Source organism: Lineus longissimus, chromosome 18, assembly GCF_910592395.1.
Source record: "Lineus longissimus chromosome 18, tnLinLong1.2, whole genome shotgun sequence".
NCBI lineage: Eukaryota > Metazoa > Nemertea > Pilidiophora > Heteronemertea > Lineidae > Lineus > Lineus longissimus.
This window is the reverse complement of record NC_088325.1, coordinates 1-216,369: the sequence shown is the minus strand read 5'-3', so window position 1 is coordinate 216,369 and position 216,369 is coordinate 1. Positions and strand designations below refer to the sequence as shown.

At 43.8% G+C, this 216,369-nt stretch overlaps 15 protein-coding genes and 2 long non-coding RNA genes across 24 annotated transcripts; 10 read left to right on the top strand and 7 right to left on the bottom strand.

Annotated features, from left to right (window-relative positions):
• Positions 1 to 5,176: 5,176 nt before the first annotated feature.
• LOC135502578 (uncharacterized) lies at positions 5,177 to 10,555 on the top strand. The gene is made up of 2 exons (XM_064795528.1): positions 5,177 to 5,608; positions 6,086 to 10,555. The coding sequence occupies exons 1-2, from the start codon at positions 5,177 to 5,179 to the stop codon at positions 9,953 to 9,955; spliced, it is 4,302 nt and encodes a 1,433-aa protein (XP_064651598.1). The 3' UTR covers positions 9,956 to 10,555.
• A 6,850-nt stretch (positions 10,556 to 17,405) lies between these two features.
• LOC135502059 (uncharacterized) lies at positions 17,406 to 34,007 on the top strand. The gene is made up of 3 exons (XR_010449732.1): positions 17,406 to 17,527; positions 28,472 to 28,747; positions 33,397 to 34,007. It is a non-coding gene; the product is annotated as an uncharacterized LOC135502059 (long non-coding RNA).
• A 2,224-nt stretch (positions 34,008 to 36,231) lies between these two features.
• On the top strand, positions 36,232 to 41,833 carry LOC135502060 (uncharacterized). Its single transcript, XR_010449733.1, has 2 exons — positions 36,232 to 36,565; positions 41,223 to 41,833. It is a non-coding gene; the product is annotated as an uncharacterized LOC135502060 (long non-coding RNA).
• A 229-nt stretch (positions 41,834 to 42,062) lies between these two features.
• Positions 42,063 to 52,915, bottom strand: LOC135502058 (uncharacterized). 2 transcript variants are annotated; one of them, XM_064794540.1, is made up of 9 exons: positions 52,233 to 52,915; positions 49,404 to 49,468; positions 48,791 to 49,063; positions 48,139 to 48,414; positions 47,212 to 47,328; positions 46,735 to 46,839; positions 46,426 to 46,491; positions 45,799 to 46,011; positions 42,063 to 45,521 (listed from the first exon to the last, which is right to left on the bottom strand). In XM_064794540.1, the coding sequence occupies exons 2-9, from the start codon at positions 49,462 to 49,464 to the stop codon at positions 44,008 to 44,010; spliced, it is 2,625 nt and encodes an 874-aa protein (XP_064650610.1). In that variant the 5' UTR covers positions 49,465 to 49,468; positions 52,233 to 52,915; the 3' UTR covers positions 42,063 to 44,007. The 2 variants fall into 2 exon arrangements, with proteins under 2 accessions (XP_064650610.1, XP_064650611.1); XM_064794541.1 differs by lacking the exon at positions 52,233 to 52,915 and adding an exon at positions 49,724 to 49,955.
• A 765-nt stretch (positions 52,916 to 53,680) lies between these two features.
• LOC135502453 (ankyrin-2-like) lies at positions 53,681 to 58,777 on the bottom strand. 5 transcript variants are annotated; one of them, XM_064795293.1, is made up of 2 exons: positions 58,693 to 58,777; positions 53,681 to 57,107 (listed from the first exon to the last, which is right to left on the bottom strand). In XM_064795293.1, exon 2 carries the CDS (start codon positions 56,935 to 56,937, stop codon positions 54,688 to 54,690), a length of 2,250 nt encoding a protein of 749 aa, XP_064651363.1. In that variant the 5' UTR covers positions 56,938 to 57,107; positions 58,693 to 58,777; the 3' UTR covers positions 53,681 to 54,687. The 5 variants fall into 5 exon arrangements, with proteins under 5 accessions (XP_064651363.1, XP_064651362.1, XP_064651366.1 ...); XM_064795292.1 differs by lacking the exon at positions 58,693 to 58,777 and adding an exon at positions 58,006 to 58,183; XM_064795296.1 differs by lacking the exon at positions 58,693 to 58,777 and adding an exon at positions 58,012 to 58,183.
• Positions 58,778 to 60,343: 1,566 nt separating this feature from the next.
• On the top strand, positions 60,344 to 63,041 carry LOC135502621 (tetraspanin-4-like). Its single transcript, XM_064795571.1, has 5 exons — positions 60,344 to 60,573; positions 60,911 to 61,114; positions 61,793 to 61,846; positions 62,518 to 62,586; positions 62,913 to 63,041. The coding sequence occupies exons 1-5, from the start codon at positions 60,382 to 60,384 to the stop codon at positions 62,991 to 62,993; spliced, it is 600 nt and encodes a 199-aa protein (XP_064651641.1). The 5' UTR covers positions 60,344 to 60,381; the 3' UTR covers positions 62,994 to 63,041.
• A 521-nt stretch (positions 63,042 to 63,562) lies between these two features.
• On the bottom strand, positions 63,563 to 65,183 carry LOC135502577 (transcriptional regulator ERG-like). Its single transcript, XM_064795526.1, has 2 exons — positions 65,087 to 65,183; positions 63,563 to 64,296 (listed from the first exon to the last, which is right to left on the bottom strand). The coding sequence occupies exons 1-2, from the start codon at positions 65,181 to 65,183 to the stop codon at positions 63,563 to 63,565; spliced, it is 831 nt and encodes a 276-aa protein (XP_064651596.1).
• A 5,242-nt stretch (positions 65,184 to 70,425) lies between these two features.
• On the top strand, positions 70,426 to 73,898 carry LOC135502312 (electron transfer flavoprotein subunit beta-like). The gene is made up of 7 exons (XM_064795035.1): positions 70,426 to 70,530; positions 71,128 to 71,286; positions 71,641 to 71,799; positions 72,258 to 72,320; positions 72,800 to 72,958; positions 73,088 to 73,276; positions 73,432 to 73,898. The coding sequence occupies exons 1-6, from the start codon at positions 70,477 to 70,479 to the stop codon at positions 73,256 to 73,258; spliced, it is 765 nt and encodes a 254-aa protein (XP_064651105.1). The 5' UTR covers positions 70,426 to 70,476; the 3' UTR covers positions 73,259 to 73,276; positions 73,432 to 73,898.
• Positions 73,899 to 75,791: 1,893 nt separating this feature from the next.
• LOC135502282 (succinate dehydrogenase [ubiquinone] cytochrome b small subunit A, mitochondrial-like) lies at positions 75,792 to 79,427 on the top strand. The gene is made up of 4 exons (XM_064794982.1): positions 75,792 to 75,866; positions 76,535 to 76,660; positions 76,979 to 77,144; positions 77,952 to 79,427. Exons 1-4 carry the CDS (start codon positions 75,830 to 75,832, stop codon positions 78,124 to 78,126), a joined length of 504 nt encoding a protein of 167 aa, XP_064651052.1. The 5' UTR covers positions 75,792 to 75,829; the 3' UTR covers positions 78,127 to 79,427.
• A 235-nt stretch (positions 79,428 to 79,662) lies between these two features.
• On the bottom strand, positions 79,663 to 86,427 carry LOC135502281 (transforming growth factor beta regulator 1-like). The gene is made up of 12 exons (XM_064794981.1): positions 85,985 to 86,427; positions 85,624 to 85,706; positions 85,107 to 85,232; positions 84,613 to 84,712; positions 84,268 to 84,426; positions 83,703 to 83,895; positions 83,133 to 83,273; positions 82,683 to 82,819; positions 82,025 to 82,171; positions 81,552 to 81,649; positions 81,059 to 81,291; positions 79,663 to 80,434 (listed from the first exon to the last, which is right to left on the bottom strand). Exons 1-12 carry the CDS (start codon positions 86,321 to 86,323, stop codon positions 80,331 to 80,333), a joined length of 1,860 nt encoding a protein of 619 aa, XP_064651051.1. The 5' UTR covers positions 86,324 to 86,427; the 3' UTR covers positions 79,663 to 80,330.
• Positions 86,428 to 88,681: 2,254 nt separating this feature from the next.
• LOC135502665 (coiled-coil domain-containing protein 15-like) lies at positions 88,682 to 94,836 on the top strand. The gene is made up of 9 exons (XM_064795637.1): positions 88,682 to 89,102; positions 89,688 to 89,837; positions 90,216 to 90,416; positions 90,769 to 90,885; positions 90,976 to 91,132; positions 91,548 to 91,728; positions 92,643 to 92,834; positions 93,132 to 93,280; positions 93,702 to 94,836. The coding sequence occupies exons 1-9, from the start codon at positions 88,902 to 88,904 to the stop codon at positions 93,746 to 93,748; spliced, it is 1,395 nt and encodes a 464-aa protein (XP_064651707.1). The 5' UTR covers positions 88,682 to 88,901; the 3' UTR covers positions 93,749 to 94,836.
• A 1,410-nt stretch (positions 94,837 to 96,246) lies between these two features.
• Positions 96,247 to 136,986, bottom strand: LOC135502666 (sodium/potassium-transporting ATPase subunit alpha-like). Its single transcript, XM_064795638.1, has 21 exons — positions 136,780 to 136,986; positions 135,002 to 135,422; positions 132,871 to 133,023; positions 127,809 to 131,229; positions 108,803 to 108,922; positions 108,360 to 108,419; positions 107,602 to 107,805; positions 107,131 to 107,244; positions 106,588 to 106,722; positions 106,150 to 106,267; positions 105,567 to 105,835; positions 105,263 to 105,461; positions 104,451 to 104,562; positions 103,906 to 104,038; positions 103,539 to 103,725; positions 102,712 to 103,027; positions 101,973 to 102,190; positions 101,621 to 101,877; positions 99,687 to 99,956; positions 99,316 to 99,548; positions 96,247 to 98,969 (listed from the first exon to the last, which is right to left on the bottom strand). The coding sequence occupies exons 4-21, from the start codon at positions 127,839 to 127,841 to the stop codon at positions 98,849 to 98,851; spliced, it is 3,099 nt and encodes a 1,032-aa protein (XP_064651708.1). The 5' UTR covers positions 127,842 to 131,229; positions 132,871 to 133,023; positions 135,002 to 135,422; positions 136,780 to 136,986; the 3' UTR covers positions 96,247 to 98,848.
• A 1,246-nt stretch (positions 136,987 to 138,232) lies between these two features.
• Positions 138,233 to 143,003, top strand: LOC135502388 (uncharacterized). Of its 2 annotated transcripts, XM_064795180.1 has the most exons (4): positions 138,233 to 138,368; positions 138,578 to 138,951; positions 141,049 to 141,165; positions 141,979 to 143,003. In XM_064795180.1, the coding sequence occupies exons 2-4, from the start codon at positions 138,715 to 138,717 to the stop codon at positions 142,105 to 142,107; spliced, it is 483 nt and encodes a 160-aa protein (XP_064651250.1). In that variant the 5' UTR covers positions 138,233 to 138,368; positions 138,578 to 138,714; the 3' UTR covers positions 142,108 to 143,003. The 2 variants fall into 2 exon arrangements, with proteins under 2 accessions (XP_064651250.1, XP_064651251.1); XM_064795181.1 differs by having other exon boundaries at positions 138,233 to 138,951; positions 141,068 to 141,165.
• A 9,281-nt stretch (positions 143,004 to 152,284) lies between these two features.
• Positions 152,285 to 160,309, bottom strand: LOC135502374 (cytadherence high molecular weight protein 2-like). Of its 2 annotated transcripts, none has more exons than XM_064795161.1 (8): positions 160,233 to 160,309; positions 158,943 to 159,059; positions 158,644 to 158,762; positions 158,123 to 158,285; positions 156,936 to 157,506; positions 156,452 to 156,502; positions 155,506 to 155,601; positions 152,285 to 155,126 (listed from the first exon to the last, which is right to left on the bottom strand). In XM_064795161.1, exons 2-8 carry the CDS (start codon positions 159,048 to 159,050, stop codon positions 154,393 to 154,395), a joined length of 1,842 nt encoding a protein of 613 aa, XP_064651231.1. In that variant the 5' UTR covers positions 159,051 to 159,059; positions 160,233 to 160,309; the 3' UTR covers positions 152,285 to 154,392. The 2 variants fall into 2 exon arrangements, with proteins under 2 accessions (XP_064651231.1, XP_064651232.1); XM_064795162.1 differs by having other exon boundaries at positions 160,220 to 160,302.
• Positions 160,310 to 161,593: 1,284 nt separating this feature from the next.
• Positions 161,594 to 168,756, top strand: LOC135502274 (N-acetylneuraminate lyase B-like). Its single transcript, XM_064794972.1, has 9 exons — positions 161,594 to 161,852; positions 162,132 to 162,187; positions 163,803 to 163,873; positions 164,060 to 164,147; positions 164,406 to 164,463; positions 165,368 to 165,443; positions 165,705 to 165,943; positions 167,719 to 167,893; positions 168,238 to 168,756. Exons 1-9 carry the CDS (start codon positions 161,838 to 161,840, stop codon positions 168,387 to 168,389), a joined length of 930 nt encoding a protein of 309 aa, XP_064651042.1. The 5' UTR covers positions 161,594 to 161,837; the 3' UTR covers positions 168,390 to 168,756.
• A 610-nt stretch (positions 168,757 to 169,366) lies between these two features.
• Positions 169,367 to 174,458, bottom strand: LOC135502447 (uncharacterized). Its single transcript, XM_064795283.1, has 6 exons — positions 174,373 to 174,458; positions 172,566 to 172,894; positions 171,798 to 172,030; positions 170,948 to 171,518; positions 170,369 to 170,577; positions 169,367 to 169,738 (listed from the first exon to the last, which is right to left on the bottom strand). The coding sequence occupies exons 1-6, from the start codon at positions 174,455 to 174,457 to the stop codon at positions 169,459 to 169,461; spliced, it is 1,707 nt and encodes a 568-aa protein (XP_064651353.1). The 5' UTR covers position 174,458; the 3' UTR covers positions 169,367 to 169,458.
• Positions 174,459 to 183,098: 8,640 nt separating this feature from the next.
• LOC135502378 (brain-specific homeobox protein homolog) lies at positions 183,099 to 194,495 on the top strand. Its single transcript, XM_064795167.1, has 3 exons — positions 183,099 to 183,976; positions 189,399 to 189,592; positions 192,485 to 194,495. Exons 1-3 carry the CDS (start codon positions 183,733 to 183,735, stop codon positions 192,773 to 192,775), a joined length of 729 nt encoding a protein of 242 aa, XP_064651237.1. The 5' UTR covers positions 183,099 to 183,732; the 3' UTR covers positions 192,776 to 194,495.
• Positions 194,496 to 216,369: the final 21,874 nt, after the last annotated feature.

Here is a 216,369-nt window from a genome sequence, read left to right as displayed (position 1 = left end):
AGGTGAAAAGTTAGGACGGTTTTCCTCTGAGAAATGGGCCTGCTTGAACTCAAAATTTTAATTTAAGACTCCGGAATTTAAACTACAGTAAGTTTGAAAGGAACAAATACCAACAGCCGTCAAAACACGCTACCCAAAATAGTCCGTGTTCAACAACCATGTGAGTGACTCTTTTAGCAAGAAAGTTTAATATATATGACGATAAAGACGAGCTGTGAACATTTGGAATTTGAAAAAATGAGCTCAGGGTATAACACTTTACTTAGTGAAAGTTCGTTTGATCTTAGAGAGAGGAAAAAATTATATTTTGTTTGGAGGCATCGAATCGATTAGAGCTATGTTGGGGTGGGAGTAATGTTGCGTAAATTGATGCGAATTTTCTACCTCTGCCAAAGAGTTCTTGAAGACCAAGACGGTCGCAATTTGCTGCAGAACACAAACAGCTACTGTAGCGCCCCTGTGGCAGACGGAGGTCAGGATGAGAGTAGTCGTAGTCGTCGTTAAAATGTATACTTACTCTGGACCACTAACTGTCCAGTAGCTCTGGGGAAATTATTAACATTGGCCAAGCCGAGCATGTAGACTTTACATTCATACAGCCCACTGTCACTGGCCTGGACTCTCCTGATATGGAGAGTGAATACTTCCAGAGTTGCCGAGAGGTAGGTCACCGTGACCTTGAACTTTTCCGAGCCGAGAGCGTCCAATGGATTCTTTCTTGTGATGACGTTATTTCTTGAGATGAGGGTTGCCTGTCCGCTGTCTCCTACCTTTGACCACAACACCTATATGCAGCAAGATTTGAGGAGAATTGTTTCAGATGATTTTACAGCTTATTTTATAGATTTTGCATGAAAGGATGCAGGTTTGATCATGAAATCTAGACGCTCTGATCAAGATGTGATTTCAGGCCAATCCAGGCGACTGACAACGACTGATAAATCGCTAGTTCATTGTGATTAGGCCAAGGTTGGTTGGGGTTTCTTTATACCCCAGGGTCAAACACATCAAAAGCTTAATGCAAACCTCAACTGTGACCAGTATCTAAAGAAGCGCGTTTTGTGTCGAGAAGAAAATGCCTTAAAAACCGAATGGTGGTGTCGTTTCAGATGAGTACTCACGGCACCGTTGGAAATCTGTCTCTCTGTGACCGAGCAGTTGAGCTCCCCCTCCTGGCCTGCCGAGACGGTCGCAGTGTCAATGTCCTTGGTGATCTGCGCTGCGGAGGCTGCCAAGGAGAGAGAGAGAGAATTAGGGAAACGCGGCGTTATTAAATGAAAAATATGTTTTGAACAACAGACTCAGAATGTACAGCATTCAGGGCCAAAATGAGACTCGACAAGGTCATTTCTTGAATTATCATCAAAGTCATTCAAAATATCATGTGAAATGGAATATGTAAATAAGTTCAAGGAGACACTTAAATAAGTTTTTCTATTGTTAGTTTTATGTCATGGTTAACTCCAGCTGCCTGTGAAAATGTGATAACTAAAGTAGCCGAAATGTAGTCCTAAAAATCATCGATGGGATATGTTTTTTTGAGACACCCTGTCATACCAATCGGACCCCCCCGCGCACCATCTTCTAGTTATATAAACATTTCGAGCATAAATTGCGACACTGATTCAAAGAGATGTCGCCATCTTGCCGGTGACATCTATTTTGATGTACTCACATCGAACCAACATCACCCTAAACTAAACTTACCTATTTCCAAGGCAACCAAAAGAAATAATCCAATAAAAATTAAAGTATCCTTAGCCATGTTTATTGTTTTCCTTTTGTTGAAGTTGCCTGGTTTTCCTCCGCAAAACCTTTGTCCGCTGAATGGGGCCTGACCAGTTGGGCAGTAAGGGTCTCCACCGGCTCTGGTCGGTTTCGCTTAACAATAGTGGCATTAAAATGTGGCCCTATTCATTTATTGTATTGATTAAAGTTCTACAGCTATGTGGTTATTAGGGGGTTTCGCAAACCCATTGGAATGTCAACGCGAACGTCAATACCATTATGGAACGTCCTGCTGACGATATCATACAATGGGATAGATGATCGCGATGAGGTTTCGGGGGCTGAAAGGAAGCTTGGCGCAAACTCTTCGTTTTGTCAAAGGACACCTAGTGAAAAAAATATTTAGACTCAGAAGTTTTTTCATCCTTCACGGCGAACATTCACCAAATTCTATGTTCTGTTACGTGAAGTAATTCTCCATGCTTTACTGTTCAGTTACGCATAAACGTATAACATTTGTAAGGTAAGGTGATACAAGGAAGTTTGAATAGTACTCCAATGGATGGTAGAAATATATAGCCCTGGTCCAGCTATGGTATGTGTATGCGCTCATGTGTACTGCCAGCGCTTTTCTGTAGAGAATATAATTTAGTACAATATAATTCTGTAGAGAATATAATTGTATCAGGGCTTTAGTTGCGCCACTTTCCCTTATTTAGCTGCGAGTGTATTGATATCAGAGCGAGTCTCAAGTGAAGCAAGCTGCGTCACTATTATAAATAATAATGTGACATGTTTTTTTTTCAATGCAACTTGCCAATAGCCATCAAGCAGATCAATTCATAGAAATGTTTGCGACAAGTTAGCGCGACAAATATGTGAATTATTGAGCACTTACATTTAGTACAATATAGTTTTCATGCAACGTTGACTAAAATTATGTATGTCGTCTTGCGTAATGACGGAGCATTATATGTTCTAGTAAGCGACCACCGCAACCTACTGTAGGAAGTGGTTTAATAATGCATGGGGACAATAAATGGACAGAAACATACCGAACAGTACTGGAAAAAATATGCATGATATCAGGCGAAAGTGGGGTCAATGGTTTCCTCGTGAATATAAGCGGATCGTGACGTCATACTTCTAGGATGTTTGAAGCATTAAGACCATTTTGAAGGTTTATCATCCTCTTCATCCAACGCATTAAGCAAGCTCTATTGGTCCTATCGGAATAATTGCTTCTAATTATTGTGGTTTACTGAAATAATGAATTAAAGTCGCCTTCAATAGAAGGACGTCCTCAATTTAAAATGTTTCATTACAGAATTCCCCAGTTAGTTCGACTTCACATTCAATCAAGGCATTACAGTTTGATATAAGGACCCTGTGTGGAACCAGGGGGTTTATACTAAATACAGCGGTCTCATTTCACCACATTTCAGCAGTTTCTGAAACATATCACATGCGAGAAAATTGCCCAAGACTTTTGTATCAGATATTCCGAGAACGTGGCTTTCAATTGAAACAAAATCTCCACATTCATTAATTTGTGTCCTATCAAAGTGTTTTGCAAAACGTTCTGGCCAAAGGTACTTATTTGGACTCAGGAGTGTGACCAGATCACATTTACCTAAAGATGCTGGTGCTGCACAATACTAGATTAACCTTACAGAAGCCCTAGCCAATGCTCTTTCACGGTGTCAACTGAAGCTGGCACCTGCTGCCCGGGCTGTGTAACATTACTATTTGTGATCACACCATTTCTGTTTAGTGACAAGAGGTCAGCCTTTGGCCATATCTATCTGAAAGGTCTTTAAACGGGTGAACATTCTCGCTATATCCCGCCAATAGCCAGTCATCGAGTGGTCTATGGCTTCTTTGGACGAGACATCTCATAAGTGCATGCACATAATCAGCTTATTGGCGATGAGACCATCGCGAAGTCATCAAATGCAACATATTAGAGGTTGATCACGCTCTGCCATGGCCTTAAATGTCAGGGATGTTTTGGGTTTAGGGAATTGATGCCAAATTGGAGGTATTTCTCGGCTTGACTCGCCAAAAGGGGGGTGCTAAAGTGTAGGCCGAAATCGAGGCGAGTTTTTGCGTGAAATGGCAGCGCCACCTGGGGGATGATGGTGAGACAACCAATACATCTGATTTGGTATCAATAATTATTTTAAGACAAAATCAGAAAAAAAGTATATGAGAAGACAATACTTTGTTGAGCTTTCGGTACTATCGCGTCTTCTTTCATTGTCTGCCTAAGAAAACATCACAAAGCATTTGAAATAAAACAAGGAAAAGGTTCTCGCAGTGATTGTGGGCAGAATTGGAGTTTATAATTTTGAAATAAATGGCAATCGCAAGTGACTAAAGATCTTTTATGGAATAATGCTTACTGGGAGTGTGATGAGCCCTCCAACCTGAAACAGAAAGTAAATGACTTGCTTCGGTCGTGACCATTTTTAGGGAATAAGAGTCATGTTAAACAGCATTGACTATCAAAACATTACCGATAATCAAATTTCAAAGTTATTTAAACGCCGGGATGAAAGAACCTCTTGGGAATGTATTATGACAACTGGATAATATGCTTCTAAATCATCGTACAACGTTTAAAAGCATCGAATCATTAACAGTCCAAAGCCTTCTGAAGTTGATGGCCTGACTGTTCGCCAACAGAATGGATGATGATTTCATTATAAAAATTAGGACGGCCGTTCAAAATATAGCCAAATAGCTGAATGTGTATTGCAATGAGCTGATGGCATCTCGTGGGATGGTATATAGTTGCTTCCTATCCTAATAGTAGTCGATCATGTGCAATGAGAGTGGTAATTTGATATGTATATGAAAGCCCAAGGCCAGTAGCTGGAACAAGCTTTTTTCATAAGGCTGCACTCACTGAAGCACAATGAGCTGGAGGGGCTCATGCAAGTGAGTTCCAATTTTCACAACGCCAAATCAAGTTCTGGTTCTATCTCACTAAAAATTAAATTCAAGCAGTTTAAAACTGCTCTTCCCAAAAAACGCATTTCGGATTCTCTGGACAAAGTTCTGTGTGACCTCTATCTATCCAATCAACGAGATGTATCTAATCAGCATGATCCTTCTCACCGCGAGCTGTTGTACTCGGACACTAGGCGAGGAACAAACCATCGGACTCCGGTTAATGCTGAGCTATTCTGGGGACTGTGGCCTAAGTGGAACTGAGAGAAGCAGTGGTGAAGAACTCTATCGCCTTAAAGTTGATCGTGCGAATTCTTTAGGAAACGATGGAATGTGCAAGATTTCCTTTAGGTATGAAGGGATTAGTAGTAGACAATGCCTTCCTAGGCCGACCTATTTTGAAATCACAGCTAATACCACTGGGATGTCAGTGCCGTTTCACCTGATTGTTAAAGAAACCACCTCGACTGCAGACATTTGTGTTAAGAATAGTATGTCTTCTGTCTCCGACAACGCGAACACTCTGCTTGATATAAAGGGTTCCTCTCCCCAAGAGAATAGGACCATCAAAACAGTAGGGTCCGAACCAATCATTGAACTCTATTCTCGCGAGAAGTTTCCTTACATCATTGAAGTCGTCCAGAAACCTTACCAGATTCCAGAAGGCGACGAGGAATGCATTTGTCCGGAAGGCTTTCTCCTGTCAGGATGCATATGCTATGGGATGTTTGATGCTAACACTTTGAATGTGACGTCATCCCAAGAAGCACAGGACGCATGCGCGTCATTCATCCCCGGCGGCCATCTTCTGAGTCTGACTTCGTTGCAAGAAATGGAGACGATAGCTTACTTCCTGCGGTCGGTATGGTGGGACTTTACCGTCAGGCATGATTGGATATACACAGACGTGATAAAAGAAAACCAGGTAGGCATTTTGTATCTTGTGCTGAAATTGCAATTGGCGGGACCGTTGTCATACGATGCAACTGGCCAAAGATGTCCTCATCTACTGGGTGTTGTTGTGGAGAATCACCTTACTTGTCCGCTGCGGTCTAGTCAAAATACTTGTTCATCGACAGAACCATCCACGTATTTAACTGCTAACTACACTTAACAGTACCGTATCGGCCATGGGTTTGCTGGCCTGAAGTTGCCTCTCGCATGATGCAGATACTCCCGGATTAACCAAGCTCTGTTCGTTAGCAGGGGCCAGATTCTCAATCGGGGTTAGCAGTAGCGTCCTATTGCTACTATTGGAAAAGAAATTTACTGAATTTACTTTGAGGTAATGCTGGCGTTCGTCTCCTACGCCGATTAGGCATCTGGTCCCTGCCTTTCACACGTACGTGTATCTCCTGATGCATCCTCATTAAAGAAAACTGTTTCACTATTTTCTTTACAGATGTTTTCGTTGATGAGGGGCAACCCCGGAAAAGGGTATGAAACACATTTCTCTGCTCGGAATTCACCTCCTCATCGAACAAGTCGAAAAGACGGCCTGGCTAATGAGGGGGCACCATCTTTAGGAAACACAACAAATTGCGGGGTGATACGGATTGACAGGCTTCGTCTGCTGCAGAATAGCACGTTGTTTCTTGTTCCTTGTGGACTTTGGAGTGACGGTGACTCTGACTCAAAGTCTGGTTCGACAAGTGTCGGGTTCGGATGCGAAGCTTCAGCAAGAAGAATTAGAGGCCTTCAAGCTCAGTACAAAGATGACGAAGTGCACACGTGTCCTACAGGATATTACAGCTGTAGAGGTCAACCAGAATGCGGGATTCAGCATGACAGGTCCGAGCAAGTCTCTGTCGAGGATAAAGAAACATTCTGTGGAGAGGAAGCTTGCCCACACGGATGGTTTTGTTCCAGGCATGTGGCCTCGTACATCGGGAATAAGTCCGCTATTGTTGACCTGTCGGTTCTTCCGAACAAATTCAAGGCGATAGATGTCGACCTATCAACGGGGAAAGTAAACCTGCATGAGAACTCACTTCGGGGAAATCCGAATGTAATATGGTTACAATTTAAAAGACAACCTGGTCGTAAAGACTACGTAGGCCTGTACATATCTTTTCTTTCTAACCTAACTAACTTACGATACATAGACATATCGAGGTACTGTTTGTATTCATCCGAGGTGAGAATCTTAGAGCAATTCAAGCACATGCATCACCTGGGCTTGTCCTGCGCGTGCATCAGTGACAACTCCCCACTGGGGTATTATCCTAATCTCACGTATCTCGACTTGTCACTGAATACATTCATTGATATCAGAGTAGCACAACGGCATCGTCAACTTCGTCATCTGAATCTCTCCGAAGTTTATTTTGGTACAGATTTTCAACCGCTCACACATTTGCAGCACCTACAAGAGCTTGACATCACAGGCTGCACTTCAAAGGTTGACTTGACATTCATTACTTCTTTAACCAACTTACGTCTCCTGGTCATAAGCAGACTGGACATCTATGACATTCAACCACTAGAGCATCTGAAACATCTGGAATATCTCGACATCTCCCGCAACTTTATAATCAGACTGGCCCCACTCTCTGGACTTTTTAATCTCCATGTTCTCCTTGCCTCCACAAACCTTATCATTGACGCATCTCCTTTAGCAAACCTTTCTAATCTACGTCGGGTTGACCTGTCCAACACTCTCGTCAGTACCACCGGGCCAGCCGACCAGGCAGAGTATTCTCTCGATCTGTCAGGCAAAGTCATGAATGATCCATCAGGACTTTTCTTGGAGCATCCGCACATCCGTGATCTTATCCATGTAAATGTGAGATCGATTGATTTGAACCTATCGATGAACGGGGTAAGTTTTTGGAGAGAGTCGCCAGTGTATTTTTATGAAAAGATCCGCCGTCTTGATCTTTCACACAACCCGTTCAACTTTGCGGGGACGAAAAGGTATAAGGATACAATGGAATACTTTTTATGTCGACTAGCGAATCTGGAATCGCTTGACATATCGCACAATGCTCTCGACAGCCTATTATCAATGACTTGTCTTGAAAAACTGACTCACTTAGATCTATCGGGCAATATGCTCACTGATAGAAATCTGGCAAAGGTTGGTGAACTTGTGAATTTGACCTTTTTGAACCTAGCCAAAAATAAATACGTCACTGACCTGTACCCCCTGGAATCTTTAACCAACCTGCGTTATCTTGATATCTCCATCAACTTCATTCGCGATTTGGCCCCCTTGTCACAGATGGAAAATCTCGCAGAGCTGAATGTTTCAAATAACATGATAAACGACACCTCTGCTCTTCAGAATCTGACCAAGTTACTCAAACTTGATACGTCGAATAACCAGTATATCGAGGAGATGCAACCTGTCGATGTGTCAGGGAGGAATCTAACGTGGTCTGATATCCGCGAGAACAAGGTCCCTGAGCTCACTGAAGAAAGACTCTCCAGACACCCTGTCTATCTCAACCTCTCAGGCAATTCGCTTCGCACCCTCAATACTATCTTAAACATGCCAAACATACATGGATTAGATATCTCACGTCAGCGCCAACAATTCTTTGGCCGTATCGTGAATTCATTAAAGTGGATTGATTCCCTGAAACTGCCAAACCTTAAGGTTCTCAATGCTTCTGATAACGAAATTTCTAATTTGAATGTATTTACGTCTTCGGAATACAGAGACACACGCCTGCATCGTTTAGTCTTAGCGAACTGTAAAATCGTAGACATCTCCCCACTTGCGAATCTAAGTCGTCTGCGACACCTTGACTTAAGGGGGAATAGAATCAAGGAATCGACGCCAATAACCAACATGAACAGTTTAGAATATCTCAACTTAGCCAGAAATCTTATCGACAACATTCCACAGCTTATAAAGTTGTCTGATCTTCGCTTCTTGGACCTTTCACTCAATAGATTGACCTCCCTTCCCGCTTACTGTCTTCAGGGTTTGGTGTCACTGGAGTTTCTCTACCTGTCTGGGAACCCACTGGGCAAAGTATCTTCTCTCGCCTTCAGAGCGGATCGTTTATGGTGGCTCTCAACTTCTGACCACGATGATCTGACACCTCAGGGGATCGCTAAACACCGTCACGGCCCCTACAGACTGCGACACCTCGACCTATCAAACTCTAGTTTACATGAAATTGACGACGATTCTTTTGATAACTTAGAAAATCTACGATCACTTGATATTCGATCCAACTATTTAGAGGTCACTTCGATCTCTGCTGTGTTCTCCTCACTCGATCTTAACATCCTCCAAACAGACACTTTTTCAATCTGCTGCGCGGCTAAAGACCACGTCCGAAACTGCACCCCACTCCCAGACGAGTTTTCGTCCTGCTCAGACCTGATGGCCCGGGAGGAACTCAAGACCGCAATCTGGCTCCTAGGATTTTTAAGCATCTTCAGTAATGTCCTTGTCATTGTATTTCGTTCGAAAACCATAAAATCAAACACGGTTCAAAAGATCCTTATCATCAACTTGAGCGTTTCTGATTTTCTTATGGGAGTATACTTGATTATCATTGGTTCAGCTGATGTTCACTTCAAAGATGTCTACTATCTGCACGAAGCTGAATGGCGGCAGAGTCCAATGTGCGCATGCGCTGGAGTCTTCAGCCTCGTGTCAAGTGAGATGTCTGTGTTTACCTTGGTGTTTATAACTTGTGACCGTGTCTTGGCCATCGTTTTCCCCTTCAGCGGTTTAAGGACCACCAGCAAAAGGTTGATAATCACCTTATCTATCGCGTGGAGTCTGGTTGTTGGTCTGGCGTCACTTCCTCTGCTGTTAGGGGGCGTGTTTGATACTTTCTATGGTAGAAATGGTGTTTGTCTTCCCTTTGGAATCTCCCAGGGCATCTCGCTGTGGGAACACGACATGCTAAACCTCACAGTTCTCACTATAAATCTCATCGGCTTCATCATTATCCTCTTTGGCTATCTGGCAATCTATCGTACAATTCGTAAATCATCGCACCGAATGAAAGGTTTTCAGCAAGACAGTGGCGTAAACAAGGAGGTGAAGTTCCTTAAGAAGATGTCGCTGATCGTCATGACAGACTTCCTTTGCTGGGTCCCCATCATAGTATTGAAATTCCTAGAGTTTCGTGGATTAAAGATACCACCGGAGGTGTCCGCATGGACTGCAGTCTTCGTTCTTCCGCTCAACTCCGCCATTAACCCTTTCCTATACACCAGTGAAATTATCGGCTTAATGTCAAGGCGATTTCGTAGCTCACAATCTGATGCGAGCACTAAAAGCAGTCGAGTTGCAGTGAAGTGAATATCTTTCACTCCGCCAGAATCTTTTTCTTTCATACTTGATGGATCTGTTGTAAGTTAGCTGAAGTCGTTTCGCTTCGACAATTGGTGCATCTGATTCATAGCAAAGCCACTAGAGGGCGTAATGCGAAAACACAGTGCAACAGCTCGTTAAACAACTGCCCCAGCTCGATGAATTTTTCTGGCAGGTACCGCTTGTGAGGGGCATATGATAAATCATAAATCATATGCATTTTGACCTTGACCTTTCAAGGCCACAGAGGTTGAAGTTCTTGTCATATTTAGTATAAACAATTAAGCTACTTCTGATCCCAAAAGCATGTAACAAAACGTTGGCAGCAAAATAAAATTTGTCTTTTTAAAACTTATGTTATAAAATTTAAATGTGTTAAATTTCAGTAGGCCTATCGTGTATGGTTGATGTGAGACGTTGTTAATGTTAAAGTGTGCTGTGGTGTAAAACCTTAATAGACCTTAAGTGTATTATAGATGTGACACGTTGTTTAAGTGTGCCTATTGTGTAAAGTCATTATAGACCTTTAGTGTATAATATATGTGACATGTCGAAGAGTGCTAATGTGTCAAATCATTTCAGACCTTAGGCGTATAACAGATGTGACACAGTATGTAAGTGTAGACATGTAATTATATTATGCAGTGCACATACATCCTTGCATAAAAGCATAAAAGCTTGTATTTATTAGCCTATTACACAGCAGGCTTTGTTATTTTGTAATAAGAGTTTAGATGGAAGGGGATCTTCGATCGACGCATGGCTGCAACTGTCGACAGGATGTGGTGGACAGTGTGAAAATGATGGTCACTACGTTTATCTGCAATTGTCGGTTCTGCCTATCGACCCCTATGAAAGCTGTTTCGTGGGGGTCGATGTCATCAAGATGTGTGTTGATAACCCTTTGATAAGAGAGTAGAACAGTAGGAAATTAGGTGCAAGTGGGCTTTGCAGACACTGCAGAGGCCTGATTTTATTTAACTGCGAGGTACGGAGGGAAAACTTACGCAACTCACGTGGCGATCACCTCTGCTACACGACTGGATGGAACTTGCTTGATGAATTAAATTGATGACAACTGTCGAGCCACCCTAGCCCCCTAGCCCCCTCGTCCCCTACCCAATGCACCAGGCCCTATTCCCATCCAGCTAGAAGCAGATCAGATATATCAGCGACATCATCTCACAAACATGATTCGATCCAAGGCCATGTCTGTCGTGTCTGTCGTGTCTGTCATGTGATACTAATGGCCACAGTCACTCACCCATCACAGGAGCAATGATATCCCTAATCCTGTACTAAACTGATCATCTTATCAATTAGTACATGTCGGCAAAACTCTGGATCACTCGCTGCTATATTTACCTTCAGATTAATAACCAATCAGAACTGTATTAGAGATTAGGTGCGGACTCGTCTTGTGAGCGCATCAAATATCTCCTGGTACCACGTCTGATGCGTTTGTGAAGAGCGGGACGTCTTTTCAAGAAATAAAAGAGTACATGTCCTCTTTTATGTTGGTATGTTCGACACTAGCCTTTGGTAACAAAAATATTTCATTTGGTGATAAGAGATCTTGCGCAAAGCTATCTCTGCGCATGCGTCATTCAGACTTTTTGTCCCAATTTATCAAATGGCCAAAACCTATTTGCTGTTTTTTTTCGTGACAGCAATCTGTTAAGTTCTCGGCTTCCGCAGCAGAATGACTTCTATTGGTTGGTCTCTCAATATGTCTATTCTTAAATGGAAACTAATATAAAAGAACGCTACACCAACCACCAAAACATGACTGTGTCCGCTGAGATAAATTTTCGCTAATTGTTTTCAAGCCCATTACACGGTCTATCTTCTTTTATCAAAGCCCGCGCGCACCTAGGCCTAAATTCACATTATTTTACTGGTTATCAAAGTATTATCAAAGCAGTCTGAATGACATCGACCCCCCCCCACGTTACTGCTTTCGTGGGGGTCGATAAACCTTTACTGGCAATGGCAAATAAACGTCACAGCTCTCTCTGTCTTTCCTGCATGGTCTGAGTCCAACCACCACTTATGAGATAAATTCGATTCCATTGACAGTTTCAGTCCCCACGCATCACATCAATGCAAAGGAAATGATGTCAGTCGACCACACTTCCAAATCCACGCGGTCTGTTATGAGAATTGTATCAAATCGATTTTGGATGAGAGCACGATAAGCGACTTCATAGTGCTCCTCTTCTCCGCTCTTCAAACAAAGATTAATTTGCTCTTTCACAAATGGCATGAGAATCATCTGAAACATATGTGCACGTCGAGGAGGATGACGCTATGAAAACAAATCCTCTCTCATGCCAACGAACAATTTGGAGATGATCCCTTCGAGGCTAGCAGGAAACTGAAAGGATTTGGTGAAAATGTTCCCTTTGTGAAATGATTATTAATACGGTAATAAAACAGCAGCAACCGCTTCTTATTGCGGCAAATAGATAACCAGCAACAAGACAGATAGGCTGGGTGGCTGGCGTGGAATATCCCGAGTTGGCTAGTAGGACATTCGTCAAGATTAAATCACAACTTATCATTAATTGTAATCACCAACTGATCCTGATTTGTCGCTGGAACATGAGTGCAGAATGTGGCCGAGGTGACCTCATTCTTCGTCGAGACACTCGACAAGATTCGTAACCCTTGCGAGCGATGAAGTAAGAAATTCGAAGGTCTGTGGTGCCATCAAGTCTTGCGCTAAGTCATTTATGCGACAATCAAAAATCGTCTTAGATACTTTCATGTTGTAGCACTCGAAATCAGGGAACTCTTCAATAACTGTTGATCGAATTCTATTCACCAACCAAAATAACTAGATATCATTACTTCATTTATAGTCGAATAAGACTGGTTGTAGTCTATCTCACGAAACATGGCACTGTATGCAAAAGAAAGCTAAAACTGCTGGGAAAGGTTGTCAATATTTCACTTTAAACAGCCCGTTCTTGGTTACATCTAAATGTAATTATACTTCGGACTTTGATATATCAACGTGGTTCAACTGCTGTATTTTCCGTGTGAAATCATCAAAAATCCAATTGTCACTTTTTCGTGGAACGCAGTATAGTCCATGTCACTTCAGAAGCAAACCTGATACGGAACATCGAATGACTTGATTGACGGAAAGGAACAAATGACGTTGATTGGATTCGAAGATTGTCACGTGATTTCTATGGATTCGCCATCTGTACCGCGATGGGATTGAAAATCACGTTATCTGTATCTGTCATTGTCATGGCATATTATGTATATATGAAAGAGGGAAAACGATGGTTATATTAATGCAGGTGTTAGCATCTGTAGCATAAACAGCGTCTTTGGTTGTCGCCTCGTGGGTCCAGTGGGACTAATTCATTGTTACCTGGTGATATATCTCAGAAACCAACCGGTAACCTGTATTACGTAGTCATAAATCACTGATACGTCGCCGCCGTTGATACACTGGTAGAAAAATATCTGGCAAAACTGTCAGGTTGAACATGACATCTTCGTTCTTGTAACATACATTTCTGCATTGCTTGTGTCGGCGTTAATTATCGCAAAGATGTTCAGTGCACTGTAGGTACCGGTACTTCCTGAGGACTTCAGGAGTCACTGTTCGCTTCTCTCTCCCTGCATACAATCACGTAATGCGCAGAGCTGGGGAGGCGAACCATAAACCCCAATTTCCTCAGGATGTACCGGTAGGATTCTGGTGCAGTTGTTTCAATGCAGGTATGGACCATTCAGTGTTTTGCACTTTGGGCTGCGACTTGTTGTTGTTGTTGTTGTTGTTCAGCAAGAAGAGCAATGACTCCAGCAAGTACACTGGCCCTCTTCCCTCCAGCATTTCAAGCAGCGTGCGTAGTCCCGCTTTGGATAAGGCACTGACCCATCCGAGCTGGGTCGCTCTCTGTCGCTTCTCACCGCGCAGAAGAACTAGTCCGCCATCATCCCTACTGGTGCCCTTCTAATGTAGTCTTTTCATGGACCATGTCTGTTCGCTCTCTTCCTCCTAGAAGAACAAGTCCGCCATCATCCCTACTGATGCCCTTCTCATGTAGTCTTTCCATGGACCATGTCTGTTCGCTCTCTTCCTCCTAGAAGAACTAGTCCGCCATCATCCCTACTGGCGCCCTTCTCATGTAGTCTTTCCATGGACCATGTCTGTGCCCCTCTTCCTCCTAGAAGAACAAGTCCGCCATCATCCCTACTGGTGCCCTTCTCATGTAGTCTTTCCATGTACCATGTCTGTTCGCTCTCTTCCTCCTAGAAGAACAAGTCCGCCATCATCCCTACTGGCGCCCTTCTCATGTAGTCTTTCCATGGACCATGTCTGTGCCCCTCTTCCTCCTAGAAGAACAAGTCCGCCATCATCCCTACTGGTGCCCTTCTCATGTAGTCTTTCCATGGACCATGTCTGTTCGCTCTCTTCCTCCTAGAAGAACAAGTCCGCCATCATCCATACTGGCGCCCTTCTCATGTAGTCTTTCCATGGACCATGTCTGTTCGCTCTCTTCCTCCTAGATGAACAAGTCCGCCATCATCCCTACTGGTGCCCTTCTCATGTAGCCTTTCCATGGACCATGTCTGTTCGCTCTCTTCCTCCTAGATGAACAAGTCCGCCATCATCCCTACAGATGCCCCTCTCTTGTGGTCTTTCCATGGACCATGTCTGTTCGCTCTCTTCCTCCTAGAAGAACAAGACCGCCATCATCCCTACAGATGCCCCTCTCTTGTAGCCTTTCCATGGACCATGTCTGTGCCCCTCTTCCTCCTAGAAGAACTAGTCCGCCATCACCCCTACTGATGCCCTTCTCATGTAGTCTTTCCATGGACCATGTCTGTTCGCTCTCTTCCTCTTTTCCCCTTTCAAATTACCACGAAGTCAAAGCATTAACGAATACGCAAATGGCAAAGTTGAACTGTTGATTCCATCGGCAAATAGGGTGGGTCAAAGGGGCAGCAGTGTCCAATCAATTCGGTTGCATTTATTCCAAGACCACTCCATCAATCAATCTGTAAATGAATGTATCTGTTTGAAGTGCTATGTATTAGATACCTTGCTCTACTTAGCAGAACTCCCGTAGACATTGAAGCAATGAAGGGAAGTCACGGCGGCACCCATCATAAAGGAAACATGGGGTATATATCGAGATTTTCGTAAACGTGGCTCGAACCTTGCTATCAATCTAACATGTTGTGTGAAGATACTGTACAGCTCGACTGGGTTTATTGTTTGTCCACTTATGTCGAGGTAAAGGGAATTGATGTAGAGGCAGCGCTTGAAGATTGGCCACATTGGGTCACAGTAGATTGTACCTTTCCTGATAAATCACCAGACATGCCGGCAATATATCAAAAGACCACAAGGTTCTGAACAACCCACTCACGCAGATATCAATAATTCACAACTGTGCAATCGGCTTCCGATATTTTTGCATCATCTAGTTGCCTTTCACTGCCACAGGCAGGTTGGCAAACTCACGAAGAGCAACGAACAAGGACATGAAAGTTTGTTATGCAATTTAGCGGCGATTTTTTGAAAATATTCCCGATTTTTCGATCCTAATTTGATATATAAGAGATGATTCGCGAATGTAACGTAAATGAATGAGCACATGAGTTGATTCTACCACAGTCCTTAATACTTCATCGTTCGAACAGATTGCGAAACCTTTCTTATAACATAGTCACCGGCTGCCTAGCCTACTGGAAAACCTCGTGCATGTTGGAAGACCGCCGTGGCCATGGGACTCATTTGATTGACTAATAATCATTACGGTTCATGTATTAAGCTGATATCGCCGAATTCCTTTGGCATTCACTCAAGTTCGTAGCTTTGTCCTGCATCATTTGGTCCAGTCTTTGCGAATAATGAGTCGGTGATTGCTAAACCTTCTGGAAGACTTACGTATGTTAGAAAGCCGACGAGGGATTGATACGACAGAATTGTCTGGCTTATATGGCCTTATTGATGTTTATATTGAGCTCGTATCAACGGTGATTGAATTATCATGGTGGTCACCTAGGTCTGCACGTTTTCTGCATCATTTGTCCAACTCATTGCACGATAGTCGGCGATACCCGCATGTCAGATCGGGTCACTGTCTCATCGAATGGCGGTGGATCAAGTCTGAAATCTTTGCTTTCTCATGGCCAAGTTGTTGCAGATACACATTGGTAGTAGCTGAATCCTCATCATGGAAAGTCTACAATATTCTCACCTTTACTTACTTATGACAGTTGTTTCAAATCTCCAAACACTTGAATTCCCGGCAGTTTTTATCGTATCACCAATAGAAGTCGTCTCGAGCCGTCCAAGTGGTATTTTTTGTTGGGAAGCGCGTTGATCTCGGGGCAGAGATGACTCTCTACCTCGACCCGGGGGTTACCCTCGAGAAATGTGGTGCCGATTCACCAGGCTGACTCTCCGCTCGTGGCATTTCACGATCAATAAAAGATGTAGACAGATATGTAAATAATGACGATTGCTCTTCCGACGGTTGTCATGCGTGATCGTAGTCAGATGAACTAGATATCATCCATCTCTTAGGATGAGTGCCATTCAGAACCATTCTCCACGCAGATCGAAGGAGATCTCTCTGCCAACACAGACATTCAAAACCTGCAGATCAGGCGTGCATAAAACCTGTACATAAAAGAGTAATGTGTGCAGAGGTTTCGTTTAGGTTGAGAGTACCAGTGGAGGAATCGGCTCGGTCAGGGCTGCCTGTGTTCTGCAGCCTGTTACTTAGGGCCTGTTACCCCCTGGTTCAGCCGGGCGCCTCCACAAGCGTCCTATTATAGTTAGAAAGCTCTTCAAAAGTTCTTCAGAACGGAAAGCTATTTGGTCCACAAGAAATAGGCGAACTCTGCTGACGAACACCTCGTTGCACTTCCAGCTGGAGTGAAGAGGCCTGTCATCAGCTGCCTCCCCTTGACTATTTCCTGCTTTTCCGGGTTATTCCGATCCGACATCAAACGTCTGCTGACTATTGATGTAACTTCCCTCCAGCAAAAACAGATATAAGGACGTGGACTTCTGTTCCTAGCCAGCTGCGATGTGCATGTCGCCGGGCCACTATAGGGACACAGATAATTGCTCAATGATAAATTGGTTAGCATTTCGCCCGGCGCAGCTCCGACTATATTCAGCCAATGGTAAATTGATTAGCATTCCGTCCGGACCTACTCCTTGTGATGAAAGTGTCAACAAATAACGGCTTAAAAGCAAGAAGTGTCTCCCTCGCGATAATCGACGAAGTCGAAATCAAATTATTTAGATATCATCGTCAATTATCATGGAACGTGGTTCCTAATGATTCCAGCGCGTAACGAGACGGAAAGCGAATGAAAAGAAAGAGAAACGAGAACGAGGTTCCAAGGCAGACGATATCCAGAATGCATTGCATTATTCTGGTTGGCATATTTTCTACGGAATTCGTGGCAGTCGTCTCATTCCTCTCGGCGCAGCGAGACAAGCTGGTCACAAATAGAGCTCAGACGGAACGGATTCGGTATTGGAATTTCAGTCTCTACCGGCGGCGCGTGGTATGTTTTTCCGATTATTCAATTTCGTTTCGTTTCACAGGGTCAGTAGCTATACATCTGTGATAGACTGAATCTATTTCTTATACCAATTATGTTTCGTATCTACAGGGGTAGGTTTTCCAATTTTATCAATTTAGTATTCGCCTCCCATAGGGCGTAATTGGTATATTGTCCATCGTAGGACGACGTGCTGTGGTTGATGATTGCGGTTTTTCGATTAGGACTGGAGCCGTCAATCTTTGCTGGTTGCTAACGATTCCCCTATTTCATTCAACATTCAAGTGACAAGGTGGTTTTTGTTCAATTCAGCTTCACCAGCTAATGGTCATCCTATTTTCAATTTTCGGACCGATTACATTTACCTTAAAACGCCAGTTAGAAAGTCCGTATATGTTGCACTTCAATTTTCACAATATGTTTCACAGCCATCGTTGGCACAGTCTTTTATATAGTTTTGCACAATCACTCGGGTATATTTTGATTTTCCGTAAGGTAGTATCATTGTCGGCCGACCTCGTCACGAAATATTCTCTTCCTAAACATCGAGGGTAGGTTTTTGAATAAATCAAGTTCAAATATCTAATGGAATTACCACACAATTGGACAAACTAACTGCAAGGACGATGTGGAGGAAATAATGTGTAGCAAAAGACCGACAGTTGTCACACGACAAGAAAAATCACTATCGAGAAACATATCGGCATGAGGAAGTTGATAGGCTGAGTGGAAGTTGAGTGCCGCGTCTCATTCTAAAGCTATAAAAATGCCATCGCTCGCGCTAAGCCTTTGATTGCAAATGGAAGGGTTTTACTGGTATCACGATATCAAATCAGACTGTGATTGCTGTCACGGTATACGGTGCTAGCGATGTGAGACGCTCATTGGGAGGCAGTACTTACTAAATCAGACGCTACTGGAGTGAGTATTCACGGAGGACGCGACTTCGATCGGAGATTGAAGCAGTTCCTTGCTGAATGCGTATCTTCCGCCGATAAGTAAGTGCTCAGTTTTGCCTATCATGGTTATTATCCACCATAATGCGCCATTCGTACAAATAAGGAGGGATTGTACAAACAGCACATTATGCTGATCGTGATTTTTCATTGTCTCTTCTGTCTCGCGTTTCTGTGTTCTTTCAGAACACGTCTTGTTTCTTCTTTTGATTTCATCAGGCTGGGCAATAGGGTATCTTCATGGCTACTCCCGCCGCTACGTAGCATTGACTGTCGCCAGGGTATTGCATTGTTGTAAGAGAGAAATCACCCTAATGAAAATCATCGCCTCCTATTGGGAGGTAGGAGCCGCTGTGGACCAGTTGCGGTGCAGAAGTCCCTGGTTCGAATCCCACAGTCTGCGTGAGGCTTCAGGCATGTTTCCTTGTCAAACTTGCCTTACTCCACCCAGGTGTATAAATGGGTACCGATCAAAAATGCTCAGATTGTAGCGCATGAGTTGTATCGTCGAGTTCTTAAACTAACGCAGTCAGAGTGGGTGCGGATACCGTAACTCGCTTCGATCTCTTACTAAAATCAGTTCATTACTAGATATACTTTCCACATCAATGTAGCCGCATAAGTGTTGAATTTTCCCTGCCGTAGGATATGTGGTTACTATCCATTATAGATGAAATTGGTGCAGCATGAGACTTGTGGTGTGTTGGAAGGTGTAGGTGATATTGAACGCGTCAGAGAGCGAGTGCGTCTCTCCTCGCTTCGGAGGATTGACCGTTTACTGCTGACGAAGAAATAATATCAGTATTCGTGGTTATGTCGTGATTCCTTGGTTCCGTGATTCCGTGATTCCGTAAGTCGACCATTTCTCCTCTTTGTAAAGTTGTATTTATATCGTTCTGGCCTGAGGTACTCTCTTTAACTTAGGAATGTGACCAGATCACTGGTGTTACACAACTCTAGATGAGACCTAACCAATACTCTTTCACGATGTCAAATAAAGAGGTGAGCCAAGTACCTTTGGCCAGATCTATCTGAAAAACACTTCATGAATTGCGTCTTTTGTTTTGAGGAAATCAGGAGAGCTTGTGTTGATTTGATGTTGCTTCCATTCTGAATATGAGACTCGTACCTTTCCTATTCAGCATCCACTGCCCGTTTCTTGGCTCCCATTGGTCCATTAAGCGGGTAGTCAGTAAGCTGTCGGTTGTGATTGATCGGTCGTTATGAAAAACCTCCCTCTAGACTTATTATGGGGACACACAGAAAAGTGTATCAATTCTATCTTTCACAAACAATGAGAGAATCACTCACAATCAAAAACATCCAAAAATATTACAACGGGTTAAGCTAAGCTGAAGTTTTTTTAACACCACTTATGAATAATTTCCAATTTCCTGGCGACGATGAATAATACATTCGCTGTTGATAATGTACGGCTTAGGTTGTCTCCTATCACAATGTGGCCATGTACAATCACGATAATGTTGTCATTAGAAGGGGGCTATAAGTGGATGCTAGGGGTCGAACTGGAGGTCTGTAGAGGACATGCACAGCTGTGGAACTGGCTCTGGTTTGACTGAGTGATTCGAAATTGAGTTGAGAGTTGAGTGCGTCATCCGGAGACCCTAGGGTAGACCTACGCTGTCGAAGAGAGCCGCCTTCTCTTTCATATGAATGTACCGTGACCGACCGGGTTTCGAACCCAGGACCTCCGAGGTGACAGACGCTGATGTTGCCACTCCGACAGCAAAGTGACTTTGTGATGAATGAATTCTTCGTACGAAGGTAAATAGTGCCGATTAAGTAGACACCTTTTGGCTACTTTGTGTAACGACGTACTGCGAGATAGCAGATACACCTATCGGCGACATGGTGTAACTTAATCTGACCTACCTAGCCTCTCGAAGCTTCTTTTATAATGTCCCTTTTGCCGATGGTTTTCATATTCTTCTGTACGATTTTACACCGATATATGAAAAGCTTTCCAATTCTTGGCGACGGTGTATCTGCAGTACATTCCACTGCTGATCAATGGCCACCATATGCGCCTTGAACTGACTCCTATCATTCTGAGTCAATCCGGGTATTTCGATGGGAAATCTTTTAACAGTGTTACATTTCATAACAATTTTCAGCGATCTTTCAGAAAAGCAATTTATTTTGAAGCCGTTTATAAAAAAATATGAATGTGCATTTGCTAGGAAGATTCCGGAGTGACGATTCACTGTGTAAATCAGACTGATAAATCTGGACACTGAAAATGTGCACAGCTTTTCTATCGTGAGCCCTTTGTGGAGGTTCCGGTAGATGACAAACTTTATAGAGATTGGGTTTAAAACTGCCACACCCGCGTCAAATTCATGCGTGAAGGGGAAAAAACCAGTATTTCTCTCCCCAATGCGAATAACCTTTGTGGTGTTGCGAACCAATTCACAGACTAACACATCCTCCTGTTTGCTCCAGAGGCCGGCGTATAAGGTCACACTCATCTTCTGTTTATCACTTTTCGACAGGCAAAATGAGGTGAAGGCGATCATGTCTGTCGTGTACAACTCTATCCTGCCAGTGGTACATTTGTCTCCGGATGGAATGTTCAAACGTCCTGTTAGCTTTCCCACGGAAAAATCGCACATCGCCACAGTTTTGTCAAAACCTGACGCCCCCGGCGACCGAGGATAATTTATTATAAATTGAGCTGCGAGAAAATAGATGAATTGACGCGTTCCGTCGAACTGGCGTTGTTTCTGAAGAGAGTTGAAGTTCATTGGAATATAATAAGAAAAGTTGTAAAGGATGCGGTAGGTGTCATCTTTTTGAGACCTCCTGTACACAATGCATCGTGTCCATGGTACTGGTGCGTCTGTATAAATTACAAAGATCAGTGACCGAGTTGGATGGAATCGGACATCTAAGTCATTTTTGTTTCTCCCAATAGGTGGCATGAACAGAAGAATAGAACCGGGGCGGTATTTGAGAACGGAAAAAACCTATAAAATAGCAAAAGATGACGTTATCCGTCCATCTGGATTTCTTTCCTCAATCCCTTGGGTATTTCTAGTTCGACTATCTGACACCAGGCACTGAATTCGCACTGAATACCGTATAATTCTCGACAATGATGTTGCATAGACTCAGGCACAAATACTTTAAATGATGCCTTTTGGTGAATTTGCTTTCATGATATCTGCAGTACGGCAATGTTTATCTATATATACATGAGCCACGAGAAAATATAATGAAAACTATTACAAGTGACTGAGTCGAGCTACAGCATGTAAGTCCCGATCAACCCATCTCATTCTTTTCTCGTGTATATTTTAGCTGCAATAAGCGAGGATGTGGCTGCTTTCTTTTGTTCTATCAGATGTACAAGGGACCCATCAGACGGGTCGAACATGTAATATGGGCAGTTGTCGTTGTTTCGTGGATAGATTGTTGCCCGCAGTTCCGTGTATGTCGTTTTACCAGATCCCTTTTTAAGCAGCCCTAGCCGCGAATGGCACGTTTCCTTCATCACGATGGTCACGGGTCCGGGGAAGCGAGTCCAGAAGATGAACCGATCCCGAGGGTTAAACATTAACTGGTATTTGTGGATCCGAATTCCCATAGACCTCACCAGATAAAAAGCAGGTTTATACATGTTTTTCTTTCGGTACACGCATACGTAATAGCCACCACGCCTTGGTCCATTCCTGTAGGCGTCATGGTATACATCTCCACCGATGATGAAAATGTTACTTGGTTTCGTCACTAATGGGAGAGTAATGCCATTCTTAAGGATAAGGTGAAGACTTCCAGTTTTGTTATGTTCTTCCGAGTCATATATCATGCCTTTTACACGACGCCGGTCCATACAGAATATGACTACTGTATCTGAAAACCCAGTGTTTACCTCTATGTCGTCAGCATTAGCTCGCCCGAAGCAAGGAAAAGTCCCGCGAACAACGACTTGTCCTGGGAAAATACCTAGCCTAAGATCATAGAGGAATAAAAAGTAGTTCTGTTTCTGGCTAATGTAAAACATGACAAAGTGCTTAAAGCTTGCTTCGGAAAATATTTTAGCCGTTGAAAATGTTTTATAGAAAGTCGTTTTGTGTTGAATACTATAAGATTTGCCGTTAAGTTTATAAACCAGTACAGTATAATATGGCGTGGCGGTTGGTAGTTGTAACATGATAATCCGGCCGGACCTTTTATCAAAATGCCAGGCGTCACCTTTGACCAGTATTGGGGGACGCAGTGGTACCCGTGTGTGGAGTTTAAAGGTAATACTCGTCAGGCTCTTTCATTAAGGGAAATCAAAGAAATTCTTATAAAAATGGGGGAGTTTTATCGATCCGGACAAGATCTTTAGCGGGTTATGCACTCACTGAGTTGCGGGGCCCATGAAACATTTGAAACCTGTAGCTCTTGATCAAAACTTAACAAGATTCTGCCCAACGTATAAAATGTCTTTTAGGGCGTTATTACCCGGTCCAGAACCAATTCCTATCGAACTGATATTCTAATTATCATTCCCTACCTGCATGAGGAGGATGCTTGTCTCTAAGATGAAATGATTTAAAAAACTTATCCAGCTTATTTTGAGTTTCGCCTCTGTACTATTCCGTGCGAAGTCAGGGAGGGGTGGAGAAGAAGTCAACAAAACGTTTGGTTCATGCAAAGGATAAACTGAGAGAAGTATACCTTCCTCTGGTACATGCAGAATCCAGGACAAAAAACTGCATCCTCCTCCTTTTCCATGCAAGTTCCCTCCATCTTACTAAACTGGCACGCTACGTTTTCATCGGCAATGCGGACATTTATTGTCCAACAGTTTGATTCGATGCATAAGATGGCACATGCTAGGCGTGAAATGACATCTCTGGTGCCGTCGTCTGGGTGTGTTATGGCCATATCTAACACGATTCTCTCGAATGTATATGAACCGCTCATTCTTGTTTTTTCCTCATCAGATGTGTATAAACAGTCACTATAATTAAGAAAAAGTGCAGTTGGGTGCATGGATAATAGATTGGCCAGTGCCTAAGGAATCACACCGTTCTGGCGGGTCGCTCATTACGTACATTTTGCACTTACCGGTCTCGGCCTTTCGACCAACCTGAAATATTTGCCCTTGTCACCCTTTGATAAGGCTGTAGAACAATGGAAATTTAGGCCTAGGTGCGTGCGGGCTTTGTTAAAAGACAAAAGACCATTCATTTGGCTCCGCCTAAGTTCTTTGAACTGCGATGTATGGGGAACAAAAACGGAATGCTCCAACACAACACGTACAACTCGATCACCGTTCATTTCTAAAGCGAAAGAAATCCGGCTGCTTCTGTGAAAATGAGGCGCTGTGTTCACATGCAAACCAGTACTGCATTAGAGTATGAATGAATTGCTCGCGTCTCATCCTGATACTCGCCATCGCTGGTTTTAATAATAATGACACCGACGACTGGCGTTTGACGCAGAGCCTAAAATAACGGCACCACGTCAAGACACCACCCCGGGACGTCATAATCTGGTCTCCAAGTGCAGAAGCTCCCACTTCATAGTGCGAGTACAAAACCCGTATTCCATACCCTATCCCGTATTATACAGCCATAGCCATTGGTAACCGCCGTAGTTGGCCGCAGATTGGCGTAGAGCATTTGTTATGATCACGTGATGTCTGCATTGCTTCTGCGCGTGCAAGTGACGTCATGAAAACATGGCAGACATGACAGATCATCTCTTTTCGAGGTGCTGCCATCTGTGAGGCGATCGATTACAAATCTACACGTGTAGTGCGAGTCCCCCTCGGTTTACTGATTCGCGGTGAAGCTACGATGTATCATTGAAGATTAAACTTTATCATGCCCAAGTGACGTATAATCTTATAGTCGAATGTTGGGCCTAAAATCACAGTTTTAAGGGAAGCCATTCTACCCTAACTCACAAATTATTACCACCTCCATGATTTCGCGCGCACTATTTCTATTTTCTAAGTTTAGCGGTGAAAGGCCGGAAAACGGTAGTAAACCTTCATGATGATGATGAAACAAGAAAGTGACGGTTATGTTAGATGTCACCCATTAACAGTCTTCTCACTGATGATTCGGAATGGTTCAAGCCACAGTCGCTATGTTAGCACGAGTAGTGCTATAAAAATGCAGAGGTATCAACAAGGTTACGATGTGTGATCCGGAATTTCCGCGGTTGTGACTCGTCGTGGCCTGTGGCCCCAGGCAGCCTCGACCTCTAGCCCATTGAACTTGGCCCTGATCTGCTGTAGTGGATCGGGCCAGGTCGGTGTGCTCGACCCCGATCCGATTCCATTGGTTCCCTGGGTAAATACCAATCACTCACGTGGACACATGACTCGGGACATTCCCTGACTTAACCTCTGATCGGCTGCCTGATTCAAGCCATTGCTACATGTACCTGGATGATACCCGAGATGTTGTCGTTTAAACTGAAATTTCAATGAAAGCAATAAAAGCTTAATAGATAAAACAACAATAGTTCGCTGCAGATCAATGCAATGATTTATTCATATCATTGTATGATTCCCCTACTGATCGGAAATCGATAGTGGGTGTTTGGTGAAAAACACAGACTTTACCTGTTATAAAAGGTGACCGAAAAAAATTGGGAAATGATGGCAATTTTTCAAAGCTGCTTATAGTGAAATCAAACCACCGAATGTATAGGAAGTGCCCCAAAAAGCTAAAATGTCGTCATCGACATCATCATCATCGTCGTAGTCATCGTTATGGTCAGAGCACGCCGATTTATCTCTAAATCAGTTGATTTGTTGCCATCGCAACCGTGTATGACCGATGGACGTCTTGCATACGTGAGACCATGGTTGTTCACCAGAGGTTGTTGAACCTAAAAATCAGAAGATTCATCTCTTCACTTGTTGATACCAATCAGGGCTGCAGTCTTTCGCGATATTCTTAGGGGACAATCAAGCAGGGGAGTGAGATGCGTTGGTTTTTTGATACGAAGACGGCTTCCTGCAGGACCGTGAGGAAAGGAGAATCTTTTTGGAAAAATATGTCGAGAAAATGAATTTACATACATCGGCCTTCGTAGTTCTTCATAAATCTTGCCAACATACTTGCCTATTGTCATGAATCTCGGCAATAAACTTTTCCTATATTTGCATAATGCAGCAAATTGTCACTATCACATCGACCTAGAACTTTATATAATTTATAGACTTTTTATGTAGTTAATTTGGATGTAAATATGAATTATGTGTATTAGAGTGTGTGTAAATAACATTGATAGGCTCTTTGTCAGGTCTCGAATGTTTGGTTTAGTTTAGTTTAGTCTGTAGCGTAAGGTACTGGGGCGATCTTGCCATAATAGGCAGTTAAAGGACCAACAAAGGCATGAGATATGTTGGTTTTTCATACAAAGATGGCTTCCGGCAGGACCGTAACTTCTCCAAACAGGATCATTGAAAAATCATTGAACTTCAACAAACAATGCACCAGAAAGGGCTGTAACATTTGGCCTGTTTGAAATTCACAAGCCATGTCCAACTGCCTCGCATCACTGGTGAAATTCAGCACTAGAGATCAGCATTGATGTGATAAAAGAAGTGGCGACACATGATGTCAAGCAGGGGTATTACTCATCCTGGCTGTTAAATCCCACGCCCAAGTTGTCCCTTTGAAGGCGAGTCACACTTTGAATAAACGTCCGTGACCAGACCAAGCTGAAAAGCGTTACTTCACCAACATTCATTGCTGAAGTTTGCCTAAGATGTTTTCATCTGAATTTGAATTTTTTTATGTGGCAATTATAATGGCTGCAAATTTCTCATTATCATTATTACCATCATCGGGTTCCCTCGGGGCTTTTGACTGCCGCAGATAAGATGTTCCAAACACTTAAATTGGTTCCAACTTTAATTAGCTCTGTCATTTGCATGGTTGTAATTGCAATTTGTGATCGAGACTTCCACTCTTAAAATTGAATTGTTGTATTCCATCCGCATCGAAACCTACTCTCCCCGGTTGGTCCCATTGTCTCATATCCGCGCCAATCTTTTTTATTACCCTCCGGATGCAATTTGCTTGCCAGAATTCCTTTCCATATCATTCATTGTTTCCACAGCGTTCCCCATTAGATTCCAGCTAGTAGAATTTACCAGACTGCAATGGCGATTCGTATTTTACTCTCGTCTTACGATCTGAGTCTCCGCGATTGTTTTCATTCTGAATCGAGACCCACTTTCTCTGGGCGTTCGCATTGTCTCATATCCACCTCAAATTACCCTCCGGATAGATTTGCTTGCTACACTTTCGTTACCTCGCATAAGTTGGTTCCGCAGCGCTTCTTTATGGCTTCGCGCTAATTGGCAGTGTCTAAAATAATTCAACATACGAGCCACATTCCACACATTACGTGTGCTTGCTCTTGTCGGTTTAGGATAGCAAAGGTTTGATACTTTGATCATGCCTCCTGTGGCATGCTCAGGTCTGGCGATACATTAATCGAATCTGGACCCAGTCCCCAAGCATTGCATGCCGACTTATATATCGGCGGTGGATATCAGTCCTAAGTTCTCCTCCTTTCCTTTGATGAATGGATATACGCACAACGACGATGGATCGGCATGCATGCATGGCCGACCTCTGAGACTAAACCCTTACCCTCCATCACGATATGTTAACAAAACATATTTTTACCAGCTTTGTACAGAAAGAGGAATTGCCTCTTTCAACTTGTTTGACGGGTTACCTTCAGATGCGACTTTAGTGGGAAGACATGATCTCAAAACACGACCTTGTTTATGGCACTATTTCATCTTCTTAACCCTCAAATAATCAAAAACGCCATTTTTGAGCCTTGAAAAATAGCTGACTTAAACATTCAGTGCAGACTCTTGTTTTCTTACGAGTTAGCATGGATACTTCCTTAGTCACACCTTACTTGCATGTTTCATCCTGTCGAAAACACACCAGCGCGATCAAGCATGCCCATTTACACTGCTCAGTACTACAATGCACTCAAAACCATGATTGATTACACCCCGGGTTTCCCTTGCCGTCCTCAGAGACTGCCTCTACCCTATCAATCATGATAATTTCATAACTATATTCATGATACCATTTTCGACAGCTTTGGGGAATTGCTGCTCCTTTTTTACCAGATGTACGGCGGAATTCGTTCAGCAGGTGACTCTATTGGCATTGACTGCTGTGCACTCCGCTGGTGGCAGCAAAACGTCTTCGTCCGTGTTTGACTTGTTAACATGACCTCCTCATCGGGGAGTTTTTCACAACAACCACACTGAGAAAACGGATTTTATTGTCAGGCCGAGGTATGATCTGATTGGGCGCAATCATTCAATCATATCGTTTACCAGCCTTTGGCAAACAATCATTTGATAATTTGCAACCAACTAGACGGCCACTTTCACCGCAAATAGGATTTTGTCGACAATTTTCTCATTTACTCCTCTTAGAATTTAGCAGTTTGAGAGAAAAAATATTTGTTTGGAGACTCATTAAATCCTTGAGCAGAAGATTAATGGACCACTTACGATGGCCAGTGCATCATTGTTAGGAATAAAAACTACACTTCGTGCTCTAGAGCCCAAAACGATGCGGGTAAAACATTCACGAAGAGACTATTGTGCCAATTACCTTTCCCGAAGTTGATTCTCTGAAATATCTCGATTCTCCAATATATGCAGTTTTATTTTTAACTGACTTATATTCGTTATACATCACGTTCGGTTGCTAGCATTAGTCAGGTGTTGGTATATGAGCCAAGATATTGGCTTGCAATTGGACCATTCCGTCGATCGCAATTGACTTCTTTTGTAAGTGGGGACGATTCATTGGCAGAACCCCAACAACGTACAGAAAAGAGGCGGATGAAATGACAGTTGACAGACCTGAATATAGGTGCGTGTTTGGCTGCATATATCAAGAGTCTTTCAACTCTGATATGGCACAGACTCGATTCGGTATTCTCTCACTGTCTTGTTCTGCTTTTTCAGCTACGCAACTTGAATACAAGCTACCATTTCCATTCATAAGAATACCACATCCACTTTGACTTTGAAATAATGTGATTGTCGCTGCAAGCGGAGAACACCGCCTTTGACTTTCGTAGGATTGGATCAGTGATTCCGTTGAGAACTGATTGATGCATCATCAGGATTCGAAGCACGAAAACCCACAATTATTGTTGACTTATCGAATCTGGTTCCTCGGTTTACGTCAATCTCACAGGAATAAAGGGACATATTGATTAGTCCTGTGAATCACTAATGGTGAGTACTAATTGAGCCTTTCATCTGTGACAACGTGTCTCAATAAAATGTGCTGATTTATATATATAAAGATATCCAATCGTTTCAGGAGAAAATTCTGAAAAATTTTCAAAACCAAAAAATTTGGGGACTGATGATGTTTCTTCATTCTAAGCAGAAAAAAAACAAGTGAAAAAAACATTTGGACTTAAAAATATTTTCATCCTTCAGAAATATTTTTCATAAGTTCAAAATTCTGAAAAATTTTCAAAGCCAACATTTTTTGGAAGCTGATGATGTTTCTTCATTTGAGAGTCTTTGAGAGTCTTGCATGCATCTTGACTTCTCGGGGTTTTTTATCATCCAATTGTACCCTTGCTTGTTACAATGTCCCCACCCTCTCCCTCCCCATGCAAGATCTATAGTCAATATTTCTCAATAGAAAGCGACAAACCCTCCTCTCGCAAATTTACCGTCGATTTCGAAAACGTCGACAACGATTTCCATCCTTTAACGACCTCAGTTAAGGCTGCCATTAATGCAGCGGTGCTAATGGGGAATCTTCATACATCTTTAAATTAAATAAATTACAGGTGAAACTGGAAATGATTGAAATTTGTACTTAAACGATCATTAAAGCGCCACGTTGACGAGCGATTTGCTGCTACCTGTAATGATAATCGCTGTTATGTGTGACAAAAAGATCTCTCATCTGCGGGTAAAGCAGCTACCTGCGATCTAAATCGCATGCGACCATAATCGCTGGTTTGGGGCCTGGTTTTCGCAGGTACCTGCGACGAGACTCGGTCATCACAGCAACCTGATATCAATATCGAACTCGGCGATATCCGTCTTCTGTCTTGGCTCAGTTTAGAGAGGACAACTGTATTGTTATGTTACAGGATAGACGAGTCCATTGACCAACTTCTTTGTTATCTAGAATGTGCATGTGCCACCCCTACATAACAAATAACGTAAATAATGGACTCTTCCTGTCTGTAACACAACAAGTGTCCCTTTGGTTACGATGAGTTACAACCTCCACCTGTCATTGGAGAGATTGTGCCCCGGTCGTCCAACTCTCCGTCTGCGAAAACCAGCCGTCTCGTCTCGTGCATTTACACCATTTGATTGTAGATCTGTCCTTGGAGAGTCATTATCAGATTCGCTAGATCTATTAGTCTAAGTTTGACCCGATCTTGGGCTTGGCTGGTAAACACCCACTTCTCATCGCAAGGGCAGTAAACAATCAGCCGCCTTAGCTGGTGAGGGGCTACACGCATGCAGCTGATAATGATTTTATGGTTCATTTGTGCAATCGCATGTGATCGTTTCTTGATGAGGTCTAGACTGGTTCGCCTGACTGCAACAATAAACTGAGGTCGATATCAAGTAGACAGCGATAGAGTTCGAGGTCACGCTCAGCTGACATGGCCGTAGTACTAATGGGCAAGAGAAAGCTTGAGGTGGATGACATTTATGATTGATGGAGCTACATTTCTGCCAATACTGTACTTTCTTTTCCCCGCATTGTTTTTGAACGGCAATTCCTCGAGGCACAAAAGAATGTGTACGGAACGTGCCTTGTTTTGAATATGCGGCGAATAAATGCTTTCGAAAGGTGTTGCAAAGTGTCTGGACTAAACAATATGCAACAAGCTCCAAAAGCAAAATTGTACTCCAAAACGTGAATGCACACCTCACATGCCCTCTGTTTGAGTAAATCGGGTGATCGACTTGCAAAAACAGTGCACGAGAGAAATTATTGGCAATATATTGGCGTGAGACTTCTGGTGAAGTTTGCAAGGTGCAGGAATGTTTGCCGAGAGAGAGGTAGCCGGGTGTTTGAATCGGAGGCCTTCTGTCACATCAAGATAAAGGCTCCCCACGTTCCACCTCGGCGCAACCTGCTATGGTATGCATAGAACCTGATCAAAACCATCCTGTTAATGTCTAATGACCTATCACGAGAGAACCCGAGATGATATCGGATTCCGCCGGGAATTAAATGGTTTCGGGAATAATTCACACGAGCTGCTCTATCGCCGTGATGACTTCCTGTTGATAGCTTGTCGTTCATGGACAACATTGGAGTTGATTGGTAAGGTCTGGTCGCTGAGTTGTGTTGTTTGTCTAATGTACTGATCCTGATGTCTGTAGACTATATCCAAACAACTAACCCATCGTATTAAGAGAGAGAAAAACATGGTCGACCTAAAAGAGTTTTTTGTCCTTATGTGCGTTACCAAACAACTACAATTCCGCAACGACGTCAAACAGCGCGACGTAACCGATGAGTTTGCACTCTCCAAGACTCGTCATTCGTGACAGTTGTTATTAAAGTGGTAGACTAGCACCGTGCACTAGCTTACCTTGGCTCTACGGGGCAAATGTCGCTCCACGGAGCAAATTTAGTGGTCCCTTTCATTGGGAGATTGACGAGTTTGCTGTCATATACAGTGGAACCCCGGTAACACGGCCACTCAGTCGTGGGACCGAGTTTGAATGGTCGCGTTACCGTTGTGGTCGCGTTAGTGAAGTTGAAAATCCGGGGACAAAATGTATGATTAGACTATCTCGCAAAAATTGATTAACCTATTTATTAGTTCAAAATCTGAAAAATTTTTAAAGCCAAAATCATTTGGGGCTGATGATGATTCTTCATTTTGAGCAGAAAAAAACAAGTGAAAAAAATATTTGGACTTGAAAATGTTTTCATCTGTAGCATGAAAAATTTGCCGCAATCAATTTCTTAACAGAAATCATGACAGCATTCGTCTTTTCATGGCAATTTGGCCCTTTGGTTGGGTTAGAGGGGTGAATTGGGTCATTGGGACCGCCCAATCCAGTGGTCGTGGTCTGGGTTCCGGGAGGGTCTTGTTATGGTAATTAGAGAGGAAACCATTCGGGACCGGCGATTCTTGGTCGTCATACCGGGGTGGTTGCCGACCGGCGTTCCACTGTACTGCATTCCAGACACTGTGTTTATCTTGTCAGTTGAATATAATCCGAGCTTTCATATTCACGATACGACATACAGAATAAAACCCATTTTATAAATTTTTAATGACTAACCACGGTACATTCCAGAGTGGTCTATGACCCGTTAGAGACAAGGAGAATGGTCTCATCTGGTCTCTCTTCATGACATGGTATGGCCCTGCTTCTATTAACTTAGATTCGTGTAAATCAGCCACGGAGCCTGACCCCGAGCTTGTTAAGGACAGTGGCTCAGCAAGCGTCCGCTTATTAGTTTATCCGCTTCTGGCGTAGAACGAGCTATTATTCAATTGTCTCTCTAAATTGCCAAGTAGTGACCTGGTGGTAACGTTAATCAGTTACATTGTATTGTTTGGAGGATATGGTGGTTGCTATTGGTAACATGGGCACGTCAGCCATGTTTGATTTTAAAATGGCTGCTACAGGAAATGTATCAAGGTTTATCGTTGTTATCGTTGTTTAAGGTAAACTTAACGGATGACTTCATCTTAGCCGCAAAGGTAGTGAAAACTAACAACCTTGTAGGTTTGTCATGAAACAAATTTGAAATTATTTTGATGATATAAACTCTTAAATTTAGCAGATGTCAACAACTTGGTATTGTCGTGCATCGCAGCGATTATAATCGCAGGTCGCAGCGACAAAAAGCGCTGGTTTTAGCGATACAATGTCTCTTTAAGCGAACCATGGCAACAGATCAGCTGCCTCAGCTCTCTGAGAGTATTGAAGCCCATCTGAAAGCATGGCTGATGCAGAAAAAAGTGATTTCCTCGAGAAATTCACCTCATGCCTCCCCGCCATCAAAACGCGCAGAACTACTTTTTTATGTTCTAATTTCCGCGACAAAATACAAACAGATTGCCTCGGAGGCCTCAGAGGTGATCAGGTAGTTTTATTAGGTGAAAAAGAGCGATGGCGCTGGTGATTTGTTCTGAAAAACCGGAGTTCGTCACGAGATAAAATTGGTTCAAGGCAAGAATTATCTCAACAAACTTCTGATCCAATTATCTTATCTTAAGTAGCACTACCGTTTTGGGGTTGGAATTGGGAGTGTATTCCTTTTGCAGCTTTATTCTCTCCAACATACCTAACGCTTAGAAAGCCTGGTGATGAGACGACATTACCCTTGTAGCCACCTGAATCATATATCACATATCTCTTTATAATTAAGCCCCAGAAAGAAGGCACTCGCATTCTGCATCCAAGATCCGCGGTGCATTAGCGATTTGATAATATCCGTGGAAGGTTTCCTAACTCCTCGACAGCCTTCTGCGCTGATTGAATTACGTTATTACACTGGGCGGCGGTAACGGTAATGGAGTTTCCATCTCGTCTTTAAATACTACATCAGGGGAATTAGACAACGAGTTTGGTGCGTTCGATTTACGACATTGGTCTTTGTGTGTCTCAAATTTACCATGAGATGGTGTTTCAAACTTGATGAAAGAGTATTCCGCTTATTTCAGTGAGCCACATTACTACTGTATTTAAAGATAGGGTCGTGTTACTCAACAAACTACGCCAGTTGATCTTGATTGTGACGTCATATGGAGTAATCATATTCCGCTTTTGTTTGGAAACCTCACTGGCTATTAGATAGTGAGATTCCAGGTCTTTTCATCCACAAATTATTATCGCATTTTGAACTGGTTTTACTTGATGTTTTTCAGATGTTTCGCGTGACATTTGTCGTCTGCCTGCTAATCTCGTCGATTCTCGTCTCGTGCGAGACGCAGGAAATGGATGAGGAAGCGTGCATGACGGTTAATCTGCGCGCTAGGAGCGATTGTAGATACGACCAGGACGTGTGTGACAGTTACTGCGGTCCGTGGAAGGAGGACCCGAAGGCGTGTCGCGATGACTGTTATATTAAATACCTAGTTTGTATCGGATGCCGAAGCGAGAAGTAGGGCTATATATAGACATTCCGGAGCTTTACTCATGTCTCAGTCACCAGTTTTTCCATAGAGTGACCAGCACAGACGCTGTTTAGTAGAAGAGTAGAACCTCTCTATAAGGGATAACCTTGGCACGGACGTGCCTGTGTCTTGATGAAATGGATTTGACCAATTCTTGGCTGAAATCGGTGTCCTTCTTAGTGATGGTGTCCTGCTTATTGAGATGTCCGCTAAGGGAGGTTCCATTGCAAAACTCATATTTGGAGGACAGAACGGACGACTATAAGTCCGTGTTCATAGATATGTAGTTTATATTGAATGTAAGAGGAGAAAATGAGCTTTGTATCTGGAAATAGAGGTATTTGTATCATCATGTATTCTTATCCGGTGTTTTGTTTTGTTTTATCTATGTTTCGCCCTCTGGTGTCAGCGGCGATGAAAAGCGACTTCCGCTTTGGACGATGCCAGTTTACGATAGGAAGCCAGTCTATTGTACGATATGCAACCAGTCTATTTTCTCATTGCCACATTTCAAGCCGATATGAGGAACGGCGGGTTATGTGATCTCAGTCCCGTGCGAGGAGACAGAACAAAGTAAACAAAGTCTCGGCGTCATAATATTATCATCAATACCATCGGAATAAATATATTTTAATACATCTTTTACAGTTACTTTTATATACATCTTCAAGTGTATGCAAAAATAATCTATGACACAACTGGTTACGTCAACTAAAAACAAATTGTCATTCCAATAATAATAACTATAGGGTAGAATGGGGTATTTGTAGCCCCGGTTTAACTGTAGCCCCTGCCTATGATATTGATTGATACCCCATGCATAAAACAATGCAGGGGCTACAAATACCCCATCCTACCTTACTTAGTACGCGTGAAATGGTTATGTTGTTGCATATGTAACAGAGGAAAAACATCAAGGTCCAACCGGGGATTGAACCCGGGACCTCTCGCTTATAAGGCCATCACTCTACCGACTGAGCTAAAGGGAATTTCCCCCTAGCCTGGACTAGTAGGAATGATGCCACCACTACACATAGTGGAGATATGTTTCTTGGCACATCAAGCCGATTTCATACTGCGACGCATGACAACCCGGTGGAGCTCTCGATTTGCCCAGGTCTGGCGATACATTAATCGAATCTGTACCCAGTCCCCAAGCACGGCATGCCGACTTATCGGCGGTGGATATCAGTCCTAAGTTCTCCTCCTTTCCTTTGATGAATGGATATACGCACAACGACGATGGATCGGTATGCATGCGTGGCCGACCTCTGAGACTGAACCCTTACCCTCCATCACGATATGTTAACAAAACATATTTTTACCAGCTCTGTACAGAAAGAGGAATAGCCTCTTTCAACTTGTTTGACGGGTTACCTTCAGATGCGACTTTAGTGGGAAGACATGATCTCAAAACACGACCTTGTTTATGGCACTATTTCATCTTCTTAACCCTCAAATAATCAAAAACGCCATTTTTGAGCCTTGAAAAATAGCTGATTTAAACATTCAGTGCAGACTCTTGTTTTCTTACGAGTAAGCATGGATACTTCCTTAGTCACACCTTACTTGCATGTTTCACCCTGTCGAAAACACACCAGCGCGATCAAGCATGCCCATGTACACTGCTCAGTACTACAATGCACTCAAAACCATGATTGATTACACCCCGGGTTTCCCTTGCCGTCCTCAGAGACTGCCTCTACCCTATCAATCATGATAATTTCATAACTATATTCATGATACCATTTTCGACAGCTTTGGGGAATTGCTGCTCCTTTTTTACCAGATGTACGGCGGAATTCGTTCAGCAGGTGACTCTATTGGCATTGACTGCTGTGCACTCCGCTGGTGGCAGCATAACGTCTTCGTCCGTGTTTGACTTGTTAACATGACCTCCTCATCGGGGAGTTTTTCACAACAACCACACTGAGAAAACGGATTTTATTGTCAGGCCGAGGTATGATCTGATTGGGCGCAATCATTCAATCATATCGTTTACCAGCCTTTGGCAAACAATCATTTGATAATTTGCAACAAACTAGACGGCCACTTTCACCGCAAATAGGATTTTGTCGACAATTTTCTCATTTACTCCTCTTAGAATCTAGCAGTTTGAGAGAAAAAATATTTGTTTGGAGACTCATTAAATCCTTGAGCAGAAGATTAATGGACCACTTACGATGGCCAGTGCATCATTGTTAGGAATAAAAACTAAACTTCGTGCTCTAGAGCCCAAAACGATGCGGGTAAAACATTCACGAAGAGACTATTGTACCAATTACCTTTCCCGAAGTTGATTCTCTGAAATATCTCGATTCTCCAATATATGCAGTTTTATTTTTAACTGACTTATATTCGTTATACATCACGTTCGGTTGCTAGCATTAGTCAGGTGTTGGTATATGAGCCAAGATATTGGCTTGCAATTGGACCATTCCGTCGATCGCAATTGACTTCTTTTGTAAGTGGGGACGATTCATTGGCAGAACCCCAACAACGTACAGAAAAGAGGCGGATGAAATGACAGTTGACAGACCTGAATATAGGTGCGTGTTTGGCTGCATATATCAAGAGTCTTTCAACTCTGATATGGCACAGACTCGATTCGGTATTCTCTCACTGTCTTGTTCTGCTTTTTCAGCTACGCAACTTGAATACAAGCTACCATTTCCATTCATAAGAATACCACATCCTCTTTGACTTTCAAATAATGTGATTGTCGCTGCAAGCGGAGAACACCGCCTTTGACTTTCGTGGGATTGGATCAGTGATTCCGTTGAGAACTGATTGATGCATCATCAGGATTCGAAGCACGAAAACCCACAATTATTGTTGACTTATCGAATCTGGTTCCTCGGTTTACGTCAATCTCACAGGAATAAAGGGACATATTGATTAGTCCTGTGAATCACTAATGGTGAGTACTAATTGAGCCTTTCATCTGGGACAACGTGTCTCAATAAAATATGCTGATTTATACATATAAAGATATCCAATCGTTTCAGAAGAAAATTCTGAAAAATTTTCAAAACCAAAAAATTTTGGGGGCTGATGATGTTTCTTCATTTTGAGCAGAAAAAAAACAAGTGAAAAAAACATTTGGACTTAAAAATATTTTCATCCTTCAGAAATGATTTTTTTTTCATAAGCTCAAAATTCTGAAAAATTTTCAAAGCCAAAATTTTTTGGAGGCTGAAGATGTTTCTTCATTTGAGAGTCTTTGAGAGTCTTGCATCTTGACTTCTCAGGGTTTTTTATCATCCAATTGTACCCTTGCTTGTTACAATGCCCCCCCCCCCCCACACCCTCTCCCTCCCCATGCAAGATCTATAGTCAATATTTCTCAATAGAAAGCGACAAACCCTCCTCTCGCAAATTTACCGTCGATTTCGAAAACGTCGACAACGATTTCCATCCTTTAACGACCTGAGTTAAGGCTGCCATTAATGCAGCGGTGCTAATGGGGAATCTTCATACATCTTTAAATTAAATAAATTACAGGTGAAACTGGAAATGATTGAAATTTGTACTTAAATGATCATTAAAGCGCCACGTTGACGAGCGATTTGCTGCTACCTGTAATGATAATCGCTGTTATGTGTGACAAAAAGATCTCTCATCTGCGGGTAAAGCAGCTACCTGCGATCTAAATCGCATGCGACCATAATCGCTGGTTTGGGGCCTGGTTTTCGTAGGTACCTGCGACGAGACTCGGTCATCACAGCAACCTGATATCAATATCGAACTCGGCGATATCCGTCTTCTGTCTTGACTCAGTTTAGAGAGGACAACTGTATTGTTATGTTAAAGGATAGACGAGTCCATTGACCAACTTCTTTGTTATCTAGAATGTGCATGTGCCACCCCTACATAACAAATAACGTAAATAATGGACTCTTCCTGTCTGTAACACAACAAGTGTCCCTTTGGTTACGATGAGTTACAACCTCCACCTGTCATTGGAGAGATTGTGCCCCGGTCGTCCAACTCTCCGTCTGCGAAAACCAGCCGTCTCGTCTCGTGCATTTACACCATTTGATTGTAGATCTGTCCTTGGAGAGTCATTATCAGATTCGCTAGATCTATTAGTCTAAGTTTGACCCGATCTTGGGCTTGGCTGGTAAACACCCACTTCTCATCGCAAGGGCAGTAAACAAATCAGCCGCCTTAGCTGGTGAGGGGCTACACGCATGCAGCTGATAATGATTTTATGGTTCATTTGTGCAATCGCATGAGATCGTTTCTTGATGAGGTCTAGACTGGTTCGCCTGACTGCAACAATAAACTGAGGTCGATATCAAGTAGACAGCGATAGAGTTCGAGGTCACGCTCAGCTGACATGGCCGTAGTACTGATGGGCAAGAGAAAGCTTGAGGTAGATGACATGTTTGATTGATGGAGCTACATTTCTGCCAATACTTTCTTTTCCCCGCATTGTTTTTGAACGGCAATTCCTCGAGGCACAAAAGAATGTGTACGGAACGTGCCTTGTTTTGAATATGCGGCGAATAAATGCTTTCGAAAGGTGTTGCAAAGTGTCTGGACTAAACAATATGCAACAAGCTCCAAAAGCAAAATTGTACTCCAAAACGTGAATGCACACCTCACATGCCCTCTGTTTGAGTAAATCGGGTGATCGACTTGCAAAAACAGTGCACGAGAGAAATTATTGGCAATATATTGGCGTGAGACTTCTGGTGAAGTTTGCAAGATGCAGGAATGTTTGCCGAGAGAGAGGTAGCCGGGTGTTTGAATCGGAGGCCTTCTGTCACATCAAGATAAAGGCTCCCCACGTTCCACCTCGGCGCAACCTGCTATGGTATGCATAGAACCTGATCAAAACCATCCTGTTAATGTCTAATGACCTATCACGAGAGAACCCGAGATGATATCGGATTCCGCCGGGAATTAAATGGTTTCGGGAATAATTCACACGAGCTGCTCTATCGCCGTGATGACTTCCTGTTGATAGCTTGTCGTTCATGGACAACATTGGAGTTGATTGGTAAGGTCTGGTCGCTGAGTTGTGTTGTTTGTCTAATGTACAGATCCTGATGTCTGTAGACTATATCCAAACAACTAACCCATCGTATTAAGAGAGAGAAAAACATGGTCGACCTAAAAGAGTTTTTTGTCCTTATGTGCGTTACCAAACAACTACAATTCCGCAACGACGTCAAACAGCGCGACGTAACCGATGAGTTTGCACTCTCCAAGACTCGTCATTCGTGACAGTTGTTATTAAAGTGGTAGACTAGCACCGTGCACTAGCTTACCTTGGCTCTACGGGGCAAATGTCGCTCCACGGAGCAAATTTAGTGGTCCCTTTCATTGGGAGATTGACGAGTTTGCTGTCATATACAGTGGAACCCCGGTAACACGGCCACTCAGTCGTGGGACCGAGTTTGAATGGTCGCGTTACCGTTGTGGTCGCGTTAGTGAAGTTGAAAATCCGGGGACAAAATGTATGATTAGACTATCTCGCAAAAATTGATTAACCTATTTATTAGTTCAAAATCTGAAAAATTTTTAAAGCCAAAATCATTTGGGGCTGATGATGATTCTTCATTTTGAGCAGAAAAAAACAAGTGAAAAAAATATTTGGACTTGAAAATGTTTTCATCTGTAGCATGAAAAATTTGCCGCAATCAATTTCTTAACAGAAATCATGACAGCATTCGTCTTTTCATGGCAATTTGGCCCTTTGGTTGGGTTAGAGGGGTGAATTGGGTCATTGGGACCGCCCAATCCAGTGGTCGTGGTCTGGGTTCCGGGAGGGTCTTGTTATGGTAATTAGAGAGGAAACCATTCGGGACCGGCGATTCTTGGTCGTCATACCGGGGTGGTTGCCGACCGGCGTTCCACTGTACTGCATTCCAGACACTGTGTTTATCTTGTCAGTTGAATATAATCCGAGCTTTCATATTCACGATACGACATACAGAATAAAACCCATTTTATAAATTTTTAATGACTAACCACGGTACATTCCAGAGTGGTCTATGACCCGTTAGAGACAAGGAGAATGGTCTCATCTGGTCTCTCTTCATGACATGGTATGGCCCTGCTTCTATTAACTTAGATTCGTGTAAATCAGCCACGGAGCCTGACCCCGAGCTTGTTAAGGACAGTGGCTCAGCAAGCGTCCGCTTATTAGTTTATCCGCTTCTGGCGTAGAACGAGCTATTATTCAATTGTCTCTCTAAATTGCCAAGTAGTGACCTGGTGGTAACGTTAATCAGTTACATTGTATTGTTTGGAGGATATGGTGGTTGCTATTGGTAACATGGGCACGTCAGCCATGTTTGATTTTAAAATGGCTGCTACAGGAAATGTATCAAGGTTTATCGTTGTTATCGTTGTTTAAGGTAAACTTAACGGATGACTTCATCTTAGCCGCAAAGGTAGTGAAAACTAACAACCTTGTAGGTTTGTCATGAAACAAATTTGAAATTATTTTGATGATATAAACTCTTAAATTTAGCAGATGTCAACAACTTGGTATTGTCGTGCATCGCAGCGATTATAATCGCAGGTCGCAGCGACAAAAAGCGCTGGTTTTAGCGATACAATGTCTCTTTAAGCGAACCATGGCAACAGATCAGCTGCCTCAGCTCTCTGAGAGTATTGAAGCCCATCTGAAAGCATGGCTGATGCAGAAAAAAGTGATTTCCTCGAGAAATTCACCTCATGCCTCCCCGCCATCAAAACGCGCAGAACTACTTTTTTATGTTCTAATTTCCGCGACAAAATACAAACAGATTGCCTCGGAGGCCTCAGAGGTGATCAGGTAGTTTTATTAGGTGAAAAAGAGCGATGGCGCTGGTGATTTGTTCTGAAAAACCGGAGTTCGTCACGAGATAAAATTGGTTCAAGGCAAGAATTATCTCAACAAACTTCTGATCCAATTATCTTATCTTAAGTAGCACTACCGTTTTGGGGTTGGAATTGGGAGTGTATTCCTTTTGCAGCTTTATTCTCTCCAACATACCTAACGCTTAGAAAGCCTGGTGATGAGACGACATTACCCTTGTAGCCACCTGAATCATATATCACATATCTCTTTATAATTAAGCCCCAGAAAGAAGGCACTCGCATTCTGCATCCAAGATCCGCGGTGCATTAGCGATTTGATAATATCCGTGGAAGGTTTCCTAACTCCTCGACAGCCTTCTGCGCTGATTGAATTACGTTATTACACTGGGCGGCGGTAACGGTAATGGAGTTTCCATCTCGTCTTTAAATACTACATCAGGGGAATTAGACAACGAGTTTGGTGCGTTCGATTTACGACATTGGTCTTTGTGTGTCTCAAATTTACCATGAGATGGTGTTTCAAACTTGATGAAAGAGTATTCCGCTTATTTCAGTGAGCCACATTACTACTGTATTTAAAGATAGGGTCGTGTTACTCAACAAACTACGCCAGTTGATCTTGATTGTGACGTCATATGGAGTAATCATATTCCGCTTTTGTTTGGAAACCTCACTGGCTATTAGATAGTGAGATTCCAGGTCTTTTCATCCACAAATTATTATCGCATTTTGAACTGGTTTTACTTGATGTTTTTCAGATGTTTCGCGTGACATTTGTCGTCTGCCTGCTAATCTCGTCGATTCTCGTCTCGTGCGAGACGCAGGAAATGGATGAGGAAGCGTGCATGACGGTTAATCTGCGCGCTAGGAGCGATTGTAGATACGACCAGGACGTGTGTGACAGTTACTGCGGTCCGTGGAAGGAGGACCCGAAGGCGTGTCGCGATGACTGTTATATTAAATACCTAGTTTGTATCGGATGCCGAAGCGAGAAGTAGGGCTATATATAGACATTCCGGAGCTTTACTCATGTCTCAGTCACCAGTTTTTCCATAGAGTGACCAGCACAGACGCTGTTTAGTAGAAGAGTAGAACCTCTCTATAAGGGATAACCTTGGCACGGACGTGCCTGTGTCTTGATGAAATGGATTTGACCAATTCTTGGCTGAAATCGGTGTCCTTCTTAGTGATGGTGTCCTGCTTATTGAGATGTCCGCTAAGGGAGGTTCCATTGCAAAACTCATATTTGGAGGACAGAACGGACGACTATAAGTCCGTGTTCATAGATATGTAGTTTATATTGAATGTAAGAGGAGAAAATGAGCTTTGTATCTGGAAATAGAGGTATTTGTATCATCATGTATTCTTATCCGGTGTTTTGTTTTGTTTTATCTATGTTTCGCCCTCTGGTGTCAGCGGCGATGAAAAGCGACTTCCGCTTTGGACGATGCCAGTTTACGATAGGAAGCCAGTCTATTGTACGATATGCAACCAGTCTATTTTCTCATTGCCACATTTCAAGCCGATATGAGGAACGGCGGGTTATGTGATCTCAGTCCCGTGCGAGGAGACAGAACAAAGTAAACAAAGTCTCGGCGTCATAATATTATCATCAATACCATCGGAATAAATATATTTTAATACATCTTTTACAGTTACTTTTATATACATCTTCAAGTGTATGCAAAAATAATCTATGACACAACTGGTTACGTCAACTAAAAACAAATTGTCATTCCAATAATAATAACTATAGGGTAGAATGGGGTATTTGTAGCCCCGGTTTAACTGTAGCCCCTGCCTATGATATTGATTGATACCCCATGCATAAAACAATGCAGGGGCTACAAATACCCCATCCTACCTTACTTAGTACGCGTGAAATGGTTATGTTGTTGCATATGTAACAGAGGAAAAACATCAAGGTCCAACCGGGGATTGAACCCGGGACCTCTCGCTTATAAGGCCATCACTCTACCGACTGAGCTAAAGGGAATTTCCCCCTAGCCTGGACTAGTAGGAATGATGCCACCACTACACATAGTGGAGATATGTTTCTTGGCACATCAAGCCGATTTCATACTGCGACGCATGACAACCCGGTGGAGCTCTCGATTTGACCAAAACCTCGGCCGCGGCTTTGTTCTACATCTTAGCTCCACTCTCGCGCTGTTAATGAGCCAACCAATACCTCCAGTTTGGTATCAATTACCTTAACACGATATCTTTGGTATATAAATGATTGGTCATTCTGACAGCGAGCAGAGCATTGCAACCAGTTTATCAATCTCTGTATGATGAAGACCATTTGGTTTCTGGTGGCTTAGACCTCTGATGCCCCATACCTCATTAATCACTACCTTCTTCGCCACTGATGTAGCCAAGAGGTTGCGGTCAATAATCGCGGGTCAATACCAAACTTGGTCAGCTGTGATTGCACTCAGGGGTGTAGACCTGCTGCTGTTATAAAGGTCATGCCGGGCATTTTATATTTCTCGGTTCACAGGGATGAGTCATGTTGGGTCGGAAGGTCGAAATGAAAATAAGAATAGAATTTTGACGGGTGTGAGAAATGGTGTCGTTACAAAGCACTTGTCTAAGGCAAAGGTTAAATATGATTCACGCTGTCACTTGTCATGATTCACTTGTCACAGCTTTTAAACTTGCTTGGGCTTGATAACACGACGAGAGGATGAGAGGTGACATCGTGAATCGTATGTAGCCCACTCTTGGGTAGCGACTTGTTCGTTCTTCATGTAGCGCATGAAAATTAAACAGTGACACGTTACATATGAAAACGTAAACTTAATATATGATCGTGGCCTTAGAACCTAAAACAAACCCAGTGTAGGTTAATACATGTATACATTAGATCCTGCCTATGCTGCGGTGGTTATTTTCATTCAGAATGGTCGCCAAAAGACGTTTACAGGTGGATGCGAATCAAGGACAATCGATTCTACAATAATCCGTCTATTCCAAATCTGCTAAGACGGTCTATTGTGTTATTGATTCCCGAAAGCATAGTCAATGTCGCGGATCAATACCTCACTCTGTCTGCGATCAGCCCCAATCACAATCACGGTGAGCGGGTGTTGAACAGCTGGTCATTCGGCCCGAGCTATTCCCATGAGTGGACTGAAGGACGATGTATCAAAAGAACAGGTCTGGTCTGTGTGAGGCAGCACTTAATGTGGTTTATGTTTTTGGTCAGATTATCAAACCTTGGCCATGTTTATATCATAAGCAGTATGGAGTTCATCCCTGGTTACAGGATTCTCATCGCAGAGTCACAAAAAAACCAGCCTTCGCTTCAACTTAAGCCTCAGCGTCCCACAGAAAATACGCTTGTTCAAGTTGGCCAAGTACAAGAAGACAGCGGAAACCTATGCGATGAAACAGGTTACCTAATACTAGGAAGGTTTCCCAACCCTTACGAAGGAAGATCAGAGCTTAGAGGACAACCACATACCTCGGTGCTTCGTTCTTCACTGCTGGGAAACTTGCCTATTAAATAGCTTGGGCATCAGAAGACATCAATCCTCAAATCAAACTTCCACCCAGCCCAAGATCCACACTCAAATTCAGCCCCGTCGATTTCAGTCGACCGCTGTCCAAGTCGATTTCCTCATCCGGGTCATCGGCGCCAATGTTTATCTCGTCTGCGAAACCAGCCGGTGCGGACAACACGGCGTCACCTTCAGTGTTTACCCCTAACTGCGCGTCACCTCCAATTCCTTGCTCCGCGTCACCCTTAATGTCAGCGTTTTCACCTAATACCGTGTCTACGTCGAAGTCGGCACCAATACCCATCTTGAAATTATCACTGGCGTCTCCATCTAAGCCAAGACCTACATCTACATCACCACAACACACAACCAAATCCCTCACTTGGCTACCACCGATTCCAAGCACGTCATCATCCTCGTCCTCAATGTCCTTAACATCTTTTTCAGTATCGGAACCGGAACTGCTGTACGACCTTGAGAAAGTCGGGGACGAGGATTCTATTGACCTGGTACACGTGGAACAGAGCGAGCTCGTGCTTTCTGAACGCGAGTGCGTTCGTTCCTTTGGCATGTGACTACACACGTGATCCACGTTTTCCAATTTGGAGCACTTCCGCGATATGCGCTTCAATGGTTCGTTTCGTCTCGAGTCACCTTTTTCGCTAGAACTGTTTTGTTTGCTTTCCCTGCCAATGTTTTCCTCTGTTATGCCAAACGACACATCACCACCAGGAGTATCGACATCCGCGCTAAAGTTCCCCTCCTGCACATGTATTAGTCCACCATCTCGATCAGCATCAATTACGGCACCCGCGTGATCAGGAATGACGTCAGATATGTCGTCACTCTCTGCCGCCAGGTCAAACGGGCCGACATCGACAGCATCAGTAGCTTCTAATTTCTCCCTCGGCCGATTGATATCTAATGTTCCTTCTTCGCCAATAGGGGGTAATGCGATATCCACAGCTGGTTCGTGTACATTGGCACCATACGCCAAGTCCAAGTTTAATTCCTCAACGGATTCAAGTGAGTTCTGTGTCTTGAAACCTCTCGGCCAGCCTGCTTCCATGACATTCGAATCATCATCGGACTCCAGAAGTTCATAATCGGGTTTAGTGTCAAAGTCAGGGTCAGCGTCATTAGAATCAGCGGACTCGCGCTTGGAAACTCCCGCGAATCGAAGGTCAAAGCTACCGTCGTAACGGGCGTCGTTGAAGCGAGTGTCGGCCATGTCAATCGACCCCCGCGAAGCTAGCTCGCCGTCGAACTCCACATCCGCATCAGAATGACGTGTAGAGCTGAGCGAACTTCCCGAATCTTCTGCTGGAGGGGAAATTTCAATGTCCACATTATTCATGATACCATCGCCTGACCAGCTCGTTCCATGGTCCATCTTTACATATGGCCGGTCCTCAGCTTCCAACGGGATGATATCTACGGGGGCTTCAACCCTGACTTCCAAGACGACGTCTGCGTTATCGATGACGTCACTCTCCGCGTCAAGATCAGTAGATATTTTTCGTTTGAGTTCAGGGAGGGTCACAACATCTGAAACCCAAAAGAGATTGTGTTTTGAAATGCAAATAGCAAGCAAACCGACTCGAATGAAGAAAGAAAATTATAAAAACTGAGCAATTTGAAGAGCAATTTTACAAGTCTCAGGGCGAAGCCAGCACGCCTGCTGGTCCTTGTGACCCATTCATCGCCATCTAAGCTCGTTCTGATGTACATGTATCATTGGGTTTGCTGGGTAAATGATACTTAATCTCCGTCCCTCCGGATCATCCCGAAAAGAACCGAAGATGACGTCAGCATGTCAACCTACCCGGCATACTGTCCTCCACCTCCATCTCCAGTCTCCCTCCACTGTAATCGGGCCAATCACCTTGGGACGATTTACTTGACAGCGAAATCGTGTCGGACTGTTTGAGGGCAATTTCAACGGAGGCTTCATTTGATGAGTACTCTATGGTTGCTTCTGTATAGTTCGTCTTATCCTTCTTCACCTTCGGGCCTTTTGCATCACCATTTTTCTTATCTGAAAAGGGCAGGTGAAAGAAGCCTTTTTTATTCACTTTTTAATTCATTTCACAAACTGGAAGCAAAAAGCATCATTTGGATGATCATGTTGATAGGAATACGGTTCTTTAGTAATTTGTTGCATGTGGGGAACTGCAGGAAACGCGGTGGCGGAGCGTCCCAATTCGATTTGGAAGATCGAAGGTTCGTGATTGGGCCGGAGTAGCCCATTGAAATAGGCTCCGATCTGCCTTTCATCTCTTGTGGATGGATGGGGTTGTCGATATGCGGCCTGTGCTACTCGGTTCTTTCAAATGGCCCGGAATGACCAAGTGTAGCTTGGATGTGCGAAAGCTAGGATTCGGCTGGGGAATGGCAAGTGCTGAAAACATACTCTGTTTATAAACTCCGCACGGATTCTGATGATTCTCACCTTTTTCGTTTTTAATGAAGGCATGATTATCTTGGCCATGGCCGTCCTTAGCACGATATCTGGAAGCTGAACAAGAAATACAATCAAGTTTTGAGAAGTTATACGAAACAGTGCTGAACCCGAAGTCAACTCTTTGGTCATGGGCGGGGAGGGGGGTAAACTACTCTTTGCTCCTCTCCGTCATCCTAAAGGGCCAATTTAGCACCCCCACGCGGGGCACTATGGCATTAGGCTACTACGAGCACTTCCTATCGGTAAGCTTTGACACTAATATGGAATTTATCATGTGGAATCCAATATAATACCGACCTTTCGCTTCGTCTTCAGATATCACGTAATCAATTGATTGCTTTCGGATTCTTTTCATGGATTTCTTGGCTTCTTTCTCAGTGTCCGGCATGACGACATATGCATCTGGAAGCAACGATCAAACATGTACATTAAATGTACATACAGGTGAATGTTGTCACAGTGCATCAGCCTTATGCAATGGTACTATGCATCAGTAAGCTGCCTGGATGAGTCATGTTGCCACCTGGCGGTGATCCCCTGTCTTTAAGCTACATGCAGCAACATTTCAATTTCGCTTTCAACTTCACGACTTGAGTCCATCCCGTGAAGGACAAATCGGCAGCAAGACTGGGATACGAACCCTCGACCTTGGATTGATAGCCAGGCACTCTCAGCAGTACGCCACCACGATTAGTGTGCGACGATGATGATGAAAATGACCACCCCTTCCTCAACCTCGCCCCTCCCACCCCCTCCTACGCACGATACACTCACCTCTCACCAGGCAATAGTTCTTCAAGACAAGATAAAGAACAACCGCGACAACAATGAGTGCAACGACGACCACAACGACCACTATTATAATGATGATATTCGCACTGGTATTCCTCACTGAAAACGGAATGTTGATAATTAGTGAACCATCAACACTAATAAGACATATAAGGAGGTGAGGCCTCAGAAGCCAAGAGGTCAGAGCGACTGCTTTGCAACGGTAAATATATGCAAAAGTGTAACTTTAAAGCTTACATGCATGCATAAAAACGATTCGATGGCAACAATGACCGCGCGAGATCGCAATGGTCACTTATAGTAGTACAAGTATGACTATATGAACTGATGCTCATATCTGTGCTCCACATCCAGTGCTCTGTTGGTGGATACGGCAGCGCCACTGCAGCCTGCTGGTAGTCTATCATATCTGAGGGCGATTGAAACATGGGTGACCGGTCGTTCAAAACATGGCGGACGTGTGGTAGTGTTTTCTAACTTGGCCGTTAGGGTTTTTATGCATGCATGTCAGCTTGAAACAAGTAAGACACATAAAAAGTAGAGGCCTCAGTTGTTAAGTGGTCAGGGCGTCTGCAGCTTAGTCCACCAAGTGACGATTCGAACATATCAAGACCCGTTCTGATTTCACACTTTGGGGAGTCTCATGGCTAAGTGGTTAAAACTACTGGCTTCCATGCACGAGGGCTCGGGTCAGATCCTGGGGAGAAACCAAGATTATATTTCTGGACATACAACAATCTACCTATGAGAGGAACAGCTACATTCTCCGTAGTTAACGGTGCTAGCCTATCATTAAGCAGTCGTTACTAATGCCGGGTGAGGCTTGGAGATTGGACATGTCACGTGCATTAGTCACATGACTTGTTGTCATTATCTTAAGCAACGAGCAGCAAATACCAAAAAACTTACCCTCAGCCAGTATAGGTGTTGATGAATGTGACTCCCCACTGATATCAATCACCAACACGGAACACATGTACCTCTTATCCTTGCTGACCTTCACCGTTGCCGTGGAGGCGGACACGTTTCCCACCGCGTAGAGGTCACATGACAAGTCTTGCGCATCATTTGCCACGCACCAGCGGACTTTGAGTGTAGTGTAGGAAGAAGATCCAAATGGTTGCCAAGTCCCCGTGATGAATTCGTCTTTCTGGACGAAGGTGATGTCAGAAAAATCTGGTCGGACTGCACAAAGAGAAGATCGAGATCGTATCAAGTTTGCTTTGGTCTTTGTCATTGATGATGATGACGCACAAAAACACGAGAACAAACCAAAACTGTCCGTTCAAAACACGATGAGATAGAAGCCTTCATATAAGACGTTTGCTGGCTATGTAAGGACCTCACGAAACGTGTTTCATGAGGGGCCGGTGCTATCACAGACTGTGTTCTTACTCGAATAATAGTCTCTACAGCGCTAAAGTTGTCCGGCAGAGGACTTTGCATACCCCGTTAAAATCAGCGCCACCTTTTCGGATGCCTGTGCCCTAGTCCCGCTTATCCGTTTATATTTTCGGAGTTATAGCTTACATGTAATTTGTCCCAGACTCCAGATACTTACAACTTGCAGGCATTCTCGGAGAAGTGTATGTAAGTGAACCAGCGTCGAGGACAAGTAAAGCACACTCATACTTTGAGTACTGTAACACACTGAAGGTCACCTCGGTGGCCTTGACATCTCTGACGTCATGCATCAAACATGGCGAATCGGTCGTGGCACAATATTTGACTTTTATCCCTCGGTAGACTTTGTCAAGTGGTTTCCACTTAGCTGTGATATTTTGACCCTCCCTGTAGAAGTCAACATTGCCCGACGTGGTGAGGTCCGGTATGGCTGCAATGATAAATAAAATTGAAATGCGCTAGTTACGGGGTTCATCTCCTTTTGACCTCGATTCTAAAACCTTTCTCAAAAAAGCAATACACAAGTTCAACTCGGCTTCAAACACTACCAATACAAAGTGTAGTGAAACAATCGCTCAAATATTGAAATGTACGCTTGTTTTGACGAGAACTACTTTGGCCAGTTCACTTTGCCACCTGAACGACCTCTTCATTATCTTCAAGTGGTGGCATTAGATGGGCTACGTCCCCAAATCTCGTCCACAGTAGACCCTCCAAGGTCAGATTGTTGCCATGCTACTTTTGATGATGCTCTGACTGCCCATACCCACCTTCACATAGGAAGACAGACGTCACAAGGACCAGCAGAAATTCGAGAATTTCCTCCCCCATGTTCCTGAAAACGCCAAAAAGACTTGAAGTCATTCCATCTAGAGTGCCATGACAACGCCCAAAGATTAGTAGCTGCCATATGACATCTATGATGAGAGGCAGGTGAAACTGTCTGTGAGGGGTCGACATGTGAAAATAACCCGGAGCCATTGGGGCACTACCATCCTATAATATTATAAGTTATATCATAAGAAAAAACGTGGTAACTTTTACCCAACTCAGAGAACAAAAACGAAAACTATATCCCATCGACACTGACCATTTCCGGCCTGGTCGTGCCCAGCGGAAGACATGCACCACTGTCCATAAAGGCGCAAGTTTCCGAGTCCATCACGCGATAAATCTTTACCACTGCACATGTAGATATCACGTGGGTTAACTCACAAAGATAGTCACAAAGCAGGTGCATGCTTTTCAGTGTGACTTTCAAGATACTTCGCCTGCACGTTACACGTGTAGGCCAAGTATACTTCGATGTACTCGTACTCACATGCAAAGATTGTCATTTCGAAGGATCGTATTCTGTCACTGGTGTTATAAACTACAATATCATATTCATTGAGACGATTTATGATAGTTTAGCTTAAAGACATTCAAAAGAAGTCAGGCTGGTTTGTGGGTCAAATACCTTCTTTTCTTGTGAAATGAAAAGATATACTTATAGGCCTTTTCAGAAGTATGTGGCCCGATTTCTTCAAAGTTTGTTTATTCTTGAATCTGATTTTGGGACTCAGAAGAGATGAGCAAATCAACTGAAGTTTTTTTTGACGATTTTTAGCCCTCAGATACCCAGACAACGTATATTTGGCCCTCTTTTCGGCCTGACTGAAGACTTCACTGCCACTCTTTTGCTGTAATGAGAAATGGCCTGTATTTCGTTACTCAAATCGAGGCGAATGACCTTTTTTGGGGAAATGGCAGTGAATTGTAGGGCTTGGCATGCATTGACTGCACATGCATTGTACAGTGGGAGTCGTATGTATTGTAGTGCTTGGCATGCATTGACTGCACATGCATTGTACAGTGGGAGTCGTATGTATTGTAGTGCTCGGCATGCATTGACTGCACATGCATTGTACAGTGGGAGTCGTGTGTATTGTAGTGCTTGGTATGCATTGACTGCACATGCATTGTACAGTGGGAGTCGTGTGTATATTGTAGTGCTCGGCATGCATTGACTGCACATGCATTGTACAGTGGGAGTCGTATGTCTTGTAGTGCTTGGCATGCATTGACTGCACATGCATTGTACAGTGGGAGTCGTGTGTATATTGTAGTGCTCGGCATGCATTGACTGCACATGCATTGTACAGTGGGAGTCGTATGTCTTGTAGTGCTTGGCATGCATTGACTGCACATGCATTGTACAGTGGGAGTCGTGTGTATATTGTAGTGCTCGGCATGCATTGACTGCACATGCATTGTACAGTGGGAGTCGTATGTCTTGTAGTGCTCGGCATGCATTGACTGCACATGCAATGTACAGTGGGAGTCGCATGTATTGTAGTGTTTGGCATGCATTGACCATTTCATTGAAGAGACAAGTCAAGCGGTTCACCAGAAATAGATATTAGCGATTTACCGGGCCTTCTCTGGAGACAAAGCAGTTCCCAATTTTGTAAAGATAAATATGTGTCCCAAACAAATAAAAATATTTACTAATCAAGTATGGGAAAGCAGATTTAAAGGTTAAGGTTTGCTCTTTCTGTTGACGAATAGTGAAATTCCCGGGGCCAAATCCGGGAAGAACATAGTGTGAAATTTGAAATGACAAGTGTACAACTTGTTCGAATCATGGCAACTTTCCAAATATACTTGGCTTATATCATTGCATGCATGTTTATTTTGGTGTGATTGAGCGGTAAAGCATGTCCTTTATTCAGGAGATCTTCGTTTGGTATATTATCGAAAGAAGTTATTCCGTAGAATGGACGTGTGACACGACAAGCGTTCGCTGTGAGTTTTTCTCATCAAAGCTCAAAAGTAGATGTTAGTATGCTACCAAATGTGTGAGAGCTACAGGAAATCATTTTGTATTTCGTCGTTCCAGAAATGAAATTGTAGGTAACACATCCTGAGACACAGTTGCCATGCACACACTTCATACAGGTCGAATGTTTAGTGTGTGTGCGTGTATGGTAGGGGAGGGGGCTGTTACTTAAATTCACCATTGGTGAAAATTCCCGTAAAAGTAGGCCACCCGCTCGAGCTCTCTAACAAATACCTTGCTCATCAATCATGAGCAATTAGATCCCTCTTATATGAGGTTTTGTGATTCAATCTGGGTTTATTTAATTATCAATTACTTATCTACTTATAGGGCCTAATAGGGTATCTCGTGTTACCTGTTACGAATCAGACCACGACTGGTAGATTTCAAAATTGCCGAAAATAGATTAGATGAATACCATCTTGCCTGTCAGTAATACACGAACCGAACGGGGGTCGTTGACCTAGAAATATCTAAAGATGAAAAACATCTTCAAAATTGTTCATAGTAGTCCATGTTAACGTGGACAAGCTTGAAAAACCCCTTCATAGAATTCTTATCGATCTGATACATGAGCTGGCCAAGTTAATACAGTGAGACCTCTCTATATAGGACAACCCTGGGACTGACATATGCCGTCCTTAATAGTGAGGTTCCTGATTACACAGGTCAAGTTGTAAAAAAGGACCTGTTTGGGACCAAAGTCACTGTCCTTAGTAGAGAGCGTGTCCTGCGTAAAGGGGTATCGGCTCAGAGACTTTTCACTGCAGAAACTTACCTCCAAATATCTTCTCTCTGTGCTTGCTTCGACACCTGGCTTATACTAACGGTTCCTGTTAGCTCTCACTAGGTAAACATGTTGCATCATGATGTGAACACATTTATCCTTCTGATTGAAATTGACAATGAGGGTGCGTGTTACTTTCAGTAATCCGATAAAAGCTCTTCGTTAGGTCCAAAGAAATGTTGATTATGAGTTTCTTAATAAGTAGTGGACTAATACAACACTAATAGGAAGTATCACATACACACTTCCTGTCGCCCAGCTATAAGTAAGACAATTATGCTCACTTCAGCCTACTCCAAAATGTAACTTTCTTTGAAAATCCTTTGCAAAATTAAAAACCAGATATTTGTAATCCTGAACTGAAACAAACCAGGAATCACACTGCTCACATATCCCGCTCACAATACCAAACTGCTACTTCCTTGACGACATTTCTTCAACAAACATGATTTATCTCACGAAACAGCGTGAAAATACCGGACGAAACGGCTGTAGGAAAATAGAAGATGTTTACCCGCGTTTTGGCCATCCCGTGTCATCGCTTGGTCATGTCCTACAGCTCCATGTCCACGAAATAAAACAGCGAAGAGCGTATATGACCAGGTGACAAACCTTCTGTCAAATATCACGTCCTATGCCTCCTGTATTCACCTAGGCCTACAAGACCCATCATGATAGATATATCAAAGCCTAAGGGTGACGCGTAATGTGTACAAATCTTCGAACAATAACCTTGAAAATTCAACGAACAAAAGCAGAATTTCATGGATTTTCTACATAGGCCTACTTCAATTATTTGTGTGTTTGTAAAACTCATGCTTGGCCTGCAGTGGTTGTCCGGGAGTGTGAACCCGATCCCGAAATAGGTAATTCGAGAATGAATATCAGTTTATTTATTAGATTCATATGTCTTTCATGATTTCTTGGGCCCATATCCAAAAGTAAGACAATATAGTATAATCATAGCCCAAATATTTTTTTCACTTGTTTTTTTTCTAATCAAAATGAAGAAACATCATCAGGCCCAAAAAAGTTTGGCTTTGAAAATTTTTCAGAATTTTGAACTCTGAAAGGATGAAAAAACTTCCGAGTCAAACCACAAATCGGGTCAAACCGGTTTGAACGTGAATGGGGCTCAGATAGTATGATATCATGCTTTTCGAAGTTTGCATTACTTGTAATCTTATATAAAACACATGGCCCAAGCTCAAAAGTATGATTTTTATCGAGCACGTAGATCGTCCGCCTTCAAATTCCTCGTTGTAGAGCTATTCAGTAATAGATCAGGATATGATATTACAAGACCTACAAGGATCAGCTGTCCAGTCTCAGGCCACGAACGTCTGCACCATTTGATAGACAACTGCCTGGTGTGAGAGGGAGGCATACAATGATGGCTGGGTACGAGGCTGAACGTGACTCCTGTCACAATCTGGTAGTGCTCCTAGTCCATATAGTCCCCATCTTTGCTTAGATAAAGCTGGAGGTCCGTCGTGATAGAAACAGAACAAGACCTTAATTTCATTTTTAGCACTTGTTTTTAACAGTGCATTCTAATGCTACACCGTACATCTAGCGGGATTAAAGCATAGGTTCCAAAATCTTGTGTGCTATCACCAATTTGAACTCTGTCTCCGTCTATTTGTTTGATAAGTCTGGAACTATATCACATGAAACTTCAACTCTCTACGCAGTACGCATAATAGGCAGGTTACGCAAACCCTACGAACGACGAGGTAGGAAGGTCTGCATGCCTTCATTATTTTAGTGGCGACATTTCATAAAGATTTCCACAGTTTCTTGTACGAGTTAAGTACAAAAGTCGTTCCAGGTGAATTGATGAAATCTAGACCTTCGCTCTTCGTAGTTCATTTTCGTAGGGTTTCTCAACCTCCCCATTATTAGTATGATGAATAGTGTTAGATTGAAAGAACTCTGATCCGGCATGGACGTAGCACTGCTAGGCGGGGAGCGTGGGATGCCCCCAGAAGTCACTGAAGACGTGATTTGGCCATGCATGACTTTGGCCGAGAATTTCAAAAAGTGTGAATTTGCTTCCCCCCTCAGAGAGCCATTTGTACCCTCCCCCCACCTGTCCACCACTACCACCGAAAAGCTAGCTACGCCCCTGCTGAGTAATACCCCAGAAGTCCAAGCATCGTCAGTAAGGCACTGAAACAAAGACTCAGGCCACCACTCGGCACTATCGACCGAGCTTATGCCCTGAATAAACTCACAAGCTTCCAGTAACGTGTGCGAGGGGAGGAGGATACGACTGACTCTGGATTTTCGAGGATGAAGCCTCTGAAACGCCACTCAAAACAAGCGATGATCAGGGGACCGGACAATCACTAAGATCAGCAGTTACTTGAGGCTGTATTCATCTGGTCTATACCTGCGGATCTGCTGTTTACAGCGTCCAATCACAAACCACCTTTCTTTCTATTCAATGCACGTCAATCAGATTAAAACATAGAAAGTCCTTAACGCGATTCGGCAGAGGCAAATTATCCACCAGCCTATTGATGCCGTACATAGGGAGCCTTTTTCGTTTCTTCCCGGCGAACTTCCTCAGGTAGTGGCCAATTCTTGCCGATAGGCGGCTCTTCCAGCGCATCTCTGCCTCGATGTGGAGGTTCCTGCGCAGAATGCACCTGACTTTCAATCGACATATGTCTTGTAATGAGGGAACTTTGAATATGACCTCTCTGACCTCTGCCAGGAGCATGTCGCCATCTTCAAATCCGGCGCACTGCGCCACGACCCGAGTTTCGCTGAACCGGTACCCGCAAGCGGCAAGCACGCCAATAGTCTCCAAGTCATTGCTGCGCAATATCGACATCAAGAATTCGTCGCCTACGTTGTTAAAAATATCAATCCCAGTCAGCATGAGAAAACGCGACAGCTCCCTCTTTGGGGCAAATATGGATTCGGCCTCATAAAAGTGGGACAACTCGCATCCCATATTAGAAAAGAAATGTCCGAGACGACATCCCGCGTTAATCAAGTCGATCAAAATGGAAATGACGTCATTCGTGTTTCCGGGTTGTTCCGCATTGTCTAAACTCCGGATGTAGGAATTTATGACGACATCGAAGAGTTGGCTTCGGTAGCTATTGTCAGGAAAATCCACGCATGCGCCATGCTTCAGGAATAGCTTGACTAACTTCGGGAATCGGTTGTCGCAAGCGATTTCAAGGGGTTCTTGAATTTTAGATTTGATGCTGTCATCATCGTCTGTCCCGGACACTGCGTGCTTAAGTATCAATTCCACAATTTCCACGAACCCTCTTTTTGTGGCGACATCTAGTGGTTGTACACATTCCTCATGGTTCAGCTCATAGACGTGCAGATGGCAGCGATTTTCGATGAGAGCTTCGACTATTTTGATCTCGCCGGTGTCGCACGCGAAATGAAGAGGAGTGTAATCTTTGTGCATTTCAATGGCGTTCACGTTGGCGCCATGCTCAATCAGAGCCAATGCGATATCAGTGTGGCGCTCCTTGCACGCAAGATGGAGCGGAGTCATGCCGGACATGTTCTCATGGCTGTTCACCTTTGCGTTTGACCGCAGCAAAAGATCGACCAACTCTTTGTCGCCGTTGCGAGAGGCTCTGTGCAGGAGGGTTCCACTGTCCGCAACATCTTTGCTATTCACCTTCACACCTTCTTCCAACAGGAGAGCGATGATGTTTATATCCGTCGACAAAAAAATGGGGCTGTTGTCAAATTCAAAAAGCTGCGTGGATTCAAAGTTTATCAGCAGTTCAACAATTCTCAAGTGATTGTTTTTACATGCGATATGAAGCGGAGTATAGCCGTCCCGGTCCGCAGCAAACACATTGATGCTCGTGTAACTCAATAAGTGAGAAACAACATCCACGTGGTCTTCCTGCGCAGCGTAATGTATCGCCGTGCGCTGTCTTTGGTCAACTTTGTTAATTTTCGCCTTCTTTTTCAAGCAGAGGATGACGCAGTTTAGATGACCGGTGCGCGCGGCGATATGGAGTGGGGTCCCTCCATCTGCATCACGGACATTGATCTTCTCCCCTTCACCAAGAAACTTCAGAATCCAATCCGGCTCATCAAGAAGACACGCGATATGAATCAGCCGCATCATATCACACTTCGCTCCGTGCTCCATCAAGATTCTCACCACATCGACTTCGTTATTATCGTAAGCGACATACAGCGGCGATTCTGAAAGTGGGCCGAATTCCCAGTCGTATTCCTCATCGTCATCATAGTACCCGGATGACCTTTTTACACCAATCTTCGAATTGACATCTGCGTTGTGATCCAGAAGCAGACGGACTACATCCGGGGCCCCAGCTTCGCAAGCCAAATAAAGCGGCGCAGTCGACATGGCGCTGAAATTCACCCGGGCGCCATGTTGGATGAGAATGTTTGCGGTTGCGTATTGGCCCGCCTTACACGCGCGGTGGAGTGGAGTTTCTACATCGCGATCGCAGGCACCAACAAAGGCGCCGTTGGCGAGCAACAGTTTCACCATATCAGTCTGACCCAGCGCCGCGGACACGTGAAGAACCGTCCCGTTCCTGCTATCAAACGGCTGCGGGATTCTCTGGCCGGCATCGGCGCCCAATCGCAGGAGATCGGCCGCTTTCCAACAGTTGCCTTCGACGCAAGCCTTCACGAACTCAAGCTCAAGGTCCACATCATCTGCCTCAGCCATTTAGGTGAGAGTTTTATCAGAAGCGCGCTTCCTAACAGAGTTACCGAGTCACAAAATTTGATATTCTAAGATGATAGTCCATTCCGCCACCAACGAGTTATCGTATTGACGCGTCACATTTGCTGTGCTGGAGGCACTGGCTTCTCTTTCGTGTCACGTGAGGGCGTTACCTGAAAATACATAAAGGGATTCAAGGTAAATTACTGACCAGCGTCGTTCAAACTACATGACATGTAAAAGTATGATGGTGGAATCAAGGTGTTTCTGGGCAGTAAAGCGTAAATTCTCATCGAAGCTGACTTTCTCGGCTTTTTTGTGGGGATGCAAAGGCATCCCTTAATCAAAAAGTGCTCAAAGCTTTCATTTCGAATGGTTAAGTCGCTCGATGACAGCGGTTAACTCCTGTATACTTTCTGTGTCCCTCGTCGACATCTAGCCACTCCAATGCCATTTGATTTGCCCCGTTCCTGACCACAACCAAGGGTTTACATACTAAGCACTTAGTGGGAGTATTAAATCACGAGAGTCGAGATGCTTTGCACTTCAACAGATATTAAAATATATCCACTGATAAAGGACACATGAAATGTCATGTTTGTTTTCGGACCAGACAGTGGCCTGGGGATTCGTAGAACACAAATATGATAACATGTGGCCTATTTTGCGCAGCAAAGACCTCGATTCCACTTATTATTAATGATAACTGTCTCAATTATTTATCTGATAGGCGACAGACAAATACTGTTACACATTAAAGGTCAAATGCTGAGCTATTTAACCTGTATTTGTGGTGAATTTTCATAATATGCTATGTTAAAAAACATAATAAACCGAAAGGAATTGAAAAAATAGTGATTTTTTTGTGAAATAAGTGCTATTGTTCAGTCCTCTGCGAGCTCGTTTTTGAAGGCGCTTTTGAAAAGACCTTCGAACATACCCTCGCACCGAGAGACGGGACCAAGAAGACAAACGATGCCCCTCGCACCGAGAGACGGGACCAAGAAGACAGACGATGCCCCTCGCACCGAGAGACGGGACCCAAGAAGACAGACGATGCATGTGTCTTACCCATACTTTTCGGGCCTTCTTGTCGCGAGGAAAATTGTGATAACCGACCCCATCTACTTTCAACACCTTCGTTGAATCACTGCTGCAGTTTGGTGCGACGCAGTAAACCATTTTTGCATTAGAACATGTAAAATAAATGGTTTTACATGGTAGGAACGGCGTGAACGCAACCAGGAAGTAGAATCAGCTCTCAGATGAATGAAAACAAAACTGGTCTCCTGTCTTGCGCAGGCATCTACATCATGGCGTTTGTGTATGCAGGCAGTGGGATCAGTCTAACAATGACAGCACTAGTGACGTCACTCCTCATTTGGAATTCCCCAAAACCGCGAGAGTTTCCGAACGAAATACGAACTTTGCCGAAGCAAATTCACGCTAAGACTGGGCGGTTTATTTGAATTTCTTTATTCCATGCGATATTTATGCAAATAAATTGACTACATTTGACATCTAAAGGTAACAAAAGGTTATCCTGATGTACTTTGATTAAGATTAGGCCTAACTTTGGCATTCAACCTTTAAACGCCGACATAATTGTAGTAAGTGGAACAGTAACAAATTCATTGTCACATTGAGATTTCAGCAGACTACCGTGATTCACTCGACATGCACTGTTACCAGTCACTGTCTACCAGTTGACAACATGAAGGCCGGAGGGTTCAATCACAGCAACATTTCATCACTTACCAAAGAACACCAAGGTTAACAGGTCCGCCATTTTGTCTAGGATGATATGCACACTTATTTCTGGCCGCAAATTCATATGAATTCGTATTGGTGGTTGTTATAGCAACTCGACTCGTGATGGAACATCCATTCAGTGAATAGATGAAGCCCTAATCAATAATCGATCTTTCCCCAGGTGACTTCGACACACTACAACAGCATGTATCTGGATGGCAGACACTGCTGTGGGTGCAAGTTTGCAGCGGCGGCGAACATGTGACGTCATGAATGTCTGATCACGCGAGCTGGTTCGGTTGGTGGAAGCAGACGTGATTCCTTCAGTGATGTGGTTTCCATGGTGAGCTGGTTGGAAAGTTGACCAAGTGGATGTGCGGATTGACTCGGTACATCTTGTAGTAACATAGTATGCTTGCTTAACCACAGTATTGTCTATCTGATTCATTTCGCTTTACTAATTTATTGCCAAAAGACTCAGCTAAATAAGATGTCCGGGATTCATCTTAACCAATCAGATGGCTACATTTGCCTGAAGCAGGAATTTCTCCAAAGGCTCAGCACAGCCATGAAAGAAAAAAGCATGGGCTTTTACGTCGGGACTACTCATGTCAACAGGAGGGGCAGAATCGAACTACATCTACTTTGTCGTGAGGTGGCGATAGTCCTGGTGGTGGCGAGACAAACCACTTCGTGTCACTAAGTTCAACATAGGAGTCACTTTAAGTTCTCAAGCCATATTGTTAAATCTCTTTTTTTACTCGGATTAGATCAAGCATCGTGATTTTTTTGTTAAAATTCTCGGGAAGCTATGAGTAACTGAATGACTGAACATAGCGATGCAGCATTTACAGTACATGTAGTGGTGAAACCAATGTGCCCATGAAAAAAGTCAGTCTTAGCCAGTAAATGATATCGTTGGAAATTATGAATGAAACAAACAACCTGGCACTGTGCCAGGAGTATACCAAGATCAACCTCGTCCCATGTGCGCTCAAGCATTCATCCAAACACTGTTCGTGAACTATGCGTCCAGCAACGATGAGAAAATGGAGCCGAGGTTCTGTCGTTGCGGCGAATGTTTGTAAACAAACACCTCAGCGGGAGCTGGTCATAAATGAACAACTTGTTCAAGGTGCTGGAAAATCATGTTATTAATCACATCTATAAAATATGATTTGACAAATTGGCTCTTTGCGTTCAGTAGTATTTAACAGGTGTAAGACGCGGTACTGGTATAAGTTTGTTGATCAGTTTAAGGTCATTATAACTTTTACCAAAATAATGCAACTGCTTCAATTCCTCAAATTTCTAAATAATCGGACTGAACTTCATCAAAAAACCACTTCTGATTGGTCGATTTTAACCACGACTTTTGGGTAGCAGAAATGGATTCTTCTGATTTGATAAGCCAACAAACCGTTGATGACGACCTCGGTGAAGTAGAATTTAGTTTTTCTGATTGGCCAATATTCACGACAAGAAGATTCAATTGTCTAATTTGTTTGGTGCCAGAAAATGGGCGATGGTTGCACGTGTGTCTACATGTGGACACACATCTTCAGATAAATCTCGTAACAGCGTCTAGTACAAAGTCTAAAAGTACCGTGAATAGTATTTACAATCAAGGTGTCCGACTCACCCATGCTCACAAAGTCAGTGGTTCAACGTTCTTGGCCGCTTACCGTGATCACCATGTGTCCCCCCACGAAGAAAACTGCTCCTAAACGACCGCCGCCAAAATTGGGCGCCGAGCTGGGCCAGGGGAAGGTGGAGACTGTCGTACTGCGGAGCACTCGGGGACGGACGCGAAGGAGGCTCAACTTTCTTGAGGATAACTGTCGATGGATGAAATATGCCGTGATTGCTTATAGCATAGGTTTAGGTGTAAGTACACGTCAGACTCTTTATTTCACCCCCCCCCCCCCCCCACCCCCCGTCACAACCAGGCAACAAAACGAAACGGTGTTGTCTATTGTCTTTGAACAAAGCCCGCTCGCACATAGGCCTGAATTCACATTGTCTACAGCTTATCAAAGGGATCTTGATAACATTAACACCTATGAAACATCTTTCATGGCGGTCGGTAGGCGTCAACCAGGAAGAGCAAATAAGCGTCATGCACCTTAACAGCCGTTTTGCTGTCGTTTTGAGACACTCTGCTCCACATTGAGCCAGTTGTTGGGGCCGACATTGTATCGCTTCAACCCCTTTTTCCTTCCAGTTACTCGGGGTCATAATCGTCTCAGTGGGCGTCTGGCTAATAACTGGCGCCAACCAAGTCCTGCCTCTCACTAGTATTCCATTCCTTGGGGACATCATCAAACTGGCCGCAGGGATTCTCATCGGCTTTGGAGTGTGTATCATACTGATGTCGCTGCTTGGAGGGTTCGGGGCGTTTAAAGAAAACCAATGCATGATGACCACGGTAGGTGGCATAGAGACGTTTCGACATCTTAACTCCAGCGCTTACGTAGACGCCTTGGTGTTGGCAGAGACGTTTCGACATCTTAACTCCAGCGCTAACGTAGACGCCTTGGTGTTGGCAGAGACGTTTCGACATCTTAACTCCAGCACTAACGTAGACGCCTTGGTGTTGGCAGAGACGTTTCGACATCTTAACTCCAGCGCTAACGTAGACGCCTTGGTGTTGGCAGAGACGTTAAGCAACTCCGTATTAAACCGTCGGAAATTGTTTTCGATCTCTGTCGAGGCAGGAATCTTGTGACACTGATCTTGGTCTCGTGTTGTTTTTTTCTTTACCATCCTGTATAAAGGCCTATACCAGGGAGACTAAGCAATGCATCGTAACAGGTCCTGCATACTAGGTTCGCTGAGATTTGAATTTGGTTTGATGGTGGTGCTGACATCTGACGTTTTCAAAAGCTACTTTAAGTTGCCGGGCGACAGCATGGTTTGTCAATGCCTATCGTGTCCCTTTAATACCATTCTTACTCACTGAGAATACGGACGTTCAGTCGCCCCTAATTCACTATGACAAAATAAACTTGTCAAAAGACAAAATGTCATTTGCATCTTCGAGCCTGACACCCTTTTGCTTTCAAAGACATTGAATTCCTGACAGTTTTTCTGTGTTCCTTTCCAGTTCTCCGTTCTCCTTGGCAGTGCCCTTTTCCTTGAACTCGGCTGTGGCGTTTGGGTACGTGTAGCATCTTAAAGGTTCCCTTTCGTTCACGTAAACGTAAGCGCAATCTAAACCTATACATGTACCAATAAATCATACTACCGATTTATTAGTAGCATCCAATAGTCAATGCTGGGCCCTAGACATTCGGAGTTTCAGGCCATTTCACTCCGTCGGTGCTTACAGGGTTATTTCATCCTTCAGAGTTGAATTTTTTCGCAAGTTCAAAATTCTGGAATATTTTCAAAGCAAAAGGTTTTTTGGGGCTGATGATGTTTCTTCATTTTGAGTTTCAGTTTGAACCTGGAAATTTGTTCATCCTTCATAGTTGAATTTTTTCATCAGTTCAAAATTCCGAAACATTTTCAAAGACAAAAATCTTTTGGGACCGATAATTTTTCGTCATTTTTAGCAGAAATAAAACAGGCCGTTTGGTCGGGTAAGAGGGGCGAATATGGTCGTTGGGACCCCCATTCCAGTGGTCGTGGTCTGGGTACCGGGGTGGTCGTGTTACCGAGGGCCTGGTAATGGTAATTAGAGAGGAAACCATTCGGGACCGGCGATTCTTGGTCGTCATAGCGGAGTGGTCGCCGACTGGAGTTCGACGGATAGTCCTTTTTTAGAAGAACGTATCACGGGAAACGCGCCCCTGGTTTTAAAAAATATGATTTATCACGTTATTTCAGGCATTTCGGATGTACGGTGATGAATACGGATCTGTGACGGGAGGAGGCGCTAGCAGTATAACTATCACGGTGAGTAATATATGAACTTGCCTCGAATTGGCAGGACAAACACTTTGTCACTTCGGGACACCAACAGGGGTCATGTTTGTCTCACAAAGGAACACAGGGAGTACATGTATCAGTGTGTTTCCTTGGCGGGAAAGAAAGCATTTAGAAGGAGGGCCGTGTCAGCAGTAACCTCTGCTCCAAGAAAGCACTCCTGTTGTAATTTGGATCATCTTTCTGGAGTGACCAGCTGACTCTCCGACTATAACGAGTGACGTCATAACTCTGTGAGGGATACCGAAGTTAGTTCATCATAAAGACTCCATTGATGGCATGATTTTCTATTTCAGGTCATCGGATTCATCCTGTCCACCATTTATTGCTGCTACGTCACCAAAAGTGCGGACCGAGTTCAAGGATATCCAGTATGACGTCAACAGAAGTAGGCGTTTCAGGGGCGTAGCTAGCTTTTCGGGAGGGGGGGGTGAATGACTCTTTTCGAAATTTTTCGCGAAACAGTCGCGAAATTTGTCAGTGAAGTGGCCATACGTAGAATGGATACGGGAACGTCGCGAAATTTGCATCTGCCAAAGCTACTCAAAGGCTCTTTGTATCAAATGCAATCTTCTAAAAATAAACAATAATTTAAATTTAACAAACAAACATTTCAACGTTTATTGGAATATTCACAAAACATTCTCATATTTACATGAACACAATAATTATTAATACTGACCCGTTTGATAAAATATCGAGATATTCAGGGAATTGGGGCTTAAGTGAAATACGTCATGGTATGATTATCAATAGAAAATGTAAGGAGCATCATGATTGGTCAAACGACAATATGATAACGGAAATCAACCATACGAAAATGACCTTTCAAATTACCGCCTTATCTTTCATCAAATGAGATTTCATCACATTTTCGGAGACTTGAATTCGTTTTTGTCTGCAACTACGAATTGATAATATGTCCAATTCACTCATAACACGTTACTCAAAATCTAGATCCTGGTGAGAAATGCGGCGTGTAGCTCGGTGAATAAAGATTCTGCGATAGTTTTGGCGGTGAAAGTTGCAAGTGTCCTAAGTTCCTGAGTGCGTGATTTTGTGAATGATAGTCCCAGAACGAGAGCGGGTGGCTTGTCTGCGCCTGCGTAGGAAGTGACGTTGTGGCGTACCGACATGGCGACGGGTCGGCAACTGTTGGAGAAAATGGTGGTAATTCCTGAGTGGGGCATCCAGGGAGTTTTGGCTGTTGTGGAATGCGAAATGGAGGGACGCTATTTGCAAAACGACAGGCACTGTTCTCCATGAGAAATTGTCCGAAGTGTGCTTGAAGTTGCGCCTGCTGGGCATGTGACGTCATTGGGTTGAATGATTGGCTAGGTAATCTGGAATCGTACGGCCAAGTTTGCGCAGGCGGCATGGGGAATGGTGGCAAATAGTTTTGATTGTACGCGACTAAACTTTTCCATAAGAATTTATACGAGTATCTCTTCCCCGGGATCTTGATGAGTATCTGCTTGTCGTAGTAATACCGCAGCGCTCGGCTAAGTTTGTCGTAGGTCATTGCCGGTTTGTTCTTTCTTGCACCCCATCGTCTAGCGAGCTCATCCGGGTCCTTGATGCGGAACTCGCCATGGACGCCTTCCCAGATGATACATTCCGAGTTGGCCGAGTCGGCTAGGAGTTCGAGGAGGAACTGCCACAGTTGGATCTGGCCGCCACCTGTAAGACATAAAATGGATAATTTTAAGGACACGATGAAATAATTTGAATTGCCGTATAGGAGCGGGATGAGATGTTGAAAAAAAAATTATTTGGACTTAGAAATTTTTTCATCCTTCATAGTTGAATTTTTTTCATAAGTTCAAAATTCTGAAAATTTTTTAAAGACAAAATTTTTGAGGGGCTGATGATGTTTCTTAATTTTGTGCAGAAAAAAAAGTGAAAAAAATATTTGGAATTAGAAATTTTGTCATCCTTCAGAGTTGAAATTTTTCATTAGTTCCGGGTAAGATGGGTGAATTTGGTCATTGGGACCGCCCAATCCAGGAGACGTGGTCTGGGTACCAGGGTGGTCGTGTTACCGGGGGCCTTGTAATGGTAATTAGAGAGGAAACCATTCGGGACCGGCGATTCTTGGTCGTCATAGCGGGGTGGTCGCCGACCGGGGTTCCACTGCAGTAGTTTGGGCTCCAGCGCCCAAAACGATACGAACAAAACAACGGACTAGGTGCTTATTTAGAATTGTGGCGTTTTAGTGAAGATAATAAGTCATAACTGATTATGATATTGTAGTGCTGATTTTGTTTTTCTGATTAAAAGAGGCCATCAAATAATATGACAGAGGTAATTTGATACAATAATATCCTCTCCCAGCTGTTTTCGACACGGTACATACTATATTTGTACTCAGGCTATAATTGTACTAATTTAATAATAATTTGAAGTGGTACAACTTTCTCTCACTGATTAGAAAATTCACTTGCCAACATTTATAGATAAAAGAACTCACCACTTTGCTTTAGCTTTACCCCGGGTGGGGAGGGGGTTGTTTTGGTTCTGTTCGGGCTGACTGGGGCCAGATGGACCCACGGCTCGGAGGCTATCATCCTGCTGGTCCCGTTCGAAAGGCGACTGATCCTTCGAGAAAGGATGCTGAATGAGAAAACTTCTTCAGACGTCGATTATTGTCGAGAAGAAGTAGCTATGACGTCATCCAATAGTCGACTATGTCTATTCCAAGATAATCAATAAGTCGAATTTTGCGAATTTCAGTAATCTTTTCGTTGTTCGATTTCGCCCTGGTCCAATTTCTAGCAGTCAGGGCCTTATTTGGCGACCGTCAATCCTCTCGTTCAGAAATAAGCAAAAAACGTCCAAACTTAACGATATAACAGTAGATTCACTATTGGTCAAACTCGTGGTGTCCGGAATGATTTTTCTGATGGGGTTCGAATGTTAGCACGTGCGAGTTGGAACTGGAAGTCTGTCTAATGAACTCCTCTGTCATCGACACCTAATATACCCAAAATATTTCAAAAGGCCCGGGGGTAGGGCTATATTGCGTTGCTCTGATTCGCTGATAAAACCTTCTTTTCAATATGAATTGAGATTTTTACAACCTTTCTTGCTCAGGTGAAAATTGCTTATTTTTTCACGACAAGTTGAACGAATATTTATAAATAACTACTGTACAGGCAGAACAGTGATTTCAGTCATTTTTAAGTTGGAGGTATCCGGCAGTTAATTCCACTTGATTATGCCAAAAACAACGCCACAATTGCTCTACATACAGTACACGTTTTCCTGCTAAAGTTAAATTGAACCAATTTAAAGGATAACGCCGTGTAAAAACTACCTTATCTTATAAAATAACACCATTCGGGTCATTTGCTGCGAACGGCACGCGAAATGTTCGTAGTGAGAACTGAATAAAAGGACACTTATGGTGTTTTTAAAGAGATTGTTCGACTCTCGTATTGTGAAAGGAAAAACAAATCCGGTGTTAGGTACTGAGGTGAAATGAAGCGAGGGGGTTAAATTGTTGTGTAAACAAGAAAGGTGAAAGAGAAACAAGGCCCGCATCAGGAATGTGGAAGTGAGTGGATATTTGTAAACTTTTATTATATTTTGATCTGATGGAAAGTTGGCAAATATTCCTTCCCGGTTTCATGATTTTTGACGAAAGTTTTGTCTTCTATCGAAGTTCTGTTTTGATAAGACGAGTGGCATGAAATACAGTTTACACCAACGAGCACAGAGTCATGTAGAAAGACATGATTTCCTCCGACAAAGATACTGTCCTCGAGTGCGGGGCAGTATTTTCGTGTGAAGTAATTGAGGCCTTATGATTAACGCGTCCTGCAAACGAGCCTTTGAAATCACTGCGACATAAATTTTCGCTTGAATTGCCGGATCATTCATTACATTGGCCAAGCGGCAGGGCTGGCATGTTCGAACGAAATGGCCACTAGATCATCATTAGTTTAGATGAAATATATAATGAATAATTGCAATTCCAATTCATCCAATCATTACAATTACATTTACAATTGAGTGGTGGAACATGAGGGCAGATGCTGGTTAAGTACATCTTGTTCTAGACTCGTCCGAAGTCATTGCGCCTCCGCCAATTTTTTCCTGTCTACCAACACTGCACGACATCACAATCTTCAAAGCATTTTCGCGCCCATTTTGAAATGTAGCCGCAGCTGATCTTGGAAAAAAGCTCAGTAGTGAGCAAATCCTGAGGAAATTTCATGCACGTGAAGTGTGAAAACTCATCGGCAAAGCAGGAAAGGGGAAATGAACAAATTTCTCCACCTGGCCCCGCCCTTTGAAAGTTATAAAATTGGCACTTTCTTAACCCGATTTATAGTTTTCACGCCCAATTTCATGTTTTACACCTAACTTTTGACACGGCAAAACAACAGACGAGAGTTGCACTGGTGACAGGGGAAAACATCGGACCACAAAAGGGAAAATCAGCGGAACACAAGAACAAAATTGTAATCTAAAAACCATTGAACACGGACTTGACAATAAAATCATATGGCTGTTGACTTTTGAGCTTGACCCCAAAGATGTATCCTCCGGTCAAAATTACCATTAAATCCAATTATCAAGAAGTTCTCTTTGAGCGATTCGGCAAAACAGAACTTAAAGAATTTCGTGGTTTGCTTTCTGAATGAAATACCGCCCAGGGATGTGTAGTTTGGGAAGGAAATATGGTAGTGATACATGCTTTATTACATGTCCACGCTTCCTATGTATGTTTTAGTTATTCTGTTCTGATGTGTCAAGCATTTAAGTTAAATACTTATACTTATGAAGAGCGGACTTCGCGTCAACATGTCCCAAATTCAAGACCAAGGACTACAGGTTTTCTTGAAGGTGACTGAAATACCATCCTGGACTTCAGGCACTAATGACCGAGCCTGTGTGACGTGTGCGAGGGAGGGGAGCATACGACTCACTCTGGTATTCGAGGATGCTGAAATGAGTGCTTGACGCCAGAACTCTGTAACGGAGATTGCATTTCAATATCGTGTTCCATCCCACACACGCGTGCTCGCGCATTCTCACATGCATTCCCCACACATATACACGCACACACACACTCACACGGATTTTGTGGAAGCTTCTTGCGGTAATCCGGCGTTTGATGCAGAAAATACATCAGTTGTCATTCATAAAGTAATTCCTTCGTTTGTCAAACTTTTCGAATTTTGAAAACATTAATTAAACCTACATGACAAAGACTAATCAACATCATAATCCTATTAATAAGGGGTCGCATCATCTAATAATATATACTAATCAAGGCCTCATAGAGTCCTTTTTTATTTGACATTGAGGCCCTTTCAGTTCTTCAAACCGTCAGGTCCCGGGAGCGTTAAGTCTGGTGTTACTTCCTTCGAGGATTATCATGAGGAAATCATATTGGATTCCCGCGGAAAATAACCTCTATGAAGTGATATTGAAAAGGGGTTGGCGAGGTCGTCAAGGAAGCCAGGTGAAGGAAATTGTTAGATGGCTGTAATTGGGCACTCGTCGAAATGTTGTCATACCACTGGAAACAGGCTATTAGGCAGGTTTTGCGACCCTAATGAATGGCTCCGAACGATGACGTACGAATACGTCAATGTATTTAATCGACAACGATTTTTGAAGAGTTCCCTTATTCCGAGTGCTAGTAAGTTGGAAAGCCGATTAGCGAGTGTCGTCCAGGACAGACACCACCAGGGTTAGTACTGCGCACTTCGCCATCCGTAAGCGAAACCTCCCTATTGTTCATCGTGAAACTAAAAGTGCTGATCAGAAATTTGCCCAATATGGGAAAGTGTCATCTGACATGCAGTCCTAGGCCCTATTTGACACGATGCGAATCGCATCATTCAAAGCTCAAAGAAGCGATTGTTGTCAGTCACTGCGATGGGCGAGGAAAAGACCTCTTGTCTGCGAGGAAATGGCCAGTTGTGATACAAAATCACCGATCGTTGAACTGGGACCAAATGCACCCAAACGATGCTTACGGCATTCTTTCTTCCAGTCCGCGTCAGCGTCACATTATAAAAAGCAGAGTCAAATTGGTCCATAATAAGTGCTACAAAACTCGTCCAGTTTCGTTAAACCACCCGCAAAATGCCCAAAATAAACAAATATTGCCCGCTACCAGCCAGCAGCTGGGAAACTCCACTGCCAAAGTCCATACGTCAGGTCAATGATTGGACACAATTAACATGTTTTTAACACAAATAACACTGTTCTTAACATTCAAAATCTGCTTGAAAGCATTTAATGACATTTATCTCGGGCCATTTGTTCGCTATCAAAACTTTAAAATCCGTGTAATTTGCGGTTAAATCCGAGACATTTTGGCGGAATTTTCGTGGGAAAAATTCCGAATCGAATTCCGAACAGAGTCCTGGGATCTCGTGCAAAAGTCAACAACTAAATTCATTCAAGAAGTCAAGATATTTGGCGCGAGATTATTTGACAGTGTGATTGGCTGGTAGGCGTGTTTGACTTATTTGTATCTGGATAGACTTCACCCGCGACTTCACCGCGCCAAAAACGTGGACATTTCGGGTCTCGAGTCCGAAGTCGTGATGTTCATCATACATGCCATAACCTGAACCAGAACGAGAATGAGGTGGTGTTTTGACGACGAATATCGCGTTACCTATTATCAGAAACGCAATAAACAAGAACCAGTGCGTCTTCAAAATATGATAAGCCCAGAAACAATGATAAAAAACAAATAACTCGACTCGATGACGTAAACCGGAGACAAAATCACCTCGTTCTCGTTCGCGAATCTAAATCTGAACCTCTCTATTTTCAATGGCATCCATGTGCAACGATCAGGAACAGAACACAAAACAAATGATTTGTTTTGAAAGGAATATGTGGTATTTACTAACATAATGCACAAAACCACATCTCTCAGTGTTTTCTTTGTCGGCGTTCCATGTCAATATGTTTATGACTAATTACGTGTTTTAATCCTGTTGAAAAACATTGGCGTTCTTGTTTTATCTGGATCCGCTGCGTTTGTATAGAGGAACGAGGAGCAGGTTTATTAGCAAAACTGTCGTGGTTTTACACCAGATTTAAGAAGCCATTTTCCCCACCTGTGTTGTTTATCAACTGCGTATCAATTAGCAGTTAATTACGCGTTCAAAAGAGGTATACTCAACACCAATTGTGGCCATGAAAACTATGATCCGATTTGCCGCGAATTTCACGAATTTGGGCCGCGTCGTCATGTTCTAATCAGCCCACCTTCTCGCGCGATTAAGAGCCCTTGTTTACATGTGATCGATGCAAATATAAAACTTAGTAAGTTATATTAATCAGTAGATAATTAACCACGCTGAGAAAATTTGATATGGGTGTTGATGGCGACGATTTTTTAGCCACAAACCCATAGATAGTCACGCCTACTTCCTAGTATCACGTTGTCTGGGACCGCCCATCCTGATACTTCGTTCTGATAAGCTTAGATCCTTCCCGCCATCTCATTATTATTACCAGGTCCACGTGACCCATGTAACTTCCTTGTTCAATAAAGTAGTCAGATAGCATTTAGAATTTACAGTACACACTTCGTTGATTAATGATTCCTTCCTTATCCGAACCCTATTTCCACGTGCTTACGGTACGCTCAATAAGTGAGTGTACTCCCTTCCCCTATTTTATAGTAGGCCTGCTATCCAGCTATCCAGTACACTTGCCATACAGGCATACGCCTTAACCATTGTTAATGAAGGCGGGGACGTTTTGGATAGGGGACGTTTTGGTCCGAGGACGTTTTCCCGTACCCGGGGACGTTTTGGTAAGGGGACGTTTTGGAGTGGGGACGTTTTAACTGGTAAGCCAAAGGTCACCAAGGTCAAGATGGCGCTTCGTGTCCTAGTCGGTGTGAAACGTGTGATCGATTATGCAGTCAAGGTACGCTTTCTTATGTTTTTTCACCCTTATAGTTACTATGGTTGAAGGTCCTCATATCAGTGCTCATTTTGATTGAAGAATAAAGTTGTGTCTCTTTCTCAAACTGCCTCATTCCGTTGCGTTTGTGGTGGTTCGTCGTCTTATGTAGTCCAGTTAGTTCCAGATTTCACCGTCATGCGCCACCTTTTGGCATTGACCTGGTCTTATCTTTACTATTGTCAGTTCCATTCCAGTCATTTTTATATCTGACTTTGACCTGGGATGTTATGCATTAACAGTGACAATCAATCAGTCTCATGGCCCTTTATGTGTTGGCCTGAAAAGCAGACTAGATAAGATAGGTCATCAAAAACCAAGGAAGGGGTGGAGCCTGTAGGCCTATAAGACCCAGGTAGGGAACGAGTTTACAATCCCCGATCACACCCCAAAAAAAGGTCATCGGTTGACTAACCAAGCACCACTGTTCAATGGATTTATAGTTGAATGCGATCAATCGGGGATTCTTTCTAAAGTTTAGCCCCTGGTAGTTGTATGCAAGTATTGTCGTGGCTACTACCTAAAGGGGGTGTATAAATATCCTTTGCTTTTCTGTTTCAGATTCGCGTGAAACCCGACAAGACGGGGGTTGTTACTGATGGTGTGAAGCATAGCATGAACCCATTTGATGAGATCGCAATTGAGGAAGCTGTCAGATTGAAAGAGAAGAAGATCGCCTCGGAGGTGGTGGCAGTATCATGCGGTCCGACACAATCACAGGTAGGATTCTCAAAGACTTCATTCTGTTTTTAGGAGACAATTAGGATTTACTATTTTGTCGGCAGCTTGACTGCAAGTGCCCCCAGGTCAGAGCAAGCTGCTTTGATCTTCCTTTCCAATGACTTGCATCATGTCTCTTTTTGAGGCCTTGGTTTTTTTCACACTGACTATCCATGAAAGTGATACAGTTAACGGGTGAGTAACAATGGAGGTAACAATGAGTGTATATTTTGCTCTTATGCGACGTGTCTGTTATGAAAGATTTCTAAAACATATCTCATTGACAAAGTGTGTTGTTGTCGAGGGCGTGGAATGTGGCAAGAGCATGAAATAGTTGATTTGATTTGATTGCAGGAAACCCTGAGGACAGCATTGGCTATGGGAGCTGACCGGGCAGTCCACGTTGAGATTGATGCCAATTCTTACGCGACCATGCAGCCACTCCACGTCTCAAAGATTCTGGCCAAAGTTGCTCAGGAGGAGAAGATCGATCTTGTCATATTAGGAAAACAGGTAAAAGATAAGAAGCATTCAGATTCCATTTTAACTTATAGTAGCACTTGAAATGTTGCATCTGTCATGGAAAATTTTCAACAAAAACCTAAGTGGAAATTCCCTTTTCATTGGACCTGTTTGAAAATATGGAGCGGCATAATATTCTTCCCCCAGAGGAAGAGATACTCGTTTTGTTGGCCACATGTGGGGAAGTCTTGCTGGTGTGTTCCAATATTCTCCCTGGTCTCTTTTTCGATGTCGAGAGCAGAGGGAGGAAATCCTCTTCTCTCCCTTCCAAAATCTGCACCAATTGTTAGTAACAGTATGCGAATAATTCAAGGTTTGGTTAAAATATCCTCGCCAATGTTCTTTTACTGCTCTAGCTTTGGAATATGGGTTCTGAAGAGTTCTTCTACTCTCCATCATCTTATATATTTTCATCCATCTTCAAATTAGAAGTGCTTATCTGTTTGCAGGCTATTGATGATGACTGTAACCAGACTGGGCAGATGATGGCAGGTCTGCTTGACTGGCCACAGGTAAGAGTACAAAACATTCCTTGATAGAATCAACCAGCATGGCAGGTCTGCTTGACTGGCCACAGGTAAGAGTACAAAACATTCCTTGATAGAATCAACCAGCATGAGGAAAGGAAAGTCTCAACTTTGCTCCGGCATCCAATAAAGGCCTTCCATAGATGTTGAGAGTGTCCATCTCACATCCAATAAAGGCCTTCCATAGATGTTGAGAGGGTCCATCTCACAATGCCAATATTTGAGTTGACGTGTATATGTTGAGGCAATGGGTGATATGAATAAAGACTAGCGAATGCTTTTACTTCAATTTTGTACAGAAAGGCCCTGTGTAAATGTACGCAGAGTTTTAGAAAAAAGCATTTGCTAGTCTTTATTCATATCACCCAATGACTAGGCCATGGTGTTTGAACCCAAGACTATGTGGTTGTGAGTCCGATAAGCTAACCAGCAGACAGTATAAAATGTCTTTGCCTTATTTTCAGGCTACGTTTGCTTCTAAAATGGAGAAGACCAACGGTGACCTGAAGGTGACACGTGAAGTAGATGGTGGATTAGAAACAATACAGGTCAAACTGCCCTGTGTTGCCACGGCTGATCTACGATTGAATGAACCAAGATATGCTACATTACCTAATATCATGGTGAGACTTTGCATTTCCCCTCTTTTGTTGCAGATTTTTCTCTTGTTTATATGGTGACATCCGGCAACTTGCTGCACCAATGAGAAGTTATCTGCCTTGGCATCTCTAATTTCCAATTCTTCCATTCAGAAAGCAAAAAAGAAGCCAATAGCTAAGAAGAAGCCCGCAGATTACGGTGTTGATTTGACTCCACGGCAAGAAATTGTGCAAGTGGTCGATCCACCGACCAGAGAGGCAGGGATCAAGGTGGAAACTGTAGCAGATTTAGTGGGGAAATTAAAAGAAGCTGGAACGATATGAGTTTGAAAATAAGTCGAGGTAGGTTCGAGTTATTTCAAAATATATTTGGTTGGTCTGTATCATGTTGGGGAGATGGTGATAAGCACTGACATTATACAATGTGATAAGCGCTGACATGACCGATGAAAATGATTGCTATCAACTATTTTAGATATGATTTTGTCTGCTTTCAGATATTCTCACCCAAGACCCACGTTGTAGACGATCAACTTTGCATGGACTGGACCCACTAGCACCATCTGCATAGAAATAATAACTTAAGGATTCGATTTGAGTTGATATTCAACACACCAGTTTGTGAATAATTGTTAACGTTAGGATGCGTGATTGAGGTGATTGAAATCGGGGCTAAGGCTTTTGTGTTTGAGGACAAGAATTTAAAGGATATGACTTTGAAATAGTAGGTTTTTGAAAGTTTCTGTGCAGGGCTTGTGATGAGTCCTGTCGGGGCTCCACCTTGTCATCAATAATCTGAAGTTTTGAAATGCTGAGCTGTCAATATGAAGTTATGTGAGCTGTCCATAAGAATGTTGATGGAATTTTTCTGTAATTTGGTGTTTACTGATTAATTATTGAATTCTACTGACTTGTATGTAAATTAGATGAAAGAATGTGAAGAATTTGTACATTAAAAAAGAAATATTCTGTTGGATTGATTATTTGGTTCAAGGCCAAGCACCTCTCCAGCTAAACCAATCTAACGAGGACCAAGTGGTCATGAGGAGTTCCACCCTGCAGTGATCTCTTGAATGTTAGGGCACTAACATTTGAATGGCCTGCATCGGTGTCTTTCACAGGAATTTACTTTGCTCCCAAGAGATTATAGCGACTACTGTTTACGAGAATGAGCTTTCAAGATGTATAAACGGCTTCTTCGTTCTTTGTCCAAAAGGATTGCATTGCTGTATTGCAGGGTTAACACCGATGGACCATCACTGAGGTGCTGCCAGTGCGGACACATATAGAGTTAAATGTCTCGCTCAGTTATAACGCTGTCAAGGATGTGCTGCTGGAATGTCCCGATTGTTCCAATATTGGTCATCTTGGAGTGAGTAGACCCTATACTCGGTGACAATTTATTGGCTGTATATATCTGATTTATGTCTCCTGGGTAAAACTTGGTGAGAAAAATGAGTGATCCTTAATCCCATCTTGCTAGAGTGAGCAGTCCATCTCGATGGTTTAGGAAGCATCAGTGCCATAGCAACAGCTGATATGAAGTCTTTGACGGAGTGCAGCCTCGACACACTAACAGCGGAGATGGTCATCAGATACTTTGAGAAGGACTTTGTGACGATGTGATTCAAAAGAAAACAAATCAGTTGTCTTGTATCACCCATGTAGAACGCGAGTGTAATGTTGTCTTGTACAGCCAAAGGACCCTTTGAAGTTGTGTCAATGTCTTCCCAACCTGACCAGATAACCAGCTGGCAGAGGTTGGTTGTGACGTAGGCTGTCCTGTCGTCTCCAAAGTTCATTAGTGGTAACCTTGGTGTAATTTTTAAGTTGTGTCAAGGTCTTCCGAACCTGACCAGATAACCAGCTGGCAGATGTTGGTTGTGACATAGGCTGTCCTGTCGTCTCCAAAGTTCATTAGCGGTAACCTTGGTGTAATTTTTAGGTTGTGTCAAGGTCTACCCAACCTGACCAGATAACCAGCTGGCAGAGGGTAGTTGTTTCGCGTCAGAGTTTTTATGTTGTGTCAAGGCCTTCACAATCTGAATAGATAAGCAGCTGGCAGAGGTTGATTGTTTCGACATCCCACAGACCATGCTGACAGAAAGATATTGGGATTTCACCAATCGCAATTGCTGTTGCCTGTACCATGACAGAAGACGGACAATAGTGCGATGGCCTTTCATGATTTTGCTTGGGTTGGGGAGTTCCTGGGCTGATAAGGGCAGACATACATTGGGTCAGGTCAAGTATTGGGGTTGAGAAAGTGTTAGGTGTTGGTGCAGGGGGCCTACCCTTAGGATAAATGTGTCTCAATTTCACCATGGCAAACTGACAGCACTTCACCATAGTGAATTAGGACGGTCAAATATTTCACCATGGTGAGCATGGTAAATTCTACATTCACCATGGTGAGCATGGTAAATCTGAGATCTTTTTCGTAAGGGTCATCTCCATCCAAACCAATTCACCGTCAATTGTCCTCTTTTAAGGCAACAAAATTAAGTTAAGGCTACACCACGTGACTATGATCAGCCAATCAAACTCTGAGAATTATTCAAAGTCAGTTCAGTTCGGGAATTATAAATTCGCGGCCGGCCGGCGCGGCCGCAGTCCGAAGACATGTCATGATACACCACAACGGTACAACGGTATGAGATTAATAACGACAACCACAACGGTAATTTTCTGTTGCAAAATGTGCGACGAACTTATTGTATTCTAGATTACAATTTATTGCCAAAATCAGCATTTTATCACTGCAATTCTAATTTTTTTGAAATAAATAAGAAATTTTATAACAGTTTTGTCCCAAGAAGTAGTAATCACAAAGTAAATTTAGCAATGAATAATCTCAAAATATCCACAGTTTTGTAAAGACACCCAAGTTTTCCGATGGCAACTTTCAGTGTTTTGCGATTGTCTAGCAGAGGTAAAAGCTACTTTTTCCTGTGAAAATCACGATGAAAATCAAAACAGAAGTGTGCAAATTAAAGATAAATGTCTACTCTCTCGTTTGAATGACACGTTTTGTAGGGTTCATATCCCCATTTTCCGTTTTTGACAACTAAATTTGCCTTCAAGATGTGACCTTCGTTGTCCTCAATATTTTACAGGCCACAGGGTGTTCCAAAATACTCGAAAACATGATTGGGCTCATGAATGATTGGGCTCTATACAAAAGCCCTGCAACCAAGGCCTGCAACAGTGATTTCGAGACTGCCATCACCAGTTGGCCATCTTCTTTGCATTGTTTTATTTATTTTAGGCCGAGATTCGGTCATATAGTCATGGACATGGATTGGACATTCTAGGCCTATTGTCATGGACATGGACTGGACATTCACATTGGTCAATCATGCAATAGCCTTCCCGGATCCAACCTGGTCTGGGAATAATGATAGGATTGTCGCTTTGATATCTTGTAAGCGGGGATGCCGGTACATCACTGCGTTGGGTGGAAGCATTGTTGAAACAAACCAGGAATATGTTGCATCTGCAGGATCTGGAAAAAGGCCTATTTGCACACACCACTAGGCCTAATGCCAATCTTTTAATGTTTTATTTCCATATTCATTTTTTTTATCATTCTCTTTTGAGGCGTCCAGCAATTGCTGGCCTCGCGTCTCGTCAAGCCAGCATGGGCTGCCACAACTGCTGCACACAAACAGCTGACTATTGTCCCAGCAGCACAGATGGCAACCAAGAGCAGATACAGTGAACCAGGTACACTTTGTTCCATCATTGTAACTTCCAGTTTGATTCCATATGCGACTTCAAAACCTGAATGTACAGCTTCTTTAGTTGGACATCTAACACAAGCAGCATAATTTTAGCCGATAATGACTTTTGAATATCTTCTAACAAAAACTTGTGCATTATGAATTCAGATGCCATTCTTGGGAGTGAAATGTGGAATTGGAAAAGGAAAGATCTTCTTTTTTACAGGTGTGCAGTTCCAGGCTAATTGTTGATAATTGGATTGAAATGAGCTGCTCAGATGATCAAATTTGTTGACATCTAATTTGTCCTCATTTCCTTCAGTTGAATGGGGAGCACCAGAGAAGCATCACCTGCTTCCATCCAAACATTGGGCCATTGAGCGATACCTGGCCACCGGGCTCATCTTCGTCATCCCAGCAGCGTTTCTCTATCCAAACCCTGTCCTTGAATATCTGATGACGGCTGGAGTGGTCCTCCACGCCCATTGGTAAGTACGGGACTTTGATACCCATTTCATGTAGATGTACAAATGTTATTTAATAACCTATTCCTTATTCGGCCAAGGAGGAGGAGGTGTCGATCACATGATGGGGTCTTGCTCAAGGACACAGAGATGTGTCCTCAGACTCCTTGTTCAGTGGCCACATCAAAATAACTTAACCTCTATGCATGGGTTCAAGGGCTCTGGCAGTCTGTGTCCCACACCTCGGGCTTGAAACCACTATACATGGGTTCAAGGGCTCTGGCAGTCTGTGTCCCACACCTCGGTCTTGACACCACTATAATAATAATAATAATAATAATAATTTATTTGATTTAAAGTGCTAAAATAATGGTGCATACATTTTCTAAGCACTGTACATAATATTAAATGAGTACATTAAAAGTGGTGATTTCATGAGGATAAAAAACAGTTTAAAAAACATCCGGAAAATATCAATATTTAAATATATTTAAATATATACATGGGTTCAAGGGCTCTGGCAGTCTGTGTCCCACACCTCGGTCTTGAAACCACTATACATGGGTTCAAGGGCTCTGGCATTGCTACAAACCAAGGGTGTGAAAAAAGATATTGAATGATATTGAGATGTGCCAGACAGCCTCATGAATAACAGTCGACTGATAATTACAATCCTCTGTACCAATGTATCTTTTGTCTCCTCTACAGTGTCCATCTGATAACCTGTTTAGCCATCATTGTATTTAAACTTTGTTAGTCCCCATTTAACCCCATTCCTCATGCTTCTTTCCCCTTCAGTAAAATTTCAATCAATTTAACTTTTCTTTCCAGGGGTCTAGACACTGTTTCCATCGATTATGTTCATCGTAAAGTCCTCCCACCGAAGGTGTGCGAGACACTTGTCCTCAGCATGGGCATCGTGGCTTTCGCTTGTCTATGTTACTTCAACTACAATGATGTTGGCTTCACGGGAGCCTGCAAACTACTCTGGACCTTGGATAAATAGACAGACTCTGCAGTAGACTTTCTTGTACATCAAGTTATATTTTGTTACCTGTAATGTGTTAGAGGAGAAAAAATGTTTAGTTATTATTGCAGTTGTGGGAACTGAGAGTCAAGTATTTCTTGGACTGACGATTTCATTTGAAATATTGTACGATGTGTTAAAAAGTACTTACCGATCTGCTACTGGAATGCGTTTGTTATGAAAGGAGCAGTCCTCCTTATGCTCTTAAATAAGCAGTTTCTTAGAACCTAGTTTCTACTGTGAAGTTATAAAGATGCTGTATTGATCTTGACCTGCAGTCGTCTATATCACTGTGTTGATAGAATATCACACACAGGTGGTTGTTGTAAAACATTTATCATTATTTCTGTGATCTCCTAAAATCATCCTTATTCAATAACTTCTGACCACAACATTTCAGTTACCAGTAGTTGCGTGTATTATTGCTGAGTAAGTTGAACGGCTCATTTGACACGTAGATCACTTGGCTTTGGTGAATCAGTAAAAATCAGTTTCCTGAGAAGAGGTCCCTTGGCTGGCCGGTACTATATGCCAACAGTATAAAGGTGACTATCAATAGGGCCTGGGTGTTGGCTAACATTCCTATTTACATCATTGTACATGTATGACACGCTTATGATTTTCTACATGTGAAGTGCCGCACAAGATGGAATTTAAATCTTTTGTTTTCGGGCACTTGGGTGAAACTAAACAAGTTCTCTGACGATATTCATGTGCTTTGGTTGCATTTCATTGTAATAGAATAGTGCCATTCGTGTATTGTGATGAGACTAATGTCGGTTATGTTGTATAACATAACTGAAAACTAATGTTGAATTGTCATGGTGATCAGTGACAGCTTAAATCATAGCCTGTGTTTTATAGTTTGTAGAAGAGTTGTCACTTGGCTGCAAGTACAGTGTGTTGGAGCTGTTAAAAGTTAAAATGACAATAAAGACAAAGTCACAATTGTGTTACTTTGGTGATCAAACCCTGGACCACTTTACCGTAGTCAATACCCTGAGCTACTACACCACCACGGCTCCTACCAGTAAAACTATCATAGCATGTGCTACATCATAGCATGTGCTACATCATAGCATGTGCTACATCATAGCATGTGCTACATCATAGCATGTGCTACATCATAGCATGTGCTACATCATAGCATGTGCTACATCATAGCATGTGCTACATCATAGCATGTGCTACATCATAGCATGTGCTACAACTTGTCCATGGGTTGTTCATCATAATATGCTTTTTCATGTCAATGATAATAAATTATCCTAGTTATTCAACATGACATGTTCTTAGTTGATCTGGAAATGAAATTTGGTTTGGCTTGGGCATGAGGTACCTTGATTCCAAAAGTAAGGTTTGGTCTTTCATAAGGGCAGTCAGCAGGTTGAACTACTATACCGCCCGAGGGTACATGATATCAGGTTCCCAGTGTCTATCAGTTTGGCCGTCTTCATGAGTACAGCAAGATGAATCTCCACCAGAGGCAGTCCTGATGTTGTAGCAGGTAAATGACATACTAGAGGTCCAAGCAGTGACCAGGCTGGGTCTGTCCTCACCATCACATGTCGGAGGTGTGGCTATGTACCAAATTCAACAATAAGATTACAACATCATTATTGTGAGAGAGCACAGTTTTTTATTAAAAGTTTAGAAATGGTTCGATGTGAACCAGACCTATTGGAGGTAGTCGTAGTATATAGACTACTTTTCAGCTTTGAGACGCTACATGTATAGTTCGCTAATACATGTACACCATACACGCCATAAGCAGGTTTGTTAATCAACAAATTCATTAATAAATTGCCCAAATGTCAACATGTACACATAATCAGGTACACAGAGAAACTTACAAAAATAAAATGCCGAAGTACGGTCATACCAACTTGGCCTATTTCAAGGAACGTTCCATGTGAGCACAGGCATGCAGGCTCGTTCCTATAGTCTTGTTTGCATTGCTATGATATTTGTCATGTTGATCTTCACATGCCTGTGACCACATGGTAGTGGATGTCTGTGTTAGCAGAGAGAATATCCCTCAAGCTTCTTGGAGAATGGCTGACACAGTTTCACGCAATGTTACATTTGCTGAATGTTTCACCATCAAGGCAAACCAGAGCAGCCAGCAGACATTATTCACTGTCTTCCAAACTCTCCATCGAGTCTATCGAGTTGTCCGTATGTCAGCTGGGCTCTGTTTTCATTGGTCCACTTGTGAGAAGAGATCGGAGACTTGTGTTTGAGACAGATGGCGTCATGCTTCCTGATTTCTGACACACACCGGCAGCTGAAACATCACAGTAACTGGTTTTAAATTGATTAAGTCTTGGGTAAATAAAGTAGAACCTCTCTATCAGGGACATCCCTAACCGACAAATGCTGTCCGTATTTAAGAAGTGTCCAGATTATAGAGGTCACATTAATGGAAATGATCAATTTCGAGACCAAATGCAGTGTCTTTGATAGATAGGGTGTCCCTAATAGAGAGGTTTCTCTGTATATGTATATTTCATGTTCTGACTGGTGGCAGAGAGAGCATCAGGACCAGACAGAACTGCAGTTCGAGCAGAAGTGGAATTGACTCGGCCAGACACTTATGAGAAGGAACAACATGACAAGGCAGGCAGAGGTGGCATCTGAAAGACCAACAGGCTGGTACATCATTCAGTCGCCTCTACTACACATGCCCTCCAAATCTGGCATGGATGTGGCGTACACATGCCCTCCTAATCTGGCATGGATGTGGCGTGAGGATTAAGTCAAACAAGCCATTGAATTGGTAAAGACCTGATACCCACTCACTACTTGCACATGCCCCAGAAACCTGCATAAGTGCTGGGGAAAGCACATCGCGAGTTAAACCAAACACACTATTGGTATGATATGACCAGACCACCTTTTGATTACTGACCTTTAAAAGCTGGATTCATGTGCAGAGCATCAAAGTTAATAGTAACGTCACTATCCATGGGTTGGTACTGGTTCTCAGAGTTTCCCTCTGACTTTATGACCTCATACTTCACCCATCGATAAGACGAGCATTTCCTCGCTCCGGGTGAACTCTGGATCAGGTTCTGTACAGTAGGGTGTGACAGGCCGAAGAAATCAACACCTTTCCCTCGGACGTCGATGACATCAGCACCTCTGTAAACAGAGAATAAACATATTCTTCAGGGTGAGGCATGAATATCGTATCGAATTTCAACTCCTGGGGCTTAAAGAATGTAAATTATAAACACCTCACACTTTCACACCATTTCTCGTAACAATTGAATTCAATAGTAATCAGAATTACAATGTTCAGTATTTCAAATGACTTATCTCGACGACTTTATATCCCCTCAAAGTTGAAGTTTGAATGGAAGTTGTAATGGTGAGCAACGTAAACTTCATTTTCGACATACCTTGCTTTATTTACCAGCTGTAATAACTTGCTATGGCACTCGGACGCCGAGTTTCCTGTCAGAACATGTGCTGGGTCGTCTTCAGGGGACATCTCAAACTGTCAATTAGAAACACAACAGAACAATAGACCACATCGCTTCAATAACCATCTGTGAGTTTATCCTACAGATGCAGTTACTGACGGATTTGTATGACGTCACATCCAATGACCCCAGATGTTTTAGACATACATACTTTTACCCCTCAGATAAAGTATTGCGTTCTTGTGGAGTGATGCTCTAAAATATGCAAATCAAGACTAATTTGACGACTGCAAATATAGTATGCACCATTTCCATCCGATCAGCAATTTTGTAATTGCACAGAGACAAAACTTGGTGACGACAGTTAACATTTTCACTGCAAACAATTTAGTGGAAGGCCTTTCTTCAACACACTTAATCGTTAGGCCTACTTTCCGATTGGAACTCACCACAGGGCCATTACCGCCGTCTAAGATTTTACACGTATACAAACATTTATGGTCGGGATTCTTGATGCTGGCATATATCCGTGTACTGCAGAACCCAACGGGGAAGATGGTCTCGGCCGAGTGGAAGGACGGCCGGTCGGATATGATCTGAAAACAAAGAAAAAATCAAAGACTCGAAACATTTTTCTACATTTCAGATGGAATCAATCTCCAACATGGACACGTGTGAATCAGTGCCACTGTTGTTGGGAGTTAAGTTATCAGTGACTACATCTTGGCCAAAGAGACAAGACCAGACTGTTGTCAATTTGGATGGGGTATTGCTTATATCTTGATCGCAAAGTCAAGACCACTGGCATGAAGATGAGGCCCTGTGTACAGTCCATGCAGCAATCAGGTGAAGATGAGGCCCTGTGTACAGTCCATGCAGCAATCAGGTGAAGATGAGGCCCTGTGTACAGTCCATGCAGCAATCAGGGTGAAGATGAGGCCCTGTGTACAGTCCATGCAGCAATCAGGTGAAGATGAGGCCCTGTGTACAGTCCATGCAGCAATCAGGTGAAGATGAGGCCCTGTGTACAGTCCATGCAACAATCAGGTGAAGATGAGGCCCTGTATACAGTCCATGCAGCAATCATGGTGTGTCAGAGTAACCTACCTCTCCTAGGCTATGGATGGTCAGTCCACCTAGTAAGATGGGAAAGATCGGCCGCCCGGTGTGATCTAGAGGAATCAGATGGACTGTTCGTTTAGCTGCCTTGGAGGATTTCTTAGGCTTCGCCGCTTTTAGCTGATCTGAAAAGTCACGAGGAGAACAGGCAAAGTTGTCAGAGCAGTAAATGTGATGACTAACAGTGCATCCAGTTCAAGAAGACAAGCCACAACTTGTCTATTGGTAATAGACGGATAGGACGAAGACTACGATTTCACATAACCAGGGCCACATATCAATACTTTCAGCCCACAATAAAAGGAGGCCCATTCCAGATGGTAGCGAGATAGATACTCACAACACTGGTAACCTTACCTAAACTAAGACAGTCATAAACCTTGCTGCTTGAAATAATCACATCTGATTGTAGGATGAAACCCGAGCACTAAAACTTACCAAGTAACTCCTTGGTTGTCTTTGGTTTCTGCACATTCGCCGTTGGATTCGTCGCTGGTCGTTTTTTTGGCTTTTCTTTTTTGACCAAGTTTGGTGCGGCTTTGATAGGAGGTGGAGGTTCAACAGGTTGTGATGCAGTTACTGAAATCAAGTTTCTAAAGATATTACCTGGTGAACTTGCTCATTTTTATTTGGCCGTAGCTGGATGCTGGAATTTGATGGTCCACAAAACATGAGAGCTGATCGTCCATTATACATGAGAGCTGATGGTCCATTATACATGAGAGCTGATGGTCCATTATACATGAGAGCTGATGGTCCATTATACATGAGAGCTGATTGTCCATTATACATGAGAGCTGATCGTCCATTATACATGAGAGCTGATCGTCCATTATACATGAGAGCTGATTGTCCATTATACATGAGAGCTGCTCACAGCTGGTTGGTACTAATGTGTCGACAGCCACTTAGAGTATGTTTGACTCCAGACTTGCCATCGTACCTGTACCTCCTATAGCTAACTTGGGCTGACCTAGGTAACAGTAGGACACAAACTAACAGTCTCACCTGCGGGTTGTAGAGATGATACCAGCTTTTTTAGCATGGCAGTTTGAGATGTGGCTGGGGAAGCTTGAGGCCGACGCGCAGACTGTAGCATTTCATGCTGCAGGACACGCCGCAATAAAAATCGCCTCTCCTCTTTGTAGTGGGCAAGTTTCTCCTCGACACGAGACACCTCATCGCAGAGGGAAGCATTCAACTGAAATGAAATGCAACTTTAAGCCAGTGTTGATTAAACTTTCAAAATTGTGCTAAGATATTACAATGTACATGCATATGGCTACCAGAGAGAGAATCAGTAATGATTCTACTGTTGAGTTGTGGCACAGATAGCTCCTAATTATGGAAAGGAATCAAGTTAGGCTCAGCGTAAACACAATATCATTCAACTAGCCAGTTTTTAGAATGAGGTCATCATTTAGAGAGGACCTAGATCTCTATCAGACTAAGAATATCACTGAGAAAAAAAAATTGTACTATAATAATTCAACACCTTTTTATGAAGATTACACAGACAGTGCAGGAAGGAAGGGAGACTTTACAGATACAGGCCAAGCATTCATGAACTTACAAAAACAGTTTGTTTTATAAACTTCTTCAGCTTTCTGTATTTCTTGTAGTCCCTGTCTGCAGCCTTCTGGCCATGAGCTTGAGACGTGCCCACGTGATTCGAGAACGAGTTGGACACAGAAGTGGGGCGACTGTTGGAGACGATTGGTATTGGAACAGTCTGCAAGAAAGAATGTCATCAGAAGCTAATCATCAAATCATACAATGATTGTGCTGGTTAAATGTTGTCCTTTATAGGTTGCGTCATAAGTAAACAATAAACTGATGATTAGTATGGATTTCCTCAGGAACATAAAGGGGATTTGAGAAGATTGGAAAGAAGCTTTTGCCGGTGATTACAACTTACAGTCAAAGCATAAACGCCAGGTTGGCCATCGACCTTTTTAAAGCGATGACTCCCAAGTTGAACCTCACGCATTATGGCCGCATCAAGAAGCGCAATTGTGCTGAAAAGTGAAAGAGGTAAACATTATGGCAGTGATTGAGCACTACTGTCTCTACAGTTCTTGTCCACACTCACAAAGATGGAATGAACACAGGTATCTGCCATCCTGATAGATTTTAGGCAAGGCTAAGCCATATATCTGTTATTTCCAAGTCAACCTGAACAAAATTGATTGGTCAAGGTTATGAAGTAACATCAAGACCGTTTTTCTTTGTAACAAGTATCTTTTTCAATACTTCTCTCAGGAGTTTTTTCATCCAAAAGACAAATTCAATTTGATTGTCCATCCGGATAGTTGCAGTGAAAGCTTCCTAATGGTGTCTCACAATAAGATTATCCTCTGAAGATATCAAGCATAAAGCTTGCCATGAGAATATCAGTCTGCTCTCACCTACCTCACATCAAGCAGATTCTTCTCAAGCATCTTGCACTTGATTTCTTGCAAATGTAATGGCTTTCCATGTTCGGTCAAGAGTGCTTCAGCTGTCTCTAGAAGTGGTCCATAGAGGGGGTTAGGGGCACTGAAATAGCACAAGGAAACATCTTAATGTTTATTTTGTACCTCACAAAGAAAGTTGGTGGCCAGTATCATCTGTCATATCTAAAGTTCTTGGAAGTTGACAACAAATGAATTAAGGAGAAACATGAAATGCAGGCTTAAAGTTATGTCATCATTTGAAATCTACTTGCAATTTGGTCAACCTGCATAATTGTATGTATGCACTGTCATTGTCATTGTCTAGAAATATAAAATTACTCCTCAAAAACAGATTTGAGAACATGGACCCAGTGTAGAAAAAGAAGGTAAGTCAAATGTCACTCTTGGAAGCTTCAGATAGGTGTTTCCAACTCCCGTGAAGAAAGAAAACAGAGTGGGTCTCGGTTTCCAGCATGATCTGATCATTGTCTTACCCAATATCTGTTGGATACGGAGGTGGAGGCTTCAATTTAGGAGTGACTTTTAATGGTTTCACTGCATGAGGCATAGTGGTGGACTGAAAATAGAGAAATGGAAAACATTTACCATCAGAACTATAGCAAAGCTGACAAGTTCATCCTACTTGAACTACTGTCTTCCTTAGCAGAGCACAATTTGTCTTATTTCTATCTATCCTGCAACAACCTACCTATGCTGAAGTCATGACCAGTGTCAGGCTGTGAAGTGATAGTATTGCTCAATTCAGATCATGGTTGGTAGCATTGTAACGACCACAATGACATGGTGATATAGCCTGCCGACATCATGACAAGTGGCACTTATTGTGTAACTTACTTGCGCCGCTTGACCTTTAGGTTTCTGAGCGACTGGTTTCCCCGGTAGATGTGGCTTATTCTTTACACCAGCAGCAGCCGCACCAAACGCAACTGGCACAACAGTGTTTATAGCGAGACTGGTTGGCCTGCCAGGGCTGCTAGCTGTTGAAGGTACAAGAACACGAGCTGGTATAGTTATTGAGCCTCCACTTGAAGACCGAGCTTGGGGCTGCCCGATTAGCTGAACCCTGAGCTGTTTTTGAGCTTGTTGTTGCAGCAGTAAAGAGGCTCTCGGCTCAGAAAGAAGGGGTACAGATGACTTTTGTTGTTGTGACTTTTGTCTATTATCAATAGACATTCTCTTGAGTATGTTTCTGTTTTAAAATATAAGCAGACTTTTGAGAAAATGACGTTTTATTTCATGAAATTTGTGAAAAATTGAAACAGGAAGCGGCCATAATGCTGATGCATTATGGGTATTAATCGTAATTAGCCCTACAGCAGGTATATGGTAAACTCCGGACCTGTAGGTCTGTGGTGCGACACCGTATGGTGTCGCCCCCTATAATAACCAATAATAACCAAATGCACATAACGTACTGAAAAAGAATACTATAGGATTGGCCAGTCCAATCGGCGCACACCAGGTGCGGTCATTTTGTTTTCCATATATGGCATAATTTATGCATGTAAAATGTACGTTTTTCGAGAAAAAAATTGGGATCCTTGCGAGAGCTAAGCGAACTAATTATCGCGCGCCCTATAATAACCAATAATAACCAAATGCACATAACGTACTAAAAAAGAATACTCTAGGAGCAAACCAATAGGATTGGCCAGTCCGAGACAAGACCACAATTGATTTTTTAAGCCTTTTAGCAGTTAAATTGTCAATGTTTGACCGCGACGCATCAAAGAACGCGTCAAGTAGTGAAACTGAAATTCGGATATGATATACGGGTTAGTCTTGCGAGTAACTGGTGCGATGGAAATTGGTGATTGACCACGGAAATTTTTTTATAATCGACAAATTAGACAGACTTTGATATTTCCACTGTTTTCAGCCAACTGGCAGAAAAAACTCAAAACACGCCCCCTATTACCCAATTAGCAAAATTCGAAATTAATTTTTTCATCAAATAATTTCTTTATATCTGTAGACTTGCCACAGCAAATATTTTTTCAATACCTCTCCAAATATGTACTTGAGAGTAAAAAACATGCACTCGTCTAATTGATAGGCCTCGACCCTCCAACCGGCTATGAATATTCATTAGTGGTCTTGTCTCGTCCAATCGGCGCACACCAGGTGCGGCCATTTTGTTTTCCATGTATGGCATAATTTATGCATGTAAAATGTACGTTTTTCGAGAAAAAATTTGCGATCCTTGCGCGAGCTAAGCGAACTAATTATCACATAACGTACTAAAAAAGAATACTCTAGGAGCAAACCAATAGGATTGTCCAGTCCAATCGGCGCACACCGTGCAGGTGCGGCCATTTTGTTTTCCATATATGGCATAATTTATGCATGTAAAATGTACGTTTTTCGAGAAAAAAATTGGGATCCTTGCGAGAGCTAAGCGAACTAATTATCGCGCGCCCTATAATAACCAATAATAACCAAATGCGCATAACGTACTAAAAAAGAATACTCTAGGAGCAAACCAATAGGATTGGCCAGTCCAATCAGCGCACACCGTGCAGGTGCGGCCATTTTGTTTTCCATATATGGCATAATTTATGCATGTAAAATGAACGTTTTTCGAGAAAAAATTGGGATCCTTGCGAGAGCTAAGCGAACTAATTATCGCGCGCCCTATAATAACCAATAATAACCAAATGCACATAACGTACTAAAAAAGAATACTCTAAGAGCAAACCAATAGGATTGGCCAGTCCAATCAGCGCACACCGTGCAGGTGCGGCCATTTTGTTTTCCATATATGGCATAATTTATGCATGTAAAATGTACGTTTTTCGAGAAAAAAATTGGGATCCTGGCGAGAGCTAAGCGAACTAATTATCGCGCGCTAAAACAAAAGGTAGGTCATTCAGTGCGGTGACCGGCGCGCGAACTCAATGGGGATTTCCAAAACCAAAAACGTCAATTCATTCGTATCAATAAATGAATAAATTATGACGCGTTTGCCATATATGGAAAACAAAATGGCCGCACCTGGTGTGAAAAAATAAATCGCGTCCAATCGGTCACGTGTGGGGTACCATCGAGCGGTTGGCGTATCAGCGGACTGGACTGTCAGTGCACGGGTCACGTTTCCTAACCTCATGCTTTTGGCTTAAAAAAAATATGAGGAAGGCTCAGGCCTTGATAGGGAGCTCTTCGTTAATAGGGCTGAGCGAGAAGACTCGATGGGGGGGGGGGGGGGGGTTATATAGTTTATAGTTTGGCAGTTTATGCATGTAAAATGTACGTTTTTCGAGAAAAAAATTGGGATCCTGGCGAGAGCTAAGCGAACTAATTATCGCGCGCTAAAACAAAAGGTAGGTCATTCAGTGCGGTGACCGGCGCGCGAACTCAATGGGGATTTCCAAAACCAAAAACGTCAATTCATTCGTATCAATAAATGAATAAATTATGACGCGTTTGCCATATATGGAAAACAAATGGCCGCACCTGGTGTGAAAAAATAAATCGCGTCCAATCGGTCACGTGTGGGGTACCATCGAGCGGTTGGCGTATCAGCGGACTGGACTGTCAGTGCACGGGTCACGTTTCCTAACCTCATGCTTTTGGCTTCAAAAAATAATTAAAGTCAATGATAAAACAATTTGTTATTTATTTCACTAATTCTCTTATTTATCCTTGAATATGGTTGTTAACATTTGGCTTTACTACTTTGTTCAAAAAGTAGACATTTAGTAAACATTCTGTCTCATTTCTCAATACATTTGTTTACAAGCGGGAATTCAAAATGGCTTCTGTGCAAAAGAAGCCAGTTCCCAGAATTTGCAATCAAAAACATGTTTCTCATCAAAGTTCCCGATCGAAATCAAGATCATTCACTAGACGAATGGGTGAACGAACTCATGAGGTCCGCGCTGTAGCTGCTTGGGTAGAACCTGAACCCCCAATCCGTGTCAATCGTGCCTTTAACGAAATGACTGAAGCCGTGGTAAGTCGTGTTGTTGTGCATTCATGTACATAACGCACATGCTTTGTACAGGGTGTTTCAAAGTCTTAGACTTTTTAATTTTTCACCCCTTTCTACCATGACTATAGATACTGATACATTGCCACAAGGCAAGCGTCATCTTTCTCTTTTTTCCCACATCTATTCTTCTGCCCCTCAATGTTTCGGATAATTCCTCGACAACGCCCGTTTGATGGTGTAGGCCTATGGTTGGTACATTTTTGTATCCATCCAGCCCATGCCACTGCCAACCATCAGCAGTGAAAGCATGACCAGCATGCTCAGGCTCAATCACAGTCAAAATCTAGTCTGAAGGTCACAACATTAAAGGCAAACTGCTTGCGCCACAAAATACGCAAGTCTGGCCGTCTTTGCCACTACCACTGTCAGTGTGGTGCTGAAGTAGAAAGAGGCCAATTGATTTAGATTTTCATGCGACGAACACGACTTAAACTATGATTAATGAATTATGATCACCATCGCAAAATGGATCATCGTGAGCATCCTCAATCCTTGTAGATCTTGTCAGATCCAGAGATCATTGTCATTGATTGACACTCATTTCAGGTGTCTGCCCAATATGAGGAACAGAGACTCAAGAAACAACATCAAGAGAAGAATGATCGTCTCCAGAGATTTCAGGATCAGGTCAAGTTTCGCGTGAAGATATTGGAACAAGTGAAGAAGAGGCAGCAGCTGGAGAAATCCTATCGTGCAGTGAGTAGACAACCCATGAATGTGTGGCGATCCATTGAGCACTGCTCAGTTGGCATGAAACAAGACCTCTTCTCTTTCTTTTACAGGAAATATAGGAAACTCAATCTGGCGTCAGGGCGGAGGCATCTGTCCCGCCTCAGGACTAACTCAATCTGGCGTCAGGGCGGAGGCATCTGTCCCGCCTCAGGACTAACTCAATCTGGCGTCAGGCCGGAGGCATCTGTCCCGCCTCAGGACTCAAGGACACCTTCGATCAGTGATAAAAACCTGCATGAACATTCCTCGTAATTCTCAGCCATTTGCTGACCTTTGATAATATATTGTCTTTATTCCAGTAATGGACAACTGAATCAAATTGTTCTGTCTTTTCATGATCAGGTAGAGTTGGAGAGAAATATAGTCCAACAGTCGGCGTTTGCTGCAGAGAAGGCAACTTCCCGGAGAGATCGCTGTTCCATCTTGAACCAGGGTCCAATGATCATTCATACATCCTCCAACAATAACAACCGTTGCCATAGTTATGATCTGAGAAACACACCAGCTAGGCGCATTGTAGGTTTGGAGCAACACACCAATCAGGTATTATTTCCATTTGTCTGTTTTCTGAATTTGGTTCCCATCTGCTGCTACGATCGTTCGTTATACAGTTGAATATCCAGTCATGGATGCCTATGCTAGCAGGTATCGAGGACAACCTTTCAGTTACAGTCATGGATGCCTATGCTAGCAGGTATCGAGGACAACCTTTCAGTTACAGTCATGGATGCCTATGCTAGCAGGTATCGAGGACAACCTTTCAGTTACAGTCATGGATGCCTATGCTAGCAGGTATCGAGGACAACCTTTCAGTTACAAGAACACTGAATTTTGGCTTGTATGTTATTGTTACCTCAAATTGATCTTTACTGATATGCTTTGCTTCTTTCCACAGGTTCATAAGTTTATGAACGAGGCTCGTAAAAACCTCATGTCGAAAAAGGTTATTGGTGAGAACTATCAAGCAGATGTATTGCCAGGTGGACGATGGAAAGAGTCTTCAACGAGAGAGGTAAGAACAGTTGATTCCTCTCTTAGCGGACACCTGTGACTGATAGCAGGACACCTTGCTTTAAAAAAAAACTTTTCAATCTCTTTGTAGCGTTCTGTGCAGAGAAACACAACAGAGAGGAATGGGGTTGAGTTGGATGACCAGGACCCAGCACCAGAACTTATCACCACAGACGGTGCTGATGCAGAGCAGGCCAGTAAACACGCCGCCTTCAAAGACCAGGATCACTCATCTAAACGAAGGAAAGGTAAGCTCACATGGGGCTCGCCAGTTTCATGGTGAGACAGAGCTGATTTGATTCTAGAGCGAAGATATCTGAGCGAGCTTGACTCTCTTAAAGACCACCAAAACTGAGGCAGTATAGAATCAGTATGAAGCAAGCTTGTCCATGTCAATGTTTTGGTCAGACTTGAGAACTGCATGATTGTCTCTCACCTGAGGTTTTGCCTGGAAAGGCCCTCTGCAGTTCAAGTTATGAGAAGGGTTGTTTGAGCAATGAACTCCCTGTATTACTAGTGACCTTTCCCCTTAACCTCCCCCCGGCCAGGAGGCTGACATCCAGGTCTACCCGCAAGTTGTGGGAAGTGAGGTTGAGATCAGTAATACAGCAAACACCATCAATCGAATGTGAATAAACCCTTTAACTTTCCCTTCTCCCCTAGGTGGTGTCCTAGGAGACATTCAAGTCAACGTGCCAGACATCTACCCTGGAGTAGTCGGGGAGGAGATGAAAAAACAAACAGTGACGCAGCGTGCCATGTTCCGTCGTCTTTTTATGGACATTGAGCGTGAACAGGTGAAGGAAGTGACGAGGAAGAAGGAGCATCGCAAGAGGATCGCACTGTAAGAACCTGGCCTATGTCTCTAGTCAACCTGTCATCTCTTGTTCCTTCCCTGATCCCCAGAGCTTTGTCTCCACTGATGCACCGTATGGCCATGTGGCCAGTCTCTCAGTGTCCCAGAGTGGGCAGTTCTGGAGCATCGCAAGAGGATCGCACTGTAAGAACCAGGCCTATGTCTCTAATAAATCTGTCATCTCTTGTTCCTCCCCTGATCCCCAGAGCTTAGTCTCCACTGATGCACCATATGGCCATGTGGCCAGTCTCTCAGTGTCCCAGAGTGAGCAGTTCTGGAGCATCGCAAGAGGATCGCACTGTAAGAACCAGGCCCATGTCTCTAATAAACCTGTCATCTCTTGTTCCTTCCCTGATCCCCAGAGCTTTGTCTCCACTGATGCACCATATGGCCATGTGGCCAGTCTCTCAGTGTCCCAGAGTGAGCAGTTCTGGAGCATCGCAAGAGGATCGCACTGTAAGAACCAGGCCTATGTCTCCAGTCAACCTGTCATCTCTTCTTCCTTCCCTGATCCCCAGAGCTTTGTCTCCACTGATGCACCGCATGGCCATGTGGCCAGTCTCTCAGTGTCCCAGAGTGAGTGGGCAGTTCTGGAGCATCGCAAGAGGATCGCACTGTAAGAACCAGGCCCATGTCTCTAATAAACCTGTCATCTCTTGTTCCTCCCCTGATCCCCAGAGCTTTGTCTCCACTGATGCACCGCATGGCCATGTGGCCAGTCTCTCAGTGTCCCAGAGTGAGTGGGCAGTTCTGGAGCATCGCAAGAGGATCGCACTGTAAGAACCAGGCCTATGTCTCTAATAAACCTGTCATCTCTTGTACTTCTAGCTATCGTCATCTTTTAGGATCTTATGTTGTTGTTTTTACTGATTGAGTTAATTGGCTGGTTTCCTGCTCATTAGATTGAAGAAAGAGAAGGAAGATAACCGCGAGCGAGAAGAGGCGAGAGCCAAGTACATGATTGAGCCACGTGATGTCGCCACGGGAGAGACGCAGTACGAAATGGTGAAGAGGGAGCGACAGGAGGAGTCGACGGTTGATGAGCAGAGGAAGAGGAGCAGTGACCGGGCGAGGAAGACCAAGGAGACCGAGAGGTACGGCTCAGGGAAACTTCAGTGTTTCTGCTTGGAATGTGACCTGGGTGGGCCCCTAAACACTTCACAACAACTGATGCTATCATAGTTCCATCACTCACTTAAGCTCAACCTCGCCTGTCGTTTGGATTAAAGGCCGGTTAACTAAACTGCCTGGTATGCAACTGAACTTTGTGTCTCGTGTTAACAACAAGGAATCCTAGTCAGAAGTGCTTCTCCACCCCGAGTCTCTTGAGGAATATCAAGCACCAGTGCATGTTTACCTGTTTCTAACTTGATATTTCTAATATTTGTCAGGTTTGTCGATGCGCTGCGCCACAATCTGCGTGAGAGAATCAAGAAACGTAACCTGCAGGTTCCTCCCATGTGCAGCTGTGGAGAGACCGTGTGGGACACCAATCCTGACACCTGTGCTAACAACTGTGTCTTCTACAAAAACCCCAAAGGTACATTGTGATCCAAGAGGTGCCACGTGTCTGGCTGATGCCATGTGTGCAAAGTGAATGAATATTGTGCCTATGGTGTGTGCAGTAGTGCATGAACATGTATATTACACATGTAGAGTATGTTAAACATGAATATGTACATTGTACACTGAACATGTACAATACGTACATTGTACACTGAACATGTACAATATGTACATTGTACACTGAACATGTACAATATGTACATTGTACACTGTACATGATATGTCGTTCCTGTATTGGTGGCTTAGACGTTGCTTTTCCCATGTTTCTGGCTGTGTTCAATCGAGAGCAGCATTGCGAAGTCATTTTCCTCTTAAAGATGCATGTATCAGTATGTGCATGATGTATTCCACAGCATTCCAATTACCTGTCTGACTTTCCCTTCATTCTGTTACAGTGTATGCTAAAGCCCTCCAGTCTCTCCTGTCATCATTCGACCTCTGAAGAAGGTTAACGGTGGGAAATCACCTGCTGCATTAACAGGATGGAAGGTGACAACACCAAACGACCAAGGTCTTCAGGATGTGCACAGCCACGACAGAGGAACTGGCGGAGTAAACACTGCATATCCTGAAATGTATTCTGAATGTGTAGTTAGTGGTTCATTGCAGATATTCTCAACTGCCTGCCTGCCTGCCTGTCTGCCTGATGTTCATCTTGGTAGATCTGTGAAACGAAAAGAGTGGTATTTTTCTGGTACTTATAAGTATGCATGGTCATGTGAAACAAATTAGTCTTAATATTCCTGAGAGGGACCCTGTCCTTGGATGATTACCCTTAGCCCTGCTCCGTGACAATCCCTCAGGGTCGAGGGACCCTGTCCTTGGATGATTACCCTTAGCCCTGCTCCGTGACAATCCCTCGGGACGAGGGACCCTGTCCTTGGATGATTACCCTTAGCCCTGTTCCGTGACAATCCCTCCGGGTCGTCTCTCATCCGAGACGATCTCCCTGTGCTCGCTGGTGAGCTCCACAATGGTGATGAATCAACTTTGCATTTGCCTACAGATATTTTGACTTCAATTTGCCATCATTTATGCTGGTCATAATGAATGTGGCATGGAATAGTAGTATATAGTATAGGTTGGCCTCATGTGTTGGGATTACAGGGTGATCCAAAAGCATATCTCTGCTGTGCTCGCGGACACAAAGCACCAGTGTCATTGTATGGAGAATGTATCGAGACATGATTTGATTAAGTTAAGAAAGTTGACGGTGATTTGAGCAGACTCTAAACTTCGCTTCGCCAAATTGACTTGCATGTCTTGTCTCATTTTCTTCCAGAAGTGGTAATGTACTTATGGTTGTCCACAGTTTTGTTTTGCTCTGTATATCTTAAACCTTGTATTTGGTTGTGACGTTTGGGATAGAATGCAAGACACATCAATAAAAGTGAAGTGTAACTGTTGGTTAACTGTCTTATTATTCTGTTGGTCACGAGATATTCAAAGTCTTCCAAGTTGGTGAATGCTTTGTATTTTATTATTTTATATTATTTTTAACTAAAGTAATATTCTGTAGAAATAAAAAGATATTAGTACAAGAGCAGCTTTTCTGTGATTTGAGAGAGTTGAGACAGTCAAAACCAGACTGAATCAGAGCTCGACCATACTGCCTGTTTGATGAGAGAAATGCTCACAACCACATTGAATGAGACTTGTCAGCTCCATGGTATTGCTGACACGGTCAAGGACTTTACATAGGTCCCATGTCGTCTGGTTTTCACTGTCTCCTCCATGGTATTGCTGACACGGTGAAGGACTTTACATAGGTCCCATGTCGTCTGGTTTTCACTGTCTCCTCCATGGTATTGCTGACACGGTCAAGGACTTTACATAGGTCCCATGTCGTCTGGTTTTCACTGTCTCCTCCATGGTATTGCTGACACGGTGAAGGACTTTACATAGGTCCCATGTCGTCTGGTTTTCACTGTCTCCTCTATGGTATTGCTGACACGGTGAAGGACTTTACATAAGTCCCATGTCGTCTGGGATTCACTGTCTCCTCCATGGTATTACTGACACGGTGAAGGACTTTACATAGGTCCCATGTCGTCTGGTTTTCACTGTCTCCTCTAAACATGCACTTGCGAGTAGAGACCGGCCCAAATCGGTCGATCATTGTGACGGGAAGAGTGTGAAGAAAACGGGTCCCATTCAGTGTAGTTGTGACTGTCTTGCTTGTCATAAAGTTTTGCCATCGCGGTGAGAGAGATGAGACAGTCGCATCTCGACCAAATGGGACCTGGCAGCGTCAACGAAGTGAGATAGATGATGCATTCACAACCCCCGGTCACCCTACCCCTGACCTTCCCTAATCGCCCCAGATAGAATACTTGAAGTGGCTCAGGTACCGGTCACCCTACCCCTGACCTTCCCTACTCACCCCGGATAGAATACTTGAAGTGGCTCAGGTACTGGTCACCCTACCCCTGACCTTCCCTAATCGCCCCGGATAGAATACTTGAAGTGGCTCAGGTACCGGGGACAGCAATCATCAGGACCCTTCTGCCTTTTGCAGAACTTCCATAATACTGCATGTGCTCTTGAAGACAGACCATCCCTACCCAAGGTTGGGTAGGGATGGGATCTCATCCATAGGGACAGATCCCACTCATAGAGCTCCTATATCACTGTGCTCTTGAAGACCGACCCTATAGAACCCTAGATCTCTACCCAAGGAAGTAATGGAGTAGCACATGCACATCAGGACACTTCTGTCTTAGTTTGATGAGCTCCTACATCAGATTCAGGCAGTTACACCCATATTCTGCAGCCCTTCTAAAGTCCCTTATCGTGTGATGCGCAGAGCTGTCAACTCCCAGTTGGTCTGGTTGTGAGTGCCTCTTCTGCCACCACCATCGTGTATAACGTCCAATTGCTCTCACGATGACAAAGTCACAACCATGCAGGGATCTGTTCAATTTAAGAAGAACACCAACATTCTAAAGACACTTTATTTTTACATTGTGTACATAATATACATGATTTGTCAAGGTGTGTCATCTCCAGTTGTTTGCTCAGAGATCTCACGTATCGAACATCTGAATATGTTGATTCCTAGAAATGATGTCCAGGAAATGAACTGTAAACTGGGTTGCTCCAGGAAGACAATGCCTCAGCCAATTCCTTCCCCAACTAAGATCATCCGCTCTTTCACCACTTCTACGTGTTGTATGATATGTAACACTTTATGGTTTTCTGTGTCCACTGGGCTGTTTCATTGGCTGTTTCTTTAACTTTCTACCCACATAAACTGTACCATGTTGGTTGGATTTCCGTTGGCCACCCTCTCTTGTAAAATAAAACCATACCAGCTCCACATCCATCAACTCCATTCACAGTCTGTTAGCCACAAAAATAGACAAGGCCTAGCTGGAAGTGTGGTAATCTAGAGTTACTGATGACTGAGTCTTCAATTACATGTACATATACCATGTGCACATGTAGCAATATACTGTACATGTACCTTGAAGTTCATGACCTGTGCAACACCCATTGAAGGATGTCACCTTGACGAGTGTTACATCACATTAGAGGCTTCATTAGTATAACCAACCAGATACTTAAACAAGCCTCGTTGATGAAAAAAGACCAAACGTTGATTCCAATACAACCGAGAGGAATCGCTCAACTTCTTTACATGTAAGTTTAATAATTGACAACAGGTCAAGCGATATTCTGTGAATCATTGTGACCAGCTCAGACTTGATTGGGGTGTAGGTAGGAGCTCGTGATGAAGCACGATTGACTTAACTGAAAGGCATTCCCACCATCAGATAGATCTGTGTGTTAGGGTGTACACAGGATATGCAGATAATTTAGACAAATAAATTTATATTTCATAGGAGGTGTAGACAAGAGTTTGGTCCTAAGATAGTAAAACTAGATATATTTGTACATTATTGTCAACTGCAGGTTAATTAGCACACATTGTCCAATCTATTCATGGCTTTAACTTGGAAACATTGTTCTAGAATTCTACATCTATACTTGTACACATCTTATTTACAGAGAGGTGTAAAAAGACTAGGATACATTCACTATTTTTGGCAACGAATATCACGATTATACATTATTGATAGAAATACCTATGTTTCCTGGATCTGTCCGCATCAAATTGGTTCAGGCTCGAAAAGAATTCATATTCAACCTTTTAAAAGATGTCTTCAATGCAGCAGTGTGCTCGACACAACTAACCACCTCACGTTTTACAATTCACCACATGGTTATTACCACCAGGCTGGATGTCTGAAGTGATGGCAAAATGATGTGCCTCCTGTGGATAACCTGAGGAGGATCCCTGACAACCTCAAGGAACACCAAGAGAAGCAGTTCAGTGAAGTTCTAGTGTTCTCTCCCCAGCCTAAAGCAATTTAATGTAGTAAGACACAAATCAAACAAAAAACTCACAAAAATATACATAGTGCACATATCAACAACTGTCTATAAAAATGACATCATCTAAACTATGAACATCAATCAACAACCTATCAAAATATATCATATATTTGATCCTCAAGTGTGCTCCTCAATTAACAGTTGATTATAACAGTTTATCCTGGCCTGAGAGAGCTGTGCTACACTCTGATGTACATTCAGACCACTTTAACACCATCTTGTCCAATCAAGGAAGGTGAACTGTCAATTATAACATTTGTGAAATAACTATTTCTTCCATTCAACCCCCCCCCCCCCACGTTTCCAGAGAGAGGAGAACTCAACATCACGCTGTGGGGATCGCTGGTTGAATGGACCAGTAGCGCCATCTTTACCACCAATAGTAGGGGTGACAAGCAACAACTCGATCTCTCTATTGACCATATAACATCTTGACATGTATTTAGTAGATTAGAATGGCACTAACCCCCCCCCCCTGCAGTAGGCCCGACTCTTGTTCAGGGGCACAATAGACCAGCTGTCGCAGTTACAAACCAAATCAAATTACATTTACATGGAACCACAGATTTTTACACTTTTATTAGGAATATGAAAACACTGACTTCAGATATGATACTTTATCTCCACTTTACTATCGAGTTTTCTATTTTCATTATTTACACAACGTTTTATACATAATGAGACTGAATTCAGTGGCATGATGTCTAAAAAATGACTTGTAGCTATGCAAATTCTACCTTTGTTATTATGGTCGCCATGGTTACAGGTGCCTTAATTTTCCTGCGCTTCTCCATTTTCTTTATCAAAAAAAGACAAGGTTGCCATGGAAACAGAAAGGTTCAAAACCCCTGAAAGCAGATTGTTTTAGAATAGAAATTGTTACCTCATTGTCAGTACAGGATGTCTCAAAAATCACCGATAGGGGGGAGTTGTCATTTTGCCCCAAACCATGGCTGTCACCTTGATTAGGCCCACATTTTAGCTGGCCCTTTGCTGTGTTTGGTTAGATAAGCAATATCTCCAGTTTGGTATCCTTAAGCAATAGCTACTTGGTCTCTCTAGTATCGGTATGTCTATGCGTTTTTCATACTCAGGATGATAGCGGCAAAAATGTGTCCTTATTTGATATTGGTGATGTCACTTCCTAATAGAACGTCTCTAGTTCAATCCATCCTCCTGGGTTTCGACGTAGTAGCCACTTCCTGCACTCATCGTAGACAAAGATCGTAATGGAGAATGGTATGGCAGGCAGCCACCATAGAAACCTAAAAGAAATAAGTCCACAGATGAGGCCGAGTATGTTTAGATGATATCAGCACAGTGGTGCCAGGACAGCAGGCAGAAAGATCTCTCACTGCCTAACGTAAGATTACAGATTAGCTATCAAGGTCATCTGGAACATGAATGGTACTCAGATGACACATCACAGATGTAATATTATGGCTAAACGTTTCTCGGACGCAGACTTGCCATAATGCAAACAAAGTTACCACCTTTTGCATCAGCTGACTAGGAGGACAAATCTTTCTTCTGTGAGACATGATATCGGAGGGAAGTGTGAGAACAGTGATGACTATGTGACCAGCGGAAAAGACAAAGCTGTGAACTCACTTGAGAGGGTACATCCTGAGCCCCTTATCCAAGCCAGGACAATAGCAGAGGAATGCCGCTAGAAGTGTCTCAAACAACAAACCGAATGTCATTCTATGATTGGTCACGCCTTGATGTACGATGGAGTTACGTCGTGTTTTGCAGATGAGTAAATCTGCCCACTGTACGATCACGATCGAGATGAAGAACGCGGTATGGCAAGTGTACTCAAGAGTTTTACGTTGATGATACGTCTGAAACAATAAGATGGTAAATAATGAAGATAGATGACGTTATATTCATGGCCTTCTGTGATTACCTGACTAATTCCAGAGACGAAGTAGACATAGGTGGAACAGAAAGAGGACAGAAAGATCCAACAAGGTGCTCACCCATTCTTGTCCGTACGAGTCCTCCAGATCCTGTATTCCTTTCGAGTCCCATTCCTTACGCAGGCCAAGCAGACGACTCGGCCAGAAGCCGTTCTCGCACAGAACAACGAAATAGACGAAGAAGCCTCCCGCTGCCTGCAGCATCCCTATCTGACCGTAGGCCATGCCAATCAAGCGTTGGTTGACGAGTTTGTCATGCACCGGGTCGCGAGGTTTCCGCTTCATGATATCACTCTCGGCTTTCTCGTAGGCAAGTGAGATGGCGGGGACCTAGAGGGGTAAAACAGAATCTATGGATGACAGTGAAGACCTTCATTCAATACAGAGGATGGTGATGGTGCCGAGGGGTAGTGGGATGTCAGCCAGGATGAGGTGTGTGTACTCACCATGTCAGTTCCCAAGTCAATACAGAGGATGGTGATGGTGCCGAGGGGCAGTGGGATGTCAGCCAGGATGAGATGTGTGTACTCACCATGTCAGTTCCCAAGTCAATACAGAGGATGGTGATGGTGCCGAGGGGCAGTGGGATGTCAGCCAGGATGAGATGTGTGTACTCACCATGTCAGTTCCCATGTCAATACAGAGGATGGTGATGGTGCCGAGGGGCAGTGGGATGTCAGCCAGGATGAGGTGTGTGTACTCACCATGTCAGTTCCCAAGTCAATACAGAGGATGGTGATGGTGCCGAGGGGCAGTGGGATGTCAGCCAGGATGAGGTGTGTGTACTTACCATGTCAGTTCCCAAGTCAATACAGAGGATGGTGATGGTGCCGAGGGGCAGTGGGATGTCAGCCAGGATGAGGTGTGTGTACTCACAATGTCAGTTCCCAAGTCAATACAGAGGATGGTGATGGTGCCGAGGGGCAGTGGGATGTCAGCCAGGATGAGGTGTGTGTACTCACCATGTCAGTTCCCAAGTCAATACAGAGGATGGTGATGGTGCCGAGGGGCAGCGGGATGTCAGCCAGGATGAGATGTGTGTACTCACCATGTCAGTTCCCAAGTCAATACAGAGGATGGTGATGGTGCCGAGGGGCAGTGGGATGTCAGCCAGGATGAGGTGTGTGTACTCACCATGTCAGTTCCCAAGTCAATACAGAGGATGGTGATGGTGCCGAGGGGCAGTGGGATGTCAGCCAGGATGAGGTGTGTGTACTCACCATGTCAGTTCCCAAGTCAATACAGGGGATGGTGATGGTGCCGAGGGGCAGTGGGATGTCAGCCAGGATGAGATGTGTGTACTCACCATGTCAGTTCCCATGTCAATACAGAGGATGGTGATGGTGCCAAGGGGCAGCGGGATGTCAGCCAGGATGAGGTGTGTGTACTCACCATGTCAGTTCCCAAGTCAATACAGAGGATGGTGATGGTGCCGAGGGGCAGTGGGATGTCAGCCAGGATGAGGTGTGTGTACTCACCATGTCAGTTCCCAAGTCAATACAGAGGATGGTGATGGTGCCAAGGGGCAGCGGGATGTCAGCCAGGATGAGGTGTGTGTACTCACCATGTCAGTTCCCAAGTCAATACAGAGGATGGTGATGGTGCCGAGGGGCAGTGGGATGTCAGCCAGGATGAGGTGTGTGTACTCACCATGTCAGTTCCCAAGTCAATACAGAGGATGGTGATGGTGCCGAGGGGCAGCGGGATGTCAGCCAGGATGAGGTGTGTGTACTCACCATGTCAGTTCCCAAGTCAATACAGAGGATGGTGATGGTGCCGAGGGGCAGTGGGATGTCAGCCAGGATGAGGTGTGTGTACTCACCATGTCAGTTCCCAAGTCAATACAGGGGATGGTGATGGTGCCGAGGGGCAGTGGGATGTCAGCCAGGATGAGATGTGTGTACTCACCATGTCAGTTCCCATGTCAATACAGAGGATGGTGATGGTGCCGAGGGGCAGTGGGATGTCAGCCAGGATGAGGTGTGTGTACTCACCATGTCAGTTCCCAAGTCAATACAGAGGATGGTGATGGTGCCGAGGGGCAGTGGGATGTCAGCCAGGATGAAGAAGAGGAACGGTGTGATCTCCGGGATGTTACTAGTCAGCGTGTACGCTATCGACTTCTTCAAGTTGTCAAAGATAAGACGGCCTTCTTCAACGCCCGTGACGATTGAGGCAAAGTTGTCATCCAAGAGGATCATGTCAGCGGCTTGTTTGCTGACATCACTTCCTGCTATTCCCATAGCAACACCTGAAATGAAGATGACAGATTCAGATTAGATACATGTCACTACCGCTGACTGCCACAGCCTTGAGACCAGTTTGGAATACGATAAGATGACCTACCTATATCAGCCTTTTTGAGAGCGGGCGAGTCATTTACACCATCACCGGTCACAGCCACAATAGCTCCCTGTCTCTGGCAACCTTCAACGATGATGAGTTTCTGTTGTGGCGAGGTTCGGGCGAACACGATCTCCGTGTGGTTCCTGAGCACTTCGTCTATCTGGTACGGCGTCATATCTCTCAGGTCGGTACCGTGGACCACACAGGCATTGGCATCTCTGGAGGAAAGCAAATGATCCATCACAACAAAGTCAGTCGGTGTAGAACGATTGAAACAACAGGTGCAATGTTATGTATTGTACAGTTATTGATATTTTATATCCATGTTGAATTAGGAAGGGAAATAGACTCAGAGCTTCTGGTAAATCCTGGCTGAAAAAAAGTATGGTTAGAAAAGACATGTCCAAGAGTAACTAGCATTGGTTGTGACACTCGGCAGATTAAAACCCAGGATACCCATTTAAAGCATTCTGAATACATTCTGCCCACTTTGGGCAATGCTTGAGAGTAAAGTGATGCCCAGGATGGGACCGTGCTGTCATGCAGGGTCCACGGTGGGGCCGTGCTGTCATGCAGGGCCCACGGTGGGGCCGTGCTGTCATGCAGGGTCCACGATGGGGCCGTGCTGTCATGCAGGGCCCACGGTGGGGCCGTGCTGTCATGCAGGGTCCACGAGAACGGCCCCGCTGATCATCCACATTTTCTTAGTCGCAAGATATTCGAAAGGTTCTCTACAGACCTTGGGTTGACCTCGTTCACGTCACAGTCCAGACGAGCTGCTATATCCTCCACCGTCTCATTCCCCTCCGAGATGATGCCGACACCCTTCGCGATCGCCTTGGCTGTAATTGGATGATCGCCGGTCACCATGATCACCTTGATTCCCGCACTCCGACATTTCCCGACCGCATCTGGTACAGCGGCTCTTGGGGGATCGATCATCGCCATGAGACCCACGAATCTCAAACCCTTGAGCGGGAAGTTGACAGCATCATCTGCATCGAACGGATAGCCCTTGGGATATTTGTCCTCTGGGAGCCAGTAATCACAGAATCCTGCCGACAGAAGAGCAATAATAATGGCGTGACCCCAGCATGTTGATTCTCTTATTAGGAACAACTTGTTGAAATTCAGAGCACACTGTACTCACGGTATTTGGCAGAATACTCTCTGAATCCATTTTAAGATAATAATAATAATAATAATGATGCGTCTTATATAGCGCAGTATCCAGGCCGTTTGCCCGCTCAAAGCGCTTTACATTATTACCCCGGTCTCTCCTGAAACCTTTCAGTAGAACTCAGAAAGGCTGCCGTCAATTCAGATGGGCCTTCTGAAAGGTGTTTCCTCCCTAGATAGAGGCCAATGAGGTCTTCCTTGGACAGCACACAGTGCTGGCTTCTCATCACATGATAAAGCTTGAAGGCAGTGGGTGGTGCTGAAGAGTAAAAGCGTGTTTGACTTTGTCCATGACAAAGTTAACCACCAATATCTGAAATCTTTCCTTTTGTCAGTCACTGTATCAAAGGTTCCATGTCTCAAGGATTATGAGAGGACGTGGCTTACCAAGAACACGCTCTCCAAGTCCTCCAAGCTCGAGGTACGCTTCATTGAATGAGTGTCTCCATATCTCGTCTAACTCCACCTCCTTCCCCTCGAGTAGGATGGTGCTGCAGCGATCCAGGATCCTCTCCGGGGCCCCCTTCATCACAATGATGTAGCGTGGGTCAGATTCTAACTCATGGATTGAAACCTAGAAATAAGCGCCATCTTTTGTAAATCTTGTAAACATCTTGCTGAACATAGAATAGAATACTGAGTTCAGGGCTGAAGTCGACTTAGACATCATTAGCTCTGTAAACAATGTTACGCAATCTGTGAATGTAGGAGGAAACCAGACCATGGGTCGGTTTGTTTTGCATTTAAAACCTACCTCATATTTATTTGTTGAATTAAATGGAATCTGAGCGATGCGTTTGTTTTTCTTCCTGTAGTCATGAACGTTACCAATAGAGAGCTCTGCACACTTCAAGATGGCCGCATCTGAGGCATTCCCCAGGCACTCCCTAGAAATAATCAACATTCCTGATAAGCCACAAACATAGCAAACGTTTTCATCCTCTTTACATTTATTTTAAATTCCTCGCTTGTTCCAGCAGATTGCCCATGCATCGTTATTGGAAGATAGTCATATCATAAATATAAACACTGGGGAGAGCATACTGGCCACTGATATCTATCATTCATAAGAAATACTGCTTGAACCGGAACTCCACTTCACGAAACATGGGTTTGAGAACCTTGGTTAAATGAGTCTGTACAAGGTACCAGTAGTTCCTGTTTAGGCAGGACCATGCTACACACTAAAAAGTCTCCATCCCAGTTCTCTAGATCTTGGATTAAAATCTTAGCAGACCTGTCATAAACAAATGACCTTTTGATCGTTGATGTATTGACATCTCTATTACAGTCTTGTACCTTTTCAACACCGGTGTCTCATCCTGTCCTTCCTTGAAATCAGCTCTGTTACACAGCATGGCGATCCTAGACAAGGCCTCCCATGTCTGGTCCTTCATGCTGTACGTGGCATCTGGCAAAATAGGACAAGTCATCACAACAGGTTAACCACCAACTTTCAATCCCTGGGTTCAGGTGATGACTCATCCAGTTAGCTTTGGGACCAGAGACCATGTACAGTGGAACCCCGCTAACATGAGCACTCATGGGACCGAGGTTGAATGGTCGCGTTACTGGGGTGGTCGCGTTAGTGAAGTTAAAAATCAGGGGACAAAATGATGTTTCTTCATCTTGAGCAGAAAAAAAACAAGTGAAAAAAATATTTGCACAATAGAGTGATTTGGGAAACATTAGGAAAGGGTGAAAGTTTCAAATGTTATCTTGCCGAGTTGGCAGTGACATACGAGCAGATCTCACTATTAGAATGAGGAGGAGAAAACTTGACAGTCACAATGTGATGAAACAATCGACACCAGATTATAGCAGCAAACTTGAAGAGAAATAAACAAATACCTTTTCTGTATTCTGAAGTGAGAATGGAAAGAATTTCATACACTGGCAAAACGTTTAAAGTGGACTGACCCCTGTGCCCAGTGTGGGACTGACTCCACTTACAGACTTACAGACTTGATAGGCAAACAGTTTTCTCAGATGAAATAAAATAGAATCAAGATACGCTGTGGATGCAGTCAGAAACCAGTGAAGAATAAAGAATACATGTATGGCACCAATGAAGGTTACGGCCTGTCACGCCTGTGTCAGCCTTTACTTACTGCTCTGGTCCTCACTGGTGTCAGCTTCCACAATCCTGTTGTCAAACCACATGTGGGCGACGGTCATCCTGTTCTGGGTCAGAGTACCAGTCTTGTCCGAGCAGATGGTAGAGGTCGACCCGAGCGTCTCCACTGCTTCCAAGTTCTTGACGAGGCAGTTCTTGGAGGCCATACGCTTGGCAGTTAGAGTCAGGCATACCTGGGGGAGAAAGCGGGACAGTTGAAAGCAAAATCATTTCAAGCATTTGTTTGCCAACTCAAAGGCCTCACTGCATTCTTTTCTCTAATAAAGGCGTTTTCTTACCGTCACAGTTGCCAGGAGACCCTCTGGGACATTTGCAACAATGATTCCGATTAAGAAGATGACAGCATCGAGCCAGAAGTAGCCAAGGATGAACGCGATGACGAAGAACGTCACGCCCAGGAAGACGGCTACCGCGGTGATCAGGTGAATGAAGTGAGCAATCTCTCGGGCAATAGGGGTCTCCCCCATCTCGAGACCAGAGGCCAGGTTGGCGATGCGGCCCATGACTGTACGGTCCCCAGTGTTCACGACGACGCCTCTGGCTGTGCCTGCAGAAGAAATATGGTGCTTTCATTTCTTCTCCATTGGGAAAGAGACATGGCTCTGTAACTATGATGATACGGAATATAGACTAGACACTGTCGGTATGAGGACTCTAAAGGAAGACAACCCAATGACTGCCAATAGAGGTCTGATAATTACAAAGGCAGGATAATTGATTACGTCAAGTATAGATTCCATACTTTATTGCGACAGAGTCAGTGTGCAAGAAAATGTTTGATGAGCCAAAATCGATGTCTTCAACACCAGTTGATGTCCAGTAACACCTCAGATTCCGATCAGAGAGGCCAACCTTACATACCTTCGAGAGCATTAGTTGAGAAAAAGGCCAAGTTTTTGGTTTCTAACGGATTCTCGCTGGTACATTCGCTGTTTCTGCTCTGCGGTTCTGACTCTCCTGTTAGGGACGAATTGTCCACCTGTTGCGAGAAAAGGCACAAAGTTTGTCAGCTTGACGATTGAGTGAACGTTTTGAAGGCCGATTATTGTGTCTTTCCAGGCGGCCATATTCGGATGACAGAACTGGCGAGTGAAAGTGACACCGAGAGAGGACACAGAGGACAGACTCATAGCATCTTCCAAGGCTGCGCTCTCAGGATATGAAATGATAGAAGAAGACAAACTGTTTTCCAACCAGAAGGCCCGAATATTTCGGCGTCTGGTTGTGTCCTTAACATACCAATCTAAGATGTACAGTTGTGTGCGGCAAAGTGTGCTACCGTTGGGCATAAAACTCTACCTTGAGACCGTGAGCTTGTATTATCCTGAGATCAGCAGGGATACGGTCCCCCAGCTTGACATCAATGACGTCACCGACAACCACTTCCTCGGCTTTAATTTCGAGGGCTTCACCATTCCTGAGGACAGTGGCAAACTGAAAGGGCAGCATTATTCATTTATCAGAATGGCGAACTAACTTCACAGGCAAATATGAAGACAGATGGGGCACAAGGCAAGGTTGGCTTCCTAGTGCGGAGAAGTTTCATCGTTGTCGTCAACTGAATTAGAAGCTCTCAGTGAATTGAGTCTAATTAGACGTTTTTATCTTAATCTTTGCTTTTAGTCTGCTGAACATCATGGCAATATGTCAGCAGCAGCTGACCACCGGTTGGCGGCAAAAACACGATTTTATTGAAGCATCAAAACCAATCAGATATTGATGAAGGGCTGAAACTACACTCCAGTGCAGCGTCAGAAATAGATGCCAAGACGTTATCCTATGAACGACACCGCTGCTTCAGGAGTGTCGGCTTGAACTGGCGGACATCAAGCGGAAACCTACCTGTGGTACTAAGTCTTTGAAAGACTCCATGATCCTGGAACTCTTCGCTTCTTGGTAGTAGGAGAAACAGCCGGTGATGACCACCACCACGGTTAACACTATACCTAGATAAAGCTGAAAGGGAGATAACGACGTTAAGGAGAACGTGGGCACTTCAGGGGACTCACATCAAGAAATCAAAATTTCAAGATAATTGAATAACTCATCCCCTTGGACAAATACCTAACTAAAGGAAACCATCTGAAGTCATAACCACGGTAATGTTCGATAATCCATCTGCCACTGAATGAGAATTCATCCAGGACAATTCGACAAACTAGTACAACAATCCATCCCAATCGGACGACTTCACATCCAAAATTAGGTAATCAGGTGAACTTGGACGAAAAAAGTACGGAGTACGAAAAATTGGACGTAAAACCATCCGAAAAGACGCGAATTTTGATTAGAATTCACTGTAAGTCTACTCACATTGTCACCAGGCGGTTCATCATAAGTCGATGCTTGTATAGAGTAAGCTATATAACACAGGATCGCTCCGATCCATAACAGGAGACTAAAACCACCAAACAGTTGTTTACAGAATTTCACCCATTCCGGCGTGGTCTTAGGAGGAGTGAGGCAGTTTGGCCCGTCTCGCTGTAGAATCTCTTTTGCTTTTTGTTTGGTTAAACCCTACGAGAGAACAAGAGATGCTGGTTAAAACAGGGAGCCGGTAGTTGCATGAAAGAGAAGGAGATGGAGTCCACCTTTCCCGACGTCGTCCCATTACAAAAAAGTCCCTGTACCGATCCCCAATCAGTCATTTCAACCGATCCCGACGTGTTTCGGAACTCATTCCGAATCCAAGCAACCTATCTCAAATCCCGACAGCGATTGACGACCCATCCCGGCGTCTGTAAAATACTACTATCAATGAAAGCTGGGGATATCTTATACATTGTACTCGCAATTTGTTATTGCTGTCGCAGCCGCAGCCGATCAAGATCTACTGGTGGGCCTTGTCACGGACTCGTCTTGTCTTTTTACCTGTCTTGTCTTCACTTTAGGTTGTGACATTTAGTGTCATGGCTGCTGACAGATGGCGCCTTTGTTCTGAGCCAAGTGCTGCCTTCTCCCATACAGGATGTATGTAATTTTCTGCGCGAGTACCTCCCATGATTGGCAATCTTTGGCAATCATAAACGCATTGCCATCTCGATTCTGACATTTTTTAGAGTGGTACTCACCGTATTTCTATCTGTCCCCAATCTTTCCAGCAGTGCATTTATTTCCACGCTATGCTCGTCCTGAAACAGGCAGAATGAAGGACAAGAATATGTAACAAAGTTCATGCGCCATCAATGAATGATCGAGGACTATTCACTGCCAATTGAAACAATAGTTTTTTTGCTCGGCCCCGAAACAATCAACGACAAGAGCGTCTCTCTTTTTTCAACATGACGATAGTGTCCAACAATGTGCTAGACGACGTCTGTGCTACCTTGGCGTTCGGGAATCCTTGAGAAGCTCCCTTATATACAATACAGTCCACCTATAAACCTCTATCTATCAAAGGGAACTTGACTGGAACACGACGGGGACATGCGGATCATCCGTATTATACTCCTTGGAGAATGACTTCTCCACAGGCGAGATAGCGAACGCCGAATAAGAAGACAGATATTCTCACCATCTCAATCTCCTGCTTGAGTTCCTCCAACTCGGCCTTTTTCTTGGCGCCTTTCTTCCGCTTCCGTCTGCTCTCATCCTCGTCATGGTTGATCGCCATTCGGAAGCTGTCATCTCGGCCCTAAAATGATAAGCAATGAACAATATTTAAGCAGTTTGTTTGCATGTGCAGCCTGCTCCTGCGGCACCGCCGTCCTGTGCCAACATCCAAGCATGACATGGTTCGCCGATACCGAGTCGTTGATAGCAGATCTCCCAGCTCATCCAAACTGGACAGGCTACAGAAACCTTAAACCTTATATGTTTTTGCTTAAACCAAAGAAAGTGTGAAAATGTAAGTTGCTGGAATTATTCATTCGTTTGATACATGCAACAACAGTACATGTAATAAGCCATGAATATCTAAAGCGCTCTCGTTCAGTAATGAAGTTTTCTTGTAGCTGTCCGGTACGTTCGGAGAAGAGAAATGTTAAAGAGCTGTTTTGAATGGTAGACAGTGTGTGGTGCTGGCAAATTCCATGGGGGGAAGATTCGAGAGATCTGCTACAGGTCGAAGCTCGTCCTGGTCCCGTGAAGCAGATCACACCACCCGGTCGATAGCCTGGTAATAGGCCGCCTATTTGACTGGTGATTCATTCGGGAGACAACACGAGAGATTGTGCACGGACCAGTGGGATGCATGCATGTCAACCATCTTCCTCCTCTTCTAGTAAATCACCATACTCGATCAATACTTAGATAACTGGTGACTTTATAGGCAGGCTTCGCAGTCCATACGGGAAGCTATGAACGACGAAGAGTATGTAAATGTATCTTATACGACAGTTTTGTTAATGTATTTTATTGACGAGACGGTGTTTGAAGATTTTGCGATTTGCGATTGTCGAGTAAATGTCACAACAGACAATCGTATTTTGTTCTTCGCCATCGTAAAACTTGCCTATTCATGATTACAGTAAACGATGCTGCTAAGGCGGATAGAATCCGTTGAGGATAAAAGGAAGAATACATATACTAGTATCTTCTTCGTAGCCAAAGTAAAGTTCAAAGGATGAAGTTTTCTAAATCATCAAAATTGACATTTGATGTCATGGTTTTGTGTATTGATCGAAAACTTGCCTGGTAGCAAAAGCATCGTCCTTGTTGTTTACATCCAGGATCGAGTTGTTAAACTTTTGTTGGAAAGCTCTTCTCAAAAGCTACTTCAACCCGTTGACTTTCCTTTTTCTAGTCAACAGATTCCAAAAAATCCCATCACAGTGATACGAGCTTTGTATCGATACCCAACTATAGCCTGTAGCCCAAAAAGTTTTGTTCATAATCTTCTCAGTCTTTGATTTTGCAAGGAACTCGTTTCAAAGCCTTGCAACGTTGCAACGCTGTTTGAATTTGCCATTTTCTTGCCGTTTGGCGTCTTTGAATCAGTACAGCCTGCAGGTTTGGTCTTTCATGACTGTTAGCTAGTTTTCTGGTGAACAGAGGTCACCATGCCAACTCCGCATGTATATGTTTTGTTCTTTGTCGTTTTCGTATAACATCTCATAGCATTTTGCTTTTCCTTGCTGTTCAAATTTTTTTAATATTCAACACAGGCATGAAGAATCAGAGTTGACATCAGTCAGGGTTGACGAGTCAACCTCACGTCAATCATGGCAAAGAAGCTGCACGCTGTAATATACAATAAGCATTTTGTTATCTGACACTGATGTCATGGAAACTGCCTTTCGAAACTTCCAACTTAAATGTTGCATTCTATATCATCATGGAAGCTCTTCTTTGAGTCCGGCCGCCTTGGTTGAAAAAAACTACATCTCAGACCATGCAGTGTTGCAGAACTTTAGATTGTTTGTTTGTAATTGAGAGTCTTTCTTTCTTTATGCTTTTCCTGTGCGCTGTTTGTTGCTCTAGAATACGACGTACTGTGAGAGGCGAGAGACCCCTATTGGCACCTTCGTATAACTTTATCTTGCCTGCCTAGCTGCTGCCTATATTGTCCCTTTAGCTTTGTCGCTTTGAAGAAATCATTTCGAAAGCAACATATTTCAAAATGTCTCGCATTGATATCAACAAATGTAAGCTGGGGGCAAAGTGGACCAATGCAGATGTGTACTTTTCGCTGAACCCAAACCTAAGTCCACACAATCTCGCCACCCATGTACAATGGTCCTGTTTGCCCCTTTTGACCTTGACACTATAACGCTTTACTACCATGTATCCATGGCAACCGGCAGTTCCCTATTCCTCGCGAGAGAAGTATAGTGGCTTTTCAATATCCGATTCTGGCAGAAGTGATGCTGTGATCGGTTGCCGATCGCCTACTAGAGCTTGTAACAGCGATCAATCAGACTGAATTGATGACTTCCTAATTGATCTCTATCTGACCTGACACCCCAAACCTTGAATCCAAAACTTCCTCGATTCAATAAGTCGTCAAGCAACACATGTTCACCTTCAAAGGACTTGGCCACTTTCATCAAGCAAGAAATTGGGACTTCCGCTCTATCAGGAACTGGCCAATCAGGCATGAGCCATGCTGAACGAGCAGGATATGTGTCTTCCGATTGGTCAATCAGAAGTTGGAAGTAGCAAGTTTGTTTGGAAAGTGGTGATTTGGCTGATTACTCCGTTGGCTGTGATTGGTCAACTCCCTCGAGGCCCGGGCTTCTCACCAATAACGCCATCAATCCCTCTCACTAAACAGCAGTTCATTACCAGATCAACACCAGTATTGATGGCCTTCTGGTAATATATTAGAGAATCCATCCACTAGCTAGCTGTTGGTATATCTCTATCAACATCAAGGGCTCGAAAATGATACCGTGCTTCTTTATTGTCAAATTTATTTGGTAGTTTGCTGGAGTCAAAGCCAATATGCGACTGATTTCAGATTAATTGAGAGGCCATCCCACGCTGTGGATGTTATTTCTAATTGATTTGTCATCTCCAAACAAACCCCGTGCATCACCTGCGCATGCTCGAACGGCACGAGGACGGCACAGGCATCAGACAGGATAGATGGTTTAGATAAACGGTCCGCCACAGAAATCTCGTTCCCTCCAGGATAAAATACCATACAGAAACATAGGCTCGTTTTCATTACACAGACTGCTCAATATCTTGGACACAAATCAGACACACAAAGTAGGTGATTAATCGATAATATCGCATCCAGATCGGAGATCGGTTATGGGTTTCACCGATGTTTCGTATGGTAGAGGAACGACTGATGTAATCTGTCCGCCAGTTCATGTGCTACTTAACCAGACAACTAATCCTATAGCATAATAACAAGCCTTTATAAAGACTTTCAACACATATATATCTCACGTTCACATTAAGAAACAAAGCAGGAGTTATCAGAGTAGGTATGCCCGCCATGTCTGGATGTGGTCACCTCCTTTCCAGACCTAATGATTTCCATTCTCCTGATGTGCATCCCAAAGCTTTTCCGTATTCCCTAGCGCACAAAATCACCAAGACCAAATGGAGTTTAGTAGTCGCTGGCCGCGTATATTTCAAGCAGCTGCGGTACTCGGAACCGTGAGACTTGTTCCGACCGAAGTGGTAGTGTGTCCAGCATCGGGAGATACTAACTGAATACTCCCGACAGACACTTACCATACTTGCCCACTACAAAGAGTTTACCATCAATGTAATCATGCTACTACAGCCCGAAAAGCTCGCACCTCTGTTCAACTTCCCCCATTGATTTCTCAAGGGGGTTAGGAGGCTAACTGTTGTAGCAACTCGCGGGCGAGAGCGACGAATTCTTAGGACGGCCGCTAATGCACAATGACCCAAATCCCTTCGAGCAGTGAGACCCTGGGAAGCAGTGAGATACCACCACGAGGTCCACGATGAAGTGAGCGGGTCAGCATATATTTAAAAAAGTTTAAAACTTCCCATGGTTTACATTTTGGACATTTTGATATTTTTTTGTAATGATTCCTCTTCTATGGTATGATATTTAGAAGTATATCAGAAAAGATGTCATAGTAGATATATCAAAGAAATTTCTCATGTATCTATTTTGAAAAGTTACATTGTCTTCATTTATTGTCTTTATGATCAGGTTTGGCGATGTGGAAAGCGACGTTTAGCGCAGTGCAGAGTAGCACTTCTTAGGGCCAACTTACGGGAAAACTTGGAATCAGTGAAACCATGTAACCTGTGCTAAACCATGGAATCAGTCCTAAAAATGCATAAAAACATGAAATAATGCCATTGGAACCCAAGGTGGTTACGAATCAATATTTGGAGCTTATTTTCACATGATCAGATCGGAATTTGACGGTAGGTTAGAAATCAGTCGCATTTTCGATTCAACAATCTATATTTTAGAACAACCCAGTCATACCTCGCCACCAGTGTACATTACTGACCCTAGTTACATTGTATATTGAAATCAGCTCAACCCAGATATTCGATGACGTCATCCTCCACAAAAAGGTGGTTTCTGGAACTACTGGCAAATTGCTATCAATTAAGTCAGCTGGGACGAGATTGGCAGTTGGAAGAGTATAAATTGTGGAAGGAACGCGCCCGATTTCACACGGTACTTGCACAGTGATTCCACGGTTCAGTACTGACTATTCCATGGTTTAGCACAGGTTACATGGTTTCACCGATTCCAAGTTTTATCAACTACCGTTTCTGACATCAGCAATAACTACAGGACACAGTCATCACACACACTTGGCTCACTCCCTACACGTTCCTCGTCACCAGACCCGACACCGTTACAGATCCATCCATCCCGATTGTTTGAAATTGGCTGATATATCAAATCGATCTATTAAGCATTTCACCCAAAATGTTCCTGTTTCCATGGCAACTATCTCAAATTGGGTCTTATCTTGCTACGATCTGTAGTGATCGCCGCTAACTCGGGGATTGTCTGGGGATGTAATTCATCAGGTGAAGTGATAGACGAATAAACAGGCGGCAAATGACCTTTATTAAGTGATCTACTTCCCTGTCTAGCGTTGGTATCAGAGAGTGACCCACCCGTGCTTACAACATGGACGATCGCGTATACACAGGCCAATGTTTCCATCCATCTATGATGGAGAATGCCCATCACAGATCCATGGGCTGTCTGACTGGCGCAGTGGTAACATCAGCGCTGTCAATTCCGAGGTCCCTGGTTCGATTTGTGGTTTGTCCCGGTACACTCATGTTATACAGAGGGCTACTCCATTCGACACCGTAAGTTGCATACGGAGTATCCGGTTTCCTTCTACATTACTATGGAGGCCATTTCTGAGATTCAAATATTCCCTCAAAAATTGTTTTGGTTTATGACTATACATGTTCCACTCCCTGTGCTTTATATGCATATGCCTATTAGCGACTTCCCTTCCTGTCGGCAGGGTCATGGAGGACAGGGAGCAAGATGAGCAGTCTTGTCTCTCCTGCTAATCAAGTTTCATCTTAGTTATCAAATGGCGAAATTGGTTCTAATTAGTGTTAAGTTCGAGCGTGGGAATCATGGATTATCGACCCGGTCAAATTGATCTTGTAAGTAAAACATTTTTTGTACTTTGAGTACCTTTTTTCCAAGACTGTTGGAATCCAAATGTGTTGACTATTTTTACATGCATTCATGTACTACATGTATATGTACAGTACAGTGACTTCGATTTGGTGTATTTTTACCTGCCATGGATATTCACCTCGACCCGTATTACCATTATCTGATCTTGTCCATTTAGAAGTCATGCTTGGTGGGTTTCATAATTACTGCTTTATTGGATGTTTTGGTCTATTATTATGACTCCAGCTCCTGGAATCAGTATTGTTTTCGCTCAGGTTTCTCGTACAATCACGTGACCTCTCCAACGCTCGATGATGCACCTTTTCGTCCACGTTTTAGGCCAATCTTCGGCATGAACATGAAATCTAATAAGCGCAGTACTTTAATCAGATGTTTCTCTCGCCTTGAAAACATTTCTGGGTAAAATCCATTGAGATTAGCCGAGTTAATCTACTTTTTCCGTGCTTAAATCTCTGCCGCTGAATTCTATAAATAGAAACTATTTACATCGCGGCAGTGTTGTTCCCATTGTGCGCCCTCCCACTTCACACCATGTCACGAAGTTTTACGGAGAGGGAGGGCGTGCGGTAAGAAGAATGGCCAAAATGACGTCACGTTTTCCTGGCAATGCCTCAAGCATTGGGAAAGCATCTTTAATTCAGACAACTTTAGAACTAGAAAAACGAATATGTTAATTTGCAAAAGTAAAAGCGGACTTCACCACTAACCAGTCAAATCGGAATACGACGGCGCAAAATGTTCTCGCTTTCCTCCTGCTAAAAAAACCTTGTTCTCGCACTCCTATTTTAATTTATGCCCATCGTTCAATGTAGTCTTCTCTCCCCAGCCCAGGTGCCTCACGGACCTTCAGGTTCCCATACTCAAGACCAACTCTTACGATATCGCCCTCAGAACAACCCTGGAGTCATGAATTCACAGGTGCTGCCTGTGAAATCTCAGTTCTAGTCGTTCGTTTTGAGTTCAGTTTGCTATCTGGCATTGACATCATGGATTAGTTGTTAAAGTATAACTGTCTCTTTGAACATTGGGCTTGAGTTAGTACATGTATTGAGCAAATAGAGTCGACTGTTTCATCGTCGATTGAAAAAAAGTGCGTGAGTGCTGAGCGTCTGCTAGGATATTATTATTAACAGTCGACTCTATTCACTCAATCTCTCCTTGATAAACGGTCATTAATGCTGTGCCACTATCAAGACGAGGTAATGTCAATTTCAAGTTGTATCAGTGGTCTATTTAGCGTCATTAAACTGCCATTGCAGGTCCTGTAAAGGTAGCAATGATGTTGGAAGGCTCGTATCCGCTTGATGGATGTCGCTTTATCAAGACTTGATGTCACTCCCTGCATATAATGCGTTTATTCCCAATACGTGTATTTTTGGAATTCTTGCATCTCGTTTTATGTGATGGATTAAAATGTAATATTAGTCACTGTTACTGGTACATTCTAGTGTTGCTTTTCGAAAAAGCTCCACATCATGCCATTATCTCTTTCAAGACACGTTACCAAGGAGCTCACGCCCACAATGGTGGCAAATATACGTTTCAGACAATACAGATACATCATTCTTATAGCGCCAAGGGCTCTATATGGCTGTAGCTCGGACAAAAATGTGTGCCTTGAAAAAATGGTCATGATACATGGGCCATTACCACAAACTCAAATGTCCTACGGAGGTATATACCGTGGCCCTATGTCGTATATCTGCTGGGGATGACTGTGTTCTAAAGAAATGAAATTTGCAAAGTAACGGCCACTTCGAATAGGCTGGGTACTCTAAGCTTAATTAGAAAGTTATCAGCTACTGCCCTTCAGATTGATTGTGACATGGTCTCTACAGGGAGACGTGCAAGAAATGTACCTTCCCATATCAAATAATGGCTCGATATGAATTCAAACCGTTTTTGAAAAAACGCTGATGAATGATCGGGATATTAGTTGTAGGGAGAATTGGGAACAAGCAATTAACTTCCCTCCCCAGATCCCCCAACAGTGCAAGATTGATACAACAGTTGGCAGCACAGACGTTTGGCCAACTTATCAACAAAAGGGCTTGCCCGGGAGTAGAACCCGGGACCTCTCAGCCTGAGCGAGAATCGTACCACTACGACCTCATGCTATGTTTATGCTGTCTGAAATATAACTGGCCATCATAAAACTTTCGAAACTTCCTATGCACTAACCAATAAACACAGCCCGTCAGCCAATCATAAAAAGCAACAATTCTATCGATCATCTGAGAGAGAATCCATAATCTTGAGAAGCATGTCTGACGGAAATCCCCAATCCCATCAAAAGATTGATTTTCCTGCATGCGAGCGGTAACTGGTGTGAGCAATGCACTTTAATCGTGATTTGTTACATACACTCTATGAAGAGAAAAACAACACATAACCACCTTCAGAGTTCTTGCCAATGATTCAGAACCGTATCCATCTTCAGGGTTCTTGCCAATGATTGAGAACCGTATCCATCTTCAGGGTTCTTGCCAAATAATTGAGAACCGTATCCATCTTCAGGGTTCTTGCCAATGATTGAGAACCGTATCCATCTTCAGGGTTCTTGCCAAATAATTGAGAACCGTATCCATCTTCAGGGTTCTTGCCAATGATTGAGAACCGTATCCATCTTCAGGGTTCTTGCCAAATAATTGAGAACCGTATCCATCTTCAGGGTTCTTGCCAATGATTGAGAACCGTATCCATCTTCAGGGTTCTTGCCAAATAATTGAGAACCGTATCCATCTTCAGGGTTCTTGCCAATGATTGAGAACCGTATCCATCTTCAGGGTTCTTGCCAATGATTGAGAACCGTATCCATCTTCAGGGTTCTTGCCAATGATTGAGAACCGTATCCATCTTCAGGGTTCTTGCCAATGATTGAGAACCGTATCCATCTTCAGGGTTCTTGCCAATGATTGAGAACCGTATCCATCTTCAGGGTTCTTGCCAATGATTGAGAACTGTTTGAATTTTAACCTTTGACCGTAATATCATCTTGGGGGTTAGATTTTCAAGAATCTGGGCATGGGATACAATGCAAACGTTTAAAAGAGTTTCATTGCAGAATGAGATACGGGCCAAATCCAACATTTCCCATCCCGACTTCCCGGCGGTAAACATCATTGCTAAAGTCTCCTCGATCCTTTCACTGCGCACATTAACCGATAGTCTGAGCCTTGGTCTGAGCTAGATCCCAGCGGCTTCGTCGGTTTAAAATCTTACTCTATGTGTTCGAAAACTTTTCTTTAAACGCCACAAGATATTGTCAGTTTAACAGCACTTTTACAACAGTTCTCATGCTAAGAACGGCGTTCCCTCTGATGAGCTGTTTGAAACATTAGATTCTGTTAGAAACCCTGTTTTGATGTTATTACATTACAACTAGCAGACACTGGAATATAGGATTAGTTGCTCGGAGAGATGTTATTGGTGGGCGCTTCCCTTTGGTTATTGGATTCCATATCCGCTCATGTTTCATAAATGTCACTCAGGATAAATTAACTGAGTTATCAGCAATTTGATGTTCGTATCTAATTGCATTCGCTATTAATTGAGTTGAAATTTTTGAAAGTAACAGACAGTTTAGAGATGTTTATTCGCCACTCTGGATAAAACAAAATCCAACCATCGATTTAGAATGCGCCTCCTTTTACAGCGAAAAATCACTTACCGGCGTGCCCCTAGCAACAACGAGATTGGTTAAAAAGGCTTGGGTCTTTCGCAACGGTTGCTAAGCAAATGCTCGGAAAGGCATTTAGCTGTCGCCTTATGTTTACCGTTTGAGGATGAGCAAGACTTTAATGCTGACGATGCAATGTTGTTTATTCTCATCCAGAGATTAGCCTGTTTGTGCAGGACATTGTCAACATTTGCTTTGCTGTTGCGACGAGATTGCCTACATACATTTTACATGGGATGACACGGCTTAATCGCCGTCTGATGAGTTGGACAACAGGATCGGATGGTTGATGGGAAATAAATAAGCATCTACTGCTGTATGCCTACAGATGTGATAAGGCAAAAGGGTAACCCTAGCCACCATATTGGTATCACATGGACACCAAATGCCGCCATCCGAAAGGCCGACGAAATGTTGGTGTCACAATCAGAATATGCAATCTTCTGCAGTCGACAACCTTCCTTTAGTCGGACCGCGATGTCTGTATCGACAGGCATCTCTGCTCTAATTTGGTACCACCGCGTCCTTAGACATCTTGCTCCAAGGGCGCCATCGGCGTTAGAGGCAAACGCCAGCAGCGTTCACCCAGGCGGTATATCCTTCAGTGAAGTCTGTACAATAGTAGCGGCAGGACGCCTAAGTAACTGCTGACCCCGATGAGCAACCGGTATAAACGACTTTTAGAAATACGTATCGCTTTCAACAAGGAGACTTCAAGTTTGCTGGCTAATTTGCAAATGTGCTAAAATAGAAAAAAACAAACTCAAATCTACTCAGAATATTGCAGTGTCGATTTCACTGCGGATAATATTCCGATTTTATACAAGGTTTTTTCTTGACTGGAGTGGAATCTCGATCTGCCTTCAATCAATGCTAGTTGCCGGTAATGGTTTTCTCTCGACTCTATTATGCATGAATCAGTTAGAACTGTAATGTAATGGGGTTTAATGACATCGAGATGATTCGCTCGAAGCTGCAGCAGTTCACGTGCAAATTTGAAAGGTTTGAATTTAGTTCGATTGAACCTCTGACAGCTGCCGCACTGGTCTGACACCTGACTGGATGGAACAAGCAGAACCAGATGAGCTGCCAGTTCTGTCCTTTAGTCTCTTACTACTCACTACATGCACTAGGAATGGTTGGAAGGCAGGAGATTTCGATGATCAGTTCACTGCTTGGTGTTGAATAAGGAATTGTTAACTCGGTGACGGTTCTTGGTCGTCTGTCATGACAGCTCGGGAGACCGAAAATGCTATCTTATATTTGGGGTCTACCCCAGGGGTGTTGATTAGGCAAGCAAGGGCCGACAGCAAGGTCTCTAGAATAGAAACAAATCCCTCTTAGGTACTACAGTGTTCGAGTGGTATAATAATGGCATAACAATAGGAAATGCATGGCCTCGATCATGCGTCTCAAAGTGAACGAGCCTTTTGTATGATTTGTTTGTGTCCTAATATCCTCTCAAAGACAAGCATGTGTATTTTTAAGGCAAATTGATACATTTACCAACCACGATAATGAAATTTTGCCATCAAATTTAACTTAGCCACTACGGTCTGAGGATCGCTACGATCAAAACGAGACTCAGCGTAATTTCTAGTAACAAACTTTGATATCGTGTGACCAAGGCTGCTGAGACTAGCATGGACCAATGAACATAAAGAAATCACCATCCACTGAAAGCCAATCAACATCATTTCTTTGACTAGCGAGCTTTCGGATGAAGCCTTGGCACGTGGTGTGTGATCATGGCGTGATGTCTCCCTGGGAAACTGGTTTAGTGTGACGTGTTAAAAGAACTCATTCCACCGTCTAAAAGAACACCGGCGATTGAGAAAAAACGGTTCCCAAGTTGGCCGGTAATGATGGAGGCTTAAGAGGACACCTTACATGGCGGCGTGGGGAGTTGAGCGTTTCTTTGTTGCTTAACAGTCGACATAATCGGCACGAGAACTGATCAGGGTGTTTTTCATTGTTTTTCGACGGGCGGGAACTACATGTACGTCGTTATCTCTAAAACTTCTCACTTTAACTTCACAGAGAATGGGTTTGTTTAATGTAGCAGTTAGCGGAATATATCAACATTGATTATTGCGATACCATTATTTCCCTGAAACGGCTCTCGACATGTTCTCTGTGGTCCCGTTTGTGATGCAATGGTAGCCTAACGAGTGATTGGCACCCGTACTCGTACAACATGTAACCCAGTGTATAAAGGGTGACAGGGTGGGTCTCACGTAAAGGTCAAACCACTCTATATCAAATCTCCCAAGCATCTATCGGCCCCCGTGACATGCCATATCTCCCTGTACCATATTGAGTGTCAAAGTGAAACTCACTGTGCTAAGAGGGTATGGGCCAATCAGAACCTTTATTGTTCATCGAGTCACGCTGTTTCACGGCGATGAGAAGACTTTCAATATTTCTCATTGTCCCTGGAGATGCTATGTGAAGAAGGCTATTTTAGGTATTTGATGCAGTACTAGGAGGCGTTCAAAAGAATCTTTCTGTATTGGAAATGTGAGATGGTGACTGTTAGCTCTAAGCGACACCGAACATGGTTGGTAATCATGCACACTAGTGACTGAATATCGCTTCCAATGACTCGAGCGACTTGCTAAAGGAATAAATGCCATTTAGGCCACGCAGCAACCTTGAGCTTTAAGGTGATCGCCGAGTAGCTCGTAAAATTTCAAGCATTTATATAAATACATCCCCCATTCTACATTGACAGTAGAATGCAGAGAAGGCAGATTGCTGAGGAATAAATCGTTACCCTAACCCGGAAAAACTTTCTTAGTCCAAAACATTTTTCACTGGTTTTTTGTTTTCTGCTCAAAATGAACCAAATCATCAGTCCCAAAACTTTTTGACTTTGAAAATTTTTCAAAATTTTGAACTGACTGAAAGTTGAAAAGATTTCTAAGTCCAAATTTTTTTCCACTGGTTTTTTTTCTGCTCAAAATGGACTAACATCATCAGTCCCAAATTTTTTTTTTCAGATAACCCATATTTCCTCTCAGTTTGTTGCTGAACATTTACCCGGGCTAGAATGCAAACATGCACATGGTGCTCAACAACTGGCCACGATACCTGCCAACAGTTAGCAATTTATCTTGAGATTCTTACTCTAACAGTATTTACAGCTTCAGTACCTGTGCCCCCCTCCCCCATTCCAATCTTTGCTTAGAATCAATCCATTACTTGGAAGATGAACGGGGGAACTGGTAGGCGCACGTTTCCACAGCGTTCGATCCTAGCCTTATTGATTGATAGGCTGACTGCGTTCGTAGATACTCAGCAGGTGAATGGAAATCCAATGGTTTTTTGAGAACCATTCAATTCACATTTGCTCATGGTCATATCCTGGTGGTTTGCCTGAGCTTGGTGTGGTCAGAGTTTTTCTTGGTGCGGTGATGAGTTTGGAGTTCCTGACCGAGAGTGTGTTGGTTGGAAGCCTGTAAGTGTCATGCAACTGCTTCGTTGTACTTTAGAGCTCTGAGGTACCAGCTCTGCGTCTAGTGGCTTTTCCCGACCTTTGACCTGCAGTATATCTGGTGTCATGCTGAGGTGCTGACGGGATCTAGTACTTTGAAATGTGCATTCATAGAACACGGCAACATCTTATTCTTCTTGCAAAGAAGAATAGCTGTTCAACGTCCTCAAGGCGAGTTGGGTTTTCCTTCAGAAGGGGTGGGCTGGGGCGTCTTATGATGTAGCCTCTTCATATTTCCCAGATCGATATAGGGCTTTCTACCAGAGTTGTACTTTTGTTGCTATTGAGCTATCTCCGTCAAATCCCCCAGTGGTATCACCTGGCATAGCGGAATAGAGGGAGTTATGAGGATTGTAGCTCAGTTTGGCGTCAATTCACCAAACGGGTGAGTTTAGTACTCGATGTCAACGCACCGAGTGTCCCGAGAATCACTGTGGGAAACCTAAACCCTCAGCGCAGATATCGGATACAGACACTGTTATTAAGCATTCCTGACCCTGTTCTTGAACTCATGTTCATATCTGGTCAAAGGGTTTACATTGATGCTCAAAAACGATGCGAAAAAGTGATATCCTGACTTGGAACGATCTGTTGTTTGAAATGATTGACAGATGGCTTCCTCTTTAAGATGTCAGGCCACTCGAAATGATGCGATGATTCCACTCGGCTAACCCTCAGCCACAACGGAAGAACGAATCTGATGTCTGAGTCGATGATTGAAAAATCAATGAAGGATATTTCTAAAATTATTCAAGGATTAGATTGAGTACATGCCGTGGAGTTGGTATGAGGACTTGTTCTTTGTTGATATACAGACAATTTTTAACGGGGAATATTCGCACTTTTGTAATCAAAATCGAAAAGATGATCTTCCTTGACAACTGAAATGTCGAATTTATACCAACTAATTTTTAACTTCCCTAGATTAAGCTTCAAATGAACGGCAGGTATCTAGCATCTCATGACGGTGCGATACAGTCATGATAAAGGGGTATTGCGCATAGTCCCGGGGAATAGTCATATGGGCGACATTGAAACAGGGTTAATCAAACCCTATAGCTGTTTCAAGTGAGTCCTAATATAACAGCATCATGCTGTATTCCGCGCACGAGAGCCTCCAAGTACCATGAAAGGGTACATGGCCATCGGTTCTCCATGGAGACCAACTCGTATCGATAAAGCAGTCGGAATGATGTGAGAAAAACAGTTTCGCAACAGAGCCGAATTCCGAATGTAAAAACAACAATCGTCGATGGAATGTATATTGACTTTGAAAATGTGTTTTAGGCGGCGAAGTGCTACAGAAGGAGATGATTTAGCGCTGAGAATGTGATGAAGATCTCGTGAGGTCGTCTGCTTCCAGACCAACATGAAGCTGACGACACCACTGAATGAAGTTGTCAGGAAAACCGACCACAGAAGAAGAGCATGCACTAGGGACATCAAGGAAAGGCTACAGCCAGCTTCCTCTGTTTCAATCTGACCATTATCTTACTGCATGTCAAAGCCACCTCCACATCCTGTGTTATACATGTTGATCAGCTCTCCATGGAGACGGGAGAATATCGACAGTAGCCCTGACATACCGGATGAAAGCATATCTGCATCGCTGCCAAGCAACCCTGGTAAGGGTCGCGTTAAAGCTCCAACTCCAGATGATGAATGGCCATTCTCATAGTAGTATGTGATGAATCACGGCTGGAAGGGGATCACAGTTTCACCGCAAACGTTAATAGACTTGGAAGTAGACTATTTTACCAGTCTCCTACATTCAATCATTACCAGCGGGGCGGAGGTTACCTGGACTAACTTGGAAGTCAAGGGTCGCCTTCAAAGCTTCTCCTGAAGATGGATGTTCCTGTCATGCCTGTCTAAGTGATGATAACGCGATGAACCACAACAAGAAGATAGGTTTGACTGAATATCAATCGTCACGGATGACCATCAGAGCAGCAGCCAGAACTGGTCGGATCTGTGTGGCTCGGCCAGGCGAGGATCGCGTGAAAAGCCTCGACCGGACATGATGATTGTTCCTGGTGGATAAGGGATTATTGTAACGCCTGGGTGACCCTGGGTCTCTCGATAGTGCCCTGAAGGTAGACTCAGCATTCACACTCGATCATCCAAAGAGGACTTTTAAAGGATCGGTTTTCAAGAAGTTCAAAGGAAGGGACACTGTCTGCTTATAAATATAGTAGTAGATTATTGGACGCTTCGGCGGCCATCATTGCGACCAGGTTCTGTAATAGACATCATCCACCCAACGCGAATGGCTGCGATAACTGCATCAGCGAAGGACAGAATCACAGGTCCACTGATAAACTGTCTGGCTAGACATAACCATCATCAATAGTTGAGGCTTTCGCTTCCCTTAGCCCGTTAGACATGGTCATAGATGTCACGGACAGTAATGACCCTGAGACCCACACTCACGCACTTCCTGTAAGTTGTTGTTTTTAAAACTCCTTCCCTCCTCGCCGGAGGTTTCTCCTCACCACCATGACTACGATCTGATATATCGTGTTTCGTGGTCGCGTGATATTTGCTAAGCTCATTCTTTCTTTGGGCACTTTGATATTCAGAATATACATTGTATAATGTTCTAGGATTCGGGTACTGAAAGGCGAAAAAGAAAGAGAACGTCAGCTCAATATCGTTAATTGGGTTGGATGCTGGAAGTGTATACAAATCATTGTGTTGAAAACGAATACTGCCTGATGCAAATATTTGTAAATGAACATCGATTTCACAATGAATGAGAGCATAGCGCCTTTGTCACCAATCTGAATTTCTGACATAATGTTCAATAATTTGCTAAACCAGTGATGGCATTCATTAGGAATGTATCGATCGGGCTATCTTGAACAGTGTTATCTTAAATAGTGTGCAAAAGTTGATGTTTCTGATGGAAATTACTTCTTCATTGAAATAATGTTAGTCATCATTAGATTATTCAACCAGCTAATGAGGGTAGCGTTGTACATTATTCAGCTGATACCTTTGTAATGGGGATGATTCAGGTATTTCATTCAGACAATAAAAAGGTAATTGCAATTAGCAAGGATTCTGTCTGTTATGACGAGTGTCAGTAACGCAAATGAGAATTGTCGTGTCCCTCACACATTCTGAACGTTAATGTGGTATTGTTTAATAAAGTAAAGACATCGTGAACGTTTGACGTTATATTATTCTCTGCAGGCTTCTGATGTTGCCGATGATGAACAAATAATGGTGCATGTTGTCTCATTGGGACTGAAATGCATAGCATTTGATGAAAGCTTTTAGCGTGTGCACATATTGTGTATGTTTGTTGATCAGTAACGTACGCGCCTGTAGTCCGATGTTTTCATTAACATGGTCTTTATGTCTTTTGGATGACAAAGAAGAAAAAGTCTTTTTGCTCAAGGGACTGGAGATGATTAATGCCCATAGCATCTTACATTCCTGCTACATTGTCTCCAGCAGCCAATTTTCCCCACTCGGGATGATTGCGAAATTTCTTCTCGACATCAGCAAATACTGCTCTCATTGAACGTCTACAAATTTTATCTAATCTTTACCTGGTGGTTTCAATGGCTTAATAGATTGCAAGTTCTTATCATTCTTCGTCATCTAAACATTTCTATTTTTATTAAGTGATGTGATCACCTTACTCATCACGATAAAAGCAAGTTCGCCCTGCCCCAGACATGTTGTCACGAAGGATAGCTGTTAGGATTTGACCCACAGCCTCAGAGGACGGTCAGTGAATAGATGAAGAAGCATAGTGCATCTGACCTTTGACCCACAGCCTCAGAGGACGGTCAGTGAATAGACGAAGAAGCATAGTGCATCTGACCTTTGACCCACAGCCTCAGAGGACGGTCAGTGAATAGACGAAGAAGCAGCTGACCTTTGACTTTCAGATTTTTGATGCTGCATAGAATAAGTTCAGATTAGTTCTCCGCTTTCCTCTCTTGTTATCATGAAGACGTCTTTGTGGCTTCCTTAGCATAACCAGGGTCGGTTATGATATCTCGGATCGAGAATTACAATAAAGGTCTTCTAAATATTTGATGTATTGCTAATAGAATAATGATGTCTTAGGAGCACAAAGGAATGATGATAAGTCTGTCTGGTGTAACTTACAAAGGATAGGAGATGCTGGTGGGTTTCTAGACCTTGTTTATATCACCACATCCAGGGGTTTGGAAAGAGTTTCAGGCTAAAAGTATAAACATCAACTATATGTGATCCTGCCTTAAAGTACAGTTGAGACATGGGTTTATATGTCAACCTGTCATGGAGTATGACTGAGATATGTATATCCTGATCAGTACCGAGAGTTGTTGTGAAAATGTCGTCAAATAAAATCAAAGCCACAGCCATTCATTAGTCTTTACTGACACGAGTCAACACAAGCATGTGACCTGCCGACTAGGGGACCATCACTCGGGTCTGGTTGGATACCCCAGAAATGCCTCTTGACTCGTGTATCGAGACCAGGCCTGAGGACTTATAGTTCTTTGGCTGATGGACACGTGACACATGGTTTCAACGCTTTGCCGGGTGACGATAAGCTTTTGGATGTGAGATAACGTCTGGACTGTTGTGTGCTACTCGGTTTGGTTTGGTCCATCTTCACTCCATGGATCCAATACGATCACCGGCTTTACAAAAGCAAATACCTGGCCTCCTCATTAACGAGTTGTTTATATTAACAACAGTCGACCGATTGACCAATGATATGTGATCAATATATCACTAATTTATCGATGCTCGCCGAGTAATGAGATCTGGTTATAGCTTCGTGAGTGGTTTACTAGAAGTGATTTCCCTTGGGTAGGCCTACTAATGAAGCAAGTGTAAGAGAAGCCATAGTTCAACACCCACCATATAGATTTCAGAATATATCACATAGTTGCATCTCTTTCTTTTTTGTGAAATAAATTGCCTTCTCACATGTCTCAAACCGCGAAGGGTCCACGTGACTAAGTACCTGATGGACTGATTCAACAGCGCGCTTTAAACATCAGGACACAAAGGGTTCCGAGATCACTAAGTCCATTGACGAGCTCGAAACACTCACTGTTATAAAGGTCTGGATTGGACTAATGCATTAACTCAAAAACAATAAACTGAAAACCTATTAAAGCCAAAAGACTCAACAATACAAAATTGATTCGCAATTAAAACATCGGCTTATCCCAAGATTTTCCATATTGTAAAGTAAAGCGGCGCGTTTAACTCGGCATAAATCATACAGCACGCATGATCCAGATTATAATGCTGTAAAAACAAAACTAATTCATCAGAACATGTTTTGTAGCGGTGACATTTAGATCGGGAAAAGTGGTGATATCGAGAAATGGAGTCTTGAATAGCGCATGCCGGGCAGAATGAAAAGTGTCCCTTTTTGAGAGCGGATAAATCATGTCGAAAAAAAGGAAAATAGATGTATTGAGGCGAATCTCGAAGTTTTAGATGAAATATAACATTTTATTTAAATGTTGCATTTTCTGTCTCAAACCACCAAGAACCTGAGTGCCATTTCCCGTGAAACAGACTATAGTCCAAGCATCGCATCATACATAGGTTGTGAACGTTGAATTAACATAGAAGGCTGGATTCCACAGCAGCGGGAAACCCAACGGTTTTGCCGCTTTCACAGACATTTTGATCAGTAACCACTGTCGAGCCAATAACTGAAATCGCTGCTGTGTTGGTCCTAAATTTAACCAATTATGATCAGTCACACGACAGACCTACAGTACAGCAGTCGGTGATCACACTAGTCGATATAGAGTTTGGTAAAACTTCTTTTGACCATCGTCAACGAAGATGCTGACTCAGAATAGCGGCAGAATACACTAAAATCGCAATACATGTCGTCCGAATCGTTATAATCAAGGCGAACCCTGCGCGCCCTTTTGATACGACCCCGGTTTTTCATCTGCAATCAATGAAAACCCTTTCTGTTAAAGCTACAAACATAACGTCTTCTAATGCATCCCTTTTTCCCCAACACACTCAACACAACTTCTAGCTAAGATGGCTGAAAATGAAGCCAACTGTGACACCATGGCATTTTCCAGTCATGAATTGATATTTTCGACTGATTTTAGATTCGGTACAGTTTTTTGGTTGCATTTTACATCCATGAAAACCCGTTTCCAGAATTCCTGAAACCATGGAAACAGCTTCAACCAATGCATCACATCGATTACCATCTTACTAAAACTACAATTAACAAATGCAGCTGAAAATAAAGCAAAATGAAAAGGAAAGATGCCTACCTCCGCCGCTTTCGCGTTGCTGTTCGACGCCATCTTGAATGGCTCGACTTGAATACTTGTGACGTCACAAACTCGATCTCAATGGGCTGACATGCCAGCACACGAAACTCCCCAAGCGAAATGTTACTAACTCACAAAATAAATAGTCGCCGACTAAAATAGATTTAATAATTTTATATTCCTAATGTATTCGTACGAATATTTGTACTATTTCATTCCTAAAATATATCCGTGAGTAAATTTATCTTCTACACAAAATCAATCCAGCAGAGAAAAATTGATGTGGTCCCATCAGTTAAGGTCGACGTTGCGTGTAATGCTCGTGTCCCGCTGTGTTGACACTCTAATTGAGTAATCCCTGAAAGCGACTTTGGAACCTTTAGAGACGCTGATAAACTATATGTTCCGATTTCATCAGTTTGTTGCCAATTTCAAAATGATCCTTGGAGAGTATGCTCGCATTCGTTTCACGAGAGCACGCCAGACACCTAATCACTATTAGCTTTCTAGTTTCTGTGCTGAATCTAAATTTGCGCAGACACTGTTGACTAAACAAATCCAGCTCTTATTCAAGCCTTCTTCCTGACACAGGATCGGCGAAGATGTAGCTATTTCAACAGTTCCACAGATGAAACCCCGCGGTAACCTTGACTACCTGCCGTCTGCTTCGGAGCCAGGGCGGAGTGATGCTGCTCAGATTCTGCTGGTGTAATCCGCCTCGAACCCAGGCGTTGCTCGCTCGGAACCGGTATCGATGGAGATTGGAACACTCGTTGTGATATTGGTATAACTGGCATCGCCTGATCACAGAGTGATTTCTCTGTTGGTCTACCAAGTGGCAAGGTCTGAACTTGCGATGGAGCGGAATGGAAGACGGGAAACACCAAGTATGAAACGGACCACAGCTTGGTCTTGGCGCTGGCTAATTACTCACGATCTATTGATGAATGGCCTCAGACCAAATCAATAAAAAGTAGGATTTGGCAATGGTAGATACGTAACTTACCGATGGTGAAAATGACGAAGGTTAAATACAATGCAGACATTTTGATTGTCACCGATCGATGTTGATTTCTCTGAACCAAATAGACCTCTCTTTGACTGATGATGGTAGCGATCGTCTTCACCGGTCACCAGAACAGTTAAGAGAATGATCATTGATACCAAAAATATATAGTGCGAGCCTGATACATTCTTGTTAATACCAATGGTTGTTATTTTGATACTCAATTGAGCCTTAATTGAAATTCATCCAAAAACATATATGATTGATGTTATTGATGTTATGCCTCAATCCGACTGGGCACCTCGGAAGGTTCTTCCTTTCTCTCCACAGCGTGACTTTAAGGCTATATACTCGTGTTTAGAATCTAAACCATCTTGACTCTCATGCGTTTGCGTCACCAGTATCGAGCTCCACAAACTCCAGTTGGGGTGAGTGATTTAGCCCTTTAATCCGACCAAAAGTCCGAATTGCCGTGAAAAGACGAATGCTGCCATGATTTCTGTCAAGAAATTGATTGCGGAAAATTTGTCAAGCTACAGATCTGTTCAAAATGAAGAAACATCATCAACCCCCCTAAAATTTTGGCCTTGAAATTTTTTCACAAGAATTTTTTGACTTTGAAAATTTTGCAGAATTTTGAACTTATGAAAAAATTCGACTCAGAAAGATGAAAGAATTTTTAAGTCCAAATATTTTTTTCACTTGTTTTTTTTTCTGCTCAAAATGAGGAAACATCATCAGTCCAAAAAAATTTTTGACTTTGAAAATTTTTCAGAATTTTGAACTTATGGAAAAAATCAACTCTGAAGGATGAAAAAATTTCTGAGTCTTTTTTTCAATTTTTTTTTCTGCTCAAAATGAAGAAACACCATCAGCCTCAAAACGTTTTTGGCTTTGAAAATTTTTCAGAATTTTAAACTTATGAAATAGTTCAACAATTTTTGCGGGAAAAGTTAATCATGCATTTTGTCTCCGGATTTTCAACTTCATCAACCCGACCATTCAACCTCGGTCCCATTAGTGGTCGTGTTACTAGGGTTCGACTGTACTTTTTGTTGATATTGACTTTGGCAATGATAGCATTTGACCCATTCTAATCCTGCCACTATGGAAATAGTCGATTACTTTATTCGGATGAAAATGTCCCTGTGTCATTGAGGATGGGTCTGGTTGATTCCAGTTTCTCAGCTGTGACAAAACCTCTTAACAAATCATTGTTTGTATGGTATTTGACTTATTCAGACAAATGTCGTTGTCGCTGATGGGTATCAATCATTTTGTGTCCTGTATTATCGCCACTAACAATGAAAGCAATGTCTACTGCTAATAGATACAAACGTGCTAATGATTCTATTCACCTTGTTTATACATGTACATCATCAAGACATTTCATCGTGTATCAGGAAAACACTCAGACAGGTCATTCATAACCTTTATAACAAGGGAATGGAAAATTACAAAAGTTTTTGTTATGCGATATTGTGTGATAAGTGTTACCATAAAGATTATGCGATATTGTGTGATAAGTGTTACCATAAAGATTCAGCTGTCCGTTTATTATCCCTGGCCGGTTGTGGCTTATCAACCTCACTGGAACCTCTTTCGTGGAGATGTTTTCAAGATTTTCCCTGATAACTTTTTTATAAGACCGAGGTGGTGGACGAATGGTCTTCCTTTTTTGTGGCCACCCTGTATTCAATTATTTTCTTCCAGTGAAGATGGGAAGCAGTTGCTCCGCAGTCGACCGAGGTAAGAGCGGGTCATGTGACCAGGCAACGTCACCTGACGGCGATGATATACGTTTGTCGCGAGACTTCAACGTGAATGACATTGCAACATATTGTACACTGCTATACTGGCAGGTAAGTTTGTTTCATCCTTATTCATCCATCCGTTATGTCTTGAGTTACATCCAGTCCATGTCAGCTAGGCCATGACACCCTGTCACTGCACACACTGGCCTTCATGTACATGATAGTTAATATTCAACTTGGTAGGCGGCGCCTCTGGAATTTCGTAGGAGACACATTTTCTCATACAATTTTTCCTTTACGTAAGGTTTCAACTGTCCCAAGAGGACGAACCATGCATTCTCTTCATGATCCTTCAATGACAGGTCTGGCTGAGTCAGTCTGATTAGGTCTCTTTATGTGGTAGATCTGGACCAGGAAGCCCCACCAAACCGCCATCAATGGGGTCACGGTTGCCGAGGCCAGAGACTAACCACCAGGCGAGGTATCACTCACCGTGTGACTATAACTAAAGCAGTCACAATCGGCCGATACACGCTCTTACAACTAATATTTCACTGGTCCATTCTGCGGAAATCGAAGTTGCTCATAAATAGGCATGGCGCCCGCTTCACCTGTCGCCTCGGCCAACCCTTGATCAGTTGAAGATTGATTATTATATGTACTGAAATGAAAAAGAGCGGCGGATAAGTAGAAATCTTCTCTGAGAGTCCCGTGAGTGTCATGTGACCGTGTCCTTATCCCAACAAAAATATAAATAATCATGAGCTCGAATTCGGACGCCATCTCTTTCTACGCGTGCGCTCGGCTGTTACGCTCACCTAAGACTGACAATGGAGTGTTTCACGTCGAATGGCCTTTCATAGATATCGTCGTCAAATTTTGTCTTGATTTATTTGTTTCATTCATCATCTTATCATTTGGTAAATAATCTCTTCAATGCCTTTATTATTGGCCGACTACAAGGCCTGAATACTGACCTGATTTACATTCACGCTGTATTCATTTAATAACATGTATGTACTTCTTTGCTCAGAAAGAAGAAAAATGGAACCATTTCAGATTGGATATATAGAGCTGAATCTCAACATTTTAATGAAATCAATCATTCTGAACTTCCTGTCGAGTGAAATGTTGGACAAAACCTCGCCTGTGCCTCAGTTTTGGTCTAAAGTTTAGCCCCACCCTGGTGGTTTTAGTGAGACAGCCAATACCTCCAGTGAGGTATTACTACCTACTGGGGCAGACGCGAGTGGCCAGTCTACCACCATCTTTAGGCTGTAACTACCTCTGTGTAACTACCTACTGGGGCAGACGCGAGTGGCCAGTCTACCACCATCTTTAGGCTGTAACTACCTCTGTGTAACTACCGTCTGGGGCAGACGCGAGTGGCCAGTCTACCACCATCTTTAGGCTGTAACTACCTCTGTGTAACTACCTACTGGGTCTGACGCGAGTGGCCAGTCTACCACCATCTTTAGGCTGTAACTACCTCTGTGTAACTACCTACTGGGGCAGACGCGAGTGGCCAGTCTACCACCATCTTTAGGCTGTAACTACCTCTGTGTAACTTCCTACTGGGGCAGACGCGAGTGGCCAGTCTACCACCATCTTTAGGCTGTAAAAACCTCTGTGCAACTACCTACTGGGTCTGACGCGAGTGGCCAGTCTACCACCATCATTAGGCTGTAAAAATCTCTGTGTAACTACCTACTGGGTCTGACGCGAGTGGCCAGTCTACCACCATCTTTAGGCTGTAACTACTTCTGTGTAACTACCTACTGGGGCAGACGCGAGTGGCCAGTCTACCACCATCTTTAGGCTGTAACTACCTCTGTGTAACTACCTACTGGGGCAGACGCGAGTGGCCAGTCTACCTCCATCTTTAGGCTGTAACTACCTCTGTGTAACTACCTACTGGGGCAGACGCGAGTGGCCAGTCTACCACCATCTTTAGGCTGTAACTACCTCTGTGTAACTACCTACTGGGGCAGACGCGAGTGGCCAGTCTACCACCATCTTTAGGCTGTAACTACCTCTGTGTAACTACCTACTGGGGCAGACGCGAGTGGCCAGTCTACCACCATCTTTAGGCTGTAACTACCTCTGTGTCCATAACTACCTACTGGGGCTGACGCGAGTGGCCAGTCTACCACCATCTTTAGGCTGTAACTACCTCTGTGTAACTACCTACTGGGTCTGACGCGAGTGGCCAGTCTACCACCATCTTTAGGCTGTAACTACCTCTGTGTAACTACCTTTGCGGCAAAGTCTTGATTCACGAAAGAAATACAACACGACTTACACATTTTCGAAGCCGGTTAGCACTCTGACAGGTGAACTCTCGGGAGATCTGTCGGATCGACTCCTTTGAGCGGCGAGCTGGGAGCCCATCACCGAAGCGACGACTACCAAAACAAGGAAGAAAAACCCAGCAAGTGTTCCGCCCACGATGGCTCTGAAAATGAAGTGTTTTCGTTAGAATCTATTAATTCCCGTCTAGGACAGTGCTTGGCCTATCGAATACTTACACTTATTCTAGGTTCCTGTTTGTGACAGTGCTAGGCCTATCGAATACTTACACTTATTCTAGGTTCCTATTTGTGACAGTGCTTGGCCTATCGAATACTTACACTTATTCCAGGTTCCTGTTTGTGACAGTGCTTGGCCTATCGAATACTTACACTTATTCTAGGTTCCTGTTTGTGACAGTGCTTGGCCTATCGAATACTTACACTTATTCTAGGTTCCTGTTTGTGACAGTGCTAGGCCTATCGAATACTTACACTTATTCTAGGTTCCTGTTTGTGACAGTGCTTGGCCTATCGAATACTTACACCTATTCCTGGTTTAAGCAGATTATACGGTGATGTACTATGTAGTCATTCTGCCAATATGGCATTGTCTTAGAAAACGCATTGATAATGAAACGCATAGATGATTGTAGCTACCATATTCATTCCAATTTTGTCGAGTCGTCTGATTAAATTGCAAATATCCTCACTTCTGACCATTACGTTTATAAATTAATGCTGTTATGGAAATAAACGTACCGAGCTAGCCAGAATATGTCAGGCCATTACCAGCCGAAAGTTGGCACGGCATCGGGCCGATGCTGGCAGCCGATATCGGCCCAATGTCGATTTTCTATCGGTGCGATATCAGCCAAGTTGTGCCAAGAATAGTATGGGCCTTGAGACTATACTGTATTATATAGCCGCTCTGGAATATGGTCTAACATTATGTCATTCGGATGATCCAATTGTTACCCTTCATTTCTTCTCCACAATTCTCTCAGTGAGACCATGGGAGATGGTGGGAGATGGTAGGCGATGGTAAAGGGTAACCCTCCCAGGATAGTCAAAAAGCCCAAAGTCGTTTACACAGCCTTTGTGAAGTGGCTTGTAGTCTTCAAAGAGCTCAGTGAGACCATGGGAGATGGTAGGCGATGGTAAAGGGTAACCCTCCCAGGATAGTCAAAAAGCCCAAAGTCGTTTACACAGCCTTTGTGAAGTGGCTTGTAGTCTTCAAAGAGCTCAGTGAGACCATGGGAGATGGTAGGCGATGGTAAAGGGTAACCCTCCCAGGATAGTCAAAAAGCCCAAAGTCGTTTACACAGCCTTTGTGAAGTGGCTTGTAGTCTTCTAAGAGCTCAGTGAGACCATGGGAGATGGTTGGAGATGGTGAAGGGTAACCCTCCCCAGGGTAGTCAAAAAGCCCAAAGTCGTTTACACAGCCTTTGTGAAGTGGCTTGTAGTCTTCAAAGAGCTCAGTGAGACCATGGGAGATGGTAGGCGATGTAAAGGGTAACCCTCCCCAGGGTAGTCAAAAAGCCCAAAGTCGTTTACACAGCCTTTGTGAAGTGGCTTGTAGTCTTCAAAGGGCCCCGATTGTGGCTGGAGTTGGCCGTGTTAAAATCAAATTCTTTACAATAATAACCAAAAATATTTCCTCATCCGATTGGTTTTTGTAATGAAGTGAGTCGTTTCTTCTAGCAACCCGTACATTAAAGTGGGCTGCACGTTTTGCAATATTACGTGTTATTTCGGTAAAGGGCGATATTGTGTACTTTTCTGAATTTTAAAAAATATAAATTTTCTGTTACTTCTAAAATTTTCTCTTTACGGCAGCCAAACTGCCCGATCTTGGCCCAGCACATCGGCTGAGCCTGGAGTCAGGCAAAGGAACATATCTTGCCGAGACTGGCCCGATACCAGCCAAATGCCGGCACCTTTGAGTAAACACTGGAGGGAAAGTGGCGAAATTGGCCCGACATCGGCCTTTTTTGCCTCGCTCTGCCATAACTCAGCCGATATCGGGCCAAAGTTACATGTTACCTGGGTCGTGTGTGAACGTATGGAAGGGAGGTAAAGTGTTGCTCTTAGAGCTGAATGCTCCTCTGAGCTTTTGAAATCGTAATGGACATTCATGCTTACCCGGTGCTGGAATATGTAGTGCAGTTGAAGAAGCTTGACCAATATCGACTGCTGCTGTATGAAATCCAGTCACTCAGACTACTGCTCAAACTACTCGACAGATAGCTACTCCGGCTGGAACTCGACCAGGAACTTCTACTGCTGCTACTGAGGTAGACGGTCCACTGAGACGTATCACAGCAGTACGACCAACCAGACGTGATTGGGCAGCATCTTGCATGGCTAATGTGGTTGCATTCATTGACTTTCGTCCCCATGGAGCACCTAAATGATATGCAGCATGTGGCACTGGAGTAAGTTCCGGACGAACAACATCCGTGGAAAGGGTGTGCTGTGTTGTACCAGCAGCGATAGGGCATAGGGCCACCTTTACACTCATGAAATTTTGAGAAAGTACTCCATGTCGATTGTCCGGCACAACCTGTAATGAAGATCTTATTTGAGCATGTAAGTGTGATTAGAAAAGTGGGCCAACAAGCACCATGTTAGTGACAGGCCAGAGTCTGACATATGGAAAGGAGGCTCAGGTCTGAAGGTGCTTTTAAAAGATGTTGCTGTATCGACTCCGGCCATTTACAAGGTTTACAATGTTTACAAGAAGATGGGCTAGAGTTAGGGTTAGGGTCAGACTCATAGTCCAGTTAGAGTTAGGGTTAGGGTCAGACTCATAGTCCAGTTAGAGTTAGGGTTAGGGTCAGACTAGTCCAGTTAGAGTTAGGGTTAGGGTCAGACTCATAGTCCAGTTAGAGTTAGGGTTAGGGTCAGACTCATAGTCCAGTTAGAGTTAGGGTTAGGGTCAGACTAGTCCAGTTAGAGTTAGGGTTAGGGTCAGACTCATAGTCCAGTTAGAGTTAGGGTTTGGGTCAGACTCATAGTCCAGTTAGAGTTAGGGTTAGGGTCAGACTAGTCCAGTTAGAGTTAGGGTTAGGGTCAGACTCATAGTCCAGTTAGAGTTAGGGTTAGGGTCAGACTCATAGTCCAGTTAGAGTTAGGGTTAGGGTCAGACTCATAGTCCAGTTAGAGTTAGGGTTAGGGTCAGACTCATAGTCCAGTTAGAGTTAGGGTTAGGGTCAGACTCATAGTCCAGTTAGAGTTAGGGTTAGGGTCAGACTCATAGTCCAGTTAGAGTTAGGGTTAGGGTCAGACTCATAGTCCAGTTAGAGTTAGGGTTGGGGTCAGACTCATAGTCCACTCAAAGGCAATATACTGGTTCGATTCTGAGAACAATTATTCAGGTCTGTCCCTTCGACATAACATTTGAATGCGCAGATACTTGAGAACAGTGTCAATTGGTCGCGTGCTGCCAAACAAACTGCCAGGGTGAAATATTTTTTTCAAAACGCGAGGCAATGTTTTTTTGTCTTTGATGACACATTTTCAAGTTTTTCGAGAAACCACACATGTTCTTCACAAACTCAGCTGGCGCCTGTTCGAATGATATCGGGATTTTCCGATTTACAACTAGATGTCCTTAAAGTTTGCAAAAACACAGAAAGATGGACAGTAGAAAGTATGACAATTAGTTGCTAATATGCATAATCTTCAAAAACATAATCAACGTGAACTAGGTATAGGCGAAGAGATTACAGAAAAAATCGTTTGAATTTGATTTAGTTGGTTTTCAGGAAGTTGATCGTGCTGATATTTTTGAGACTGGCTAGCTGCCGGTATCAAATAATGGTTTGAGGACATCCACAGAAATGCTTGTCTCAACGTACTGTATCAGTTAATTGTGCCGTTTATGAATAAGATCGAGAGAATTCAGTAGACTTGCTTACCACTGACTATTAGAGCGGATATCCACAAGCATAGGGTCAATCCCAACATCATGATCAGGATGAATGTGCAAGTAATCAATAAACAAGTATCATGAAGTTTATCTTCGCTCCCTAATGTCGTCAAAGTGTTGAAATGACACCCAGTGTGATTTTCGATGACTTATCAAGTATGTTTCATCACTGGGAAACCAGCGCACCAATAGGAATCCACTTTGATATACATGTCATGTGTATGTAGAGTTTGTATTGAAACGCTCTGGTTCTGTTTTGAAACCTTTGTTGGAATTACATATCACATGAAAGATATTCCTGAAATCCAGGGTCGCTTCTTTAATAATCTCCTTTATGTTTACACAAGAAACATTGGCGTGTCTCAGTATTGGAGGCGCAGCTGACATCGAGACTAGAAACGGAGACGCTTTCAAGTTAGGCAACACACGACTGTCTCGAATTCAACCACATGGCCGACATAGGTCGAAAGCAGTGAATTCGTAAAGTACAAAAATAAAGTTTAATTATCTATTACATACTGGGTATGTTTGACTTGAGAAAGCGGCTTTGATGAATCAGTGTCGTCAGAATATGATTGTGGCATTGTTTCTGCCTTCCTTCTTCTTTCTTTTTTGTCTCCCCTTATCTGATTGGTTCTTATTTGGGCGTACTTTCTCACGTGGTTGTGATAACTTCAATTCCGCAATACCCATACTATAAGAGTAAGACACCCCATACTATAAGAGTAAGACACCCCATACTATAAGAGTAAGACACCCCATACTATAAGAGTAAGACACCCCATACTATAAGAGTAAGACACCCCATACTATAAGAGTAAGACACCCCATACTATAAGAGTAAGACACTGAACACTTAAAACGGGTGTGGTGTGATAGAATGTTTGTCTTTCAAATCACCACAACATGTTTCTCTGTAGATTGATGATTTCCTTTCTGGTTGGGAGTAGCCAGGTTCAGAGTCGTGATAGGCGATTGTGGTGCACATGTGTCACAGTGCCTAAATCATAATAACAAAGTTGGAACGAGTTTAGAATCCCCGATCACACCCCAAAAAAAGGTCATCGGTTGACTAACCAAGCACCACTGTTCAATGGATTTATAGTTGAATGCGATCAAACTACGTCATTTCCGATCGGGGATTCTAAAGTTTAGCCACAAAGTTTTATGAGTTTCTGTATTGTGGGGCTATTTGTGCTTTTGATGGTTAAGCATTGCCGGAAGATATGAGTCACAAACAGAATTGGGCATTTGACACGATTCCAACAAATATTATTTATTAAGGTTGCTCCAAATAAATCTTTCAAAACTCAAACCGTCTGGAATATACAGCTCAACAAGGAAGTGTTGTTGTCCATGTTTATAAGGCACACTGCACGCTAGCACTGTCACACATTATTGCAAAATGTACTTCTTTTCATTTACGACAATAAACATATATATGACTCAATGTGTTGGTGTAAGTTCGCTGATCGATCACACGTGAACAAATCCTACTCAGCACTGAATCACGTTGATCTTTTTGACTGGATGTTATCCTTGCGCATACTGTCGTTCCTGTAAAGCTGCCTCCTCCTTGTATGTAGTCCTTGTGGTCCATTTATCGTCAAGGAGTCGATGTGGTCTAGCTCGGGTCGCTGGGGTCAAGAGGTCCATAGGTCGACTCGCAGAGAGTGTTGTGAAGGAAGTGCAACTTGACCAACGGCTACTTTTTACATGTAAACATGTATTATCACTAGATCTGAATCTGTGTCATTAAAGAGATTGTCACTGATTTATAATTACAGGAAGTGAAAAACCTATCGTTAATATCTTCTTTAAGTATCCCGAGGAGAAATTCGGCGAGCTGTAGAGAGTTTTCGAGACAAAATATAGCAGAACAGTGTTGGAGCTGTGTCGAGAGAAACAGAACACTGCCAAGGTGATGTGTCTTGTTTCCATGAAACACATCACCCGCAGTCGCTGTATTGCGCAATACCTGCGCAAGAAATTGAACCATAGGGATGAGGTTGGGGTGATCGAAGTTCTTTGTGGGTATTATGACGTGGATATTACGCAAGTAAAGGACGTCTATTACCGTTTGCATGGAGTTGAATTAAGCGAGAGTTTGCAGGAAAGATGCGGCAAGGAAACGGCGGAAGTGCTCGTTGCTATGCAACAGGTAAGACGTAACTTCCGGTTAGTGTTGGTGTTCTTTGTCTGGGCCAGTAAAAGAGCCACACAGGTCGACGGTAGCCTATAGTGGACTCCATACCTCCGGCAAAAACCCAATAGGGTTACGACCCGGGTAAATGGTTAAGCAGCTCACGAATGAGGACCATTTGCATGGCGGGGAAAAGACGACTTAAAATGTTTGACCAGCTGTCTTTCACATCTCATTGATATCGGTGGCTCAGTGGTAGTGTAGGGTCTAGTGTCGGAATATGTTACCTTCAGGGTCAGTCTCTCGCCCCACGCATGGCCTGGGTCCTTTCCTTTATGGTTCCGAAACATCATCCGAGTCTCTCGCCCCACGCATGGCCTGGGTCCTCTCCTTTATGGTTCCGAAACATCATCAGTCTCTCGCCCCACGCATGGCCTGGGTCCTTCCTTTATGGTTCCAAAACATCATCAGTCTCTCGCCCCACGCATGGCCTGGGTCCTTTCCTTTATGGTTCCGAAACATCATGAGTCTCTCGCCCCACGCATGGCCTGGGTCCTTCCTTTATGGTTCCAAAACATCATCAGTCTCTCGCCCCACGCATGGCCTGGGTCCTTTCCTTTATGGTTCCGAAACATCACCAGTCTCTCGCCCCACGCATGGCCTGGGTCCTTTCCTTTATGGTTCCGAACATCATCAGTCTCTCGCCCCACGCATGGCCTGGGTCCTTTCCTTTATGGTTCCGAAACATCATCAGTCTCTCGCCCCACGCATGGCCTGGGTCCTTTCCTTTATGGTTCCGAAACATCATCAGTCTCTCGCCCCACGCATGGCCTGGGTCCTTTCCTTTATGGTTCCGAACATCTCGCCCCACGCATGGCCTGGGTCCTTTCCTTTATGGTTCCGAACATCATCAGTCTCTCGCCCCACGCATGGCCTGGGTCCTTTCCTTTATGGTTCCGAACATCATCAGTCTCTCGCCCCACGCATGGCCTGGGTCCTTTCCTTTATGGTTCCGAAACATCATCAGTCTCTCGCCCCACGCATGGCCTGGGACCTTTCCTTTATGGTTCCGAACATCACCAGTCTCTCGCCCCACGCATGGCCTGGGTCCTTTCCGTTATGGTTCCGAAACATCATCAGTCTCTCGCCCCACGCATGGCCTGGGTCCTTTCCTTTATGGTTCCGAAACATCATCAGTCTCTCGCCCCACGCATGGCCTGCGTCCTTTCCTTTATGGTTCCGAAACATCACCAGTCTCTCGCCCCACGCATGGCCTGGGTCCTTTCCGTTATGGTTCCGAAACATCATCAGTCTCTCGCCCCACGCATGGCCTGGGTCCTTTCCTTTATGGTTCCGAAACATCATCAGTCTCTCGCCCCACGCATGGCCTGGGTCCTTTCCTTTATGGTTCCGAAACATCATCAGTCTCTCGCCCCACGCATGGCCTGGGTCCTTCCCTTTATGGTTCCGAACACCATCAGTCTCTCGCCCCACGCATGGCCTGGGTCCTTTCCTTTATGGTTCCGAAACATCACCAGTTTCTCGCCCCACGCATGGCCTGGGTCCTTTCCTTTATGGTTCCGAACATCATCAGTCTCTCGCCCCACGCATGGCCTGGGTCCTTTCCTTTATGGTTCCGAAACATCACCAGTTTCTCGCCCCACGCATGGCCTGGGTCCTTTCCTTTATGGTTCCGAAACATCACCAGTTTCTCGCCCCACGCATGGCCTGGGTCCTTTCCTTTATGGTTCCGAAACATCACCAGTTTCTCGCCCCACGCATGGCCTGGGTCCTTTCCTTTATGGTTCCGAAACATCACCAGTTTCTCGCCCCACGCATATTGATGGGTAAGGTAGCGCAGATATTATTGACCTTGGGTCTAGTTCTAGGTCTTATTTCATGAGTCGTTAAAATGGTTAAAGTTTAATATCAACTCCGGTCTACTCAGGGACCTAAGCTAGTCCCAGTCCACCGCGATTCCTTAAGCACCCTCTGCTTGATGTTCCACTCTTAGTCGCTGACAAAAAAGCTTTCCGTGGAAAGTATGCTTAAATCAACTCAAATGTTGCAGTTTGAATCTGTTTGACGTTTCATAGCAGACCTTTTCTCTTGTAGCTAAACTGTTCCACGACAGCACCGCCTACTTTTGCTGATAAGATCCATATGTTACTGCGCCGGCAAGGCGAGGAGGTACAACTGGAGCTGCTGTTTACAGTTCTGTCAAAAACAGAGGTATTAGAGAGGTTCAGAGTTTGATCCGAGTACGAGAACGTGAACAAGGTGTCAATTCGATGACGGATGTCCTGTTGACTGTTATCAATGCAATGAAAGAGCGTGTGTTCAATGCCTGGCCGGGAATGCCTTTCAGAAACAATAATACAAAATAATCAACTCGACTCGATGACGTCAACCAACGAAGAATGTCTACAGATCGTTCTCTCGTTCGTGATCTCGGATCAAATCTGAACCTCTCTATTGATGTAGTCACCATCGACGTTCCTTCACGAGCATATTCTGATTTCTTTGTAAGGCATAAGTGTTCTCACTCTTGTTAGATAGCGATGATTGTAACGGTTGGCTCTGATATCAAGTTGGCTTAGAACTGAAATGTTGTCTAGTCCACAGCTCTCCCCTTGCGTTCCTCAAAATGTTGTCTAGTCCACAGCTCTCCCATTGCGTTCCTCAATGTTTTTTTCGATATAACTAATTTGATTTCCCTTTTCTGTTACAATTGGTATTTTGGAGATCTTGTACAAAAAATATGTTGTTGATTATCAGAAAACCTCTGAAACTCATCAGAAACCCTGCCTCCTCCCGAAGATCTTACACTATAGTCTTGAAGCTTGTCAATAAATGGCATTATTCGTAATGGTCATAGTTGTAATACGACCACGCGGAGGGAGACATGTATCTGGCGGATAGTGCAATGGTAAACTCTGATGAGAACCCTGGTGAATGTATCAGAGAGGCTACTGTGTGAAAACAAACCATTATATTTGAAAACCACTAACAGTTATTTCAGACAATGGTTCAATTTAATTTCAGTCTGCTTTGAAAAACATCAAACACTGCTACAAAAAGACATTCCTCAATGACCTTGTGTGGGATGCCATGAGTGACGTCAGGAACCATACGGTCAAGGCCATTCTGGTCAAAGTGCTCGGGCGGTCATGACGTCAGAGGTTGGTCAGTCGTGTGTCAAACAGCGGTACTATTATCAGTACGATGAAAGACGGTTCCTCAGACGATGGAATGGATGCTGTCGTATTAGCGGTGACACTTTGAAAGGTTGCTCGATATACTGACATGAGAGTCTCTCGTGGCCACATTCATGGTTATTTACGGTAGACAAGAATGTGCCCAGTTGCTCAATAGGCATTTAATGCGTGGTAACGTTGGCCTCAAGTCAAAACCTACTACTGTAAATGAAATCTATTGAAGGAGATACTGTTCTGTTGAACTAAAGTTGATATTTGTATCCTGATCGAGCTACTGGACCCTGGAGTATAGCTGATACAAGAGGCTGCCCGCAGACAAGCAATGGCTGACAAGCTCATCAGAGCGACAAATATCGTGGGCCTCTGTGATAAAAAGCACATGTCTGCAGCATGCTTCAAATATTGAAGTGCAACCAATGCGACATCTATGTTAAACCTACGGAACCGAATTGTTGTCTCATCCTTCCATACATGTATAGCATTTTGATAAATCTTTCATTGGTGACTTCACTTCTGACATGTGCACATATCGGATAAATGTTTGTTAATCCAACAACGCTGGGATGTTGTTGTGCACTTTCAACGACGCTTCTTATGGAACAAATAGCTCCAGGCAGCGTTCGTCTCAGTGTATATACGGGTCAAAGCATTGCTGACCATCGCTGTGTGGAGGTCAGTCGTCTCACTCTGATGTTGGAAAGCGACTACGCTAATATTGATAATATGACGTCATTGACAACTGAGTGACGTTGCCATTGTTTATAAGACAGTATCAAGTACATTGTATACATGTCCGCGCAAAAAGAGCACTTGAATGCGGACCAAGACTTACTGATTTCACTCTATATTTGTAACAAGAATTGTTTATAGTTAAAATCTCTAAAATATATTGTTTTATGGGAATGAAATGAATATCAGTCTGCGGCGAAGAAGTATCGACGTTTTGATTTACCTTTCTACAGGAACCGCCTGATTTGATGGAAACATAGTTCTCATCGTCTTGAGAAGAGGCGCCTGGAAGTGACGACGGAAGTGATCCATTCCATTCCACCTGTCAGCTTTATTCTACAAATTTCAATTTCAATTTGTAATCGGTTTATGGCACAGGCTGTCCGTGGTTCCATTCAATTCTGAGGGCTATGTCAGTGGTATGTTTAGCAAACGAACGCCTCCCGAACTCGATTGCACTCGATTTTACTCTAGCAGTTGGTTTCCCCTCTGACTGTATTTGTCGGAGAAGACCAAGGTCTCCGGAGGGAATGAAACTGCCGAGAAAACAATCGATTAACTGCCGACTTTCATCCTGCAGGAAAAGGTGATATATGACGAAGGATGACTCCCCTACATGAACTAGTGCAACCCATTTACTCGCAAGCCCCAATAGTAGGTGAACAAACATGATGGTCGAGAGTAGGCCAAGCCAGTCACCAACCTGATAAATCAAGTTGAAGATATCAATATTGGTCAAATGACTAAAGAAATCAGTCAGTTGAAAAATTACTTGTATCTACTAAGTGAGAGGATACCAGGGGCTGAACTGCCTTCTTGCCGACTGTCTCATGTGGCCTGTCATTGTTTACCAATCAAACTCTGTATGAATCAACCCATTATTGTTTTCTTGGTGCGGAGAATGGTGGATTCGTCCCATGGACATTCAATGATATCGCACATTTCCAGAAGCCTGTCGCTAAAGTGCGCCGTAAACGAGCGATTTTTGTCGCTGCGACCTTCGATCTGCGATCATGATCGCAAGCGACTGAAATCGCTCGCTTGCGGTGGTCATCGAAAGTGCTCGCGAAAATAATTAATGATCACAGCGGCCGGCGATCATTACCGGTTTTACTCGCATATTAGAGACCTTTTCGTCGGACCTAGTAGCTGTATTATAATCACTGGTCTCGGCGACAAAGATCACTTGTTCGCAAGGCGCTTTAGGTCCTGCGACGGAGGCTGCCAACAGGATCGCAGGTCGCTGTCATGAAAACCTCCAGGAGGTCGTTTCCGGGCCTTTAGGCTCATATGATGTTTGGACGTTTAGACGATGCCGCTCTGAATGGTCATACCTGGCATCGGATGATTTTCAGAAACGCTTCTCGGAACTGCCTCCCACTGATACAATATAGAAGAAAGTTGATGCAATAATTAGCTGCAAGCATAAAACCAAAAACAAAACTTGACGCCGTAAAAGTCCAAGGAATATAAGTCCCCGGGAGCAACTTGCTGTAAACAAAATAAAAGTTGCTGGGGAAGAGAAGAAGGAGAAAGGTTAAACTGACGACCACGAGCATTCGGGTGATATCATTGAGCTGTTTGGAATCAGCATCAAGACTCTGCCCGGGAGTCTGTAACTTTATGCGCATGTTCTGATTTCGTCGGACATTGTAGAGTATGGTGATGTTACAGAGAAGTATGCCAACGAAAGGAATGGAAAATCCAACCACTGGATCCAATATATACGCCTGCACAGAAATGAAATCATAGGTCATTCTAACACCGAACGGACCACACAAAAGGAACTCGCTGTTCAAACCATAACCGACTAACTTTGGTAAACTTATGCCGAACAGGGGAAGGGACACAGCAAGCAGAGATAGTGAGGTATATTTCTTGGTGCATAGATATCTTGCCTTCAGCGGAAAGGAAACACATATCCAACGCTCAATCGTAAGCAACAGCACAGTCCAATGAGAGAAATATGGGAAGAATTGGCCGGAAAATGTAAGGAATTTGCAAGCAAAATCCGAGCGGGTTGTTACCGAAATCAAAAAGAGCGACTCTAGATTTCCGATTAAATAAACTGTATGGAGAACTGCTAGATCTGCTAAGCTCAGAGTAACGAGGAGTATTCGAGTCGACACTTTGCCAACCTTGCCTTTCACGAGTACAATTATTGTCATTAGATTCATCAGGGTCCCTAAGGTTATCGCAATCGGTTCTAGCTTGGTGATAACATCACGGAGCTCTGTGACACTCTCTGGTATGGCAAGTAGGCCAATTTTGGACCAGTCAATGAGAAATGGAGCCAAAGTGACGTCATCTGAGGTTGTAGTCGACGTCATCTCTGGTTCGTTTGTATCAAACAGTCACTGAGAACGAACGTAAACGAGTTCTACTAATAATTAGATATACTGTGATACTCACTCGTTTTCTGTTCGTTAGCGACACGAACTCGGGGAAAAGGATAGCATTGCCTGGGAATCCTGCCTCGAACGAAGGATTACCCTCGGCAAATGCGGTACCGATTTTCCAGGGCGATGTTTACTTTAGTACATGTAGCTCTTGCCGGTATCATTACTCATCGGATCCGACGTAGGGACTTCATTCAGGCGGTCCGCATATCATTCGGTACGGCCGCATGTCGGGGCCAGGAGCTGTGTAGCTTCTTGTGTCTTTCGCGCTCAGTACGGCTGATTCGAGCAGTCCGAGTAGCCCCTAGTATCTCTCACGACACCTCAGCTTACATCAACACCAATACTGTGAATATTTGCTGGACGCTGATGAGGACGCTCTGTCTGTTCTAAATCCTCGAATCCTGGTTGATCAGCATTCGGGCGGATTTCCTTGGAACAGGAATATTGAGGGTTGACTGAATCCAATAACAAACCATACATTCGTACATGTGTGTTACATCTGGTGTTCCGAATGGTGTCCTGTGTGACCAAGATTTGGTTGGATTGCCGTGAATTATGAATGATCGTTTGCCGAGACAGTTAGATACCGTGCCAACGTACTCAGGAACATAACACCAATGATAAAATAAACTCAGCATTCGTACTCAATCGTAACAGCCGTCTCCTGTTTCGAGTTGTTTAGCGCCGTCCACGCGTTCTTCGATCTGTCAACAGAGCCTCGGGGCAGGTGTTTTATTTCGTTTTTAACAACGTGAGAGATGTTTCTTTAGCCAATGACGCAGCTATACTTGTGTAAACCACCACAAGAAGTGATGTAAAACATTTACAGAACAACTGTACATTATTTCTCATAATCATTCTGCAGAATTATTTCGAATAAAGTTAAACGTTATAATGACATGTGAAAGGCCTAGTGACAGCCGTGGTGACGAGAAAACTTATTTGTGACCATTGACTGCTACAAAGTTAGTCCAGTCTCTGTCTCGACGTTTACAATGAGTATAGACCACCGCAGTGCGAAAAAATTATCGATCAGCGCAGACATAGTTCAATGCGGACACAAAGTTACGTAATAACAGACTTAGATAATGGCACCGTGAAAGTGATCATTTGTGATCGGGATTGGCCGGTGTAGAAGTTTGTCGTTTAGGTTGTCTGTGTAGTTTCAAGGCACGGACTTCGAGGCACAGCAGTGCAGGCAGTTCTGATGTGTGTAATGTGTTCGTCCGGGCGAAAGTCATGGTTTGTTGTGTTATTTCCATATTTCACTTGTGAGATTTGCCGTGTGCAGTGTAGGGAGGTGAGTAGGACACTGAAGAGTACAAGGTAATTCTGACTGAATATATTCGAGTTAAACCGATCCAAGGGCGTCTCTAGACCATATTCTCAGAAAGCTCTATCGGAGCCCGCTCGTATCTGGACCATCGGTCAACTTCGGTCGTGTCGCCCAGCTGTCGGCAACCCAAGCTGTACATGCTGTCGTAGCATCAAACGGAATATCTGAAACGATATTGAGAAACGGTATGGGAACGGCCCGGGTGACCCTAGAGTACATTCAAGTTGTATATATGTATTACAAAGAGAATGGCTAACGGTTACAAACACACTTTTCCAATTTATTTCAGAGTAGATGTCATCGGCAAAGCAGTCAGCGGCCTCGACCAAGAGACAGGACAGAGATATTGATTGAGATCAGCACGCAGGAAGTGAGGCTTTCCGGGCCCCGTTCGTTCATAAATTTAAAAACTGACGTCGAATTTGAAAATACCTAATTGGGTAAATATTCACTGAATGTTGATTTCAACGAATTCGGTTGTGAAGACAGATACAGAGACTACTACTATGAATACCCCAAGTTTCAGCCAATTTACATGGATGATAACTGTACGGTACATTGTGTATTTCTCTTGTCCTCAGCCACCAGTATCATGATGAACGGCCTACCCATTTTTGTCTTTCAAGGGCGACCCTTTTGTTTGTAACTCTTGTGGACTGGAGACATTCTGATAATCTTGTGAAATGGAGACGTCGTGACGAGCTATTCATCTTTCAAAGGAGAACTTATTTTCAGTGGAGAACCGTTTGTTTCTAACTCTTGTGGACTGGAGACATTCTGATAATCTTGTGAAATGGAGACGTCGTGACGAGCTATTCATCTTTCAAAGGAGAACTTATTTTCAGTGGAGAACCGTTTGTTTCTAACTCTTGTGGACTGGAGACATTCTGATAATCTTGTGAAATGGAGATGTCGTGACGAACTGTTCATCCTTCAAAGGAGAACTTATTTTCAACACTGTGAAACATTGGCGAACATTATTTTCAGTGGAGAACCGTTTGTTTCTAACTCTTGTGGACTGGAGACATTCTGATAATCTTGTGAAATGGAGATGTCGTGACGAACTGTTCATCTTTCAAAGGAGAACTTATTTTCAACACCTGTGAAACATTGGCGAACATTATTTTCAGTGGAGAACCGTTTGTTTCTAACTCTTGTGGACTGGAGACATTCTGATAATCTTGTGAAATGGAGATGTCGTTTTCCACTGAATTCAAACCTGTGGGATGAATAACGAATTTAAAAGGAGGACTTTTACGAACCTCGTGGCATGGACAAGAGTCAAGGCAAGAATAAGTAAGTAGTTTCATTCTTCTTTTCGGGACATTTCATCAGTTCTCGTCATTGAAATCGCACGTCCGTCTTTTGTATTTCAGACCGTGGAATGTCCCTTGTGTATTTTTAAATCGACCCTCTCTCACACCAGGCTCCTCGCATGTGCGGATCGAGAGTGTCCTTAACATGTTATTCTATTGTTTGGCTCCAGAATTATGGACGGGAAAACATGGCAGTTCCATCTTTTTTCCCGCCGTACTTGAACAATTTGTATCAATATCAGAGTCCTATAACATGATTAAGTTTAAACAGATTGCTGATTTTGAGTTAGAAAATGATCATAATTTGCTCTTTGTGCCAAATGTGGCGCTGGGAACCTTGGTGTGACCGGGCCTACATCCATCCCCTTCACGTAGGCTTATCAAAGGGAAGGCATTATTTATACCTGCACTCCGCGTTGTGATGACCCCGAGGGTATTGACATGGCTTACACTTCTTCATGGCCTTGATGCTGTTGGAGGTGAAAAGTGGTATGAAGCCATAGGAGTCAGGATGGTGGTATATTGCACTCACCTTTTTGGCTCACCTGTGAGCCTTTACCATCACGCAGCGTCCGTCGTCGTCCGTCGTCGTTAGACATGGGTGGCACGTTTTGTTACCGCTAAAGCCACTGAACTGAAACTTAGTACACATGTACCCCTTGGTGACCACTACTCAGAGACCAAAACGCGGTCTCATATGTTTCACGGTTTGGCCACCAGGGGGCCAAAGGTAAAAAATGAAGAAATGCGTTTTCTCCCTTATTTCTGGGCCGAAAAATTTGAAAAAAATATGGTAGGTACTTCTACTAATGGGACATCACATATCCTCCGGGTTTTTGATTTGACCTAATTTTCAAGGTAAGATAGGTCAAAGTTCGCCGACGGCACCGCTGTTAGTCAATGGTGGCACGTTTTGTAACCGCTGAGGCTATTGAACTCAAACTTGGTACATATATACCCTTGGGTGACCTTTACTCAGAGACTAAATCGTGGCGTCATACGATTTACGGTTTGGCCAATAGGGGGCCAAAGGGAAGCAAACAGTCACTGAAGAAACAACTGATTACCACACCAAATTAGACCTTGTATTTACAAATGCACATCATGTGCACCATACAGGGATCATTGACAATTGCTGGTCTGACCATAAAATGATATATACAGCTTTACCAATGTCAGAATCACTGACTCCATAGCCTCCCCTTTGACACAGGTGAGCACATGGTCCCTGGAACATTTCATTATATTGTATTGTATTGTAGATATAAATGTATTGCATTCTTGATATTTGACATTGGGCGCCGTGGAGCGTCTCCCTCGTGATCGAGAGGTCGATGGTTCGACTCCCGACCCAAGTCACTGTTAAGTTCTCCTGCTAAAGAGATGACTAGCATGACTGGTCGAGTTCAATGAGTACTTTGTAGTTGCTCTTTGAATCCCCAGGAACTTTTCTGGGAGACTGGGATGATCCCGAAAAGTTTATTTTTATTTTTGTTTTTATCCTATCATTATTGTTCTTATCAAATTATGTATGTTACTTTGTACTTTGAATTGTATAAAATGATATTGACTATGGGGATGAAAATGCCTTCCCTTTTCATATAAACGTGCGCAATCATAACAGTTTGACCGCAGTACCGAGATTCCCGAAGGGGGGGGGGGGGGGGGGGGTAGGCCGATTTCTCTGCACATCCCAGCACACCAGGGGCGGATTCAGAGCATGTATTACTCGGGGACTGTTTTTGGAATTGATGCACGTACAGCTTATACGCCATCAAGTCAGAATACACGACAGTTGGTTGCACATTTGAAAACAGAACTTTAATTCGGGAAGATTTTGTTCGCCCCCTGTAGCAGAGTCATCAGTCGTGTGAGAGTGATCGGTGACCACGGATTTTAAGTGACACCTTTAGGCCACGATTGACAATCTGCTCGAACCAAAGAAGAGTTCGATTCATTCAAAGAGACCTTTTCCGCCTCTGGACCCGCATATCTGTTTTTCAAGGCTGAGTGAAATATTTCATTTTGAAAATCATACATGTACCTCCCAAGTTCAGGGTGGGTGGGGGAATATTTAGCGCAGCCTTGCCCACTGTTGTATTATCATGTGCATGATGTGATTGTGTTTTTGAGTGGAAGATCTCAAATGAGGAGCCATGCCTTAGGAGGCTGCTTGCAGAAACCAGTGGTAGACACATTGGCATATAACGGTACACAAGCCAAGTCATAAGTATACAGGGTGATTCTTAAAGCTGACATGCATGCATAAAAGTCCTAACGGCCAAGTTAGAAAACACAAACACCCGACCACCAAACGACCGACTGCACTTGAAACATGATAGACACCCAGTGACTGGTCTCACTTGACTGTACAAACAATGAGTTCATTGACGAGACAGGTCACAGAGACGCTCTCGTGAAAAGAAAAAGAAGATTTGTCGAGCGGGTTCGAACTCGGAACCGTCGCCTCTTGATCATTACCGTCTTGCCCACTATGCCATGAAGCCGTTGTTGGAAATGAACATATTTTTCTCAGTTTTTCATAACACGTACATCTAGACAGAATGACGTCTTTTGTCCCATTTTCAGTTTCAAAGTAGCGCTTAGAATTTGTCCTTCTACATTTGTGGGCAAAGTGAATTCATAAGATATATAATCAAGAGATGAACATGACACCCTCTGATGATTATAAGAGCATGCAGCTATTTTTCGAGTTTTAAAGATGCAAAACAATTTCCCGCCTTGCTAGTATTAAAACCATGCGTGTATTGAGGAACTGTCTGATGAGGTGGCATTCGATTTCAAACGAACGATCGGGCGAGGTCGCAAATGGCCACTCATAGTAAGATATGTCTTCCTGAAAACATATACCTTCAAAAGTACGAGTATTGCGATCGAAAGAAACTGATGGATAAAATATTTTTGATTGTGTTGTGAGTTTGCAAATAGTCTCTGCCTCATCCACATATCTGGGAGCTTCCACTAGTATTACATGTACTTTTCTACGTTTCACCATAGAGGGTTTGTATAAAATATTGGTGTAGACTATGACACCAAGGATTTGTACAGACACTTTATGGTGAAATGGGTCACGTGGCGCTGGTTGCATGGCGGCTGGTGATGAAGGAAGGAAGGAAGGATGTCACGACATGGAATCATTGCTAAATATCTGATGAATCGGATGGGTTCAATCGCACAAGTAAAACACCATTTCCACATCTCTTGATCTGTACAAAGCTAAACATTCCAGTTTTATCAGAGGCACAGACAATGAACGAATCAAATCACGAGTGACTGGTCTCGATTCACCGATTACAGCTGTTTTGAAATGATCAGATATTTAGCAGTGTGTAGTGTAAGTATTAAACCAGCGTCTTGTGATCAGCAGAATCTAGTTCTGGGCTGTCATTTCGTGAATCTGACATTACAGAATTAGGTTCTGCTTCTTTTAAAGGAGGAGTAGCGAGGGATGATGCCGGACTGTCAATAAAGTAGTAACACCGTTCTTGTATAGGGGGCAGTTTTGCGATGTATCAGAAATGGTAAGGTCTATGTTCGCTTTTGCAATGTGTATCTGTAGCAGCCTCTATTGAGAAACTTAGATTCGTGTTGGCCCGGCATCAGCTCCAGCTACGTCGCCTTTAATTTCAGGTAGGCAAGGACTCCACCTTCCCAAGGAAAAGACTACAGGTGCTGGAACCAGCAGCAACCACACGAGGGAAGAGGCGAACCAGGATTACTTTCAACCTTGGTCATAGCCTCTATGTCACGTGAGGAACGAGTCTTATCAGGAATGAACCTGTGACTCACCTCTATATCATGTGAGGAATGAGTCTTATCAGGAATGAACCTGTAACTCGCCTCTATATCACGTGAGGAATGCTGAGTCTGATCAGGAATGAACCTGTGACTCGCCTCTATATCACGTGAGGAATGCCGAGTCTTATCAGAAATCTTGCAGCTTCAATATATTCCATGATGATCCCTAACGATGGTGACTCGCCTCTATATCAAGTGAGGAATGAGTCTTATCAGGAATGAACCTGTGACTCGCCTCTATATCACGTGAGGAATGAGTCTTATCAGGAATGAACCTGTGACTCGCCTCTATATCACGTGAGGAATGCCGAGTCAGCTTCAATATATTCCATGATGATCCCTAACGATGGTGACTCGCCTCTATATCACGTGAGGAATGCCGAGTCAGCTTCAATATATTCCATGATGATCCCTAACGATGGTGACTCGCCTCTATATCACGTGAGGAATGCCGAGTCAGCTTCAATATATTCCATGATGATCCCTAACGATGAGACACTTTGTTAATTGATGAACTGATGAAAGACTATGTCTGCAACACTTTATTTTATTCACTTTCAGTGAAGAATATCAAATATATAAACAACTTGATTTACAAACAGCAAAGAGTGGGTCATAGTTTTACTATTTTCATTTTGCTTACTATTTGGGCAAGATGAAAGACCTGTCATCGATGCTACACTACAACATTATCAACCCAGGTGTAACCACATCTTAACATCTCATTTGTAATGTGAGACCTGTCACATGGAAACCAGGGGCGTGTCGCTCTGAGCTTGGCAGGTTGAGACCGACTGTTTGTTCATTTCACTATTGTCTGCCTTATGAGCACATCAATTTCTTCCATTATCTCCTGGTGTCATTTAGGCTCATCTTCTGTGCGACAAGCGCCTCCTTTTGCTGTGAAGGGTCACATATATTATTCGCCCACAACAATTTTTTAAGATTTAAAATTTTGAAACTTTCAGATTGTAAAAATTAGCACTGAATACCGTATGAATTTCAACAAAGCTCTTGAATGGACAGATATACAAATACATTGTACTCAGAATATATTCATGGGAGCAGCATTAGGCATTCATGGGAGCAGCATTAGGCATTCATGGGAGCAGCATTAGGTATTCATGGGAGCAGCATTAGGCATTGTGTATCAGATCACTTCTACAGCATAACCCTTTAGTTGTTCAGACACAGTTACTTTGGATTGCTACTGTTACCTGGATTCATACAATTTATTGATAACAATGATTATTCAAAGTCACATATGAAAGGCTGCGTTTTTTATAAATTACCTAATCACTTCAAACGTAGATTCAATGTTTTAATCCATACTTGATGACATGTATATACAGCCGGAAGCACATACTGTTCAATGTTGAAACATTCAGCTACAATAGGGCCATGAGACTACTCGGCTTGGCAGCACTGAACACATTTGAACCATATCGGTCTATAGCTATTATTGTCAATTTACAAAGACAACTACAACTCACATGAGAACAAAGAATACAATAATCACAGCCTGAAGCTATCGTAGCACCGGGCGCACCGCCACCAGACATGCATTTGTTTCTGGTGTGTTGAAATATCTCTCAGATGTGTTAGCTACACATGGTCAATTGGCATGTGGCATATCAACCATATGTTACTTAGTCTAGTGGACTGTAAACCAATGATATCTCACTCAATTCATGCCGAGTATCGGTACTCTTAACATATCATGTGGCATATCGACCATATGTTACTTAGTCTAGTGGACTGTAAACCAATGATATCTCACTCAAGTCATGCCGAGTATCAGTACTCTTAACATATCATGTGGCATATCGACCATATGTTACTTAGTCTAGTGGACTGTGAACCAATAATATCTCACTCAAGTTACGCCGAGTATCAGTACTCTTAACATATCATGTGGCATATCAACCATATGTTACTTAGTCTAGTGGACTGTAAACCAATGATATCTCACTCAAGTCATGCCGAGTATCGGTACTCTTAACATATCATGTGGCAGGTAACATAAACTCTTTGAAGTCTTAAAATCCTTTCTAAGAGATCAGTGAGCAGGCTATGTTGCCACCAAAATGGCCTTGGTGGCTTGCTCCTCATGCCCCCTGAAACCACACGCTTGCTCCTCATACCCCCTGAAACCACATGCCTGTTAAGTTGACTGTATGCTCTTGCTCCTCATGCCCCCTGAAACCACATGCCTGTTAAGTTGACTGTATGCTCTTGCTCATCATGCCCCCTGAAACCACATGCCTGTTAAGTTGACTGTATGCTCTTGCTCCTCATGCCCCCTGAAACCACATGCCTGTTAAGTTGACTGTATGCTCTTGCTCCTCATGCCCCCTGAAACCACATGCCTGTTAAGTTGACTGTATGCTCTTGCTCCTCATGCCCCCTGAAACCACATGCCTGTTAAGTTGACTGTATGCTCTTGCTCATCATGCCCCCTGAAACCACATGCCTGTTAAGTTGAGTGTATGCTCTTGCTCATCATGCCCCCTGAAACCACATGCCTGTTAAGTTGACTGTATGCTCTTGCTCATCATGCCCCCTGAAACCACATGCCTGTTAAGTTGACTGTATGCTCTCTCTCTGAGGGAGGACAAAACCTGGAGCTAACTGCCTTACTACAAATTGTTCAATTCCTCCAACAACTGCTCCGTTTCTTGTTCAGAGATGTTTGGATCTTCTAACTTCTTCTCGATCTCATCTCTCTTCTTCTCAACTTCCTTCAACCCCTCTTCCTTAGACTTGTGTACTTGTTCCTCCTTTCCTAAAGCTAGCGAACGCTCCTCATCCAACTTCTTATCCCGACTCACACGAGACATCAGATGCCTCCTGAAGAGGTCCGTCATCTTACTAACAAAGTCTTCGCTATTTGGATCATAAGAACATCCTTGCATTAGACCCTGAACGTAAAAGTCCAAGTCTGGCAGATATGACTTGTAGTCAGCATCATCTCTCAAAGCAAACACCTCCCCAGTCCGACTATCTTGAAGAATTTTAAAGATTTCAAGGGGATGTGCTCCCAGGTTTTTCAATTTGGGGAAATGACTTGTAACTAGGAGTAATTTCACGGATGCTAATTGCAGTGCAGCTTCTAGCCTCGCCTGTGGAACACCATATGAATGAAAGTCATCAAGGATGTGAACTCTCACTACCTCAATGGTGCCATCCTCCAAGCGGAACTTTCTCATTTCCTTGGTCAACTTGTCACGAAGTGCCTTGGCCTTCTCTTGGTCCTCATAGTCGTGGTAGATGAGGAAGTCTGAGTTGGACTTTTGCAACTCAAGAGGGAGAGCAGCAGAAATTGAGACATGAAGGTTGTCATCTTTCCCTGTTGCAGCAGTATGGCTCGCTTCTGAAAATACACATGGCCAAAATAAGCACTTCTTCTGAGGACAAATTCCAGGCAAAATATGAGACGAATATTCAGTAAATGTTTATACAGCAAAAGGTCTCTGTTAAAAATTCTATATAGATTGTATAAAGAATCGTATTCAAAATGGTGATACGACCTCCTAGGCCCAAGCAACAGCTGGTTTCTCTGATGATGTGAAGTTTGGTTTGAGATGGTGAGGTTCGTTCCATTGATTCTCTGCAGGCCTTAGAAGGAAGGATCCACTAAAGGAGACGTGCATTTGTTTGGTGCTTTAAACAAGGAGCGACAGTACTTCTTTCACATTGCTTGCCAAGCAGTGATTTGATTGATGATGATCTGCAGCTTGAAATGTACTTACGGGCCATTTCAACACGAGGAGGTACAGCACAGACATTAGAATCACGACAGTCTCCATCACCAGCACTATCATGGTTTTCCTGGTTGGTTTCAACCACTGAAAATACAATTTACTATACAATTATAAACAACTGTTAAAAACTAATCATTTATATTGAGGCAATGATATCATAACTACCAGTATTAAAATGACGGAGGGAAACATTTGTGGCACAGAGCCAACATGAAAAGTCACCAATACGTGAGTTTCGGAATGAAACACTATAACAGGCCATATTGTCCGCGTGTTCATCAGGCCATATTGTCCGCGTGTTCATCAGGCCATATTGTCCGCGTGTTCATCAGGCCATATTGTCCGCGTGTTCATCAGGCCATATTGTCCGCGTGTTCATCAGGCCATATTGTCCGCGTGTTCATCAGGCCATATTGTCCGCGTGTTCATCAGGCCATATTGTCCGCGTGTTCATCAGGCCATATCTCGGCTGACTCATCAGTGCCAGACTTATGAACAGGAAATGAGAAGGTTCATTTTCAATGCCCAAGAAAATGTAAAATGTCGGCCGAATCAGTGGTTGTGTGAAATCCCACTCAGCACTGTTCACTCTTATTAAAGAAACATGTTATCATCAAATCCAACCAGATCCTGTCACCTAAATGTGCAGATCAGTCACCTGCAGACCACTTATTCGACTCACTGCCTACTGACTATAGTCCATCTTTAAGGTGAAGTAACACGATTTAGGACTGGCAGTGGCCATTACTTATGCCACAGATGGCGTGTAGACTTAAAAACCCACTTCCACTCAATCCCTATCAGAATCCTTCCACCGAATCCCTGTCAGAATCGAAATTTTAAAATAACAATGTGTCGGGCATCATGACATCCATTGAACATTCACTCTGAAAGAACAGTCCTAACCCAACAGTCATGAACAAACGATACCTACTGGCACTCAAAGATAATACTTTTTTAAGCTCCTTCCAGCGGGAACGATTCTCTGAAAAAGAGAAATGAACTTTGAGCATATTAAATTGAACCAAAAACTTATAAATAAAAAATTACATACTTAAATGCCTACGCGGTTTGTTAAAACTTTTGAATTTGTAATTGAATTTAAAAATGTCCAATTGCAGAAAAACGTACTAAATAGAAATGTCAACATTGCCGTTATGTAGACTGACAAATACTATGAATACCAAGTTTAAACAAATTTGTATTCACAATAACTGCACTACGGCATTGTGTATGAGTGGATTTCTATTTAACTGGACCACAAGTAATTACCAATGGCGTACCCCTTTAAATAGGAGGTAATTTCCTCAGGATGCCAAATTTTTTTCCAACCAGCCTTAAACTTGCATATGACAGGAGACCCACTTGAGCCCCTGGGCCCCAAAGGTTTGTTCCAAGATCTGAGGAATCATCAATACCTGAGATAAACTCAGTCAAATCCTTCTGCATGACTTGTTGTTGGCTCTGAAGCTCAATAGTCAGCTCCTGGTTCTCAGCGAGCTGGATAAAGTAAGTCTGACTGATCCATTTGGTCAAATCCTCTTCCATATCTTGAAGTCGTTTCTGATTCTCCTTTGCGGAGAAAAACTTCTTCACTTTATTGTTTCCGTTCTCTTCAACATCGTTGAAAAGAGCTTCTGCCGTTTTCAACATTTTCTCTAACCCTTTTATGCGATTCTTCATCATGTTTGTTTTGTAGAGGGATGACTCGTCAATAAACTCAATAGTTTCTGTCAAATATGACAACGTATCAACAAACTTGACCAAGTCATCGGTTATCTCATCAAGGGCTGTGATCCGCCTCCAGATTATCTCAAGCAGCTTGACGGCTGGTCCGATCCAGGTCACTGCAGTGCCAACATGGCCCAGCATCTCCACAGAGGTTTTCCCAATCATCTTCAGGGTGTTTCCCGTACCAGATGCCACCCTGCTGATGGAGGGCTCGTTGTCAACGATTAAGTTCAGCATAGACTTAAACCACTGACGAACCTAAAAACATAATGGAGGCTAATTTCAGTATATAGATAAAGATCCATAGTGCTGCCATAACACATAACTAACCAGATTCCCAGCTATTTAAACGCAAATTAATGAGTCTTACTTCTGGGTATGCATGGCTGACCTCGACCACAAAAATTTTCATTGCGAAATTTGCGAAATAATTTCAGGACCATATACAAATATACAATATCAATATACCAATATACAAAATCAACTTGCAATGTGTTCCTAGGAGGACCAAAGGAAACACCAAAGACAGTCTTACTTGTTCCTAGCCTAGTTTTTAGATGGAACAGGAGAAGCCGGCTGGTTTTGGAGGTACGGTGCCTAAAGGGTTAAGTGTTTCAGCAGGCAGCATTAAATTGATACTAGGACCATGAAGACACTTTGGCTTGGGACAAGGGCTCAACTTGATTAGATATTTCATCTTTGGCAGTAACAGGAATGGAGATGAATCTTATACCCAAGAATCATTTACGGTAATGAATTCAAAGCCCCCCCCCCCCCGCTGTTATCTCACCATGTCTTGCAGCATCAGTTCAACCAATGTTGTCTTTTAACCTACCAGAACACAGTATTTTCATTTATACATATAACAACTTACGTTATTTGGATTAAGTTGCAGGATTTCTTCACGCACTTGCATCTTGATGTCCTCTCTAGCAGGGGCCTGATTTGACTCATTCAGTTTTGAACGATATTGAACCTCTAAGTCTGCGAGCATGTTCACTGCCTTTTGGAATTGATGGAACGTCAGGCAGCCAGTACTGAAAGTATAAATATATCTATACCACCCTGACTGTCTACTCTAGAGGATTCATTAGACAACTCTTTTTACCACAAAATATACACAACGTTAAAGATGTCAGTGGTGTGTGTGGCGTGTTAACACTAACGCCTACAGAGCAGGGGTAACTACCTGGAAGCCAGGCTTCATGTGGACCTACACGGTTCCTTGGTAAAAGTGTTTGCTTTGTTGCCAACCTCTCCCCCTCTTGATCTTTCCCAGGCAAGGCAGTTCATGGCAGAACTCAGTCTCTGACAAAATGTTTTCATCAGGCGAACATGACAAGGTTAATTACTGATGTTTTGACATCTAGCTTGCGTTGTGTTCTCGAGACTCACCCATCAGTAGATTGTTTATCAAATACAGCCAACCTATCATCTCTCTTGATGTTACCAAGACATGGGATATCGCATGATATGTGTTTAAACGACCGGAATTCCATGAAATCGGTATATTTCTGTAAATAATTGGATACAAAATTTACATGAAAACTCTTTCTGTCTCTTATACAACAAAAGAAGAGAATTCTTCACACTTTGGTTGTTCCTGTCTCACAGATATCATTTTGATACCAACTGCAATGACGCATGTCCTATTATGTTATAAAAGCAAGCACATTGTGAACTGTCCCATCTACCTTTTGAACTCTATTGAACTTCTTGTTGTAGGTTTCAAACTGTTTGTGAACCTTCTCCTTGTCATCCTCCGACTCTCCTCGCACCTCACGCTCTGATGTGATAGGCATCTTTACTCACTGAATAAAAGATAAAAGATTATAATGGCAGTGCATGCCTGAATTAAATGAAACGAGTGTTGTGCCCGGGTGCCAAGTCGCTGAAGACTCTGCATCACTAATGAAACGAGTGTTGTGCCCGGGTGCCAAGTCGCTGAAGACTCTGCATCACTAATGAAACGAGTGTTGTGCCCGGGTGCCAAGTCGCTGAAGACTCTGCATCACTAATGAAACGAGTGTTGTGCCCGGGTGCCAAGTCGCTGAAGACTCTGCATCACTAATGAAACGAGTGTTGTGCCCGGGTGCCAAGTCGCTGAAGACTCTGCATCACTAATGAAACAAGTGTTGTGCCCGGGTGCCAAGTCGCTGAAGACTCTGCATCACTAATGAAACGAGTGTTGTGCCCGGGTGCCAAGTCGCTGAAGACTCTGCATCACTAATGAAACAAGTGTTGTGCCCGGGTGCCAAGTCGCTGAAGACTCTGCATCACTAATGAAACGAGTGTTGTGCCCGGGTGCCAAGTCGCTGAAGACTCTGCATCACTAATAGACTAATAACTTTTAGAAAGCAATGCATGGTGTCACTGCCCAACAGGGCAGCTAACTTTGAAAGTATCTGTGCAATCAGTAGTTACAAGTATTGATCTATACTTGCTATAGTAGTTCCTTAGTTTCTGCAGACCATTCTAATGCCTGAACTTTGAGCCTGATATGATATGTTCACCAGCGTGGATTGATGGATCCATTTAACCAGTTAGTAAGCCCTTAAATGTTGGGGACGGATGAATCAGAGACAAAAACAACCCCTAAGTCGTTGAACTGAAGTCAATGATTTCAGACTGAAATTATCATGGCTACGACTCAAAACTGTCAAACTCAAACCTTCTATCTATGGATTTATGATGTGGGTGAGGTCTTCCTGCCCTGCAAATATTAGGTTCGAGCGAGTTGTTAGGAAAAAGTTCCTGTCTTAAATAATGCCATTATATAGATTTACAGTGTGGTAATGTAACCTACAATTCAGACCAGACCAGACCAGGCCAACAATGGCCCAATATTGAATATTATAAACATTAACAATGAAAGTATTGGCTACACAAGACCCAAAACTGACCAATTGAGACCCAATTTTAAATTTTTCGACGATAAATGTTTTCGCTACTTCTTTAACTTTAAACAGACCTCGATAACGAACCTTTCCTTGCTCCAGATTACCCACAAAAAGCACTGATTTACAGAGAATTAAAAAAGTGGGCTCCAAAAAGTGCTTCCGGATAAAGTTGGGATTCCCAGGGTGTATTTTTAACATCCAATCAGAACGCGGTAACGAATAACTTGATTTGATTTTGTAACGATAGGTGGAGAAGCTGTAGCTCACGAGCTTGTTAGACCCTTCACTCGTTAGACCCTTCACTCGTTATAGAATATTCACCATCAGTGGCAGGATGTAGGGGTCACTGCGCACGGTCGGGTATGCTATGATCGGACGTCTGTACGGATGGGGGATAATCTCATACAGCATACTTGATTACATAGTAAATAGGATTATGTTTTTAAAAATACTTTTTCTTTATTTCCTACCACCATCTGTCATACATGTATATTTTTAATAAATCTTATTTATCTTTGTCTTGAACCCTATCTAACAGATGCTGGAGCATCCATAAGACTTCACCTTGACAATTTCTTTTTATTTCTTTGCGCCAACCATCTAATAGATCCTCTATCATCCATACATCTTAGTCATGTATATTTTTAATAAATCTTATTTATCTTTGGATTGAACCCTATCTAATAGATGCTGGAGCACCCATAGGCATAAGGCTTCACCTTGACAATGTCTCTTAATTTCTCCAACCATCAAATAGATCCTCTATCAACATAAAAGCCTTGACGGTTCAGCGCTAAGAGTGTTTGACTGTGGATCGGCTGGTCACGGGTTCGACTCCCGGTGAATCTGCTGCAGTTTTCTCTTTTTTTCTTCTTCCTTATCTTGTTATCTAATCATCCATGTATTGTACAGATGTCAAAATGTTCATTAGGCCTATTATCATTTTCATACCCCGCACCCAAACTTTTCAAACTGCAGCACAAACTGATTCCGGGTGCTTCATCATTTGCGGCGAGAACCGGAGACCCACTAACCAACCTATTGAGTATAACCCTAACCCAGCATAGTCCAGTTTTAATTAGCAAAGTCTGTATTTTAGATCTACCCGGTGTAACAGTAGATCGTAGTCCGACGTGAGAAAAAAAGCATTTCATCTCCGATATTCTTGGCTGTTGGCACACAATATGGGCCGTGAAAACCGCAAAAAATATGCTAAAACAAACATGGCGTCCAGTACTTTTGCTGGACAATACTAAGATCGTGAAAGTGTTTTAGGAGCTTGAAAACATTTTTAACCATATACACCCTATTATTTCGCGTTGGACGCCACTGGTCGCCACTGGACGCTAAATAGGATGACCCGTCTCGAGCGCCACCCAACGTCTGTTTTGATATACGACCGCGTTCGCCGACGTCCTCTTTCACAAAAACATGCAAGACAAGTTTGCGCGAGCGACGACCGCTTACAAAAACATGTACATATTTTTTGCGGTTTTCACGGCCCATAAAAAAAATGTATATATTTTTTGCGGTTTTCACGGCCCATAACACAAGTACTGTAGGAATCCTTTTGTGTAGCAATGCATTGGGAGACGAGGCCTAACTAGTCGATTGGGGAAGTTCTGATATTATGTGGTAACTCGATAAGGCCTTGACCTACAACGTCAGGTGTGTGCATGGGATTTGACAATGGCTGCCATTCGGGTAAGTGCTTTTATAGTTATACATCAAAATCCTAATGATCCTACCCAAATGTTATCCATTTAATTCAGAGGCAGGAGCGGGCCAAAGCCAGCCTTGAACCCTGTCCTGCCTACAACCATGGAGGTATAAATAAGATTTACCTCCATGCTACAACTTGTACAAGGGGATCATATGGTGCTGAACTTCCAGCGGTATTGCCTCGCATTTGATTTGTTTTTGGCACTGATTCGTCTTCTTCGAATTTGTCTATGCATAATGGATTTCTGTGCCATTTTTCAGAACTATCGCGTCAAGGGGTTAATTTCACCACCTTACACCCCTTATAAGGAAAATGGGTAAGTCAGCCTTCACCTGACAGGTGTGAAAGGAATGGACGTCCTAGGATTGCAGGACTCCATACAATAGCTGTGTATTGTCAACGAATGTGGTTGATGGTTTAGCTCCACAATCTTTGGCAAAGGAACTCGGCGACTCTATTCACTTTAACAAAAGGACCAGACTTAGATTCCGGGGGGGGGGGGGGGACTTGCATTTCTTTTACACCGGGATAAATTAAGATACGCTCGGTGACTTCATCAGAATAATAACACAATTAATGCATTGTCATTGAGAATCTATGAAAGGTAGCGTACATTGTTGTTTATCTATGCCGTCGCGAAGTGACCTTGTCTCGTGGTACAACCGATAAGCTTATAAAAGTTGTAGTATTCAAATAGCCTGTTAGGCTGTTCTTTTAATATCCACATTGTATTACCCTAATGAATATTGTGATAACGTTTTCATATGCATCACATACCGATGAAAATGAAGCTTATCTTATCTTGTCTTATCTTATCTTATCTTAATCGTTAGATCATGACAATGGCAAGACAATCGGATGTCACCACTCTGTTATCTCTGATTGAATATCAAGTCCGAGAGGAACTCGTTGTCTTAAATGCGCTGAATAGACTTTTCCAATGATGGAGTAAGATGCATATAGGCCATGGGACGAGTGGCAAAAATGTGTCTAGAAAAAGGATTCCGTTTGACAAATTAGCGGGCAAATTGAAAACAGTCGTTTTTGGGTAATATGGGGGTGCTGATTTCAAAAATCAATTTTTCTCCCGCGTAAAGTTGCACATTAAGTCAGAAATGAGACCCTTAATAGGGCCTTATGGTCCCAAAGTAGGGGTCAAAAAGTTGATGTCATCGAAGCATGTCAACATGGGATTCAAAATGAAGGTCTATGGGGGTACTTTAACATTGCATAGTTTTTGGCCCCCTTAACAGACCCCCCAGGGAGGGTCAAAAAGGGCAAAAGTGGTTACTTTGACCCTGTCCCACGATCTTCATAGGGACTATAATTATAAATGGATAAAAACTGTTTTATTTGACAGTAATCGTATAGACCTTCAAAATGATACCCATGACCACACTCTCGGGGTAAGGGTTGCCGAGATAGTAATTTTGACCCCTTTTTAGGCTCCAAATTTAAGATCTCGAAAACCTTTTGCCCAAGGGTGTCGTCATGGGTATCTCTGAAAAGGTCTATGTGAGTACTGTCGAATAAAACAGTTTTTATCCACATGCGGTGCCCATGAAGCTCATGGGAGGCGGTCAAAGTTTCCACTTTTGCCCTTTTTGACCCTCCCTGGGGGGTCCCACGGTTCGTTAAGGGGGCCAAACCCATAGACCTTCATTTTGATACCCATGTTGACATGTTTCGATGACATCAACTTTTTGACCCCTTCTTTGGGACCATTAGGCCCTATTAAGGGTCTCATTTCTGACTTAATGTGCAACTTTACACGGGAGAAAAATTGATTTTTGAAATCAGCACCCCCATATTACCCAAAAACGGCTGTTTTCAATTTGCCCGCTAATTTTTCAAACGGAACTTCACATTTTTCACACTCGTCCCATGGCCTAATAGCTACAGAGACCAATAGGCCTACCTTGTTATTTCAGAGATGTGGATCTTGACAAAATAGACGCCTATGTTGACCTGCTCCACAAGAATAAAGTGTTAAATGTCTATGGTGAGTACATGCGACGTTTCGCCATCACTGAGTTTATATAAGACGAATCAGAATCCGGTCTCTACTCAAAGTGTTATTTTCCCGTCACTCAAATATTCCTTCCTGTTTTGTGAGCTGTGAAAATGCTGCGTTCTTCCTCAAGGAATGAGATGACATTAAAGCGGTCTTGATGGTTCTTTATTCCAGTGAACGGCACCACAGGTGAAGGCCCATCTCTATCACTCGAAGAGAGGAAGCAGTCAGCCGTGAGATGGGTGAAAGCGGGCAGAGGAAAGTAGGTGCATAACAAGGCACATCTGAACTTCTGCAGCCATGAATTTTGTCTTGTCTGTCACATGGTTCAAGTTTGCTACCGGGACCGACCGGGTCATTTGGCAATCTCGTACCCGCGGTTTTAACGCTACACCAACCCCTGCAATGGGCTATTGACCGAATAATCTTTGAAAAACAATCCTCATCACACAAAACTTTTTATGTAAGAGAATCGACGCAACTTTTCTTTGTCAGATTAGCCAGTGATTTGTTGTTGCAGGTTAGAGAATGTTATCATCCAGGTCGGATGTACGAGCCTCCCCGAAGCCAAGCAACTTGTAAGTGTGAGGCGACATGACACTGCTTTCACTTTTTGATAACCAAGTTTAAGCTGAATCTACAGTGGAACCTCTGTTAGCGGACAACTCTCTATTAAGGACAACCTCTCTATTAAGGACACTAGTTTTGGTCCCAAATTGGTTGTTTCCATTCAATTTGACTTCTCTAATCAGGATACCTCTCTATTAAGGACAGCACTTGTCAGTCCCGAGGGTGTCCTTATTAGAGAGGTTCTACTGTCACTTGGCTGTCGTCGCTCCGAGCTAACAGTCATACTAAGGGCTTGGTCATGGGGTGGTGACTTGGCTGTCGTCGCTCCGAGCTAACAGTTATACTAAGGGCTTGGTCATGGGGTGGTGACTTGGCTGTCCTCGCCTCTAGTTGCTCCGAGCTAACAGTCATACTAAGGGCTTGGTCATGGGGTGGTGACTTGGCTGTCCTCGCCTCTAGTCGCTCCGAGCTAACAGTTATACTAAGGGCTTGGTCATGGGGTGGTGACTTGGCTGTCCTCGCCTCTAGTCGCTCCGAGCTAACAGTTATACTAAGGGCTTGGTCATGGGGTGGTGACTTAGCTGTCGTTGCTCCGAGCTAACAGTTATACTAAGGGCTTGGTCATGGGGTGGTGACTTGGCTGTCCTCGCCTCTAGTCGCTCCGAGCTAACAGTTATACTAAGGGCTTGGTCATGGGATGGTGACTTGGCTGTCCTCGCCTCTAGTCGCTCCGAGCTAACAGTTACCAACAGTTAACACAAAGATACATGTACATATTTACGTAAGAACCAACTTCTTTTCTCTGGAACCCCCCGGCGGGATCCTCCTGCACGTTGTTTAATACGTTAGGTGGCAATCAAAGAAAAGAATACGAACGGCAGCAGTATTTAATTGTATGATTTTTAACTTCAGGCTGCGCATGCGCAGAGTATCGGAGCATCTGCCATCGCCTGTCTGCCACCATGGTACTACAAAAACATGGCATTAGGTAAGATCTGCTTGTCAGCGAGCCATCGGCTCAAGTGTCTAATTGCGCGGTGACACACGTCCAGGGTCGTTTAATGATGTGACGATAAAATGCTTCTTCTATGAGATGATCGATGTCGCCTGCACATGAACAAGTCGCCGCCAGTGTGCGAAGCTTCCATTTAATCTCGCATCACCTTCATTTCCATTAAACAACCCCATCTCCCTTGACCGAGAACCAGTTGAGTTGATGTTGAGATGGGAACTTTGTTGACTCTTTCAGATGATATTGTTGACTTCTGTGCACAAGTGGCCGCCTGTGCTCCAAACCTACCATTCTTCTACTATCACATTCCCTCCTTCACTGAGGTTAACATCAAGATGGCCGACTTCTTTGAACTTGCGAAGGACAAAATGCCGACATTGGTGGGGACCAAGTTTACAGATCTTGACTTCATGGACGCATCAGCGGTTGCTAACTCTGATAACAAGAGGTTTCAAGTGATGTCAGGGTGGGACCAAGTGAGTTTTTCGCGGCTTTTCATTGGTTTAAATGTTTTTTGATCTCGTTCATTCGCCAGTTATCAAATAATGGTTTAATGTGAAGTCGTGGTTTAATGTAAAGTCGTCTATCTTTATAGGTACTCCAAAGGAAAACAAACTCATGGCAACAACACTTTTTTCAGCTCGCTGACCCTGAACTTGGAATAATCATATGTGTCAAAGTCTCGCATCTGCACTGTCTTAGTCCCGTCGCGTCCGAGTTCAAGCCGCAACCGGTCGAGGGACCGAATCTTTCGAACCTTAACATGATTGATGTTTTGAGAGGTGTCGAAGATTCATAGGCCAGCGCCAGCATGTCATTAAAGTTTCATAGGCCAGCCTCAGCATGTCATTAAAGATTCATAGGCCAGCCCCAGCATGTCATTAAAGTTTCATAGGCCAGCCTTAGCATGTCATTAAAGATTCATAGGCCAGCCCCAGCATGTCATTAAAGTTTCATTGGCCAGCCTCAGCATGTCATTGAAGATTCATAGGCCAGCCCCAGCATGTCATTAAAGTTTCATTGACCAGCCTCAGCATGTCATTAAAGATTCATAGGCCAGCCCCAGCTTGTCATTAAAGTTTCATTGACCAGCCTCAGCATGTCATTAAAGATTCATAGGCCAGCCCCAGCATGTCATTAAAGTTTCATTGACCAGCCTCAGAATGTCATTAAAGATTCATAGGCCAGCCCAAGCATGTCATTACAGTTTCATTGACCAGCCTCAGCCAGTCATTATAGTTTCATTGACCAGCCTCAGCCAGTCATTATAGTTTCATTGACCAGCCTCAGCCAGCCATTACAGTTTCATTGACCAGCCTCAGCCAGTCATTACAGTTTCGTTGACCAGCCTCAGCCAGTCATTATAGTTTCATTGACCAGCCTCAGCCAGTCATTACAGTTTCATTGACCAGCCTCAGCCAGTCATTACAGTTTCGTTGGCCAGCCTCAGGCAGTCATTACAGTTTCGTTGGCCAGCCTCAGCTGGTCGTTACAGTTTCGTGGACCAGCCTCAGCCAGTCATTACAGTTTCGTTGGCCAGCCTCAGCTGGTCATTACAGTTTCATTGACCAGCCTCAGCCAGTCATTATAGTTTCATTGACCAGCCTCAGCCAGTCATTATAGTTTCATTGACCAGCCTCAGCCAGTCATTACAGTTTCATTGACCAGCCTCAGCCAGTCATTATAGTTTCATTGACCAGCCTCAGCCAGTCATTACAGTTTCATTGACCAGCCTCAGCCAGTCATTACAGTTTCGTTGGCCAGCCTCAGGCAGTCATTACAGTTTCGTTGGCCAGCCTCAGCTGGTCGTTACAGTTTCGTGGACCAGCCTCAGCCAGTCATTACAGTTTCGTTGGCCAGCCTCAGCCAGTCATTACAGTTTCGTTGGCCAGCCTCAGCTGGTCATTATAGTTTCATTGACCAGCCTCAGCCAGTCATTACAGTTTCGTTGGCCAGCCTCAGCCAGTCATTATAGTTTCATTGACCAGCCTCAGCCAGTCATTAAAGTTTCGTTGGCCAGCCTCAGCCAGTCATTACAGTTTCATTGACCAGCCTCAGCCAGTCATTACAGTTTCGTTGGCCAGCCTCAGCCAGTCATTATAGTTTCATTGGCCAGCCTCAGCCAGTCATTACAGTTTCGTTGGCCAGCCTCAGCTGGTCATTATAGTTTCATTGACCAGCCTCAGCCAGTCATTACAGTTTCGTTGGCCAGCCTCAGCCAGTCGTTCAGGAGTTTCACATTCTTCTTTAGATGCACATTGCTGCCCTCGGTTACGGCTTAGGTGAAGGCGTGGTTGGGGCGTTTTACAACTTCATGCCCCAGGTAGCGCACCGGCTGATAGCGGCCTTCGAGAGAGGCGACTTGGAGGAGGCGAGGAAAGAACAATTCAGGCTGAACGAGATTGTCCGACTCAACAAGAAATACAGTAAGTTAAAGCAACGGAAGCATCAAAGCGCTGGTTGCGTTTGATGCTGTTTTGTGCCTCATTTTCTGTCGTATGCAGTATCTGCGTGGCTTGGAGAAAGAAGTGCTGAGTTGAAGCCTTTGAAAAGTGAACAACCTTTTATTCTGATATACGACGTAAGGACCACCAGACTTGACAACCTTGTCCGAACCCGTCCAGACTGCAAATGACAACTACATGTGAGATCAGTATTAGTTGAGGTTAATCCTATCTCAGTCTCCAGTTGGTATGGAGTAATCCAGGAGCCTAAACCTGTGTTTCCCTAAACCTTTCGCCAATTCAGCCAAACCCTTTTCTCTCATCAGGCACTGGTTTCATCCTACGAGACTTCATGACCTTCATCGGCCTTGACATTGGACCGCCACGACTACCCCTGCGCCCCCTACCGGCAGAGAAGAGAGTTCTGTTGCAGAAGGAGCTTGAAACGATTGGGTTCTTTGATTGGATAAAAGAATAGGATAAATAGAAATGATGTGAAACGAAGAGAAACACTCGTATCTTAATGATTGCTTCAGTGATTGATGCTATACAATAAAAACATGACGATAACTAAAACACTCAATAAAATGAGCGCGGTGAAGCTAAAGCAACAAGATCGGTTCTATGATGATTGACTGGCAGCGAATACGAAACAGAGATTCGAAAACCTGCAATTTTGTATGAGATTCCTTTTTTCTCGGTGCATAAGACGTTGTTCCAAAAGCAAATCAACATCAATCACAGAAGAGCGACGATCTTCCTGGGTTGTTGGTGCTACTTCTCAAAATGATCTTTTGTTCCAGACGAGAGTTTTAAATAAGCCCCGTGATATTATCAAAACATAACCATCAAGTTTCTTTCTTTTTTCGAATCTGCTTTGGGAGGGGCGTTCTATGTCAGTTCGTTCGTTTCCGTATAGATGGCGATAGTGAAACAATTGGTGGTTTTTGTCAGGAGGAGGGAACCGTGCGGTTTTCACAAGCGCTGGATTGGTTTCAATGTAGGTATTAGCTTGGAAATATTGTAACTAACAAGAGCCTGTAGATCGCGGCCCCCTATATCAACATCCATCAATTTGGGCGGAATTGACCTGTGGTCTCCTTAAGGCGACGACAGTCCAGTGGCTTTCCTCGCATCCGCCCGCATTAATACAAGGCATTGATTAGGATGTAGAGCCTTTATTCTTTGAGCTCCATTCATCAGTTTCTGCCAAGGCCGGACATCCATAGCCCAACATGTACAGTGTTCTACTTGAGACGAACCAATTGTCCGAGATTTCAGCTATATGATGTGGGGTTTGGCGTTGAACAACTTATATGTCAGAGTGCCTCTACCCAATTTCTGGGGAAGGGGGGGGGGGGGGGGTTGCTTTGCTGTCGATTTTCATGAAGCATGTGGTTTCAAAGAAACGAATTGCTCGCTGGCGTTAAACTTCCGCATTCTTTTATTGCCGAATGCATCTATCATTCTAATACAGAACAGTGAAATACATGCAATTATGGAGTCCAATATTGCAACCCTCGAGATAGATATCCTTGTCATCTCGTTTACCCTCCTTCAGCAGGATGTCTCTGAACATTCTCATCCAAATCAAAAGTGCCGAAGGTCGGGAAATGATCCGAGACTTCCCTCCAGCTTTCTAGTTTATACCTGTAAGGACGCCCAGCTAACTGAGACATGACAACACAGGATCCACTGATGTCTGACGTTATCTCATCGAAAGGTGGCGCCACAAGTATGTGGTCGAGTCTGTTCTTGTAGTGAATGGCGGTGTATGTCCACTTGGTGTTCACTTGGTGACGGCAGTCGAGTCTTTGCAGAGAAGGCCTGGAATGGGGGTAAGGTTTGGCTTTAAAGGTGAAAGTGTATTCATCCCCCCATGCAGCCATATATTCCACAACAGTCCATTATTTGGGCTGTGAAAATGTACCCCCTACTCCCAGTTCCTTTAGTAACAGACCGAGATGGACCCTTGACCACTATCTTGGTGGAAACACAGAATAAGTCATTCTGATAAGGAATAACTTGGGACGAGGAGAGATTCGGTGGTGTTTCATTAAAAATCCCATGACTCCCAAAATCTGTCTTTCATATGAGAACGAAGTCACAACCTGTATGCCGGGATCGATAAGACCACTTTAAAGGGGACAACAAACTCCTGTTTTGGTTGGGTTTTCTCGGCCATCGGTGTTCCGACATCGATACCATCTCTCCCTTTACCTTTTTTAACTCGAAGACTTCCCGAATATTGACCTATCAGAAGCCCTGAATCCCGCTTCTTTGCAGGGAACATCATTGAAGGCTTCCGATTCGTCAAAATGACAGGAAGTCTTATCAATTCTACTTGAGGACAGCTGCAAATCAACAACGAGGTCGAGTGTTTGGTCAGTGACCTTCTGATGTGTGGCCTAAACGTTTCCCCACATGTGGCAGCGAGATTATCATGATGACATTTACCAATCTTTGTCGTAGGTGGACGATTGTAAGATTTGATTGTTGAAATCACCCAGGACGATGTTGTACGCCTGGTGGCAAAATGGGTCTTTTTTCATCAGTGCCATGACATGCTGGATGACTCGGGTGACGTCAGCTTTGCCCGCCATGTTGTTTAAGAGGTGCAGATTGAGCAGGCACACGCCCATATCTCGACCTCCATGGGGTTTCGTCTGAATGAAGAGAAGACAATGTCCAATTTCAACAGTATCCCTGGCTTCGAGAAAAGTTGCAGGGTCATCTAAAACACCTGAACGGGAATAAAAGTGTTCCCATGGGAAAAACAACTTACAAAGTGCTGTCAAGATAATTACTCCAATAGAGTAAGGCTCCAGAGACCAATAAACTTAGCTAGCATACTTTGTTCTTCGGAAACCTTCCTTGCTTCATCCCTGACCGGACGATCTAGTTCTTATGATTAGCAGTCGTGACATTCGCGACTAAAAAAGTCCATCAGAATAAACAATGTGTTTGACCGAGCAGCACGCATGTTCAAGTTATTTGAAGCATGAGTTGTCAAAAGCGACGTAAACAAGGACTCACCAATTTGCAAAGAAAACCATGCCTGTATCCGTTCCCTATGTCGACCAGATGTGCTTCTCCAACGATCCGGTAGGGGGCTCTGTATCCACATGCATACTGGTCGGCTACAGCCCATTTATGAGCAGAAAACATGTTTTCGAGATATTCCTTTCTGTCTATATTCTTCTCGTTCATTACCTCCTGTATGGCTACTACATCCATATTATTGATGACACTGGCGTAAACTGCAGCCAGTTCAGTATCCGCGGCAGCTGAAGACAGTTTGAAATACCGTATGTTATAACTGCCGATCTTGCCCAACAACGGAAGTGAGCCGAGAATGGGAAGATGGTCGCTCAGTTGGTTATCTGTTATGACGTTGACACCTTTATGATTCTTCGGAACAAACATCTCCAATGAGGATTTCGAGTCGGGGCTGTAATAGGTCTCCGCCACGTGACCTGGTATGAAGATGCCGTCATATGTGCCGCCGCCTGGCGTCGTGTAAAGGAACCCTTGGCCCTCAGTTATACTATTATAACCTTTTTTATTGACTTCTAGGACTCCTTGAAAATTGATGCCGATGTGGGAGCTGAATAACATAGGAAAGTTATCAATTCATAATCATAAATGAGCATGGAGATCACAGGTATTGTGTGTTGTCAGAGCCTGAACACATGGGCTACAGACACGGGTCACAGACACGGGTCACTTTTATTTCGATTAGTTCAAGTTGGTCCTGACCACATTTAACCAGCTTAATCATATGGGATTTGGAGGTGGTGGCCAATGATGGGAATAACACGGCTCGCCGCCGCTGTTTTATCTTATTTTCGAGCTGTTCCTTTCGACGAAACGACTGATAACTTACAAGAGTTCAGTCCATCGTTCCTTGCTGTTTGCCTTTTGGTCATAATTGAAATCTCCCAGAACGATTTGCGCGCCGAAGTCTCCTCGGTCATCATTTACATCCTTCACCAGCCTGGAGAGTTCCAGGTCACGTGTTGCGGCATCGGCTTTCGACTTTCCCGCCTTCAGGTGAACGTTGTACACGAGTATACCGTGATCTCTCGTGTTTTGTCGGGTGTTTGCTTCGTCGTGTGGCTGCAAAAAAACATCGTGGAAAATGATGCTTGTGCCACCGAGGAGTCAAGTTCTAAGATCAAGTCACCATTCCTATGAGGAAAGCCTTTAGGATGAAATTTATCAATTTTTAAGAATATCGAACCCAACCGAGGTTTCTTCGGGCTCCATCAACTGAGAAATCAATACGCTTACAATATTACACGAGGGAACATATGAATAATACAAATACATAGAACGTGATATCTGAGAGGTCGTCGAAGATTCACCTGATTACTGAAGAAAGAGGATTAAGCTAAGAAAGGACGCGGTTGGTTCGAAATCAATACTGTTTCTTCAATTCAACCTGGTTTTGAAGTGTGGCACATTGGTTGTTCTGGCTAATATGAATACATGTATATCCTTTTAGCTCCATCAAGAAAAGTAAAAACTAGTCTTTATCAACTCTTGGTCACATTTTGCAACAGTTCTCTTGCATTACAAAATGTTAAACTGAATTGATAAAAGATGAATACTGGGAATCATAATTTAATGAAATCGTTCCACTCTTACTTACCAGAAGCAGACACTTTATCCCATATACCTCGTCCAGAGGTAAAACCTCTGCCCAGATCCCAACAACCTTGTATTCATCCGCTTTAACGAAAACAGCAAACTGGCGATACGTGCGCGATCTCGTCCCCTCCGGCTCCTGTTCCAGTGCGCAGAGCTGGTAGCGATCTCCCCAGTGTTCGTTGTGATATCGCTCGATGCCCGTCGCTTCCTGAACCCCAAGGATGCTGGATGCGTTGAGGACCGACTCAAACGTGGCCAACACCGAATCACCTTTATCTCGTCCCCATCGCCCAACGCTATTGATGTTCCAAGTCGCGATTTTGGCGCCATCTGTTGTATCAAGTGTTTGTGATGAGTAACAGACATATAATGTGTGATGTATGCCGGTGTAACATCTGTGGTTGTTCCCCATGTGTCAGTGTTTCCAAACAATAGGCAGCTAGAGAGACCACGACTTTTCGATAGGGGGGATACACAGAAAAACTTGTCAATCTATTTTTGAGCGTTCCCAAACAATGAGGGGAAACACTCAAAAACAGAAACACTCAAAAACATTACACCGGCTTTCATAAACCGACATGTAAACAGACAGGACTAAAAACTGCAGGAAGGCCGCTATGCCAGCCTTGGGTCCAGGCTTGCCTTTACTTGACCAGCCCAAGAAGGCCGCTATGCCAGCCTTGGGTCCAGGCTTGCCTTTACTTGACCAGCCCAGGAAGGCCGCTATGCCAGCCTTGGGTCCGGGCTTGCCTTTACTGGACCAGCCCAAGAAGGCCGCTATGCCAGCCTTGGGTCCAGGCTTGCCTTTACTGGACCAGCCCAGGAATGCCGCTATGCCAGCCTTGGGTCCGGGCTTGCCTTTACTTGACCAGCCCAAGAAGGCCGCTATGCCAGCCTTGGGTCCAGGCTTGCCTTTACTTGACCAGCCCAGGAAGGCCGCTATGCCAGCCTTGGGTCCAGGCTTGCCTTTACTTGACCATCCCAAGAAGGCCGCTATGCCAGCCTTGGGTCCAGGCTTGCCTTTACTTGACCAGCCCAGGAAGGCCGCTATGCCAGCCTTGGGTCCAGGCTTGCCTTTACTTGACCATCCCAAGAAGGCCGCTATGCCAGCCTTGGGTCCAGGCTTGCCTTTACTGGACCAGCCCAAGAAGGCCGCTATGCCAGCCTTGGGTCCAGGCTTGCCTTTACTGGACCAGCCCAAGAAGGCCGCTATGCCAGCCTGTGGTCCAGGCTTGCCTTTACTTGACCAGCCCAGGAAGGCCGCTATGCCAGCCTTGGGTCCGGGCTTGCCTTTACTTGACCAGCCCAGGAAGGCCGCTATGCCAGCCTTGGGTCCGGGCTTGCCTTTACTGGACCAGCCCAAGAAGGCCGCTATGCCAGCCTTGCCTTTACTGGACCAGCCCAGGAAGGCCGCTATGCCAGCCTTGGGTCCAGGCTTGCCTTTACTAGACCAGCCCAGGAAGGCCGCTATGCCAGCCTTGGGTCCGGGCTTGCCTTTACTAGACCAGCCCAGGAAGGCCGCTATGCCAGCCTTGGGTCCAGGCTTGCCATTACTAGACCAGCCCAGGAAGGCCGCTATGCCAGCCTTGGGTCCGGGCTTGCCTTTACTGGACCAGCGCAGGAAGGCTGTTATGCCTGCCTTGTGTCAGGGCTGTGCCACGTGTCTTGTGCAAGCTGGGAGCCTGTTTAAACACCACGAACGAAATCCTATGTACTATTCAGGATTTTTACTATAATTTTGCGTCTCATGCGACACCTTATCGGCCATATATATCAGCTGTTTAAACCCAATTCCATATCGGACTTACCCAAAGGGCTGGTTTTGATTCCAATAACTAACAGGCTTTGGTTGATTGTGATGCACAATATCAGCGCAAGTCCTATACTCGACATGGTGATACAATGATAACCACGACTTTTCTTCTATTGACAACTTAGACGCCTTAATCAATAACTACACAAGCTTATCTTTCAGATAGGAAGGAGATACGGTTCAGTAAATAGGTGTACGAGTGTTCGTACACCTATTTACTGTATCGGAACTCAACATTGTTGATAATATCATCAGAATCATGTGGGAAAGCTGGTCTCATCCACAGCTGCTGTGCTCGGGTGGGCAAGAGCATTCCTGTACTACGGGTTGGAAGCAGGGCGGCCCACTGGCTGGGATACAGGGCGGCCCACTGGCTGGGATACAGGGCGGCCCACTGGCTGGGATACAGGGCGGCCCACTGGCTGGGATACAGGGCGGCCCACTGGCTGGGATACAGGGCGGCCCACTGGCTGGGATACAGGGCGGCCCACTGGCTGGGATACAGGGCGGCCCACTGGCTGGGATACAGGGCGGCCCACTGGCTGGGATACAGGGCGGCCCACTGGCTGGGATACAGGGCGGCTCACTGGCTGGGATACAGGGCGGCCCACTGGCTGGGATACAGGGCGGCCCACTGGCTGGGATACAGGGCGGCCCACTGGCTGGGATACAGGGCGGCCCACTGGTTAGGATACAGGGCGGCCCACTGGCTGGGATACAGGGCGGCTCACTGGCTGGGATACAGGGCGGCCCACTGGCTGGGATACAGGGCGGCCCACTGGTTGGGATACAGGGCGGCCCACTGGCTGGGATACAGGGCGGCTCACTGGCTGGGATACAGGGCAGTCCATTGGATGGGAGAAAATGAATGAATGATTTATTTATTTGACCTCATAAAAGGTACAATATGAATAACAAAATATTTTTACGGACATTAACAGTACGCTATGAATTATATCTGATATGGACTTGAAAACCAAATGACAAAAATATTAATCTTCTTTTATTTCTTGGTACTAAAATATCGACCACCAATTTCCGATCATGAGAGCCCGCCAGTCTAGAGAGTGCTGCCCCCGTCGACAGTGGGGCTGACTAAAGTAATTGGTTGATTGGCTAAACCAAGTGAACAGTTCCCAAAGTAAACTTCTTTTAGAAGGCATTACGCCTTATTTATCTCGTTACTGCCTCATAGTGCTGGTGAGGAACGACTTAATAGCTCCAGGAAAGTGTTTGAAAGGTTTCCCATTAATCTATTAGCGTGGAGAGCTAGCCGCAGTCAAGTGGCCGCCAAAACGAATCGATAGATCAATACGGAGAGCTGGCGGCGTGCTGTTGGCCTCCAGTACGAATTGGTAGCTTTAATTTGAACAGTTGGAGAGGTTTCTGCTACTAAGTGTTATGCGGTGGCACCGGCTTTTATGCACGTGTTATTGTATATTGGTATGTGACAGTAGCATGGTCACCAGCCAAATGAACGCATCTGCCCCCACGAGGTCACGTGATCTAGCCACGTGATTTCACGATTATTCACAACGGTGATCGCTCGTGGGAGTGATCCCGGTGTTCGTAGAGCTTCACAATGGGCCTGACGTCACCACACTACACCATATATTCGGACTGCGTAGCTCAATGGGTTATCAACGCTTGGGCATGTTTGCTTTCCGCTGATTCAACGCAATCGAAATGGAAGCCATCGTAAAAAGGGGGCTGTTTTCCCGATATTTCTTCATTTGATACTGATACGGTTAGCAAAACAGCTGAAAACCAACAGAACAACAACGTCTGCCTCCTTTTCGTGGCTGTCGTGTCGTGGACCCTAAGTGACGCCTCTTTCTGCGACTAACAAGCCGAAATTGGCTGTAAATTACAAAACCAGCGCCTCTTTAATCTCGGCAAGCACTCGTACTACGCACGCCATTTGCCTCTGATGTGTACAAATTGGACGCAGATTGCATCGTTTTATTTCGCTTGTTGGTTATTATTCCATTAGCCACAATTTCATACCCGTAGATCTTGATAGCGTGTTCTTACCTTAATCAAAGAGTAATCATTTTAGGCAGGGGCTAATACAATTTTCTTACAAATACGCCGAAAATGGTGAAAATTTCGTGTGATTTTCCGACACGATTTCCCGCAATTATGCTGAATAAAGCAAGACGTACCACAGCCACGCAGGAAAAACCCGGGAAACACTCCATAGATGTGCGCTTTCCAATCATGTCTCAGTGACAAAGTGCCCGTCAAATAAGAAAGTTTAGGCCATATATCTCAGATTAAAGGATTGGTAAAGTGATGGGGAGAGTGGGGGGAGACCAACATTGCCACAATCTCACTCTATTACCTCATATTTGCACTTCCGAGTCATTCCGAATGAGATGATACTCTCCTTTGAACGGAGGTAGGATTCCTGTCACATCCTTTAGCAAGATTTAATGCTTCATAAGCACGTGGCCCTGGTGTTCGTTGGGGTCGAGCCCCCCCCCCCCCCGCTCATAACGACAAAAAATACTGGGTTTTTTCCTACAATATAGGAAAAGAGTGACACGGCGTGGTGACTTCATGTTTCTCAAGAGTTCAGCCAGGTCGAGCAGGCGCGACCGAAGAGGCAAGGGGCGGCGGAGAAGGTCGAATATGTCTCATCAGCAATTCGATCGACATGATACCATCGGAAAGATTTCATCATTCTCCCTCCACAATAGCTAGTGAGGGTGGCTTGTGACCAGGAGCAGGCCGTCGCGTCCCCGTGGCCAAAATGGCATTATTCCTTATTCTGTGATCTTATCTGCTCTGATAAAATACCTTTCATTTGACACGTTGTGTCCCTAAACACTCCTAAATCATGGATCCCAATGTAATGCTACATCAAACCATGTCAGTCGAGCTTACCGGAAGCCCCGAGGCTGCCACCATCGGGCCGCTTCCGGCATGCGCAATGGGCATCCAATTGAAGATAATTGCTGCATCTGTCAAGATGTGTAAATGAGCGACAAAAATTGGAATGAATTTGTCACAACATCGCCTTCCTCTTTATTAGCGACTATAAGAGAGCACGGAAGCACACCGTTTCTACTCAAGGCTTTGTTTTGGCGCGCAGTTATAGCCATGACTAAGGGCAGTGGTGCGGCTAAGGTAACAAAAGCTCTCGCGCAGTATCGGAACATTATCGTGTTTGCATCATTTTCGCAAGCTAAATAAATCGACTGTCACTCTATCATGTCGCCTTGGATTGAGCAAATAATGAAGTGAGTAAAAAAACTCCAAGATGATGCTTAATTAACTGCATAAATTGTCAAGAGAAGATGATGGTAAATTTCAAAAAAATATTACGAGAGATCGTTCGTATACCGCTTTGAAACGATCATGTTTTAGACCGTGGAAAAAGATTCTCTCGGACGGACAATGTTGATGATTTTCAACGCCTTTATCGATGCCACAAACGAAAAGAGTGTGTGTCTTTTCTAGATATCATTATATGACGAAGAGCCGGAGTTATCTTTTCTGGAACGTTCTTGCATTGATTTGAACGACAATTTTTATAAGACAAAGCGTGGGTCTAAAGCGGATGAAGATGTCATGCATATTGAGAGATGTTTTAACAAGTCTCCAATGGCTATATAACTAATCTGACTAGTCATGATCGGGCGGCTTGATGCAATCCAAACCGGAGTACACGATGGTGATAGAGGGGGATATAACTAATCTGACTAGTCATGATCGGGCGGCTTGATGCAATCCAAACCGGAGTACACGATGGTGATAGAGGGGGATATAACTAATCTGACTAGTCATGATCGGGCGGCTTGATGCAATCCAAACCGGAGTACACGATGGTGATAGAGGGGGATATAACTAATCTGACTAGTCATGATCGGGCGGCTTGATGCAATCCAAACCGGAGTACACGATGGTGATAGAGGGGGATATAACTAATCTGACTAGTCATGATCGGGCGGCTTGATGCAATCCAAACCGGAGTACACGATGGTGATAGAGGGGGATATAACTAATCTGACTAGTCATGATCGGGCGGCTTGATGCAATCCAAACCGGAGTACACGATGGTGATAGAGGGGGATATAACTAATCTGACTAGTCATGATCGGGCGGCTTGATGCAATCCAAACCGGAGTACACGATGGTGATAGAGGGGGATATAACTGATCTGACTAGTCATGATCGGGCGGCTTGATGCAATCCAAACCGGAGTACACGATGGTGATAGAGGGGGATATAACTAATCTGACTAGTCATGATCGGGCGGCTTGATGCAATCCAAACCGGAGTACACGATGGTGATAGAGGGGGATATAACTAATCTGACTAGTCATGATCGGGCGGCTTGATGCAATCCAAACCGGAGTACACGATGGTGATAGAGGGGGATATAACTAATCTGACTAGTCATGATCGGGCGGCTTGATGCAATCCAAACCGGAGTACACGATGGTGATAGAGGGGGATATAACTAATCTGACTAGTCATGATCGGGCGGCTTGATGCAATCCAAACCGGAGTACACGATGGTGATAGAGGGGGATATAACTAATCTGACTAGTCATGATCGGGCGGCTTGATGCAATCCAAACCGGAGTACACGATGGTGATAGAGGGGGATATAACTAATCAGAACAATGTTCCGAATCATCACAATCGCACTATATCAGCGGCGGAAAATAATCTTGTCGCCAACGTGGCAAATGAGAAATTCGTCTCATCGCTCTTCTGGTTGGTCTAGAGAAATTTCTCGACAAAACATAACATTACTTTAAGGAAATGAAATAATTGGCCGTAGATTCGACGAAAAGTGGCTCTTTGCGCGGTCTCACTTCCGAGATGAGAGCCATCATGGGTAAATTGGCCAAATGAGATATAATCATACGCCCAGGAGCAAACAGCTTCCATCTTGTTCGTATCTCTGCGAGTTACATTATAACCACCTTCAAAGCAAAATCGGGGCATAATCACAGAAAATTTGTCGAAAATTACCAAATTGGTGGTTTCTATGGTGTAATTAGTGTCTTCTGGTTGCAGTGCATTAACTAAAATGTACATTACCTCGAGATACGACCGTTTAGCTGTCATTTTCACTTCCGTGGGATTCGCTAGGCGCAGTTTCGAATCAAAGGAGAGTGATGGGTAATTGCTGATAATACGTATTGGTGGATTAAAGAAGAGGACTATTACTGCCTGTTTGTATTTGTAATGTTTGGAAGTGGGCATGCTGTTTTAATCAGACATCAATATGGTCAAATCATGGCAGCTCAAATCCAACTTAAAAGACTCGAGTCGGATCAGTGTATTTTGTCGTGTGTCGACTATCACAGCATCTGAGACAGGCCCTCGGGGATCAAAGATTTCATATGACATGTATGAAGTTTCGATCTTGTATTCATGTATTTGAATGTTCTTGGGGGACGTTTTTAAAGGTGAGGTTTCTGGCCGCCCTCTCATCGTGTGTGTCGATTGAGCATTTGTTGAATGATTTCGATGGCTGATTCTACTCCGTCATTCGACCAGTAGGGAGACAACTCATTCGTCCAGAAAAATATGGGGATGGAAGTTGTCAGTCCAAAATTGTTGGTACAATAAAAAGTTGAAAGGTGCATTTTGCTCTTCTTTGCTGTTAACAAATATTTTGAAACACCTTGATTGAGGATCAGCTCTTTTTTCATTACTTGGCGGGAAATCACTGCACGTCTTTGTTATTGGCGGGAAAGTTAGCACGCATCTCTGATTTGTTCATGATTAGTGTCGGCTAAGTGGGCTGCTTCTAAACATGGGATCCACGTCTCGGGGTGATCTTCCTATCTTTACAATTTGCGCATATAATTCAATAAATTATCAAAATCATACCGCAAATTGCTTGTTCCTATAACTAGATAAACCTCTCTTCATTACTGCTTCATTACCTGCTTCGTTCCGCCTGCCCAATGCGTGTTTACCTATTATTGCCCGCTTTTATATTCACCCGGCGCATCACAGTCTCGCACTCATAGAATATCTCCGGGTGATTATGATTGGTTATTAAATTCATAATGCGCACGTGTGATTTCCAAAGGTTTATTTGTATGAGTAGGCATCATTTGGCCGTGGTGTGATAGTTGATTATTCGACTAACAAGAAAATTCAATAAAAGTACCGCTAATTTCTCGTCGCCGCAGTTATCGCGTGTGAAGCCGAGATTTCAGCGTTTGATGTCTAGGCGGGATGTACGATCCTGCTCGTGGTATACAAGTGTCAATAATGTTTAGAAAGTTATGATAAGCAAGATATCATCACTTATTTCTGACACCAGTTTTACAGTGAGTCTCATCCTTCGGGAATAAGTCATTACAGCACATATGGTCAAGTGGCAGTATGTAAATATTGAAATGAGCCAAATGAAAAAAGCCAAACTAAACGAGCCAAAGAAGCGTTTTAAACCAGAAACCAAAGATCAAGTTTATATGTAATATTCATTGCAGGATTCGGTATGTATGTTTATGGCATATATTCAATTTGGTTCATTTTAAGTTTTGCATGGTGCACCATGGGACGTTTCATTTACTGGTTTATGTTGGCTTGTTTAAAACTTGAAACGAGCCAAATTAATTGGGCCTCCGTGAATGATATCGCATTTCATGCAAATATCAACCTAAAGCTTGCAATCATAGTACATCTAAAAGTTCCAATATTTATTACATCTTTAATTTTATGTTTTGAATGTTTATTTGATTCGTTTAGTATGGTGCTTGTTTCATTTTGGGTGGTTTCAACTTTAACATATTACCTAGTCAAATGATTGTTGGTGGTTTTATTGCTATAGAGACATATTGGCCAAACATGTCATATTCTCCGCACTTCCCCAACTCGGGACTTTTATCCCTGTCGCTCTGGTAGCCAGCACACTGTGAATAAGAAACCTCGTCATTAGAGTCTCATGAATAAACATGGCGACCGACTCAGTGGTCATTCCCAGGAATGGGGTTTGTTTACAAATTCTTTCATTTGATCAACCCCTAAGTTTTACATATGTATAATATGCTCAGAGAGGGCTTCACTAATGCAAATCAAACACAAGCAAATACATTATGTAATCCATTGCATTGTTGGATATTTTCCACCCAGCGAGGAAGAAACTTAACAGAAACAGCAATATGAATACAACACAATAGTCTTTTTAGTTAGAGTGGTCAACTTTTAACAATGGTCATTGCTACCAATAATACAAATTATGACGTCACGGTAACACAATGCTTTTGACTGTTGTGATTGACCAGTCTGTGGGAGGGTTTAGCTATAATGAGGACTTGGGACGGTCTGATTGCAGCAATCAGTCGGTCTCGTCATTACCTACATTTTTGTTTTGTATTTTTCCATTCAAGATGGATTAATTAGTGGTATTTTGGTGATTATCCCACAGCCGGTTTACCTTCTTTCTTGCTGTTCGATGTTATAATGTTCCGCAGAGAAAAGAAGTAAATAATAGGGGGACCAATTGAAGAAATTTGCCGATTGACTGGCAAAAACAACCACTGAACTCAAATAGGCAAACTGACCATTCCCTCCACCCCCCCCCCCCCCCCACCCCTCCTTCCCACCACCACCCCAAATACTTGGTAACTCTTTCCTAAAAGAAGTGCGAGTTTTTCAGCTTATGTCACGAACTACAAGACTGGTAAAAACTCAATCGACCGCATCAGTGACCGATAATAAAGTTTTGTTTCAAATGTCATGCATGTTTTGTAACGTCGGAAGTAACACGTTAGGTGAACTTTAAATGGCGTATCAGGATCGGAGTGATGAGATCACGTGATGCTTATGACCGCAAATCGCGTCATGCTTATGATGGATGCCGTATAGATTATGGTGATAAAAAGGTTAACACCTTTTTCAACATTTGAGATGTTCTCGAAAGTCCCAGTTATGAAATGAGTGAAACCATGTCAACTTGCCAATAAGAAAATAACTTATCCAATGTAGAAAGAACATGCAGATTCTGAACGCAAAGTGATGTTCTGCCCCCCCCCCCCCCCGGCCTCCACTTTGATGCTAGTGATTATTAATGAACGATTTTTTTAAAAACTGAAGACAGTCGACTGGCCAATATTTTCCAAACTCGGGTTTATTAACGGCGGGAATCGTCCCATTGTGGTTTACTTCAACAATCATGCAATCATGGTGGATTCAATTCGATCCAAAAATTCGCGCCGTTTCGCCGATATTTTCAGGTTGTCTAAGTAATTTAATTACAACCAAGAGTTAGAATTAATAACGAATAAAAATATTTTCTCTGGCGTTTGTCATCCGACTGATTGTATTGGTAATTGTCGATTAATCACCTTGTCAGGCTGGGCTCGCACCCCTCCCTTCCAATCACTACAGCTGCTCCACACTTGAGACTTGTCAACTCAGCCACGCGGACACACAGCAGCCTGTTTCGACATTTAGTAATTAGCAGCAGGCAATTAAGGGTTGAGACCGCGGCGGGATCTCTCCATTCTGGCCACCAGCTACAAGCAACTGTGGCAATGCTGAAATTACCAAGACAGGTTTCGTCTCAAGGCGGCAAGTGAAATCAGCAGAAATTGTGACTTGGATTAATCTAATTAACGTTAATTACATTTGATGACGTTCTGATTATGCTCTTAATGTAAAATACCCCTAATAACACCAAGTAAGCATTTCAAACCAGTGGGGAGGAAAGTAGGCCCTGGCGGATTGATCAACGTGTGTTTCTAATAATTTGTGACGCGGTGTATTGTTCCGCGCGTTTATGATTGGCAGGCGTTTGCGGGTGTTAAATGAGAGGCGTGAAGATGGCACTTCGAGGATAGATAGCGATCTACTCCCAGAGGTTCAACTTGAAATCGAAGGCTAGACACCACGTAACACGTTCTTACATCAGAGGAGTATACCATAGACGGGTGATCGCCGTGTGTTTGCTCACTCTGCGTCCCAGGTTCGAAGACGAAGGATTCTCCCCCAGGCCTCTAGTACTCAACCATTTTGGCGTTACAAATCTCTACTCGGATTCTGGATTGAACACGATAACGAAACAGCAGTATTTTACACGGTTTCAAGCAAAATATACGGACTTACTTTGAATAAACTGTTGACAAACGGGACTCGCCTGAAACACGTCGTTGCGGTTACCAGATGTGGACATTCTTTGCGAAAATACTGTGGACCTGTTCACATTTTAGCGAGGAGTGAAACGCAGAGCTTTTTTGCAAGTTCGTCGCAAAAAAGTGATAATTTGCGCTAATAAAAAAACTGCACTAAATTGAACTTCATAATTTCGTCGGCAAATCCGGACAATTTCATCGAACTTGTGAGAGTTTATAGGAGCATTTCTACCTCAATCACCAGCATGACTTCGACATTTCGTGCCGACCAACACACGCACAGACCGACGTCTTTCTTCATTGAAGACATCTTACTGAACAAACCGAAACAAATCTATCGAGAGTTTCAGCCCATTACGCTGCCACGAAATCCGTTAGCTGAATATGCCAGCTATGCTTACATGAACCCAGCGTTCCTTCAACACCAAGCCTTAGCCCATCACTACCTCCCAAAGCCAGGAGACCACCGGTTTTTGCTGCCAGCTACGGGTAAGAGGCTTTTTCCTTTCTAAGAAAAAAGTGTTCAACTTTTTATAAATTTCCTTTTCAATTTTCTCTAAATGGTGAGTTTGTTTTATTCTATCAAAAATTAGACAAGTTTTGCTCCAAGATCAGATTCATATTTGAGTTAAAAACACCAAAAACACTTTTTGAGTAATTAAGTATTTTACGAATGCATTGAAATATTGCGAGAGATATTGGGAAAAATCATGACACTTTCCACATTCTTGGTCAACAAAAACCAGCGGCTTTCTCCGCCGTCGACTCCTTTGATAAGAGCGAGAAGCTCTTCACTTTCCCCCACACGTGTCGCCGAGGCTGCGAGGGGTTATTACTGGCTGTTGATCACAAGTTACTATCATTTCTCTGCGCACACAGAATGATTTATTTTTCACCAGTTTGCATGGAGTGCTCTTTCCTCTACCGTCTCTCACCTCTTCAAAACTCAACTCCAACTTGAAATCAAATGATTAACTCTAATTATCAACTGATTAAAACTCTAGGAATTCGATGTTAAACTTAAAAAACCCTCTAGATAGCTTCATAGAAACATTTTCATCTTTCCGATATTGATATTTTTAACCCCAAAGTAGGTCAGTTGAGGACATTATTCGGTCGCCAACATGGCCGTCAGTGCCCGTGGTCAGCACGCTCATTCCCTTCATAAAAAAATAAAATGTTCGCCTAAATTAGAAAAATTATTCAAGGAAACGAAGATGTTGATAGCCATTGAAACTGTAAGATTTTGTTAATACGTCGTATGGTGAGTCGATCTGTGATAGTTTGTTTAATTTTAAGTAGATAGGGTGGAATTCAAGAACGCTCTGTAAATGAAAAATGTCCACAACATGGCCCCCCGACGCATTCTCGCCCCTTCGACATGTTTAGGTTTCGACCACGAACTCTTCAGGTTCACGGTTTCTGTAGTAATTTTAAATAAGATATGCAGATTGTAAGTTTTCAATTACAAACAGTTTAATTATCATCTCAATTCGTGTCCAGTCTGTGTCTTCGGTATCAATGCTTTCAAAAATCCGTAATTTTTTGGACAAATTTCATGAACTTGTGTTGTGTTTTTTCTAAGATCAGTTTCGTCCATTTACTATGTTCTCACTTGGTACATAAAGCACTGCACCATAATGCGTACCGTTTTCGGCAGGAACACAACGAAATGCCTGAATATACCTAACATATACTACTAGTGCTGTAGTATATTATATTGTTCAAAAGCATAATGACCAATTGTTTCCAAATCTTTACAAATTTCCGTAAATAATGGCTTAAAGGGGTTTTCTAACTACGTTTCCTTCGGGACTGTCTGATTGCGGCTGGACTAATCCAGTCGTCTCGATTGGCCCTCTGCGCGTGTCTCGCACGGAACCAGGGAGCGTTTGGGGGGATCTCAAGGGCTCTAAATACAGCTGCTCCCGGCAATTATCCCTTTACAATAATATGTGTTGTCTTACTAGTAACAAGGTGTATTTATGTTTAGGTGTCTGAGACAAAGAAATATATTGTTTGTTAGTCCATTCTGACCAGAGCACTGGGGCGGACTTTTCTTCAGAGGAATAACACGGCTTTTCATGTCGCCATTTCACTTAATACTGTAGAACAGAAAATTTTCGCGAATGCTGAGCAATAAATATATTCGAGGCAGAAAATTTTCGCGAGTCAAGTATTTATTTTTTCAATAAAATCAAAATGGTGACCCAGTTATAAATAGACGCTGTATAGTGTAGATGTATTTGCGGAGTATAATCGAAACCACTTTCAGCAGATCTTAATGTGTCGAGTAAATTAAGCCAATGGATCTTATAATCAAGTGTCGAGTAAATTAAGCAACGGATCTTATAATCAAGCTCAGTTGCACTAAGAAATGTGTTTTTTAAACGCATATCCTGTAGAACAGAAGAGTTTCGCATGCAGGATATTTTCTTGAATTTAGCGAGTGTGTCATTCTCGTGAATATATTCTGCCACGCAAATACTTTATTGAACTGAACAAATTTTCTATCAGATCATCGCATGGAAGTCCTATGCAATTCATCATCGTATATCTCACGAAGAGGTTCGTACCGCGCAATTAGCACATTTCATAATTACACCTCGCAAACAAATATTCCCACCTCTTGAATGATTAATCTTCGTTTAGTTGCAGTGTGTTAATGACCATCGTTGTGTGCTTTTGGCTGGTTAGTGGGTTCAGTTGGGGATCAGTGGGATGTGTCGACCGTGGATGTCCTTCGTTCGGCAATGGCAAATATTTAATGCCGAGAGTCATGCTGCCCTCCACACTGATTTTTAAATATCATTAATATTAGTGAGATATCAGCACTTAATAATTGACTGTTTACGTGTTTCGGCGCCGAGATGTTCATAGTTAGGGTGTACCGTGTGTCAAACGGAGAGCCTGGTGTACGAACGGCGATATTCACATGTGGTTGTCTCGCCTTGTTGTTGATTGCTATTGTAACCATAATGATGTGTGTAGAGAGACTATAGTTGATAGAACTGACTACGATTCTTCGAAATGACTTGAACGATAATGGAATGCCAGTATTCAACTGGAATATAATGATGTAATTGAGAGTTCAATAACTTGAAAAACCGGCGAAAAGGTTGATGACCAACTGACGTCTTTACCACATCTCACCTTTGACGAGTCGGGCCAGACCTCGTCACGATCACGTGAGGTTTATGATGTGTTAAAACTCCCATCAGCAGGCAAAGTCAGTGAAGTTCTGCCGCTGGACATGGCTGCTCTCTCTCTCTCTATTTGTTATTGCACCTCTGCATACACGTCTAGCTGGTCGGCTGTGAATGAGCATGTTACTTCAACTTGAATGATCCCTGCATTAGAAGTAGGGCAGGTTTTTTGAGGGGTATCCCAGTGAAGCCATACATTTCTTTATTAAAGTTGCTCTCGCTAACACAAGTAGTCAAAATAACTATTCAAATGGTTAAGAATTACATGTAGGACTTTCTCGCAACAATTCCTGTTTCAATGGTGGTGTAAAAACCTGACACACATTGATATCATGAGGGGAGGTAAAACGTTGTCCACGACATTGAAATGTTGCAACAATGAATGTTTTGATAACACGACTTTCGTGGCGATCTCATGTCTTGAATTCTTGTTTAGACGTTTTTGTACGTTAACTATCTAGACTAAATACATTTCGAAACCTTTTTACGCCAAACAATCCCACTCAACGCAAGAAGTCCTTACTCCACGCACACGGGCACGGGCAATTTCTCACGAAGCGACTTGGTTCGGAAATATTCGCCGGATGCGATAATCTCCTTTGTACAAAGTGCTTCTCGATTGAGTCATAATTTATTCAATAGATCAGTGGCAAGATGTATTCGTATTCTAGAACTGGAAATAATTATGTCCGACCTTGAGCGAGCGGGAGAGAGACAGCGCTTCTGTGTAGAATCACACTTTGCCAGATGAGAGATTAATAATTCACTAGATCGCGCTATGTAGCACTAGCAGGCTGTCATATTCACCCTGAAATCGATCTCTTTATCATTATCTATGCACACCCCCGCCCAGCCTCTTAGTTGCAGCTCCGCCCTCGCCGCCTGGGCGGTATTCTGTGAGGATTCATTCAGAAATGGACGAGCCTCTCACCGCGATCGATACTCGGGGTCAGGAGACGCGCTAAAAGGCACAAATCACCTCTAATCATAAAGACAACTAATTAAGGTAATTAATATAGTGCCAGGAAGGTTTACTAAACCCAGGGGAGTGGTAATTAAATTATGGACAATGGGGAGAACGCGGAATAAAGCGTTATCATTTACCCGTGTTATGTCAGCTATAGTCGAGTGCCAGCAAGAGGAGAGTTCTGTCAGGATTGTGACAAATTGAATTAAGGCTGAAGTAGCCGCGTTTAACGCATCATGGCTTGGGATTTATTGACTGACGGGATTAGAGAAAGGACCTGGTCCTTCCCTAACAGACATGTCTTCAGAGAGGTGATTTTTTACCAAGCCTGCCGTCAAGTTGGCGACTTGTTTCCTGTTCTTATTCCAATGCTTCTGATGCCTCGCGCGGTGATGGTTGGTGATAGCATAGCTCCTTATGACTGAACACCTTATAATGGACTTGGCAATGTACTGACCGACTGGTCGATCTTGACCAGATTCGGCAAATATTTCCAGAAATAAACATTAGGCGGCGTTGAGGTGACCAAGAGAAATCAGTAGAAAACATGTATCTTAAAAGGTTAGATTGATACGGCTTCCCGCGTCCCACAGGCTCTGCGGTCAGTTTTCATCGTAAACGTGAAAATGAAATCGCCTGATGGCGCGACGATAGCTCTTCCAATGTGTCAATACTTGCTGGGTTGATTTCTCAAGAACTGTTGAACAAAGTTGGATGGGATATGGGTATCAAAGTATTGAATGTAAAACACGTCAGTCACCGCGTCAGATGGGCAGAGAATGTCAACTGTAGACCGGCCCCAGGCGGCGTGAGAGCTCGGAAAATGACGAAGCTATTCTCTCATTGCTTTCTTAATATTTTTCCTAGATTAATCCTACAACAATAAAGCCACGGTCGAGCACTGACTTGTGTGTTTGAGGACTAATCCTAACTGCTTTCAAATGAAAGCCATTCTTTCAATTGAAATGATGATCTACAAACACATTTTCTCGCGCCTAACGATATTTTGTGCGACAAATGAGTAAAGTGGCTGTTTTATTAATCCTCCGCCATTGTTGTTTTGTCACGTGACTCTGTAACGTTGTTTTCCGAGATTAGCCGGGTAAATACGTTAGTGGTCGGTATACGATCGTACTTGTTTACGTTCTTTGAACATGACTGGATTTTTCTGATCACGAGAAATTTGCTATTTCTTATTTTGTTTATGATTTGGTTTGGCGAAAAGAACTAAATGACCCCATACAATGAGTGGAAGGGCCCAAAAAACACTCCTCGATCTAACCAACACCATCAAAGTTATGTTGCATATTTCTCATTAGATCCTTGGGCGAATATTATTTATTGAGGAAGCAGGTATAATCACATTCAAAATAAGCAACGACTCCTTTTCACACACACTCCTTCTCTCTCTCTCTCTCTCTGCAGGACTAGGTATTGACTTCTCCTTTCTCTTCCACACGACTAACATATCTCCATATCTCTCTGCAGGACTAGGTATTGACTTCTCCTTTCTCTTCCACACGACTAACATATCTCCATATCTCTCTGCAGGACTAGGTATTGACTTCTCCTTTCTCTTCCACACGACTAACATATCTCCATATCTCTCTGCAGGACTAGGTATTGGCTTCCCCTTTCTCTTCCACACGACTAACATATCTCCATATCTCTCTGCAGGACTAGGTATTGGCTTCCCCTTTCTCTTCCACACGACTAACATATCCTTCTCTCTCTGCAGGACTAGGCGGCATTGGTTTCCCCTCTCTCTTCCAACATGACTCGCCCGGCAAACACTGCAGGCGGCGCAAAGCCCGTACAGTCTTTAGCGACCAGCAGTTGAACGGGTTAGAGAAGCGTTTCGAGGCCCAGAGATATCTCTCCACGCCGGAGCGGGTCGAGCTTGCTACGCAGTTGAATCTCACAGAGACACAGGTACGTCATGATCTCCGACCAGAATACAACTGGTCACATGGCCCAAGATTATATTCAATGTCAAACCGCCATTGACCCGTCAGAAGTATGATATACTGCGACGATTCTTTGTCGAATACATCATTTGAACGAAATCCTTTGACGGTGTCTCTCTGATAGTCTCAGGAACTGATTGGAAACCCAGGTAGATCTCTTAACTTGTGATGGTGTTTCCGTGTGATGGCTCACTGAATTATCTTACGCTAGGCTACTGGTGCATGTATAAGTTTATAATGTCCCCCGTGAAAAAGTGTCCGGCCATATAGTATTCTGACGGATTTCCACAGAGTCCATGTCGATACCATAGAAACCAGTAACTATTCTTGTCATTGATCGCAATTCCAGGTTTTTTTCCAAAACAAGTCGAGATATAAATGCCCACAGCAAAAAAGGGGCTTCTCCTAATTGATAGCTGGTTCGTTTCAAACTCATACATATTCAAATGGTGGTGTCGTCGTCGATATCTGATTTGCTGAATCTTCTGTTGCTTCTCTTTCGTTAAGCCCTCAGCCAATGAGAAGCCTTCTCACTGTTGTTCTTCAAAGCCATGCGATTGTCTCATGAGAAATTGGATTGGCTGTGAGTGTTGTTCTCCAATGGACGGGAGAACAACAGGCTATTTTAAACAAACCTTTGCCGTTCTCAGCAAACAACACTACAAAGGCTTTATTCCTTTCATGAAAACATTATGTCAAGGCTCTTTAGGCAGGATCATACATATTAACTCGTTTTCTCATCAAAATTTGAGTGATTACATATGTAATTTCCTTCAGCCATTCACGTCTTACATATAATCATGGCATGTTTTGTTGAGACGTCAGGTCCGCTTCTTGTCACAGCGGGACAACAGAGCTAATGCCGCGTTCACAAACTGGGTTAGGCCACAGACATTCACAACCTAGGTTCATGTTAGCGCCCTATAACATTCTTGATGGCCAGGCTATCGTCTAACAGTTATCATCAGACGGCACACAACGAATCCTGCCAATGCTATTCAACGCATTACCATTTAATATACATGTACTTGTGTTTTGTTCTTGAAGTCCTTTCTAAGAGGTCGGTAATCAAGTCTATGTCACAGGCCTGATAATTGCCAAGGGAGCAATGCCCTCTAACGACGAGTTAATAAGAGTCACGTGGTCTCTCGCCATTGCACAAGTTTCATTTGCCACAACTGTCACGAGCTTGAAGAAACATCTCCAAAATATATTGTGCCGGACACTTTTTCCAGGGGTACATTTTCTACTTCTACACCGGTCTTAGAAATGATTTGATGGTATTTCCTCGATGCACAGCAGTGAAATGGTGTTATCAAGTCAATCAAGAACATTTTTAATAAAAGAAATTTCACAGTTTCCTCGTGGTTGTTCAAGCAAGCGCCCTCAGCACGACTTTGGATGGCTCCTCTCCATACACTCACACGAATGAGGAGGACCGATCAACAGGCCGCTGTGGGTGCATGTCTTCAGCGAGAGTCTTTCATTACATTGGTGTATAGCCTTCAACCATCTGTGCTTTGAACATGTTGATACCTTAGACACTATTTCGCTTCCGTTGTTGTACGGCCAATGCATTTCCATGAACTTCTAAATTACCGTGGCCTTTGGTCATTGATCTTGGCCAGTCCATGACCAAAGCTACTCTTGGACTTATTCAAGACTTAACGAGTTAATCGAATACCCTGGTTGATAGAATTGGCTAAATTACTCCTTATAGTCTGCTGGCGATCAAAGAAAATCGGTTCGCCACATTGTGATTTAGCACTCGTTCTGCTCTTAGACTCATTCGAACAAGTTGAGACCATTTGAATGGACATTCTAATAGCCATTACATCCATTGATCATTTGAGCTGTGAAATAAGTCAGGGGCCGTTACATCTTTGATAGATGGCAGTACTTTATGTACGGGTCCGTTTTATTTTCAACCTCGCCCTGATGGGCGGTGAAGTCGCTGGCGAGAGTTGACCTCATACAAGGCCAATATTCTTACAGTTCGATGTAGCTCTCTCATGAGACCTCGCAATCATGCTCCGCAGACACAGCGAACCTGTAGTGTATGAACTTTCCACCAGGGCGCAGCCATGACACCTACTTTTGACCAAGTCACCTGGTTTCACCTGAATCTGCGCAAATTAACATCATCCACATGTCCGAATCTCCCTTCGGCTCTATGCTTCACATGTAGGGGGAAACAGCGTGGATCAGAACAAGCTTCATCTTGGTGTTTAGATTGTCAAAATCAGTTGAGATTTGGGATTTTTGCAAGATTTGAAAGATTACACAGGAAAAATGTTTTATGGGTTACAATTAGGAACATCCTGGAAAGTTTCAAGTATACTGTATCGTTTATGCGTATGCAAAATGCCCTTAGTACGTGAAAAGCTGAAAATCATATCGTACAGTGCACGACTACTGTTGTAACAAAAAAGCATAGACATTTTATTGTAGAAATTCTGAGCAAAAGTAGCCGAGCATAGATTATTCTTTCACTAATTAGACAATGTTTTTAAAGTTTGGAACTTTAAAATCTAGCTGAAATTGTTCTGAAATGTTGTACTGAAACTGTATTAACTTCCTTGTTTACATTTCTATCTTGGACGATGTCCGTAAGGAGTTTTATTCACTTTTGCTACTGGCCATGTGTGTTTACCTAGTCATCATAACATCGGCATTACTGCACATGCTCAGTAGATTTTCACCACCTGGGTACAGCGAGCAAACTGACTTACTAGCAACTGGGCATGCTCAGTCTGGTTCATAGGGCTACAATGCTTTAGGTTCCGCTGTGGCAGAATCCAACTAAAGGCAAGGCTGATGATGACGTCATAGTTGACATATTCTAATCTTTCTGCAGGTGAAGACATGGTTCCAGAACAGACGCATGAAACACAAAAAGTTACAAAGAAAAGCACCGGGCGAAGATTCAGCAAAAGATGACGAGGAAGACGATCGTCTCGGCTCATGCTCACGCTCATGCGCAGATACGGACCGCGAAGATGACAATGATAGTGAGATCAGTATTGGGAGTCCTAGGCACGAGCTTTTAGCAGACAATGATTCAGATATAGACGAGGATGGCCGGGAAAGTGTTTTGCACACGGTTCATCATAGAGACAGTAATATCTCACTGACAGAAAACCCATGAAAAATAATACTTTCGGGAAAAGAATTGATATGATATTGTGATGTGACTTTTTTGTACTTAAATTATATGGCATTTTATTGTTCTGATCAGGTGATGTTATGTGATGACGTCAGGGCCAGCTCTCTTTTAGCTCCACATGCGTGCAATATAATGACCGTTGACAATAAGGCATGAAATGAGGTGACTCGACGTCATCTTGTTACTTCCTCTGGTTCCTGATTGTCAATAACTTACGTATGGTGTCCTAGCCGGAAAAAGGTCTTGGCGAGTCCGAGCAAGAACATGAGGTTTGGAGGCGTCGGAAGCATTGTTGCTAATGTTCGCGTTAACAGTAAGTTAGCACCCAGGGTCGGCATCTAGTGAACGTAGCAGTCTCATGATAAACGCAACAGATGGTCGGTGGCGGTTTTTTCCATGCGATTTTAAAATCATTTGTAAACACTAAAATCGAATTGAACTCAGAATTATTGTTACCTGCACCTCAAATTTGTTCTCACAATTATTGGTCATCGTATTTTTGTATCATAAACACAAAATTACATGTCAGTTGGGCTCCGTGCAATATTTATGAGAAACCACATCTCCCGGCAAATAGCTTGACACTATACATAGATGTACTTGGTCGAAATCATTCATAGAAAAAGACAATGATGGATGCGAGAAATTGTAACTCAGGATATCCCTGACTTTATAAATCAGCGAAGCGAGGCCGAGGTGCATGTTTTGACAGACTCTCTATCCACGGAAGGAGTCGGCAGTCTTGTTTTACAAGGCTATCAAACTTGACGTAAAATCAAATAATCCGTCAATCAGTGAATTGACATGTTGTATTCGATATGGCGCCCGGGTGTTGACCGCGGATATGGCGCCCGGGTGTTTACCGCGGATATGGCGCCCGGGTGTTGACCGCGGATATGGCGCCCGGGTGTTGACCGCGGATATGGCGCCCGGGTGTTGACCGCGCGTACATCAAGTCCAGTTTCCTTCAGTTTCAAGTATTCATTCTCGTACCCATGCTATGTTAAACCTTAAGTTTATATTCTAATCCATATTTTGAAAGTTACAACATAGCCAACAATGAATTGAGTCTTCTAAAGCAGACGGAGGTTGAGAGAGAGTGTCACATGTCAAGTTATCCTTAATCCGCCTCCACACACACGACTTGTCAAGGTCATGGATTTGAGAGGAGAAATATTGTCACCATAAACTTCCAGGAATTGTCTCTCCACATGTGATTATCCTGTGGTGAAGCTGTCGTCTGCTGGTGGTTGCTTATAAATTCCAAACTTCTTATTCCTGCAGTATCGACATTCCGTCTGTGTGAAGGGCGATTCCATTCAGTTGGTGGGAGGGGTGGGTGGCTTGGTTTAATTGAGGGAAATATGGTATAATCACGGCAGCATATAAACATTCTAGGATGATACTAGAAGAAATAGAGTGGAAGTATTCAGCACGTCATAGCAGGGTCGTATTCAACTCTTTGGTCCAGGGGGCAATAGGCTTTGGGTGGCTCAACACAACATACTGACCACGTGATCATTGTATGATCATGAAACAAAATACCGTAACTTTCCAAGTTCACATTTTCATCGACCTACTTTTGTCATCTATTTCTGCGTGTTGCGTCATCACTATCTGGATGGTCGTGTTATGGATGGTGCATATAAATATGGTACTATTATTGACATTTCTTTAAAATGTAGCTAAATGCTAATTTATATTTGAATAGTGTAAATTAATATAAAATAAATCGAATTTATGTGAATATGATGTATTTCTGAATTCTTTTTTTTATTTTACGAAAGATACATGTATTAGTATGAGTCTAGTTGGCGGTTCGAGTTTTGCCGCTGAAGCAATTTTCAAAAATATCCTTGGTTAGAGGGAAGGATTGCCCTGCACTCTGCGCTTGGGAGTGTACTAAAAGAAGAGCTAGAAGATTTAGAAGATCTTAGAAACAAACCTCGATCCATCACCTTAGTGAAAATAGGATAGGACTCGGACATTTCTCCCGCTTTCGATTCGTGCATTTGGGAAGATCCAAATGCACGGCTTCAGCCTTCCTCGGATATCGCGGCGATCGCATTATCATCATGAGTAAAGAAATTAATGAGTTTATCTCAATCCTAACCGGCTCAAGACCAGCATTATCTTCGCCACGTGTGGTGTTATATAACATTCAATGGATCTATTTCTCCTCCCAATCACGACTGTAACCACAACCTCATCCCGCCAAGCATCGCCTAACACTCCTCAAACACATCTGAGTAACCCTCTCATCCCCCCGAGCTCATCAACCATCTTACCATCAGCAGTGGATTACTGCTACAAACATAATAACAGCTGGTCCGAGCAGAAATACTGACTTTTTATGAAAACATTGTAATCACCAATGATCACACCGGTTACATGTAAATTACTGATTTGTTCCAAGTTTTATCTTTCTTATACTCGATTGGCTTCGTCTCGGTAGGATTGCACCTATCCGTGTTTTCTTATTACCTCCGATATCCTTGAAGGCGAACCAGAGCATTGTTTAAGATGGTAGAATAATTAAAAAATCAGATGATGAGAAAAGCAGATGCTGGCATGCGCGGCATGCATGGCATTATCTATTGATATGTGCTGCAAGATTTTGGTTCTTCAGCGGTATAGAAATGAGATGTATCCTCGAAATCATAGCACTTGGGGGAGTCCACCATTATTTACACATAATATTATCTCAACTAGCCGAACTTATCAGTCCAAAAATGGGGTTGGAAATATAGGCCTACAATTATTTTTCAGCCTTACGAAACTTTCATGACTTTAATGCCACTTGAAGTACATTATTGCACGATTAAATGGCCAGAAATGTCGAAAGAATAAGCCGGGAGGACGTATTTATTCAACAGGCAACGGCCTGTGTGGACATAATTTGGTGTTCCTTTTAGACATCTAAGCCTTTAAATGGCTGTTTAACTCCAAAAATATCAAGCTTTTCGTAAGTAACGCTACGATTTAGATTAGTTTTTAATACTTGATGTTGATCGGTTTCAACGCATTGGATCAGACCTCGAATGCCACTTCATCAGACAGTTCCTCAATACACGGATGGTTTTAATACCAGCGAAGCGGGAAATTGTTTTGCATCCTTAAAACTCGGAAAATAGCTGCGTGCTCCTATAATCATAACAGGGTGTCATGCTCATCCCCTGTTTATATATCTTATGAATTCACTTTGCCAATATTGTAAAAAGTCAAATTTTAAAGGCCACTTTGAACTGAAAATGAGACAGATGGTACAGATGGTACAGATGGTAAAGATGGTAAAGATGGTAAAGATGGTACAGATGGTACAGATGGTACAGATGGTACAGATGGTACAGATGGTACAGATGGTACAGATGGTACAGATGGTACAGATGGTACAGATGGTACAGATGGTACAGACTTGAACGTGAAAAGAAAATACAATATGATAATTCACAACGACGGCTGCATGGCATAGTGGGTAAAGACGACAATGATTAAGTGTGGAGGGTCCCGAGTTCGAACCCACTCGAGGTGGAATATTTTTCATTTTTTCTTTCCACGAGAGCGTCTCTGTGACCTGTCTCGTCAATGAACTCATTGTTGTACAGTCAAGTGAGACCAGTCGCTGGGTGTCTATCATGTTTTAAGTGCAGTTGGTCGTTTGGTGGTCGGGTGTTTGTGCGTTAGGGGTTTATGCACGCCATTCTATAACACTGTCTGTACTGTACAAGTGCTATAGATCCATGGACGAACAGATCACTTTATCAAATAAAAAAATGCTTCTTGTTAAAAGATACTGAAGTCTGTTCATTCAATATTGCCGCATGTTAATTGCTTTCGAGTAACATGATACGAGAACAGTTTTGGAGTTGTCAGGTGAAGTCTTTGGGTTGGGAGAGTGTTAGGATTGGTTGTAATACCATCACTACACGAACACTTGATAACCCGGGTTGGTGTTGGCTGACACCGGTGTTAAACCAGTGTCGGGGGGGGGGGGGGGGCCCCTAACGATTCAAACATCAGTGTTTGAGAAGTGTTACACGAACACTTTGAGGAACAACAGATGATTTCAAAGAAAGATCGAGACAAACTCCCACCAGCTTAAATGCTGATATTATCAATGGCTTGATGGATTGGTGGCATTTTGGCCGGACCACTCTTAATTGCAATATGAGATTTTCACCTTGTTTCAACAGCTGACTTGTGGTCAATTTGTAATGAGCAAGGAGCGCCGTAATTCAGACGACACCACCGCTGCTAACCAACACAGAATTTACGCAGGTGACAGGGATTGTCGCCAAATGAACCAGGCGTGGGGAAACAAAGGATTCGAAAAAAAGTGTGGAAATTTGATGCTAATTATCCAATGTCAAACGTTGCTAATTTGTCTCGTTTAGAATCTTCCGCATTTAAGCATTGGTTTGACTTCAGGCCGCCTGGTATCATGTCTGAAATGAAAGCAGGTGAAGCCAGTTTATTTGAAATGTCCTAATGATAGAAAGTCCGGGGGAGAAAGTATTCTATCGGGTGCTTTAATCGCTGAGGTATTGACAGTCATGGCTTTAATCGCTGAGGTATTGATTGACAGTCATGGTCTCTAGATTGACAGTCATGATCTCTAGATTGACAGTCATGGCCTCTAGATTGACAGTCATGGCCTCTAGATTGACAGTCATGGCCTCGAGAGAACCAGACATTGTACCATAAACCGTCAGAAAGCAATAGGACAAGACCATTTCTCCAGGGGAACATTTTCTACTTCTGCACCGGTTAATCAATGATGGTTGGGGTTTTGTGTTTCCAACTTGCCAACTATGTTTCTGTTTTTGCTGGATGTTATCATAGTTTAGGAACGCTAAAAGAGAGATGGACATATCTGTTTCCCCTTATTAAAAAGTCTTGATCACGGTCTAATCCATGGAATGAGGGAAATATGAGGGAACGCTAAAAGAGAGATGAACATATCTGTTTCCCCTTATTAAAAAGTCTTGATCACGGTCTAATCCATGGAATGAGGGAAATATGAGGGACAACCAAAACCGTTCCACCACGGATCATGTTATTCAACACTACATGATAAAATGCGTTGAGTTATATATTAGCTGTATAAAAAGGTACTTAATTGACAAACTGATTACAGGCACACAATTCGGCAAATTGGTAAATGGTCGATACGAAGTTACGGGAGGGTATTTTCCCAAGGGGGCCAATCTAAGAGTAGACCATATCCTGCTGATCAGCTTACTATCTGCACGGATCATTATTGCGGTGAAAACATCAATTAGGAAAGCGTTTTACGCTTTTAATGAGGTCCCTAACGACAAGGATAAGTCGCCATATATCGCTAATTGATCAGATGGGATATACCTTCATTATTGGCTGAGCTGTGGTCACGTGACACGCGTAAGATATCCGCCATTAGAGACGTTGATGTGTTTTTCGGTTCCAAGTAAGATGTCAAAATTACTTGTGCATTCTCTGTACGAACTGCACAATATTCATACGGTGGTTTCTAAGCAAGTTTGGTCGATTTGGCCACCGTCCTGAAGTGTCTTGGGATTGTGGTAATTGGGTAAAGGGAAAAGACGGATCGGGTCCACCTGATGCCACGACGAGAGAGGACAATATGCCTGTGTGCGAGATGATTCTGGTTTCCGTAGCTTATCGCATTTAAAGGACAGAGACATACTTAAAGGAAGTCAAGGGCATCGGTGTGATTAGTGGCAGAAAAGGCGAAGTCTTCAACCATTTAGACGTGTCGTGACTATCATTTGATAGAGCTGCCTTTCCCGAAAAATGTGCTTTTCTTTGATAAGACCGCGGTTGTTTTCAGTGTTGGCCATCATTTACGGAATAACCACCATAACCTTTACCCCCCCCCCCCTGCAGCCCTGGCTTCTACCCCGGGCTGGTATCCGCTCCCGACCAGCTATCAACAAGCGCCCCGGCTGTCTAACCCCCCTGTTGTCCCTGCTCCTATCCACCGGGCTGGCATCCGCTCCCGACCAGCTATCAACAAGCACCCCGCCTCGGCTGTCTACCCCCCCCCCCCCCAAAGTCGATACAAGGATGAGTGTGCTTGTTTTGTCATTACGGAGGCTGATAATGCAGCTATTACCAAGCAAATCATTTGACAAAGAAACCAATCATCCGGGTAACTAGCCACAAAATCAATCCATTTGTGCGCAATTCAGTTTATCAAATATTAAATATAGCTTTCTGGGCGTCATCTTGCAGCCATTGCGGCGGATCTTAATAATCCCGCTAATAATCGAGATAACCATGCTATATTAGAAACGTATTAGCTTAATTAGATTCACACGTGACTGATTGTCATGAATACCACGCTTTTCACCACGGCAGACGATCCTCTATGAATTATGGAAACCGCATAACGCGCCGATGATTCTGAGGCGCACTATTCGTAAACCAAGTCATTTGGCCATTTAGTTTCTCTAATGCACCGTTGATTCCATAGCCGTCGATTCATTTTTGCTATTACTTTTCATAGGGAAAAGAAGTGGTGTTTTCATCAGCTAATCGAATCTCCCTGATGTGATTTCAGCTGGCCAATCTGTGTAATGGGCTCCATCTTGGAGGAAGGTTTGGTTTCTACTTGGAGGCGTCGAGAAGAGGCGGCATATGGCCTCATTCAATGAAACGCAATCTGCCAAGGATAAACAAGTTTCCTGTCTTAATAATCTAAAAGAATTCTGGTCAAAATTGAACAGAAAAGTAACACTTCATTCCGGCTGTTGTGCTTTGCAAGTCCTGAATTTAGAATGTCATAAATAGTTAATGGAAAAGATGGCATTGATATCTCATTTATTTACGGAACTTTTCTATCTAAACTTTGTGATTTGGTTTTTTGAAGTGGACAGCAATAACGTCCGTTTTGAATGTTGGCCGATATTCCCCGTAATTCAGTGTTCCGGTAATTTCAACAGCAAAAACGAAATAGACGATGGTAATGATTGTGAGACTTATATAGCGTTACATGTCAATCCAGCTGGTTTCAGTTGGTCAGAGCACTTCGCAATATACTTCTAGCAATTGGCCGGTACATCTACGTACTAGCTCCAAGTAAACCTTAAACACTTTTTCAAAATCTCAAAAACCTTTATTTCATCAATTGTTTGAGACTGATGTGCCTTACGTTCCTGCTTTTTTAGCTCACCTCTTAGCAGAGGTGAGCTTATCCCATACCGTGGCGTCCGTCGTCCGTCGTCCGTCGTCGTCGTCGTCGTCGTCGTCGTCGTCGTCCGTCGTCGTCCGTCGTCCGTTAGCAGGGCACGTTTCGTAACTGTTAGAGCTATTGAGTTGAAACTTGGTACACATGTACCCTTATGTAATGACACCTTAGAGACCAAGTTTCGGTCCGATTCGTTTCATGGTTTGGCCACCAGGGGGCCAAACGTTAAAAGTGAAAATATGCAATATCTCCTTTAATAGTAGTCAGGAAATTTTGAAAAAAATATGGTAGGTACTTCTAGCAAAGGTGCATCATATATCCTCCGGGTTTTTGATTTGACCTCCTTTTCAAGGTCACAGAGGTCAAATGGTGTAAATTGGCCGTTAGGATGTAACGATGGCACGTTTCTAAACTGCAATGACTATTGATACCAAATTTGGTACACATTTACCCCTTAGTCAGGTGATCTCAGGGACCGAAGTTTGGTCCAGTTTGATTCACCACTTGACCACCAGGGGGCAAAATCCAAAAACCTTAAAAATGTGATTATTCCTTAACTTCTTGCCCGATTGCCACCAATTTGATATCATGGGTACATCTAACCACCATACAGTATATGTCACACAGGTTTTTAATTTGACCTTCTTGTCAAGGTCACAGAGGTCAAATGGCGTAAATTCGCCGTCAGGCCGTAACTATGGCACGTTTCTTAACTGCAATGACTATTGATCACAAATTAAGTACACATGTACCCCTTGGTCAGGTGATCTCAGGTACCGAAGTTTGGTGCGATCTGATTTGCCGTTTGGCCTCCAGGGAGGGGGCCAAATCCTAAATTCTTCAAAATGCCATTATTCCTAGTAATGACTTGCCCGATTGGCACCAATTTTATATCATAGGTACATCTAATTCTAACAACCATTCAGTGTGTCACCCGGGTCTTCTTTGATTTGACCTACTTTTCAAGGTCACAGAGGTCGAATGTACTGTAAATTGGCCATTTTGGGGAAATTGTAATTGCTTGGACCTACATCAAACCTAACACTACATGACACAATACCATGCTCTTTATCCATCTTTCCACCACATGAGGTGAGCACAATGGCCCTGGCCATTTCATCTATCTGCAGTGTTCGCGCGGTGTTTGTCGGCTCTTAAGCCGTATAAACACCACAGGTGAGGCAAGTTACTGTATGTATTATATGTAGACCCTGGGTGTGCATCATAGCGGCTGCGCCAGGTGTCCCTGCAGCCGAATTATGTGCCTATGGTACTGATAACTTGCGGGTTCATCTTCAACGCTTTAACAATAACAGAGTCCTTCTCAAAGGACGATTTGACGCGTCGGGTTAAGCTGAAACTCTGCAGGTCCTCCCACCACGACACCAATCAGAGAGAGAGAGAGTGACAAAACAATAACGCCAATTATCTTGAATAGCGTGATCAAAGCTCAGAGTCCTGGTGTGGAGATGATGAAAACTGGGCAAATCTAGCTAATCAAGTGGGGTTTATCCTGTTGAGGCGTGATCATTTGAGCCTGCTGGGAGAGTGGCAGGAAGAGGCGCAGATTAATAAGGGAAGGTGTCGCGGAAATCCTCTCGCTCATTATCACATCATAACTCGAACAACGCTACATGTGTATTACTTTCTCCATGGCCTCCAAAACAATGCCATCAACAACATAAGACAGAAGGTTACCTGCAAGCCGCATGGTCCAAAAATAGTGTATTTTTGGCATCAATGTGTCTTACACCCTTACCCAACCTTATCAGTTCGTAGGGAATATACAGCGGCGTTTGCCGTTTACTTCTCGACTGTGATCGATGTTTGGCGGTGCCGAGGAAGATTTCGAAACCAGAACAAGTTTACGACCAAAACACGTAGCTTCCACTGACCCACGCGGCTGCCGATCCCCCTGGCTTCCACTGACCCACGTGTCAGCTGGTCATCCACGCTTCCACTGACCCACGTGTCTGCCGATCCCCTGGCTTCCACTGACCCACGTGTCTGCTGGTCATCCACGCTTCCACTGACCCACGCGCCTGCTGGTCATCCACGCTTCCACTGACCCACGTGTCTGCCGATCCCCCTGGCTTCCACTGACCCACGTGTCTGCTGGTCATCCACGCTTCCACTGACCCACGTGTCTGCCGATCCCCCTGGCTTCCACTGACCCACGTGTCTGCTGGTCATCCACGCTTCCACTGACCCACGTGCCTGCTGGTCATCCACGCTTCCACTAACCCACGTGTCTGCCGATCCCCCTGGCTTCCACTGACCCACGTGTCTGCTGGTCATCCACGCTTCTACTGACCCACGTGTCTGCCGATCCCCCTGGCTTCCACTGACCCACGTGTCTGCCGATCCCCCTTGCTTCCACTGACCCATGTGTCAGCTGGTCCCCCTGGCATCCACTGACGAAAGGGTCATGCGGACCAGGATAATAATCAGAGTTGCGAAAGTGTTTTAGAGCTGACTCTAAGTTTAGAGGAACGTGTATAAGAGTTTTTGTCCGTGTACGAACACTTCCTCTGATAATCTCTGCTATAAATATCCACTTAAAATCTCGGTTGGTTCGGTTAGTCTTTAAAATCTCCGTTGGTTTGGGTAGTCTTTAAAATCTCCGTTGGTTTGGGTAGTCTTTAAAATCTCCGTTGGTTTGGGTAGTCTTTAAAATCTCCGTTGGTTTGGGTAGTCTTTAAAATCTCCGTTGGTTTGGGTAGTCTTTAAAATCTCCGTTGGTTTGGGTAGTCTTTAAAATCTCCGTTGGTTTGGGTAGTTTTTAAAATCTCCGTTGGTTTGGGTAGTCTTTAAAATCTCCATTGGTTTGGGTAGTTTTTAAAATCTCCGTTGGTTTGGGTAGTCTTTAAAATCTCCGTTGGTTTGGGTAGTCTTTAAAATCTCCGTTGGTTTGGGTAGTCTTTCAAATCTCCGTTAGTTTGGGTAGTCTTTAAAATCTCCGTTGGTTTGGGTAGTCTTTAAAATCTCCATTGGTTAGGGTAGTTTTTAAAATCTCCGTTGGTTTGGGTAGTCTTTAAAATCTCCGTTGGTTTGGGTAGTCTTTAAAATCTCCGTTGGTTTGGGTAGTTTTAAAAATCTCCGTTGGTTTGGGTAGTTTTTAAAATCTCCGTTGGTTCGAGTAGTTAAGTAGAACTCGGTACAGTCGTTACAACTAATGTTAACATTTTTTATTACCATCACGAGTCTGATTTAATTCAATGTAAACTTGGCTCAATTCATTTCGACAACTCACCAAGCCGCGCTGACAGCAACCGCGATTTGATACTGCAGTCATTCCAACTGGGAACAATCTGTGATGGAAGAAACTCTTTCTCACCAAATTGGTATTCTTCCACTGTTTATCAAAGTCATTTATCTCTCAATTGAATGTAGCTAAACGAATTAGGATTATTAGATTATGAAGCAGAGCCAGCACACTGATTAACTAGAATAAGGACTCGAGGCGGGGATGGCGAATGTTTGTAATTTCTAGGGCACTTCCCGTGATTAAGAATCGAGAGGTAGGAGATGTGAGAGGAATCGTGAGGAGAGGCTGGTGAGATGCTGGCTGCTGGTCTGTCGCAGGCTCTGATTAGACCAGCTCGCCTAGTTCATTTGACTTCATCCGAAAGATATTCCTCAAACTTCCCATTTTATAATATTTTGTGCGAACTATATCAAAATGCACTGCTGTTCAAGAGGAAGTAAATCGGCCGTCAAACTTACTGGAGTTATGCGGCTTATAAATCAGCTCCATTCTCGGCGAATACTTCCGACGAACGTCCGGAAATTCCCGAACGGTTAGGTGATGATGGCGAAGAAGACTTAAAATGAGCATCACAATATTATACGAAACCATCCTCACTCCATCAGCAAACCTAGGCACAAGGTGCAGTATATCGACCTGGGCGTAATATCTGCCTAAAAGCCTTATTATCACAGCACGTAAAAACTCCATTCTCCGCCCAATTATTTCGTTTGGCTAACACGATTCCTTGCCGCGACTCTCCCCCCCCCCCCCCCCCCCCAGGGACTCACAAGTCTTGATCGCTTTGCCGGCACATTATCAAGACATTAGCCCACTGACTGCTTTCTCGGCTTAATGGAAAATGAATTAAATCAAATTGAGGCGAATAATGTCAGCAGTTATTTGGTTAGTTGTGTGAACGATTAGTAAGAAGTATCTGGGCTGAGATTGGGATACAAGTGTTGGTAGCTTAGTCGTCACGGACATGAGGGAGTGCAGGACTAACGTCTGTCGAGTCGTGTCCTTAATAGCAGAGTGAGCCACAGACAGAGGCATCACCACGAATTATAAGACGGTTATAAGACCGACCTGACGGCCCACCACACACCGAGTGTTTATAAGACCGACTCGACGGCCCATGCCACCACGCACAGCGAGTTATAAGACCGACTCGACGGCCCACCACTCACAGCGAGTTATAAGACCGACTCGACGGCCCACCACGTACAGCGGGTTATAAGACCGACTCGACGGCCCACCACGCACAGCGAGTTATAAGACCGACTCGACGGCCCACCACGTACAGCGGGTTATAAGACCGACTCGACGGCCCACCACACACCGAGTGTTTATAAGACCGACTCGACGGCCCACCACTCACAGCGAGTTATAAGACCGACTCGACGGCCCATGCCACCACTCACAGCGGGTTATAAGACCGACTCGACGGCCCACCACGCACAGCGAGTTATAAGACCGACTCGACGGCCCACCACTCACAGCGAGTTATAAGACCGACTCGACGGCCCACCACGTACAGCGGGTTATAAGACCGACTCGACGGCCCACCACACACCGAGTGTTTATAAGACCGACTCGACGGCCCACCACTCACAGCGAGTTATAAGACCGACTCGACGGCCCATGCCACCACTCACAGCGGGTTATAAGACCGACTCGACGGCCCATGCCACCACTCACAGCGGGTTATAAGACCGACTCGACGGCCCACCACGCACAGCGAGTTATAAGACCGACTCGACGGCCCACCACGTACAGCGGGTTATAAGACCGACTCGACGGCCCACCACGCACAGCGAGTTATAAGACCGACTCGACGGCCCACCACGTACAGCGGGTTATAAGACCGACTCGACGGCCCACAACGCACCACAACCAACCCAATCACTCTCCCCTGCCTCTCCGCCCGCCCGGCTCATCGCAACCAACCCAAATAATTAACTGTAACATGTGTTTGGGGACAAATTAACAGTTTAAGTGCAGTAATTATGGCGATTAAACCCACTATTTCACAGCAAAGGAACAAGCCCGAGGCTCGCCTGACGATTATGACAATAATTGACCATAACTTCATTAGATGTCTTAAATAAAGGCAGCAGACCCCGCACCGTCATCTCGCCTGCGGTTGAACCTTATTGCTCGTAACAATGCTATTCATGGCGACCGGTTCCCGCCATGCCGCCATTGCCCCGGGACCGCTATGTCAGCCGCCCCGTGCCAGGGTCACCTTGGCACCAAATGTTTAATCCCTATAATTTCGAAAATATAATACAGAAATAACGCAAACTCTTTCAAAGCAGTACCGTTTTGATGATAATTGCTTGACCTCTTTGCGCCTGGTCATATCATAGGAAATGACAACCCCTGTTGTTTGAGGCACTAGAGGAGATAGAGCTCCTTGATGCCCTGAACATTCATCGTTTTTACAAAAACATCTGTTACAGCACAGTACAGACCGGAATTCGGACCCACGATACCTGTGTTGTCAGATCAGCCGAGGTTTGATCGGAGGTTACCGAGATCACCCGAGGTTTGGTTCGAGTGCAAGTGAGCGGCGGCGAAGATTGCCGATTCCGGTCACGTTTTGGCACCAGAAACACTCTTGATTAAGAATGGTGCCTGAAATGGACGAATCGAGTCGTAGATAAACTCGATCAATCCAAGATAATTGTCCAATATCTTCGGGTTGATCAGAGGCTAATCTTCAGGAAAGGAGGCAATTGACAGACATTAAGACATGTACCGGCCAACGTTGAACCAAGCAGACTATACAATTTGATTTGTGCCATTATTGTTTTGTATCCACGAATTGAACAGAGGATAATCTGATGACATTTGGCGACGATTTCTGTCACTGCAAATAGCATGATGTCTCCCCGGGAGGTTGGAACGAGGTTGAGCTTCGTTCTGAGTACTGATTTCGCATACAGGAGGAATGAAAGAGCACCATCCCCGAGGTTGGATCTCAAGCATAGCATACGCAGCGCCATCTGCAATTAGCACTGTTAACCCTCTGGAGAACAATCACACAATGCAGTCCACACCTATTGTGCGTATTAGAATTGACTGGAATCCTCCGTTCATAATTCTAGAATGAAACGACTGCCTCTCTGCTTTTGAGGAAGAAAAAACATGCTTTCTTTCATTCATAGGAGGAAACGACTTCCTTTCTTTGCGTTTTAGGAAGAAACGAAAGGTTTTCTTTCATTTATAGGATGAAACGACCTCCTCTCATTGCGTTTTAGGAAGAAACGAAAGGTTTTCTCTCATATTTAGAATGAAACGACTGTCTCTCTCTGTTTTTGAGGAAGAACAAAACTGCTTTCTTTCATTGATAGGAAGAAACGACTTCCTCTCATTGCGTTTTAGGAAGAAACGAAAGGTTTTCTTTCATTCATAGGAAGAAACGACTTCCTTTCTTTGCGTTTAGGAAGAAACAAGAGGTTTTCTCTCATATTTAGAATGAAACGACTGTCTCTCTTTCCTTTTCGTCTTTCGACGTCTTTCGTCTTTCGTCGTCTTCGTCTTTCGTCTTTTGTGATTGTGATTGTGATTGTGATTGTGATTGTGATTGTTCATCTTTCGTCGTCTTTCGTTTTTCGTCGTCTTCGTCTTTCGTCGTCTTCCTCCTTCGTCGTCTTCGTCTTTCGTCGTCTTCCTCTTTCGTTATCTTTCGTCTTTCGTCGTCTTTCGTCTTTCGTCTTTTGTGATTGTGATTGTGATTGTGATTTTTCGTCTTTCGTCAGCTTTCGTCTTTTGTGATTGTGATTGTGATTGTGATTTTTCGTCTTTCGTCGTCTTCCTCTTTTCTCGTTTTCTTCTTTCGTCGTCTTTCGTCGTCGTCTTCGTCTTTAGTCGTCTTCATCTTTCGTCGTCTTCGTCTTTCGTCGTCTTCGTCTTCGTCTTTCGTCGTCTTCGTATTTCGTCGTCTTTGTCTTTCGTCGTCTTCGTCTTTCGTCGTCTTCGTCGTTCGTCGTCTTCGTATTTCGTCGACTAACCAACTAACCCTAGGGCAACTAACCCTAGGGCAACTAACCCTAGACCAACTAACCCTAGGGCAACTAACACTAGGGCAACTAACCCTAGACCAACTAACCCTAGGGCAACTAACCCTAGACCAACTAACCCTAGGGCAACTAACCCTAGGGCAACTAACCCTAGACCAACTAACCCTAGGGCAACTAACCCTAGGGCAACTAACCCTAGACCAACTAACCCTAGGGCAACTAACCCTAGGGCAACTAACCCTAGACCAACTAACCCTAGGGCAACTAACCCTAGGGCAACTAACCCTAGACCAACTAACCCTAGGGCAACTAACCCTAGGGCAACTAACCCTAGGGCAACTAACCCTAGACCAACTAACCCTAGGGCAACTAACCCTAGACCAACTAACCCTAGGGCAACTAACCCTAGGGCAACTAACCCTAGACCAACTAACCCTAGACCAACTAACCCTAGACCAACTAACCCTAGGGCAACTAACCCTAGGGCAACTAACCCTAGGGCAACTAACCCTAGACCAACTGACCCTAGACCAACTAACCCTAGACCAACTAACCCTAGGGCAAGTAACCCTAGACCAACTAACCCTAGGGCAACTAACCCTAGGGCAACTAACCCTAGACCAACTAACCCTAGGGCAACTAACCCTAGACCAACTAACCCTAGGGCAACTAACCCTAGGGCAACTAACCCTAGACCAACTAACCCAAGGGCAACTAACCCTAGACCAACTAACCCTAGGGCAACTAACCCTAGGGCAACTAACCCTAGACCAACTAACCCTAGACCAACTAACCCTAGGGCAACTAACCCTAGGGCAACTAACCCTAGGGCAACTAACCCTAGACCAACTAACCCTAGGGCAACTAACCCTAGGGCAACTAACCCTAGACCAACTAACCCTAGGGCAACTAACCCTAGGGCAACTAACCCTAGACCAACTAACCCTAGGGCAACTAACCCTAGGGCAACTAACCCTAGACCAACTAACCCTAGGGCAACTAACCCTAGACCAACTAACCCTAGGGCAACTAACCCTAGGGCAACTAACCCTAGGGCAACTAACCCTAGACCAACTAACCCTAGGGCAACTAACCCTAGCCCAACTAACCCTAGGGCAACTAACCCTAGGGCAACTAACCCTAGACCAACTAACCCTAGGGCAACTAACCCTAGACCAACTAACCCTAGGGCAACTAACCCTAGGGCAACTAACCCTAGGGCAACTAACCCTAGGGCAACTAACCCTAGGGCAACTAACCCTAGGGCAACTAACCCTAGACCAACTAACCCTAGGGCAACTAACCCTAGACCAACTAACCCTAGGGCAACTAACCCTAGGGCAACTAACCCTAGACCAACTAACCCTAGGGCAACTAACCCTAGGGCAACTAACCCTAGGGCAACTAACCCTAGACCAACTAACCCTAGGGCAACTAACCCTAGACCAACTAACCCTAGGGCAACTAACCCTAGACCAACTAACCCTAGGGCAACTAACCCTAGGGCAACTAACCCTAGACCAACTAACCCTAGGGCAACTAAACCTAGGGCAACTAACCCTAGACCAACTAACCCTAGGGCAACTAACCCTAGACCAACTAACCCTAGGGCAACTAACCCTAGACCAAATAACCCTAGGGCAACTAACCCTAGGGCAACTAACCCTAGACCAACTAACCCTAGGGCAACTAACCCTAGACCAACTAACCCTAGGGCAACTAACCCTAGACCAACTAACCCTAGGGCAACTAAACCTAGGGCAACTAACCCTAGACCAACTAACCCTAGGGCAACTAACCCTAGACCAACTAACCCTAGGGCAACTAACCCTAGACCAAATAACCCTAGGGCAACTAACCCTAGGGCAACTAACCCTAGACCAACTAACCCTAGGGCAACTAACCCTAGACCAACTAACCCTAGGGCAACTAACCCTAGACCAACTAACCCTAGGGCAACTAACCCTAGGGCAACTAACCCTAGACCAACTAACCCTAGGGCAACTAACCCTAGACCAACTAACCCTAGGGCAACTAAACCTAGGGCAACTAACCCTAGACCAACTAACCCCAGACCAACTAACCCTAGGGCAACTAACCCTAGACCAACTAACCCTAGGGCAACTAACCCTAGACCAACTAACCCTAGGGCAACTAACCCTAGACCAACTAACCCTAGGGCAACTAACCCTAGGGCAACTAACCCTAGGGCAACTAACCCTAGACCAACTAACCCTAGGGCAACTAACCCTAGACCAACTAACCCTAGGGCAACTAACCCTAGACCAACTAACCCTAGGGCAACTAACCCTAGGGCAACTAACCCTAGACCAACTAACCCTAGGGCAACTAAACCTAGGGCAACTAACCCTAGACCAACTAACCCTAGGGCAACTAACCCTAGACCAACTAACCCAAGGGCAACTAACCCTAGACCAAATAACCCTAGGGCAACTAACCCTAGGGCAACTAACCCTAGACCAACTAACCCTAGGGCAACTAACCCTAGACCAACTAACCCTAGGGCAACTAACCCTAGACCAACTAACCCTAGGGCAACTAACCCTAGGGCAACTAACCCTAGACCAACTAACCCTAGGGCAACTAACCCTAGACCAACTAACCCTAGGGCAACTAAACCTAGGGCAACTAACCCTAGACCAACTAACCCTAGGGCAACTAACCCTAGGGCAACTAACCCTAGACCAACTAACCCTAGGGCAACTAACCCTAGACCAACTAACCCTAGGGCAACTAACCCTAGACCAACTAACCCTAGGGCAACTAACCCTAGACCAACTAACCCTAGGGCAACTAACCCTAGACCAACTAACCCTAGGGCAACTAACCCTAGGGCAACTAACCCTAGGGCAACTAACCCTAGACCAACTAACCCTAGACCAACTAACCCTAGGGCAACTAACCCTAGGGCAACTAACCCTAGGGCAACTAACCCTAGACCAACTAACCCTAGGGCAACTAACCCTAGGGCAACTAACCCTAGACCAACTAACCCTAGGGCAACTAACCCTAGACCAACTAACCCTAGGGCAACTAACCCTAGGGCAACTAACCCTAGGGCAACTAACCCTAGACCAACTAACCCTAGGGCAACTAACCCTAGCCCAACTAACCCTAGGGCAACTAACCCTAGGGCAACTAACCCTAGACCAACTAACCCTAGGGCAACTAACCCTAGACCAACTAACCCTAGGGCAACTAACCCTAGGGCAACTAACCCTAGGGCAACTAACCCTAGGGCAACTAACCCTAGGGCAACTAACCCTAGGGCAACTAACCCTAGACCAACTAACCCTAGGGCAACTAACCCTAGACCAACTAACCCTAGGGCAACTAACCCTAGGGCAACTAACCCTAGACCAACTAACCCTAGGGCAACTAACCCTAGGGCAACTAACCCTAGGGCAACTAACCCTAGACCAACTAACCCTAGGGCAACTAACCCTAGACCAACTAACCCTAGGGCAACTAACCCTAGACCAACTAACCCTAGGGCAACTAACCCTAGGGCAACTAACCCTAGACCAACTAACCCTAGGGCAACTAAACCTAGGGCAACTAACCCTAGACCAACTAACCCTAGGGCAACTAACCCTAGACCAACTAACCCTAGGGCAACTAACCCTAGACCAAATAACCCTAGGGCAACTAACCCTAGGGCAACTAACCCTAGACCAACTAACCCTAGGGCAACTAACCCTAGACCAACTAACCCTAGGGCAACTAACCCTAGACCAACTAACCCTAGGGCAACTAAACCTAGGGCAACTAACCCTAGACCAACTAACCCTAGGGCAACTAACCCTAGACCAACTAACCCTAGGGCAACTAACCCTAGACCAAATAACCCTAGGGCAACTAACCCTAGGGCAACTAACCCTAGACCAACTAACCCTAGGGCAACTAACCCTAGACCAACTAACCCTAGGGCAACTAACCCTAGACCAACTAACCCTAGGGCAACTAACCCTAGGGCAACTAACCCTAGACCAACTAACCCTAGGGCAACTAACCCTAGACCAACTAACCCTAGGGCAACTAAACCTAGGGCAACTAACCCTAGACCAACTAACCCCAGACCAACTAACCCTAGGGCAACTAACCCTAGACCAACTAACCCTAGGGCAACTAACCCTAGACCAACTAACCCTAGGGCAACTAACCCTAGACCAACTAACCCTAGGGCAACTAACCCTAGGGCAACTAACCCTAGGGCAACTAACCCTAGACCAACTAACCCTAGGGCAACTAACCCTAGACCAACTAACCCTAGGGCAACTAACCCTAGACCAACTAACCCTAGGGCAACTAACCCTAGGGCAACTAACCCTAGACCAACTAACCCTAGGGCAACTAAACCTAGGGCAACTAACCCTAGACCAACTAACCCTAGGGCAACTAACCCTAGACCAACTAACCCAAGGGCAACTAACCCTAGACCAAATAACCCTAGGGCAACTAACCCTAGGGCAACTAACCCTAGACCAACTAACCCTAGGGCAACTAACCCTAGACCAACTAACCCTAGGGCAACTAACCCTAGACCAACTAACCCTAGGGCAACTAACCCTAGGGCAACTAACCCTAGACCAACTAACCCTAGGGCAACTAACCCTAGACCAACTAACCCTAGGGCAACTAAACCTAGGGCAACTAACCCTAGACCAACTAACCCTAGGGCAACTAACCCTAGGGCAACTAACCCTAGACCAACTAACCCTAGGGCAACTAACCCTAGACCAACTAACCCTAGGGCAACTAACCCTAGACCAACTAACCCTAGGGCAACTAACCCTAGACCAACTAACCCTAGGGCAACTAACCCTAGACCAACTAACCCTAGGGCAACTAACCCTAGGGCAACTAACCCTAGGGCAACTAACCCTAGGGCAACTAACCCTAGACCAACTAACCCTAGGGCAACTAACCCTAGGGCAACTAACCCTAGACCAACTAACCCTAGGGCAACTAACCCTAGACCAACTAACCCTAGGGCAACTAACCCTAGGGCAACTAACCCTAGACCAACTAACCCTAGACCAACTAACCCTAGGGCAACTAACCCTAGGGCAACTAACCCTAGGGCAACTAACCCTAGGGCAACTAACCCTAGGGCAACTAACCCTAGGGCAACTAACCCTAGGGCAACTAACCCTAGGGCAACTAACCCTAGGGCAACTAACCCTAGACCAACTAACCCTAGGGCAACTAACCCTAGACCAACTAACCCTAGGGCAACTAACCCTAGGGCAACTAACCCTAGGGCAACTAACCCTAGACCAACTAACCCTAGGGCAACTAACCCTAGGGCAACTAACCCTAGGGCAACTAACCCTAGACCAACTAACCCTAGGGCAACTAACCCTAGACCAACTAACCCTAGGGCAACTAACCCTAGGGCAACTTACCCTAGACCAACTTACCCTAGGGCAACTAACCCTAGGACAACTAACCCTAGGGCAACTAACCCTAGGGCAACTAACCCTAGACCAACTAACCCTAGGGCAACTAACCCTAGACCAACTAACCCTAGGGCAACTAACCCTAGGGCAACTAACCCTAGACCAACTAACCCTAGGGCAACTAACCCTAGGGCAACTAACCTTAGGGCAACTAACCCTAGGGCAACTAACCCTAGGGCAACTAACCCTAGACCAACTAACCCTAGGACAACTAACCCTAGGGCAACTAACCCTAGACCAACTAACCCTAGGGCAACTAACCCTAGGGCAACTAACCCTAGGGCAACTAACCCTAGACCAACTAACCCTAGGGCAACTAACCCTAGGGCAACTAACCCTAGGGCAACTAAACCTAGGGCAACTAACCCTAGACCAACTAACCCTAGGGCAACTAACCCTAGGGCAACTAACCCTAGACCAACTAACCCTAGGGCAACTAACCCTAGACCAACTAACCCTAGGGCAACTAACCCTAGGGCAACTAACCCTAGGGCAACTAACCCTAGACCAACTAACCCTAGGGCAACTAACCCTAGGGCAACTAACCCTAGACCAACTAACCCTAGGGCAACTAACCCTAGGGCAACTAACCCTAGACCAACTAACCCTAGGGCAACTAACCCTAGACCAACTAACCCTAGGGCAACTAACCCTAGGGCAACTAACCCTAGGGCAACTAACCCTAGGGCAACTAACCCTAGACCAACTAACCCTAGGGCAACTAACCCTAGACCAACTAACCCTAGGGCAACTAACCCTAGGGCAACTAACCCTAGACCAACTAACCCTAGGGCAACTAACCCTAGACCAACTAACCCTAGGGCAACTAACCCTAGACCAACTAACCCTAGGGCAACTAACCCTAGGGCAACTAACCCTAGGGCAACTAACCCCAGACCAACTAACCCTAGGGCAACTAACCCTAGGGCAACTAACCCTAGGGCAACTAACCCTAGGGCAACTAACCCTAGGGCAACTAACCCTAGAACAACTAACCCTAGGGCAACTAACCCTAGACCAACTAACCCTAGGGCAACTAACCCTAGAACAACTAACCCTAGGGCAACTAACCCTAGACCAACTAACCCTAGGGCAACTAACCCTAGACCAACTAACCCTAGGGCAACTAACCCTAGACCAACTAACCCTAGGGCAACTAACCCTAGACCAACTAACCCTAGGGCAACTAACCCTAGGGCAACTAACCCTAGGGCAACTAACCCTAGGGCAACTAACCCTAGAACAACTAACCCTAGGGCAACTAACCCTAGACCAACTAACCCTAGGGCAACTAACCCTAGACCAACTAACCCTAGGGCAACTAACCCTAGACCAACTAACCCTAGGGCAACTAACCCTAGACCAACTAACCCTAGGGCAACTAACCCTAGACCAACTAACCCTAGGGCAACTAACCCTAGACCAACTAACCCTAGGGCAACTAACCCTAGGGCAACTAACCCTAGACCAACTAACCCTAGGGCAACTAACCCTAGGGCAACTAACCCTAGGGTTAGGGTTAGGGTTAGGGTTAGGGTTAGGGTTAGGGTTAGGGTTAGGGTTAGGGTTAGGGTTAGGGTTAGGGTTAGGGTTAGGGTTAGGGTTAGGGTTAGGGTTAGGGTTAGGGTTAGGGTTAGGGTTAGGGTTAGGGTTAGGGTTAGGGTTAGGGTTAGGGTTAGGGTTAGGGTTAGGGTTAGGGTTAGGGTTAGGGTTAGGGTTAGGGTTAGGGTTAGGGTTAGGGTTAGGGTTAGGGTTAGGGTTAGGGTTAGGGTTAGGGTTAGGGTTAGGGTTAGGGTTAGGGTTAGGGTTAGGGTTAGGGTTAGGGTTAGGGTTAGGGTTAGGGTTAGGGTTAGGGTTAGGGTTAGGGTTAGGGTTAGGGTTAGGGTTAGGGTTAGGGTTAGGGTTAGGGTTAGGGTTAGGGTTAGGGTTAGGGTTAGGGTTAGGGTTAGGGTTAGGGTTAGGGTTAGGGTTAGGGTTAGGGTTAGGGTTAGGGTTAGGGTTAGGGTTAGGGTTAGGGTTAGGGTTAGGGTTAGGGTTAGGGTTAGGGTTAGGGTTAGGGTTAGGGTTAGGGTTAGGGTTAGGGTTAGGGTTAGGGTTAGGGTTAGGGTTAGGGTTAGGGTTAGGGTTAGGGTTAGGGTTAGGGTTAGGGTTAGGGTTAGGGTTAGGGTTAGGGTTAGGGTTAGGGTTAGGGTTAGGGTTAGGGTTAGGGTTAGGGTTAGGGTTAGGGTTAGGGTTAGGGTTAGGGTTAGGGTTAGGGTTAGGGTTAGGGTTAGGGTTAGGGTTAGGGTTAGGGTTAGGGTTAGGGTTAGGGTTAGGGTTAGGGTTAGGGTTAGGGTTAGGGTTAGGGTTAGGGTTAGGGTTAGGGTTAGGGTTAGGGTTAGGGTTAGGGTTAGGGTTAGGGTTAGGGTTAGGGTTAGGGTTAGGGTTAGGGTTAGGGTTAGGGTTAGGGTTAGGGTTAGGGTTAGGGTTAGGGTTAGGGTTAGGGTTAGGGTTAGGGTTAGGGTTAGGGTTAGGGTTAGGGTTAGGGTTAGGGTTAGGGTTAGGGTTAGGGTTAGGGTTAGGGTTAGGGTTAGGGTTAGGGTTAGGGTTAGGGTTAGGGTGAGGGTTAGGGTTAGGGTTAGGGTTAGGGTTAGGGTTAGGGTTAGGGTTAGGGTTAGGGTTAGGGTTAGGGTTAGGGTTAGGGTTAGGGTTAGGGTTAGGGTTAGGGTTAGGGTTAGGGTTAGGGTTAGGGTTAGGGTTAGGGTTAGGGTTAGGGTTAGGGTTAGGGTTAGGGTTAGGGTTAGGGTTAGGGTTAGGGTTAGGGTTAGGGTTAGGGTTAGGGTTAGGGTTAGGGTTAGGGTTAGGGTTAGGGTTAGGGTTAGGGTTAGGGTTAGGGTTAGGGTTAGGGTTAGGGTTAGGGTTAGGGTTAGGGTTAGGGTTAGGGTTAGGGTTAGGGTTAGGGTTAGGGTTAGGGTTAGGGTTAGGGTTAGGGTTAGGGTTAGGGTTAGGGTTAGGGTTAGGGTTAGGGTTAGGGTTAGGGTTAGGGTTAGGGTTAGGGTTAGGGTTAGGGTTAGGGTTAGGGTTAGGGTTAGGGTTAGGGTTAGGGTTAGGGTTAGGGTTACGGTTAGGGTTAGGGTTAGGGTTAGGGTTAGGGTTAGGGTTAGGGTTAGGGTTAGGGTTAGGGTTAGGGTTAGGGTTAGGGTTAGGGTTAGGGTTAGGGTTAGGGTTAGGGTTAGGGTTAGGGTTAGGGTTAGGGTTAGGGTTAGGGTTAGGGTTAGGGTTAGGGTTAGGGTTAGGGTTAGGGTTAGGGTTAGGGTTAGGGTTAGGGTTAGGGTTAGGGTTAGGGTTAGGGTTAGGGTTAGGGTTAGGGTTAGGGTTAGGGTTAGGGTTAGGGTTAGGGTTAGGGTTAGGGTTAGGGTTAGGGTTAGGGTTAGGGTTAGGGTTAGGGTTAGGGTTAGGGTTAGGGTTAGGGTTAGGGTTAGGGTTAGGGTTAGGGTTAGGGTTAGGGTTAGGGTTAGGGTTAGGGTTAGGGTTAGGGTTAGGGTTAGGGTTAGGGTTAGGGTTAGGGTTAGGGTTAGGGTTAGGGTTAGGGTTAGGGTTAGGGTTAGGGTTAGGGTTAGGGTTAGGGTTAGGGTTAGGGTTAGGGTTAG

Bases quoted from the DNA above. Each gene is read 5' to 3' on its own strand.
- LOC135502578 (XM_064795528.1), top strand. From the start codon at position 5,177: ATGTCTTCTGTCTCCGACAACGCGAACACTCTGCTTGATATAAAGGGT. The intron at 5,609-6,085 runs GTAGGCATTTTG...TTTTCTTTACAG, and splicing joins ACGTGATAAAAGAAAACCAG to ATGTTTTCGTTGATGAGGGG.
- LOC135502058 (XM_064794540.1), bottom strand. From the start codon at position 49,464: ATGGGGGAGGAAATTCTCGAATTTCTGCTGGTCCTTGTGACGTCTGTC. The intron at 46,840-47,211 runs GTGAGTGTATCG...CGTTGCTTCCAG, and splicing joins GAACTATTGCCTGGTGAGAG to ATGCATATGTCGTCATGCCG. The intron at 46,012-46,425 runs GTGAGAATCATC...TGCCCTTTTCAG, and splicing joins CTTCATTAAAAACGAAAAAG to ATAAGAAAAATGGTGATGCA.
- LOC135502453 (XM_064795293.1), bottom strand. From the start codon at position 56,937: ATGGCTGAGGCAGATGATGTGGACCTTGAGCTTGAGTTCGTGAAGGCT.
- LOC135502621 (XM_064795571.1), top strand. From the start codon at position 60,382: ATGTGTCCCCCCACGAAGAAAACTGCTCCTAAACGACCGCCGCCAAAA. The intron at 61,847-62,517 runs GTACGTGTAGCA...ACGTTATTTCAG, and splicing joins AACTCGGCTGTGGCGTTTGG to GCATTTCGGATGTACGGTGA. The intron at 62,587-62,912 runs GTGAGTAATATA...TTTCTATTTCAG, and splicing joins CTAGCAGTATAACTATCACG to GTCATCGGATTCATCCTGTC.
- LOC135502577 (XM_064795526.1), bottom strand. From the start codon at position 65,183: ATGATAGCCTCCGAGCCGTGGGTCCATCTGGCCCCAGTCAGCCCGAAC. The intron at 64,297-65,086 runs GTGAGTTCTTTT...TATGTCTTACAG, and splicing joins GGTAAAGCTAAAGCAAAGTG to GTGGCGGCCAGATCCAACTG.
- LOC135502312 (XM_064795035.1), top strand. From the start codon at position 70,477: ATGGCGCTTCGTGTCCTAGTCGGTGTGAAACGTGTGATCGATTATGCA. The intron at 70,531-71,127 runs GTACGCTTTCTT...TTTCTGTTTCAG, and splicing joins TGATCGATTATGCAGTCAAG to ATTCGCGTGAAACCCGACAA. The intron at 72,959-73,087 runs GTGAGACTTTGC...TCTTCCATTCAG, and splicing joins CTACATTACCTAATATCATG to AAAGCAAAAAAGAAGCCAAT.
- LOC135502282 (XM_064794982.1), top strand. From the start codon at position 75,830: ATGGCAACTTTCAGTGTTTTGCGATTGTCTAGCAGAG. The intron at 75,867-76,534 runs GTAAAAGCTACT...TTCTCTTTTGAG, and splicing joins TTTGCGATTGTCTAGCAGAG to GCGTCCAGCAATTGCTGGCC. The intron at 76,661-76,978 runs GTACACTTTGTT...CATTTCCTTCAG, and splicing joins GAGCAGATACAGTGAACCAG to TTGAATGGGGAGCACCAGAG.
- LOC135502281 (XM_064794981.1), bottom strand. From the start codon at position 86,323: ATGTCTATTGATAATAGACAAAAGTCACAACAACAAAAGTCATCTGTA. The intron at 83,896-84,267 runs GTAAGTTCATGA...ATTTCATTTCAG, and splicing joins TTATAAAACAAACTGTTTTT to TTGAATGCTTCCCTCTGCGA. The intron at 82,172-82,682 runs GTAGGTTACTCT...CTTTGTTTTCAG, and splicing joins CCATCCATAGCCTAGGAGAG to ATCATATCCGACCGGCCGTC.
- LOC135502665 (XM_064795637.1), top strand. From the start codon at position 88,902: ATGGCTTCTGTGCAAAAGAAGCCAGTTCCCAGAATTTGCAATCAAAAA. The intron at 89,838-90,215 runs GTGAGTAGACAA...TTTCATGATCAG, and splicing joins TGGAGAAATCCTATCGTGCA to GTAGAGTTGGAGAGAAATAT. The intron at 93,281-93,701 runs GTACATTGTGAT...ATTCTGTTACAG, and splicing joins CTTCTACAAAAACCCCAAAG to TGTATGCTAAAGCCCTCCAG.
- LOC135502666 (XM_064795638.1), bottom strand. From the start codon at position 127,841: ATGGCGTCGAACAGCAACGCGAAAGCGGCGGAG. The intron at 107,245-107,601 runs GTGAGTAGACTT...TCTCCCTTTCAG, and splicing joins ATGAACCGCCTGGTGACAAT to CTTTATCTAGGTATAGTGTT. The intron at 105,836-106,149 runs GTATGTAAGGTT...TTTCTTCTGCAG, and splicing joins CTCAACTAATGCTCTCGAAG to GCACAGCCAGAGGCGTCGTC.
- LOC135502388 (XM_064795180.1), top strand. From the start codon at position 138,715: ATGTGTCTTGTTTCCATGAAACACATCACCCGCAGTCGCTGTATTGCG. The intron at 138,952-141,048 runs GTAAGACGTAAC...TTTCTCTTGTAG, and splicing joins TGCTCGTTGCTATGCAACAG to CTAAACTGTTCCACGACAGC. The intron at 141,166-141,978 runs GTATTAGAGAGG...ATTTAATTTCAG, and splicing joins CAGTTCTGTCAAAAACAGAG to TCTGCTTTGAAAAACATCAA.
- LOC135502374 (XM_064795161.1), bottom strand. From the start codon at position 159,050: ATGCCTATCACATCAGAGCGTGAGGTGCGAGGAGAGTCGGAGGATGAC. The intron at 158,286-158,643 runs GTGAGTCTCGAG...TTATACTTTCAG, and splicing joins GATAAACAATCTACTGATGG to TACTGGCTGCCTGACGTTCC. The intron at 155,127-155,505 runs GTAAGTACATTT...GTGTATTTTCAG, and splicing joins TCCTCGTGTTGAAATGGCCC to AAGCGAGCCATACTGCTGCA.
- LOC135502274 (XM_064794972.1), top strand. The intron at 162,188-163,802 runs GTAAGTCAGCCT...TTGTTATTTCAG, and splicing joins ACCCCTTATAAGGAAAATGG to AGATGTGGATCTTGACAAAA. The intron at 164,148-164,405 runs GTAGGTGCATAA...TTGTTGTTGCAG, and splicing joins GTGAAAGCGGGCAGAGGAAA to GTTAGAGAATGTTATCATCC.
- LOC135502447 (XM_064795283.1), bottom strand. From the start codon at position 174,457: ATGTCGAGTATAGGACTTGCGCTGATATTGTGCATCACAATCAACCAA. The intron at 172,031-172,565 runs GTAAGTAAGAGT...GTTTTTTTGCAG, and splicing joins GGATAAAGTGTCTGCTTCTG to CCACACGACGAAGCAAACAC. The intron at 169,739-170,368 runs GTAAATGTCATC...CCCCCATTCCAG, and splicing joins TCCACCTACGACAAAGATTG to GCCTTCTCTGCAAAGACTCG.
- LOC135502378 (XM_064795167.1), top strand. From the start codon at position 183,733: ATGACTTCGACATTTCGTGCCGACCAACACACGCACAGACCGACGTCT. The intron at 183,977-189,398 runs GTAAGAGGCTTT...CTCTCTCTGCAG, and splicing joins GTTTTTGCTGCCAGCTACGG to GACTAGGCGGCATTGGTTTC. The intron at 189,593-192,484 runs GTACGTCATGAT...ATCTTTCTGCAG, and splicing joins TGAATCTCACAGAGACACAG to GTGAAGACATGGTTCCAGAA.